The sequence below is a fragment of the Chroicocephalus ridibundus genome, chromosome 10, assembly GCF_963924245.1.
Source record: "Chroicocephalus ridibundus chromosome 10, bChrRid1.1, whole genome shotgun sequence".
Classification (NCBI taxonomy): domain Eukaryota; kingdom Metazoa; phylum Chordata; class Aves; order Charadriiformes; family Laridae; genus Chroicocephalus; species Chroicocephalus ridibundus.
The window spans coordinates 15,758,744-16,002,536 of record NC_086293.1 but is presented as its reverse complement, the minus strand read 5'-3'; the positions used below and the strand labels follow the sequence as shown (position 1 = coordinate 16,002,536).

At 45.0% G+C, this 243,793-nt stretch overlaps 2 protein-coding genes across 3 annotated transcripts; one reads left to right on the top strand and one right to left on the bottom strand.

Moving 5' to 3' along the window:
- The first annotated feature begins 10,020 nt into the window (after window positions 1-10,020).
- On the top strand, window positions 10,021-101,000 carry SLC25A26 (solute carrier family 25 member 26). Of its 2 annotated transcripts, XM_063347557.1 has the most exons (10): window positions 10,021-10,208; window positions 12,162-12,318; window positions 13,989-14,098; window positions 31,277-31,381; window positions 32,823-32,870; window positions 74,235-74,279; window positions 85,804-85,873; window positions 93,980-94,044; window positions 95,471-95,544; window positions 100,364-101,000. In XM_063347557.1, exons 1-10 carry the CDS (start codon window positions 10,176-10,178, stop codon window positions 100,458-100,460), a joined length of 804 nt encoding a protein of 267 aa, XP_063203627.1. In that variant the 5' UTR covers window positions 10,021-10,175; the 3' UTR covers window positions 100,461-101,000. The 2 variants fall into 2 exon arrangements, with proteins under 2 accessions (XP_063203627.1, XP_063203628.1); XM_063347558.1 differs by lacking the exon at window positions 12,162-12,318.
- A 3,175-nt stretch (window positions 101,001-104,175) lies between these two features.
- LRIG1 (leucine rich repeats and immunoglobulin like domains 1) lies at window positions 104,176-199,995 on the bottom strand. The gene is made up of 19 exons (XM_063347556.1): window positions 199,669-199,995; window positions 162,629-162,700; window positions 157,649-157,723; window positions 137,937-138,074; window positions 136,795-136,938; window positions 134,409-134,552; window positions 133,412-133,555; window positions 128,289-128,432; window positions 124,264-124,344; window positions 118,778-118,849; window positions 117,395-117,466; window positions 114,974-115,137; window positions 112,830-113,150; window positions 111,906-112,187; window positions 110,918-111,337; window positions 109,485-109,607; window positions 108,732-108,878; window positions 107,288-107,596; window positions 104,176-107,107 (listed from the first exon to the last, which is right to left on the bottom strand). Exons 1-19 carry the CDS (start codon window positions 199,842-199,844, stop codon window positions 106,875-106,877), a joined length of 3,261 nt encoding a protein of 1,086 aa, XP_063203626.1. The 5' UTR covers window positions 199,845-199,995; the 3' UTR covers window positions 104,176-106,874.
- Between the last annotated feature and the right edge of the window lie 43,798 nt (window positions 199,996-243,793).

Here is a 243,793-nt window from a genome sequence, read left to right as displayed (position 1 = left end):
CCTGCCTGCACCAGCAGGGTGGGTGCTCTGCAGAGGAGTTGGCTTGTCTAAAAAAGGGAGCTGAACTTGCAGCTGCATTAAAAAAGATTTGTAGATCTGACCCAGAGGCTGGTGGTAGACATTTTTGGAGAGCATCACTAGCCCTGGATGGGAAAGGGAGGAGGATGGATAGACATTAACACTCCCTATCTGTTGACTGGGTGCTGTGCACAAAGTACAGCCCTAGGAGTGGCCATGGAGGAGCTGATGTGGCTCTTGGTCTTCTGCATTTGACCTAGCATGGACCAAGCCAGCTCAAAGCGGGGGCAGGCTGAGCTCAAGCCCTTTTACACCTCTCCATCCTCACAGCGTGCCCCAAAGCACTTCTAGGTGAGATGGGGGTGGGGGGATGGAGAATTGGAAGAGCCTCCAAAATACATGTGAAATAAATATATATAGAATAGATTTTTAAGCAGCAGTGTGTAGTTTTTGAATCACTTGGAACTTTTCCAACTAGACAAACACAAGAGATTGTCAGAAGAGCATTAAAACATGCCTTGAGGCATCATCTGAACTGGACAAAAGTCAAGTCCTTCTAAAAACCAAGCATACATATTGGGAGCTGGTGTAATTTTCTGGAAAAGAGTTTCAGTATGAATAGATGTGAAGGAAGGATACTGTCAAATGAAGCAGTGGTCAGGACTACACAAAACCCAGGTCAACAGCCTGTACATTTTCAAGAAATTGTGATGCCGTGTCAGGGAATTGCTCCCAGGCTGCCTGGTCATTACAGTGCTGTCAGTAAAAATGCCTCTTATCTTCTGACTCCTTCCACATATAGATAAAGCAGCTGTGGTCAGTACAGGGCATATTTTAATAAGATTCAGAGTGGTAACATCTGGCAAATTCACATGTCATATGCTTCTCCTTCCCCATATACAAACAGTCTCTGTTCCCATGCTTTTGTGTTTCCCTTAGATAATGGCTTTTCTGCCACAGAATACGGATGATAGGTTATCGGCTGGGAATGGCAATGCGTCTCACAATGGCACAATATGAAGAAACGATCAGAAACCTTCACTGTTGGGAAACTTCACATCAGAAGCCAGCTCCGATAATCCTATTGAGAAGAGCTGTCAAGTCTCTCTCGCTGCAAAACAGAAGGAAAAGGAAGAGGGCACTGGAAAGTCACAGGAGGGTGAACAAGGATTTCTTGTTATCAGCCTCCTTCCGCTGTTCCTGGGAAGGACCTCTCGGCTGCCTCTCACCAAAGACTTGTGCTCCACCATGTCAAAGAAAACACGGAAGATGTCTCGCAGCCAGGACTGAGATGAGACTGAGGTACGTGGAGGGAGAAGTCAGTGGGAGCCTCATGCAGAAGAGCAGCAGCGTGGCTGTCCAGGGGCGTCATGTGCTATTGGGATAAAAGGACACCTTTTTGCGATGGCAAATCGCATCCTGACTGTTGGGCTTGGACTTGGTTGCTGGATTCAGTGGCTGTTACAGCAACAGTCCAGGGCTCTGGGTGCACAGAGATGCACATAGATGCCTCTAGGAATAGTCTAAAATGCCCAAGAAGGTTAAGTCTCTGCAGTCAACAGGATTTATGAACGTGAGAACTTCTAGGGACTACTGAGATTCCCAAGATCCCGTTTTATTGCACTTTTGTATCACTGTAATCCCAGCCTTGTTTGACTATTAATGCCTTAGGCCAATGTTTAGGCCCACAAATCATAGAATCATTTAGGTTGGAAAAGACCCTTGGGATCATCGAGTCCAACCATCATCTCCACTCTACAAAGTTCTCCCTTACACCGTATCCCTTAACACCACATCTAAATGAGTCTTAAACACATCCAGGGATGGTGACTCCACCACCTCCCTGGGCAGCCTATTCCAGTGTCTGACCACTCTTTCTGTGAAGAATTTTTTCCTAATGTCCAGCCTAAACCTACCCTGTTGCAGCTGGAACCCATTCCCTCTTGTTCTATCAACATGCATCAGGTGTGTTGTATTAAAATGCCAGAAAGAAAACCAAACCTTTAGAACAGCAGAGTGACACATACTGCAGCTAACCACAGCCTCACTGCAGTACTGCATCTTGACGATTCACAGCTGAATTCACTTGAATCATCAGATGAACAGCTTTTCATCTGGTTTGCTGTGTCTCCAGGGCCCACTGGGAAGACAGACCGTAGCAATGTACACGTGCCAGCCAGGTACCCCCTTGTATTCATACAAATGTTTTAGCCACCTCTTGTGCTTGATCATAATCCAAAAATCAAGCGTTGCATACAGATGGGGTTTGCACTTGTCCAAGTTAAGGTATAATCTGTGCTGGACTAGGACTTCAGGTGAGCATCCAACAGCAGTACAAGGGCACCATGTCCCTCAACACGTTTATGTGGAGCTTTCCAACCCCTTTCAGTGCAGTTTTTACAGCTTTTGTGTTTTTAAACCAGCTATCCACAACCCTGTTTGTCTTCTGACAGACCACTCTGCTGGTGCTGCTGGCTGAAAACCTCAAGCAACCACAGCCCTGTGAAATACCCAGTCCTTGAGTAACTCAGCTACTTTTGTCTCTTTGTCAGCAACAGCAGCATGTTGACAGCTAAGGTGACAAGCCGCAGCACAGCAGCCAGAAGGAGAGCTGAGTCTGCAGGGCACTGATAGTTCAGCTGGGCAATGCTGGCTGATGGATCCTCAGCTGGTGGAAGAGCTGCATGTGTCCCCTCAGAGACCTTGGCTTGCTGGAGACATGGTGAGTCTTCTAGAAAGAGGTAGTGGAGCTACCAAGCTGTCAAAGCCACTCACCCATAGAAGTGAGCAGACCTCTGTGGTGTACGGACAACCTGCTGAATGCAGCTGGGTGTGGACAAAACCCCATTCCCTGCTCTTCTGGAGCTGCTGTTTCACTTAACCTCCAGGGACATTGCTGGGGGTTTGATTTGCAATTGGTGACTCAGTTACTAGAAAATGGAAATGGAAGACTGAGGTTAGGCAGCCTTCCTCCCTCACTGCTGACCTCCTCCTTAGGGACAGGGCAGCGCACACACCCTGTCTGTTTTGGATTTAGGGATGGCACTCTCCATGGAGCAGTCACCTCCATCCACTCCACTGCTGGCCCTGGCCTTCAGAAGGGGAAAATGAAGCAGGACTTCATGTGGTCTTACAAGGCGTAGGCAGCAGTGAGGAGTGGTGGCAAAAAGGGATGCGCAGGCATTTTGGGGCAAGTAACATGTGCCCCAGACAGTTGGTCCTTATGAGAGTCTGTACTCCCTTCAGCCCTCTCCTCCCCATCAAGTGGCACTGTCATCCATGTACTTTTGTTTCTTTGTCCTCCTCTGAGTAGCCAAAACAGATTGAGAAAGACTTTTCCCTGAATTAAATGATACTAAAAATGACTTGTTTCAAGTACACAGCACCAAGCACGCAGCACATTTTTTTAAGTCAAGCTTTTACAGTTTACGTTTAAAAAATAGCTGTAGTTTACATTCCAAAGTTTAGCTGTTCAAATAAACCCTTAAGCTCCTTTCTTCAGCAGCATCTCCCAATAGGTGGGTCATTTCAGCTGTGGTGGCTGCTCTATATGTCATTGCAAGCACTTCCCATCAGCCATGCTCCCTGCAAGCTAGTGAAGGAATTTAGCTGATAAAAACTCAGAGCCGAGCAAACAGCTGGCAATGAACTGATTTTCTAAAATATTTCTCCTTGTCTGTACAGAAACAATTGCATTTTATTTCTGCCAGGAGGCTGAGTAGTGGAGGTAAGGGTCATCCTTGAGCCAGAGCCACACACCTCTCCCAGGAGCCAGGGTATGAGCCACAGCATAGGGATGGAGGATCTATCCACCCCCATAGAACAGGGAGTGGTCAATGTCCAGCTCTCCAAAACCATGAAATTCAAGGAAATCCAATTTGAATTGAGTCTTTCCTAACAAACGTGTAGCAAAATAGCCTGAGGGGTCATGCTGGGCCTTCACCAGGATGGCCTTGGTCTCCTGCTGGTCCATACTGTTTGGAAGGGGAGGGACAGTGGGTCCAGGACTAATGTTGCGCCCACTCCTTCTCCTAGGATGGGACAACCCACCCCGTGTTTCATTAACATTGGCTGCAGCCTTTGGAAGAGACCAAGGTCTATTAATCCTCTCTTTTTTAAACAGAGGAAGGCACTACATCACCAGGAGAATGACTGAAGCAATTTGGTGGCCAAAGGAACCCCGGTGTCCCAGTTCCAGCTGCTCTGTGGGAATGTTAGGGATGCTCCTCTGGGACCATTTGGTAACACACAACTATCTGGGCAGCTTAGGGCCATCCTGTTGCAAACTTTTTCTTGACTCTGCTTCCTGAGTCAACTAAGTTATTGCATCAGCCTGCAAAATGAGCTGAGAACAGATGTGAGTGATTCCAGTGTCAGGGGTTTGGACTGTAACCACAAATGCAGGCATAATTAAGATTTTCCTCCATTTCTCGTATGTGCTAAATGGAAAAATTGGATTAACTCAGCTGTGCTGTAAGACTAACTGCAGAGAGTCTCTGGAAGACGTGTTCGTATGGAAAAGGTCATTACATTGCCACTGGATCGTTATTTCATTTATTTTACCCAGTAGTTAAAATGCATGTTTTCTGTCTTTCCCAGACCATTCATCTTCAATTGTCCAGGCAGCCAATAAGGCTGAATAAATGAGGATCATCAGAAAGTTGTACAGTTTAAGGCTTTCTATCATTATGCAAAATCTACATCTTCATTAATCATTTTTTTTTCTTAATGAATTTGGGGACTAGTGTTTCTGTTGCTAAGTATTCAAAGGAGTTATTAAATCTCTGGCTGTCTGGTTCCCCCATCTGTTTCCATAAAAATCTACTGCAATTAGTATTTCAGCAAAATTTCTAAAACCTGCCAGATTTCTTAAGAACAGGGACTGCTACTGTAAGCATGAGGGGGAGCTTATGGTGTCTGAGTGGCAAAAAATGATCTAAAATACACATTAAACCAGCCTTCCCTGTAGTTTGCAGGAATATTAAGGCAGCAAAAGTGAGACTGACAAAATGAGGAGAGGCTGGAAAAACTGCTGCCCATCCAGGTCCAGCTGTCCACTGCTGGCTAGGTGTTTGGATAATATTAAATTCATTTTAATTTTTCTGAAGGATGCAGCTCCAGAAGCACACAGGCAACAGCCAGGGAAGTGGGCAGAGGTCTGCAGCACGGGTACTGGGCATGCAGAGGGGCTATGGGGCAACAGGCAATGGGGTAGCTGCTGGGGGTAAGTACCAATTCTTGGGGTAAGTACTGGGCACGTGACTGCTTTCTTGTGCAAGAGCCTCTGGCCACTTGGTGTCAGGCAGCCTCTTGGATTTTACTGTGCTGAAGCTGTGGATAAGAGCACTGCTGCCCTACCCCTGGCAGAAATAAACTGCACAATAAAAACCTGTGCTTCTGCAAGAGTACGGCAGGAGCCCTCACCTTAGTGTGCGCACATCAGGTGTTTAAGGAGGCTGGTGACAACACCGTTTCCTGGAGAAGGACCAGTGTCATACCTTTCCAGTGTGTGGAGGCGCACCACTCTCCTGTGCACTGACATGGTCTCAGGAAAGGCCCTTTGCTCCTCCATTAATTTCACAGTTCTGCAGCCAATTGTAATAAAATGGGGCAAACAAGTTTTTGATGGCCAAAAGGTTATATTGTCCTCCTAATCTCTGAATTAACAGGCCTCCTCCACCACACTGTGCTCCTGTGGTGCATCACAGCCTCTGGGGTGTTGTATGGGGCCATATCATTGAAATTCCCCCTCCAGATGGCCTCCCTGGCCCCATTATGTACCTGCTTAGTATCAAATTAAAGGGATCCCTGAGTCTGTATTTTCACTATGTTTATGCCAGGATAAATTTTTGCAGCTGATAAATTTCCATCTGCTTTTAAGAACAGTGGGATGGGCCCGGTTTCTCAGGAAGGAAGAGTTGCAGGGTGTTGTCCGAGCTGAAGCTCAACCGATGATCCAAGAAGGGCTGACTGACTGGAAGGGGTTGGCTCTGACGTGCCTGAATTACCCAGGAGAAAGATAATAAACAGAATGAGGAGAGCAATTGCTTTAATAAATGAACTAGAACATGTGTGCGACTGATACCGCCAGGGGCTGATATATGCCAAGAAGTCTGTTTTTAACATCTGCTCTTGAGCAGCCTTAATATGTTATGACCAGATCAATATATCTTCTGCTGCTGGTGTCAGACGTCCTATAGGAGCTAGAGACTGTGGAGGAAAATACATGCGAACAAGCATATAGACATGCATACGTATAAGCATACAGGCATTTTTGTACAAGTGGAGTGATTAATAATGTGAAATCTATTCAAAATAGTGCTTAAGTAGTCCTGGAATACTGTGTTCAGTTTTGATCCCCGCTATACCAAAAAAAGCTGTGGACAAGCTGGAGAGGGTCCAGAGAAGGGCCACTAAGATGACCAAAGGACTGGGAAGCCTGACGTATGAGGAAAGGCTGAGAGAATGGGGTTTGTCCAGCCTTGAGAAAAGAGGCTTAGGGGAGACCTTATCACCATGCTCCAGTATTTAAAGGGTGGCTACAAAAAAGATGGAGACTCCCTTTTTACAGGGAGTCACATGGAAAAGACGAGGGGTAATGGGTACAAGTTACTCCTGGGGAGATTCCGATGGGACACAAGAGGAAAATTTTCCACAATGAGAACAATCAGCATTGGAATAATCTCCCCAGGGAAGTGGTGGATTCCCCATTATTCACTCTTTTAAGATTCAGCTGGACAGGGTGCTGGGCCATCTTGTCTAGATTGTGCTTTGTCAGGAAAGGTTGCGCCAGATGATCCTTGAGGTCCCTTCCAACCTGGTATTCTACGATTCTATGACAAAGGTGATGTGGCCGATATTTGTTCCCTATGATCTCTCTTTTTTGCGGAGTATAAGCTAGAGGATTACTATGTTGTTAGCAGCTCATATCCCAATCAGTGCATCCATAGATGCAATGTGTTCTTTACACTGTAATTAAAATGCTTTTTATCTCTTGCCAAGGCTTTTATGTGTTGCAAAGGCTGAGGGAAGCAGGTGAGGTGCTGTAGGCATAATGGTCATTTTTAAAAGCAGTCTTACCAGCCTGCGGCCATGGGCAGAGAAGGGCAGAAAAAGCAAGGAGCAGGGAACAAAAAAGGAGATGAAAGGAGGGGCTGAGTGAAAACCCAGTGGCCACAAAGCTGCTCCGATGCCGACAGAGTTAGTACTAGCAGCAGCACAGACACAACTGTCTATTCTCTCCTCTGCTACAGGGTATTGCACCTGCAATGCCTGGAAAAAGCACCATGTGGCTGCTCCTCAGTCTCCCCAGCTCACCCTCCAGCCCCTGAGCTTCAGCCACAGCTGGAAGCAGGCTTGGGAGAACATACAGGATCATGAATAAGCTGAAACCAGGGTTAAGCAAAGGTATGGGACCGCAAACATCCATCGTTCAGATGCAGTCAGATGCTTCCTTTGCCTGTGCAGGGTTTTTCTGCTCAGCCCATATTCTTCCCTTGCAGTGGAGATGCTGGGAAGCACCCATGGCGTTTCCTCCCAAGGAAGAAAAGACACGAGAAAACGGATCTCTCTCTTCACTCAACTTACTCTGCAAGCTCAGGGGGAGTCCATTGAAGGACTTAGCACAAAGATTAATGTTTGGCCTGTGGCATTAAGCAGAACTTGTTCATTTAAGACAGGACAGTCGCTTGAAAGAATAGGAGGTTATGACCTCTCTAATGCAGCAGCAGTTCTTCTGACAGAAGGTGATAAATAAAAGAGTCACTGCCACAGAGTGTATCTGAAAGCTTTGCACTGAACAATGTGAAAAATGCTTGCTATGATCCCAAGAACTTTTACATGAAGAGACCTCCTGGGCACGTGTGGGGAATAAGGTCTCATTTTAAGTGCTGCCATCAGTGGGTTGTATGGGGATAGTAGTAACTCTAAAAGCATGCTTCATTTACTGCAGATGTCTGATTTTTCCCTCAATATTGCTCCAAAGTACCTAATTTGATGACAGATATGGACTTGGAAACTGAGGAACTTTCAGCTTTTGTGTTTATTTAGCCACTTACCAAAACACTAGCTGGAAATGGTAGATTTCAGGTCATTTTTATTTCTGTCTAAATAGCATGGTTCTTTCAGAAAGCCAGGTACTCTGCTGGGTGTTACTATAATAACTGCTCACAGTTCAGTCTTCACTATAGTACTGCTGAAATATGTAACTGTGGCTCCTGCTTCTTCCAGGAATCAGAACCGAAGTTTTCAGGAATTAATTCCTAGGACAGCAAACTGGCCTGCCTCAGCCTTCACACACGTTGTGGGCTTTGGAGGTAAGGTGGTCAGACAGCCATACTGGGGACAGGTGTGCAAGTAATGTCAAAGAAGTCCACTTGTTTGATCATGTCCTGATATGAAACTAAGAAGCGGTCCTTGATAAACACAACAAAGCCTAAATTAAAATAAAGTACTGATAACCCACCAGATTATCATAAAAGTAAGTTAGGACTAGAAAACCAAGGAGCTGCCTTAAAAATCAAAGGAGGTTGAGAAATATAATACATTCAGTTTCTTTCTATTTTTGCCTGCAGAGCTTTGAGCTTTTCACTCAAATGAAAATGAAGACTAAATTAAATGAAGACTGCTTTAACACCACCTGTCTCTGGGGACTGAGGCAGTTCAGAAAAAAATCACAGCGTTGCTGGAGAGCTGTAATAAATTTTCTGGAGTTGGCAACTCCACGTTGATGTCAATCACTGCGCTGCTGAGGGCAGACATTACTGGACAGGACAGCCTGGTGCTTCCCACCTGCTAACACCCTTAGCAGTTTGATGAAGAGCTGAGCTGCCAGAAGGCAGTTAGTGATGCTAAGAGTGTGAGGCACCGTCACATCCTCTGCTGCTACATCCAAAGTCTTCCCAAGTGATGCATTTGCAGCCAAGGAAATGTTGAATCGAAGCCTGCCAATTTTCCGGCTCTGCTTGCACTAGAGTGCTCTCCAACATTTGCCCCTTCTCCCTCCCTTAGAATCGTATTTCCTGTAATTTCAAGTGTGGTTTCCAGCTGGGTAAGGATTATGTGAGGACTCTGTGCCAAAATCCTCTTTGCAACTTTTGAAACCACTGTGGATTTGAATGTCCTTTGTGGAGAGTGATAGAAGCCTCAGGGACACAAACACAAAGCCTGGAGAAGGCTCCGGGGAGGCCTCGTAGCACCTTCAGGTACTTAAAGGGGCCTACAGGAAAGAGGGGGAGAAACTCTTTATCAGAGACTGAAAGAGGGTAGATTTAGATTAGACATTAGGAAGAAATTATTATTTCCTGTGAGGGCGGTGAGCCCCTGGCCCAGGTTGCCCAGAGAAGCTGTGGCTGCCCCATCCCCGGAGGTGTTCAAGGCCAGGCTGGATGGGGGTTTGACCAACCTGATCCAGTGGGAGGCTCATGAGATAGGAATGAAAACCGGCATTTTCCCTTACAGGGAGAGTGAACAAGCTTCCCGGAAACTGGCAGGAGAGAGGACCCTGGCCAGGAGGATTCATTGGTTCCCCTGCACATTGCTCTGATCAGCTATTTGCAGGGATGGCCCATGGAGTCTGTGCAGGCCGGCGTCAGCAGCACCATCCATCAGGTGTCTCTGCTGCAGTCATGAACTGAGGAAAAAGCCCCAAGTGACCTCAGAAATGCCTTTTTTTTTTCCAGAGGGCTTAGGTTTTTCTTTCTGACTGGATGGCAGCCGCAGCTGGAAGGAACCACAGCAGCCACCAGCACCTTGGGGGCACCTGAGCCCTGCCACAGCTGGGAGCAACGGGAAGTGCCTCTTCCACCCTTTTCTGGAGCGGCACGGCTGCTAGCGTACCACAAATCACTATTAAGTAAGAACTAATTAATATTTAGTGGTAATGTGAGGTGCTAACACCCTAGCGCGGGGCTGAGGGCCCTCTGCGGGCAGCGGGGCTCGGGGCAGCAGCGCCGCCGCCGGCCGTGCGCATGCGCAGCAGCCTTGCACAGGCGCAGTGGCGGCGCGCTCCCGCCTGACCGCGGGTCAGGGGCAGCAACATGGCTGCGCCCATGTGCACGCCGGGGGCACGACTAGAGCGGGGGGTCTAGTCCCGTCCGGTGGTGGGGGGAACCCGGGCTGCGCCGTGTCCTGTAGCCACCCCGTATCGCCACCCCTGCATGGAGGCGCGGGAGTCCTGGGCGGCCTTGGCGGTGAGTGAGCGGGCCCGGGCCTGCCCGTTGCCAAGGCGACGCGGCGGCCTCGGCTACCGGCCCCGCAGGCCCGAGGCCGGCGCCGCGCTGAGGGGTGGCGGAGTGCGTCTCGGTTCCTCTCCCCCTGGCTTCCACAGCCGCTCATGAGGGGCTGTCGGGGCCGTGAGCCTGGCGGCAGCCCGGCGGCGCTGCGGGTCTCCCCGGGCCCGGCCCTTGCTGCTGGGTGTGCGCACTGCGAAACCTGTACTTTGCACAGCGTTTCTCGCCCTATAAGTTACGTTTTAACGTGTACTCCCACGGTGGGTAAAGCCCCCAGTCTCCGTAGCCAGCGACCATCTTGGAAATACCTAGCACTCGCTCTCAGTTCCATGTGGAAAATCATGGACTCGCTGGCCAGGGGTAGGGTGAGGAGAGCTGCGGGCCTGCGCCTGCTGGAGAGTTCAGCTCCCTGCCCAAATACTCCAAGGGCACTCAGCTGCCAGCCGCAAGGTCATGGTTCAATGCGTTTGAATTAAGTCCTGGTTTGGTTTAGCGTTTTGATGGAGTTAAGTTTAACGGGCATGTCTAACTCCTGGTAAAGGTTTTTCAGCTCTTTGACTTAAAATAATGCTACTGTCACCAAAAGGTGGGGGGAAAGGTGCATTTTAGTTGTCTTATTATCAAAAAGTCATTACTGTTTTCTGCAGACGGCATAAGCGCTCAGGTATTGTCACCCTCTGGCAGGTGCTCTATTAGCTGCTTCATGAATTTAAACGACATTTAAGATACAGAACTTTGAAAACTAAAGAAGCAATTAGTAACTTTTGATTCATGTTTTAACAGATGGATAGATTAAATCTGATCAATGTTATTTTCAGTAGATAAGAATTTTGATGAAAAAGAGTGACAAAAAATCAATACATGCAAAATAGCCAAATAGATTAAAAGAGTAATTAACTTATTGATTAAAACTTTAGTAGTAGATAGTGAACACCTCTCTGAATCCTCTCTTAGCCCTGAAAAAAAAGAGTAACACATGTGACTTGTTTTCAAGCGGAGTTAAAAATCTGTTCAGCTGTTTCTTGTGTGGTGCTCTATATGAGATAGACTTCAAATTATGTTTTCTGTTCTGAACAACAGTGCATCTAAATAATGTTTCATAATGGATTAATGCTAACTGTTGATATTTTTTCTTTTTCTTTTGTTTTGAAATGAAATGTTCTATTTATTTCATTCTCTTCCTCCCTGTTTTTGACAAGTAATTAATTTCTACAGATCTGCCATGTCCTGCGGAAACTTTTTTTAAAAAATGAGGTAATCTGGAAACATAGACACTGGAAAAAGATTGCGCTTTAGTTGAAATGGCTTTCAACTAAACCTTCCCCTTTTCCTTATGACTTTGAAAACATCTTTATTTAATATGATTTTTTTTCCTATAGGATATTCTCAGCAAAAGAAAATAAAGCAGTTTTATTTTAGACTTTGTTCAACAAAGGAAATAGGGGGGTAACACTTTAAATGAAGATGTTTGCCAGGAAAATGTGAATGTGCTTTCTAGAGATGCTTACAGGGGAAGCAGAATTGCTTCTGTCTTTCCCTGATCTTATCACACAACTTCCTAGAGGTGTTGGTCATTCTGTGCTATGTCATCTTGACAAGTGACATTCACTGTCTTGCTTTTGTGTGTAGTGGGTAAGTGTTGCATTGCTTGGCTTGTACTCAAAACACTGCGATTGTTTTCAAAATACCTTAAAAATGGTTTAGAAGTTGTAATATCTATTACTTTTGTTGAAGCTTCCTTCTTATAGCAGTAAAAGCTATTGGGGTCTGTGTAAGTACCAGTTTATAATTTGACCTCAGAAAGGATACAGTCAGTAGTGCTTTGGTTTAGGCATGCCTCAGTTGCTCAAGTAAGCACCACGGCTTCACCCCTATGGATATTAATGCACTTTACTCCACGCTTTTGTCTTGAAGGCTGGTGGTGTTGCTGGCGTCTGTGTTGACTTGATCCTTTTTCCCCTGGATACTGTAAAAACAAGACTGCAGAGTCCCCAGGGATTTAGGAAGGCTGGTGGTTTTCGTGGCATCTATGCTGGTGTTCCTTCCACTGCTATAGGATCCTTTCCAAATGGTAAACTTTCTTTGTATTGTGCTTTGTCATCTTTAAGTGAGAACTTACGTAGTATAGGACGTTCGTGTCTGTGGCTTCCTCTCCTGTAGGTGACTGGATTCTGTGAGTCTATGTCCAGCTCTGAAGAGCAGTTTCTAGAATCGTACCATATTAAACAAACTCTTTGAGCAAGCCTGGAATGAAGGCTGCTGCATGTTTACTCTGAAAAGCAACCCTTGCTCATTGGAAGCATTCCTGGATATGTCTTCTAAGCCTGTCCTTTACTTACACGGGCACCCCAAAGCATTTCCAAAGAGAGCTCGAGTCTTGCTTGCCCTGGACACTTTTGTTAATGACCTAGTCTTTCATGGCATTGGAAATTAATCAAAATTCAAAGTGCTTGAGCACTGGAGTTAATTGCCCTGCGATGCCTGTCTTTTTATCCCTGGAAACAACTATAACACTTAAAATCAGAAGACATCAGGAATACTTTTGAAACTGAAACGTTAAAAAAGTAAATGCTTGTAGTCCCTGCAGAGAAAAGGCATCTAAAATTCCTAATGCCTTTGTCCATTTTATCTTTGTAGGGAGGGAAAAAAAGTAGCAAGCTATGTTGTCAGTAGTAAATGTTAGGAGAACTTTGCTGACAAATCCACTGACACCTTCAGATGTTTGATGTCCTTCATAAGATGATATAAAAAAAATTCAGTTCTTTATCTTGTCTGCTCTGTTATCTCCTTTTGAGGTGATAAGCATCTTTTGATTAACAGAAGGCAGTTCACATAGCCCTTCTTTACAATTAAAATCTGTTCCCCCGCAAGACATGTCATTTTTTTCAGGATTTACATCTTCAAAATCTGAAATGTGGTTTTATCTTTCCAACGTATGACTGAGAACTGAAATTATCTTTAGGAGAAGGAGTAACCCTTAAGGTGCAAGTGCCTTTGTAGTTGACTTGCAGTGAATAAACACAGCTCATGTTGCTATGCTCAGCTTAGTTTTGTATGTTTCTTGTTCACTGGGCGGCACTTTTATGAGTCCTTCAGAAGCTTGGAATAACCTTTTTGTGGAGCTAAAGTGCCAAATATACTGATAATGGCTAGGAATAAATTATTAATAACTGCTACTAAAACAGTTTTGCACATTGCAGGGTAGCAGACTTACATTAAGTACCTTGATGATTTTTGGGTGCTGGTTGTCTTTTTTTTTTCTTTACAGTTAATCAGCTGATTTGGTTTGGGTTTTTTTTGGTTGGGTGTTTTGTTTGGTGGTTGGGTGGGGTTTTTGGTGTGTTTTTGTTTGTTTGGGGGAAAAAAAAAAAAAGACCTTCCATACAACTCAGCCAGTCTCCTCTCTACTATTCCTATCTGTGAATATGGGAGATGCCATTTTTTTCAAAACCTACTGGACATCCATGACTAATTAATACATCTTTCCTTGTCTTGGTACTAAAAATGGCCTTAAGTCCTGACACCTTTGATATTAATGGGAGGTTTGCCAGTGATAGCCAAGAGCATGAACTTTTGAAGGAATAATCCCACAGATTGTGTTGATACTGTTTTAGAGCAAAAATACCCTGTTTTCAACTACAGATGTAAAATAATAGATGACAAAATTCACCTCTAAATGTTTTTGTGCTAGTTCTGTAATGGAAGAACAGTTAAATGACTACATTTATTCTTTAATTTCAGCTGCTGCGTTTTTTATCACCTATGAGAATGTGAAATCCATGCTGTACCATGGCTCTACATCTTACTTGACTCCAGCAGCACACATGGTGGCTGCCTCCCTTGGGGAAGTGGTAAGAAAGTTCATATATTGTGTGTCTGTGGGAGGAGAGGAAACCATTCAATTATGAAAACTCAGGTTTGGTGTCATATCTTACTTTTTTGAGTGTTGACTGTCTTTGTACTTGTGACAGTTCTTACAAAAATATTACTTATTTTTTAATGATGTGTTGGCACTTGTAAGGATTGTTTCAAAGCGAATGAACGAGTTAGTGACAATTCTTAGTAGGCCTATTGGCTGAACTTGTTAAGTTAGTAGATAGTGGAGCTGTGCATTGTTCCAAAATGTGAATACACCTTTATATTTTAGTAGTTGTGCGTCAATGTTAACATTCAAGAAAGGCTTTTACAGCCTTTCAGCTTCATGTGGGGTAGTCATGGAAAGATTTTTTTACTTTAAAAATAGCCCTAAGACAATGATGTTATATGTAAAGTAGGTAGGTGCCATCATCTGAAACACATGCACCTTGACATGTAAGAACCAGTATTAACTAATTGATATTTATCTCTCTCTCCTTCCCTCGTTGCATTCACATTCAGTCAACACCATTTACCAAAATATTTTACCGTCTTTATAAACAGACTCTCCCAGTGGATGTACAAAGTGAAGTGACAGGATAGGGCAACTGGTGGCTGTGTAACTTCTCTTACCAAATCATGTGAAATGCTTTCATGGTGAAGCCTGTGTCAGTGGAAAGTGTCATGGGTAATCTAATGAAGCTTTTTCCCTTGGGATGGACATCTGTATATTTTAGTGACAGCTTTTCACATAGTCTTTCTGATAGCTGCAGCCCTTAGTTAGTGTATTGGTCAGCTTATTACAGGATAAAGATACATGTGAATAATAAAAATAATATCTATATACAAGCTTTTTGAAAGCTGTTCCCCCCACTTTTTGGAAAAGTTGCTGTGTTTCTTATCCATTAAATACATTATTTTGTTTATAGCAGGTTCTGGGACTGCAAGTAAAGGCTTGTTTTGCCTAGGTTTGTACAATACCCAGAATAATTGGGACCAAAATGTGTTGAACACTTTAGATGATCATTAAGGAAGGTGACAAGAGAAGCCTCTCTTATTTTGATGCCTAGGTTGCCCTTGCGTTATTAACAGCATGGACTTTGCAGAAATTAATTGTGTGCGTGGATGGGTGTGTTTTTGTTTGTTTGTATTGTATTGTAAGTTATAAATGAATTGTAAGTAACAAAATACCTCTTGCCCTTGTGACTTTCCAATCTGGTAGACAGAGAGAGATCTGCCTAGGCTCTTTCCCAGTCCCAGACCACTCCTTAGAAATCTCTTTTTTTGAGAGAGAGAAGGAGAAGTTTTCACTACTAAGGAAATGTCAAGGCTGTATTTGAAAGTGACTTTATGTTCCATTTTAAGATCATAAAATTAATTTCATTGCCACCATGCAATGCCAGGATGACTGGGCAACCCATAGATCCACAGAGATGGAAGTTTAGTTCTGGCAAGAGATCATACATGACAATCTGTAACAGGAACTTCCTGTGCAAATAGTCTGTAGCAAGTATTGAAAGACAACACTTCTTATGTGATCAAACCATGACATATTTGCCTATAGGTAAGTATTGAATATGCTTTATCTGCACACTTTATATTAGAAGCTCTAATATTTTGGTTTTAAACACTATTTCTGAGGCTATTTATAAAGAAAAAGAGCGAGGTTGCTTTGGCTTAGCTGAATCAAATATATTCCAGGTTCAGCAAAATCCTTCTTTCCCCAGATTCTCCTCTTGTTTTTAACTGCAGAGTTGGCATGGTGTCTTGCCAGTTTTTGGGGCTGAGTGTTTAGCCATAAACAGTCCATTGCTGTTCCTGCCAGCGCTATCCACCTCCTTTCTCCTGCTTTTGTCACACTGTTTCCTGGCACTGCAGTGATGAAATGGGGGTGCAAATTGCCGTGTCCCCACCAGTTTGGGGGAGGGAAATGGGCAGTACAAAACTAGATTTTCTGGCTTTTTTGCAACTTAAACTTAGCCCATGATGTGAGGCAGAAAAGTGTATTGTGTCTGTGGTTCCATATTCTACTTTTATTAACTGAGTTTTTTCTTCTCTTGTGACGCTGGCTTCTTTCTTTCCATTATAGATAGCTGTGTACTTATACTCCGCGTGGTGGCTTAGCTTACCAGTAGGTTGATCCCAAGCTACCAGCAGTGCAGAGGGATCTGTGCTATTCTAGCTTAGCACCAGGTGCCGTGCTATTATAGCATCATACCTAGCTACTTCCCACGGGAAGCAGTTCAGCTCTCTCTGCTCTCTGTGGTTTCAGCTTTGATTCCCAAGTAATTTTTATTCTCTGTGAAGATGATACTGATTAGATTGAATGGGACTTAGCCAGGGAACTTAATTTAACGTACCAAGTGCATGAAGATGGGTGAATTGAGCACTTACTAACCACTGGTAGTGGTTATAGGCAGGAGTAGATAGAAGGTGATAGGTTTAGGGCTGGGTGGGATATGTTTGTTTTGCTGCCCCAGGTGGATTCTTTTTCATCTCGATTAGAGCCTGTGCTGTCAGGTTATGACTTCTAACTTAAGGCCATGCACAGAACTTATTTCCATGGAAATTCTATAAAGCCTGTTAGAAATCAGCAAGAACTTCTTCACTATGGTAATGCATAGCCCTTAAATTCCTTGTTTGCCTGATATCTCGTGGAATATTGACACGCTTGAGGGAAAAGATGCCATCCAGAGGGACCTTGACAGGCTTGAGAGGTGGGCCTGTGCAAACCCCATGAAGTTCAACAAGGCCAAGTCCTGCGTGTGGGTTGGGGCAATCCCAAGCACAAATACAGGCTGAGCAGAGAATGGATTCAGAGCAGCCCTGAGGAGAAGACTTGGGGGTGTTGGTTGAGGAGAAGCTCAACATAAGTCGGCAATGTGTGCTCACAGCTCAGAAAGCCAACTGCGTTCTGGGCCACATCAAAAGAAGCAGGTCGAGGGAGCTGATTCTGCCCCTCTACTCTGCTCTCATGAGACCCCACCTGGAGTCTCATGCATCCAGTCTGTGTCCAGCGTCCAGCATAAAAAGGATGTGAACCTGTTGGAGCGGGTCTAGAGGAGGGCCATGAAGATGATCAGAGGTCTGGAGCATCTCTTCTATGAAGACAAGCTGAGAGAGTTGAGGTTGTTCAGCCCGGAGAAGAGAAGGCTCTGGGGAGACCTCAGTCTTTCAGTACTGAAAGGGGCCTACAGGAGAGATGGGGAGGGACTCTTTATCAGGGAGTGTAGTGAAAGGATGAGGGGTAACGGTTTTAAATTGAAAGAGTGTAGATTTAGGTTAGATATTAGGAAGAAATTCTTTACACTGAAGGTGGTGAAACACTGGAACAGGTTGCCCAGAGAAGCTGTGGCTGCCCCATCCCTGGAGGTGTGCAAGGCCAGGCTGGATGGGGCTTTGAGCAATCTGGTCTAGTGGGAGGTGTCCCTGCATATGGCAGGGGGTTGGAACGAGATGATCTTCAAGGTCCCTTCCAACTCTAACCATTAGATGAATAGCAGATTCAAGAGGTGTTTTAAGCTTCTCAAGTGCTGTTCCAGAATCAAGCAAAATGACGATTGGGCTCCTGAGGAGGTGCCAGTGCTCTGCAATAAAATCCACTGAAGAAAGGGTCTTTTCTTTCTTGAGTGGGTTATTTATATTATAATTTCTCTGCCTGTGAGGATTCTGTGAGAAAACTAACCGGGTAATTTAATTATCAGCAGCCAAAGAACAGTTGGCTACAGATGACTCCTTATGTGATTATAGAACCTGTTGCCTGTATTTTCAAGGTGGTCTGTAATCTTATGACCCTTACAACTCAGGCACTTACTGCTTTCATTTTCAGGCTGACAGGTGGAGATGTAGCATAGTTAAATGAGTTGCTCAGGGCTGTCTTGTGCTTAGCTCTTGCTGCTCTCAGGCCAGAGAAATATACAGTGATAGCCATTGAAATGACAATCTGACTTTATGGTGTGGAAACTGCAATGTAACAGCCATTTTTCAGCTAATAAGATTCTGCTTTTTGCTAGCTTCTAGCTTTTCTTCTCCTCTTGGTGTGATGGGAGAACTAAGCTGTAAAATAATTGAGGTAGGGATTTAGAGATTTGCTACAACAAACCTGTAATAAAAATAGCACAAAGCAAGATCTCACATTTGTTTTATAGAAAGTCTTAGCCGATCAATAGAAATACATAAACTATTCCAAATTGCATCAGGGTGAAAGTCATAATTTTAGTTTTATTGATTAGTCATTAAGTTTTAATCAGGGCATAACCACTGGGACTGTTATTTTGTCAGTAGTATTTTTTAATACATACTTTTCCTCCTTTGTACACTTTAATAATTACTGTGATATAAATTGCTTTTAAATGTGAAATAATAAGCCAAAGACTCCGTCTTGTTAGGATTCCCAAAGCATCTCTGCATTTCCAAACTGTCTTTTTACAAAACAGAGAAATTAAGATTTAGAACAAGAAACTGATGTTGGATTTCTAGTTTTGCTGCTCCTTTACTGGTGAGCATAAATGAGTCAGCTACCTTCTTGAGCACCAATAAAATGTGAGTATGTGCTAAGCTTAAAGGTATGTTAATGCTGACTAATCTGTGTTTTGAATGTGACCCAGTAAAATTAATAAAATAGGTAAAGAGGAAAAAATGCGAAGGTTGCATCAAGAAATGTTAAAATATATGGGAGAAATTGGTCAAATGGGGGCTCTTGCTTTTTATAACAGCCACTCTTCTGTATTGTTTATAGCTTGTGTAAATTCATGGGAAACACAGTTCACTGGAACTGGTTTGGTCCAATTTCCCAGTTCCAGGCTAGGAGGCACAAAACCAAGCAGTAAAAAGGCAGGGGCTGTAGCGTGGTTGTTGTTTTTTTTTTCTCCCCCTGTTAGGCAGGAGGAATATAGAAAGCTAATCTCATCTCCCGGAGCGACATAAAGAAGAGCACATACAAAATCTGACCCTGTTAAACATAATTATTTTTTCCTGTAACTGAATCTTGCTGTATAGGGACTCTGAATATCCCATAATACATGAAAAATTACTTACAAAGACACAGCCAAAACTCTAGAGGGCAGATATATGGTATTTCATCTCATCAAGGAAGATGAAGGTTTAAGAATACATGAGGTACCAAGGGGGAAAAACCCTTATTATACTACTTACGTAACTGAAATTTGGAGATAGGAAATACACTTACTGCTTCCAGGGCTTTGGAATTTTTCATCTTGACTCTACATTGCCCTGTATGTTTAGTCTGCCTGTATCTTTACCGTGAGCTGCCAAATGTGCTTGGAAAACATGATATCATAGGGAGTGGAAAGGAAAACCAGATGTTGTAAAATTTTGCTTTTAATATTCTAAGGTGGTGTAAGTAACTCTGAGAAGGAGCAGTATTTTTAACCTCCTAATGCCCACTTTAAATAGTAACCAGGTGCATCTTGCAGATCCAGAGTTAATTGTATACCTCCAAATTGATTTGTGTAGAATATTTTTATCAGTTTAATATGACAGTGTATACTATTAATTACAAGAAACTTTGATAAAGAGAAGTCCCTCTCTGGGCCTCCCCCACCAGCCTTCTGCAAACGTGGTTTTATGAGGCAAGTTTAAGATTGTCCCAGTTTGACTGATGAGCTTTCCTTTGTGAGTGCCAGAGTGGTTGGATTCAGCACATTTGATTTTACATCCTGCTGGCTTTTCCGTGGAGGTGAGAATAAAGTTGTTTGGATCACATTCTAAAGAAGCTAGCTGACAACAGCCTTTTCCATCTAATATCTAGATATACTTATGGTTACGATCTGAGCTTTGCAAGGTATTTTGTGAAAGTTTTGGGCTGTTGCTTGTAAATATCATGTTCACTCTTATATTTCTGACCTTTTATTGTTGATTGTCTATTTTTCATGAGGTGGTCTCTTCCCCTCCGCTCTCCCGCCATAGTCTGTAGGAAAGCAAGCTACCTGACTTTCAGATCGCTTGTGAGAGAAAAGTGTGGGGCAGGACTGAGGAGCAGGATGGGAGGTAGATGTCCTGTGACCGTGCTCTGGAAATAGATTACTAACTGAAGTTATTGAGCTGCTTTTGTCCTTGTGTAAATTTGCAGAGTGCTTTAGAATTACAGCGCTGGAGCAGTGCTGGCACTGTGCAGTGCATCCCCAAGGCTGCCAGATCCCAGGTTACTTGCAATGAAGTGGTGCATTTACAGAGTATGCTGTAGCACCAGACAGAGAGAGACAAACTCAGATCCTGAAAGTTGCCTAGTCGTATTAGTGGCACTTTGCCTGCATTTATTTGTCCTGTTAAATTTTTAAGCTGATGTAGCCATGATACTTTAGGTTCCTCATCTGGCTTATTTTCATTCTGCTTCCGTGTCTCTGCACTGTGGTCCCTTGAGTTGTATGTATAAATGCTGGACAAGCTCACGGGTCTAGAAAGGTGTTTCTGGTCTGTCTGCAAGTATGCTGAAACTCGTGCTACCTACCGGGCTTTGGTGGAGCGTGAACCTCATAAAGAAAAAATGAAAACCTCGGCTGTGTTTTTCTGAGACAGCTCGGAACAGTTAGGTGGGAACTGCTCCCTTAGAAGATGCTAGGCTTGGTTGTCCTCGGCAAGAAGGATTTTGGTATAGCCTCTCACTTAACTTTTTTTCCAAAATTTGAGAAAGGAGGGATGTTGAATCAAGTTGAATTGTAACGTCCAAAAGTTTTTCACTTCAGTGAGGAGAGGGAATGAGAATGGCTGACTTGGCATACTTCACATAAGCTAAACCAAGTAGCATCAGCTAAAACATGGAAATGCAGTTGGTCTTTCTGCCTCATCTTGGCTTAAATAAGTAGACAGGTGGTGTGACATTGTCACCTCATGTGGCTCCACAGGGCAAGGTGAGGACAAGTATTTTACGGTGAAATTCCAAGCTTACTTGTGTATTCCAGTGTGTTACCACTTAAGATACTTTTGTGATAAGAGCAAAGTGTGTGGTTCATCTGTGATTAGCATCTGACCCTCAGTATTAATAACTTGGGAATTTTTTTTTATCTGCTGTTGGGATGTGTCAAATAGAAAAGCTTCTTAATGTAGGAATTATCTTTCTGGGGAATTCAGATAGCTTTCTCTCCTAGTCCTAACATGTTTCTTAGAAGAAGCAAGCCCAAATGCAAGCAAGTTCACAGTTTACAAATCACGATTCTGTACAATGACATTTTGAGTGTGCTGTTAATTCAAATAAAGGAGGAAAGTGCATGTTTTATGTTATTTTAGGCTTGGGTTGATTTCTGGAGTGAAAAAAAAAAGGGTGTGTTAGACATGTCTCTGTCCATGAATCAGCCCCTTCTTCCCTCTGCCCTGGCAGAGGGAAGTTAACTAGTTTCAGTTTAATAGGAGAACAGCAACCTCCAAAAGTATATTGGTATGAATTCTGTGAGAGTAACTGGCTAGGTCAGAGAAGAAAGTTGCTATTAATGCCCGTTCTGAGGAAAGGGCAGAAGCATGAATCAGACAAATCCACAGGGTAATGTCATGAAAGAATCTCCAGCAGGATAATTGGTCAAGGCTTTTTAGCATTCTAAGCCCTAGAAGATCAGCTTGCAGGAGTCCAATCTAATGGAGATAAAACAGCTGCTCACATCAGACATGGAGTTAAGATTTTAGCTATTTGAAACTCCAAAACTTGTATGTTGGAAGATGTGGCTTTTCAGTTCAACAGGGAAGTTGGATCCTCTAGGGAGAGGTCCTTCTAAATCAGCAATTGTCTGCTGCAACAAAGAGGTGATTTAGCACTTACTGTGTCTAGATTTTGGGCTCATGGATTTGAATTTTTAACTATCCCCTTTCTAAGAACTGAATGAAGAAATAGACAAAACTATTTCATAACAAAAAGCCGCATTTTCTGCTTTGCATCCTGTCTCCTCTCAACCAGTGTAGGATGGGCTGGCAGACCATAGTTTTCAAAGTAGTAGCCAAAGTCAGACAGTAGTGAAAGTTTGATGGGACTTCTTCCACAGTACTTAAGCTTTTTTTGCTATTTTCATTGATCAGTGCCTGTCATTTTGGGTATGGCTGTCTCTTGTGCTGTGCATGTCTGGATGCATGTAAGTATTGAGAAGGGGAACGTGCCGACGCTGCCAAGATAAGCAATGGAGGGGAGTGCAGCAATGTAGGTGGTCTTTTAATTAATCATGGTGGCTTTTGAAATATTCATAAATTAATCTAGGTGAGGTCACGTCTGCAATACAGATGCTGCGGGATTTTTGCCAAATCCTTCTGCAGAAGCGTAGCTGAGCAGTGGTTGGAAGATGGTTGTGAAGGTGAGGCTCTGGCCGTTAAGAGCTAGTGGAGAAGGAGCATAGTGAGAGTGGATGGAAACTAAAAGTAGAGCTACAGCTGGAAATTGCTTGTAAATAAAGATGAATGGAGGCATGAATCCACCAATGCTGCCAACAAATTCATCATACAATTAAAGGCTGAAACAGCAAATTAAGAACCGTCAAACACCTAACCAGCCACCCACGCTGATACTCTCTTGTATGCTCCATGTTAACTGCATGTATTACTACCTCTTCATCAGCTGACCTTCCTAGATTGCTTTGTGTTACCTATTCAATTCAGGGCTTAGAGGACATGCTACTTCACAGTATAGAGTAGAAGCTCGATGGTTGTCATCTCTCCTTTCAGTCCTAGGGCTGCTATTCAGCTGATTTAGAAATATTTGTAGCTCAAAGTGTCTATAGAGGAAAGCTAATTTGGGTTAAAGAGTATAAGTGAGAAATAAATAATTTAAAAGTATTTCCTGATGCGTTTCCTGGCTTTCAACACTAGAGTCAGCACTGGATATTCTACTACAGTCAGCTTTGGAAATGTCTGAGATAGTTTAAGGTAAGTTTATTCCAAAATAAGGTTCTGTACAGGGTTTGTCAGGAATAGCTATTTCTGAATAGCTCCATATGTGGACAAGCCCATAATTCTTTAAGTGAAAATGTTCTAAGAAAGAGTAAGGGATCAATTAAAGGAAAATACTTGATAAAATACAATGTAGTTGAAATTTCCGTGTTCTGGGCCAACGTAACCCCAAGAGACTGAGCAAATTGTAAAACACTAGTCATCTTTCAACAGGAGACTTAATGTGTTTTCAGAAAATATTGCCTGTGTTCTCTTGCCTGAAATCTCATTAACATTTGTCCTCCTGTAACACAGCCTGACCCCACTTGGCTCCTTGGAAACAATTCTATGCTGGAAGGGATGCACCATGCTACTTTTGCTGAAAGAATGGTTTGGCTGGTGGATGTGATTAGTTTCTTAAGCCTTTTAAAAGAAGTTTAACAGACTCTCAGTGGTGGAAGAGTTGCCGGGATAGATTGGATCATACCACAATTCCATAGGTTGAATTAAGGGTCTACTCTTCTTCGGCTTTAAGGCTTTCTGTGTTTAAATGTGGTAGTAATTTATGATTCAAGCATCAACCAGGATTTTTTTTAAAGCTATTCAGCTGTCTGATCTTTGCTATTCAAGTTTAAACCAACTGCTCGTGACTGTACTGAGGAACTTCGAAATCTGTGGGACACTTAGTCTGTGCTGGAGTATGAAAGAGATGTGCATAACAGCAGGCTACTTTTAGTAAGTTTTAGGTTTAGTTTTAAAAAGGAAACAAAACTCTACACTGATTAAACTTTGAAAGACCAATTTAGTTATGCAAAGCACGCAAACTTTCAAAACATCTGCAGTCAGAACTACTTCTGTAAAGAAGTGTTTAGTGTTAGCTTTGTTAGCTTCACAGACTTTCCCTGTTCTTTCACCATTAACTGATACAGTTGGGGTAACTGTTTCTCCTTGGTGTGAAGACAGCTAAGCACAAATTTCCACCATTTGAGGACAAAAGTGTTCTAAGGTGTACCTGACATAGCTGATGGAGAGGTAGGGAGGGAGCCCACAGAAAGAGTTGTAGGGCACGTAGCCGGGCAGTTGAAGAGCCACATGTGGGGAAGGAAATCTGAGAGGAGCAGAAGCCCACGTTGAGAGGGCTACTGAAGGGTTGGACATGGAGCCAGCTGAGGACTTCAGGCAGCTGGGGTGAAAAGGCTCAGCCAAGATGGCCATTGTGAAGGGAGAAGTGTGTGGTGGTTCAGATAATGCTCTGGAGCAGGAAGAAGGGAGCATTGGAAAGCAATAATAAGGACCTGACTAAGGTTTGACAATGACAGGATGAAGTAACATTCTTGCAAAACAGATCTGCAGATTTCCACGTGGAGTCAACTAAGGTGAAAACTTGGAGGAAGTTGAAAACATTTGTGCAGAAGCTCTGGTTTTCCAAATGCGTGCATGTGACATTCGGTCCCTGTGAATGGTCTCATCTCTGAAATAGTGTGTTTTTAAGCTCTGACAAATGCTGAGATCTGAGGGATCTTGCTGGGTGAGATTGCTCTTTGAAGAAATGTTTCCTGCCAGCATACAGGGGAGCTGCAGTTAAATTAATGAAGGCTCTATTGTGTCAGTCAGAGGAAAAGATAGGACAAAGAGCTGGGCATTGTCTAAACTTTCCTATCCAGAGCCCATTAGTCAAAACTTGTTCTCTCCATGGGGTTTAAATTAGGAGTGGAGTCACCTGTTCATGACCCCATCAGCTTTGCACAGGACTGAATTTAACTGTACTGGAAAGGCCTGTCTGTGCTGTGCATGACTGTGGGAGGGGAAAATAAGATTAGCATATTCTGAGGTTTTATTTTGAAGATGAATACTTTTTCTTTGGGGCTGGCACTGAAAGCAGAAACTGATAGTGTACAGTACATATAATGGGCAGATCCTGTCATCTCTGGAGACAATTTCCTTGTTAAAATAGGTGTTAACTCTTCAATTCTCCACTTGAATTGTGCTTTAGCAGGTAGTACAGCCTGCTGGCATGCAGGTCTGGAAGGACTTGTTCACAACTTGAGTTGTGATCCAGAGCAAATTACAGACCATAGAGACTAGCTTTTTTGTTCTGTCTTGATCAAAAGGGCAGAAATTATTTAGATGAAAGTTTATTGGTTTTTGAACGGCTAACGGGTCTCTGATTGCAGCAGCTTGGGCTTCTCTGTTCAAAGAAAATAAGAAACCAAATGACAAATGCATATTTCATGTTTCTCTGCTTTTCTGTTAATTTTCATGGTGGTGGAAAGGGTTAGACAGTTCATCTTCTGTCTACAGGTAATATCATGCTCCCCACCTTCCCCACTATCTAACATTCCCAATCCAAGAGTTGTGACCAGAGTTTAGAAACAATTATTTGGAGAATGAAATACTTTGCTAATCTCATAATATTGCAGAAAAAAAGTTCTTTTTCTTTTCCTCTTCTATCCAAGAGGGGAATCCCAGTGAGTTCTGAAGAACCAAACGTAAACTTACAGAATTTGGAGAGGCATGGGAAACTGCAGTGCTGAATTCAAAGTTTGTTGAGAGTCTCTGACATGAACCAAGAGGCAAATTTCACCTTCTTTTTCAGGATCCGAAGGAAATCAGTGCAATTTAAGACCTCTTAATTTTAGCCTTGCCTGTTATGTTACTCATTCAGTTATCCCAGGAAAGGAAAAAGACATTTTTCATGTTTCAGATTAAAAATAGGAACTTCCTACTTACAAGGGAGAATCTCACGTAGAAATTGAGATGCTCAGATTATGTCATATTTATTAACCTATTTTGGGAAGCAGCATTTTTTTATATTAAAAAAAAAAAGGCAAAAAACCAACAACAAAACAAACCTGAGCTATAAGGTAGCTTTTGTCTGCAGGAGTACAGTCAGGGGTAATGCAGAGTGCAATTTAGAAAAAAACAAAACACCAACCTAAACCCCCCACAACAGCAAAATGTCTTTATTGCTGCTTCTTTTTGAATGGGGTTTTAGAGTTGCTCTGTTTTTCTTGCTCTTCTATGTTATATTGGAGCAGGCAATCCTTCTGACCTTCAAGCATGGGGTGAGAGATTAGGATTTTGTTGCCAGATTGACTGCAGCTAAACATATGTCCTTTGATAAGTCACAGCCTCTTTGTTGTCATTTTTATACAGCATCTTTTTTTTCCTCGAATGTGTTCGTCATTATCTTGCACAGGTATTGTGAGGTTTAGTTTAAATTCTCTGCTCTCTGGATACAAAGTTATATAGTGTCATAAATTAGATTCTTATTTGATTAAGAATAAACTTATGCAAATGACGCTTAAGAGTAATTCTCCCCAGGTATGTTCCTTTAGTTCTGTATTAAGTATTAAATTATATTTGTATAGTGAACATCAATTAAAGTTTCCCAGCCTAGTCAAAGTCATTAAAACTAACCTCCTGCTCAGGAAATTTATAATTAAAATCCTCTAGACAATGTTCTAAAGGGTTTAAAGCTGCAACAGAGTAATGTTTCTTGGAGCTCATTGTGTGTTTCTATACCCAGTTTTCAAAGCAGGCTTAGATGTGCAAGTCAGAGACTTGCTTGGAGTCACTGAGAGCAGGTTCCTAAATCACCAGCCACTAACCTATTCCAGAAGAGTTCTCTGTCAAACTGCTCTTCTCCTGCCCTGTAGCAGAACGGCTGGCTAGTTACTAAGTGGAAAAAATTTGGTCTTGGTCCTCACCCAGTCCCAGGTTAGTGCAGAGGATAGATCAGCTCATTAGCCAGGAGCACATCAGGTGCCAGCATCTTAACAGAATGGGCTTTTAGTCTTTGCCCGTCAGTAGCCCCTCTTAAAAGCAGCGATAATATCTGTCTATCATTAAAGATAAGAAGTGCTCAGACCATGTGGTTGTGGGAGCTTTTTAAGAGTGTGAGTCAAATCATCAGCTGTGCAAGGTGTGTGCCAGGCTGCATAGGGTAATGCCTTCCCAAGCTGCTCTCCTTAGGGGTACAAAGCTGCTAATAGTGTTGTACCAGCTGTGTCCCTGGTTCCGAGAAACACCTGCCATGCGTCAAACCAATTTAAATACCAAGCAAACCTCCTTAATAGCAACTGTAACACCTGCTCTGCCCTCTTTCAGATGTTTCTGGGTGCATCTCATGCCCAGATCATGCCTGCAAGGTTAGTGGTCAAACTGTAGTGTAGGTGCCTAAAACCAAATGCACGTGTTATCTTTGATTCTCTGCTAAATCCTACAAAGCCAGTCATGTAGAAAATAGTTAGCTTAGAGCACAAAGGATGGAAGCAAAAGGCTGTTAATCTAAATGGGATATGTTAATATTTGGATAATAATATAGTTCTGAAGACCAGGAGGAGTTGCCATTTTCTGATGTTTGGCTTTGCCTAAAGAGCAGAACATATTGGATGGAGAAGCAAGGACTTGCTAGTGAACTGCATGGTGGTTTGCAGGTAAGTGTTTACTCCAGAATCTGCAGTGGCAATGCCACCAGCTACTTCAGATTCTTTGTAATGTTAACCACAAAATCATTTTAATAAAAATCTCCTTTTGGTTGGGAGTTTTCTTCAGCCGTTTTCACAGTAGGCTGTATTTGCTTCTGGTTTCCCTGGATGACCTGCTTGCACCAAACCCCCTTGTAAGCAGGGCCATCCCCTCTTTGTTCTCTTTTATTATATGTCTTGTGTATTGTCTAGAGAAAAATGCTTGGTAGCCCTGTGCTGATGAATTAGATGAGTACTGCCTAGTTCTGAACAGCTGCTTCAGCTTTAAGTAGGATTGGCCCTTATGCAGAAATTAGTGGTTTAAGATAAGGTGTTTCCAATAAACTTAGGTGAGCCCATGCAAAAGGCTTTGTGCAGGTCCCTGGTGCTATTTGCAGCAGATATTATTTTCTGTTGTCTACAGTCACGTAGGAACAGGTTTCAGATGAAAAAAATCCGCTTAAATCGGTATAAATAAAGAGGCTTTGTGTTGACTTTAAGGCACTTTTGAGACTTCAATGCACTGGTCATTCTTCAGGATCAGTTGAGACCTCGGTTGGAACAACCAGGAAAGTCTGATTCCAACATGAATCCGACCAGGAGATGGCAGCATTGATACATGCGAGGAGTACCCAGAAGTTAAAACACTTCCCTGAACTGTCAGAAGAAAAAAATTACTTTCATTTAATTGGAAGATATACTGTCTTATCAATACAAAGATAAATGTTAACAAAATAGTCCTATTTTTAGTTTTTGTCCCTAACTGGCTAATGCAAGTCAGTAAATTAAAAATGTGTGTAGATTTGTGTCTAAATATTGGAGTCACCTTTTGACCTGGCAATGATTTAAGACAAGGATTTTGAAATTTAGTGCTCTTCTGTTCAGAAGTGGTTGTATTATTAAAAGACTAGGAAGATAATAGATGCTAATTTTGTCGTTTCTCCGTACCTGTTGTGTAAACTAGTAATAGCTTTGCTTGTAGCTGTAAAATTGGGTTTTGTTAAAGCTTAAATCTAAAAATCCTTGAGCCTTTTGTTTCAGGGTTATTGTCTTCCTTCCTTGATGGTATGTATACATGTGCATTGACGTGGGCGAGAGAGACCGAAAACTGGAGAACTGTATCACCTGACCTAGTAAATAAGGAAGGAGCTTGTAGGTCATCATCCATTTGTCCCTTGAACTTGGTCTGTAGAATCTTGATTCTGTCTTTCTGCTCCAGAAGCTTGCTCGGAAAAATGAGCATGGCCCCTATCAAAAGTGTGCTGTTGTCTGATGCCTTGATTTTGGCCGAGGTAGCTGAAGGCCCACTGGTCTCCTTTCCTTTCTGTGGCTGGCTCTGCAAATGTTTGACAGAGAGCTAATTCCTCACAGGGTCATCGCCAAAACCAGTAGGATGCACCAGGAATGGCCTGAGTTTGGCAGGCTGTATTGTGTTCTTCTGGGCCAAGCAACAGGCTACATCTGTGTGAACAGCCCAGAGATTAAAAAGCAATTTCTTCCCGGGATTTTGGTGATTAGGGAGGTCATGTTATTGTCTGTCTTCCATGTCTACTTATCTAGTAGTTGATGTGGGTAAAAGCATATATGTAGACAATTACTGTGGAGCAGCCACTCAATTATATCTTTCACCCATGCTCATGCGGTTTGCTTATAGTTTTCATATATTTGAAAATTTAAGTACGAATTCTCTTGGTGCAGTGTTACACTGGTGCTACTCGAAAAGATGTAGCTAAGAAAGCAAATGGTGGAGATGTGTGTTGTGTTCTTTTAACTTTGGCAGTGTTACCTGGAAGGCGCTGCAGTGATCGAGATCTGAACATAACAGATATGAGATTTTTTTCAGCATCCGTATGTCCCAGGTTGTTACTTTTTTTTTAACCTTGTGGGCTAATACGACCCGTGTGAACTTAATCTTGCATACTTCCCTTTGGAGACCCATGTTTGACTGACACCAAAAGACTGCTGGGATTGTTATTGATAGTAAGGTACGCATATAGGAACAAATAAGGTAACACGTTGTAAGTTCAGGTGCACAGCGAAAATGTCACCGTTCAGTCTGATGTTGGCAGTTGCAGCTCATGGCTTTTTTAGTACCAGAAGTGCCCTGTGGAGCCAATGTGACAGTGCAGCCCGGGTGAGACGAGCCTGTATTTCCTTTCATAACAGCAGAATGTAATCACTGTTTTTGTTCTTGTGCAGCCACAGATTCCCTTGTAAGCGCAAATTCAAATGGGAGAAACATCAAAGTTAATTTGAAACGAAATGCACCCCAAGTAGTCCTGGGGAAATGGAGACATTACTTTGTAGCCACCCTTCTCCTGCCAAAACTGCAGCACCCCAGATGTCAGGAAGCCATGCTGTGCTCTTTGTCTGGTCTTGATTGACTAGATTGTTTTCATCCGAGCCTTTTTAAAGCTTTCCTCCTGCCTCTGTATTTTTAAGGAATAAAAAGCTAATATAAGGACATGGAGTGTTATGAAGCATGAAGTTCTATAAATATTTATGCTGAACTATCAAAAAACTTGACAGTTCTTATTTTCTTGACAGATTGGGGTCACTTGTTATTTTTGACCCTGAGAATTGAAGAGCACATGGAGTTAGATCTGTTTGTAATGACTTTTGGATATTGTTATCTGGTAAACTTGCAGGAATGTAACAGGATAACAGACTCTTTTTTTTTTTTTTTTTTTTTTTTTTTTGTCTCTTTGTGAAAATGGAACTTAAACCCTGTACCGTGTTACCCATGAATGACCACTCATGTTACTGTCTCTGTGCAATCTGGCAGTGAGTTCCTGAACTTTCTTTAGCACACATGGGTTTCTGAGTTAGCAGCTTGGTTTCCCGCTTCAGATGGACAGCTTCCACCTAGCTTGCTCTTGACTTGAAGTACTCTGTGATCACCTTTATGTCTAGGAACCACAGTGTGTTCCTGGGCCCAGCACAGGATGGGATCAAGGAAGGCTAAAAATCTGGCAAAGGCCCACGGTGTCTCCAGTGTTTTGCTACCAGCCCCAGCACTGCTGTAGGTATCAATGGGGCCAACTGAAGACAAACTCTTCTTAAAAGTTTAAGTGATGATAAACAGGCATTTTCTAGAGAGATGAGAGGCTTGTAACTCTCTGACACTTCAGGATCCTCATTCCTCAAAATTATGTGCACGCGAGCTTGACTCCTACCTGAAGCTGAAGTTACAGGTGAATATTTTAAAGCTAGGTCTGGCTTTTTCAGAAAAGCTTGAGCTTTGTGGCGGCAACCACATTATTACATCCAGCTGCAGGGGCCTTTCTTGCCTAGTAAATTCGTTGTGTAGGAAAGAATCAATCCAACACTTTGCCTTGAATGAAATCCAGTATGTGTTTTAAGGTGAACTTTGAATACATTGTGTTCATCTAAAGCTAACCGGAGTGTCTCTTGCGTTCAGTCACTAGAGGGCCCAAAGGAACTACCTAGGAAAGAAGTTCGTTCTTCAAGTCCTGAATCTCCAGTTTAGATCTGTGAAAGCAGGGGGAAGGATTCCTGTGGCTGCCAAAAGACAGAATGGCTTCAAAGTCTTGGTTTCATTGGCAATTTTCCCCACACGAATCTATTTCTGGTGTGGAAGTTAAAAATTTCAAGGGTACTTGCATTTTCTGTTAGTACAATTTTGTGTTCAGAAAGTACATAAATCTCAGAGCAAATACATAAGCTGCTCATAAACAGCTTTTAAGTTCAACTCATATAATTAAAAAAAATATTTCCTCGTTTCTCAGGTTTCTTTACTTGGAACAGTCTCCAAACGTGTCCACTGTATGATGTGTAAGGCACCAAAAGGAGTTGGTGTCTGACTGTACGGTTCTCTTGCAGGTTGCGTGCCTCATACGGGTTCCATCTGAAGTTGTCAAGCAAAGGGCCCAGGTTTCTCCTTCCTCGAGTACTCTCCGGATTCTCTCCCACACCTTGTATCATGAGGTGAGTTCAGAGCAAAATTTCAAAGAAGTTGCTTCATTTTTCCCACTTGGTGCCATACGTGTCCAGAAGCATTCCAGTTCTGTGCTCTCCTAGCACTTTCCTATCTAGTCTTCTGTTGTTAAAAGTGATTGGCATGTTATGTTTATGGAAACCAAACCCCCACCTCCCCCTGTGCAGTCACTTACATGCACACTCTAAACAACTCTTTTTTTTTTCTCCTCTTTTTATATGGGGTACCTACATTAAAAAAAAAAAAAAAAAAAAAAAAAGGGAAAAAAAGAATTTAGTTACCAAAGCTCTGCTTGTGTTTATGCAAACAGTCCTTGTCTGGCACAAGAGAACATCAAGTCTCTGTTTCTAGAGTTTGATGAATGGCTTCCAGTTTTTTAAGCAGGCTTTGGAGGCATGTGCTGAAGGCACCATTTCAGAGAGGCTCTGTAGGAGCTCTGGAAATGAATGCTCATCCAGTATTGGTAACTTTTGAAAAATAAGGGCTTTTGTCATCTTTTCAGTAGCTATACTGATCCTTCCTGGAAAAACCTGTTCACCACTGTTTTTACTGAGTCTCACAAGGGACGTTTTTCATGTTGTATTCCGTAAGAGAAAGTGGCTCTTGGAAACACCACGGGGGAAAATGTTATATACATTTCCCTGTGTGAAGGGCAGGAAAAGGAAGACATAAATATGACCTTTAAATGATCCACTTGATTTTTGTTTGCTTGTAAATGAAAACTATTGTGATAACCCTGCACAAGAGGGTTGCTGGAACTTCTTTCTGTGCCTTGGTCATTCTGCTCTAAGAGCTGGTGCTCTCAAAACTGTATGTTTTTCCCCTTCTTTGTAACCGACCAGAGAACCATAAGACTTGCCAAGCACTGGAATAAACTGTCCTATAAGATGTTAAGCGTAATGTTATATACACTTATAAAATAAAATTTTAATTGTTTTGAATGTTATCAGCTGCTTAAAAATACAAAACATTTCCTGGTAAAAGCTTTGAATCAAGGCTAAGAAGGTGGACATAGGAAGCTGTTATCCTATGGGTTGATTTTACATGGGCTATTTAAATAGAAGAGTAGTAGTTTCAAAATATTTATGGGATAGTGGATACTTCCAGAGAAAAATATTGTGCAAGTAGAGTTTGAACTAATGTGTTTCTGTGCCTTCTTGCCCTTTTAATTTTAACTGTAAGGTATATTTTCTTCTCTATAACTGATTATTCTGAACAGTGGTTAAATGATCTTTGAAATGAACATAAAACCCTCCGGCACCGTAAATTATGGAATAGGCTATACAATGTTATAATCAATATAGTCAATTTGCAAGAAGTTCAGGTCTGACACTCAGTAAGGCTGTAATGCTTGCCTCGTAATCACCGATAAATTGTGGTCTTTGGCAAACTAATTCCCTGTAGCTGATGCTTTCTTTTGTTGGTTTACAGGGTATTCCAGGACTTTATCGGGGTTATAAAAGCACAGTATTAAGAGAGGTAAAACACTTGTCTTCTCTTTTATTCTTTTTTTAAAATTGATTGGTTTGCCTCACTTTGTTTTCTAACAAGAGATAATAGTACAATTGAGATCAATTGCTCTAACCATAAGCTCTAAATCCTAGCGTATTTCATTCTAGGTAAGTTACTAGTATGTAATTTAAATTATCAAAATATTGATAATGTGCACTAAGAAAATCTGTGATACATACAAAATGTCATCTACCATCCTGTCTCTCAGTTCTGTTGCTGCTAAATCGTAGAAGGATGGAAACATATACATTAGCATGATGAAAACCGTAAAATAAAGTACTGGAAACTTCCTCGAGTCTTGTGATTGCATCATGTGAAGTATGTATGCCAGCAATGGTGAACTAGTGGCAGCAGGCCAAGTTTGGCACAGACAGATTTAGGCTTTCTTTAAATATATTTGTCAGCAGATGCCAGGAGATTATCTGTCATCTGTATATAGGGAGGATTGTGCTCTATCTCTTTTTTTTTTTTTTTTTTTCAAATGTGTGAAAGAAATGCATTTAGTCATCCAGTCTGTAGATGTGATATGACATTACTTAACTCTAAATCAGAAGTGCTTCACCGTTGGAAAAAAAAATGCAGCTAAAAATATTTGGCCTGCTTGGCAGAAAGTTCGTATACTAAAATCTCTTCGTAAACATACTGTGAATGACAGCATTAGTGTCATGGAGGTGTTTGACATGCTGAGTGAACAGAAGGCAGATTATAAAAGAAGTAGAAAAACATACTGGTGAATTCCCAGTCTAAAACGGTTTCAGAATTGGATCCCAGGAGGTCATCTTTAGACAAAGCAGAAGTTGCACCATGAGTACCTCAAATAAAGAGACGAGATGTGGTGTTAAGGGATATGGTGTAAGGGAGAACTTTGTAGAGTGGAGTTGATGGTTGGACTCAATGATCCCAAGGGTCTTTTCCAACCTAAATGATTCTATGATTCTATGACTCAATTCCTATGGAAACATTACAGCTATTGTCCAGGAAGGGTTCTTTACTCACTGTGTTCGATGTGACACGTGTGGGTTTGTCCTCTCCTTGTATAACTCAACTGAGCAAACTAGGTTTGGATCTTTGTTTCTTTTGTTTTTTAAACACAGATCAGACCTGTTGTCTGTGTTGCCATTGATAATAAAGTGAGTTGCAGAGGCTTTTTAAGCCTTTATTCAATAGCTCTGCTTTTAAAAGCAGAGCTTCATGCTGAAAACTGTTTTTAGGACAGTTATTTTAGCCAGCTCTTGTTACAATTATGCAATAAAGATGGATATTACCTAAAATAAGAAATACCAATTTTAGTGTTCCTTAAAGTGCTGACAAATGATAATGCACTGCAGTCTACTTTAGCAGTTTTGAGTGTTAAAAAAATGTTATTTGTGCAAAGATGACACCTGCTTTTCTGAAACGTAACCCCCACCATAGTTTCATCCTGTACTTATTTTCTGGCTCACTAAACACATGTTATTCACTCAGATTTCATTTGGAGACGAGCGAAAAAGACCAACGAATCATTTTGATTTCTCTGAGGGGTTCTGAATAAATGAATAAATTTAGATCCCATTGAATACAGATTTTGCATGCTAACAGGTAGATAAAACACATGGTTACTACTAGCTGCTATTCTCCTTAAAATTTGTTTTGACATATGTCAGGACGGTAATTAATTTGCAGACCATATTCATGGCATAGTGTGTGACCCTGCTGAGATAACTTTGTTTACTCAAAATGGCAGCACTTTGTTGGAAATTTAATGGGGGTCCTCTCCATTATGTATATTCTTAAAAGATCCTTCAGAACTGATTTCAGTTGAAGTATTGCTTTTTGGGAGAATCTGTCCAATAGAATGAGAAATAAATGATCACCAAATGAAATGTGCTTTCTCTTCAAAATGAAACAAATCATAGGTGATGTTTAAAAAAAAAAATGAGAAAATCTTTGAATTTAACACTGTTATGACCGTTGCGTTTTTCTGACACTAAATATTGTAAAGCAATGTCCACTTGAGTAAAAACAGCATATTGAACCTTCGGCTGAAACTGTTGTAACCCTAAGCCTGACATTTAATCTTGGTATTTTCCCTTCTCTTTAAGTACACTTCTTCCTTTAGGGAGTCTTTATTTTCAGATAAAAATCTGTATTAATTCATTATCAGACACATCCAAGTAGCTGCAGAACATATATAAACTGATATTTAATACCAGCTGACTTTTATACTTATAGAGTTTGTTTACATGTTTATGTTTTTTACTTATACAAACCCCTTTGTTTAGTTACATTGGAGTGATTTTTGGATAGAGGGGCTTCAATGGATGATTTTTCATTAAAAAAAATAATAATTGGAAGAGGCTGGGAATATTGATGCTTTTCAGATGATGATATTCTTGCACTAGCAAAATGCTTGAGCCAGAATTTGAGAGGTTAATTTTAGTTGTTGCCTTGAGATAAAATTTTGTGTGTTACATAAAGCAGATTTCAGTGCCTGGGCAGAGATCTGCTTGCCAATTGCTTGGACTTAAGTGAAAATGATTTTTTTTAGAAAGGGAGTGCAATGTTAAATCCTCGTCTTTTTACTATCATATAGTAGATCTTATCAAGACAGCCTTATTCTGCTCCATGTAATTTGCATTAGCTGCTGTGCTGCTTCTGTTCTGATGCAAGTTGTTTCATCCTTCATTTTTGATTCTCATTCTTTCACTTATTATCGGAATATTTTCTGTACAGATGAATATAAGAAAGGAAAGAAGATGGCTAAATACGTAATGTGTTTGGAAATGGCTTTGTTTGAGTGAACCTCGGTGCTTGGAAGTTTTGGCTATGATTTTTTCACCTACCTCCTTTTTGGTGCCTCTTCTCTCGCATCTCCATTGTGTTTTGGTCTTTACGTCTTCCTTTGATGTAGTTACACTGAACTAATCCTAAAATCACAAGGGAAGTGAGGCACAGTGCATCATCCTGTTGGCAATAGTAGCCCAGAGGAGACATCTGTGCTCCAAGAGGAAAGCTGTTCTGATAAAGTACAGAGTGGGAGTATGGTTATTAGGTTCCTGAATGAGACTTTGAGTAAATGGCAGAAATCGGAGGCTGCGAAATGATGCGGAATTCCCTTTGTCTTTTCCTATGGTTGTTGTGTACCAGTGTGTGTCAGTGTGGAAACTGGATCATGCTACTAAGAACAGTCAATGAACAGGTAAATTTATTCATGTTTTCCGCAACAGAGACAAGTTCATTTGTAAAATCTCCAGCCATCTTATAACAAGGCAGGAGCAGACTATAAATCCACTGTAAATCCTCTAGAATTTCTTAATGGGAATATAGTTCTGCTGCTGAGATCTTGTATAAGCAAATCGAGCCAGTTTTTTAATTCCTGCATAATTCATTTTATTAACTATGACCAAGTAGAACATCTGTTAAAATTCCATAATGTTCAGTTCATGGGAAAAAGAGAGAAACCCCTGAGTTCCTGTTGGAGCTTTTCCATTTCCATTAACGTTACAGGACTCTAGCAGATGTCTTAAAGGACATTATTGTGAATGAGAGGACAGCACAAAAGAAAAGGAAGTGCCTTGTCCAGTTTCCCTGTGTACAATAACTTACTGTACAGTGAGTTACTTCACCCTCTGCGTGTCTGTGTGCAAGCTGCAGCTTCGCGCAAGCAGTGCCATGGTTAACTGTAGTGTCCCTTCTGTCCCAAGTTACCGTAGTTTGGAAGAACTGAGTGAGTCCTGAGTGGGTGTTCTGTGTTTTTAACCTAGTTTGTCACTTTTAAAAATACTGCAGATGGACTGGGCCCTAGCCCAGAAGTGGATTTAAAAGGAGCTAAAATTAATATTAAACTCTTTCTTAAAGACAAAGGGGATGGAGGACGACTGACTCTTTGTAATTCACAGATGTCTTGAAAGGAGGCCGAGAATTGCTTTCAAATGTCAGTTTTTGCTGTTCAGGTAGCCCTGAGTAAGCTTGTCCTCTGTGCTGCCTCGTAGACTTTTCTGAGACAATTCAGGCTCTCTGCTGGGGGTGGCCTCCATTCAGGAAGAGGTGGCAGCGATGCTTTACTTGACAGTGTTGGTTGAGAACTCATCTCAGAGCTGTGAATTTGATAGAAAACTAGTGAAGCCCGCTCTTGTACAGCATGCTGTTGAGCTTACTTTCAGTGAGATAGCCCAGTTGTCGCTTGTGGGAGTCCTAGTTTAAGATAGTACAGTTGTGGGCTGGTTTGGTTGGGGTTTTTGTTGTTTTGTTGGTTCCCCACTCCCGCCCCCTTCTGTTGCAAGTTTGAGCCCTAAGGGGATGAAGGGGATCTACTGTTGTGTTGGGAGGGTGAGAGCACTCTGTGCTATATCAGTTTTGGAGAGGAGAAGGACAGGTAGTTTGAAGTATGCTGTTGCATTAATGAGTGGCAGCTGTGTGACAAACAGGTAACAAATTCAGGCTCTTCCCAATCTCGGAAAGCAAAGAATAATGTCTCCTGAGGAGGAGCTTGTACCGTTTGTTGTATGTATGCTGCAGAACTAGTGTCCGGTTATAGTATCAAAAGAGATATGGAGGATACGCAGTGCAGCCTATGCAGATAAAGAAGGAGCTAGCAGAAAAAAGACCAGCAAAACCCCCTCTTCTTAAATGACTTACTACCTGGGAGAGGAAATCTGATGCAGCTAGGAGCAAAATCGGCCTTAAAGGCACACCTGCTGCATTTTCTAAATGTAAAGGGTCAGTGAACATAGGATGCTGAGAAGGGCTTGTATAAAAATGTGAAACCCAGCTGAGATATGTTGACCCTGTTGACTGAGGGAGGGAGGGGATCTCTGAGGGCTGAGCTTGATAGGGAACAGTCTGCAAACAGAGAGCCTAGTTTGTTTATTCACTAGAGGTAGTTTTGCATGCTTTCCTTTTGTTAGGACATCTTTATATAAATATCCTGTTCTCCTAGCTGTTGGAGGTTTTTTTAAGTTTATCTCTGTTGCTGTAGGACAGAAAGAATGTTATTAATACATTCTTTTACTTGCACAATTAAAACTTTGATCTTCTATCATTCTCTGTGTATTACAGAGCAGATGTCGATTTAGAAATAGGCAAACAGGACACTATCTTAATACAATATTTGGAAAAATAAACATCCTCCTTAATGAAATATGTGCAGTATCTGTCTTTTGTTACCTTCTGGAAAACTGAGCTGGCTTCGTTTTATTTTGCGATTCTAGATAGGTTAGGTTTAACCAGGAATTTACCAGGCAGGAACAAATGTAACTGGTTTTTTTGAGTTTTACTGAGCAACCAGCATTTCTTTGGCTTGGGTGTTTCTATATAGAACAACAACAGTCTCATGAAAGGGATGGGAACTGTGAAATGGATTAAGTAGCTCGTCCCTGCCATATGGAAAATTGTGCAGAAGTTATGTGACATGATTAATGGGAGGAAAGTTGAAAAATAAGTCTCTGCTTTCCCCCTTCCCTCTTAACACTACTCTGTCTTAGAAAGCCGATCACTGGAGTTGTAGCAAATCTTCTATCGCTTGTACACTTGTATCCTTATAGAGATCTATATTAAAGGGATTTTCATATTGAAAGGTGTATAAGGGTTAAAGGTAATTCTTGTGGGGTAAGAACAGGAGACAAGTCCATGCTCTGGGATAGGGGCTCAGGCACATCCTAGCCTGTGATGGAACACTGATAAACGGACAAATGGAGTAACTGTCCATCACTGTTGTAGGTTATGCTCATTACCTTCTCCCTGCAAATGCTGGAATAGTACTTGGAAATGAAAATGGAGAATTCAAAAAGTGCCTATAAATTATTTTTACAGACCACAGAATAACCTTGCTTTTTCTAATTTAACGCTTGTGGGAAATAGGTTTTGTGACATGCCTGAATGTTAAATAAACTGGCCAGGGTGGACAGAGACCTAAAGCAAATTCCTTGCTGAGATCTGGGGTGTGTGTGTGTGGGGGCGGGTGCGTGGTAGGGTTTTTTCTTTTTGTTTTTTGGGTGTGGTTTTTTTTTTCCCAAGCATATGCAATGATCTTGGATTTTCTGGATGGACACTCTCTCAGGCTAGGTGCAGCATCCATATGTACTGGTTAGAAGCAGAATGCAGCCATCCTTGTTGCCATTGATTTGCAGTTTACCAGTGGAGCAGACAATTATTGCATCTGTCTGACATCAGTGGATGTCTTCAGATGAAAAAAAATTCCTATGTGCAGAGTGTTTTCTGTATTTTGAAAACTAAAGCCTTGCATCTAGGGTCTTTGAGCAGAAAAAAACACTTTGAAAACTATGTGCACTAAAAACGGCTTATGTGATTTGATAATGCAGATTCTTTCCAAATGAATGTGTGTGCAAGCAGAGTCTTGCAGGAAGCGTATTCTACTGCGTGCTTGAAATAGAGATACTATTTCCATACGTTCTCTTAGCAGCTTACTAAAGCATTTTTGCAAGTGATGTTTTCTGCAGCATTCATGGTGCAGGAATGTGTTTTGTGGTCAATAGCAACACTGGGCAAGAACAAGTTGGGAAGAAGAAAATGCTTAACTTTCTGGTTTTCTTCATGCTGTGACATATTTTCATTTCTTTGTTGATCTGGGTTTTTTTTTTGGTTGGTGTTTTAATTTTAAATAACCTAAGAACCGTATTCTTTACATTGATTGCTTTTGATTTTTATATGTTTCACAATGGTTTGAAGAGTACACTCCACATGCTACCTCCAGTGGAGAACGTGAATTTCCTCTCTCTGTTTCTCCACCTAAACAAAATTGTCTGTGACAAAGGATCAGGAAGTGGTTGCAAATCCCTCATGAAGGAGAACACACAAAAAGCATCCCTTTCCCTATTGAGAAGGTGGGACTGTAACAAGAGGGAGGACAGGCACGAAGAGATGGAGTCCTCATTGCAAAAGGAGTAGAAAAGGCTTAAAATAGTCAAAGTACTCAGTAGCAAAGAAAAGTGATTATAAGTGGTATTTAAAAAAAAAAAAAAGCTATCTGATACTGTCACTGGATGAGTAACAACTTTAAAGCTTTCCAGGGCAAACCAAGGTTATTAGAGTTAATGGAATAACTTTGAATCTTCAGTCATTGTAGCCTGACAGCATGACACTGAAGTCAGGAGAAGCCACTACATGTCTAATGGGATTAGATAGTTGTGTCTACTTCTGTAAAATTTGGCTGGCCTTAACACTTGTTACTGTATAAAAGCAAAAAAAGAAAGAATCAAAAATTTGTGGAATTTTTTTGGCTGAGTGGTGACTTTCAATTTTAATTCCACAGGTACATTCCACTATGGGCAACTGTATTTTGTCTGTCTAAATTCTTTCTGTAGTTCTCAGTTGGAGACAAGATTTCCTACTTCACCAAGTTGTAGAGTAATCCTGCTGACGGCTGCTGGGCTCTGTCTGGTGAAGACCACATTTTGTTCATGGGTGGAGCAATTTCTGTATGTCTGTGCTGAAGTGCGTAATTCTCTAACCCTAAAGAGATATGTATGTGTGGTGTATCTGTTTATATAAAATCTGTTCAAAGAGACATAGGGACGCATGTACATGTAAAATGCGGTATTTTTTTTAGTAATACCTTGTCAAGGGTCTTGCACTCTCTGAAGCAATGAGTCCTATAAATGTGTGTGATCGGTCTGGAACAGCAAGCAATTTAGCAATTTTCTAAAAGTACAGGACTGTCTTTCAAGGATGAAATTCTTGCCTGAAGTAGACCAAAACATGATTTTTACAGTGGAAGACTTCCACCGGCAGAATCACACTGCTGTCAGTATTAATAGCAATTATCTAGTTTTCATACTTGGGCTGCTATAATCTGGTTTCTCTACATCTGCTGAAAACCAGAAGCATAGTTAAAAGAATCAGCAATCCAAGATCAAAAGCTTTTTTCCCAAAGTTCCTTGTATGATGTTATCTCAAGCAGCAGTTCTGCTTTAACACAAAAACCCGACTGTCTGCTCTGGTCAAGAGAAGATGTGCTGGAGGGCCTGAGGGCAGAGTGGGAGTTTTGGGGAGCAGGGCTGGCATGGGACCAGCACCCCAGGCTGTCTGCTCTCTGCTTGCCCTTGAGCTTGGCAGTGACCGAGAGCCTTTAGGACTCGCGAGTCTCCAGCCTCAAATTGCATGGTGGCTGTCATCTTTCTTTCTCTTTTATCAGAAAGGTGATGTTTTCAAAAAGACGATGTTTTCATGTTCTGTAAGCTTGTTGAAATAGGTCAGCAAGAGGGAAGTCTGAGGGCACTGACGCATGAACTCCAGTGATCTGTTTGCGAGAGTCCCTTCCTTTTTGTTGCGGGGTTAGCACATCTCTAGCTTGAAGTAGCAGGAAGCGATGGGCTTTGAGCTGGAGTTCAAAGGAGGGCCTGATGTATACTAGCTTGTTCTGGTGCAGGGTAGGGAACCTCTGGCAGTGGGGTGAGGCAGGCAGCTGGTGGAAATCTCTTAAATCATCGTAGGCGTTGATTGTGAGAATCTATCATCCATACCCTCAATAGGAAAATTCAGGTCTGCATGTATCCATAATAATGTGCCTGTTAGTGGTGCTGATGATGGTGGGAGCCTTAGTCCTTGAATTACCATTTGTGTGGATTTTCGAAGATGATAACGATCGTGATCTTTCATCTGTAGGTACAACAGCAGTTTTGGAGGGATGTAGCTAAAACATGTAGAAGAGAGGAAACTGATTTTAATCTCGACTGCTGCTGCTGAACCCATGCCTTCATTTGACCATAAATAATTCCACCCAACCCTGACATGTCACTAGATTATATATATATATATGCGCGTATAATACTTGCTGTGTTACTTGTTTACATTACATGTAATATGTATATATAGATAAGTATTAGGTATCTACTGAGAAATATGAAACTGAAAAGTTGAATCTGAAACAAAGGTTACGGTGAAGGTGTGAAAAAGAAACCAAATCTGTGTCAGATCTTGTTTAATTTATCACAGTTATAGTAATGTTTGGAAGCATGGCTAGAGAGGCACTTGTGAGAGTCTGCTACAAGAACAGTTATTCCAGATGCTTAATACAGGTCTTCATTTTATTGAAAGACTAGCTTATTACTATCTTGTGGGAAATAAGAATTGATTCCACTGTTTTGAGTGTAGGAGAAGTGACCCCCAAAAAGAAAATACTGAAAGTCATACCTAGCTTCAGAATATTTTCAGGGCCAGATTTGGCTGGTTTTAGCTAGTGGAATAGTTAAACAACTTTCTTAGCAGTTTAAAGGGGAATCTTGGGAGTGCACTAGCAATTAATCCTTATGGTAAACATTTTGACCAATTAAGGGAAAATAAGTTAATTTTGGGCACGGGAACTTTTGCTTATATTAAAAAAAAAAAAAAATTGGAGCACAGTGAGCTTTCTTCTTCCTTGCTGTGGGCATACTGACTTGAGTGCTGTGAGCTGTCATACACTAGAGGGCACACAATGCCTGCGATTGCTGCAGGGCCGGCCCAAGGAAATGCCTATCGCAAGGGATCTAATCGTAGGATGACCTGTGGATCTTGGAATTGACTTTGCTTTAATCCTGCCTCTCAACCCAGTTGCAAAGGAAACATAAAATTTGAAATGTTATTAATTTTATTTGACTCTGGGGACTAGTCCCATTGAATTTCCTGGGACTAACTTGTGTGAGTACAAGAGTGCAATTTAGTTTGGGAATGATTCTTATTTTTTAACTTTGGGTCGGTTTTCACTTGATATGAATTGATTGAATAAGGTCTGTAGTATTCCCCATGCATTCTTGCCCAGTGGAATAATGCCTATGTGATCATAAAGAAGAGAAAGAGGTTATATGACCATGACACATTACAGTGTCCACGCTGAGACTTCATAGGTTATGTAGTAAGCTATTTTATATTTTATTTTAGCATCATTTTTTTCCAAGATTCTGCATTTCTTTAGCTTATCTGTTTTTAAGAAAAATACAATAAGCTTTATAATCTTTGGGATAATCCATATGTGGTGTGCACCTTAATTTGAGAATCCCATGTCACTCTATGTAGTTGGAAATGTATGGGGGGGATGGAACAGGAGAGTCAGGTGGTAACGTGATTTTCATTATTTTTATAGAAATGTTAGGCAAAGCAGGCCTGGTGTGTATACTGCAGATGGAAATAGTGTTATTAAACCAGGCTCTTATCTCACTTCTATTTTTCTGTTAATTTTATAGAAGCCAATAAAGTGTAAGCTCTGCAGATTTTCGTTTTTATGCTGGTTGAATATGTGAAAGTTGTGCTCTTGCTTTTCAAAGCCAGCAAGTCTAGCTATAATAAAGTAGAGGTTGGCCTGAACATCTTGGCATCACACTGCAGATACAGCAAGTCCTCTGCCAGATCCGGCTACCCCAGGCTTGAATCTTTCCCAGTTAATGGCTGCTAGTGGTGCACAATATGGATGAATTTCTGTCATGAGTAAACTGAGGCCTCTCAGTGCTCTTTCAGACAGAACAAACCCACCAAAAAAGAGAGAGAAACATAAGCCAGGGTACTACCTCTGCTTTCCCGTGGGAGAACTGCTAGTACACTGTATTCTGTGTTTGCGTTTGACATTGTACGGTCTCTTAACTTAAAAAGGGAAGAGCAAAGAAAGAAGTATCCATGCATATCAGAATAAATAATATGCTCGTGCCTCGGTGGGAGGTTATCTGCTCCATCCTTGCTTTTGCTGATATGAAATCCTGAAGTGCAAGAAAACATTTTAGGAGTCTCATGAAATATAAGACCATGAGGCACTTAGCTGAATCTTGTCTTGCTGACTTTAAATGCACAGAATGCCAATTAAAGCAAAATTTGGCCCAGTATAATTTTGCCACTGGCTACATACCTCACAAGTTTTGGGTGGATTTTTTCCCCCCTTTTTCTCCAACCCTCCCAGCATTTTGCCTTCTGGCCTGTACAGCTGTGCTGCTAGTATACTTTTTATTTCTGGAAATGACCCATGTGGTTAGGTCAGTTTGTTTTAGCCTTGCTCCTTGTTGCTGAAGTAGAATAGCACATTTCCCCTAACTGCATGAAAGCCAGGATAGGCAATCTTGATAAATATGATTAATGGCCCCTTTGCTTTGCTCTGCAGCTGAAGGCTTCCTGAGGTTCTGTGTCAGCTGGGCTACAGCTCCCCAAACCAACCCTTACATAGAAAGTTTGCCTCAGGTTCAATTACGTTGTTAAGGATATTTTTATTTGCTATAAAAATATCTTTTGCTATTGAAATATGGTAAAAAGAGTCTGAAGAAGTAGTATTGGCAGGAAAAGCAATTCATAAATATGGGTGAGTTTGGATTTGTTCTCTCCGACTTGTTATCTAGAAGGTTGTAGGTTACATTTCCTGTGACTGAAGTGAAGTCTGGGGTTAGTGGGGTGCCCTGATCAGCATGATAGTAACTGTGATAGGAGATAGTAGCGTGTGATGGTAGCCTCGAGTCGATTATAACTTGTCAGTACGTGAAATATGTTTGTAGGTTACTGTTTTAAATATGATATTCATAGAACTCGATAAGACAAAAGATATTTTCTGTCACTTTGGTCAGAAAGAAAACCAAATGAAGTATTACATTATCTTGATGAAAAATGCTATCCAGAGACTCCAGAAGTTATGTGACTGCTCCTTCAGAAATAGTATTAAAGAATCTAGGAGAAAAAATCCCCACATTGATGTGAGTGATAATAAAATAAAATGTGTAATAGGCATCAAGCACATTCAGCTTGCACCTCTCTATTAATTAGCAAACATTCCCATTTTGAGGGCACTTTGCAAATTGTCCTTAAAAATCAGAGGCCAGACTTCTGCCCAGCGTGTGGGAATAGCTGGCTGCAGCACAGGCTGATTCAATCTGGCTTTCCTGGTGACTCTTTCCTGGTGACTGCTATGCAATTCTAATTGCAGGAGCACATCAGCATGCTCAACAATTGAGTACAAGTCTTAATAGCAAATAATCCTCTTGAAGTTGTTTCCCCCTCCACTGCAGTCAAAGGAGAGCTTTGTTAAGGCATTAACTAACAAATTAGCTGCTAAATACTGGTAATAACCTATTTCCCATAGATTGCTTTTTAATTATAGATTAAGCTGTGTGATTCCTGAAATAACTTCTTTGGCAAACTAATGGTTTTGGTCATTTCCAACCACTGTAATTAATTAGCAAAAAGTGTAGTTTTTAAAGTCTTTACAGATATCAGAACACGTTTTGCTTATATATTCCTGCCTGCAGAAATACTTTCTCAGTGTTTATTTTCACTGTTATTAGTATTTTAATTGAAATGTGTTAGGCTGTGGTGTGGAATCATTGTTTTAGTTTTACTAAATGTGCAATATATGTCCTCATTATATTTTTAGATAGGATAGATATTTTTCCACTTAACTGTTACAAGAAACTTTTCCTTTAGGGAAAGAGGAATTAGCCACTTTATATGTGTTGGTTAATGCAAACTATTTATTTTGCTAATCTGTGTCACAGCAATCATTTGGAAAACTAAATGATGTTTGGGTTTTGGAGGGAGGGGGTATTTTTTATGTATTCATTGCTTTTCCTTACCAGATTTCAATAAAGGCTGCACGTCTTCCAATATATCATACTGCTTCCCTTCCAACCTGACTTTTTTATAAGGGAGCACAGCCATCAAAGTTGGCAAGCGTTAAGCTTGGTAATTAGTTCAATATAGTGACCAATTCCATGAATTACGAGTTCAAAGCAACATATGGACATGGATGAAATCAGATTTTGGCATTTCTCACTTAGATTGTTTCAGGACACTGCTGGAGCTTCTTTGATCTGTAAATAACAACTGCAGTTCAGTGCCTTACTTAAAATACATCAAACGCATTCATGACTTCTGCTTTTACATATAGACCTCAGTTCTAGTTACAGTTTTGAATTGGGTTAATAAAGCTATTCATGTTTTGAGATTTCATAGAGAAAGCTACCAAAGATAGCTCTTTTCATACTTCATGTTTTAAGAGAAGCAGCAAACATTTCTCTGTCTTAATGTGCACCCCAGACTACATCAGCAGATGCTTTATGACATCAAAAGCAACCATCTCCTGTACTACAGATCTTCTGCAACCTGATGGCAATGAGTGTCTTCCTTTACACTTTCAGCAGTATAAAACAAGTGAACCAAAGGTTTATTTTCACTGCACCATGCAGTTAACTTACTTCAGGAACTCCTGTCCCTGCTGTAGCTCGCACACAGCAGCCTTTTTCCTAGTTCTGAACTTTGCAGTGGTTTGAACAGTGATGTGCCACCTAGCAGACCGTAGCTGGAGATAACCAGACCAGGTCTATTTCTTGCTCCTTAAAGATATACACAGATGCTCACCTAGTTCAACAAGCAAAATGGCGTTTCAATAGTTCATTAAATGCACTACCTCTGGGCTTATCAGTTCCTTATGAAAGGTCTATATGATTTCTTGGTAGCAAAGGAATGTGGGGAATTATGGCTTCTCAGTGTTTTACCATCAGTTTTCCAGCTGTGTAACTCCGTTGCTTCTAATTTAACTCCCAGTGCTTTGTTTAGGAAAGTTCAGCATTCAGCGGTGGTGCTGGTTTTTTTCGTTTTTTTCTGCTGCATGGTTAGAGTAATTACCTGAGCTCTACACAAATGCCTAAGAGTTGTTTTCGTAGTGCTTTGGCGTCTACAGAGATAAAGTTCTTGTTGTATACAACGCCTTATCTACAACTTTGTACTCAGTGAAAGTTCACTGCAACCTTTGATCCCCCCAAAAAACCCATAAGCTTGAAACTTAGCTGAAAGACAAACTTCTTTTCTAAGCAACCCTGTCCCTTTTCTGTCTATAGGCCCTTGATAAGATGCGAGATACTTCACTCTTGGAGCATTTATTTCTGTGGGTGGCAGATGAGAAAACCTGAGTAGACAAGTTAGATTTTGCCTGATGGGATCAGACCTATGTTCTGCCCAGTCCAGTATCGTGTCTCTCCTTGGGGCCAGATGTGAAACCCTCAGGGAAGGCAGGAGGAAGGGAAGGTGCCCTGTTGTGTTTCAGGCTCACGGCTGGCAGCTGTTAAAACCCAAGCATTCAACCTCCCCTCAGTGAGTCCTTGTTTCTACCAACACCCCCAGCAAAAATTACTGTAGAAGTAGGTACTGCAAATCCTAAACTTCTACATTCACCCTTTTATATGGATGCAGCTGGCTCAGAGGCTTCTTACACCAATGATTGATATTTTGGGGGGGGCAGCTTATGTTTATTATCTGGGAAAACAAATGATCCTTCCTACATATTCCCCAATCTTTCCCTTCAATACTCTCCTCCAAAACGCCCTTATTTATTTCTGTATCCTGCTTTGCTAAACATCATCTCACACAGATAAACTTGTAATCTTTGTGGGCCAAGTCATGCTCCCATCAGTAGCAGAATTGTAGGATAAGCTGGGGCACAACCCAAGCCCATGTGTCTCCCAGACCTGTGTGGCAGACGCTTCTGCAGGATGACTGCATGGTGGTCCCTCATCTTTGTTGCAAAGTCTTTGGAACATCGCAGTTTTTTGTGTCTGAAAAGTAATAACCAAAAGAACAGCTAACAAAGCTATGGACAAAGAAGATGTTTCAGAAAGAGAAGTTCTCACCATGGGAATTCTTGGAAGCTTTGGAATGCTTCATCCCGTGTCTGCAGTGCTTGGCAGAGGATTTCGCTTTTGTGTCAGGGCAGGGGGGGAAAGCTGTACACATCCGAAGAACCCTGAGGTATATAGATATAGAGTGATATGAGAGAAAGAGTTGACATCAAAATTCAGCTGGAGCTGTCACAAAAAAGAAAACAACAGTGGAGGACAAGGAACTGCTGAGGAAGGGCAACAGCAAGAACACTGAGGTGCAGTAGGAGGAATTGGTGCTGTTAGTTGTGCAGGTCTTGTGTTTGATTCCACACTTGGTCTAAAGACTTGACGATGGGAAGAAGATTTTTCAACTGATTTTGTGCTTTCTTATGTCCCTTGATTTCCCTTTGGGAGCAATGCACTTGCTAATGGAAGCTTGAGGGTTCTTGTCATGTGCCCTGGCTAGGTGCAAGGCCTCGTGTTTTACAAAGGGAACACACTGCAGAAAGGAAACGGGTCACGCATGTAATTTTCAATGTGAGAAATGTTTGTGGATGCTTTCAGTGGGGTATTGTCTTCTTTCCAGTTCTAAAGGCCTTTGGTTTCTGAACTGGCTTTTAAAAACAGAGAACGCCACTGCAGCAACCATCTGTCTTTGTGAGAAATGATTCAGTGACAATTTTACTCTTTAGCTTTAGCTTGAGTAGTTTATATCATTGCGCTACGTAAATTTTTTTTTGCTCAGCTGGTTGTTCAAGCTGAAGATTCTGGCTTGACCAGTTGGGAAGACATGGGCTCACTGGGCTTGGAAATGGCTAAGAGGGTATGATGAAGAGCAACAGGCCAATGGGGGCTGCTCTGAGAAAGTAAAAGGGATGCCTCAGGGCTTTGGGACTGAATCTCAGCAGGATTTGTTTTGTAAATTGAAGCTTCTGGGATTTGGTAGAATTAGAGTCTGAAGAACGTTAGTCCGCTTCTGATTGTCTCTAGTATCAAAACTGTATCTTAAGAGATTATATTTTATGCATTTTTTTTAGTTATTTACCCTTTTTGGTGCTCTGAAGTATATGCATGTTTTCTACGAGTGCTAATGCTTCATCTTAAAGTAATGAGTAGGTATTTTGTTTTGGAGTCACAGCTCTGTCGCCAATGCTCTCTAGTGCTTTTTCACTTTGATTGTAAGTCTAGATGCGTGTTTAATCTGTTCATTTTGAATTTCAAATAGTTGAGAGATGCTTATTCTGAATATTTAATGGTACTAAGTGTTATTTTCAGAACATGTAGTTTCTGAAAAAATGCAATTAGAAACTAAGCCCAGGAATGTCTGTGGCAGGTCAGGCACTTCTGGCCTCAGCTGTCATTGACTGGAAGAAGAATAAAGCTCACGATGCCTCTACAAATCACTGAAACGTTCCCTTCCCTGATGTTATGATACATGTCATACGCTCTGTTGAGAGACAATGTGAATGTGCCTGGTGGATAAATGTTCTTTGGATAAACTTGGATGTTACTGTGTCTTCTCACTGTGCTTTTTATGATCTGTGTCTCTCAGACTGATGTGAATATGTAAAATATGAGCTGCTTTTAAAAAAGAGAAGTGTGTATACATCTAAAGACCATGGAAAAAATGTCTGAGAAGTGAACTAGATGCTCTGGTGAAGTTTCAAACACCAGCCAACAAAAGAGCCCTGATGTATTTGTTTTCATTCCTGTACTTTTTAGAGCCTGTTTTGTGCTTGTTGATGCTTGATTCAGAATTTTAGGAGGGTGTTTGAAGAAGGCAGTGTAGTTGTGTGATATAAGAGGCTGGTGAACTGCCATGGCTTCCGTGCATGATGACTCACCTTGCCTAGACGTTCCAGATGCCTGTGTGAGAAAATAGATGAAGGAAAACAATAACAATTTGAATGAGGAAGAAACAGTTAAAAATAAATGTTTGGCGTTGGCAAACCATGGGGAGGTAATTCTGCGTGACATCCTACAGGGCCATGGCCTTTTCAGAGTGGAGAAAGGCAAGATGCAAAAGATCTTTAGTCCTTTGTTTTACTCTAATATCTGAGTCCATATGTTGCACAGATCCATGGGTCAGGTGAACATAAATTGTGCTGTTGGAATTTATCCGTCCAGTAACGTAACCTCTGACTCACCCCGGCAATGGTACAGCGTTACAAATGTAGTCTTCAAGGAAGGATGAACAAATTTCTTAAGCCATTGGGCACAAACAAACCCTTCAAAATCAGTGAAGAATACCGCCTTGTTCCACTGCTCCTTCACCCCTCGTGCCCTGGGATGTATTCATCGCAGCTAGAGCTAGGAAAATTCAATCTGCCCATTTATGTTCTGTGCTCAGAGTGACTAAAAGTACCTTTCCTCGTTTTGTCCAGCTCGTGTTTAGTTCTGTGTCCTTTTAAAAATTTCCAGACCACCACGTGTGATGCCTCTCAGGTAAGCATATGAATATCCGTGGTTTGACAAACTAAATTCTTGTGTTAATTCACTTCAACAGCATGGAACATAAAGAAGGGAATGCAAAAGGATGGTTTTCTTGACAGTCCCAGCAGTTTAGGAATTAACTAATTCAGGCCACAGGAATCCTATGTATTACTGAGGGACATAAAAAGAATCAGACTATCTCAAGTTGGAAGGGATCCATAAGGATTATCGAGTCCAACTCCCTGCTCCTTGCAGGAATAGCTAAAACAGAATCATATGACTAAGAGCATTGTCCAGATGCTCCTTGAACTCTGACAGGCTTGGTGCCGTGACCACTTCCCTGGGGATCCTGTTCCAGTGTCCTCTCACCTGTGATTTCATTTTACCTTCACGTGCTCCCAAAAACCACCAGATACGTGGAGCTCCCACTAATAGTGAGGAAGGAGCTTAGTATTTCCAAAAACAGATAAGGCTGCTTAAGTGCTTAAATCTAGTTTAGCTTTTTATCTATTAAGTATATGAGTTGGAAATGTCTCTTGTGTGTGTAACAGAACTATTCCCATGGCGAAATTTCCTTTCTCTGGAATTTCCCTCCATTTTTAATTAAAAAAGGGAGCAGACCTGGGTAATATGGGTAGGAAGAAGCCAGCTCAAGGATCCAGTATGAATTTTGTGCTAAGTAGGTAGCTGGAAGATCCTGCCTGGGTTATGGGGCAGACACTGAAACATGGGACCACTTGCTGAGGTTAATGTTTGATGGGATGGCCTTGGACAACTTCAAGTATTTATTTTCCCAGGGCCTGTGAATTGCCAGCACAGGGAGTACTTCTACTGTAACAAAATACTGTGTATTTAAAGAGAATTCTTTCTTTCTCAGGACAAATGTGACCTTGATTAAATTATTTCTATTTTTAATCAACTTTAAGGTCCCTGGAACTTCTAAAGTTCTTAGCAGCTGTTCCTCAGATGTCTGCTGGCCTATTGGCCTCACAGATTTCCCCATCTTCTCGGGAGAACTAAACGTGTTCTCTGAACACATCCTGAACAGCCAGAGATAACACTTTGTGGCAAAGAAAGACTTAGTGGTGCCCTGAGCTTGGGAAAGGGCTCTGTAAATTGTCTCCAGAGCTTCCCCACAGAGGCTGTATGTCGGAGAACCCTGTTAAAGAGCATTTCACCTTTAATAGTTGTACACTGATCCCCAAACACTGGATCTTCTTTCTGCTGCCAGTCTTTCTTTTGTGTGTTATGTTTCTCTGGGAGCAGAATACAGGCAGAATCTCATTGTCTCTTGCTTTACTCTTTAATCCAGCACCACAAACCAGAAATCCTTGGGGTTTAAGCAGCTTCACCATTTATTTACACAGGTCTGCAGTGGCTTTTTGTTTTCTTTGTTTTTCATCTGTGGTTGTGTCCCTCCCCCCCCCCCCCCCCCCCCGTTTCGGATGGTTCTGTTTTCTGCAGGAAATCCTGAAAGGCTGTTTAGCTGTGTGCATACCGCCTTCCATGTACAGTCACCTAGTCATCTCTGCACATGGTGCGATTTTATGTCCAGCATACTGTTCTCAAGGCCATAGTACCTTCACTGAAGTAGTTCTATAAACAGCAAACCCACACTTTTCTATGGACCTGTAATCCACAGCATCCCTGCTTTCTCTACTGCACTGATTCCAGCTCTCTTTCGCAGCCCCCAGGCTCCATCGCACAGCCCTGAGCTCTTGGTTGAGCAGGTGATAACAGATGCTGGGGCCCGTCCCCTGGCTAGGAACAACACAGGTAACTACTGAGCTCCTTCTGCAGCCCTTCCTGCAAAGTGGGGTTGCCAAATTGAGTCTCTCGGCTCAATCGAGATGCTTACAGATGTGTTTGAGATGTTTGTTTGATGTTCACAGAAGTTTTAGGAGCTTTATGCCTACCTCTGTCTTATTTGCCTAAAATCAGATGGTGAATTCAAAAGCTAAGGAGAGGGAAAAAGAGGAAAATTCCATGCACTGCTTCAATAGCAGACCAGTCTAAAAACACACCTTTATATAGTCAGAGACAACATGTCAGTAAATATCCTATTGAATAGCTCGTGTTCCATTGCTTACTGGTACAGCAGTAAAAGAATTAATTTTTAGAGCCAGATTATAAGCATATGGTGGAGGTGGAAACCTTAGTACTGCTTAAGTATTATTATCCAAGTGATGAAGTAAAATTTTACTGTCCGGACATTGTGTAGCTGGAGCTGGTGGAAGGCAAAACCCAACAATGCCAGTGACATTTGGATTGTATCAGGACCGTGTTATGGTATTAGTAGTTGGCAAAGGCACTAAGTTTTACTGTACTAACCAAATATTGTCATTTATCGTGTCTCAGGTGTGCATTGAAAATACATGGGCTGCAGTCCAAATACCTGTGGAGATTAGCAAGTTGAAGGTTTAGTTCAGGGCACTCCTGAAACCACTCAAGTATTAAAAATGAGGAAGACTTCTTGGTACAAAATGTCCTCAAGCTTCATCAGCGCAGATGTCCTTTCAGTCGTTGTTATGGGTAGTCTGCAAGTAACCAAACCATGACGCAGGTCTGAGGTACCGCTCTCCATTTCCTGGTAGATATGAGACCATTTAATTGAAGATTTAGTTATGGAATTTTCTCTCTATGAACAGAATTCCATAGTTTATTGTAGTGAAATTCCTGAAATAGCAAAAAAAAAACCCAAAAAACCCCATCCTATAAGGGTGGATCAGGCAGGTTAAAGCCAAGATAATAGAATTGCTTGGTCTTGTATGTGCACTGGGTTGTAATGGCCCTTACCCACCATGAATCTGACTTGCAAATACTATATGTTTGCAGAGGTGGAGTTTTGCCGTTGTTGGTTTATTTTCAATTAATGGTATCCGTACCAGAAAACTGTTACAGGTATTTGAATGGGCTTAGAAATCTTTTTCTTTTGAGGTGTCTAGTACTTTGCTTCTTTTAAGATTCAGCACGGGTAGTCAGGTTTTGTGTAAATCTATCGATGTTATTTCTACCATTGGTGATCTTATTTCTGACTACGAGAACTACTATTTAATTCTGTCAAAGGTGTTTTCGTAATTAAATTTATAGTGCAGCTTAATAACAGTTCAGAGAGCATAAAGCTTCCAATGTGTGTTAGTTCTATTTGAAAATGGATACCCAGGCTACAGTTCGGATCTGAGACAGTAAAACTGGATAGCATTTTGTGACCCTAAAGCTTTTCTGTTCAGTCACATCTTAACATTCCACATTACTGGAATAGAAAAGATCTTTGTACAAGTGTGTGTTGAAGTATTTTAGTACAGTAAAGAAAAGTCACAATAAAATGGAACTGTTGGCATTTCTGTGTATTAAGAGCTGTTCTGCTCTCCAAGCTCCTGTTAACTTAAGTGTGAACTTCTCGAATTAGATGTTTGCAGCATCAGGCTGCTTGCAGGCATCTAGATGGAAGATATCCTGGTTTCTTTACTTGACGAAGCATGTTGAATTAACAGGAAATTACTAGTACCTTGTCTTTCTCCTTCTTGTATTTTTCCATGAGAATAATCAGGAGATAAAAGAAGTTTGTTGCCTAACAGAGAAATGATCAAATTGTCCTTTGACACTAAAGAAATGACAACATTAGAAAATCCTGTTTCCCAAAAGTATGTTAGAGTTTTTGGAAAGTGAAGTATCATGAATATGGGCACAGTGCAGATGCCACAGCTTGAATAAACTTTCTGGTCAAGGATATGGTGTACATTTGGATGCAAGAATGCAGAGTTGAATGTTCTTCCCTTTTTAGCATGAGCTTTACCCCAATATATCCTTTAATGCCTGTGCTTACACTGACAGACAACCTTTTCTTACCAGTGCCTATAAAGAGCAGATGGTATCTTCTGAATGTGTTTTAATATGAGAAGGTATTGAGTATAGATTGAGACCGTGCCTATTTTAAATCAACTGTGTCTGTAAACTCCATTTCACTGTTACCTGTGCTTTGAAGAACTTAGGATATTTAATATGTCTACAGACATCCCATAAATTCTTATTCACCCCACCTGCCTCCTTGTGCTAAGTTCCTGCTGTTACAAGTAGAGCTTTGATGAATATTTAGATTGCACTATAAAGTTCTTTCCTTCAAAGACATGGATTTTCCTCATGGAAAAAGCTTTATTTCTGTTCAGAAACAAACAGGAGAAAAGGATTGTGTTGTGTCCGCAGTTCACCAGTGTTGCAAGTGGGGTGAGAATGAATAGTTCTTCCTAGAGCAGTATAGAGCAGTAAATACAATTTCCTAATACCCCAAAGCTTGTTCAAAAATACAAGTTTAGTATATACTTAGGATTTTTGGTACTAAAGCCATCTCTTTCCCTAGTTCTGAAATGATTGCATTAATCATTTTCTTGATGGATACTGTTCTGTGTTCGTTATTAATCTTGTGACCTTCCCTCTCCCCTCTCTTCCACCTTTCCAACCATTCTTCAGAAGTATCAGAAGTCTCGGTCATAGGAACCTGGCTGGGCTTTCTTTGTTTTCCCTCCTCAGGAATCAGCTATTTAGCATGAGATGGAGTTTTACATATGCAGCTGTCTGAAATTACAGCTCCCTCTTCTGAAATGGGATGTTTACTGCCTCATTAATACCAGTTAGAAATTCCAGTTTATAGAATTACATTAATAGGAGCAAGGTGGAAACATCAGTGGAAGGCTGAGATCTGAGATTTTCATTAGTGCTTTTGAGTGCTGTTACTGTCCTTGTAAAGCTACAGGTAATCATAGAATTATAGAATCATTTAGGTTGGAAAGGACCTTTAAGATTATCGAGTCCAACCGTTAACCTAACACTGCCAAGTCTACCACTAAACCATGCCTCTAAGCGCCACATCTACATGTCTTTTAAATATCTCCAGTGGTGATTCCACCACTTCCCTGGGCAGCCTGTTCCAATGCTTGACAACCCTTTCCAATGTTCTTGTGAGAAATGAGTTTCCCTTATCTGGCCAGATGGTTTATAGAGCTTTAGATTTATCATTTATCATCTTTGTCTTTCTTCACAATGACTGCTTTGTGAAGCTCTCTAGTAGATAGCCATTTGATCAGAGTTGACTTTGAGAGGTCTCCCCTAGAACTTCCTGGAAGATCTCATCGTTTAATGGTTTCGTTTTACCTTGAAGCATTTGGGTTCCATGGACAGTCTCTTGTACGTGTGTACATACACCTCTGTAAGAGAAAATTTGAGATCTTGCAGCTATGAGAAATGTTTGTTTTACAGTGTCAGGATCTGCCCTTTTAGAGTCCTGATAGAGAGCTCCACAAAAAAAAAAAAAAAGGATCATGTATGTGCTGCTTTAGGCTTCAAAGCAAAATTGGAGATCTGCAGGCATAATATGAATGTCCCTTTTGTTGCTGGAGAATGAGATCCATAGGTGAGATGTATTCTTATAGAAAATAGTCATCCAGAGGTTTTTCACTTCAGGGAATTCATGCTTCTGAATGCAACAGTAATCATTACTGTTGTATAATGTTGTGTTCTCAGGTAGACTTCACGTCTGTTATCATTGCACATCTGAGCTGGCACATTTGGGTCCTTCAGCCACTGTTGTAATAAGAATAATCCATACAGACCAGATCAAAAGCAAATCCTTACTGTTTTACTGACTGTCCTCACAGCAAAAGGTCATCTTTGAGCTGGTGACCTTATAGTCCAATGGACAAGAAGAAGGGCTACCATTTTTTCCAGATGTCAGATCCAGAAAGATTGAGTGCTTTGCCTGAGGTTATGCTCCTAACTTCCTATGCAGTTGAGGAATTCTCCTGACTGCCAGGCCAGTTTCAGAAATGAAAGACTATCCTACTGCCCTACTAAGGGTTTTTGTTGTGAACTAACAGTTGAGCAGACACATGGCATTTTGCAAGGCGCTGAGGGTTGAAACTGTCACACTGGCTGACTTTGCTAACAATCTACTCAGAAATTCAGTGTACATATATGGTGACTTCTCTCCTGTTCACTTTTGAGCCCCAGAATAACATAGTCCTGTGGCTCAGGCTTCTGCACCACAGCATGCCTCAGACTACACAGGCTTGCACAGACTCTTAGGGTTATACTTGTTTCCCACAATTTTCTGCGTGTTTGTCTCTAAACGAACCATGAAATGATTCAGTGCCCTCATGTGGTTTTAATAACAAGCGTATGTGGGCAAATGAGAAAATACAGAATGTTCGACTGGAAGTTTCCAGCTTATGATACGGGTTAAAATCGAAGTAGGTTTGCAGTACAGTGTTTGTCAGAGTTGGTTAATTACTTTGGGGATATTTGATATTTTAGATGAGACTTCTTTCTCTAACCTTGTAACTGTTGAGTGGTGGAAGGCTTTATACTTAATCAAGGGCAGATTTGGAGCAATAGGTTCCAGTTTGATCTTCGCTGTGATGTGATTGTTTTTCTGGGAAGTTTGTGTGGTGGTGTTGGTTTTGGGGTTTTTTGTTTTGCTGCTGCTGTTGTTGGTTGTTGGGGTTTTTTGTAGATTTTTTTTTTTTTTTTTGAGAGAGAGGGAGAGAGAGAAAGTGCAGCAAGTAGCTTTCTGATCTTGTTTTAGCTGTGAGTTATGTCAAGGGCTTATACTTGTTTAATAGAAAGTGACACTAGGCCTAGGCATCCACGTCTTGAAAACTACAACTGCTGTGGACACATTCTAGCTTCAGGTGGTCTTTTCAGGGTCCAGAGCAATCCTTCCATTCACCACGTATCCTCAGTTTTGCAAAATGCTGCTGAAAAGACTTTGTGTCTTTCATTATTGTTATGTTAGAGAGTAATAAGATCTCAGATCTTCAAAATCTGGTTTTCTATTCTTTTCTCCTACCTCATACATGTTCAGCTCTGATGTTCCTTCTTCCATGCATACTGAAGGGAAGGGAGATTGTGACATCCCAATGGCCTGAAATCGGAAGAAGAAATCAATTGCTGTCAGATGAGAGAATCTCTCTTAGACTATTCAGGCTGTATATTTTCTTTTTCTCACAAACTTGAAGGGTTAATGGTGGTTTAGACTTAACCAGCTTTTGCAAACAATCTGGCTTAAGCTTGCTTATGAAATACACAGTGAGAATTGCCTTTGGCAGTCTTTGAGACTGAAGTCCTTGTGTGTGAAAGGGAGGAAAAGCATTGGAAAAGCCACAGGGAGGAAAAATGATGAATAAAGACAAGTACTTGAAAATTTTCTATGACGGAGAAAAGAAAAATTGATGCCTGTGCCCATGATGAGAAGGTGAAGAAGTAATGACTTAAATTGCTCTGGGGAACTATCCAAAAAAGCAGCACCTGAGCTGATCATCTGAGCGGTCCATCCATCAGGAGAGGCCGTTAAAATAGGTTAGACAAACATGCTGGGAACAGGCTTTGCCCTTGGTCAACGGCCTTTGGAACTTGTTTTCTCCATAATACTGTAATTCCTGGGAAAGGCAGGCGTAGAGCTATGCTTGTGGCAGCAGTGCTTTGGGTATCATGTAGAATAAGAGACTTCAGTAAAACAGGTGGATAAAGATGATAAAGTTTGTTAAACTCTACATTTCTGCACTTGTGTAACTGGAAGAGCGTTTTTTCTATAGAGACTTTTTCTGTATTTAGATGATGTGTCAAGGTGACCATGTTGTGTAGAGGTATGTATAGTGCATATATAATCTGTGCTGGACTGCATTGGTTTCTTCTCACTGTGATCTTTGGGCACCAAACCTGGTTGCAAAGAGGAGCTACATGGCACTTGTCTAGATCTTTTTGCTGCACTGCGAAGAACATAGGTCTTCTGAAATCTCCAGTCAGTGTAGAGGTATGAAATGACAGCACAGAAACCACGGTAAAATTTGTTATAAATCCTGCCACCTCTGTAACTGACATATATAAATCTTACAATAAGTATTTTTGGCCCAAATTTTTGGAAACTTGAAACCAGTTGTATTTTGTCTGGGCATGTAAGCTGGAGAAGGCCAAGTGGCTGTGTTTTTGGGAGTGTGGAAGACCTCAGGAGTGCACTGAGGTTGAGGGAAGAGCAGTTCCCCATGCTGTTCTCGCGTTCTTCCTCGCTGTTGAGGTGGACCTGACCCCAGGCAGTTTATGGGACTTCTCACAAAGCAAGGGCTATCGCGTCGAGGCAAATAATTGTGTGTTCTAGATGGGAAATGCACTTCTCTGAAGCACAGACATCCCAAGGTGTTGTGGGTGATAACACCTGTATGCAGTTATTTTATCTCTGGGCTCATCGGGCTTTAGGAGTGGAGCCATATCTTAAAGGAGCTGTCACAGCAATCCTCATTTGCCTCCAAGGTGTCTCCTGAAGTGCTCCTGCAGGTAATTAATCACCTAATAAAATACACTCTTTGACAGTAGGTGGAATTTGGAAATTAATTTGCACCCCTTAAATGAGTCTTCTAAAACTATAATTATCATGAAAGGAAGAAACGAGCTGTGTCAGGTGTATAAATGATTTATTTATCAAGAATAAACTGTCACTAAAGTGGCACTTAAGTTTGCAGCTTCTGTACTGTGTTTCTTTTAAGTGAATTAAGCAGTGACATTTGCCTTCCTTCCCATATTTGCAGGTCCTGGGGCAAATCTTCAGTTGTTTGTGAAGTGTTTGGTACAAAAATGACCTGCAACAAAGTTATAGCTGCCTTTTCTACGTTCTCTTTCTCTAATGTGTGATCACTTCTTGCTGCCCCACCGCTCCCTGATCAATGCTTTATCCCCAGAAGAGCCTCTGGCCTCCCCAGAGGACACCACAGACTTTCTGCAGCCCAGTTGGCCATTTGGCCAGTTTTAACTAGTTGGCTGGACTGCATGTGGTAAAAGTTACCTGGCATAATTGGAAAATCAAGATAAGTGATTCTCTTTTTTTTTTTTTTTTTAAATGATACAGGTTTAAAGATGCCTGAGAGTTCTATTTTTGAAGCTTTTCAGAGGGCATTTTTATTTTTATTTTAAATCCAGAGAAACGTGGGAATAACAACATTTTAAAAGTCAATTGTTTACAAAGGTATTTATGTTCAAAATCAAGCAAATACCCTGCTAAAAATGTGTTACCAGTGTCTGACCTGTGCGCCAGGGCATCTGAAGACTTACTGCAGCTGTGTGGGTAAAGGGGACATGGGCTTCACTGCAGCCTTCGCTGTGAAATTGCCACTAACAACTGTTCTAGTTGCTACATCTGAAATGTATTTGCTGCTGACAGTGTAATTTGCTGGCTTCAAAGTGCGTGTGGTGTGCCGATACAGTATATGTAGTTTGTGTGACATGGAAGAAAATTGTCTCATTATTACATATTAATCTTGCGTTATTGGTGCATTAATTTCTGAGAAAGCCCAAGAGGATTTCTATTCATTTGTGTCAGACTGACTGCTGTAATGCACAGCTTCTGGGAAGGGCCGTGCCTGATTATTTCCCCAATACTTCTTTGCCTGAAGTTAAGTCGGCTTGCAAAAGGGATGTGGGTGCTCAGCACCACTGGCACGATTCAAAAGCGTTTTGCACACAGTGAAAAGATTTCTTGAGTTAAAGCGCCTTGAGAAAAACTGGAGTAAGAGTGAAATCATTTACAGTGCCCTTTTTATTTACATTTTGTTAATGTTGTCTTCTGTACCAGAAGTAACTTTTGCTGGAATGCATCACGAACACAAACAAAAGAGGCTGCCATTCAAAAAACCCCATGTGATGCTATTAGATTGGAAATGCCATATTTTAGTTATGGGAACTGACAGATTGCAAACAACTTATGTGAGCAAAAAATACTTGTGATTCCACTTTTCACTTAGACTTGTGATTCCACTTTTCACTTAGACTTGTGATTCCACTTTTCACTTAGGAATGTATGTTGGAATAATGCTGTGCAAAATCCCTTCAATATAAACTAATACCTTTCTGCTCCTTCCTTCTCCAAAGTTTTACCACAAAGTATTTTTACTGGATTGCAGAATTTTTTGGAAGTGTACTGGAAATATTTTTCATGAAAACTGAGTGGCAAAAATTAAATGCGCTGGAATGCAGCTGAAGGGGCAGTCCAACTACCCTGAGCATGTCCTGGTTTGCTTGAAATATGGTTGCCCTTTACAGGCACTCAATTCATCTTGAGGCCAATTTTAACAGTGCACAGTGCAGAAATGACTAACTGTTATGACATGCCCTGAACCAGCTCCAGTTCAGCTTGTGTAAATTCTACATGTGGGGTGCTTTTGGAGCTGACAGGTGGAATTTTATTGTGATTGTATTTAACTATTCCACCACAGTAAAGGCTTTTGTCATTTATCTTACTGAGTTGCTACGTGTTGCAAAGCAAAGGCATGAGTTCTTTACTTTTTTTTTTTTTTCCCCTCAATCAACACATCTTGTAAAGTCTGTTGCTCAGGATCTGGAAAAGTGGATAGGATCTTTCCAGTGTTCAGCTCTGCTTTCCAAATGGGTACTTGCCAGCAGGTCTGCACGGACAGGACATCATGCCAGGGTCTTTTTCCGGGATGGTCGTGGCTGGGCGCACCGTGGCAGTGGTGGAAACAGCTCATCCTTGGTTTAAGCTTGAGAGTGAACTCAGGCTTGGGCCATGCTCAGAGATCCTCTTCTGGCTGCACAGCCAGCTGAAGAGGTTACAGCCCCCTGCTGCCACTTGCCATCTTTAACCTGGCTTATTTGTCAAGAAATGGGGATGGAGCAGTTATGTGAGGATCCAGACCAACGCTTGGGAGGGACAGGGACAAGAATGTGATAAGCACTGGGGAGCAGGATGAAAGTGGTGACAGATCCCTCTATCCCCACGGCTGCAGCTGGAAGGGGAGTGCAAGCAGACAGTAGAGTTAGAGCTCATTCTGTCTCAGATTCTCTTTCTTAGTCTACTAGAAATTTCCCTCCACCATCACACGCCGTTTTCACGATGTCTGTCAGCATTTCAGCATGAATTTGGTATCTCCTTTCCACCCCACATTAGTCCTAAGTCCAAGACATGGACAATATTAACTGCAGGACTTCCAAATCAAGTCAGGTCATTTACTGGCTTCATGTCAGCTCAGCTTTTAAAATTGTATGTGTGAACGCAGAATCAGCACACTATTGTGCAGGTTTCTTAACTCTTTTCTTGATCCCAAAGACCACTGCCAGCACTTGGTGGTACTGTTTAAAGAAAGGTGTTAATGGTATTGTATCTTTTGATTGAAAGCCACAGTTGATTTTTGCTCTTGTACGAGTTACGCAGTTTTGGTTGTTTTGTCTGAAGCGGTCTATTAGTACTTGTGCTGAGATAAAAAATTGTATTTTAAGTGAAGAAAGCATTCTGGCACAAATTAGAAAATCCCAGGGAAGATAAATGAAAAATGTAGTTAAAATGCCTTGAGGTTGAAACATTATGGGAATTGTAATGTATAGCTTGCTAATCTCATTAGAAGAAATCCTGTTTTAAGTCACCTGGATATATTATATGCTGCTAACACCCGTCTGTTCCTTTTCAGCCCAAAAGGCTATGAACATTACAATAGAAAAGGCATTTGCTTTGGGACCAGCTCATTCTTTGTGTTAGGCAAGCAATAGCATTGTTTTCTTTCCTTTTCTATTTGGTCTTTCGCTTGCTTGTAAATTTTTTTTTTTACCACACTGCCTGTTGCCTGTTCCTTTAGTCCAGGTACGTGCAGTGCAACCTCAGGGACACCATGCCTTTGATCAGGATCAGTATCCTCCTTCTTCAGATGCTGCGTCAGTTTTGTTGAAGTAATTTGGACGGATACATCTCAGTCAGTCTCAGGGTGAAAGGAGCATCATGCATGTGTTACGGGGTCTGTGAATGGCACCCAGGATAAAGCATCCAGATGCTGCAGGAAGAGAAGCAGTTCTGGAGACCTACGTAAGGGCAGGTTTCTCAGGAAGATGCTCAAACACCACTAAAATAGTAAAATTTCTGGAGATTCCTCATGGTTAGGGAATGTCTGGCTATTTCCCCAACCAACATTTTTGTGTTTGATTTTTCTTTCCTCTCATGTAATGCCTGTTAGCATGAACATGATTTCATTGCTGATTTTCTGTTTCCCATCTGGAAAACAATTGGGAAGACTATGGTTCAAATCTTATATATGTAAATCCCATCTACTGCCATGTATCACGGACAAAAGCCCATACCAGACAACACAACCTAAGCCATTGCACTGTAAGTTTTATGAATCTACCTACGACAGCAGGGAATTGGCAAATTTGACGCTTGGCTGTGATGGGCATTTGACATGGCTGCAAAACCAATGAGGAAAAGAGATCATCTCAGTGGAACCTTCTGGATGTGAAATGGCCTTTAAATGATTTAAAGCTGTGAGAGCAGCATTTCCCATCCCTTTCCCTCTAGAGGCCACGCTGCAGTGGGCGTGCAATTTGGCTTTCTCCTTTTGGTGTCAATGTTTTCCACAGAAGTACGTTTCTTAAAGGAACCATCAGTGCAACAGATGCTGTGCTCAGACCTGTTGCGTGAGAGAGGAGTGTGCTGGAAATGGTGGGATCCGATCCCATCGCGGAGCCCTGGCAGTTACATTGACTGCTTGGAATTAATTTTCTGCTGCTAGTTGCGATGCTAAGACCTCTTGGTGGAGCTGCAGTTGTGTTGTGACCTTGGTTTATCCTCCATTGGGCATTTGAGGTTACTTTGAGTTCTTTAGTGTGTATCTAAAGTAACCTACAGAAAAGTTTAGACTGTTTTCTTTGGCTTTTCTCTTCATTCACCACGTTGGTTGCAGTACCAAATTAGCAGAAACCTTTGTTTAGGCGTCAGTTCAACAAAACGCTTTGGCCCAGCTCCAACTCTGGAAGAGCTTTTAGATAAATGGGAAGTTGGGAGCGTAAAGAAGAATATGGAGTCTAAAAACTTGTTTGGATCTGGTCTTTAATGTTTTTAAAGTGTAATCTTGCTCCTATTCAGCAACAGTGAAAGTTAAGCATGCGCTTAAGTGCTTTGCCAAGCATGGAGGGGATGGTTTATACTGGTAAAGTGGAAACTTAATAGTAGCTACTTTGCTGACCACAGGATTTCGTAGAATAAGAGTTAGCTGCTGCCGTGCTCTGTAGCTCAGTTCCCATCAGGCTCTGAAGATACCCCAAACCTATAGCTGGGATGTGTGTAGGGCCTTGCAGGGTGAACAAACGAAGAAAATAAGGGTTTGTGTGTGTCTGGTATGTTCCGGTTTTTTAGTTTTCTCCCACCAAAGCACCCTTGATCCTGTTCCCATGCGCTTGTAGTTTGGCACGCTTTTCTCAGGATAACTGTGAGAAATTGTTTTGGTTTAGTTTCATGGCTTAACGTTGTGGTTATGATAGATCCTCAAGGCAGACGGAAATGACGTGGCTGTATAAAGACAGGCAAATGAATTCAAAGGCCTATGGTGAAAGCATTTTCTCCATAAATGAATTAAAACAAATCATTAAGAGTGATGGCTTTTATTTCCCCAGGTCTTACAATGGTGGTGCTGTTGTGCAAGCAGCATTAGACTGCTTTGAGGAAGCCTGCAAGAGGTTCTTTGAAAGCAAGCCCTCCCTGCTCTCCACATGCTGGGTTTGCGTATGCATCTGGCCTTGTCTAAAGTTTTTTCCCAGCTTGCTGACAGGCAGGAAGCTGGGGGATGTAGGCAGTGACACGGCTTTCCCAGGGGCTCCATTGCCATAGACGAGCCTGCAAGTCCACACCTGGGAGGGCAGCAGGTCCCAGGTGGCCCTGCAGTGTCCGACCCGACATTGTACAGCTGCTGCCTTTGGGTGGGGGTGGAAGAAACGCTCTGTCAGGAGCAGAGTAGCTCCAGCTGCATAGGCAGGGAGGTCTGCTGGGTCCAGGGGGCTTCCTGTTTAAACAGTTACAGAGTCTGCAGAATTGGTTAAACTGTCAAAAAAAAGTATAGAGGGTAAAAAACATAACAAAGGAACCATCCTTCCTGTATCTGTACGTGCATTGTCTAACTGTTCATTTAGGGTTGATCAAACGCTTGTTGCAATTTTTCAATTCACTTTAATGGCTTTTAGATTAGGTCTTTTGTAATGTAGAATCAGATTAAAGTTTGTGGAACTGTAGCTGCAGTTCAGGAAAGCTCATGCTTTTATACATAAAAGCTAGGAGAGATCGTTGTCATAAGCTAGTAGGTCCTCCAACGTAACATAGGCAAGTCATTTCACTCAGTGACTTCTGCAAGACCGAGTCTTGCGGTTGCGCAAAGGCAATGCAACTGTTTATTAGAAAATAAAAAAAGGTAGGTGAGGGAGAGAAAGTAGTCCACTCTTATTTCAGGCACACAGTACAGTTAGATTATTGCGTACAGGACTTAAGGACATGTTTAACTGCTCCTCTGTAAAAAGGTGGGAAATTAGACGTGGTTTAGTGCTTTGCAGAACCAACTCCTATGCAGCAACGGAAATCACACGTGGCGAACTCTTCCAAGGAGTCTGGGAAGATCTGTCCTTTATCTCCAGCTGTAGTGACTCACTAGTAAGGCTGCTGTAGAGGGACCGCTCACCCGGCCCTGCCGAAGCTTCCCCGGTGTTTCCCCTGAGCATTGCTTCATTGGCACCCATTGGGGTGCTGCCCATCAGACTGTGAGACCTTGCAGGATAAGGCTCGCTCTTCTTTTACCTGTGGTGTGCGAGGCAGATCTAGCTCTTCCTAAAGAGCTGAAAATTGCAGTCACAGAAGGAAGCTTAGCAGTGTCCCATTTTGTGAGATGCTCGCAAAATTTGGAATGGGTGTACATGTAAGTGTGTATACGTGTGTGTAATACAAGTAAAATATCTTTACATGAGTAACATTTCCTGAATTTGACATTACTCTGCATTTTTTCTCTCTGCCACATGATGGAGATAATGGTGTAAGATATATAAACAGTGCTGCGTGGATCACGCACTTCAAAGAAAGAAGTTTCAACTTGGCGGTTTATAGTAGTTGTTCCATTAGTGTTGGTTTTGCACTAGCCTTGACAGAACAATATTCTCATAGTATTTGGGGATGTTATGTTTAAAGCAACATTTGGTTACTTGTCTCGTTCTGTTGGGTTTTGGTTTGGTTTGTTTTTTTACACAAAAGGCAAGTATGCAGGAATGCCCTTACCGAATCATCCAGGCTATTGATGCAGCAAAACGCCAAAGTTCGTATTCGGTAACGCAGTCAAAACAATTTGCATAGCTTGCATTGACTTTATTGGGACTTTTAAGTTGTACTTACATGTACACAGTTTGGGGTCAAATACAGCTACTAGTGGGGCTCTTGTACCCGCTTCTGCAAAAACAGGGGATTTGCAACAGTTCCTGCTTAAGAAATTAAAAGAGCACATCCTCGACCCTACTGTCAACATGAGTCCGAGTCTCTGCATCCTGGGAAGGACATGGTAGGGTCTGAATCAGTTGATCCTTGGGTTGCATTCTAGAACCTTGCATCTGCTCCTTCCTCTTTTATCCATCTTCAGCACAGGTCCAGATCCAAAAGTCGTCGAAGCCACTTCTGGAAATTCCCAGCCATTTCAGTGAACTTTGGGTCAGGCCCATATGAAAAGGCAGAGATGGATTTTCCCATGGAAATTTGTTTAGTGACATTCAGAAATCCCCTGGTGAGAGATGTAGTTAATTTTTATGGTGAGAGCTGCTGTGTTGTATTTGTAATCATAATGTAGTAACAAGACATTTGTAACAAAACTGCTATAGGTTGATATACATCCAGGAAGGGAGAAACACATGTTTCTTTCCAGTCTGTTAATTTTTTGTGGCTGTTACTCTGAGGAGGCAAGTTCCTATGCTGATGTCAGTGCAATTCCAGCTGCACTGTTGTCACGTTTCTGTGATTGAATATTTGCTGGATGAAGCAATACTCTCACCCCTCTCCATAATCCACCTGCCTTGTGAATCGAACATGCTGTGTGTTTAATTCCTTGTACTTTGCTCCTTGTATCCTGTGCAAAATTGTGATTTGAGGAACTGTTCAACTGTCTGATACTGCAAAACTGTCAGTCCAGTACCTGCCTTTAGTTTTTTTTTTTATTTCATTAGTGTTTAAAAGTTTGTATTTAGAGCCTCTCCCTTGATAGGTGCCTTTCATATGGCATATTTGTAATTATACTTACATTTAAAATGTTGTGTGTAAAATGTACATTAAAATGCCTTCAAAGTTAGCGAACTGACGTGCTGCCTGGACAGCAGCACATAACCACACGTGTGTGTGTGCACCCACTTACCGATGTAATAGCTTCTCCAAATGTTAGAGTTTTTCTTCAGAAGACTTTTTCCAGAAATGCTGCACTCCATGCTCTGGGGTTTTGCTCCTGTGGTTTTTTTCATGAGAACAAAGATTAGTCCTTCATGGTCCTAAACTCAATGCATGTGCATGACTTAAAGGCATTACCTACCAATAAATAGGAGATTAGCTGCGGCTTGTGTATTTCCTGATCAGTTCAGGTTTTTTCAGATGGCTCGTTGTTATCCCGTTTCCTTTAACGATGGGACACTTTAATGAGTTTGCCATCTGACATACATCTGCTTCCTGTTAAACAATACCTTCATTCTTCTAGAGCTGCTAAACTCATCTTTTATCCTACAAGATTTTTATCTGCGCCTTGAAAACAGCATGTACAAATCAGTCAGCATATTCATTTTCTTGTTAAGAATTTTTTTGGTATGTTGTTTTTGAGAAAGAATTAGCAAAACAGGCATCTCCTTTAGCGCTTGTTTGTTAGAGAATGGGAGAACATGGATATTATTTGTCTAATTAAGAGCCAGCCAGTCCAGCTCGTGTTTGAAGTACAATAAGATCCACTTCTGTGGCTAACATTATACAGTTTCTAACAGTTATTCTGTCCTCCCAGCAAAGTAAGGGGCTGGTGCAAAATGGGGGGATTTTGAAGGCTGTTAATATTGTTTCTTTGAGGAAAGAGCCTTCAATAGCTCGATGATGGTCTGTCTCACGCGTGTGCAGAGTTAAGGCTCTGTGATCATCAGGCTCTCTTAAATCAATCCAGCCAGCATTGAGTTTGTGCATCTGCCTCGGTGCTTCTCTTTTTCCCATGTGTTGGGAACACGCAGTCATGCTGGATCTCTGACTCTGTCTTTCCCCTTCACCGGTCAACATTGCTCCTTCAGAAAAACTTTTTTCTTTTTAATCATAAAACCTTTTTCTAGTGGAGGGAAAACTGGATAGAATTTTCCTTGTATTTATCTGTCTCTACATAATGTCCTCTATTTGTTTCCTTTATAACAAGCGTGCATTGCTGTTTAAAAGAAAATCCTGTTGTATGTGAAGTTCTGCCCCACAGGTCTAAAGGACATCTGTGAGAATGGCTTGTAACCAAATTAAGCAACCCTGTGGGGCACATAATGTTTTGTCTCGGAAAGGAATTTACTTCCAAACATTCACATATGCCAGGTGACAAGTGGAAATACTTTGGGTTTAGAGCTGGGGAAACAGGAAGCAAGGTGCAAATATTTATTTGAGGGTTAGTGGGTGCTTGAATCAGACTAATGATTATAGTTCAGGAATTCTGTGGTTTTTCCCATTTACAGTTTGCAGTTTTCTCTCAGTTTGCGCAGGGTTAATGCTATTCCCTTGAAAATGAGGGAATTGCTGATTACCTCAGGTGGCTGCTGGTGCATCAGCTGAAACCTTTGTTTTAATGATATCCTTGGCACTGTTGAGACTGGTGTTTCTACCACTGTTAACACTGTTCCTTCACCCCCAGCAGCGCTGCAAAGCCGCATGTTCAACACAGAAGAGCTGTGAAAAGTTGTCTGTTGCAAATGCAACTTGATGGTTTTACCTGTGATGGCCCAGCTTCCCATGGGGTTCCACCTCTCTTTGGCTTCCTGCAGTCTTGTAGGAAGGTGCTGTGGACTTCATGTTTCAATGTGTCTGTTATGGAGCGGAGTCAAGAGATCATCTCTGGTCATTGCTATACCAGTGTTGTCATGCTTCACTGGAGAGTTTTGTTTCTAATTGCATCAGTATTTATTAACAAAGCCCTCCATCATCTATTTAACATACAAACTTGTCCATTCTTCCACCACGCTCACATCTTTCATCCCTGAGCTGCAGGAATGGGGCTGATGGCTCTGGCAGTCTTTCTTTCACGTTAAGATTACAAATTACCTTCACTGGGTTCCTTGTGGAGTCTGCAGTTTATCAAGGAGGATCTGGGAGGTGGTATTAATTGAAGCTTTGCAAGAAAATAAGTCTACTTTGTCAGCTTTGGGGTACACCATTGATGATGGCTGTGCTGAGCTCCTCTACCCTTCACCTTTAGTCAGTACGGTGGTAAGCTACAGGTCTTCATAAAGGTGTCTATTGCTGTGACCCCTGACATGATCAGGGGAGAGACTTATCTCATTTCGTGCTTTCTTGTCAAATCCCATCATGGGGAAAGTCTCTTTATAGCTGGAACAGCAGTTTATCATAATCCAGATGTATTGAGCAAGCATGTGAAGAATTTTAGGAGGACAAGACACTGAACCAGATTTACTGTGATTATTTATGTAAATGGTTTGGTGGTAACTGCAGTGGGCAGACAGGGTTGTTTTATTCTACTGTAACTTGAACATATTTAAAAAGAACCATCTTTTATAAAGAAGATGATTTAAAAAAAAAAAAAGAATATAAAAGGGACTTAGATAAAGAGAAGATTGTTTTCCCACACATCTTTTCCCAATGTATCCTTGGAAAACAGTGTATTTTTGATACTCAGAAGTGAGTTATTAGACTTTTCTTTGTAATAATAATGGAGAAGGCGCAGTTTGGCACCTGCAGCTCAGACACATGTGTCTCACTTATAAATACAGGCTTCAACGGTGACAGCATCTCTATGAGCCTTGTCAAAGTGTGTGCAAGTGACAGGTTAGGTGACAGGTTAGTTGAGAACTGCTCCGTGATGACTGCACTATGTTCTCCCTGAAGGGAACAGATGTTCTTGCTGTTGGCCTTTGTGATATTTGTACTATCAAAATCCTCTTCGTAACTGCTGGCTTTTCTCCCGTTCCTGTTAAGGTGGAGGTTTGGGTGAGAGCAGTTTCTGGGATGCAGGCCTTCAGCTGAGAAAGCTCTTACAAGGTGAGGAGCCTGTTTCCTCCTCTGGCTGTTCATGCCACTCTCTCCTGCAGTATTTGCTCTAAGGTTTGTAAAAACAGATAGCTCTTCTGAAGAGCAAAGCCCGCTGAACTGGAGACAGTGAAAACCTGAATAAACAAACATGTGCCACAGATTAGTAAGAACATCTGTAGGTTTTATATTGTTTTGAGAACACATACCACATGGTTTTTCATTTCTTATGCTTTTCTAGTTTCTCCCTTTCTTTCTGTCTCTCTGTTTTCTTCTTCTTTTTAGATATATTGCTAATAAAGGTTGGAGGTAGAAAGCACAGCTGGACCCTGCATGACATGCCACTGTTTAATTTCTAGCTCGGAGGATGAGAAGAAGAGTAGTTTTATTGTATCCTAGAAGAGAATAAAGCCACATGCAAATTCCAGCCATGGACATCTGTTTCCTCTTTGTGTGAAAGAATTCTCGTATTTGGAAGGGAATCCCAGTTCTGAAGGGGCTGATGAGAGTTTCTTTTTCTTTTTTCTTCTGGTTTTTCCTCCTCTTCTTTGCCACTCCTTCAGCATGCTCTCCTTGCTCCCTGCCTGCTGTGCTTCGTTCGGGACAATGTCAGCTTGCAATTTAGCATCAGATATTGAACGGGTGAATTTTGAGTTACTTTAAAACGTTGTGTTGCAGTTACTAAGTGCCTCCTTACATTTCTTTTATTTAATTAAAGAGTATCTGGTGGGAGGACTTTTGCTCTGTGATCAGTCTCGAGGGCTTGCAGGTTGGTGTTTTTTTTAGAAGTGGAGATGTGTGTATCTGTTGCTCTGGCTGGGAAGTGCAGCTAAGTTTCTAGAAGTAACTTATTAAAAATAATCTCTTAAAATCTTTTTGTATCAGGGGAGTTAAGTAGATCTGTAGAAAAAAAAGGAATCGGCAATGTTCATTACATTGTTAGGCATCAGGTGCTAAGGGCTAAAGGGACCAGAGTAAATGATAATTTCACTAACCTATAAAACATTTTAGAATAATGATTTACAGCTGTCTGGGGGCTTTAAACTTTGTGTGTGTGTGTGTGTGTAAGAGTTGACTGTGTAGAACAAACAGCACAGTTATATAACATCAGGCCAGACATGAGAACTGGTGCTCTCTGTCTATTTTATATTAATGTTGAATGAGAGCTTGGTGGAGCTCGCCAGGGTTTCATATTTGCTGGCAGAAAGTTACCCACATGTGCGGACCACATTTTTATTGTTGCCTTAGCCTATTTCAGGCATAAATATCGCTGCCTGGCAGGGTGTGATTCTGTTCATTGCTGAAGAGCTTTTCTTTTAAAAAGCAAAATATGAAAAGGAATGAAATGCTGCAAATGTTCAAATTAAGAAGTGTCCCCAGACTGCGAGATTTTGTCACGTCTGTCGTGGTAGAGAAATAAAGGGCAATAAGCCATCTAAAGGCTTTTTCATTGTTGGATGAGTTACCCATGCAGAGCTATTTCTTTTTGCATATATTAATCCTGCTTTTGGGTGTGGGCTGTTTAGTCTGGTCTCTTAGGGAAACACGGCTTATGCAAACAGGGTGGATGCACACACGGACACACAGCAGCCCTTGGACGTGTTGGCCACGGAAATGTAACGGAAGGGCAGGGGCTGTAAAGATAAATAGAAGTTCCTATAAATTTCTTGAAAATACGTGTGAAGGGAGAATAATGGCAATTAAGGGGTTTGAGGGAGGGCTTGCAGTAGGAACTGAACTTTCAAGAGGGGCTGTGGAATAGATGTCAAAAGGAAATGTGATGGAGGTCCCTGTCACGGGAGGATCGCCAAATCTGGCTTGGAAATTATTTGGCTTCAGAGAATCTGATGACAAAAACCAAATCCGCAGGAAGCCAGACTCCCTTTTGTTCCAGTACCCATGAAATTGCTTGTGTGGGTTGTGTTTTTAAATCCAAATGTTGTCAAACAGGCTGCAATGGAGACTTCGACTGTGAGAAATGCAGGACATTTCTTGTTGGGATCTTCTTAGCGCAGGCAAAGGTGCTGCTCTGCTTGGTTTTGTTGGTGGTGCTTCCTAGTTTGATTTTTTTTTGCAAATGTTCAAATTCCATTAGTGTGACAGGCTGAGACAGTTGGGGTTGTTCAGCCTGGAGAAGGGAAGGCTCCAGGGAGGCCTTATAGCAGCTTTCCAGTATCTGAAAGGAAAGCTGGAGAGGGAGTTTTTACATGGACATGTACTGATAGGATGAGGGGTAATGGCTTCAAACTGGAAGAAGGTAGATTTAGATTTACATATACGGAATAAATTCTTTACTGTGAAGGTGGTGGGGCACTGGAACCAGGTTACCAAGGGAAGTTGTGGCTTCCCCATCCCTGGAGGTGTTCAAGGCCAGACTGGATGGGCTTTGAGCAACCTGGTCTAGTGGGAGGTGTCCCTGCCCATGGCAGGGGGGATTGGAATTAGATTTCTTTAAGGTCCCTTCCAACCTAAACCATTCTATGATTTATGAGCGTTTAGGCCCTTATCCTGCAGGCATCTTAGAAAGGGATACGAAGATGATTAGGGGACTAGAACATCTCTCTTATGAAGAAAGGCTGAGGGATTTGGGTCTCTTCAGTCTGGAAAAAAGATGATTGAGGGGGATCTTATCAATGCTTATAATTACTTAAAGGGTGGGTGTCAGGAGGATGGGGCCAGGCTCTTTTCAGTGATGCCCGGTGACAGGACAAGAGGTAACGGGCACAAACTTGAACATAGGAAGTTCCATTTAAACATGAGGAGGAGCTTCTTTACTTTGAGGGTTGCAGAGCACTGGAACAGGCTGCCCAGAGAGGTGGTGGAGTCTCCAACTCTGGAGACATTCAAAATCTGCCTGGACGCATTCCTGTGCCACCTGCTCTGGCAGGGGGTTGGACTAGATGATCTCCAGAGGTCCCTTCCAACCCCTACCATTCTGTGATTCTGTGCAGAGGGAGCCCAGCAGCTGTGCAGGTCCCACTGATATATATCCCAAACCTTCGCAGGCACTTTGGAAGCCTGCGCATCACAGCATCTTATGGGGCGCACGGGGAAAAGTGAAACCGATAATCCCCATCCAGTTCTGGTCCCTGCTGAGAGGGACAACAGAAAGCAAACACCACTAATGCCAAAAATCAAACAGCAGTCGTGAACAAATTTCCTCTTTTGTTGAAATGCTTCTAGCTAGGAGATAAGAAGGGTTTTATGTCAAAAGCTTCCCTTGTTGTCTTATTAACAGCTGCATAATTTTACCACTCATTTGCAAGTATAAAAAAAGCAAAACTTGGAGACTGTATTTGAAAGCTTGTTTTGTTTGGTGTACAGCTGGATACAGAGCATTTCCTTTTCTCTTTTTTTAACAAATTTGAAGCAAATGCATTGGATATTGTTTCTATTTTTTGGCCTAGATAATAGAAGATTTTGTTGCTTTTCATTTTACATTGCAAAGAAATCATGCCATTTAACTCCAATTCAACAATGATGCAGCAGCATGTGGAGATAGATATATCTTCTCATAAATATATTACCACACATTACTGTCAAATAGCTGGACTTTTTCACCCAGTATTAAAAACGAAATTTAATTGCTACACTAGAGTTTCAAGGCCCTGATAAATAAGAGCCATGTCTGACCTTTAGCGTGGGGCTCTGAGATGCCACCAGGGATATTGCTCATTGTTCAAGATGACAAACTTCCTCTGAGATTTCAGTTTGTCAGCTCAATGTACAGCAGTGACATTGATTTCTTCTCACTGCCATTTCCTGCCTGAATAGATAACAAATTTTCTGTGGCAGGTGTCTGTCAAGCTTAGTTTTGCCTGGCAGATTAACTTAATAGACTCATTTATTAATCATTAGTTGCAACACAGTGAAGCAGACAGTACTCTTTAACTCTTGTGATGTTGAATGGATGTACCATTTCACATTCCTTTGTGTAGCTGGCATTTGGCTTCAATAAGCCGTTCATATCTCTGTAGTGAATGTTTTTAACCTGACATTACTCACGTTACAAAGAGCAAAGATTTATGTATGTTGTGTGACCCATTTTGAGCATGCACTAATTTTCATGGCAAAAGGTGCATAAGTGCTTTCTGAGACTAATAAAATGATGGACAAATTACAAAATCAGCCTACATAAGAGGGAAAACTAATCTGACATGCATCAAGCTTGGGGAAAGAAGATAAGAGTAGAAGAAAATAGATACTTGAAAATCATTTGAACTGGGGTTGACCAGCTGTTGAAGTGGAAGAGATAGCTGCAGGCAAATCAGACCTGCAGATACAGCTGGAGGGCAATTCTGGCACAGGCTAGTGTTTTCACAAGGATTTCTTCCTCCAAGATATCTTGAGATAGATACCTGGGCTGGAGATAGCAAAGGCAGGGTTGGTACCAGAAGTGGGTATTGGACAGGGCTTGTCAGAGTGGTGAAGGAGGAGGAAGAGCCAGAAGAACTTAGTGCAGAGATTGGAGGAGGAGAAAACAATAAAGAAAGGCAAAATCTTGGAAAGTGATGTCTCTTCTTGCAAGGAGTCACTCTGTTCATGATGAAAACTGGCTTACTACATGTGTTGCGCCTGCAGTGCCTACGGAGCTGAGGGAGAAGTATGTTTGCTTTTTTCCCCTCTGTTAAGAGAGTTCTGTAGAGGAGCTGGAAATACACAAGCACTGCTGGGGACACATGGCAGCAGGAATTGAGCCTGTTGCTGGATAGGAGAACCTCTCATAGGTGATGAGAAGAGAACCACCAAGCCTTCTCCCCTGGCTTTTGGTTGGGTTGTGGTAGCTCTTCAAAACCTGCTTTTAATTCTCAAGGGAGCTTGTTAATGTGAGATCACTGGGAGGCGTTCAGGAAAGTTTCTGCAGCTGATGCCCAAACTGCAAGGCCCTGGTTGAAGCACAACTGTTTTCAGCTCAGCATTTGTGCGAGTGTGTATTGCTGGAGGCGTTTTTTTGCCAAGTTGTGTTCCTGGCCTTGGGACCGTGTTTCTTGAACCATCCTTATGGCTTTCTTGGCTGAGCGTCAAACCAAGAATGTCCCTGCACTAGATCATACTGCTTATTGCTCCTCTAGGCCACCCTGGTAACAATACATTAACCTCTCAGCAGGGAATGTGATAAACAAAGTAAAACTGCTTTAGTGAAACCAGTCATTTAATGGCAGCGTACGTAAAGTGTCCTTAAAGATTTGTAAATGTAATAAGCTGCAGTTCACTGAGTGAACAATAACTGTTCCTAATTTAGGCAGTCGAGGAACATGCCAACCTAATTTGCTTTTGTAACATTATGCTGTTGTTTTGTTTTTTTTTCTTTTCCCACCTATCCAGATTCCTTTCTCTCTGGTACAGTTTCCCCTCTGGGAGTCCTTAAAGGTAAGTCCTTTTTAATGATAGAAATATAAGTTATAAATTTCACAAAGGCTTTCCGTGGTAACTTAACTAACTTGATTATCACAATTATGGGCACATCCAAGAATCAGTAAGTATGTACCAACCTACCTGTGCATGTGAAGATCGTTTGTCTGAATGTCTGAAAAATAACAGGGAATATCTAAGCACTGATGTTTGGCATGCAATCTAAATTTTACTCCCCGATGTGCCAGAAATCTTATTTTCTGCTCTAGCTTTTTTTACTGATTAAAGAAGAGTGGGAACCATCTTGAGTTATGGGATTTTTTTTATTTTATTTTATTTTTTTTGGCATTTCACTCTTCAAGGTAACAGGAAATTGCAAATAACACAGAGAAAACTGATTGAGCCTGATTTTGTAGACGGCGAGAGACTGTCAGTGCATCACTGACAAGCTGTTTTGATTGGCTGCATGTACTTTATTTAAAGGTCATTTAAAGAAGGTGTCAACTGGATGATGTTTTAATAGTGCAGTCTTTCAGAATGATGAGCTGTTCTCCCACGGGGTGGTTGCTTTGTTTGTCATGGACAGAGTCAGGGTCCAGATTTTTGAGCACAGAGTTGGATTTGAAGTCACGTAATTTCTCTGTCCCTGTGTTCCCTCCCATGCAAACGGTGAAGGAAAGTCAGGGTTTTTCAGGTACTTTGAGATCCTGGCTTGGAAGCACAGAAATTATTTCTGATAGTTAAAAGCATTGGAGCAAAATACAATATTTATAAGAGAGGAACTGGAGGAGAGTAATTTTCTTCTTGTTAAGACTTCTTGTTGGACTTCTGAGAAAGCTTGGCACGGAGACCCAAACTGGGCAGAGGTACTGGGAACCAGTGACAATCTTCCTTGCCCTTTGCTGCTTCTACTGGGGGAGAAAGGCTTATGTTCTTCTTGATACTTGTATGCTTGGTTGGGACAATAGCTTGTCCTCTCGCTGCGTGTCAGTAAGCTTGGTTTTTTTGGGAGCCCACAGTGTGAATATTTGCATCTAGAGGCTTCAGGGAGTCAAATAGAAAGGGGAGTCCACAAGAGGAGGAGCATGGAACACATCAAGAGCTTTCATAGAACTGAGCTGTGTTTCGTAGGGGATTCTGTAGGTACTTCATGAGCTGAGCCTGATCCGGTGTCTGGGTATCGTCCCATCATGCAGGCTAGCTTTGGCTGCCTTATTAGGAATCTGTTTCCCTGACAGTGTCTAGGAATGGCTCTCTGTAAACTCTTCAGCAGCGATACTGGCCTGACCTGCTAATTGTTAGTGCAGCAGCCGTGTTTGGGAGCAAGAGGTAGCACTGCTTAAAGAGAAAAAGTGCAGCGTTCTTGCCAAAACCACATAAAACAGCAACATGGCGTAGCTGTTTTCAGAATGTAAAGTTGTTTTAACTAATGTCCACGTAGCTGTGACAATAAAATGTATTGTTTAGATTGCGGGCTTTAAAGAAGACAGTTTGAATTTAGCTAGCTACAGGAGTGAGTCACTTAGGATGAAACATCGTGTTTAATCTAAAGAGGTCAGTGCAGATCTGAAGAGAAACAAAACCGGGTTAGTTTGTTCCACAGACCAGTGGCGATATATTCTTCTGCCTGTGAAACCGAGAATAGAAAATGGCAAAAATCAGTCTCGCGTGCTCCAGTCACTTTGGCTCAGCACATGGCGAGAGCTCAAGGTTTGTCACATCAAAGCCAGGCAGTGAAAGCAGAATACGTTTTGTTTATCTGAATGAAGCTCTTAAAAAAAAACTTGCCCTGACAGTACAACAAAGGAAAAAAAACATTATGGTCCCATCAGCAGGCTGGATGTGGCCAGTAGCATCAATAGGAGCATGATTCAGAATAGGGCTTCTCATGGGTGCATGAAGGGAGCATGAGGAGACAGTAATTACGAAGAAGTAGGAATGCAAAGGACAAGAGATAAACGGCACGAAGCATGAACATAGATGAGTTTACTGAGGCTGCTGGTTAGATAATGTCTGAGGGACTATTCTGCACTGTATTAATGGGATTAGTTGAGAAAGTAAATGTGGGACAGTTGTGTATGATGTGTGTGGGTCATCTCACAGAAGAGAACAGAAGTAGTGCTCTGGCTGTGTCATTTTAAAAACCATTCGTACAAGGTTACATAAGCTGATGGATGATAGACTCAGTCGTATAATTCCACGAACAAGCTAATCACATAAAAATGAGGAAAAATATCTTTCCACTGCAAAGGACAGCTTGCAAAGCACATGGAAGAAAAGAGAGTTTCCTTTCGCTTCACATATGTGCTGGCTGTAGCCAGCACCAGGGTGTTAAGCTGAAAGAAGCCTAATAAAGGCTTGTCGTAGGCAGAAAATCAGGTGTTTCTATATCCCATTTTCTCTGTCTGCTTTGCTTCAAGCTGCTATGTTTATGCTTCCAACTGGCTTTAGCCACATAGTTTACATGCATAGTTTTCTTCTGTCTGTGAATGTAGACCAGCTGTCCTACCTGAGAGTAAACTTGCATATCATGCACTGAACTAACTTAGAAGAAGAAAGAGCATTGTATAGATTACTAAACTATAAGGTTATGTACACTATGGGTGCTGGCAAAGGGGGTATTGCAGTAATTAGCAAGAAACAGATACTGCTTCAAATACAAGCATTACTGCCAGTTACTCAGGTGAACACACAACTTAGAAATAGTTAATAGACTTGTTTCTTAGTTCACAATGACTCAAGAAAAAAAAACAGTAAAGAAATGGTGGTGGTTTTAATAAAAAAAAAAAAGCAACTGTAGGTAGTATCCACTGTTATAATGCATGCTTAACGTCCTTTCTCTTCCCAGTTCTTCATTTTTCCATATTTTGTTTTAGGCAGAGATTATTGATATAAACCAAAGGGGAGAAGGAAACTGTGCTATACTGTATCAGATTTCAGGACAGACATTGTAATTCACTAGTAGGGCAAGTTAACATAGCGCTTCTCTGCCTTTTTAGCCCAAACCTTACAGCTAAAACGATTTTGAATTCTTTTCAGAGTTCATGAAAAGAAGGGGCATTGCAAATCTCATTCACTCTCTGCTACTCCAACCCTTGGAGGAGCGCCATGGCTGATTACCACTGTGGGAGTTTGATCAGATTTAGGTTCTTTTAGGTGGGGCTAATGCTTCTGATCTCATCCAAAGCCAGCTGGCCATGAAGAAAGGGAGCAGAACATAGATGTGGTGTGCTTCCCAAACGCCAAGCAAGTGCACTGCCTTCTGTATTAGTTCAAGTTTTGGAATAACGTTGTAAGTTACAGTCCTCTTCTGTGCTGTCCTGGAATTTCCAGAGTGCCTCTCTAACTTGCTTTGGAAATACTATATGTGTGTTCTTCATTGTGGGAATTTCAAATTACAGAGCTGCCTATTTGGCATGAAATTGTTGTGGGTTACAGGGAGTCTGGCGCAGCTCTCTTGCTTTCCCCCTGCTGCCAGGGGTGTGAGTCTCCACTCAGATGACTGTAGCTCTGTGGAGTTCATCCCTTCTGTATTATCTTCTATTCTGCTCTCTTCAGGCGTTTTATTCAGCACATCTAATCATCATATCTGAGTACTTATGAACAGCACATAAATGATTTGTCATTTGTTTCATGTAGCATTTTAATCCATAATTTTTCTCTTTTAGACCTAACTGAGAAAAAAGACAACTTTAATTTCTGCTGGGGGGATATTGCAGAAATACAGGGCATCAGGGTTTTTTTTCCAACAAAATAGAGTTTAAAAAAAACCCCACAAAATCAAGAGCCTCTGGTTAGGTTTGAGTCCAGAAACATCTTGTCAAAAATGCCTGCCTCTTATGTCTGAGTGGAAATGGTCAGTTCCCTCGGAGAACAGTGCTGTGTGTAAGATAAACCCGTCTCAGGTGAAACAAGACTCAGTCCTCTTGGGTTTTATATTTCTGCATGTTGGCTGCGCTTTAGAGCCTCTGAGAGTTACTCCAACACAGCTGTACATGGAGAATGCTCTCTTTATAGACCAAATGTATTGTATGTCTGGAGAAAAGGCTCTGGGAGCCAGTGAGGAGGGAAGGAACAGGCAAGACAGGAGGACGTAGGTCTCAAATGAGTAGACTTGGAAAACAGGATTTTTTTGTGTGGTTGGTTGTTTTTTTTTTAAGGAAAATAAACCTACTATCCTGGGAACCTTTTGTCTTTTTCATTAGACACATCTGATTCTGAGATGAGATGTGTCCGATTCTGAGATGAGACACTTGGACGTTGCTAAGAATATATAACATCAGGGTCAGGCTGACTTCACCCTGCAGACTGCGTGTGCCAGCGAGTCCTGCTCTTGCACACGCAGCCTCTCTGGGAGGGCTGGCACAGACTGTGCTGCTCCACTGGCCCAGGATCTGCAAGGAAGGATAAAAATCTTGGACTGACCACGCTCAAGGTGATATTCTGGCTCTTCTGGCACTCAGTGTGGCCGGGATTTACCTCTCTGTCTCAGTGCTGGGCAAAACCTAAAGCTCTTAGACTTTCTGCAGCTATAGTGAGCCTGCATGGGTTTTTTGTCACTGGCTTTAGCAATAAGATAATTTTATCAAATCTGTAAGTCTCGCAAATTAAAAGGTGTTTTACAAAGAGATATTTGGTTGGACCTTCAGAAGCAACAGCTAGAGAGAGGAAGCTGAGATACATGGGCAGTCTCTCTGGTGGGATTTTGTAATGATTAAGGTGGCACGTGGTAGTGGTATAAGATGCTGAACAAGCAGAGTAATGTTTTGGTGGCTTCAGGAGAAGAGAATGGTTTGAAGAGTAGACACAGGCACATTTCCACCCTGTGAAGTAAGCGGGGGCATTGCAGTAAAGAGAATGGGGAGAGTCCAGCCCTGTGAGGCTGAGCAGTAGCAGAAGGCTGGTTGGGTCAGAACGGAAGTTCCCCATGTTGTTCCTAAACTGGTTTCTGCCCACATGATGGACTTGGGTTTGGGCTTATACTTCCTTAGGTTCCTTTTTTGCTGTTCAGGTTCAGCTGTCACCCCAGGCATAAGGCACTTGCGTTGAGAGGAGCAGAGCTTGCAAAGTCTGCTGGTGAACTGAGCTATAGATCTACATGAAGGCATTGGCATGTGTACTCGTTTGCTTGGTTGTCTTGACTCCCCTCTCCCGAGAGCTCAACTTCTGGGGCTGGTATAGGCAGTGCAGTGTGTGAACAAGTCTGGTTCAAGGGGGGGCTCAGCCTTGCTTGTAGTTGTCAGTGCAGATACACCTTTAAGACATACCTTGAAGCATGCAAATACTGCTTCGTGAGCTTCCGTGGAGGGCGAGGACTGTAATCTTGGTTGGAGCTCATTGCACCTGATTTTTGAAGTTAATAAGAATGAAAGGTTTACAGAATGCCTCTGCCCAGGCAGCTGGGGTTCGCAGCAGTAATACGTGTTTATAACTCCACCATTGAAACAATAAACCACATGCTATTTCCCTCCTAAAATTTACAATCAAATCTGTAGCTGTTTAACAGGGTAAGTAGAAAATAGAGAAATGTAGCCAAGCTAGGCCTAAAATGGTTTTCCCTGCTCTATAGGTAGGTGACAGCTTTCCTTTTTTCCTGGAGAAGCAGTCTAGTATTTCTTTTCTGCTGTGCTCAGCTGCATATAAGTCAAGAGTAAATGAAACCCAGGTCCAGCTTTAAACCCATTTCCTTGTAGGCAGTGTAGTAAGTGTTCTACCATACCTTGCTCCCTCTTTGGGTAACGATCGGGCTGATTTAGGGATTAAGTCCTAATCGTTAAATCATGCTAACGTGTCTGCCATTTGCTTAGGTGCTGTATCAGGAAAACAGATTTCCACGGCGGCATTTTGAGGCGTGATATAACTTGTGGCCAATGCGGCGTGTGCATGCCATTAGCATAACGGCTGCATTTTTCTCACAAAAGAACAATGTACCCAACAGCTGTTCAGCAAACAGCCCTCACTTTATTAGTGTCACAATAAGTGTCATTCACACAGTCTTGAAGCACATTCGAAGGAATGCTATACGCCATCTGCACCAAAGAGAAAGAAACAAATGCAATCCTTACTTAACAGCACTGCAGACACGTTTGAGAAAGTCAGATGCTCTTGGATCATCAATGCAGCATTTAAAACAGCAGAAGTAAAACAGACTCACGCAGTCTGGAGATACAGAGCCAGATTGTGATGCTCTTGGTTACGCCTAGACCACAAGCGGTTCTCTAGAAGTCGCTGAGCTTGCCAATGACGTCTGGGGGCGTTTGGTAGAATATAGAAGTAATCGATGTGAAGGGCTCACCATTTGATTCGAGCACTTGCTTCTTGCTGAAGAACCTGAAGAACTCGTGTAGTTCTTCCATGTAATTTATTCACATGAGGCTGCATGAAGCACAGATTTATTAGCAGGTAGTAGCAGTGCAGATGCTCAAGGAAAGCTGTCCTAACTTGGAAGTGATTTTTCAGAAGTGCATTTTCCTCCCCAGACGCATATATGGCCCTGTGTGCCATGGAAACTGAGCGTAGCTGGCATATTATGTTCTGCCTTGCCATGGGAACACTGTTTTGAAGACATTTTCTTTAACCAGGCTTTTAGCACATCCATTTTGATTTACACCCAAATGGGTCACAGACATCAATGCAGTATTATATGGGGAGAAAAAGGGAATGAAATGCTTTTAACATGAAAAATATGCTGTTGCATGTAGGCCAACTTTTGCTCTCTTTCTCTCAATTTATCTAGGATTTGGGTGGGTTTAATTCTAGGGCGAAATTCAGTACTGGCATAAGTGAGCACAACTCCATTAGTGCAAATGGAGTCTCAACGTTTATGTCAGCAGTGAACTTAGATCATTGAATTTTTCCTATGTTTGGGCTTGCATGTTTCCTGCAAGATAATATACACATGTACTTGCACATATGCTGCACATATGCACATAAAAATTCACTGGGGAGGACGTTTGGCTCTGTGCTCTGTGTTTGACTTTACATATAGAAACAGCAACCAGCTTATGAATTTTTTGCTTCTCCTGTAGCTAATGTGCCATGCATCTGTAAGGATCAGCCATGCAGAATGCCACATTGCAAGCAAAATACCTAGTAGCAAAGGCAAACGTGAAAATTGCTTTTCTTTCCTGAGTCTGCAGGACTGCACATGCACACAAATCCATGTGATTAATTTGGAGAGATTTTTCTCCCCTCTGTTATCGTGAAGTTGAACACTGCCTTCAACGGAGGGGTACGTAGAAATACTACAGATGCTTATCATTGAAGTGAATTGTAATATTTACTCAGCTGCAGTCCTTGAGTTTAGTGTATGCCATGAGGACTGCTTGCCTCTTAGCACCTGAGGAATAGCAAGGCCAAGGTAGAGATGTCTCATTGCCTGTGATGCTTCCTGCAGTGTTTGGGTGTCAGTCTGGGCACCAGGTTTGAGAGAAATGCGAGTGTTGTGCTTTCCCAGGATCACCATAGCTCAGGTGTCCTGAATATAGATGAAGACCTGACTGAGTTGGGAGCACAAAGCTGCCAGATGATTTCTGCCCCAGACTTTTACCACAAACGTACGGCAAAGGTGACAAGCATGCACAGGTAAGGAGTTGTGTGAACTAGTGGAAGATTATTGGTCATCTGGAGGCCAGGTGTCCGCAATGTATGAGGAGCCCCCATTTGTGGGCACCATATATTTCCCCCCTTTATTTAAAGGTGGTGGTAATCTTTTCTTTTGTTGTTTGTTTTTTAGATTGAAAGGTCTTTGGTATATCCTAAGAGTGACTTTTCCAATGTGCCTTCTGCACAACAAAATAGGGTGTCCTTGTATTCTTAGTACCAAAAAAGCTAAATAACATTTGTCATGAGAAGCACAGGCCAGTGGGACAGTATGAAATGGGATCACCAGGAAGAAAAGTAAGGCTCTGCCCACATATAAAACTTGACCCTTCTCTGCGAACATTATCCCTGTGAATAATTGGAAATCTGCATTCAGGCTTCCACTGTGTCCCATCCCCTGAGGACACACCCGCTGTATTGCTTTACACGGTGCGGCAATGCACAGCGAGATTTACATATATATCACATAAAAGTGTTTACAAAAAAAATTAGCATGTGATTGAGCTGGGAAGCTGCAGAGGGCCCCAACTGTACGAGTTTCCATGCGCTTCAGCCAGAAGATTTATTTCCAATTTGTTATTCATAAGGGAAGAGCGAGAGATTGGGATGGGGTCCTTTGAAGTGGAAAACAAAGTCTTCTATTCAGCCTTCAGCTTAATAGAATACACATGACACAGGCTTGGCATGGCGGCCCGCTTTCATGTAATGTGCTCCTTGTCATTTTGCTTTCCTAGGCTGTGAATGCTAGTGGGAATGGGTATTGCCCTGGAAAAGTCTCGTTATCTCCTGCTGCCTTCTGCAGGAGGAGCACGGTGTAAGCAGGTAGGAGCCTTTTGGTGGCGGTGGTGGGGAAACCAGACAGATCCCAATTGTTGCAGTTGTGTTGCTCATCATTCCCGGATTATGTTTTATATTGAAAGAGCATGTGTAGGAAAAGCAGCATAATTGCAGGGCTTCTGCAGGCGTAATGCGGGCGCTTGTGCCCTGTTTGGAGGCCCGGAGCAGGCAGCGTGACCCATGGGCTCTGAGCCTGCCTCTGACACCCGTCTTCTGTGTGACCTGAGCTCTCGCTGTTATTCCCCCAATTGGAAGTGCCTGAGGGAAGGCTCTTCTGAATTTGTGAGGCATCTAGGATGGCGGAACGTGATCTAGGCACTGTATCACTGACAATGACCAGCGCTTCTGTACAAAGTTGGTGTTTTGGGGGAGATATGTATATGAATCCTGTATTTCTTTCCGGGTTTACAGTGATCTACAAGCTTCTGATAGCTTCTGTGCTTTGCCCTGTGTATTAAAGCCATGCCCAGTGCAGCACAAAAGCGAGTGCTTAAAAGAATTTACAAGCCCATCTTACTGCAATTAGTGGGTCTGTGGGCTATGAGAGAAAACATGTGTGACCTTCAGCACATCAGCTTGGCCTGCAGCATGAGTGTGGTTAGAAAGAATTTGGACCAGAGTCCTGCCGGTCCTCTTGGACCTGTGGCACTTGTTCCTCCTGGCATCCTCTGGGATGATGTCCTCGTGCCCCGCGTCTCTTCTTGCTCTTCTGCATGTTCAGGTTTGGAGCTCTGGGTGAATCACCGAAATCAGAGATGGAAAGAAATGCATGAAGTCATCTCATCCTGCCCTTGCCAACGCAGGATTATTCCCCACAGTACAGTCTTGAGTGCCTTCTCCAGTCTATTTTTAAACGACTTAAAGGAGAGGGCTTTCCTCTCCTCCCTGGGGAGGCTGGCTCTGCTCTTCAGTAGACCTCACTGTTGGGGAATTTTCTTCCTGTTCTCCCGCCTCAAATCTCCTTTCCCCTAGTTTAATTGAACTGTTCCTGGCTCCACCCTTCTAAACAATTTTTCGTATTGCATGACTGTTGCAAATACCTGTTGTCAATTTGCAGGCATAATGGATGGGAATTCATCACTGTTTGCCTTGCTTGGCAAAGGCTCTTTGTGCAGAACTGTACTGGGAAGCCAGGCTTTATCAGAAACTAGATTTCAGAGCTACATGCCAAGAAATAAGAATGACCTTTTCCTACTTATTTGGACAACACCATTAACATAAAACCCCATCGTGACTGAGAATAGGCTGGGCTTCTGGCAAAGCCATGAATGTCTGTATTAATATGCTGATTTTCCTCTTAGTCCTCCAGCAGATCTTCCATAGCGCTTTTTTGCATGACAGAAGTAACTGTTCTGATTTCTCAGGTTTAGTTGTAGATGTATAAATGTTTGGAAAATGTTTAATGAAAAAATACAGTAACTCTGTTTTTATCAAGTGGCTCTGGCAGTTCAGTTTATAAGCCCTGACTTTCAGTTTGAGGTTTCTTAAGCACCTGAAGTGTTTTGAAAATGGGTTTTGAAGGTGGGATTTATGCTTTGACAATTCCTAGATGCTTTGGAAGGTAGTGCCTTTTGTCTTAGGAGGCATGTGTCCTTCATCCAGCAGGACTGACTTGCAAGAAAACTGTGTGTCCAAAGAGTCTAAGTTATTCCAGAAAAGCATCTTATGGGTCTGAAAAATTATGAATCCCTATTTATTTATGAGATGAAAATCAGTTTCTGTTGTGGATGACAGCAGAATAGAAACCCATACTCAAAACACCAGGAAAAGAATGGCTAGCATTAAAGAGACTGAAATCCCTTTAGTGCTTTCGTACAGCAGAGCTGCAGCTATTTAGCTATGGCAGGATACCAAACAACATTGTGGCTGGCCATTGTTGCTTGAACAGTTTGATTTTTAAAACATTCAACTGAAATATAACCACCAGCCAAGTTGGAAGAAGCAAGTCACAAGGACAGCGTGTTAAATGAAGAGTCAGCAAATGAGGGAAACAAGTTCTTGTGCCCCACTGGAAAGCGGTTGTGTTACAGAGCAGGAGCCCGAGAGCAGTATCTCAGCCTAGCACAGCTATCGGGTTGCTTTTAAGAAAATTTTATAGTATAGAAGTAATATGACTTTTAAAAGAATGAGATAGTGCTATAAAATAAAATGACTGATTTCTCTGCAGTAGGCCTCAGAAGGGCCATGGAGCACAGCCCTTCTTGCTCAGCACTGATCGTCACATCATAAACCAGAAACCTCTCCTCCAGAGAACTTCCAACATCAAGCATTTCGGGAGATTGGGAAAGGGGTGATGGGGTGGGGTGGAGAGGGGGAGAACAAAATGACCATAGCTGGTATACTGAAAACAATCCCAGCACGCGTTGCTGATACCGATCGGACTCATCAGACTGTTTGACGTGATTCTTGATAGGTGTTATTAAGAAGGAACTGTTCTTGTTGGTGTTTTTAAATGTGCATGTTTAAATGATGCTGGGAGTTAATGGATTGGAGCATGGTGTGTGGGAGCGGTGGAGAGGAGAAGGGTGTGTGGTCCCTAATGACGCCAAGTGAAAAACAGAGACACACCTGCTTTGGGATATAATGGGAGCGATAAGAGTAATTTCTCAACGATGGGGTTTTTTGGGGAGAGTGAGGGGAAGGGTTCGTTTAAGAAATGTTGGGGGCAAACAGGACTTCTGTCTTGCTGCGCTGGGGACTGTTCATTTTAAATGGGAGTGTTTGGTACATCTGGGCTGAACTGATATTTGTTCTTGCATGCCGTCCCCCCGCTCAGTGTTCTGCTTTGCACTGTTTTATCTGCCAAAAAGAAAATAAGTTCACCAAATATTTGCAAAGTTGCATGGCCACAGGCTTAAATACGTACATATGAAATCCCTGAAAGCAATTTGCTTCAAGCCCTCCTCAGTTCCAGACATCTTTCTCACTCCATCTGCTCGTTCAAGTACACAAGTTCCTTGGGAAAAATCACTTATGACATCACTGAAAAATGCCACAAAAATAGCTTTTCACTTAAGTTCCCATCCTCGGAGTTAACTCACATGGGGATCAGATAGATTCAAACATTTAATAACTTTTTATTTTCCTTTCTCTTTAAACACAGGATCTCTGGTCATGGAAGCAGGGTCACGTGGTGGATTCTTGGCAGTCAGCAGTCTGTGGAGCTTTTGCAGGTGCAAAGGATTATATGTTATACTGGGAAAGACTAAAGAAGAAAGGGAAAAATGTGCAAATCTATTAAGTATAGCAGAACAACATTCCTTTGTAATTCAGGTTTGTTTAGAAGAAAACGGATCCAGTTGTTGTTTGGAAATAGGAAAGTCCGCAAAGGAAAGAGAAGGGAAAAAAAAAAAGACTCAAACAGGGTGTCTGTTTGAAAGACAACCAATTTGTTTTTGACAAATTTCTGTTATTTAAAAACCAGGGGCCTGTCAGTCAGGCTTTGCGATTATTTCAAAGTTGATTTGTAAAATCCTCATCCAGGAGAAACTTTGTTTGGGTGGGGGTTTGTGCAGCTGTCTGCTCTGAGCACTTCCCCAGGGGTTGAAGTGATTGCAGCGAGAGGCCATGATTCACCATTCATGTGACAGCTCTGACAGCCATGTAGATTAACTAGAGTCAGGAGAGCAGAGGCTAGCACTGCACAGCCTGGAGGCAAAAGCCTTCCGCAGCAAAAAAAAAAAAAAAAACACAGAGGACGAAACATCTGGGCAATCTCCAGACACTAGAACAAGAATAAAGAGTGGCAGAATACAATACTGCACTATTTATTACCAAACAAGCCAGAAGTTAATTGAATTCTTCAGTAGGCTTCTTGCTTGATTTTAGCCTACTGTAGTTGTTTCCAAAAAAAAAGGAAAAAAAAGAAAAAAATCAATTAATGACTCATCAGTATAGCTGACAAGTTTGAGGGAGGAGAGACTCAACTGTCTTAATAGAAAAAACAGATTAGTAGTTAAGAGATGGATAGCCAGAGCTTTTCCCCAAGGACCTAAAATATATTTTGAGATTCCAAACCAGTAACAGAATATGTGGAAAAAATAAATCCTGTTTAAAGAGAAATTATAGCATTTCTTGAAATAGAGATTATCAAAAGCAAAGCTTGTTCTTTGATGACTTACAAATTCAGAGCCATTACATCGTGTGTAATTTTTTTAAAATAAGCTCTGTTAGGGGAATTGAAGTATTAATAGCAGCAGAATTCCGGCAGAGACTGAGGCTTCGTTTTGATGGGCACTGTAACTGCAGGACTGGGGGAGGGGAGAGTGGCTGTAGCTGCACACAGTTTAGCAGGTTGGGCGTGTGAGCTGTGAGGGAATGGTTTAGGTAGAATTGATTCCATTTTGGGGCAGAGGGGATATTTTAGATGATCTCTTGTGGTCTTGTCCAGAGGTACTTTCTATGTTTATGTGATGGGAAGGGAGTTTTATTCTGCTTAAAATGGGGTCTACTATTGGATTTTACACTGACTTCATCAAATCAATGCAAACAAAATCCGAGTGATTGAAGCAAATCGTTCATTTTTGTTTTGCAACAAAACAAGCTATCAGACTAAAAATGCTTTAAAATGCAATCTGTATGTCTGCAGGTGTGATACGGGATCATTAATTTAGCTCTGTTGATTTCTTTACAGTCAGATTGATACAAAAACTGTGTTCAGGCACGTTCAGAGAGCTGGAAAGGTTATCTGATTTACCCAAGGCCTTGCGGAGTAATTTCCTGAAGTCCAATTTGGTGCCTCAATTGGAAATCTAACCCAGTGCCTCCGTTCCTCTGTGTCTTGTTTCTGACCAGTTGTGCTTGGACTTGCTACTGTTTGATGGATGTTCAGTAGTGTCTGCTCGCTTCCTGGTAGAAATATTGCAGAATGAGCTTCCAGAGGCACAGTTGTGCATGAGCACTTCACTGCCCTTTGGCAGCTGCTGGGAAGACCTAACGCTTTGTGCTGGAGGAGACACCGGGTCCTGGAACAGCACAGAGACTTCCAGGTCCATGATGGTGGTAGATGAGACAGTTTAGCCTAGCTGTCTTCATAGGCTCTGTTCCCCAAGCGCAAATCTTTGCAGAGTTGCAGTTCTGCTTTGTAGATCGCGTTGTAATTGGTAATAATAAACATTCTCGGAGCTGTCCTTCCAACTTCACTTCCTCCAGCTTGGTTTTCCTTCTCTGTTCTTTGTTTCCCTGTTCTTTCCTTTTCACCAGCAGTATTTTAAACTTCCTTTCTCATGTGTCCTTCGAGGACCTGCTTCAAAACCCACAAGGTTTGACTCTCTGGATCAGAACCTTCCCCTTCCATCTCCAGCAGATGTGTAACAGGCAGGCCCTGTCTTGATCTAATTTGGTACCGCATCCATTCTATTTCACTGAAAATATTTAGCCTTCTTGCTGAATGGAGGTAGTGGAAAAATCATTTCCTGCCTTCTGAAGGATGGATTCCATGGTTAAAAGTTATTAACTACCTACATATAGCTTCAAATGAGGGAAGAAAAAACAGACCAAATTCTTTATCCTTTTCTTTCCACCCCAAAACAAAAAAAAAATCAAAACCTCACCAGTACCCTGTGAGTAAAATAAGATGGATGTATGCATCTGAGTGATTTAAAATCATCATGTTATAAACCTTAAAAGGAGACGATGATCCAAAAAACAACCTTTAAACACAGAGATGCTGTCAGATGCCACCATGGTAGTAGTGGGATGGTGAAATCACACAGAGATGCTTTTCTGTGTTCTTTGCTTGAATTCAATACTTTCTAAAAATATGTTAAAGGTCCTGAGGGGCAGGGTAATAAGCTGAAACAAACTGAAAGAAAAGTCCTGTTCGGCTTCCCTTTATGGCACACAGGCGTACATGTGTGCGTCTGTGTGTGCGGGTTACTTCCTAGCTAAATCATAATTGATTATTTGTCGAAGACAGAACAAAGAGCAACAATATATGGAATTCTATCCCCAGTGCCCGTGAAATGGCAGCGATTTCAGCCAAAGTGCTGCAAGAGGCCCGACTCTTCCACGTTGAGCAGATGTGTGAGATGTATGTATGCGATCCGTGGGCTTTTTATAGAAACATAATAGGCATAAGCATAAATATCAGAGATTTGGAATCCTCTCTGTCTCATCTGTTAATAATTTAATCCCTGGAGGCCTTGTCCAGCTTTATCGTCATCTCTGGTGCCTTAACTAGAGGAGATGTTTGGAGCAGTCGGGGAGTGAGAGAAGGCAGTATCTGAGCAGCCGGTGGGGAGGAACCCAAGGGTAAATCTACAGGATCATTTAAGCCTGAGGTTGCGTTTGAACCAAACCTTGCCTCATGTCTGAGCTTTCTGGACTCTGTCCCAGATTTGGGCACAGGCTTTGGCAGGCCGGAGGCAGAGGAGGGAAATATGTCTCTGTGCTGCAGGCAGGCCAGGCATGATTGTGGTTGCACTCCATGCTTGAGTCTTCTCTGGGCTCAGGCTGCCTGGCTGGAGCACTGCAGCCCAGCCCTGCACCGCGCTGGGGCAGGCTGTCCCAGAAGAGCCTCTGGGTGGGTTTTGTATGCCCTCCGTGGAATTGGGCCAGTGGCAAGGAAATCCTGCCATTGGGTATTAGCTGTTGGGAAAGCAAAGTGCTGCCCTGGAGCAGCAAGGCAGCTCCAGCTTGTCAAAGAACCTGAGCGTCCATTTAATGCAATTGAAAATCGTCTCTGTTAAAGACGACTTCTTTCTCCCTACTGTCAAAAAAGTGTGGCTTAACATCAATAATTAATGCTCTGTGGTGACAAAGTCACTGAGAGTGGAGGTGCAAGTCTAGTGAATAATAAAGCACTAGCAAGAGCTTTTTGCACATTAACAGGGAAGACTTCCCATCACTTTTGTTTTGATCTAATGGGCTCTGACAAGATTACACACTGTGTCTAAAAGCCTCTTTAACTCTATAGCTCTGAATAAATTTTTGAGTAGTTCTCAAGATTTCCATGCAGTGTTTGCTTGGACTATGCTTCGAACCCTGAAATCTCTGGAGGAGCAGTGCCTCTTGGTATTTCTGCTGAAATCCAGAGAGGTTCTTGGGTCACTTTGCTCTACCATTAGCAGGTGTTGTTTCCGCAATGATAAAGGATCAGAACAAACTTCCCCGTAGAAAAATTAACATACTATCAATAAAATAAAAGTTCAAATAAGAACTAATTGATTGAACGGTGCTGAAAAAGACTGTGAACTTGGAAATCGGTCAGTGTAAGAGGATGCTGTGAGGTTTAGTGTTGGACCCGTGCGACTCAGTTTTTCAACCCAGATGTGGGATTCAATCCTGAATCAGTCTTGGGTAACCTTCAGATGTCAGTACAGAAAATGGTAATAAGGACAGGCAATAATACAGCTCAACCTGGATTTTTTTCTTTTCCTAAGGTGGGATAATTCAAACAAGGACATTAGTCAAGCATGCATTCCTATCTCTTGAAATGAGCTTGACAAACCAAACAGGACTGGTGTTGCAGAAGAGGGTGCCGGGGGTCTGGCCAGATGGCAGAACTCAGAATCAGGAGAAGCCCCTGTGGTGGCCAGAAGGGTTCTCCAGACCCTTTAGAAAGGGTGAGGAGAAGTTAAAATGGTACAGGAAAAAAACAAGATACAGGGACTGAAGAAGAACTTGTGTCCCTCCCTTCATGGGGTCTTACTCGAGGAATGTGTCAGAGAAGCGGTGAAACATTTTCCAATAGCAGCAGCAAATTCTGCAGGCAAGGACCTTACTGCGAGGACTTCGGGTTATGTATTGTTCTCAGGTGAAATATTTCACTCTGTTCTGATGCTTCTCCATTTTTATTTGTATCGGAGAGCTAAAAAGGGTAGGAAATGCCAGCAGGAACCTAGGGGAATATCTTAAGTCTTCAAGACTTTTTATTCTTATTGGCAAATAAAGGTAAATCGCTCTCTGTGGATGTCAGTCTCTAGCACTTCCATCAAGAACTGGTCCTTGGGAAAGTGTGAGTCGCAGAGGGATTTTCTGTTTAACACCCTGCACTTGGTGAAGTTCAGCTGCTCAGCTGATGTGTGAATATACAGTGTCCATTGTAACTTCTTGGGAGACAGGTGATGAGTTTTCTACTACTGCGTGAAGTTGTATTTTCCCAGTAGAGGAGTCTGTCACTCTGCTAGAAGTATTAGCAAGCCAAGAGCCTTCTCTTATGCGCAAATCCATCTTTATGCCTACTTACTGAGACCAAGTCATCACCAGGTCCTTCTGGGGCCAGGGAGAAAGGAGCATTCTCCAGGAGTGAGTTGGTGAGTCTGTCTGGGCACAGAATGCCTGCAAAGGTGCCTTTTTCTCTTTGCCAGCTCTGCAGAGAAGCTGGAATGATTAGGAGTGTAAGGCTTGATGTGTCTTTCTGGCCTGATACTTTAATACCTGCTTGTCCTGGTTGCTGACTAGTTGAACAGGCTCCAGCCCTTTATAGCAGCTCTTGGAGAAGTCAGTGACAGCAGGAATAGGCTAAAGGAGTGGTTTAAACATCTGTTGGGCCTTACTGTGTATTAGACAGTGCAGTGCACAGCCCTTCTATTTTAAATGAGTAGACTTTGGCTATACTAGTTTGTGCCTTTTGTATTAGTCTGATGATTGGAAACAGTCATGTTTTAAGTTCCTTTACCCAGCTAGAGTAGGTGGGAGTGAGCAGTACCTCGCTGGCACTGTAGCCTGTTCTTGGATACCTGTGTACTAACGTTGAAGAGGACACTCTAAAATTACCTTGGACATTTAGGGTTAAGGCTGGAGCAAATTCATTTTGTCAGATGCGCTGCCTTCAATAAAATGCATTTCCCAACAAGCGCGAGCTTTAATCTTGTGTTTTTGTCAAGCATATACAAACTTGCATTTAATTTAGCCGCTATCCTGCTGCTTGTTGTGCTTATGAAGCATTTTATTGTTGCTGTTGTCATTCTAAATTGATTGGTAAATCTGTACCAAATACTTCCCAGTGATGGAAAAAGAAACATTGAAATGTTAATAACAAAAGAGCCTGAAAGATCCAGATGTTAGCTGGGGAAAAAATGAAAACCAATCAGCCTTGATTAAACCTTTCAGATAAGAATTTGGGAACATCGTATCAGGATAAATTGTGTTTGTTCTAATCACTCTGTCAGCCAAGATTGAAGCTTCTGCCAATAAGAAACTGTTAGGGGCAAACGCATAAAAAAATTACTGGGCTGTGTTAAGGGAAATGTTAGTCTGGCTAAAGTGTTAGCGTCAACTCTATAGCTGAGTGATGCATTGAGATTTTGTGCTTGATACAGGCCTGAGAGCCATGTGCTTCACTGTTTAATTTTATCTATCTTGGTCTGTGGGCAGAGGACTTCTACATCCAGACTTGTAAAGCCACTATTTTCCATCCAGATTATTTTTAGTGTTCTAAAAATAGGTCGCTGACATGAGTACCGAAGTTTCTATCCAGACCATTCTCTCAAAGCCTTTGGGTCACTTACTCAAAAACTGGCTCACAATAAAAAGATTTTTGACCTTAAAGAAGGTCCAAGAATGGGCTGGAATTTAGTTTAACTTGCTCATAGTTTCTGCTTTGGCTTCTTGAATACAACCCATTTTTCTGCTTTTTAGTGAGGAATTACTGCTAGGAAGCTTCCGGCAGAGAGAACAGGTTGGGCCGACCTTACATGAGCAGAAGTTGCTCCTAAACCAGGCGTTTTGGGCTGTTCGCTAACTCGGCTTGCCGCTATTCGTGTTTGGGATCCAGGGGACTGCAAATGTGCCTTACTGCATCTCCTGAACTGTCATGGGACTTTTCCTTAATTAACTGTAAGAAGCCAACGTATGGTGCCAGCTGGCCCAGCCTCCTTGCTGACATAGAGCAGGGTTTTAATATATTAAAGTGAAGGTGGCTGAGAGAGAGAGGTGCAGGTTAAAACACGAGCCAGCAGGGAAGATGGATTTTTTCTTTACAGAATTTAGAAGAAGTGCTTTTCCCCTCTTCCACCCCAAGAAAAGAGAGATCAATTTTTCTACATTCCATAGAACTTGGAACAAAAAGTAGATTATTTTTAGCTTATTCCCTGGGTACTGTGTAGACTTCAGTTTTTGGAGTCACTCTGTTCCTTGCTGTAGCAGATACAGGATTTATACAAGCTCCAGAGGAAAAAAACAGCAAGAAGAAGAAAGAGAGATTTCAGAACAAGTCTCACTCTCTCCTTTCTTCCCCTTTCTTTCTTCACTTACTGCTGGGCTGCTCCTGCATTTTAAAAGTTGCCTTCACTTTGGCTTTTCCTCAGCATGAACTACTTGCTTGGAATATTGTGAACAGAGGAGGGAGAGAGATCAGAGTTAATTTTAAGATGGGGAAATAAGGCAAAGGGAATAAGATCCTGGGAGAAAAAGCAGCAAAGCTGGTCCCTAGATAGCACAAGATGCCAGGCTGTAGCCACAGGATTAAAATATGGAGACAGACACACACACGTTTGTGGGTGAGACACGCAGATGGATAAGCTGAAGATTTCTGGCTTTCAGGAGGAAAGCCACAGCTGAGCTGGCAGCTCCAAGTGAAAGTGATGAGCTCCAAGGGTGAGGTTTGGGAGTGATTAGAGAGAATAAAAATGCCCGTGAGAGGCAGATGGCACTTACGGCAGCAGACTTTTGACAATTTCTAAAGACCCTTGGGCAGCTTCACGTTGTTGTTATCCAAAATGGAGCTGATTTCATTCGTTGGAGATGAGCTCCATCCCAAACACTGGCTTGTCTTTTTTTCCCTGAAACAGAGTCCCAGGTCTAACAGTTGAAGTCCAGATCCAGTCTGTCTGTATCTTGCGGATAGCTTTGCCCCTGAAGCATGTGTGTTTCAGATGCCGAGCATCTTTCCTCTCTATCTTTCTAGCCTTTGAATGGTCAGGCTTTAATTCTCAAGGCAGAGCACAGCGTGACGAGTGTATTTTCTAATCTCTGCAAATGAGTAATAAGCAGGTTCTTCCTTTCAAACTTGCCCATAGGTGTTGGAAGTGGAATCCATTATCCTTACGACCTTCACGTGTTCGTATACATACAAAACAAAAGGACAGTAATCTCAATGGGGATGTTTGGATTTACAGTTAACTAGTATAGAGCTATTTTCCCTAAGTCAACACCCAGGAATAAAACACTCTGTGTACAGACCTTCAACGAACGTACCTGGACTCTGACGTGAGGAAACATGCTGTAGGCATTAATAATGGAGCAGTGTTGACCACAGCCATGGGAATTATAGGCAGTGTGGCATTCATATTCAACCAACAATGTCTCACTTGTGTTTGGTATTTTAATTTGCTCAGGTGGATTTGCAGCTGCAGTTACTACACCTCTCGATGTAGCGAAGACGAGAATTATGTTGGCAAAGGTAAGAATGAAGGAGGCCAGCAGACATGCAGGTGAATGGCTTGGGTAGTTCCAGAATTTCTGTATGGTCATTACAGAATGAAATCCAGCACCTATTAATAATGATTTCTGCTCTTGTCCTCGGAGGCGGGATCAGGTACCGCATGCAGAACTAATGAAATTGTTGTGTTCCTTGCCTTTCATTGCTCTCCTGGTCCTTTCTCAAAGGAGCTGAGAAAGGCCTGTGTTTTTGCTAGACTTCCAGAATCTCACGCGGTGTCTTTAGTAGAAAATCCTCACAGAGTCAGATGCCCAAAGTTAAACTTCCCATCAGGGATTTATTCCTCTGGTTTTTTGATAATGGTTGGGCTTGAGTGTGTGTGTGTGTGTGTTTTCTGAGGAGAGCTTGGCAATGGGTTTTCTGTCCTAAAATTTTAAGGCACAGAGATTGTGATGGCTTACATCTGCCAACCAGAGCAGAAGGAAAATTGCTTATAAGATCAGTAAGTTCAGTAAGTAGTTAAATTGCTAATAAGTCTAGTGTTCCCGTCATCATCTTGCTAACCCCAGAGCAGAGCTAAGCAGATACATAGCTAAAAGCCCTTTCCCTGCCCTGAAAAGAGCTGTTGTGTTGGCAAAGGTCAGGCGTCCTGGAGTTTCTTTGGATGGTTTTTATCCTATTGCTCATGTCCCTCAGTACGGGGATGTTTTTTGTTGATGACATGCACCTCCCCAGCTGAGTCACGCACATCTGGGCTCACCATGTTGCTGTGTTGTGTATCTCCCTTTGCTGGGTGTTGTACCTGCTGCAGCCTCTTTGCCTTTGGATAGAGCGGGTGATAAAACTGTAAGACCTGGGTTTCATTTCTGCCTGCTGCTGCGCTGAGCAGCCAGGTCAGTGTTGGTAAGGGAATGATGGTGCTCTGGGATGTACTGAGACCATTCAGACAGCATCTTCGTATTAGTCATCTCTCGCTAACTAGATCACACACGTAATTTAATTGTCTCTAGTCCTGCTGTTTTGCTTTCAAGGCAATTTTCACATGCAATGCACTACTTATGGTTTTTTTTTAAGTAAATCTCAAGTAAATCCTCTTGCAGTGAGCAGTGAAGTTGCTTGTTGGTGCTTTGAGAGTGTGTTTTTGTTAAATTCTTACTCCAGTGTCAGCTGCTGGACATAGAGCTGAGTGTAGCGCAGAAGGGACTGGATACCCAGTTCTGAACTAACCAGCTCTGTGACCTCGGAGTGGTCATTTTCTTCTTCTGTGCCTCAGTTTCCCGTTCTGCCCTTTGCCTTATTCCTGGAAACACCGAGATTTTGCCTGTGCCTGGGGTAAGGAGGTCCTTAGGATGTCTGTAATTGCTGTAAAGTAGCGCTAACAGGATGCTCAGTAAATAACTAAATCTCTCTGCTAACAGTTTCCAATCTCTCTCTTTCTGTGGTCCAGGCTGGTTCCAGCAATGCTAGCGGGAATGTTCTGGCGGCCCTTGGTGGCATCTGGAGGACACAAGGCCTGTCGGGGTAAGGACATGCTGCAGACGCACATCTCATGCGTTGTGTCTCTGTGTGTGGGAGAGGACGGGATGGTCTGCTTATATTTAAAACCTATCATACAGAAAAGGCTTTTAATTGCGGTAGACGTGGCCAGGGAGCAGCTCTCAGGTAGCTAGGAAGCTAGGTCCCTCCAGGGAGGTCTAAGTGTCCTTGCTTTAGCACTGGCTCTGAGCAACGTCCAGGGAAGGGCACAGAAATGGGCAGGGACATTATTGGAGATTTATCCATGGTACAATCTCTAAGCTTAGCTCCAGGCTTCAGAGGTGAGGGTGGCTTTGTGTTTAATGGACTTCTCTCCGTGAATGTGTGCATTTGTGTTTTGTATCCGTTTAAACTTTTGGGCATGCGCATCGTCTTGTGGCAGTGAGTGCCACAGACTGATCTTGAGGTGTGTGAATCACCCCTCCTGAGACATCAGGGTAGGTCACCATAGGAGCCGTATGTCCCTTTTGGACACTCCTTCCTCCTCATCGCAATTTCCTGATGATTTGAGAACACCAGCAAGGTCTTTTCCTTTATATTCACTGTTCTTACTGTGAAGTGTGATGGGAGCTTGTGATGCCAGCATGGTGCTGCCAGCAGGGACAAGCTGAAGCAGAAGGAAAGGAGCCATGTGCTCCCTGACTTGTCCTTTGAGCCTCCCATCAAGTCTGGGCTTGAGCACGCGCCCACTTGGATTTCTCCAGCGAGGCACTTGTTGCAAAAATGTAAGGTTTCTGAGAAAGGCTGGAGTGCAAAGAGTAATTCTGAGCTGCCGCAGAACATCTTTCTGGCTGTTTTCCTCGGGTGACCAGGGTGTAGACACATTCTGGGCTTTCTGCTGACTGGTCAAGGAACTCAGGGGTGATGTCCATCTAGTCTGTTGACTGCCTCGCTTTACCCATTCCTGAGACGGAGAATTGCTTTTCTGATGTTGGAGCAGTGTTGTGAACAAAAAGTCCTCTACTAGCATTTGTAGAACATTTTGAGGTGTTACAGGCGTATAAATTATTACTGATTTTTACAGACACCTGCTTCATTTACGCCACCTTGCCCTCTTAGAGTGTGTGAGTCATACCAGTTATTGGCCACTCGTAGCGAAATATATGTCTTAAACAATTCCTTCAGTCTGTGCTTCCTTCGGTAGGGCTTCCGGCCCACCTGCCCTTGGCCTGAAAGAGGAACGGAGGTTTTTTGGAAGCTTTACTTGGGGCTTTTCACTGTGATTTCTCATAGGTTTTTTTTATCCTCTTGATGTGGCCGACACTTTCAGGGTGCCGTTTTAACATTTGTAAACTGTTGCTCGAAGCAGCGTGCACATCACAGCTTTGCGGGAGATAGTTTTCTCTTAACATCTGATCTCTGCTCGCACGACTAATAAAAGTTCAGTCCTCTTTCTACACATGTGGGAAATAATTCAAAACAAATTGCAGGAAGTTCCTGAACACCGATTCCAGGAAGACGTCCAGCTGTGCCCCCCCGGCAGCGCTCAGAGCTCGGTTGTCTCAGGTTCGCGCTTTGACATGATGAGGTGACCTGGCGGTGGATGAGTTTTGGGTCCTACGTGGTTTGGTGGACTCTAGGGCATGTTTTGAAAGGGACTGGGAGAAGTGAGGCCATGTCTGCTGCTGATGGAAGTTGAGCTCTGAAGGGTATGAAGAGGCATGGATTTGGCTGGGGAAACCTCCCCTTTTCCCCAGCCAAGAGCTGAAAATAAGAATGTATGTTTGTGTTCTTTTCGGGGTGTTTTCAGCAGTGCCCGTTTCTAAACAACCCAAAATTAAACTCTGCCTAAAGATAGTGCCCGTGGACTAGGACCAAAGGGATCACAATTCAATAGAAATCAAAACAATAAGCAATCTGGAGAAAAAGTAACATGTAAAGGAGGCCAAGCTGCGTCAGCTGCAAGGAAAAGGAAGAAAGTCTTGGGAAAAATAAACGCAGAGGCTGCCATGCCTGCTGCCAATTATAAATCTATTAATCAAAAACAATAAAAATGTCGGGCTTTTTTGGCCAGTTGCAACATGAAATGATTTATGGCTCTTCTAATAAATCTCATACTTGAAGAGGAGGAATTCTGAGGGCAGAAAGACGCGTTGCTTATTGCCACCTTATTAAAACCAGAGCGCAGGGCTCAGCTTCCTGGTCTGCACCTAGTAAATCCCCCTGCTTCATGCGAAGAAATTTCACGTCCCTTTCTGTCCAGGGAGAGCCAGGCCTGTGGCGGGAGGTAGGATAGGGATGGGATGAGGTGGATCTGTGTGCCCCTTCGCTCCTGCTAGCGGTGTAGACGAGCCATTCACATGAAAGCAGGTATACGTCTTCTCTGACTGCTTTTCATGCAAGGAAGTGGTGGCGTTTGACCTTCACAACTCATTGGTGAGCAAAACAACGGTTATTTAACTGATAGATCTGGTGAGATGGCTTTTCCCAGCTTGTGCATAGATGGGGACAGAGCTGGCAGTTTTGTACCAGGTGTCCTGTTCCTCAGGTGAGCTTCCAGGTTGGGGTGACCATGACATGGTGGGCACTAACCACTGCTCTCCAGAGCCTGCTCTCGCCGATGCGAGTGGTGAAAGCAGCCCCTGTGCCCAGGGCTTGCTGCTTTGCAGAACACAACCTGCCTGCAGGAGTGAGCTCAGTGCAAAGCTGTAGTCAGATAAAAGTGTTGTTTTGTCTCAGCATGGCCACTTCTTTGGTCCGGAGGGTAATACGGAGGCTTTGTGGCTGAGCACCCAGTGCCATTTCCAGCACTGTCCCCTTTCTGCTGTGTCCAGGCACTGCGGTGCCTTTTGGGGGTCCTGGTTAGTATCTATTGAGAAAGAATTCCCTTTGGGTTGCCGAGTTGTCACCCAAAAATGTCACCTGTGCTGCTGGCACCGTGGGACTAGGTATTGCTGGGCTGGGAACCCTGAAACAAAGAGCTGCACCCCAGAGGGCACGCACAGGGTTGGGGAGGGCACAGCGTGCGGGTTGAACACCTGCAGCCAGGTCTCGCCCTGGGATTTAAACCTGATTCCTGGATTTGTGACTCCTGCCGAGCGGTTCCTCGCACGGCTGAGGAGAGCACGGTGCGTCTGTACCTGAAAGCCTGCGTTTGGTCTTTGCCAGGCGCTGACATGCGGTGCATTTATTGCAGCTGTGGGTGAAGAGAAGGCGGGGGTGAAGCCCTCCAGCCCATGGTGCTGGATCCGATCGGAAACTGGGAGAGTAGCTTAAGCAAAAGGGAAAACTCAGGCAGGAAGAGCGGAGCGGCAGGTGAAATCTGTACAAACAGGTAGCAAATGCAAGTAGACAGCAGATCTGTGCCCACCAGAGGGGTTTCTGATGGGGCCAAGAGAAAAAAACCAATTTATCTCATGTGCTGATGAGGGCAGGTGTGGCCCAGCAGGGACCAGCAGAGCTGAGCTCTCCGGATTTAGGGCGGCACCGGAGCCATTCGGCTCTGCTTTCCCACAGAAGTGAGCCCGCAGGGGAAGCGGGGATTGGAGAGCCCACGGGTGGCAGGTGGGAAAGGGGGGAGCAGGGCCAGGATTCTTGGAAGTGATGGTTAGTAATAGAGGTTGCCAGGGATGCAGCTTCTGGGTAACTCAGTTATCTGCCCCTGTTTGTGTAATAGCTGTGTCTCGAGTGGGCTGTTCTGTAACGGAGCGTCTGCCCCTGCTGCCTAATTCGGCAGGAGAAGGATGGTGTGCGTTTCGAGAGCGATGCTGCACCGTAGGATTTGCCCTATCAGCGCTCTGTCCATACATGCCTTGTACAAATTACTCTGTTTTAAAGCTGTCATTATGGTAATAGACCCAATTGCTGTCTAGTAAAGCCATAAAATGTTTCCATCTGCCTGTGTGCTCCAGGCTCCTTTGCAAAGCTCATTACAACAAAAACCAGAGTTACTGCAGCCAGAGGTTTCCCCGGCGCAGCGTGAGCAGCCGGGCGCAGGCAGGGAGCATAGGGCTCCTGAGCAGCCCTGGAGGTGTGGGCATCTCCCGAAAGCCCGTTCACACCTGGAATTACACCTCGTCCTGCTGTGGGCATGCTCCTAGCGGGGTCTGTGCAGCATTCGGAAAAAGTCGAGGACAGCATCCCCACAGAGCTGAGCCAGAGCATGCTGGGAAGGGCTCCTGCCGTGTGGGCGATAAATCAGTGGGGGAATGCCAGACAGATTCAAGCCTAATGTTTAATCCTTGCTTGCCACGAAGGAAGCCCGTAATCCTCTGGGAGGATACACTGGCCTGTCCTGAAGTTGTTAAACCAACTATAAGCTCAGATGTGTCGAGCAATTGGCTTTGCACAAGTTTCCTGTTAACTTCCAAGAACTATTAGGATCAGGCACCTAAAAATCACGGCATCTGAATGTGCAGCCATTCCTGCTCCGTCCCTGCTAGCCCCCCTTGGATGTTACTGGGAATGAGCTGCTGGGGTGAGCAGGGCTGTCCCTGCCGGGGGGAGCTCCCAGCAGAGAGAGGGGGTCCCTCTGCCGAGGCTTCTTGGGGGCGGCGGAGGATGGGACACGTCCCATCTGTCTGCAGCCCTTGTGGGGATGTGTCTGAGCTCCTCTCTCCACAGCGCAGCCTGTAGCCTCCTGCACCTTTGCTTCTGCGCCTGAGGAGCGTGGAGAGGGCTTAAAAATCATCAGGTTTGGGAATACTCTGCTAGGGAAGCCCAGACAGGTTCCTTCAGCGGGCAACGGGGTGGGATTTAAGAAACCAACAAATGAGAATTTTTCTTGGCTTTGTTTTCTGAAGCCCCTGCAGCCAGCCGTGCAGCATCCACTCATCCTCTGAAACCGCCTTTCCTTCTCCTTCAGCTTGTTCGCAGGTGTTGTCCCACGGATGGCAGCCATCAGCCTAGGAGGCTTCATCTTCCTGGGGACATACGAGAAGACTCGCCAGCTGCTGCTCTGACCCAGCCCGGATGGTCCTGCCGGTGGCTGCCAAAGAGCTGGAGAAGCCGCCGAGCTGGAGGAGGAGTCCGCCCGCGAACGCAGCCTTCCTCCCGCCGCCCCTCGCCGTGCCGAGCAGCTGTTCAGCAGGCTGAGAGCCGCTTTCACTGTTAAAGAAAAGTAAATCCTCCAATAATCCAATTTCCCAAACATGAAATTTTCCTGCATGGAAAGTGAGTGAGGTCACCGTGAGAGTCGTGCCAAAAAAGTAATGTTTGGGGGGTAAACAGCTAATTACGGTGGCTGAGAAAGGCGTTATTAGAACTCCTGCAGGGGAAATGTTTTGCAAACCTCCAGATCGTGGGCTGAGCGGGGAGGCTGAAATAAAGCGAGTTTTCATAATTCAGTGGCACCTGCCTCATAACACAGGGAGGGTTTCTCTGGTCGGGGAAGGGGCCGATAGAGTTACAGCCTGCTGCCCTCCAACAGCACTGAAAGTATTCCAGGTTGGGAGAGCTCTCTGTAAAAGACAATAATACATTTGTTTCTGGTTTGAGCTGTATTTGTGAAAGTTTATATTCCTGTTTATACCTACAGGTGCTCGGCAAGCATTCCTGTGTGGTAGCCAGTGCAGCTTTATTAATTAGACTCACATTTCTTCAGTAAAAGCACGGGCTTGTATTCTTTTACAGCTGTGTTTGTGCAAAGACACACGGCTCTGCCTTCTTTTGGTATTCCTCCCTCAGCGGCTGAAGGAGCGGGAGGCTGGAAATGCTGAAGCCCAGGAGGGAGGCCGGGATGGCAGGGAGAGAGTCCGAGTTCTCCTGCCGATGGACGGCTGGATCCTGAGGGCTCTCCGGGGGCTGCTGGCAGGCACAGCAAACCTCTGCTGTCCCTCTCGCCTTTGGAAACAGAAGCTTTGGTGGCCAAAATGGTGCAGGAATGAGCTTGGTGAAAGGGCTTTATTGAAATTACTCAATTAAAATGGTCACCAGAGTCTGGAAGGGGGGAAATTGGCCGAGTTTACAGCAGAACCTTGCCTAGGCGGTTCTTGGGAGTGTTTGGATGCGGAGGGTGTTTGCGTGGGGACGCGGGGGCAAGGCAAAGCCGAGCTGCTGCAGTGGGCGCCTCCGGCCTGTGCCGAGGGCCCTGGGGCTGCGCCGGGGGCTGAGAGGGGCCGGGTCAGGCGGTGGCGGGTCACACGTTGATGTTGGAGACTGAGGGACCCCTTGCACATGGGGGTGAGGGGGTGGGTGCTGGGACTTGATGGCAGGTGAGTGCCTGCCGTCAGGCTCCGGTGGGGGTCAGAGCCTGTCCCGCGCGGACCCAGCGGCACCGAGGCCGTCGGCTTCAGCCTGGTGCCATCGCACGCGTGCGCCTGCTGGTCTCTGCATGTGCACTTAACTAAAGTCATACCTGCGATGACAGCTCCCCTGGGGTGCGGTAATTTAATGTTGAGGTTGTTCTACTTGTTAGGAAGACATCCAGGTGCAGGGAGTCAGCAGGGCGAGGGAGGTGATTCTGCCCCTGTGCTCTGCTCTGGTGACACCGCACCTGCAGTGCTGCCTCCGGATCTGGGGCTTCCAATGGCACGACATGGACCTGTTAGAGCGGATCCAGAGGAGGCCACGGAGATGCTCCGAGGGCTGGAGCCCCTCTGCTGTTGAGGACAGGCTGAGAGAGTTGGGGGTGTTCAGCCTGGAGAAGAGCAGGCGCTGGTAAGACCTTACTGCGGCCTTTCAGTACTTAAAGGGTCTACAGGAAAGATGGGGACAAACTTTAGCAGGGCCTGTTGCAACAGGACAAGGGGTAATGGCTTTAAACTAAAAGTGGGTAGATTTAGACTAGATATAAGGAAGACATCTTTTACACTGAGAGTGGTAAAACACTGGCCCAGGTTGCCCAGAGAGGTGGGAGATGCCCCATCTCCGGAAACATTCCAGGTCCGTTTGGACGGGGCTCTCTAAGCAACCTGATCGAGTTGAAGATGTCCCTGCTCATTGCAGAGGGCTTGGACGAGATGGCCGTTAAAGGTCTCTGCAACCCAAACTATTCTGCCTGTGTGAGTCTGGAGCGAGGAAGAACAGCTGCCAGCCCAGGTCAGTGGTGACTGCCCGCGGAGGGGGACGTACAAAGCCTGAGCCCCCGCCCAGAGACCAGGCTCCTGCTCGGGCACAGACACGGGCCAGGCTTACTGAGGCTGGATGTTTTATTACACTGTCATCCCATGACACAGTAATAAGACTTTTTTGAGGCCAAAACTTAGAAAATAATTGGCAAGCAAGTGAAACATACAGAACAAAAAGGACATAATTCTTAAAAATAATCTTCAATTAAAATGGGGAGTTTCAGCCAAGTCCCGTATTGGCTGGTTAATTCTACCAGTTCCCATGGCACGGTGTAGCAGTGCTTTCTGCCACTTTTAAGGTTGTCTCTTTTATGAAGTTTATATATAGCAGAACAAATTGGGGGCGGGGGGGGGGACAGGATGTGTGTGGAACAGGACAGGGAGATTTATTACTCTGTCTTAAAGCTAACTCATATTTTCTATTAAAGCTCTTTAAACGTGATGAGAGGGTTAGCCCTGCAGTAGGTGCATTTAATTACACGAGCTAAAAATAATCGTGCCTTGTAAGTCATTGTGTCCAAATGCTGGATTTTTGTTTTTTACTTAATATTTGCATAATTAGTTTTTGTTATCATTGCTTTTTTATTAAAAAAAAAAAACCCAAGCACAAACAACCAGCCAAATTGTTTCAGCCAACCTAATGTCAGGGAGCGAGAGACGGACCCCAAGCACTTCCTTCCCCTCTCCGTGTGCTGATGGATGCGCTCCGCGCCCCGGATCGCCACAGGATCATCGCGGGGAGGACAAGGTCACCCGGGAATGGCACCAGGCAGGTGAGAGCCAGCGGCCAGGGCTGTTCTGCACACACGACAGTCTAATCCTGCTGAAAACGACGCTTTTAGTTATGGGACGCGGGGAGGAAAAGACATAAAAAATGTGTGTGTTTTTCCCCTACTGCCTGTTTGTGTTGAGTTTTAGTGACATTTTTATTTCAAGTTTATCAAAACTTGAAAAATTCATTTTATTCCATTACTTGGATAATGTGGAAGAAGAAAACTTGAATCTCAGACCAGGCACCAGCTTCTTAAAGGCTCGCTCTTTTCCATTTTAAAATATTTTAACTCCTACGTGCGTTAAGGAGTCTCAGAAAATCTGCTTCATGCCCAAAGTTATAATTTGGAGGAGGAAATACTTTATTTTTTTTAAATATACAGAAACTGAATTGAGGTGGGTTTTTTTTTTTTTAGTTAAAGGCAAGAATTCCAGCTTATCTCCAAAGCTGCCTCTGGAATTTCCACGCAGGGTGGGGCTGGGGTTGGAGAAAGCCAGAGGTGCTCACAACGGCAGCTGAGGCTGGTGCTCTCCTCGCCCCGTTTTTCCTACATAGTTACATGCACGCACGCACCCCCCAGCTGCGCCGCTTCCAGTGCCAAGATGAGGGTACTTGCCAGATACTTAAGCAAGTTGATATATTAGCAGTGTATTTCTTACGAGTTCTTTATTCTATCTTTCAATACGGCCCCCAAATTCCACCCCGTCCGCAAGTCAGGCCGCCAGAGTTTCGGTCTGATCTATAAGTATCTAATGTTAAAAGCTGTGGGTCTAATTTCAGGAGCGGGTAGTTTGGCAGCTCGCCTGCGTTTTCATCAGAGAAAGACAGAAAAGAGTATAGCAATGGATTAGAATTTTATTTAATTTTCAACTGAAACTCCCAAAAGCTCACTCTCAACAAAACAGCTGTAATATTATAAATGAACCTTTATTAAAGACACTTCAATGCTGTTTGTTAGACACTTCAATATCTTACACATTTTTCAATGTACAACATTGTACCAAATTTTCTAATAAATAAATAACTTTGTACACAAAAGTAATACTTCCTCTTTCACATTGCCTCTTAGAAGCAGCAAATTCACATATTTAGTGGAAGTCATAACATTAGGCAGTTAACTTTATTCAGAAACATTACTTTCAAATGTTAATGTGGCAAATATGCTTTGTATCTGCAATGGTGATGACATTTCCGCCAGCAAAATGAGTCAATTAAATCGTTCCCATCTTCCCCGTGTCCCCGGTTCCACTGTTTTCACCTTGCGAGTCATTTCTACAGCATACTTTTCCCTTGAGTAAAGGGGAGAATTACGCTCCGTTTATAATTTTTCCAACATCCATTTCCTTTGCTTTGCATAAACTTGGCACTCAACATAATTCGCCACCTGTCTCAAAGTGCAAACGTGTCAATAGTCAGGAACTGATACAGACAGGTATGAATTATGCCTCGCTCCGTCAAGGTCAGGTTCCCCTGCCTGGTCGACGGTGGGACTCGCCATCAGCTACTGGGCAACAGCCCTTCCCTTACGGGCAGCGGTGGCTCCTCGAGGTAAGGCTTGGAATCAGCGTGGCTCCTCGAGGGAAGGCTGGCCAGGAGGCCACAGCGCTCGGGCAGATCCCCAAGCGATGGATGTGAACAGAAAATGAAATGTTTCTGCCTTTGTTTCCAATACTTGTTTTGAGCCATAGTACGAGCAAAGGTGGATTTCCACCAGACTCGGCTTCAGTGGAACTGGCATCTGAGTTGCTCCTAAGGCAAAAAAGTTACAAAACCCCCGAATAAATCTTCCCCGAAAGTAGTCATCACCAGAGTTAGCAACCTTATGTTAGCAGAACTCAAATTACAAATAACTGGAAGGGAGTCCTCCATCCACAGGTACCAACACCAACAGAAAGCAGCCTTTCTATAAATAAAAAGCGTCATAGTGAAGTTAGAAGTGACAAAGATCTGTTTGACCAATGTGGGTATTTCTTTTTCCCCCCATTCATGGATGAACTTAAAAGACCACATAAAAATACTTGGGACGTTTCCATTTAACAGAGTATTTTCAACCCTAAATATACAGTTTCCCTTCTAAAACGAGTATATTTCTGAATAGCCTAGAATTGCTACACAAAGCAGCCTAATTCATTTGAAGCGGATCATTTCAAATTCAGAGTTTGGTTGCAGATGGGGGTAATGGTGTTCAACAAGAAAGCGGAATATTGTGTTGCAGGGAAAAAAGTCCAAAGTATCAGATGAATTAACGGCACAGCTGTCAGCTCAGGAGTGTGATTTTAGTTTTGTTGTCAAAACAGCTCTATGGTTTCAATGCCTCCCCATCCCCCCCCCCCCCCCCCCCCCCGAACAGATGTATTTTTTGGGGGGTGTGAAAATGCATTATACTGGCCCGGGTTATTCCTTCTAAACAGGGCTCGGCTGTATATCATTGTATCATTATACGCACCTTATACAGGTAAAACAGCATCCATTTGGGAGGGGAAACGTCTGCAATTAGGTCTGCAGGTGATCAGGGCTGTAACAGCATATATGGGCGGATAACGCCTTCTGCTGTGTTGTTTTTTTGAATGGTGCATTATATGAGACCACCCCACAGCTTTACCGCATGAATTACTTAGTTTAGTAATGACTGCTCGCTAATGACGACAGCCTTTTTGTCTGGTGGTTTTGGGGCTCTGCACTGTCGCTGAATTATTTAGTGCCTCTTGTGTGGTCCACTCTAACATCACACAGTCACACTTCAAATCCTAATTTTTAGGCAGTTTTGAAAAGCAATGGAATTTAAGTTCTTCCACCACAGGAAAAAATCAGGTTGCTATGTTAATTTCTCACTGCGTGGGGTTTTTTTTCCTATAAACTTCATTTGAACCAGTTAAAGATCTCTATTTAAATGCATTAAGTGCAATAAATTTCAAAGGGGAAGAAGGAAATTTGTGCTAAGTAACCCAATCGATACTTGATTTAAAGGAACTTCCATTGAAAAGAGGACAATCCCTTTGGAACAGTCTGGCTTTTTAAAGTTCTGCTTATGCATTTAAGGCACCAGAGTTATTTCGCTCACAAAGTTTAACAGCAACCTGACACTGAAAACAATATTGCCAAAATTGTAAAATTTCACTCAGTTTTCCATGCACTAAAGATTAAAATAGCCTCTGTAAAAGATATATATATATATATTTGTATATATATATATATTTATATATGAAAACTCTTATGTACAATTGTATCAAATACTTTTCTCTTTACACAATAATCCCTTGCATTTATGTGCTTCATATGCAAGACAACTTTTGAACGCTTCATACTTCTCAGGGAAGTTTTAAACTATGTACAAACAGATGACGCTCGAACAGGATTTTGTTCCCCATACAAGCTTGTTTCTCATACCTCAGTTGTTTTGCCTTTGACAGGTCATCAGTTCAAGATTTGAGGTAGAAATAAGTAGCCTATATACTCTGTGCAAAAAAAAAAAAAAAAAAAATTAAAAAAAAAAAATAATAGCGTGTTTGTTAATTTGCACATGGCAGTCTGTCCTCTCAGTCCAGCGATCCGTTCGGTGGCTTCGACTCATGAACGGAGTCGCGGGGCTTGGGTGCGTAGCCGTTGGACAGGAGAGCTTGCTTCACTTCCGCTTCACTCTGCAAATCCAGTAGTGTTGGGGACATTTCGGGAAGCACGTTCAGTTGCTTTAGCGACCCTCCTGCCGGTGAAGCTCTCACCAAATTCAGGTTGTTAAGCTCCGAAGGCTTTGCTACCGCTTGCGAAGAGCCTGCAAAAAACCCAAAGAACCAGCGTGGTTAGCTGATGCGCAGCCTGCCAGCATCGCTCACGCCCTTGAGCCAGTTAAAAAAGCTGATGGGAGAAAACAGGGCTCTGTTTTCTCGGATATAACCCGGATGGTATTTTATTACAGCTGGGCGTAAAAAGACATCCCCTGGGAAACACGTACCATGTTTATCTGCAAGCAGCGGGCTGGTCGTGCTGACAGGTCGTATTCTGTCGTGGTTGCTGGGGTAAAGGCTCCCATCTGTTTCCACCCTCTTGCCGCTGGCAATCCCGTTGCACGGCTGAGGATGAAGAAGGCTGGTGCCTGCACCCCTCTTCCTACTCCGTTCCTTGCTGCTCAGTGCGTTTGGGTAGGTGTTTTCCACAGTCTTAAGGCTCTCGGAGTAGTACTCCGACTCCTTGGGGTAAATGTGGACGTTCATGCTGTCCGTGCTGCCGCTGCAGTCCGTGCACACAACCGGCAGCCCGTAGCCTTTAAGGGAGGAAGGGAAACAGCAACGAAGGAGGATTAACCAGCTGGAAGTTGTCAGCACTGAAGCACACAACTTGCGGAAGGGAAAGGCAGCTCTGGTTAGTTCATCTCTCCCTCGGCAGTGTAGGAATCGCTCACTAAATAATACGGACATTTCTTGCTTTTATACAGGGCTAGTAAATACCTGCGTTTGTCAGAACTCTGTAGCTATCACTAAAGGTAGTGCCAATTAATAGGTTTAGTTGGTTGGGTCTTTTTACTCCAAAGAAGTTGTGACTTTATGTTTTTTAAAATAAACCATGCATTTATTTCCTTTTCCAGACTTTCTAGTCAGGGTAGAAACAGAAAGTGGAACTTTCCTGCACCTGCTTTAAATTCCAAGTTACCTTTCTTATTTTTGTGCTGCTACTTTACAGGGATCACTGTCAACTCATATGGTTATCTCAAGATATGTTATTACTGCTAGCGGTAGTAACAGATGAGCAGGATTCAAAGAAGCAAGCAGGAAGGAGTTTCCAAATGTCGAAAGTTAATTTCCTTGAGTGCACTCGACAACTTTCCATTATTAAACTTTAGGGTTTCTCCTGGAGAGATAATGTCTTTGGCTGGTTTTCTGTGGGTGTTACAATACGGCATGAGAACAGAAAACACATCCTAAAAATAGAAAAGTGTGAGCGTAACACCCAAGAAATTGGCAAAGAGCAGAGGCAGGTGTAGTGCCCAAAACAACCTTTAAATTTTGAAAATACAAAAAAAAAAAAAAAAAAGCTGAGCTTTGAAGTTGACAGCCCCTTAAAAGCGCATGAAAAAGTTTAACGCCTTCCGTTTGAAAGTTCTCTCACGTTTTAGGAACTGCTCAAATCCAAACACCCATCAGCCAGCTGCAAGGAACGGCCATGGTGAGCTTCAGACTGGCTCTTGCTGACGGTTCCTCCAATTCCAACTACCCAAGCTGGACAGAGGATCAAAGCAAGGAGGAGAAAGTAAATCTACTGTGCTCGCACCTGACAATCGTTCTGGGCTTGCTTTTTTTTTTTTCTGAAGGTAACAATTTCTTGTCTTAATGCTGTCTGACTTGGAGGCTTTCTGATCTGTACAAACACAAAATACCTTTCCAGATTAATGGGTTTTGTACCTGTCTTATCTGGAACAAGCATTCCATCAGCCATGTCTTCAGTCTTCCAAGTGTCTTTATTATAGCCGATACACAGCTTTGGCTGTCTGCAACCTACAGTGGGAGCTTCAACATCTGGACACCTTCCAGCATCAGTCTGACACATACCTGTAACAAACGAAGCGTCTGGCTAAAGATTACAACCATCTGCTCTCGGTTAAATGACTTGTTGGTCTTATTTCTACCGTAAAAGCTGCGAACGGCAGAAAAATAGCCACGGAGATAACAGATAATTTTAAGCTAACGTTTAACAGAATCAACACTGTACAATCTCAGGAGAATCTCAGTGCAGAACGCTTAACTTTTCCTTCCTAACGTGCTGTGTTTAAATACTGTAAAATCCCAACATTTACTTTCTCAGCCTGAAGGCAGGGACAGGCAATGCTAATGTATTTTCTAGTAGAGCTTAACTATGAGTGACGCTGGTGCCAAAATACTAATCCAAAATTAGCAAAAAAACAGTCCTTAGGGCCTGACTGAGCAGTTTCTGAAGCAGTCTGCTTGTATGAACACCGTCATTACTGGGAGAGGACAGCTTTGTGAAGGGAAAGACAGATCCTTGTTCTGCATAAATGCAGTAGCTAGAGAATTACATTATGAAGATCTCTCCGATAACTGCTAACAAGCACAGAAGTACTTTGTACTGCGCTTTCTACCTCCTCCTATCAAGTTCAGATACGGCATTACAGAAAAAACAATTACAGCGGTTCTCACCGTTGCTGTCTATGTGCCCGTTGGGCTGTTGGTTATCGACTCTGACGACCGCTTCCTGCCGGTCAGAAAGAGTGCCTTGTGAAGACAAGTAGCTCGGCACGTCAGGAGGCACAATAGTCTCATCTAGAGCAATGGGAGCAGAGAAATGTCAGTTCCCAGTAAGATATAAAAGCTTCTGTTTTCAAAGGCGTGTAAAATCACATTTTCAAGAGGGATTTGGGACCAAATCTCTAACTGGTATTTTCTGTAGATGCAATGGAAACTGAAGTGCCTGAACACTCCATTCCCCTCGGAAGCCCCACTCCTGATTTCTCAAAGCTGAATGCTGTGGATATAGCGCTGATAAAGCCATTTTGAGTGTTTCCATTTGGCATGGTCAGTACAAGGTAGGCAGAGGTGGAACTGTCTCTTCAGAACAATTAAATTCTTCCTTTTCCCCTGAAATTCGGAGTACCTCGTTTGACTCAAGTCCTCTGTCTCACAAAGTCATGAGTACAAGGCTCTGGAGAACAGGGTCTTTGATTCACTTAAGCAGGCGAGTAAGTCTAAGCCCCTTCGCCATCCTGGGCTCTGTCCATCTTGTATCAGCCAATTTCAGTTTTCCTTGTCACACAAAACCAAGTGAAACTCAATTATGCTAGGCATGAAGCCCTAGATTTTCTAGACCAAAAAAAAAAGGGGGGGGAAAAAAATCCCACTGGCACATCCCACTGGTCATATGGTATCCAAGGACTTTGTACCTAGCCCGTGTCTTTAAAATCCTCTGTCACACTATATCTAAAACTAAGCGTAATATAGGAAGGCTGCAAATCCCAGCAGGGTGGGGAAGCCTTAAGCTGATTCTTCCATACATCTGTTCAGAGGCTGCATAACGTTGAGGGCAGGAGAGTTTCTTCTCACTGCAACACTTATCCCCTCCGAATATCAGGAGGAAGCAATAAACACTACTTCCCCTAAAAAGGGAGGGATACCCCTCAGCAGCAGGGCTACAACAGCTCTTACAGGCGACGTGGTAAAAAGGGATTCCACCTTCAAAGTCTAATTTTTAAAGTTTGGAATACAAAACTTTTGAAAATACAGATTCCCAAGAAGCAAGACAGACTCCCAGCATCATGGACATAATCCAGACTGTCTTAAGAGTTATCATTTATGGTCATGGAAAATCAAAGCAGCAAAGCAATGGCGGAAACTATTGCCAAGTGGAAAAGACCTTTCTGAAGAGCAAGCCAAGGGCAGAAATGCAGCTTTGAACATGCTTCGACAGCAAGTGAAAGCTGGTTCCAGCTTTGTGAGCCAAGAGAACCACTGAGATAAGCCAACTGCTTTTCCAGTGTGACTGACTGCGTTGGCTACCTGACGTGCCGATTCAGCCTCGGTGGGAAGTCTGACAGCAGGAAACTTTAGAGAAAACCTTAGCAGGAGACAAGAGCTACCTGTGTTGGTGACACTGTATTCTTCACTTTTCTTCCTGGTTTGGTAGATGATGCAGACCCAGACCAGAGACGTCAACACGATGCTACACACCACGGCAATGGTGATGATCCCCACAGTGGTACGGTCCTTTCTACAGCCGAGAGACTGTAAGATGCTCACGTGGCTGTGTGCGCGCTCTGTCCCCAGGGTGTTGGACATTTCACAGGTATATTTCCCAGCGTCCTCCAAGACAACGTTCCTAACAATCAGCAGCTGGTTGCCAGAGGTGAAGTGATGCCTTTCTGTCACGATCAGGGGCTGGTCACCTTTCAGCCAGGTAATGCGAGGAGGTGGGCTCCCTGTGGCTTTGCACTGAAGAGCCACAGTCTCACCTACGGACACTACATGGTCTTCCAGCGGATGAATCAAAGATGGTGTCTCTGCAGGGGAATAAACACAGAAATTAATTCTTGGAGACAGTATAACAAGAGATTATTATTTTTTTAACAGTATTGAACATAACTGATGTTCCTGCAGATAAATCTACAGCAACGCACTATACGGCCATGTGCCCAAGAGCATGGTGGCTGCAGACCACAACAGATCTAACGATCACAACCAAGGCCTTCCCATAGCCAGGTGGTGTTGGTCTTCCCACCACAGAAACCCTTGAGGACAAGGGGCAATGGCTGACACACATCAATTACTTCACAGGGCAAAAGAGATGGAATGCAATTCCTTTCGAAGTAATTTTCCCAGCCAGTAAATAAGAGTGGTTGGAGGGGTTTCCTTGGCATAAAAGGAAATGCGACTTACGGCTCCTTCCCTTCATTAGCAGGGTATTTTTCACTAGTTAACTACAGTGTAAAAGAATGAAACAAGACTAACGTAGAGCACGGCCTCTTTGTCCTTTTCCTGTATCTGCAACTGCTGAAGAGCTTGAACAGCAATCCCTTCCAGTTCCCACTTCCAGACCACTCGGTCTCTTGGGGCACTAATGCATCTTACCTAGTACAGTCAAGGTGGCATTTGCAAGCACAGACCCCGCAGAGTTCTGTGCCGTGCAGCTGTAGACACCCATGTCTTCTATCTTCACATCCGTAATGAAGAAGACATCATCGTCAGGCATGACGTGCATGCGGCGTTCTCGAGCCGCAGGGAAGTCTGTGCCCCCATCTTTCTGCCAGGCAATTTGTGGGGTGGGGTGTCCTTCAGCGGCACACTCCAGCCGTGCCGTTGTCCCTGTCCGGCTGGTGATGTCATGGGGAGTTTTGATAAACGAGGGCAACACTGATAAAGAAAAAAAAAGAAAAAGGAATGAGCAATTCCATGGGGAAACACCATCTTCTGGGCAGTTCTACCTGTTTTCCTTCCTAGGCAGGAGATTAGTATGATAATACCCATAGCCAAGAGGACTGCAAGCTGCTTTTGCAGGATATATCTAAACTGCTGGGGACTAACCCTGTATTTCTACAGCACATACCTGTCTTCGGTGTCAAAGACCCTCCCCACTCAGCATCATTAGAGCTGGGATCAAAGCTAATTTTCTTCTGCGATTAAGCTGGAAATGAACCCTGTTATCTCTCCTACAGAAAACTTTCAATCACTACAGTCCCTCTTCTGTGTATCCTTTTGTATTTTTGTTTTCATTTGCCCATTTCATTGGGCGCAGACTCTACCAGAACAGCCAAAGAGAGGCAGCTACAGCCATTAAGAACGTGCTGAAGTGCTTGGCTGGATGGCAGCCATCACAAGCCTGGCATGTGCTCCTCACATGGCATTTCTCAGCATCCACTGAGATGCAAGCAGCTGGTGTGAAGAGTTGACCTCAGAGCTCCTCACCATGAGGGTAACTGACTGCTGAAAGCGCGTCCCAGAGAATTGTACCAGCTCAGGCTGAGGAAAGGAACGAGAAGGCAGCTTCCTACTCACCATTAACAGTGAGTCGGGCCTTGTTGGAGTAGGTAGAGCCAAAGTGGTTGGTGATGATGCACTGGTAACGCCCTTCGTGGGTGAAGGTGACATGCCGAAGGTGCAGAATGGTGGTGTACTCCATCACCTCACCATCCTTTGCCCGCACGTGGGCAAAGTTCTCGATCTCAGCATCATACAGCATCTCGTTGTCTTTCTTCCATGCAAATATCATGGGGGAGCTGCTACTGCTGGCAGCCGAGCAAGTGAAACGGATGTCCTTCCCAAGGACAGCCACTGTTGTCTCAGGCTGGATGGTGATCTGTGGCTTGGGGAAATCATCTAAGAGAAAACAGCAGGCATAGTTAGTTCTGGACTACGGGAGAAGGCTGGAGCAAGCAAAGAGATGCAATGAGAAATGAGCAGTGCGTAAGTGAAAGACATGACTGCACATCTGCTTTTACATCCGCTGTTGTCTACACCAGGAAAGCAGCTTGCTGCTGCAAAACTCCACCTGCAACTGCTGCAAAACTCCACCATCAAGACTGGCTCTATAGTGCAGATGTGTCGTGCACAACTCCACTGAGTGGCTGGTCTAAGCTAGGACTGGCTTCTCTGGTTCCTTCTGTAATCAGTGCACTGAGGTGGTCACTTAGTGACCTCAGACACCTAGAAGACGCCTAGCTCTCTTCACCAATGTAGCTGAACCTCAGAAAGACACTATGGTCTAAAGAAAATATCCTTCCTTGTGCAACCCATGCATGAAGAGCAATGCTGAATTTGAAACTTCAGCTCCAGGCCTGCATGAGTGTGAGCAGGAGGGGAGAGCAGGACACAAAGGGCTGCAATGCCACCTCCAGGGATAAACGCTGACGAGGAAGGCGACTGCAGCACGTGCTGCCAAAGCAGAAGCAGCTGTAGTTGCCTGTCACCCGTCTGGGGTGGAAAGCTTTGCACACTCTTTCTCTGCCCTGAAGATTGTTGGTTTTAGCAAGGTTCCAAGCAGATTCATTTATTAGATTCCTACAAATGGTGTAATTTAATATTTTACTAAGGTTTAATTAAACAGCCAGGCCTCTGGAACCAGGAGTACTAGTGCCTGGAGGACTTGGCAGGCACCAGAGAAGCAAAGCTGTCTTCGCTTTGTGATGTTGCTGTGGGGATGAAGCCTTCATGATCTCTTCTTCCAGATGAACACAGCAAGCCTCCCAGACTCGCTCAGGCAGAGGCCACCTAGGCAGAGCCCCACCACTCTGGGATCAAGAGGGACATGGGACAGCAGCTGGAAAAAAGCTTTTGTTCCGTTCAATGCTAGTCACACATTCAACTTAGTTAAATAGTGTTTTCCAAAGCTCATTTTCCCTTCATCAAACAGCCGTGTGCAGCTCCACCCAGGATCCACACTGGTTGGCTCCACACCACAGGGTCTGGCTCACCAAACAAGGCCTGTATTTTGCCCAAAAGCCGGATGCTATGCATGAGCAGCATCACTTTGGCCTCCTCTGATCATTTACACTTCCTTAGGAGAGAGGCAGCAGATGTTTGCGTGTGCTGGTTGTTAGGTAAAGCTGTTTGCAACCACAGCTCAGGTGCAGCGTTTGAGTGGCACAACAGCAGTAGGTGCCGTTTAGAAGAAAAAACAACCGTAGGGGAAAAAAAGATTATAATGCAACTGTTAGCCAATGCCTTACTGGCCCAAAGAGGAGCTACGATGGAGAGATTCTCCTCTTTTTTTTTAACCCTTTGTTATTTCCAAGAGGGAGAAAAGATGAAAGAAGACTGCAAAGCCACAGAAGCAGCTCAGAAGGCTGCAGAGCAAAAAAAGTGATAGCTGCAGTCTTGGTAGTATCACACCGAGAGGACCGGGCAAGTCTCTGTGCAGTCCCATTTGGAACTGGAACAAGCATTAGTCCCTTTTGATTGAATACTCGGGGAGCCCTGTAAGGAATACACTAGATGCAAGCAGTGCGCTGTGTGGTTTTGGTGGGAAATAAATTGTAGCCAATGACAAATTTTTAAAATGCAGGCTTGGGCTTCCTTTGATCCCATTGAATAACAAAACAAAACAGAAACCCTCTCGTAATAACATGCTAGTAGTCAAAGCAAATGTTTCCCAAGTGAGCCCTACCCTGCATCCAACCTCAAAACACACAGGCAAGACTTACCACACACAAAACTTTCTGGCAGGATGGCAAAAATGCTCTTGCTTTTTAGTGACTCAGGATGGGCGCAGGTGGCCACCACAAAGGATTGCAGCTCTTTCTCAACTAACCACTGGGGCAACCATTTCAGCTGGCAATCGCAGAGGAAGCTGTCGCTGTTTATGTGGCTGCAGGGAAACAAAACCAACACGAGCCTGCTGTGAGTCCCATGCGGAAAGAAGGCTGGAAAGCTCACAGCCCTTTCATGTTAGACACATTCCTCCCTCCCCCCCCAGCACGGGTGGAAGGAAAAAAAGGACTGCAGGGTTGTCCTCGAGGCACTAACGATGTTAAATACTTAACACATTTAAACAGCATTTCATCTCCACGTAGAGCAACCCACTCCTGTGCTCCAGTGAGACTCCCTAACACCTTGTATTTATTAACCAGCTTCCAGAGTGATCCCCAGGAACACACGAGCAACGTCCCTGCCTTAAGTGAAGAGAAACCCAGGCAGATCATCTACAAAGGAGACACAAGTCAACAGTACAGCCCGTTCTGCTCCCGTTTCTCCTATCTAATTACCACGCATATTCCTTCTCTGCCTCTGTGGCTTGAGCATCTTTGGTGGGGACTGAATTCGGGCCTTAATTACCAAACAGTGAGAGGATGCCAAGTTCCCACTGCAAGGCCTTTAGTTCCCTCAGCGGCCAACACCAGAGGATTAAGTGGAGAGGCCCCTGCCTGCGTTCTGTAAGGTGCCTGTTCGCACACCAGCACCACCAGGGCTAAGAGGTGTCGCTGATGTTGTGTTTACTGATTAACAGGAGCAGTGGAAGAGAAATGACCAGACATTCATGTAAATCCAATACAATGACTAGCTTGGAAAGCAAAACACAGAAACATTTCTCAGCATCCTAACAGTAACTTCGCAGCTTCTGTTAAGAAAAAAGGCTGTGAAAAAGGGGCAAATAAAAGGGGAACCGCGGGATTATTTTTTTTTTTTAATATTCTGGGCCAAACTGTGGCTTAGCATAGCTCTGAGGCCAGTAAAGAACTGCAAGTTTACTCCAACAGGGAATTCAGACTTTGGTCTGGTTTGGTCCAAGATCCTAGGAAAACCCAGTCTGATCCCTCAAATCGAATGTGAGGATACCTCAGAGACTGGGAAAATGGCCCCAGACAGAGAATTCCTGTCCTGCAATACTGCAAGTTGTGCAAGAGCAGCATATCAAGAGCACAGCAGAGTCTCAACTCCAACACTATGTTGTAAGAAAATGTGAATATCTCCTCCCATTTTTCTACCTGATAACCTCGGGAAATGTCTGAAACTAGACAGGAAAGGGGAAAAGGAAGAAATGGACTGGAGAGGGAGGGAATGAGGGAGCATACTGATCTGATTTTCCAAATTTGTCCACTTTGCTGTCCTAGAAAGATGTGTAGCCCCTAATATACATGATGGCATAAACACTGCTGACTAACTGCGACAGGTCAGAGAGACCCTTAGTATTTAAGGCTTCAGTACAACACATTCTGCATGTATATGTCTCCATCTGAAAGCCACCTTCTCCATGGTATAAACGTTCCTTCACAATATCTGGGATCCCACAAGCTCTTCTCTAATGAGATCCATCTTTCGCCTCAATTTTGTTTCAAGAGCCAGGGCAAAAGATAAGGTGGTTAAACAAACAACACAAATGCAACATTTATCTTATTCATTCCCCAAGTCACTGGTATTAAATATTATTGCTAACAGTGACCATCCAATTCCCATTTCCAACACCAGGAAGAAGAATCTGAACCTGCCCAAATACCGAATAACTGATTTCTTGTTCCACAGAGATTGCACTACTCCAGAGTGTAGCAATGCACTGACAGTGGATTAAATATTTATGGAGAAGAAGAGAAAAGGAAACCAGGCAAGACTGGAAACAGTGTCTGATAACAGTGCAGAGCCCCGGCCTGGAGCACAAGCAGCAGCTCTGATAACACATCCGTATTTTTACACCAGAAGGCTGGATGACAAGTGGATCCAGTTCAAACGGTGCTTATCACTGAAATGTCAGTACTGTATGCGAACCCTAAACATAGGTACAGCAAAGGAGCAGATGGACCACTGGGAATTAAATCAGTGGCAGTGTGAGAAGGAGAGATGGCTAACAGGACCAGGGCTAGACTTCCTGAGTGAAGATGAATAATTGCACAGCTGTGAACCTGCTGGAAGAACCTGTTCCAATGATCTAATTTCACTCACTATTAAATGCAAGATGTTCCTGTGAAAACTACTCATGTGTAAAAATACCCTGCAGAGGAGGACAGAAGGGGGAAGGAAATAAAAGAGTGGTAATGCGGATAACACCCCACTGGAAACAACGTGCTACTTCTCACGTCCAGGGCAAGAAGGATCCCTGCCTCCTTAATGGCGTGTACAGTCCAATTACTTACAGCTGCCGCAGGCTCTTCATCTTAGCAAAAGCGTCTGCTTGAATGGAGCGGATGGCGTTATCCCCAAGGTTCCTGCAGAACACAACCAAAGGCAATGTGAACAAAAGGGATACTACAGCTGTGACAAAGTCTCTCCATATTTAAGGAATGACTCCCGTAGCAGGTGATCTGGTAGCTCCTTGTTAAGGCCATACACACTTGCAGCTCATAGAAATGGTTTTCCAAAAAACACTTTAATACTGAGTAAGTATTGCCGAAGAACAGCCAACCAACAAAAATTACGAGAATAAATAACTAAGTCATTCCATACCCCATCTTCTCACTACACTTTCTCAGTCTCAGCTACCTCCATCATCCATAGCTCAGAAATTCCTCAGGCCCCTCGACAACCAAAGATAGCCAGGAATGTTGTATCCTAGGCTAGACCTTCAGCAAACATAAAGAAAGCAAATACTTGCCCTAAACGTCATCTGAGAAGTTATTTAAAAGTGACTTTGAGAGGATACTATTGTTTTCAAAAAACATTACGATGTTTCCAAAAGAAGGTATTTTTAAAAGCTTCCATCACAACTAATGCTAATTAAAAAATTCACTTGTCCTCTGAAAACGGATAGTCAGATTTAGGGCTTAAGTTTACTAAGTGAAGGGTAGGACAGACAAGCACTGCTTGCAGAGGGAAATCTCAGTAGAGCATTAATTAATAAGGGAATCTTTATCTGGGAACGTACCCCTAGAGTCAGGCATCCCCAACCCTTCAGTATGCTCTGAACGGTCGTAACATTTCATACAATTAACAGCCAATAAAACATCTCGAGCAAAATCACGTATAGTTTAACTTGTCTTAATTCAGAAAGGAAGTTATTAATGAAACACTGCTGGAGTCATCAGCCTTGGGACACAGAAAAAAATTACATAGCAGCAGCCAAAATTTACTTCTTGCAAATCGCTCAAGGCAGTTGTGCTGAATGGGGATGTTCGGTGCCTGCATCATAAGCAGTCATTTGCAACACGTGTCACTGCCGGAGCCCAGATTTAAGAGGAAGTTGGAGCAAGGGAGGAGGAGAGAGGGCTACATCTGAAATAGCATGTTTTCATCGCTAACAGCCTCAAAAGAAGCAATGCGCAAGTCGGGGCGATATTTATCCAAGAACAAATCAAAAAATGAAGAGCATGCAGATTCGCCATATGTGCTATAACTTTGTTCCTGGCACAAAAAAAGGCCAAAGTTGAGGCGGACTTATAATGAGAAGGAAGCAGGTGGCCCCCACAAATGGACTGGCTTCTCAGTTTACAAAGACGCTATTAAATTGCTAGCAGACCTCTCAAGCAGCTACTTTTGGCAGACCCCCCTTCCCAAACTCTGAGCCATGGTGGGTTACTCACAGGTGCTCCAGGGCCTCCAACCCTGAGAACGCTTTCTTGGCCACCGACTTGATCTTGTTTCCAAACAGAGTTCTGCAGTTTCCAAACATCCAGTGCCAGATAAACAGAAAGAAAATGGGGAGAGGGGGGCAGAAAAAAAAGGAACACAATTAGCGTGGCTTTATCTGATATACGCGCTCAGTGTAAGTCCTGGGAAATCTGAACTGCACGGAGATTAAGAGGGCTGAAGTACACTCGCTTTCCCACTCCTGAAATTAAATCCTTTTATCTGTATTCGAATTTAATAGTGATGACAGCACAAAAGGGAATGTGCCGTATCACATAAAAAGGCAGGTTTGCTCCAGTGCTTGGAAACCAGCTTGCTGAGTAACAGAAGGTCCCCTCTTTTCTTTGCAGGCTAGCTGTGGACAGGATTAAGTGCAATGACAGTTTAACAAGATTTTGGTCTCTCCCTGCAACACATTTCATTTCTGACTTCTTCCCAGATAGTAAAAGAGTGGTAATTTATTCACTGCTGCTCAGCCTGAACAGACGTCCGCACACAAGGGCTGAGGGCTGTCTCTCGGCTGCACGTTTATACAGCAGCTGAGGTGACTGCCGACTTCCTTCCTTGGCTTATTATAAATACAACAGCAAAGTAATATAATGCAATAAATAATAGCTGAGTGCTAATTTCAAGGGGCAAAAGGAAGAAGAGAAAAGGTAATGTCCAGAGCTGGGGAGGGTGCTTGCTCACATCTGTGACCGGAGAGCGTTCCTCCGAATCAGCAGACAGCGCTAGGCAGCGGCCAGAGGAGGATGATCAACAGGCAACAGCCAGCTGGAGCCATCACGGCCCAGCTGCAAAGTGATGGTTCTCTACAAATACCGACCAGTGGTGATCGGTCAAGGGCAGGCTTCGTGCAAAATGGATGGTCTCCTCAACTGCTTTAATAAAACATCAACCAATGACATTAATTAGGAAATGCTTTCCTTCCCGAGGTTCTCTCTATCTAAGGTTTATCTTCCAGGTGCACCTTTTATCACCACCTGCTTCATGTGGTGTCCAATGCAGGTCATCCCTACCACCTCAGGTAAACAACATGTACGGTGCTGCATTTGATTGAGATTTCCTTCAAGATTTTTCCTTCAATATGGGCTGTATATTTACACACTAAAAAGGCCCTGAAACTATGATGGTCCCGCTGCTTGCTACGGGCTGGGGAAAAGAGGCCAGGGTACAAGACGGAGCACGTGTGGCCATTATATGAGCAAATACATTTGCAGCTTGTTAGGGTTTTCCACAAAGCACCCTTCAAACGTCGGGATAATTTGGTGTCAGCACTGGCACCCAGAAAGCCCGGTTTCTGTGTGCATGAAAGCGGTGGATGCCATACCGGGTAAAAAGGAAAAGTGGGGCTCATCCCGCTGACTGTTATGGCAGAGGGCACTGAGACGGTACCACAGTCTGTCCTTGCAGCCTGCTGACTTTGGTGGGAATTTGGGTGCCTGCCACTGGGCAACACTACGACCCCGAGTAGGTCCTCACAAAATCAATCACCCTGATAGTGGCATTGCCATATGCCACCACTCTAGTTCTTGAGTAGCCAGGAAAGGCCGGTTACTCCTAGCTCCATACAAAAGGTCTGTGGCCTCAGAATCGCCAATCTTACCATTCTAGAGCAGAACACAACCAAAAGCTTCGGTTTCAGGCAAAGCCACCTCCCAGCCTCCACAGTGAGACACACGCTCAAAGCCCTTTCTTATGGGCAGAGTTAACTTGGTACAAAACCACAGCTGAATATTCAGAGCTGTGTCCCTTCATTAATTATTTGATTTGAGGCGAAACTAGAGACAGCTATCGTAAGCATGCTGGTGGCTGATTAAAAGCTCCAGATATCTGCAACCTGCTTTATCAACAGTATCAACCTAAATATCTACAGTGAGCTTTACTGAGCTCCTTGCTACACACCGAACCCAGGGTACCAGAGGTCCCATTTATTGCAGGAGAGCGCGCGTGGCTTTTTGCTTTTGGTGAAAATACCCCGAGCACCAAAGGATGTGTGCAATCGTGTGTACCATCATTTGGTAAAAGGGATGATGTATTAATGAAGGCTTTGAAAAATCCGTTAGAATGATTAATACAGTAAATAATTTACTATATGCAAACTCTGGTCAGGTGGCGGCATCCATACACACTAATTTCTGGAGCCATATTCCTAGATGAGGGTGTTACGCTGAGCATGGGTTTGATCACTGGAAATTTCTATTTACTGTTTACAGTAGATCCTGCACTTTGAAAATTGGAGATATTGGTTACATATCTGTTCACTTATCTGTGCAGAGATAAGCAGTACATCTGGGGATGTGAATACACAATGTATACACCACTTGTATAGGTGCATACAATTTTATGTCTATATACATGAGAAATACGTAACACTTGTACTAACGCCATGCCCCAGCAAACTCATTAAAATCATTACGCCTTTCCAGTCTCAACTAACCACTTCTCCAATTCTGAAATGGTTTGAACCCAGTGGCCCCCTTCAAAAGGCTGTGGCAGGCTGGAATGCAAAGGCGGCGGAATGCAGCTCCACAATTAGCCCGCCTGCTGCAGTCCAGAAACGCTCCTCCACTGCCGGCAGAGCCAGGCGCGAGCATGCTTTCCCGGTGATTGCATAAGTGTAATTACACGCTAGGCACGCAATTCATTAGAAAGCAGCATTTTCTCCTCCAGCCAGTTTTGCACCTGCAGGAAGATCTCGGTGACTGAGTGAGCCATCAAAAAACCGGTTACATTTAGCAGCTTGAATAATTAGAAAACTCGTTGTTCCCCAGCGATTCCACTGATGCTTTTTATGCTTCAGTGCTTCTTGACTCCCTCTTTCTTGAAGCAACATTTTAATTTAGGCCTGTGCTCTCCATCCTGGAGAGCTTCATCTATAATTCAGAGAAGGCTAAAGTGACTGCTCTCCCCACGTCTCAGTTTAACACCTTCATTTCAGCGAACAACCCTCTCTGTGCTAAATCCTTTCAGAGGCTAATCTGTGCCAGATCAAAGGGGAACGGCTTTTAAGGCAATCTCCACAGAGCTGAGGTGATTATTAATTCATTGGAAGGTCTCCTCTGAAGTGCCCATTTATTTTTTGTATGCTAATGCATTTAAAGCTGGTTGACGGTTTAAACACAGGCCCTAAATCACACAGTGAAATGTTTACTGTAAAGGCTGATATTTTATTTTATTGACAAAAAAATCCTGCCAGCAAGAATGATACTCACTTCAGCCTTAGACGAAATTACAAGTTTGGGATTTATGTGCTGATGAGCTAAAACAGACCTAAGCAGACCCCTTTAAAACTGACCGCTCCCACGTGTCCCCAAAACACCTCAAGAAATACAATGAAATAATCTCATATTCTGAGTGATTTTCTAGCCTTACACTCTGGCTGACAAAGAACGATCCCCGCAATCTGTCTGTCCAGCAGCAGGTTTGCTCTCTTAGGCAATCTTACCACTCCTGTCCGCCCAACACCAACATGATCCCTTCCAGGCTACGAAATTCGCTGCAATTTCCCCCACAAACCACAGACACGTGTTCTTCCCCGCGTTCAACCAGACTCAGAACTGGCTCAAGTGCATGTGCAACGGAAGACAGAGGTCAACAATGTGAAAAAAGATGTAAACCCGGCTTCTTTACACTTGTGCAACCCCCTATTGCATCCTTTGCTAACAGCAGACAAAACCGGCCACTTTCTGAAGCAGTTCTTTGTGCTGGATGGCAAACATCTGATCAGGACATGGCTATTTCATAGGGGAGGGATAGCTGCTCTGCCCAGAGCTCCTAACACACAACCCCGCAGGCTGCCTCTGCTCCCTTCCTTCCTCCTGCTCCTTGCCGTACCTCCTGGCCTCTGCCTGACCCCCACAACTCATCAGTGCTCATTTCTCCTGGTTGCTGAGTCAATCCTTTTGCTGAACTCTTTCCCTCAATGCTGTTTCCTCTGGCTTTTTCACCTCTCTCCTGTTATCTGCACCCAGCATTTCTAACATATCCCAATCACTTGAGACCGCCACTTTTGCTCCCATGCCAGTGGCCGTGTTGGAGGGATGCTGTGCAGTGGATGTCCCACCAAGATAGCTCGCTCTCTGCTCCCTTCCTCCACCTTCTCTCCCTTGTCAAAGCAGCACTCAGACTCACCATCCTACAGCCAGCAAATCCCTCTGGACGAAGCCTCTGCTCCTACTACCCTTTTAGCTGCTCACATGGTTTCACTGGTTTCTTAAGACAAACACGAAACTTCAGTAACAGCAGCCAAGGATTCTCCCACCCACCACATCTGCTCCTCTGCCTTTTCTCTAGCAACTTGTGGGAAGATTTCCCGACTCCTACTGGCCTCTCTCTCTCCCACACTTCTACTTCCTTGCCTGACCCCCCTGGTCCTTAAGTCCTTCTCTGCCTCCTGCCTTGCTTTACTCACAGCTACAACTTGGTTCCCCTCTTCTTGGATCCAGTGACTCCCCTCAACAACAACCAAATGCCCTCTATATCTTTGACTTCAAAATTTTTCTTCTCCATCTAAGCATCACGTCCCCACGAACCCTGCCACGGCTCTTCCCACTCCCCCAGGAGTCTCTAATGAGATCGTGACAATATACCGCCTGCCAGGATTCATTCTAGCCATCTGCTATCCATCGAGGTACTTTTACTGCACCTCTGGCTGTGCCATCTCAGCATCAGAGACAGCGTGATGGGGGGGTGCTGAGAACTTAAACAAAGGCAAGAGGTAATGATTAGAAAGACTCTTGATTTGTCACAAGCCATCAGAGACTTCTCTGACAGGGCTGATTTATATAGCCGATTTCAAATGGAATATGAACAAGCACAGAGCAATGTGAAAATACTTGCGAAGGCGAAGCAAGCTATAAACATTTGCAAGGCGCATGCTTGCCTTAGGTTTCTTTTTATCTCTTTAAGAGCCTGTGCCCCATGGTGCCTTTTATTGTCGCTGCACATGGAAGCATGCCCAAAAGATCACTCTCAGACAGAGTATCCCACAGAAACGAATCCTGTTTCAATCCTCTGTTGTAACAGGAAATGGGGTGATTTTTCTCTTCTGTTTATTGTTATTTGCTGCATCAATCAGTGCTTCGCTGAAGATTGCAAGGGGTCTTTTTTGTTGCTCTTTGCTTTTGGAAGCAACGAATAGTTGTGCTGAATCTTAGAGATGAAAACAAGTTTCTCTTTCCTGTCTCTGAACTACAGTATGTGGCACTGTCTGTTCATCGCTTTAAAATTACTATAATCGCCTCATATCTGCTTAGAAACACAAGTGCTTGATAACCATTTTGCACTCTTGCAGTGAGCCTGCAAAACTACTGCATCTCAGATTTTCTGTTGATTTTTATCTTGTTCCAAAGGGAGGAAGGCTAAGTCGGAGAGACCCACCCCCCCACAGGCACGCAACACAACTGCTTTGCAGAACTTCAAACCCAGGGATACTCACAGCTTGCTCAGGCTTTCTAGGCCTGTAAAGGCTCCGTTGGTATCTTCTATTGTGCCTGAGATGTCGTTGTGGTCTAGTTCCCTAGAGAGAGGACAAGAGAGAGCTCATAATCAGTGTCTTAGTCCTAGGCTCATCGTTAAAAACAAACAGAAGAAAGTTTGACAAGGTCATGTGAAGAGCTTCCTATTCTCTCCTGACAGTTAGCAGAAAAAGCCGAGTCCTGCACCAAAGCAGCACGAATCACTTTTCCTGCAATGACCCATGCTGAGAGGGTGCATTCCAAAAAAAGAGCCCTAGCTTTTTCCTAGCTGCAACCCTCTGTTTCTGAGACAGCAGCAGGAGCAGGCAGCTACTTTTTAGCAGGTTGGTTTCAGTCCTTTTCTAATTCTGTGCATCCAAACAAAAAGAGGAAAAAGAAAATCAAGTCTCAAAACTAAACTGCAAGAAACAGGTCTCCTTAAATGCGACTAGCATACTATCATGAATTAAGATAACTTTGGCTATTCCAATGTATACCTGTATTTCTCTATAGCTATACCTTTGGAAGATGATTTGGTATATTTCTATGAAGCTGCATTTTTTTCTGGCAATGAACTTGAAAGCTCAACAAAGGAAAGCACTATCATCGCTACAGAAGCCTAACTCTCTGTATAACCACTTTAAAAAAAAATAAGTAAGAATTCCTTTTCAGAGTTAGCTTCTTTCGGCTTTCAAATTGACCATCAATTACAAGAGTCAAAGAGGTCTGAAGAAAAACAAGCACACAGAACAAACACAGAGATCCACAAAAGCTGTTTAAACAGTCTGTTTAAAAATCCTTCCCCTCCTAGCTTGAATTCCAGCTAGCAATGAATACCCAGCAACACAGGCAGAAATTTATCATTTTCAATGTTAAGTAAAAAGAAAGAAAAAAATAAATAGGCTTTGTTGGTTTTGTTACATCACTCTGATTTAAAATCTAGCAAAAACCCAACAACAAAGCAAACTAAACCCTCCAGATAACCCCCTGAACCCTCAGGTACTCCTTTCGCACCTTTTGAAGATTATTATCAGAACATTTCCAGTTTAAATTTATAAAGACCAAAAAAAGAAAAATATTTCCAAAATAAAGCCCCCTGCATTTTCCCAACATTCCAGACACAGGCATCATAGTGTAGCTTCTGGGCTATGCAGCACAAGTACACAATAACCCAAAAGAAGAGAACAGAAATTTAAAAAATCCCACAGTTTCAATACTGGCATGGTTTTCCCCAGCCCAGATGGGGCTGGGACTTTTGCTCTCAGTACCTACACTGCCTGCAGTCTTTGCTTGTTTCTCGGCTTTGGTGTGTGAACTAAAGATGTGAAGGGAGATGGCCAAAAGCCACAATTCCTATTTCTCAGCTGGCTTCAGCGTGAGACCTGAATCTCAGGTCCCTGGGGAACCCTGGCCTTAGCCAGCATCATTGTTGATGTCAGGGTGATCTGTGGGCAGGTCTATGCCAAAGGGATGGATAAAAACTCAACATCCCTGCGGGGTGTGAGCACATGTAATGCTGTGGTGGGATAAGAGACACATCCAGGAGAGACGCTTTGATGTGCTGACATTTTCAACACGATCTGAGCGGGGCAGGAGCAAATATATCCTCCTGGAGCTAAGTTTCTACATTTCCCCTATGGCTGCCAAGCCAGTGCTCATTGTTGTGTTTGTTTTTTAAGGGCAAATCCCTTCTCAGACATTTTTTCCTCTTCAGTTCCACCACGGGACTACCGGTCTTTGGACCAGCAAACCCTTTCCCATGGCAGAGACAGACAAGTGGGAACAGCCTGTAGGAGCTCTCTGACACACGCTTTTATTAATTGACTGCCACACATTGTGTTTTCTTGAAAAAGGAAAAGAAAATGGTATTGCTTGTTCATCCAGAGGCAACTCAAAGGTTTACTGTTAGAAAGGAGGAATAAAAACCTTTTTAACAAATGAGCGAAAATAGAGAGAGGGGAAAAAAAGGAGTGGGGTATTTTGGCCTAGGTCTCTTTGTATTCAAACTCCTCTCCCAGCCCCTGTTGCCAATTTCCTATTCTTTCTGGCTGGCTGAGCTTGAATGCTCGCAGCCTTGTTAATCATTGTGCTCCGAGGTCTCCGGGCCTGACCTCTATTTGAATAGCTCCACATTTCAGCAGTTTCACACCCACCAAAGGCTCCCCAACAATAGGCCATAATTAAAGCATGCTCGGGTCTTTTTCACCAGGTGCAGGACCCAATAGGCCTTTCTCTTTATTAAATTAGAGCTCGCTCACACACTCCCTCTCCTCCTCCCCCCTCGGTCCTAGACATAAAAGAGGCTCCACATTCACTGTAGAGCAAAGAGAACTACCAGCTCCCCTTCCCCTCCATTTTTCTTTGGAAACCTTTAGTTCCGGTCTTGACAGCTGCCTCAGAGAGGTCCCTTTCTGAATGCCCAGTGGCTGAAAGGCTTTGGCTTAAGTTTAAAAAAAAAGGAAAAAAAGCAAACAAAACCCAAACTCACTTTCCAGTCACTTCCTTCACTGTGAACTTCAATAAAAGAAAGAGTAAGATGCAAAAAGTACTGTAAAGAGGGGAGCTCTCTCTGTTCCCATTTCCCTTTAATTACTCAGGCCACAATGGGCTTCTGAAGAGGAATAAAAGTATCAAAGTGAGTTTTTTTCTTTTGAAGGAAGAATTAAATCAGCTTGTTGAACTCAACCAGCCTGGGAGCTTGGATGGTGCCATAACACAGGCTGTGAGAACTTTGTGGTGTGCCAGATGAAGGTGCTGAGCCTGCAGCCTCTGGAGAGAGGAGGAGAGCAACCAGCAGCTCTGCAGGTACAAATAAGGGAGACGGAGGCAACGCAGCTGCAGGAATGGACAATTCAAAGAACTGGATTCTCCATCTTCTGACATTCCTAAGGCAAGCCCAGATGTACCTCAGTCTAACGTAGCTCTTGGGCTTAACAGTGTGTAACAGTGTAATTCTACCACCAGCATCCCAGAGGAGGTCAGAGTGATCTGCCCAATGGTCTCTATTAGCCCTAAACTCTTAGAAGTTGCCAACTTCTAGATAGCAAGCTTGTTTCCAGTGTGACATTTCCAGGTATTACGTTGTGACAATGACTTTAAAATAAAAGTCTCCAGTAAATGGCCATAGCCACTACTGGATGCATCATTTTGCAATGCAGTATTAGGGCACACGTGACTTCTCTCTTGATAGCATGGCAACTTTTTTGTAGTTCAAAGGTTACCATGAAAATCAGAGCAACAGAACATTTCATGACCCAACTAAGCCCAATTCTGCACTTAAGAGAAAAACTTCTGGTTACTCTCATGGTACCTGTAGCAGCTTCCTGCTCCCATGGCTGGACCCACGACTGAGCGAAGCTTCATGTGTTGTCACACTTCTGGAACAATCAGATCCCAAGCCCAACCTCTGAATTTCTTTGTTTTGCCTTTTTTTTTTTCCTCAACACCATCTTAGCACAGGATTTTATATTTATTATTCAATAAAAAATAGGAAATAAGGGCACAAAAAAATGCTCCATAGCACATTTAAGAGGATACTCAATTCTCCAGCATTAGTGGAAGGAATCATTCCCTACTCCTCCTTCGTGTAGAATGACCCAACAGAAATTGTCCTTTTCTAAGAATTTCAATTAAAGTCAATACAATGCCAAGAGAAATTCTGCTATTAGCTGAAGGACCGAAACCTCAGGGATTTTTGCTCAGCTGGGCTAGATTCAGGATCCTGTCCTATGTTCCTATAATTTTACTCTGGAGCCCTCTGCTTTGAAAGCACCCTACACACTGAGCAGTCTAACTGCAATTCTCCTAACTACTCTTCATGAAAAAATAGAAGTTCACTGAAGTTGAATAATGGGGTAAACACAACAGCTGCTGAAGACAATTGAGCAGCATGTAGGGGACCTTGATGCTGAGGACACAGGCACCCAAAGCAACTGCAAAGAAGAACAGTTTGACAAACTCTGGAGGAAAAGCAGGTATTAGTTGATAAAAACTGGGGGCAACTTACAGGACGCGTAGGTTTTTGAGTCCCTTGAAGGCACCTTCTGCAATATGATTGATGGAATTGTGGCTCAGTCGTAGTACATGGAGTCCCCCAAGGTCTGCCAAGCTTCCCTCATCCAGCCTGGTTAGGTTGTTGTAAGAGAGTATTCTGAGGAAAAAACCCAACAGTCCTTGTCAATCCAACCAGTATTTTCCAGACTCCTCTGTGCCAACCAGTGCCTGCCTCCCACAACCACATTACATGAGGTGATACGTACTGGGTGGACACAAACAGCTTGATTAGGAAATAAGAATGCAGTCTGCAAATACTCCTACAAGATACCCACGGGGCAGCCTGGATGACCATAAGGGAGCAGGAGGCATTTGGTACCCAATTATAGCAAAGTCTTCTGTCCAGGCAACAGAGAGAGACTCCTCCAGAAGTGAAGGAGAACAATAACCTACCATGCATGCTGTCAGTAATAGTGGGCAGAAGCTACTCTTTCTCCATGGCCTGGACAGCTAGGTTAGGGTCAGGGAGCACCACCCCTCCTCAGTCCCCGGATGTATAGGTAACACTCAGGAATCAGTCCTGGTTGTGTTCAATCATCACTCCCGTTTGGACTCCCTACGCAGCTTACAGGAAAGAGCGGTCCCCTCCTTCCCCACACCCTGCAAGGTAGAGAGTGACATCAAACAGATGGATTTTGAAGTTCACACGCGCTCTTGGCAGGGTCCAGACTTCTGTATTCAGGAGGTGTCTTATCGTTCTGCACTTGTGCACAGCAAGCCCCAGGCGTCTGGGTGTGGGTGTCTTCACAGCCTGCTCCACCCCAGTCGAGAGCCAAAAGCATTTCACCACAAGGCAATTGAATGCTTCCTTTCATGCACAGGAAGGAGGTATCTGTTGTAAACCAGCCGCCTTCCCTCCCGCTCCCCTTTGTCAAGGAACGTACGGTCTGCTTGAAATCTTCTCCACTTACAAGTCACTAATGCTGGAGGGTTGGTTTTCTCCTAGTTTTCCATCCATCTCTTCCCCTTGCCTGTATTATCCCTGGTTTTGGAGATACTTTTCTTAAGTGCTACTCCTGTTGCGGTTTGGAAGCTGGTAGGAAGAAAGCTGTTTTTCTCTCCCTGCCAGGGTGCCGATGAGGCTTCTGAGATTTGACACCAAGGGCAGGGCATGGGAAGCTACAAGCCACTGCAGACACCTCACACAACATGCAACCACCTTCTGTGCAAGCAGTAAAGCTGCAGCATTGCTGATGTTGAAGGCCAGCTTGGCTCGTCAAATGAGGGACCACCTGATGTAGCAGCCCACACAGTCACTGGTCAGTGATCTTCTGCCTGAAGCATCCTCCCGCAGCTCCCCACTGTGAGTACATCCCTCCTGATCTCTGGATGTCACTGCAGCTGGGTAAGCCCTGCAGGGCCACTGGCAGGTGAGTGTGACCAGCAATAGCCTCAGCTGTAAGTTGCCTGCACACTGACACGTGGGGTATAAAAAGTGGCATTCGGCTACATGCTGCTACTCACATTTTCTCAAGCTTATTTCTTTACAAAAGGTTGTTGCATAGGATTTTCGAAATACCTTAGTGACTTGGGAACACAAGTCACTTCAAAAGATGTGAGGGTTTGGGCTGCCAAACTTTTCAAAAAGTGGAGTTATGCAGCTTTGAACAAGCACTGAAATCCTTCACTGTACAGACAACACACACAAAAAAAACCTCACTGAGTTCCAAACCTCCAAATTCCTCTTCTAGTACTGCCTGTTAATGAGTCTGCTTAAAAATGTGTTTAGGGCTTGCATGAAAGTCACTGCAAAGCCAAAACCTAAGTCAAAACAGACACATACTCCGAAGTACTGAGAGTGTCATTTACTTGGCACACGAGCTGTCTATCTTTTAGCTGTGTGAGTGGGCAGAGGGCAAGCTTTGGAAAAAATTCAGCAAAGATTAATGAGTTTGAAGAAGGTATGGGACAACATACTTTCATTCCTAAAGAAGCTGCAGTGTTAGTTATGAAGAACTGGCATCCGGTCAAAATTATGTCCTCACCTGCGATTAAAGAATTTGGCTTTTAAAAAAAAAAACAAAAGTAATCCTAAACCTGGCTGAGAAAAAAAATACTTCCTTTTGATTCTACACAGAAGAGTTCCTGCCACAACTGGTGAAGGCATGTTCCCCTCCGTCCGTCCTGACATCACCTCAAGATGGACCGACAAGCAGCAGCCTTTGGAGGGCTCTCTCAATAGATGCAACCAGATGGAAGGTTTCAGGAACTAACACACCTGGCAGTGGCTTCCTTCAACATGTAAGGGCTCTGCTTCCTGCCAACGGGACAGGCCAGTTTGCAAAACAGTGTGTTCCCCTCCTCAGCAGTTTGGATTATCTGGATTGAGAGAAGTCAGCAGGTCTCCGCTGCCTCCCCTACCTTCTCATTTCTCTACCAGTGAGAAATCACTGGAATGAACAAGTGGAAATGTTTGTCTGCACAGCCCTTTTGGCCTCGTGAGGAAATGGGAGAGCGGTACACAGAGCAGCATGCCAAAAGTGATACGTATAGGGGTTAACCAGAAACCTGTTCTGCAGCTGGGGCTCCTGCTGCCAGCTAGTTCTGGACCAGGTACATCTAGTGCATTTCATTCCCATTGACCAAACCATAAGTAAAAAGTGAAAGGAAAGACCCAGCAGCCAAGTCATCATTTACCTCTGATGAAATTCTATGCTCCCACTGTGGATTCTTCCATGATGATGATGACCTAGCACCTGACTGGCGAATACAATCAGCCCTTTCTCATGCCCGTAACAAGGCAGGAGCTCTCTTTCGTTGTTAACTTTTACATCAGACCAGAGCCCTGGGGTCACGTTTTCTCCCAACAACTGAAGGAGAAACAACCCATCCTTCAGATGACCACCTCCTTCCTTAGCACTGATAAGCAGGGGTCTGGACACTTCTCTTTCTTGGGTTAAGGATTTTGAAATTTATTCCCTGTACCACCAGAGAAAGTGTTTTCTGATAACTGAAACCCAGTAGGTTTAGCAATAGGGGAGGTGAGCAAGGATCTTTTAATAAGGAACGAAACGTACACATTCAAAGAAGCGCACAGAGGCAGTCTACATGTATCTAGTGCTTTCTTTCCTCACCCTTCAATTTCAGAGCAGACCTCTCCTACAAGTACTCTTTGGCTGTGGGAGTTTCAGTTAGGAGTATCTGATGGCTCCCTGCAGCAGCCTTACCCTAAAGGCAACACCTGCAAGAGCTTGTAATATTTTGCAGAGATGTGTGCTAACACCCACATAATCACCTTTCGAATCTCACTAATGCCTTCTCTGGCCTCACACTCTAGCACAATCCTGTTTGTCAGGCCAAGCATGCCCCAGTGGCTCCTACAACCTCACACTACCAGGCATTTTCCAAATCTACCCCATTCTGCACCAGAGCAAGAGTGTCCTGCGTTTGGTTTCTGCAGTTACTGCAGAGCATGGCCTCTAAGCCAGAACAGCTCACAGCTAGCACTACTTGTTGGCAAGAGATCCCAATCCACACCTGATAAATAAAGGACTCAGCATGATGTGCAACCTCTCATCTAAACCTTGAGGGTTTGCAAAGTGTCAGGTAGAAAAGGCAAGCATAGTTCTCCCCGAAAGAGTTCTGACGTTAGCCCTGCAAGATGCAGATGGGGTTTACCCATCCCATCTGAACCCAGGCCAAAACAAAGCTTCAACACAGGCACCAGATACTGGGTCCTGAGAGCAGAAAGCCCCTAAAATCTAGTGATCTCAATTTGGCTATTCTAGGGGTCCAACTGTGAGTGCCCTAGGACGGCAGACTCCCCTTTCTTGATGCTTCAGATTTAAGCAGACCACGGGCAGAGCACAGTGCTGATTCTGATCTGTTGCCCTCAAGATTTCTCCATTGACACTGCCTTAATCTAGAAAAATATCACTTTCACAGCATGTGAAAGAACTGTAGCTGTCTACAGCAAAAGAGGCACAGGCAGTTTCACAGCAATTTGAAAAATTAGGTAATTAAAAAATCACATATGTATTTAACTAAAACCAAAATTACAATATTTCCTTGTGCCCCCCCAAAATAATCCACATCTGAATGAATAATTTGGGTTCAACAGAAGATCACAGCTGGTTACTGGGCCAACACATTAATTCTACAGCTTCTAAACTTAAAAGACTGACATGTGTCATGTCCACCTACCTCTGAATCCCCATCCCAAACGACTAGAGACTCACAGCTGGGTAGGCAAGTACCAACCTTTAGTATGAGTCCAGACTGAGGCCTCTGAAAGCAGGAGGCTGCTTTACCGTACTGCTTTTTGGTGGATAGGAGAATCCCTAACGATGTTTAACAAGAGATTTCTGAGCACCAAGCAGAATGAATTACAGTTCCGCTAACCACATGTGTCGAGTTCTCCAAAGAAAAAAGTGAATCTTCTTTCCACAGTCCCACCAAGGGGATGACAGCTACTTCTGTAAATACTGCTAGCATCCATGTGTGTCTCTTCAGAAAGGCATTAAGCAGTGCCACAGACCGAAAAGACATCCTTGTGGGGCTGTCCTCAGCAGCAAGGATTTCTTTCATTTATCAAAGAGACTGTATTCACAGCTGGAAATCTCAGGAGAGCAAAGTCAATGTATTTACTTTTAAACAACTGAGCCCTACAGGAAGAGTAAAGTGTAAACAGGAGAAACAAGGAGAGCTGCCTTTAAAGGGCCAAATCTCTGCTGGTTAAAAACATGATTGTTCTTTGTAAATACAGAGGACAAAGCAAATCTTCCTTCAGGCTGTACAGTCATTATATGGCAAGCCGTGAATGTCTTGTAACTAGCTAGCTAAAAAGCACTGGCAAGCCGCAGATCACAAACTCTCCAGGTCTTTTGGCACCATATACTTTTAGTCAGTTCTAGTCTTTGTTTCTGGTGCAAACATATTTTAATCAGGCACTCTGAAGGTCATAACATCATGAATAAAAGGGCATCACTTAGAAGGCCGCAGTTCCTGCATTTCTACAGGTTGATACAGCAGAAGCTGTAAGCCTTTGGGACTGGGAAAAATCCTTACTCCCCGTTCCTGCCAACGTTACATTAGCATCAAACCCTGCGCAACCAACCACAACAGAAACCAACTTACAGCTCATGCAGCTTCTGACAGAAGCTCCAGCCATCGGGGTTGATGCGGGATATGGAGTTGTTACTGAGGTGAAGCTGGTGCAGAGACGAAAGGCCATAGAGAGACCCACTGTTTACTTCTGTCAGGCTGTTATACTCCAGGTGGCTGTGGAGAAAAATCAGAAGGAATTGACAGATAAGCAGCACTGGTTAAACGTTGAAGAATTTCCAACGAGGACTGGGATTTTAGCCATTCCTACACACCTTTCTACATACTCATGTGGATACCTGCATGTGTGGGCATTTCTTGGGCAAGTGAAGGATACAAATTCAAGGACGACACAAAGGAAATGACCAGAATGAGCTGTGACTACAGAGATATGCTCCACTTGCAAGTAAACTGGGCTTAAAGCCTCCCATTCAAGTTTGTATTTGCAGAGTCTCAGTTGTGTGACAGTGGCACCAGAAACATGCTGCCCTGATCACTTGTGACCTTGCAAACACAACTGAAAGCCAATCATGTTGGAAGTTTCAAGCATTTCTCCGCAATGCCTATTCAATTTTTTCTCTTGTATGGAAAGAACACACCGCTGAGACAGGCCAGATTGGTTTCTAGGTATCCCAAGAGGCAGAATAATCAGGTCTGCAACACAGAATTTCCACGTATCAGTCAAAACAAATTTGCAGAAGTGAGGTGAGCTTTTTTTTAAAGACCAACTGAGATCTTACTGAATGTTCAAATCATCAGACTTTCAAAGGAATACTGCCGCAGCTTGAAAAACAGGACTTTTTTTATTGAACATCTGGTAAAGCAATGAGCTTTAGTAAACTGTGGGTCAACTGAACAGAAGCTGCTGTAGTAGCATGGCAGAGCTCTGTGCACGCGGGACACAGAAAGAAGCACAAGGACTGGCACAAGCGCCTGCAGATGGGAGTCCTCGCGAAAATGCAGAGAAGAACACGATAGCAGGTGAAGTCTAGGCTTTTAAGGGAAAAAAGAGCCCATCTCTCCAACTTACAGAACTTGCATCTTGGCTAGACCCCAGAAAGCCCCATCAGTCAATTTGCTTATGTTGTTGCGCTGGAGTTTCAGGACTTCCAAGCTGTCCAGTCCCTGGAATGTCAGGCCTTCAATCAGGCGGATGCGATTCCGGTTCAGCTCCCTAAAATCACCAAGGCCAATACAAGTTTATTAAATCCCAGTCCTTTCTCACGAAATCATCTGTGCAGCATACAATGGGGACAGCAATGCCAACAACTCCTCTGTCAACGGTTCCCAGGAGAGAGCAGAAGCGCACCGGAAATTTTCAATCCCAGAGCTAGCCAGGGAAGTCAGCTGGGTGTGATCACTTAAATAAACTCACCCTGGGACAGATTTTCACTATAGAGAAAGAACAGAGACAGTGCGCCAATTCCTCCTCATCCCTCCTCTCTCTGCATTTCTTTTAAGCCATTTATCCTTTTCATCAATTTTCACGTGTCATCTTTTCACAAGCAGAGACACTATTTGAACCACTACAGTTGAACATCAGCATTATTTCCCTTATAACCCATTGTTTTTACAGGACTTGTAATCGCCCAGTAAAAATGTGCTTTGAAACAAGCGGATGCCATAAGAACTGTAAGCCCAAGAGGAAATGTTATGGCTAAGTTTGAAAGGAAAGATTTCAGTTGCCCTGACATATTTAACATTTTTTCGTATTATAAGAAACTAATAAAGAGTCAAGAAAGTTGTTTCCAATAGCAAGGCAGTCTTAGTATTTTGCGTATACAAAGTTCTCCAACTTAGTTCCCCCCAAGTTTTCTTCCTGCCCCCCGCCGCGAGTGAGGAGGGACTCCTAACTTTTGGGAATACCTTCTTTCTGAATAGCAACATGAATATCATCACAGCATACTTTACCAACCCATGTACAGTCTTATGGATTGCTAGACCCAGACAAACCAGGTGAAAACCCAGTTCCATAAAGTCAGTGGAAAACTTCATTGACGCAATGCACTGAAGTTCAAAATAGAGCTTTTAAAATGGATATCTTTCTGCACATACAAGACCAACCTAAGTAGTTCCCTATTCAGCATTTATGTTGAAGAAAATGGTGGAGCTTAAAACATCAGAACTTGTTTTGGAAAAGATGAGGAAGCCGTAGAAACTTTAAGCTTACATTTTAACTGCCTAAAAAAAAAAGTTGAACTTGCACTCGAGTGTAGTTAACGTCAAGTAAGCAATTAAAAAGTTGCAGGCCTAAAGCCTCTTGCCTTACTGCACTTCCTAGGCTATTAGTGAACTACGCTTTGCCAGAAAAAGGCAATCGTACACAAATTCTACAGCACATCATCTTTATCTACAGGGTTAAACAACCAACTGTGAGACTGTCTTTAAGAGTACCAATTACTCCAACTTCCAGTGAAAACTGTGCTCCTAAACAGACTGAGTTGACCCTTGTTTTTATTAGTTTTGCACATGATGCAGACAGTGAATTACAAGCTCTCAGTCAATGGACAGTAACTTCCAACCGAGAGGCAATGGACTTTTAAGATGCATACACTATTGTGTCACACACTTCAATCCAAAATTGGCTATAAATCCTCCTAGATGTATGCAAGCACAAATGCACACCCATACCTTAGACACATCTTGGCTTATGGATTTATCTCTCAGTCAAGAGGTTGTCATTTAGAGGTGTAAGTTCCAACAGCTTTTGTGGACTTTGTGTCAACAGACAGAGGTTGACCTTTTGCCTATCAAATTTGATGGAAAGACTGCAACAGGCCTCAGGCTGGGCCCATTTCTCCAACAGCAGCAGAAGGGAAAAGCTAAACCATTAGTACTACTATTTTACACATAAAGTATATTTATAGCTGCAGATGTCTATGCATCCCCATGCAGCTCCTGCCATATGGACCACAGGCAGGACAACGACGACGTGTGTGTTAACTCATCTAGAGTGCTATTTTCTCTGCCCAAGTATCACCGCACAGTTTAACAACCTTCCGTCATTACTTTTTTATTGCCGCACAAAGATACCTGTGTGGTCTTGAAAAACTAGCTGAGCTTTGTCACTGCAACAGAAACATCTTCCAAAACTCTCTTGTGCCACAGACAACGGCAGCATTTAAGGGAATGGATTTGTCTTACGCTGTCAAGCGCACAAGATGCTGGCGTCTGCTGCAGCATCCCTCCCTTCCCCCCTTATCAAAAGAAAGGCCTGAAAAGCCAATAGCTACAAGACAAAAAGGACCCTCTCCCAACATGTTCTACTAGGTGCTGGCAGAGGACTACCGCACAGTGTATTCTAAGTTTTATAGACAGCAGGTGAGAAAGGGTGACATTTGGTGTGTTTATCCTCACGGATGTTTTGTCTCCATAAAGTGTGGCTGAGCTTAATTAAAGTGCACATTTGTACTCACAGTTGTGTTAGCCTGGGTAGCCTGAACGCCTTGACAGGAAGCTGAGTGATCCTGTTTTTACTCAGACGAAGTGTTAGCAGGGACCGTGACAGACTATCAAAAGCACCAGGCTCCAGGGTGCTGATTCTGTTGCTCCCCAGGTAGCTGCAATAAATCACAGCAGAAAAATGAACAGTTCTGTCAGAAATCTCCTTTTATCAGCATTTGGTTGGTCTCCAGACAGGCTGGTGAAATTACAGAGGTTGGATTTCTGGCTGCGCAAAGAGCACAGTGCCTTTCCCAGAGCCCTGTGACGAACATGGAGAAGTGCTGCGCACTTCCCAAGAGGGAAGAAGTGCCCTCCTATTTCAGCAAGGCAAGAAGTAGGAGGAGAAGCCACAAACTGGAGAATATTCCAGTGTAGGATGACTCTATTCATTCCCCATTTTTCCCTCAGCATCTGTCCCAAGGTTCTTTCTTACCTGGACCCTAGTCTTAGCCACAGAGGCTGTTTTTACAGGATAACAGGCAAACAGCAGTCACACCGCCACTCTCTCATATCCTCTTACAACCAGGGGCGGAAACGTTGGTGCAAACTTTAATACAAGCAGATTATTTGTCTGCACCTCTTCAAAAGTACCTAAAATGTTGCCCTGAATAGGCAAACATCTCTATTGGGAGGGTGTTACTCTGCTTAATCCCCGGTTTTCTTCAAATAACCAATGAGAGATTTCTGCTCTTAACATTCAGTAGCCATTTTAATGATGAAATGATCTTTCTCCCTCCCCTCTTCCAGATGCATGTGGGCTGATCTGGGAAACAGCACATACACTTCCCACTAGGGAAGAGACACAGACAGTTTTTCTGGCTTCTAGGTTTCCTGCTGTAAAGACACCCATGCCTGAAGGAATCAGAATACCTCTTCTCTGCTGCAACATTACCATGCAATACAGATACATCAGAAAACAAAAAGACAGAGCTCAAAAAATAATCTGACAGTAGGGACAATGTGCTGCATTCTAATTCTCCTTTGCACCTAACACCCTGACGAATAACCCCATACTTTGTATGTTCATTCCCTCCCCTTTTTTTAAAGAAGGTTTGAGGCCCTTTTCTCTGCTGTGGTAACTCAACAAAAGCTGTTCCAAACAAGAAAAACTCACAGCTCCCTTATATGAAGTCCCTGCGGAAAGCAGCCGTTTCGGATTTCCGTGATGTCATTGAAACTCAGGTCCAACGTTTCCAGGGTAACATAGGGCTTCAGTTGACTTGCTTCAATGCTACGGATCCTGTTGTGATGCCTGAAACAGTCAGGAGGAGAAACGGAGACAATTTAGTTCTCTCGAAGAAACCAGAAAGAATATCTGAGGCCACAGCAGGCCCGCAGGCCGGCCCCCGAGTTCACACAGTCAGACTTGCAGAGCTTCTTCAACAGCTGTCTGAGGAGAAACCCGCAACAGAGAGACCTTCCCTAATCCCCACGCTGTTCCTATGGCTAGAGAGACTAGCTCACAGACATTTGCAAGCTTCCAGGCACTTTTTCTGGTATGGCACAAGACTCTTCTTTCTACAGAACTATTGATTCCATTCCTCAGTTTTTCTTCCAGTAATTTGGTCTTGGTCTCGTACAAGCCTGCACTTCCAGAACAGATTTGTTACACAGAAGGACTGCAGGGCTGGATTTTAATCCTGCAAGCAAGGAGTGCTGATCAATGGAGTACTGTGACCACTGCTGGGCTGCCCAGTTCAAGAGGGACAGGGAACTGCTGGAGAGGGTGCAGCAGAGAGCTACCAAGATGATTAGGGGACTGGAACACCTCTCTGATGAAGAAAGGCTGAGGGATTTGGGTCTCTTCAGTCTGGAAAAAAGACAGCTGGGGCGGGGCGATGTGTGTGTGGATCTTATCAACACCTATAAGTATTTAAAGGGTGGGTGTCAGGAGGATGGGGCCAGGCTCTTTTCAATGGTGCCCAGCGACAGGACAAGAGGTAACGGGCACAAATTTGAGCATAGGAAGTTCCACCTAAACATGAGGAGGAACTTCTTTACCCTGAGGGTGGCAGAGCACTGGAACAGGCTGCCCAGAGAGGTGGTGGAGTCTCTGTCTCTGGAGACATTCCAAACCCACCTGGATGCGTTCCTGTGCCACCTGCTCTGGGTGACCCTGCTCTGGCAGGGGGTTGGACTAGATGATCTCCAGAGGTCCCTTCCAACCCTATGATTCTATGATTCTGTGTTTTAAACAACGTACCTATGTTTTACACAGGGGATGGGATTTTCAGAGCAGGAAAGGGACAAGTAAATACAATCTCAGAAAAGTTACAAAACATTGTTTCCTTAATTCCAAAGGATACTTCTGAAAACTCCCAGCTTTGGACTATGTTACAGTGATTTGTAATGCACAGAAATACCGTAAGAAGGGTTGCAAACGTTCTTGCAAATGCTTCCTCATCTTTTGCCTCCTTTGTCCCACTGTGCAAATAGGACAACTCTGCAGTGCCAATGCTCTGCCCAAGCACCGACTGCAGGATCAGAGCCTATAACGATCACTTGTGTTTGCTACCTTACCAGTACCAGCCTGAAGGATTCAATTTAATGTTTTTCTTTAGAGAAGGTACTACAAGCTGTCCTCAGGGTTTCCGCAGCCATCAAATAGTTAAATACCTCTAGACTTCATCTGTACTCAACAAGGTCTAGCTAAAAAATCCTCTGACTCCTTTCTGGCCTGAATCAGTAGAGAGAACAGTAACCAATTAAAAAAATACATTGCGCATTAGTCACAATAAGCAGAGCACATGCTTGATGTGAATTTAGACCCGTCACTGATATTACTGGCAAGGCTGCGAGTGAGGCACTCCAAACAGAGACGCTCACCAGACACTTGAGAACTTGCTGAATAATAAGAGATAGCAGAGAGGGTTCAGACAAGTACTGTGCCTTAATCCTGGCTACCCACTGAGTAACCAGAAGAGGAGACTGCAGCCAGTGAAAGCACTCTTGAATGCAAACCGGGATGTCCCAGCTCTCCTGGCAAAGCGTCAGCTCTTTGAAACAAAAAACTGACGGGTAAGCTGACCACAGCCTTCCAGGCACTGAAGCTGATGGGTGTCCGAGAGCCCATCTTCTCCAGCCTCAGCTCCATTTCAAGCTCTCCCAGGGGTTCAGACAAGCCCCTTTCACAGAAAACCTCTCCCCTCAAAAGCAAATACCAATAGCACATGGCAAGGGATCTGCTCCCTGCACTGTGATCTGGTCCTTTACCCTCCCCGTTATTAAAACCAGATTGTTTCACCACCACATTTGCTGGTGTCTGTAACAGGAAGAGGGTAAAAACTGCATCTCCAAACAATTTGCTTTCTGGACACTCACCCTTTAAACAGCCAGAACATGATTCTCGCTTACACTGGGGAAACATTCACAGAAATGCTGCTTTGACTAAAGAGCTTAAATGCTACTTAATTAATTCAGTGCTGGCTCACGAATCATCAAGGACAAATTTTACACCACTATAGCAATGTGCTGCTAACGTGGTGCAAAAAGACATTAGGAAAATCAAAGGAAAGTCATTAACCTACGCTACCGAACTGGTTATTCCATGGGTTACAGGTACACAGGTCTCTGCAACCACAAACTGCATAAACGGCAATGATATGGCTACTATCCAAGCAACCAATATTCATTTACAGCTAGGAATAAATATTGAATTTTCACATCCATGACACATAGTGAAACAGAGCTCCAGTTAATTTATGCTAATAGTGTGACTAAAATACAGGAAAACTCACAATACCCAGATTTTTTCTGACCTCCATAAATTGAACACATGCGTGAGGGGGATTTCTTTTCCCCAAGGGCTAGTTTCTTTTGCAAGGACTTGATTATTAGAATCAGCATGTTCAAAAATTTCAATCTTTTTACATCCTCAAAATAAGAAAGTCCATTAAATGTGTGTGCAACCCTGATTTAGTAAAGTACCTTAACACAGGCATAAGTGAAAGCAAACCCCAGGCATGTTTTCTGTAGCTCTCCTGAAGCAGGAGCTGTGAGTTCAACTCTGATCTCATCTAGGCTGTGATGGCTGAGATGAATCTGGCCGTAAATTAACAGGAAATGAAGGCTTGTACAAATGAACGTGAAGAATCTATAAATTACCTGACAATTCCTGCGCAGGGCAGCTAAGTCTGCAAGGGAGTGAGAGCACAGTGAATTTGGACATGAAGTGCTCTTCAGAAGCCAATGTTATTTTTTTTGAGTGTTAATATTTCTGTGCTTTAATTGCTCAACATATATCCAATCTGCCTGCCTGCCAGATCTCCCAGCCTGTCCCAGACGACAGACTTTAAGAAGGGAAGAAAAGGACGAGAAAGAACTATTTTGTTTGAGCTGTGTTTGCAGTTTCCAGGTGACTTCTGTCCATTTGCCTCTTGCTTTTCATGTGCTACAGCTGGCAGATTAGATGGATGCACTATTTCACACAGGAAAAAAACAGGCTCCTTTCTCTCCCTCTCTCTGTCTCCTTCAAACATGGGCTGACTCCAAATGTAACTCTCAGCTCCAAACACCATCCCTGGCCAGTCCCAGCTGGGGAATGTCAGACAGTTTGCTGCAAAGCCCTGCACCCTCTCAAAGCACCACACTTCAAACAAAACCAGCCCGGATGACTTTTCCTATACACAGCATGTGATATGAATGCTACATCATCCAAACCTTTTACTAGCTTGATTACATTTTATTTTTCATTCTTTCAGTAAGAGCTGAAATGTGATTTAACCCTTCCTGTTATTAGCTGGATCCTTTCAGCTCATCTGCCTTTATTCCCAATCTCATCACAGGGTGTTTTACAGAAAAAAAAAAAAAAGACCAGTGACGTTATGACTTTGCCTCTCCCACTTAGCAGTGACTGGAAAAGGGCTGGATTTTTCCCAACTTGCTTCTTAGTTTACACTTCCTTAGCTTCAAAGGCGACAGATCAAATTTTAGTACCAATTGCTGAAACCAGGCTTTAAAGCACAAATTGTCAGTGCTTCCACAACCAATTTGCCTCCAGGTGTCTTTTCCTCTCCTCACTCCTTAGGTATCACAGCCTGGAAACAGCCTTCCCTGTCTCACTTCAGCCACTGTTACCTCAAGAGTATATGATGACAGGGCTTCAATGTGAGATTGAGCAATTAGAGCCTGGAGCAAGAGCCAAGTCTCTTCGTTTCTATTCCCAGCTCTGGCACTGACTCATCTGCCTTGGGCAAGTTTCTTAACCCCTCTCTACCTCTGGTTTACCCATCTGCATGGAACGCACTACCAGAGCAGGATGATGCAGGACTGCCTTCACTGAGGACTACGAATTTGGAGTGAAAGCAGCTCAAGTGAAAAAGAAATCATAGGAACTAAGGAGCCCATACAAGTCCTTTTAGGGTTTGTTGATGAATATGGGAGGATCTGGCTAAAACAGTTCAATTTCCCAGCTCATACCCAACCTCATTCCCAGAGACACTCCATTTGTAGCTAACACAGATCTCGAACTGTAACATCTTAATGCCAAACTAAGGTAGCTCAAAGTCAGCAATGGATTACTTTCAGACTGCGAGCTGCTTACGTATGGCACTTGTTCAGGAACTGCTTGGCCCTCAGGTCAGCACCAGCTACAGCTGCAAATGGAGAGGAAGAGCTGAGGGAAGCCACCACCCTCCAGCCATCGCTGTTTAACCCTCCTGCACCCCCGGTCAACACCCTGAGGTAGCACAGCCTCTTTAGCCTTTGCACTTTGCACCGCTCTTGAATAGACCCCTCGGGACTACAGGAGATTTGGATTAACCTCAGGCAGCTCTTTGCTGAACTGAGCCCGTGAGGACCACGTCAGGAAGCAAACGGGCTCTCTGCGCTCCTCCGGGCTGCTGCGAGACAGAAAAACAAGAAAAATGTTCCAGCAAAGCCAAAGCGTGTTTGGGTTTGCTCTAAGTCGGGAGGGAGCCGAAGCGGGGCGGGGGAGGGGGGGGGGCAGGGGCAGGAAAACAACAGGTGGCGCAAAGTCAAAAGCCTGCAGCGTTTCCAGGAATCTCAGCTTGTATTTTAGAGGTAAAGTTACACTTTAATCCCGGTGGGTTTCCTCGTTCGAAGCGTCTTTCTGAATATTTATTTGATAAACAGGCTGTGAAACATTTTCCATTAGACCTAATCGGAGAAGAATTCACCTTCCCCTTTGCAGCAAGCCCGTCCTTTGGAGAAGACTAATCAGTTTAATTTAGACCGTGGCTTCAAACTACTTGTGTGAAATCGATGCAGGGCGCAGCACAAACACGCTCCTTTGTTGTTGGAGCCACATTCACTTCCCCTCAGCAGCTGCCCATTAGAAAGCTGACTGCGGAAAATCAAAGCAAGCGGACCCTCAGATGGGAATGTATGAGGGGCTTTGGTTGGAGCGATTTAAATACAATCAGCACAAAACCACCCGGTTTAGAGAAAGCTTGAATTAAGGCTGCCGTGGCTGCTGGGAGTCTGCAGCGCAAATGTTCGGTGTGAAGTGAGGCTAAAGGCAGGGAGAAGTCACATGCTTGGCCTTCATGTCGTGTCAGCTTACAGAGCTGGCTGGGCTCGGGAAAGAAGAAAAAAAAGCAAGCCATAATACAGCAAACCTATTAAACCAACACCTGTTATAAGCATCAAAAATAAAATCAAGCTTCAAAAGACAGGCTCCGCACCTTGGGTAGGGTTCTATTAATATGCGAGCACGTTTTTAAAATTAGCATATGTGGGAGATCACGAGACTAGAAAGAGAGAGATTAAAAAGTTCAGGGTTTGGTTAATATTTCCATACTGGGAAAGTATTGAAGAAACCAAATGCTACAGCCAGAAAGAGTTATGGGGTTTGCTACTGAAGGACAGGCAAGGTTTGGTGTCAGAGACAGGCCCTGCAAAGAGAGCGAGATCAAAGGCACCGTAACAGGAGACGGATCACATACACTGTGACTAACCCATGCCTGGAATTACCTGCCCTCCTCCTCCTCCACCTTCTCAAGTCAGAGAAGATGGAGATTTAATATTGATCCTCCTAGAAGCACTAGAGAAGATTCAAGACATAGGTTCCTACACTCTCACCCAGGATGATCTGCCATCTGATTTTAGCCCATCACTCACTACACACACAAAAACAAAAATTGAAAAAAGTCATAGTTTAAAAGTGGAATGCAAAGTCTGAGCAATTTTCGTGACAAGGATGAAGGGGAACTGATAACATGGAAGATGTGTTTTGTTTTTACAATAGCAGCAACATAAATGTTTGTTTGTTTTGGTCATGTTATTACAATCAATAACTGAAGATCTGTCCCAAGTGCTTCTTATTAATGTATGGAAAGAAGGAAAGAGGAGAATGTCATTGAGACCTGGATGTCGATTTTGATTCAAAGTTTGCACAGTTTAACAACGCATAACTTGCATGATTTTAACATGTTAATCATAAATATTTTTTTTTCGCTTCCAAAGACTTTTATTCCAGAAAGATTCCTCTGCTGTACTGGAACTTGTGAAAGATCTGCTTTAGAGTAGCGAAGCTCTCTCTGCAGCAGAAGGTGAAGTGAACATACAGGTGACATGCTGGAAATCTGCGGCACACTATCCCTATGCACGAGACCTTCCCTAAAAGACTGAACTGCTCCAAGTGCATGAGCCCTCACACTTCCCGGCTGCTCTGGGAAAGTCCCACTAGCTGTCTGACACTTTGCACTATTGTGTCAGCCTTGCCAGGATAATCCACGAGGCTCAAGATTTTGTACCATTATAAGAATGTACATTTTTAACGAACACAACATGTGCTATATTTGCTTATGGGAACAGCCTCGCTGTCCTTTCAAAGTAAGGCTGCATGGGTTATTGTCCAGGCAGGAAACAAGGATGCATAGAAGCAGCCCCCACTTTTCTCAGATGCTCTGAATCACTCCTTCCCTGAGGAATCCTGGCGGATTCCCAGGCTGCCGCAGATACAGCTCTGTTTGTTCAGGTGCTGGCTGCACGCACAAGAGTAGAGCGGTGGCAGCCCAAGCAGCCACTGCGTTTTAGGGTCAGCCGCAAAAAAACCACCCAAAACACACACACCAAAAAACCCTCAACCAAATAAAAAACAAGCACCAAAAAAAAAACCCTTGTGTAGTTTTTACAGGTATCCTACCTTTTCTCTAAAGGTTTACATGCTCTGCCTGAGTCTGCATGCGAGCAGCTTCCCTCTCTCTAGTACTCCTTCCAAAAAAAAAAAGCCTTTCTAAGATGCAGCAAACAAAATTTGTGACCAAGTATACTGTTTTCATTTAAAACTGTCATACATAAGTGTGAAGCAAGAACAAGTTGATGGAGCTAGTCCAACTATATCAAATTATGGCAGAAAGTCTAAAGACATTGCCCCATCTGCAATACATCAGCTTCAAAACTGTATTTCAGAGGCATTTCATTCATCAGGTTATGTTCTTGCCTTGTGTTGGTGAGTTAGGATGGACAGGCGTGAAGCAAACTACCCATAGCTATATGCAGGCTGGGACACAGGAGATTCAAGAAAAAGTGCTTTTCTCTTTTTTTTCCTTTTTTCTTTTCTTTTCGAAAAAGATATGCCACCTTTCATGGAGAAGTGACTGCATTTCTGTTCCAGGTCATGGACATTTGGAGTCAAAAAGCAGTCTGGGAGATGGGATTTGCTCATCCATCCCTTTGGACCTGGGAGCAGCAGCCACCTGCAAGTCAAGTCGGTGACACTGCAAGGGCTGGGTTACGAGCTCCTTATTCCCACAAGCAAACTATTACTCATGCAAATAGTTCCACTGCAGTCAAGAGGACTATTCATGTGAGACCGGTGTGACTCGAGGGCTATGTTTTCACTATCTATTAAGGACTACTCTGTGGCCACCCACAGGACCAAAACTCATCTTCCTTTCACATTGATGGACTGCAACCGTTGACCCTGGTGCAGGCCAAGCGTGGCCTCAGAGCACCCTTGGGCCCTAGGCACCTGAAGACAGGCAGATGTTATCCTTCCTGCCAGGCATGCTCTTGTAGCTCTTTCATGAGGCAGCCACATGGATAAGAGCTAGGCAGAGATGAAGCACACTGTTCAGGAGCTGTTCTTTGAGGCAGCTGGACATAACCAAGGGCCTGGACTTGATGAACATTCCTTAAGGGCTTTTGTTGGGTTCAGTACAAACAGCATGAAGGAAAGCCTTTCTTCCAAAATGTCCAGAAACACCACATCCAGTGAGATACATATTCTCTTATGATATTTCTGCACTTACAATGTTTATGCAAACTTTCTGACTTGTTAGATGCCCTTATGCTGTGTGTTTGATCCATTGACGTAAGTGATGTAATTTTTAAAAGCTCTCTCCCTCACTTTGATCTGCATTTACTCTCACTAGACTTTTCTGACTTGCCACCATATGATTTTGGGTATTTTTTGCAATATGCAACCTCCTCAGCCTTCGGCATTCAATCCCATTAGCACAGTAAAATGTGTGGGATGGGCAGGATTAGAAGCTAGTCATCTTTAAAACAGAGGCTGTCTTATCTCCTCTGCAGATTGCACAACCTGTTATGCCATCAAAGCAAATTAAGATTCCTGAAGACAAGACAGTCTCTGTTATGGGTACAGTCCCCCCCATCAGCAAGAGGGTGGTTCCAAGAAGACCAGAGTTTCTGCTCTCTTCTGGTTACACTGGATGTTTCAATGAAGACTGTACTCCACAGAGGCTTTTTAAATGATGTATTCACAAAGAGCACAGATCCATTAAAAAGGCTGTATAAAGCATCTTTCATTGTCTGTCACAGCCTCTCCATAAGGAGCTTTCCTGAACTTTTACGAACTCAATACCAGAGCACAACCTTGCCTCCCTGTGCGCAGCTCTACCTCAAAACATCTCAGCAATTATCTTCAGAGTCACTGTGTGCATCCCTCAACGGGACAATGCACCTGTGAGGCTCGGGGCCAGGGATCTTCAACAGAAGCCAGTTCTCTGGCACAAGGGAAGGAGAGAACCTCTAAGTCACTGACCATAATCAATGCTGGTTTTGAAACAGCCCACTTGCGAACGCTCATAGCTGTGCTAGTCTTTCACCCCCTTCTCCTTCAGCTCTCAGTCCAAACCACTGCTCGTCACCCTCCATCATCCCACATTCCCTGACCTCAGTCTGGAGCAAGCACTGAGAAAGGCTCCAAAGGAGAGGCCCTGATGATGCTGAACTCTGCTAAGAAGGAGCAGAATTGTCCTACAGGAATAGAAGGAAGAGAGTTATATAAGGTAAATGGCAGTTTTCATACAAGAATGCAGGAAACCACATGGCTCTGCACCAACTGTCTGAAAGGGGTTGTGGGGCTCAGCAGAGCCTCTTTGAAGGAAGGGCTGCATCAGTATTTGAAATGGGTTATCCAGTTGCTGGCAGATGACAGTCAGGTCAGTGTTTCTAAGTTCTACATCTTATGCCTTTGGTCTGCTACTCTCTTGCTCCGCCATTGGCTTTTCCTCTTCCACTTTTACCTTGAGAGCTTTTTTCTGCTGCTGACACATGCCAGCCAAACTCAATTTTATATCACAAATTAAACACATAAGCCAGTCCTTGAAGCCAAAAAAGAATCCAGCTTCACTCCCCCTGGTTTGCTGCTCTGACGAGTTCCTGCTCTCAACGGCCCCACACTTGCACAGCACCCAGCACAAGGAGCCACTCCGTGTCAGGGCTGCTGCCTAGTCCCCGCATCCTTTTCACTGGCCTCCAAGATGAATCAGGTCTGTGCCAAGGAGGAACAGACACCACGAATCAGATCCAGCCCAGATGTGAATTTAACTAGCCCACAGCAGAGGCTGAGCAGCTATCCTGTCCCACTCCCAAGCAGAGACAGCAGCCTCTTTTCATTTTCATCGCAGGAAAGTTTTGTGCTTCTAATCAACAAGGGCAGCATTTTCATTTGAAAGCCAATAGGGTCCAGGATCACAAGGCATGTAGGCACTTTTATCCTTAAATCCTGATGCTGATTTTAGTTTCTCTTTGTGTAATAAATGATCAAAGTAAAGAAGATCCACCACAGCCTAGTGAGTGCATGTGTTTTGTGGGTGGCTTTGTTTTGCTTTTGTCTCTCCGCAGGAGTGAGGAGGGGAAAATACACAAGCAGAGAAGCAATTTAAGCGCAAACCAAATGTAATGACTCTGCCCATGATGCTGGGACATTAATCCAAACTGTAATTACAAGCAGATTTCTTGATAGCATGCACTGATTGTGCCTGAAAGCCATGATGTGACATGGGGGCTTTTCCCACCTTTGACAGGAGCACAATGAAAACAGGTGGATTTAACTACACAACAGCTCTGTGACCTTAATGCTAAGGCAGGTAAATAAAGGACGACACACTTAAATACGTCTGCTCTCCAGACCAAACTAACTCTCACGGAACTTGCAGCAGAAGTTGCTAAAAAACTTGCCCCTTGAAGAAGGCAGCAGTTGGAGAAACACGTTTTTGACTGGCCAGTCAAAATCCTGTTAACACTTTAGAGATGTAGATAGGCTGGTGGTTGTCTGTTCCAACATGACACACACTTGTGCTCTGTTGAAAGGGCTTATCTGTCTTGTCAGCAAGGTCACCAGAACAGGGATAGCCTCTGGGCAGACTCCACTGTGAGCTCTGCTCGGCTGCGACTGTTCAGCCTGCAAGAAGGAATAGCTCCTATGTGGAAAAGCAATGGTCAAGTTAGCGAAGAAAATAGCTCTTCTTAACAAGTCTAGGCACCCTGTTACTAATAAAGCACGCCAAGTAGGATGGATGGCTTTAGGAAACTGCAGAATAACTGTCAAAAGATCCAGGGAACTGAAAATTCGAGCTCTGAAGTAGAACCGCTATTGTGCTAAGCCAAGCTGGTGTAAAACACCATCTCTTCAAGCTTCCCTAGAACATAACTCCTAAAATCAGTGGTAAGCATTTATCACCACTTAGCCAATAAGTTCTTCAAGCTTCTTTAATAAGATCATTTAATTTTTCAGTTCCTCTTTTTCTGAAAAAGATGACAGCTGTCTCAAGAACATAATCTGGAGGGAAAATAAAAAGTCTTCAATAAGACCACCAAAAGGTGTTCCTTTTCCAGGACACCGCAAAAATTACAGAAAGTCCAACGCCTTTCCTTGGTTGTTTATGCTAATCGCCCCTCCATTCAGCAACTGCTTCCACACAGTGTGTGATCTGCAGGATACGGATTGGACAGGAGAAAATATTTTAAGCCTAAAAACAATGAACCATTTATAGATTCTTTCTTTTGTCATCAACTCTTAATTCTTCCCCTCTCCTCAACGTATTTTTCTCTGCTCAGATCTGACCACTAAAACAGTTGTCTTTTCACCCGTATGCCTTTGCATTTTCCACCTTCATTTTCCAGCTACCTTTGCTATTTTCCCTGATGTGCAATTGAACATTAAATGCCTTGACAGGCAGAACACGTACTCACCCAACCACTTATTCCCAATCAATATTCACGTGGAATTCCTGTTAACAAGCAAGAGTTATGCACACACTTGGAAGGGAGGGTGGCCTCTCAAGTGATCACTTCATCTAAAGGTATGACTGATCACTTTCTCGTCTACCTTAACCAGCAGTCAGACCTTCCATCACGTGCACCCCCAGCAGGGCTGGTTTTGCAGAAGTAAGATCATAGCTTTTGACATGATCTCTATTGTTCACCTGTGCAAGTAATCAGGGAACTTAACATGGGTTAAAAAGAACAGAAAATCCAGCACAGTGTCAGCTTTTAATTCAGTTAAGAATGAGCTTTCTAGAGATTTTTTTTGCTAATATTTTCCAACCTAGACATAGCAAGATCACATTTTAGCAAACCCTATTTACACTAGTGTTTCTTTACCCTGAATTACACACTATTCCTAATGGTGCAGTGGAAGCAATGATGGAAGTGCTAAGCATCGTACGGAGCAGAAGGTAAATGGCAAAACTGATGTTTTACTCACTGGGCTTTGAACCACATGGGCAGGACTCATTTTTTAACACCTCTGCTGAAACAGTTTTAGCCTTGTTATATACAGAGGAACTAAAAGACACTGCCTGTTCTCAAGCCTTCCAGGACGCTTGAAGGTAAACAAAATGGAGAGATTTTGAAAGTACTTTATGGCACCGCAGTTTAAAAAACAGAAAAAAAAAATAATCCAAATTCTCCCTCCACCCCTGTATTTACTCCTTGCTAGGGATCTATCTGTTGCTCTGAGCAAGCACCGCTGGCCTAACAACCAGGATAAACTGACGACTGATATTGAGGACTAACTGGGCAATCTCAGTAGGGAGGAAAGCACAGAAACAGTAACACATACTTACAGTTCCCTGGTTTTGTGCAGTTTTGTTACAAAACTGAATCAGCCAAGCTTTCAGAGAGAAAAATGGGTAGAGAATTCCACACAGAAATAATTTAACTTGCTTTTACTGCAGCTGCAACTCTGCTTTTACTCACCCCTGAGCAAACTAAATTGCTATTACTAGCAGTTTTGGTGCAGGAAACTCCAATATGCTAAAAAAACTTTCAACTCAGCAAGTTATTTATGTTTGAAATCTGCTCAGCCTGTGAAGACTAACAAAGGAATTGCTTTTGTAGACATGTGCTTTATTTGCCATATGCCATTAAATGAGACAGTCAATCTACCACAGATATTAATAGTAGCGAGTTTGGGCTATTCTAGGGCTCAAATAGGAGGCTATTTTTCATATTGACCTTAACAAAAGATCATGGTCGCAAATGACCCTAACAACTAATCTAGGCTTGATCTGCAGAGGGACAGAACTTGGAAACCATCTTGTGCATTGTACATGACACGCACCTGCCCTCAGACAACGCACCAGAAGATGCTTTATATTCATGAGTTACATCTGCCCTGTGGCAATTCCTGCTCTTCAGCTCAGAGGACACAGACCTACCCACACAAGAATTTACTTGGTCTTGGGGTGTAACAAGTATGTGAGACACACACAAAAAAAGACACGGTTCCAGTAGTCCAAGTCCTCATCTTGTGCCCCATCCTACAAGACCACTTGTGTCCTCTCCTTTGTTTTTAGGACAAATACTAACCTCGCACGGCCTGCTAAGCAGCACACATGTCAGAGCAGACCTAGCCTAGCTCAAAACAATTCTTTACTTGCAGAAGAAGCCACCATGGCTGCACAAAACTGTTACCCTCCCTAGCAAACAGATAATAAAGTGGCCTCAAGGGGTAACTAGTATTCCACGAGCTGCCACCAACTTTCACTACCTTTTTCCTCTGGCCAATTTTAACACTGCTCTGTACATGCCCAGATTGCTTTCTGATGCTCTTTTGTTGAGCCTGAGGACTACGTGCTTTACTGCTGTTGCTTGTCTAGAAGAAATGATTACTCATTTCCCTGGAATAGCCTCAGATCCTTTGCCGTTTCCATGTGCTCACATTATATCTGAAAGCTCGAAGAGGACATACAAACGATTAGAACAGTTCCAACAGCCCAAAAGAGAAGTCAAAACAGCGTCTCTTCTGGTGCTTGGGAGCACATGATTAATGAGAATTTCCTCCACTGGGAAAGGCTCTTGCAGTCTTTGGCCTCAAAAACTAGCAGACTTTACGCACCAGAGCCTTACTATGAACTCTGAGCAAAACAAACAGAAGAGGTAGGTTTCAGAATATCTTATGCCTGTACGTTGTTTGCATACTGAACAGCCCGACTGCCCTTTCTCTTCACCTTTCCACATCAATATATTCACATTTAAAAATAGAAGCTGAGTAGTATAGTCTGTAGTGTGGACCAAATCCTCAGAAAGCAGCTCTTTCTCCATCCTCTGAGGGGAACTGCCTGAGTAAACACTGGAGAACTGGTCCCTGTCGATATTACAGTACGTGAGAACTGATTCAAGCAGGGACTGGGGGTGAATCTACTCCCACTGATGGATCTACACCTGCATATACCACTTCTTCTTACTTACCAGAGAAAGTCTTCTTTGTGCAAGTAATTAGGCAGCATGGCAGGCAGCATGGTTTTCTAAGCCGCCCGAGACACGTCCTGCACACAGGCAGACCCTGCTGACTCCAACCGGACCCTGCACACGGCTGCGTCTGAGTCATCTACATTTTGTGCTTATGAGTACAAAACCACTTGCTGTGATCCAGATGGAATTAACAGAGTATTCTCCTTATTTCTAATTGTTAGATCATCCTTTTCTAAACTCCAGCAAAGATGACTTGCAGACTAAGTCTCCTGGGGGTCAAGGCAGTTGTTTTGTTTGTACAGCAATTAGCACAGCAGGATCCCAGGCCACAAATGGCCTCCAAGGCTACATCTATACCATCGTGTTAGCTCAAACCTCAAGTCTTCATTCAAGCCCAAGTTTCCCAACTATCAACACCGCCTACACAGAGGTTTATACTCTGGCCTAGTCAGGAACATGAAGTGAGCTCACACCTCATGTAGAGACCAGCTCAGGCTTGAGCTGTGCTCTGTAACAGCACAGATGCAGCAGGTTTGAGTTCCTTCCTCTGACGGGGGTCACCAGAGAGGCTGCAACAGGCAGAAACTGAAGCTGCAGTTCTCCTGGTAATTAGCTGAGTCTTCACGATCTTAACTTGAAATGCAAAGACGAGCTGGAGTCACATGTCAACATCACCACCTCAGCTCCTGGGAAAGGCTTGCGGAAACTAAGGTGTATTTGCTAGATCATACTTGGATTAGCAGAGTGACTGCTAGCATTGTTTCAGCTAACATAGCACAACACGTTTGTCTCGGGTGAAAGCAAAACAGCAGCTCAAAGAATCTAATGGCCCACACGGGTCTTTAGAAAGAGGCTCTGCAAACCTCACTTGACCACGCTAGTGAAGCAGTGCAAACAGCACTGAAATAACAGTTGCTTTCCCAAGCCTTCACTAAGAAAGCACAAGGCAACAACTCCAGGAGGAAGACCAATAGTATGATCCCAATTCTGTCACGTTAGGGATCTCCAAGACCAATCAACTCTAATCCAGGACAAAGTCTAATGAGATACAATGAAAATTAAAGCTAAAGTGAGACAAGTAACAAGAGTCACGTTACTAACAATGTGAGTAATTTAACCAGAATTATAGTGAAATCCCCAATACTTCAGAGGAAAAGCTCTCCAAGCAACCATGAAACTCAAAGGGAAACATTACTCCTGATGTAGGAATTATTGGCTGCAGTCTTTGACCTGTCTTACCTCTGACATCCAGATGGAATCTATTGAGTACCCTCCTTTTCATGAGGACCCTGCTGCCCCAATTGGCATCTGAGCTCACCAGTCCTTTCAAGCAGACCTAGCATGTTCCCTGCCACTCCCAGTTTCCAATTCTCCATGTATTTAGTTTTCAAATTTTACATGATATAATTTTGCCTGTGGCAGAGTAGATCACATACCCTTCTCCTACTAGCCCTCTCTGTTTAATTACAGTTTAATGTGAATTGATCTTTACATTAATGAGCCTGTAAAGAAGATTGATTTTCTTCAAGAGACTTTTATGCTCAGTTTGGCAGCAGAGTAGTCCTATTGATTTCGCTTTCCTCAGTAAACACGCTGCAGAGTGTCATTGCATCCTCTGTGAATCAGCTAATCCTATTTCACACTCTTTTGGTTCAAAAATCCCTATTCTGACTTCCTTGTTATCTGTGCTTACTCAGAGCAAGATCATGGGGACAAAGCATCTCAAACAGCTCTGACTGTTGCTACCATACAGCTGACTGCTGTGGGTCACTATCCCCTTTGTTGCTAAATGGTTGGGGGCTTAAAAGACTTACAGTGAAAGTTATTTTTAAGTGTTTAAACTGTTAACTTCCTTAATTCCTAGCCAGCTAAGGATGTGGCACAGAGTGTGCTCTGTTTACCACGCCTGCTTCAGAGGTCTGGTTAGCAGGCTGAGCTCCACAGCTGTGTAACAGCCCGTGCTGGCGTGCCTGCATCAGTGGATGCTGACTGAACCAGGCTGGCCACCTTGGAGCCAGAGCAGAGGACAAGGATCCATCTCTGTCATCCCATGCAGAGGACAAGGATCCATCTCCATCATCCCATGCAGACTTCCCAAAAGCCCTCCAGGATGCATTTACGCACATGCAGGTGGGTGAAGTAGTGGCAGAGAAGCCCCAGAGTAAAGGGCTGAGCTTGCACCTGCACAGAGGTTTTTGGGAAACCCATAGTAACAGACCAACACAGAGCTGATTACAGCTCAGGTTCTCCTCTTACCTGGCACGCTAGCAAAGCTAAGAGACTCCTCACACAAGTTAGTCAGGAAGTTGGATATAAACAGACTCAGTTCTGCTGCAAAGAAATGGTTTCTTCCATCTTTCCCTTCCCCACCAGATCAGGTAACAGAGTCTTCTCAAGAGCATACAGAGTTAAGACACTGGAGTTGCAGCAGAACATTGGGAAGGGAAATCCTCAGCCAAGAGCATGTCAGTGAAAACATCCTGCCATCAACTCCCAAACGTCCAAGTCTAGGAACTGTAGCTAAATTACAAATGCTGTGGGAATTTTAGGCAAGATTCTCCTCTCAGCTACTCCGATGTAATTTCGGAATGAATCCAGATTCAGTCTCTCCCCCTCCCAGCTGAATTTCCTGGCTTTTGTTTGCATTAACAGATGTTTGCATTTAATGCCTGTCTTTATTTGGTCACCCGTACATAGATTATTTTTCCTTTCTGTTCTATTAAAAGCCTTATCAAGTCCCTTATGTTTGCTCTCGTTGAGATGAACAACTTTGGCAGTATTTTCAACGTTCAAGGCAAACAAACTGACTCTTCAAGGAATAATTAAACTGAACTAAACTTCATGGCAGTATATTAGGGCATAGCATGTTTGATACATATGTTATGCCTGCATCCATCTGCAGCCTGAAACATCCAAAGATTTGCAGAAAGCCTTGAGAATTCTCTCTCCGACAGATTCCCACATGCTTACATATGGCCCACGGTCCACACGCACGTGGGGTCAAGCAAGTTTTGGGTGATGGAGAGAGAACAGGTATAGGAAACCCCAAGACAAGGAATGCAAAGCGATCGAGCTCATTAAAAAAAAACTTTATGGAAAATCTGCCATACCGCTACACTCAAACTCCCTTCTCCCAGCACCAAAAGCAGAGAAAGTCTGTTTAGGAAGAGCAGGAGATGAAGTAACTCATTCAAAAGGGCTGTTTTGAGTGACAAATATACAGCCCTCGCTTTTATAATGCATTCACAGCCCTTTGGAAATACTTAACCGCATGCAATATACAAAACCTACTTCAGAGGTTTGTGAGGTAAACACACTTCACACATTTCTAAACACTGGGGAAAAAAAGGAAATGTATTTATTTTTCTTTAGCAGTAAGAATACACTGTAACACTATATACTTAAACATAAACCAGTTTCTCAGTACACAGTCTTCATTATGAGTCTTCACCCTGGGTTTGGTTTGGCAGCCTCCCCAATTATTACTTCACAGATTTGAAGGCCAGAAGAAACCAGTATGATCATATAATCTGATTCCTTACATCACAGAAGGCCAAAGAACTTTACCCAACAATTTGTGTATCAAGTCCATTAACCTAGAGTTGAACTAAAGGACCATCTTTTAGGAAGCCATCCAATTGATTTAAAGACTCCCAAGGATGGAGAAAGCTTCGCTTCCTCAGCAAGTCATTCCAATGTGAGTTAGTCAGCAACATCGATTAAAGCAGGTACTTTAAAACATCTTTCAGATTATTTTTACCTCTGATAAAAATTAAAAGGAAATGCAAGGGGGAAAAAAGTGGCATTCTCTGAAACAAGCTAAACAAAGAGATCCTTCTTGCAGAGGTATGACAGCAGCATTACAAATCCCACTATCAGAGTTATTTATGTGTAGCAGCTGAGGAAAGCAATACAGGTTTCTGGAAAGTGATACTAAGCAGGTCTGTTTAGAATACCGTCCTTTTATCATTTGGCTTTGTACCTTCCCCTTCCTTCTGCACCACTCTGAAATTTCAGAGGAGCTGTAAATCTACTGCCTTCCACCAGTCATTATTCCTCCTTTGCAAACTGCTTATTTCATTTCAGGAATAAAAACCCCAAAGCTCTAGCAATTTGGTCCTTTGCCAACGGCTAAATTAATAGCAAAAATAACAACAGGGGCTTGTGAAACTCAGATCGTTTATAGACTTCGTGAGAAAAAAAAGCCTATTTGGGGGGCTTATAACTATATCCTGGATAGCAAATTGTATGCAAGCTTTCCATCCATAAGTCAGATTTCTGGAGTTTTTTGAATCCCAATGTGTAACACACTGGGCTACGTGGCAGGCTGGTAAGCTCAGTTCAAGTGGCGGGCAGATGGCCTCTCAAGTCAGGGGATCGTGCCTTGAACAAGGGACCTTGCTTGGAGGGAATTACTGCCCCGCAGCCCCCAGATCACGCATCCAGGCTTCACATGTGGTCATGCAAGCAGGGGGAGGCTGCAGGAGGCAGAAATCAAATAAGGCGGTTTCACACCAACTGCATGTGACACATTTGACAGGTCTGATAACTGCTGAGACACAAGCCACCCCTCCACCCAGAAGGTGAAGTGGTTACTTATGGATTTAAGAGACACTTGTTAGATCTAGCACCAATGATAGCAGAGGAGCACTTTGGCTCTTCATAAGCCCTGCAGGAACACGGTATACCCAAGAACCAGATCAAAGGCAACCGTATCTCAGACAAAAGCTAAACTTGCTTCGCAACAGGAGTGAGATACGGACACCAATTTGAAGCTAAGATCCCTAAACTGAATTAAGACAGTGAGGGAGTTCTGCTTTGCATATTTTAACGCTGCCTAATGGAAAAGCAGGAACAGTGCCAGTTCATTTCACCCAATTCCGTCCTTGATTTAAGTAATAGGAATGTATTTTTAGTCAACAGATCAAGGTTGTTTGAATAAGTCAGAGCCTTTTGGGCATGAGAGGTCAATCACATGGTGGTATGGACACAGGCATTTTCCACTACAAGGAGAAGACAATCCATGGCAAACATGGACACCTGCCTGTGACCACGCACTGCAAGGCCATGCACACTGGAAGCGATCGCTTAAACTGTTCAAGCACTTTGCTGGAGTCCGTATTAGCTATAACCACTTCCCCTTCCCAGGAACTTGGGAGGTATCATGCATACCTCAGCAAAATTCCTTCTCGGTTTGCATTACAAGCAGACACATGCAAAAATAATTTTAGAAATCCACACTCTTAAGGTACTAAGTTTGATATTATAATGTCTTTATTCCCTTCAGCAGCGTCCTCAACCCGAGATACTCGGTGGCAGACACACAAGGGCTGTCAGGTGTCTAACACTTCTGCAGGCATCTAAACTACCAAAGTTAAGAACTTGAAAGCTTCTGCACATCTAGACTTACAGTCACCAATCACCCTCTCAAAAGAAAAAAATAGAAAAGGTTGAAAGAGACCATAAAAATGTGTCTGGAATGAGTTCCCTGAAAGATTAAGATGTGAATAGTCTCTGGCTTTAACAGAAAGAAGAAATGTTCAGAACAGGGCCAGGAAAAAAAAGAACAATAAAGAAAAGGTAAAGTTATATACTGCTTTAAAAGCACAAGTATGACATAATGGTTGAAACCCAAAGGCAGATGAGAAAAAATAATTTTACTCAATATGCAACTAACCTGTTTAGTTTACTGACATGTTACCACTGACCATAAGCACAACATTAATTGAGACCAACCCCGCACAAGTCACTCCAGAAGAGTTTCTTAATTAAGGTGCTAACAAGCCCAACAATGAGACGTGAAGAGTCAGCAGAAGTGGGTGGGACACACACAAAACTCTCAGTCAGCAGCAGCTACACCTACCCCACAAACAGCAGCCCAAAAAGTGAAAAGCCAAAGAGGCAGCAGCAACTTACAGGTAGAGGGAGCGGACGCTGGAAGCAGCGGGTCCCAGGGAGGGAATGGCGGTCAGCTCGTTGTTGTTCAGTCGCCTAAAACAAACAGAAATTACTTGTTGAAGAAAGCAGCCTACGACCAAGAGTGCGGGAGCAGGGGATGGCCACGGCACTTCCTTACCTACCCCCCCGACTCTTTGGGAAGACTGATATGGTGGCAGAGGCCTCCATCTCAAGGGGTTTGTCTGCGCCTGAGTCTCACCTTATCCTCCCAGCCCAACCTTTTAATAAATGAGAGCCCCCATAACTGGTCCCCACAGTATCTCCTTTCTAAAAGTAAGGCTTTTTTTCCCTTCCCATCCACTCCCTTAAAGCGAAGCCAAGTGCCACCGAGGAAGGTGGCAGCCCTCCATCAGCCCGAGTTTCCACAGTCATCAGGGAGCCGAGCCCAAGATAGGAGGCTGTTGGCACCTGTGGCACAAGGCAGCCGGGTCCCGCTGCCTCAGGACAACGAATTCATCTCCCCCCCCAAGGCGGCAGCCCCAGCTCAGCCCGCCAGGCCAGGCCAGGGCGTGGGGCCCAGCAGGGCGCTGTGGCGGTGGGGAATGGCGGCCTCAGGCCTCCTCTCCACACCAGGCCAAGCTCTGGAAATCCCGCAAGGGCAGCCCCATGAAGCCAGCAACACGCACGAAAAAATAGCGCTGGGCACAGTAATGCCACCAAAACCAGGTAACCTGCTCCAGCAGGCTGGCTGGGGAGCACCATGCAGCCCCCCGGGGCTAACGGCAACTGCAGACAGGGCCCTGCTCCTGGAAACGCCAGTACAAAAATGTCCCCGTCAATGGCCTAATGTTTGAAGTGTTTTTCTGACTGAAAACAGATCCTTGCCATGTGACCGGCTCTTCCTTGGTTTAAAGAGCCCTTGTTTGTATGGTGAATTAGTCAATTAATTACTGTAACAGTCGCTTGTCTGGCTGCTTGAAAATTACCTAATTTCTTAGCCATCTTGCCCGCTCCCCCGCCGCCGCATGCTGAAGCCATTAAAGCCGAGCGGGGCAGCACAGGGCAGCTGCCCAGGTCCCCCAGCCGCCCGCGGTGGGCTGTCGCTGGAGGCAGAGCCTTGACGGGTCTCTCCCCACCGCCTGCTTCCAACTGTTTTCCCCTCCTGCATCTCCAAAGGATCACGATTCGGGCGCGAGAAGCAGAGCATCCCGCAGCAGGTAGGGGAGCACGGCACAGCTGAGGCATGCTAAGCCGTGGGCACAAGTTGGAGCAATCCTAAATTACAGTGGTTTGGGGTTGTTTTTTTTCCCCTTTAAGACTATTTTTGGCAGGTGGGAGAGAACAGCGATACATCCATCCCAGAACTTCCTTCTGATTCCTCCGAGAGCAGGCAAGATATTTGATTTCATGAGGAGTTCCAGGCACTGCTGGGATAAAAGCTTTCCTCAGCCTCGGCTCTGCCTCTGACATTATACCCGTACCTTAAAATGTAAGGGAAAAAAGCCAGATGCATTGCAATTCAGCAAGGAGCTCCACTTTGCAACTAAAAGCTCATTGTTGCTCATATTATAGCAAGGTCTAGAGCTTTCAGAGGTACAAAGCAAGCTGGAAAGAGCATTAAAATGCTTATATTCGTGCCATGTTTTCATTAACTGAGCATCTTTTGGAAAGGCACAGGAGAAGGAGGATAATTAGGCCCACCCTCTGCTAGCCTGGGTCAGCTCTGGTTAAGCAGCTCCAACACCGACCGGCGTCTAACAAGTGATCAAACCCTCCTCTGACATAAGTGTGATTTTCATATATCAGCCTCCTGTCAGGTCAGAAGTCAGTCAGAAGTGGTTCTCCCACCTCATTTTCTCTCTTGGCTCACAGGCACCAGTTGCTGATGCAGAGCAGACAGCCAAGCTCAGTATTTGCCTGGGATTTCCCTCTCATCTTCCCCTTTCTCCATGTAAAGGAATAAAAAAAAAAAACCCAACCCCAAAACAGAACAGCCAGGCTCAACAAATTTAAACTTTCAGTCTCCTTTCTCCTCCCCAGCCCTCCCCTTTGATGACACAAACCCGCTGCCTCTGGATGCTAAGGCAGAGGAGGAGGGGGGCCACCCGTATAAAATATTTACGGTCCAGTTGCCAGGCTGGTGTCAAGCTGAAATGGAGCCTACTCAAAAATAGCACAGCTCTCCAGAGCTTTCAGTGAAAGGCACTTTAGAAAATAAAAGGTGAGTTGTTTGGAGAGGAATTTTAGCACAGTTACTACTTCTTTGTTACAAATGAGCTTGGAAAACCTGAGAGTCATGCAACCATCACTTTCATGGATCCCATGATCCATATGACCTGAGGAAATCCCAGAAAGGACCACAGGGCCCACCGCACAGCAGCAGTCTCCATCCCACCCTTTCAACCAAGGTACGAGGATGGACGGACCCCAGAGGGAGCCACCAAAGGGGACGAGAGAAGATATAGGTGTCCTGAAGGAATAGACAATGTCACACCCGAGCCCCTTCCACCTGAGCCTCCATCAGCACAAAGCTACTTATCTCAGAGCGTGTGGGATCATGGGGTTTCATATCACTTTGAGCTACTAAATTTCATCCCACACAGACTTAAACTTTTAAGGTAAAAAAAGCTTCTTAAAAAAACACCACAAACAACTGCCTAAACCCTGGGAAAGGGAAAAAATGTAGGGTAAATACAGCTACTACTTTATTACCATCTTAGTAAAGCAAAACAGAGCATCCAAGATAAGCTACTAAGTCTAAATCTTTTGGTTTACAGAGATTTCCTTAAAATTAAGGGAAAACAAAGGTTTTCACAATATATTGCATTAATTATTCACATACAGAGACGCACACAGAGCTTTGAGCCTCATCTGTAATGCTCAGGAACCACAGGCACCGTGTCTGAAGCATCATGGGAGGTTTCAGGTCTTATCAATGCATCTATTATTTGGGGCAATCTCTTTCCCTGAGGGTGCCTTGGTTTGCCCAGCACAGCGCGTACAGCAAAACACTGACTTGCTCTCAAGACATGCCACAGCATGATGCTTATTTCATGAATGTTTGTAAAGTGCTTAAAAAAAAAACCAAAACCCTCAGAAAGGAGATGCTCTGGCAGTACAGATGTGGTTCTCTTTGTGAAATGCAGTTTATTTCAGTGGTCTGTGGTTTAGCTGTTATTCAAAAGCAACCAAGATTGGTAGATAGGGCTTTTAATAGAGCTTCTCCCCTCACACTTTCCAGAGCCTGCCTTCCAGGCTCCGCTCCAGACCTTTGCCTCCCTTCCAGTCTCCCATTTCTGACTGCTCCCTTTCCCTCCTACTCACTCCTCTGCTCTCTCCCTTTTCTCCAACCCTGCCTTTCTGACACAGCAAGCAGCTCTTATCGGCACCATGACTTTGTGGGCTGCATTACTTACCTCCCCCGAACCCTGACATCTTTTTTTAGTAGCTGATTGTTCAGGGCTTATCCTGCTCTCGACGCGTGCAGCACTTTGCACAGGGAGCTCCCTAGCTAAGGAATCAGAAGCCACACGCATTTCCCAGCCCCACACCCCCTGAAGTCACATGCCTTCAGGCACTTCCACAAATAAAAGCTATTGCTAAGCCACAGTCATGTTAGGATAATTCTAAAGTCTCATGGGATCAGGGCAGTGATTCTCTTCTTTATGCACAGAGTAATTTAAGGCTCTCCGCAGTTTAAAGAAAAGTTGAGAAAACACATCCCGTAGGCAGCATTTTGCTCACCTGCATCACTTTCTCTCCCCTCTCTGACTGCTCTGTAGGATGATTACGGGTGAATTGATTGCAGAGCGCTGCAGCGCATATTCCTCACTTAGTCATGGTCTCTAGCAATAGTCATGATCCCTAGCAAGTCCCTGCTGTTAGTCTAAGCAGGGGAGCCAGGGGCAGTTGGGCAGGGGAAAGATGCTACATTAATCCCCGTGGTCCAATCCCGCAGACATTAGTCAGGCAGAACTCCCACTTGCAGCAGACTGGTTTGCCTATTTAAGAATCACAGGATCTGGCCCCTCTACGAGTCCCAGAGCCAACACTTAATGAAAACAGACAGAGGACAAGAGAAAACGTACGATATACACAGAGCGCAGTATTGTTTCTGAAAGGAAATGTTTTCTCAGTTTCCCATGAGGCATCAGTAGCTCTTCAAACAGAGCCCAAACCTCAAGTATGCCAGCGATTCAACATTCAAATGCAAGCTCATTACCTCAACCCACCGCTTGCAATTTCAGTCACTTTCGTTTTTCAAAACCCAAAAAATCAGAGCTCCAGGAATCACTGTGAATAGCTGACAAGCACAGCTCCTCTGCGAGTGTAACTGCGGAGCATTTACACAGATCAGGAGCTAGGAAATCCTGCTATTCCCTAAACAAGGTTTCCTTTACCAGCAAGGGGGGTCTGGCACAGCCACTCAGACCTCCACCACCTCCTTCTCTTCCCCCACCAAAGCAGAAGACGACTCTGCTGTTTTAGGTTCTCCTAGCAGACTTCAAATAGAATTTGTTCTGATTCCAAGAAGAGCACAAATGTCTGAGAGGAGGAGACACAGTTAAGTGCTTTGTTATCCACTACACTACACCTTTGTTTCCTGGGAGATTTGGGTTAGGTTGGCATCAGGTATCACCATCCAGGCTGTTCTGCCTTGCTTCAGGGTTATCCTTTCAGCAACAAGCTTTGTGTGTATGTTCAGGTGTGTTAGCTGAACTGTTCCCGCAGAGCATTGCACAAGACTGAGGGAGGCAAACTCCAATGATTTCCAATAACAGCTATGCTGTTTTAATTGGGATGTTGTGTTCTGCTAATTGATTAGTTTAAAAAAAACAGCACAGGTACAATATGGAGGAAAAAAACTCCACACGAAGTCAAATCTGATCATTCAAGTTAGCTAAAGGAAGGTACTGTCCTGAAAACTGTATACAATTTCCTCCTGGCCCACAAGCCGCCCTGGCAAAACACAATTAAAACCTTTGAAAGAATACTTACACTTCCTGCAGGTCCGACAGCCCTGCAAAGGCAGAAGGATCAATCTCCGTCAACTTGTTGTAGCTCAGGTTTCTGTTAAAATAAAAGACAGTGGGATCAGCATACTGCAGTTACCGTGCTCAGCAAAACAGTCATCTTAATTATTCTGGATTGCACTGGGAGGCTGGGTTTGTTTTTAGCAAGAGCACTTAAACATGGCAGAGCAGCACTTTTCTGCTGAATACACGAGTGAGTTTAGTTCTGTGATCAAAATGTTATCTAGCTCTCCCTATGCTTTTTCCCTCTTTGGCATTAGTGTGGTTTTAATTTGTCTTTATATTACACAATTACATTTATTATTCTTCCATTGGTTATTCACAACCACAAAACTAATCACAGATGAATAGGATATTTCCTGACAAATTAAAGTCTGAACTGAAACAATCAACAAACCTTCTGCTGAATATTTTATAGCTATATTCACATAGGGTATTTTTATATACCACTGTGTGTTATGTACAAAATATACAGACATAGGTATGTACACTTACTATGTGTAAACATAAAATATATTCTATATTTTCTAACAAGATATTATTAACATATCACTAAATGGCTTTTTAATCGGCAGTTACAGCTTTCAGCCAGTCACGTAGTCATACATGCCCTGGTCCTCAACAACCCCAACCAAAGCTTTCCAGCTACCTGACAGTCCAAATCTAGATCATATCATAGGCACTCCACTGATGGATAGCAAATAGGCTGTGCTGTATTCTCTGAAAACAGCTGCTGGGAGAGCAGATCTGCCTCGCAGGACATCCCTGTTTGGAAATACAGTCAGAGCTCAACGTGCTCCTGGAAGGAACACACCACGAGGACTGCTAGGGACAGCAAACAGACAAAATAATGCAAGTAAAGTACCAACTCTGAAAACCGCAAGCAAGCACTTTGCCACGCTCTGCTGTAGCATCATACGGTGCGACAGCTAAGTTTCCCCTCCAAGATGTGCACTATCAGCACACCACGCGCGACAGGTCAAACCTGTAGCTAGGGACTTACCTACCGGGAGAGCACAGATCAATTAAGACCAAGTGACTAATGATGTGGAAATTAACAAGTGGCCTAATTAACATGATGTATGCAGTGCTGGCATGTTCCTGTGACTGTGTAGTCTACAGCGGGAGGAGGCAAATTGATGGGCGGTAGCAAGAAATGCAACCGCAAGAAGCTGTAAGGAAATTGCGAGGGGGACCTACTTTAATTTTCCCCTGCTCCACACCCTGCTCTAGGATATTATCCTGGGTAAAATTCAACCCTCTCGTCTCCTCCGCAGGGAGGTTACACCCTCTTACTGCACCTCTGAACATGACCCAAAAGATTCATGGCCTGATTTTAGATAAGCCCTCAAACATTCAGCTGCTTATTCAAACCACCAAGCCAGTCTGACTAGAAAACTGGCCAATCTTCCCTGGTTTGTATATTTTCTTTGCTTCAAAGCTGTGCCCGCAGAACCCAAGCAGGTCTGGAGCCCAAACAGGTAAACAGGACCTAAGTCACCGAGGCTCCTACTGAACTTTTACCCAGGCTACATGACCCAAGAGCTGAGTGACACAAAAAAAGGGCAGTTGCCAGAAGAGCATAGACAGAGACCTCCTGTTTTAATTGCTCCTGTTAGCCCACTGCTCTTTTTGGCAATGCAAAGAGGAATCTAGGCCCACAGCAATGCCTACGAACACAAAGACTTGAAAGACTACAAAGCTCACCAACTTCACATGATTAGAAGGAAGCGATAAATACTTCTTTTGAGCTAAAAAGCAATTATTGATGACTTGCCCTTCTACAACGCATTTATGGGAAGTCCTCAAAGCATTCCCCTGCACACAGGAACCATTCGATAGTTCTCACACAGACGCTGCTCTCCATCATCTCAGAGCAGCCAGCTCTGAAGACGGTTCCTTGCATCTTGCCTGAAATGTTCAATTTTTGCCAATACCTGCTGTGAAACAAGGCTCTACAAATCAACAGCACAAGCTGGCTCTTAACGGAACCTAGACCTGAAGCTACATAGGAGTGTAAAACCTAACCAAGCATCTAGTTTTAAAATATGCTGTCCTGTAAGCCCCTACTGTCTTTTAAAACACTCAGGAGACCTTTAAATCAATACCAGCCTACAGCAGATATCCATTTCACTATGAACTCAAAGGCATTTATCTAAATAAAAGTCAAACTGCAGTTTAAACTCAGAGTGCGTTTGAAAGCCAAGTCCATATTCATAGCACAATTACGAATTAAAGTGCAATTTGCCCACAGATTACATTACTACTTTTTTTTTTTTTTAAACCACACAGCAAAATCAAGTTGGAGCTTGTCCCTGCCTGATGTACAGGCAAAAAGAGAAAATACAACAGGTAATGTCCTATAGGCTCAACACAATAAAGATAAAGCTGACACAGAAATGCTAGTGACAAACTGAGGGGGAAATACAACCACGGTCATGACCGTGCATGATTCCATCTGTTTTAATGTATTTCTATGCTTTCTATTGCTGCAAATCTTTGCATTTCTTAAGGTAACATGCTTATCCTCAAAACATTCCTCTGCAATAGGCTAAGAGGCTATTTTATGAACCTCTGAGAATCGCAGGCACCAAACTGATCATCCCTACACCTGTCAAAGGGAACAGATCCCTGGCTTAGCCAGTGCTCAAGCACGGAGTAATGCTGATGTGAACTTCAGAAGTTCAAAAGTGAAAAAACAAAGGTCTTCATAAATTAATGGATTTCATGGCCATGGTTTAACGTCACCCAAAGCGACTTTCTGATTGCTGTTGCTGCCGTTAGAGAAATCAAAGGCATTGCACGAGTAGCTGGCTTTTCAGGCAGCACAACCATATTTTGCCTACTCCAGCAACAGAAAGACCTTCCAACGGTTGCTGCAGAAATACAGGTGAACCCCACCTTCTTTGTATGCCAAAGTCTTCAGTCCTCCCCATGCTACCCACTACAACTGCCAGCTATCCTCAACAAAACACACAATATGCTGTTCAAAAGTCAGTGGGGAAATAAAAGCTAGAAATACAGGGTCAGTGCAAAATAAACAGGAGGCCTGAAATTAAAGAGATACACCAAAATAAACAGTTTACTCAATTTCTGAGACTAGCTGTATTTTAACTTGCATTAAAATGCCCAGGAATTTCTAGCCTGAAGCATCAGCAATCAAAGGATGTGTTTCCCAGAACGCAGATCCCCTCAGTAGACAGTACTTGGCATGCTAGTCACAGCATGCAAATGGGAGAAAGAATTAACGTGCTCCAATAGATAGATCATTGGGACCGGGAGTCAGGAAACCTCCATCTATTCCTGGCTCTCTTAATCTCCTGCTGGGTGACCGGGTCACGTCACATCACCTCTCCAGAGCTTTTGTTTCCACAGCCACCCTTTGTCTGTCTTGTCTATTTAGACTGTAAATAAAATTGAGGTAGGTATTGTCTTGGTTTGCCCAATGCTGATGAAATGAGGCCTCAATCTTGGTTGGGCTCCAGTAATGCAAATAAAGAAGGGAACTCAAAACTTGAGGTCATGGGTGCATATAACATTCCCCCAGCACAAAGCTTGGGTCCCAAACGTACGGCAGTACACGAAGCACTGCAGGGGCTGTAACCTCCCCATCGGCTCGGCCTCTGGCCAAGCAGACCAGCAATGCAGGCTGGTTGGAGATGCCAAGCTTGGGGGCACAACTGTCCCATCGCTGAAAACTGCCATGTTTCTACTCTCCCATAGCACAGAACCCGTTCCTTCTTGAGGAGCCCCTCAGTCTGATGCCATGAGGTAGTGCAATGGCTCACTGAGCAAATGCTTCTGCCATCAGTAGTCTAAAATGGCTTCTTCAATGAAAAAGAGCCCTCAAAACCCAAAGCCAAACCTCTATCCTTTACCAAATCAGCACTCCCCATAACCATCTGAGTTATCTCAGGTGCTGGGCATCTCTTCAAAGTGGCAACTTATACAGCATGATCTACAGTGTTTGATGGGAGCCCAAAGAGACCATGTCCTTGGTGTGTGGTCGGCCCATTTCCTGGCACCTGCATCTGCATACGGGGTTAGCCGAGCCCAAGTGTGGGCATACCCATGCTGAAAGCATGCTTCCCAGTGTCCTGCCTGCTTCTCTCCATGGGTACATGTTTCTGTTGAATTACTCATGGGAGGATATTTTGATCCCTCCAAGGCAACTGTGGAAAGAAAACAGAATTCAACAGACAATCAACATAAATCCTGGACAAGAGCCTGGGCTGTAAGTTCAGGGAAGCAACCTACAAAGGTCAGAAGCTTCTACAGATGGCAGAGAAGACAGAGCGCAGCCAACAACTGGAGCGGCTTCTAACATTCAGACTGTTTTTTGCCTGTTGAATAGAAGCTGCTCTAAGGTTTATAGGGTGTTTTTTTTTAAAAACAACTATATTTTGACTTAATGGCATGAGAAGTGCTCTGCACATCATTTATCCATTGCATACTTCTTCAAGTCTTCCTTGTATTGGCTAATCCAACAATGTTGGGTCTTCCCCCTGCTACCACTAAGATGCCCATGATTGGGAACCAAGAGCCTGTTAAATCAATATGGGAAGGGCCCTGTTCTGTCTATTCATCCATTCCAGTCTCTAACTGAGAAAGCAGTGTTTGCCTTTAGTTAGCATTGTGACAATGGCACTGTGGATCACTGAACACTGCAGAGACTGAAAGAAAAGCCTTGTTAAATAAGCAGGTATGTAGCCTGCCTTAAAACCACCTCCCGAAAGTAATAATGCTGTCACATAGAGAGTCCTGCTTGCCAGGGAGGAGAGATCAGTCAGCTCTCTGAACCATGAGATGCCAATCGTGCCTCCTTGGCCAAGGTGTGGGGTAGACTGGGAGTTCACAAAGAAGTTTTGGCTCTGCTTTGGAAACTTGGCCAGTGCAGAGAAAAAGCCATGAAAAAGCCACCTCTCTTTTGAAAAGAGAGGTGCCTGGCTGGCTCGCCAGACAAAGGAATAGAGACATATGTGGCTCCTGGACTCTGCTAACCACGATGGTGGCTGAATTCTGTTCAGCAAGGTGAAGGCTTCCGACCCTTACATCAAAACCATTTATCTGTCAGCGTGGAAGATTATGTCAAAAGCATTTCTGCACCTTTTGATGACAGGCATTGGAGAAAAGGAGGATGGCTCGAAGTTCTGCCACTGCCAACCGTGGCTTTCATTAAACACTTTGTCAACCATTGTCATAACACAACTTTTCATTGCTCTTGCACAAAAGGGAGCCGTGGGCCCAGAACAATCGAGCCCTGCAATAGAAATTCCTCTGGCTAATCTGTCGAAAGATAGCTGCCTAGTCCGCAGCTTACTGAATAGGCATCATCCTCTTCCCACATGTTTGTAGATGGCTTTACAGCGCTGGAATGGAGGCCCCATGCACACTTGATTGGGTATGAAAAGCATGGCTGCAGCTGAATTAGCCTGGGGATGGGGGCTGGGGGAACGGGAGACAGAACACATTGCCCATGCTAAAAGTACGTAACTGTGCAGGGAAGAAAGCACACTCAAATTTATCTTTTAAACACGCTTGTGAGCTCCCAGAGAGATGGCAGAGTCCTCATAAGCAGTGACATTCAAGGCTTAACACTGAAGCACAAAGCAACCAAAGAGACTGCGAGGATTTAGGTGATTGTATGGACTGTAAGGACAGAAAGAAGCAGCTTTAGTCCATTTATTTCTTTTTTGTGCACAGGACAAGTCCAAAATCTACTCCCATGAGACAAGAGCAGCCAAACAGCTACTGCAGCTAGTGCCAGCTACCCCCAGCTGCACTGCGCTGCAACACCTTCCCTTAAATGGGATTTTTTCAGTTCCCCCTAAAACAAACAGCCACTAAATGGAGTTGCATAAGCCACCACAGTGATGCGAGTCAGACAGAGCTTTCACATACTAGATATGCAGTCCTTAATTACCTTCTGGAGGATTTCTTGAAGATTCCTTTGAAGTGGCTGATGCACTGCCAGAAGCCAAAGCCTGGACTTGGGGAAATCGCTCACCCAACCCACCACAGCCATTCCTGGGTTTCCTTTGAATCTGCCTGCTAAACTGATAGAAAACCACAGATTCTTATTCCCCTCAGCTCCCTCCTCACCCTCACTTCTATTCCGCTGCTTCGGAACTCAGCCTAACAGGTCTATGGTCAGGAAGGACAAAGAACAGAAGCACATCTTTGCTGAAAGATGCACCCATGTTGTCTTGTGGTTCACCCAGCCTCAAGCGGGAGCTCCCACGCTGCTGCGCAATAGCGGGACTGACCGACCGGGCTGTACAGCCTCTGGGACGCTCTCATTTCTGAGGTGCCTGTGGCTGCATTAAGCAGCCCCCATGATTTATTTTGTAGTGTATCCTGGGGAGCTCCACCTGCCTGTGCAAGGCACCCAGCATACAAGAGAAGGGACAGTGCTGGGGCACCGGAGTGTCCCACGCCAAGCATCAGCAAGAGTTACCTCCTAAAAGAGGCAAGGGCAACAAAACACAGGACACCAGAGAGGCGAATGTCCCAGCTTGCTGCTTTGGGGAGAAGAAGGGGACTCTGCAGGACACAGGGAAGGACAAACAGCACCCCCGTGGCTGAAGCTGTGCCCCATCACTGAGAGCTCCTGTTAGCGGCTAAGCCAATGTGCTCACTCAGGCTTTACTTATGCCCTAGCTCAAATTAGCAGCGGCAGCATCGTATTAGCTTGGGTTAATAGCCTGCTCATATAAGGGGCTTTATGTGCAGAAGGGAGTCAACTTAAGGGCAACCCTCAAGCCATAATATGAGCTAATTTGACAGTGAAGACAAACTTTGAGAGGTCATCCAGACACCAAGAAAACTGCACCATGAATCACTCTCAGTCATGACCAACAACACTGTCTAAAGGAAATTCCTGTAGCATGATCACCAAAGAATCAATACCACGCCGAATCCAGCAGATGCATGCAGTCATTAATACAAAGAATACTAATTAAAACCACATCACTGAGAAGCATTGTGCTGGACTACAATTTAATTTAGCATGTGGTTGATATGATTCAGGGAATAAGGGAATTATCATCTTATCTTCAAGTAACGTTCATGGACACATTTGCAGCCCTGGCCCTTCCTCCCGCTCTGCCCCTCTGTGCTCACGACTGTTTCTGCTCACGAGGGCACAGAGACCACACATCTGGCACACACAGACACCTGCGTGTATGAGCCTGGTAAGCCACCGCCAGAGCTGGTCTGCTCACACGGGGCTGCAAACGTAAATATCTCCATCATCGGTGGCTGAGGAAGGGCAGAGAAGTCCTTTGCAGGAGCGTTGGGTAACGCCGCGCTGCTGCTGGGGCTTCTACATCTCCTACCACAAGGAACATTCACCAGTTTATTTGTCTCTTTAAAAAGGGCAGTGTCAGGTTATTTTAGGCTCTGTTTGGCTTACACAAATGTGTTTTGACAAAACCTAGGATCCTGTTTCCTCTTATTTTAATAACCTTAGCAAAACAAATGTGAAGTTCTTTTCTGGTTTTTTTTTGTTTGTTTGTTTTTTGTATTTTGCCTGGAAGACCATCTCCTCCAAACACCCCAAATCATTGGGGGGTTTTTGTTTGGTTGTTTTTTTGTTTTTTAAAGAAAGATTACCTTCCAGCTAATCTACATAATCACACGCATATACAAGTACACCACAATATATGTGGAAAGCACTTGTGTAACCCAGGGGCTTATGGAGCCCTTGCTACGCCTCTGCAGCATCGGGAGGATACACCAGGGCTTGATCCTGGTCCACTCCACAGGAGTTTTTTCAATATTGCAACTGCTCCATGCTCCAAAAAAAAGCAAAGTGAGATTTCAAGAAGTGAAGTCATTTGAAAGTCATCCAGTGGCCTCAGTGGCAGAGGGAGGACTGGGAGCCCTTGTCTCTAGTGTGACACACCGGCCCCGGCTGCGTTATGTGACTGGGGACATGCGGATCCTTCCCCAGCAGCCAGCAGGGACCCGAACCCACGGAAGACGGCAGGACAAAGCAAGCATGAATGACAAGGTATTCAACAACACTTTCTCTGCTGCTGAAAAAAAGCATGAGCAGCAGCCACATAGCCCGCAGTTACTGCGCTACAAACCCTCCCATTAGCACTGCATGTTCCTCTGCTTCTAATAAGACAGCCCAGTCAAAGGCAGTATTGTACACGGGGAACAGGGGATGCTGCAAGGGTTAGAGCAGGCAGTATTTAATTGCAGCAATTTTTCACTTTATTTGCTGCTTCTATTAAGTTGCACTGCCTGAAGGAGACTGCTCCTCTCCCAAACACACTGAGCCATGAGCCGCAAGGATTGCCTCAAAGCAAAAACACATTTCAAAGGGGGCATGGACATCTAAATAAAAACCCCTGTATTTAATTTAACAGAAAGCAATCCTGGTTTGCCACCTGTGACAGGTAAGGAGTTGGAAGGAAAAGCAGGATGTGGAAGTTTTTTTTTAAGCCACAAATAAAACTCCACCCTTCATGTGCCCAGACGCCCATAGGGTTTGTTCTGGCTTTATTGTTTTTAATTAAAAGTGCTACCTACTGTCATGAGAAAGACATACCCTAAAACCAAAACCCTGCAAGTTGCTTGCTCTGCTGCATAAAAGCAAACTCACCCTTTTCTAATTTGATGGCAAATTTCTTTCTCAGCGATTTTTGCCTCCACAAGGCAAAGCACAGTGTCTGAAACCACTGAAGTGAGGGCTGGAGGCCCAGCTCATAAACAGAATACTCATGAAACAAATTGCTCCTGCTTCCATCACCACTGTGTTTCTTCGGTAAATCAATAAAGGCCATGACTTCTTTACTAACATTTTTCAATTAAGGTTCCCCACTGTGTATTCAACATACTAAACCAATTTATTGAGGATTAACAACTATATAATTTACTATACGTGTCTACCTTAGAACAACTGCTAAGCCTCCATTAACCGATAACAAGAGCCGCATTGATAAATCAGCATTAAGTGCTATTTACAGTTTCAAAAACTGCTACTTCTGCAAAGCAAATATTTTCATCTGAAAGTTGGGCAATTTTTCACAAGTACTCCCAGCAGATAAACCATGTTAAACCTCTGGCTTTTTCAGATACTTGGAAAGACCCACAGCAATATGTTCAACTGCTGGCCACCTAACCCTCCCACCGCATGACTCTGCAAAACCCAGATACGGGTTACAGGTCGAGTACGGATGGAAAATAAGAGATAATTCAGAAACTGCTTGAACACTGTTCAGAAGTTTCCACTGTTTAAGAAAACATCCGAGGTCAACGATCATTCAATAATATCCAATAACCTATATTTTAAGATATGTTTTCTCCTAAAACACAGAATTGTAACGTGCTCTGCTCTCTTTGGGGACGCAAGTGGTTTCAATCGTGATTTCTGGTAAGCTCACTGTGCTTAACTAGCCGAGAAGATATTTTTTCACCGCTCCAACACCGCAGTTTATTCATCAGAAACATAAATTCGGTAAATACATCACCGGGCACAGCTCTCAGGGTGGCACTGATCAGCTGCGCTGTGTTCGCACACGCCGGGAAGGGAGAGCACCAAACCCTGATGCTGAAGTTTCATCATGCATCTGGCGTCATCCCCCTGCGGAGCACACGGTGAGCAGGGCTTGGCCGTGCCTGGTCCAGGGGACAGCACGTGGCACGGCATTGCCCAGCTGCCCCAGAGCGAAGCCCGGTCAATCATTAATGGTGGGGAGAGGGCAGGCAACCCGCTCCCTGTGGTGTTTGCTCAGCGCTTCATTCTCTCCTGGTTTCTTCTTATTAATAGTTAATCAGGAAGAACCGATCTCCCCCCCCAAAAAAAAAAAATACATGCTCGCTTGGAAGCGGCACAAAGGAATATTTGTGCGCTGGTTAAAGCTAGTCAGGCAAAGAGTTGGGGGAAAGAAAAAAAAAAGTCTTAGAAAAACAGGGCGCAGATTTTTCCTGCAGCTCGGGCATGGGGGCTCACACCAGCTTGCTCTTGCGTCTCCTACACTTGACACCACTTTTTAACACTGCAGAGAGGGGCTGCATCTCCGTACAACAGAACACTGCAAAAACAGAGGCATTTCCCAGAAAGAATCACTGTTCTCCCACTCTCCATCGGCCCAGGCTGGCCACCCCACACCACTGTTTCACCAGTGGCTGCCCCTCATCAGCCACCCAGTACATCTGCCATGCCGTCATCTGAGAAAAATCTCAGGAGATATATTGACTTGAAGGTCTGTCATTAGATGTGCTGCTGAGCGTAACAAGCTCACTGCCCGGAGTCAAAGGAGCCAACTCAGCTGTACCGGCCAGGACAGAGGTGGTGTCCATCCCTCCCAGCTCTGCGCCCCTCTTCCCACCTGGTGTCAATAATCCCGGTCTCACAAAACACCTGGACAACTCTGCAGCTTTCTACAATGGAAATAAACCCCCTTCTGATCCTAGTAGCAGTGCGAGTGGAATTACAACACTGGACTCCTTGCTATGCCCACCATAAATTTACTCACTTTAAATTCCACCCAAGCAAGGACATTCCTTGTGCTTTTCAGCGCCGTGGACTGAAATGAAGAGGGGGACTGAATCCAAAGATCTTGTGCCTGGCAAGGAATGAGGTATATAACCTCAAAGCATCAGCTAAAGGACCAGTTACCAATGGGGCAGTCAGCAGCTGGCAGCACCGCGCATTGCAGGGCCAGCTCTAATCTCCCGGAGGTGTGAAAAAACACATGGCTCTCCATTTTCAGTTTAAAAATAGTTTTTCCCTTGTAATAAAAAACAGCATTTTAAGGGCAAAACACGCACATTTTAAGCTAGAAAAACCTAAGCTGGCCATCCTGGCTGGAGGTGTGTGGTTTACGCAGGCATCCACCCTCTCTCCTTTCGAGTAATCAATGTCCAATCATAACGCACTTTCATGCCAAGCACTTTTGTATTGCCAATAAAGCACCGAGCAATTTAATGGATTTCTAACCCCAAATTGGAAGCTGTACTGCATCCAACTGACTCAATTTGTTCAGTCTTAGAGGAAGCCCTGGAACAAAATGCTAGAAATAAAACCACATGCACTGATAACATTACAGAAATAGATACACCGAGAAGGAAATGTTCTGTCCCTTTATTCTATCTGACCTCCAACCCATTTTAATTTGACCTTCAAGATGGAAAGGCTGCATTTTAAAGAAACCATTTCCACCTAGATCAAGAGAAATAAAAGCCAAGCTATATATAATGCATTCGCTGCAAAACAAGGCAAATAAATCTACCATAAAACTACCTTTCACCTGACAATGAAAAGCCAGAAGAGCCTTTCAAGTTAATTTACTCCATATTTTAGGTCCTAAGGAGAGCTATTCTCCTTGACAAACTTCTTTCTCTGCACGCAGCCTGAAAACAGCAGAGATGGCTTCCTCCACCCTCACCTTATCACAGCCTAGAGCACTTGATGGCAGACAGCTGTATTATCAGCTTTGGCTAGCAAGAGGCTGGGACAGCACGGAGGCAATGATGCAGTGCAGAAATTTCCAAATTGTGGTCCACAGCGTCAGGTGAAACACCATTTGACACGGCAGACTGACATTCCTCCTGAAGACATTCTTTATTTTACAATGCCATAGAAAACTATACTTGTTCCCAGCGTTAAAAGCAGGGCCGTCTCTCAGAACAAGCGTTCATACTTTTTTTGGCCTAACTCCTGTACCGGTGTTTACTGGTGGGACAGCAACAGGACACCTGCAAGGATTTCAAAGCAGATGAAGCTGGTGCTCAAGTCTCTGCCCAAAGAGCACCACAAAGAAGCCAAGGGGGGGGGGGGCTGTATCTATTGCTGCTTTCCAGTCATTACCTTTGTCACCACATGCCAGTCTTTGCATTCCTTAGATGCATCAGAAGAGCACAAATAGGAACATATTCTCACTTAAATAACTTGCACACGTACAGGAGTGTTTCACTACGTGAATTTACAGATGCATACACAGCCATGCACACCCAAACACGTACACATCTACATATGCATGAGGCACTACAGCTATGGTGATGCACACAGGCAGAAAGGCTTTATCAGGAGAGTCTGGGACAGCTGTAGAGCTTATGACTGGGCTGTGAAGAGCACTAGCAAAAATCTTTATTACACACTGCCCCAGCATACAATGCCACATCTTTTACAGAAGCACTTACTTAAAAAAAAAAAGTTTTGAGAGCTTTACAGTTTTTATTGGTGCTATTTTTCAACTCCTTCCACTTATAAAGGCAGACTTTTTTATTAGCGCAACTCAAATCGCAAAAAGACTAAGAAAGATGAAAAGTTACAGTCAATACAACTTTAGAAAGTTCTTCAAATGAGCTTGCTTTTCCTGAAGTCTGGTATCTCAGGACTTCCCAAGATGAACAGACAGACCCTGTTTCCAGTGGTTGCAGCTTTTTTGCTCTCCAGGTCTCTTAACCTTTCAGGAGTCCTGGGCAAACGGGGCTGTGGGCAAAGCAAAGATGAAGCAGCCAGTTCACGAGCCCACACTTGCTCCCCACACTCCCGGCCGGGGCACTTGAGCCAAGCTCAAACCCTGCAGTAGCATCAGTCAGGCGCCAAAGTCGAGCACACGCGTCGCCTTCCAATCAGGAAGGTGTTTTTTCCATCTACTTCAAAGGGCTATGATGTACTTTGCTGGATAGATGCCTTGATTTATTATTCAATGAACTTCCTTGGATTTGTGCAATTTCTCAGCTAAAAGCATCACAGCTAATTCAAAGGGAGGGCAGATGTTAAGGTTGAATCAAGGAACAAACTTCCCCTTCTATAGATTTTTATCTTTTCCATGTTGTAGGGGGGCAGAGGGATGAGAAGGGGAACATTTCCCTATTCTTTTGCTACAGGAAGCAATTAAGGACCCGACCTCGTGCAAAACTGCTGGATTCAGAAAGTATTTGGATAAGCTTATTTCATCTTCTTTTAACTATTATTACTGGATTCATACTGCTCCACTTGGCATTCGAGATCAGATTTTTTTTGTTATAACTATCTTAGTTTTTGCCCACCAGAAGGTGTGCACATGCCAGCAAAGGCTCCAGTACCAGCTTCAAGCGCAAGGGAACCCCTTCAGCTGAACGAGGGCTGCATCCAACAACAAATTCTGCAGGAAGACACTAAGAGGCGGCCAGATCCTTCCCTCTTGCTTCAAACCCATCCCACTCAGGTGTAACCCAAAGCAGATGTCATCTTAAAATTGCCTGATGGCCTCTGAAAAATAAATAAAAAGTCCCATAACAGAACTCCATGTGGGTGGCCGCCCAGCTGCACTGAAAATAGAAAAAAATTAACACTACAATTAAGCCAAGAACAGAAATACCGTTTCGCTTTTCCGAGTGGTCCTTGCAAGCCCGGGCGCTGTGCCAAGGAGCTCACCATTCATTACTTGCACTGCACCTCTCATGGGGCAAAACACACGTTGGCTTCACACCAACGCCTCGTGCTCCAAAAAGCGGTTATTTGAAAACTGTGAATGCAGAAGGTGCTCCCAAGGTTTGTTATTGCGTGGGGAGGGCTACAGGTGTGCTCACCTCCTGGGGAATTCAAACTATGTCCTTTTGAGAGCACATAAATTAATCTCTATGAAGAGAATAAGTAGAAGAAATGTCACTGTTTCATCATAATCAGAAAAAGAATTCTTAGGGCTCATGAAAAGCATTGTTTTAAGCACAGAGGGCTATGGAGAAGAAATGCTTTTGGACTTCAGGCACAAGAGAGAAAGAAATCTTGAGATGAACCATGATGGAAAACCCAAGGCACCCCACAAGCGGGGTCATGGCAGAGACGATGAAAGAAGCCACATCCGAGGAGACCAGAGGGTAGTAGCACATCACGTGGCTGAAAAACCACAGAAAAGAAACGAGTGTGGTAGTGAGTTGCACGGGTGTGAAGGCATCAAGAGGAGATACTGCTTCTCCTTGGGGCAGGTCACAACCTGGCTGTTAAGTGCACAGTTTTCTCAGTCCTTCCTGAAACCAGGCGTTGTCAGAAGCCGGACCCTGGGCTAAACAGGCCACCAACCTGCAGCAGCGTGGGAGCATGCGCTAACGCAGACTCTGTATTCCAAGCCTGGCTCAACTAAAGCAACGCCACATTAAAAAAAAAAAAACAACACATTTTCCTCAATTTGTCACAGCAAGTGAGGTATGAAACAAAAAACTTTCCGAATCTTCCAAACACACAGGCTCTCCCCCTAAAGTCTTTTGCAAACCAAAGCAAACTGTGTAAAAATAAGTTTTAGTGCATTTTATAGGGGAAAATAACTCTACTTCAACTGGAAACACATAATCTAGCTTTTCTCTAACAAAACCTACAGGAAATGGCTCTGCAAAAGTTAACTAAGTGATACTGAACTTTCTCCAGAGTGTTGTATAGGAAATAACACTGCAGAAATGACTGTCTGATTTAACCTTTTGTCCAGACTACGCTACAAACCCATACTAGAGAGGTATCTGGCCGATGTTAACAATCCTCTGGTGTATTCTCTAGAACTGCAGCATAGAAAGCAGGTTATCTCACACATGCTCAGCAAAACACCCTCGCCACGGTGCAAAGCCCAGGCAGCCAACTGCTGATGGAAAACAGAATTTTACAGTTTTCCCCGTTCTGTGGTTGGTGGTTGGGTTTTATTTTGGTTTTTTTTAGAGATGTGAAGTAGTAACGTCTGTCCTGTGTTGCAAAGAGCAGAGCAGATTCATGCATCCCCAGCATTCCGACCCATGCCAGACTGGCAGTGAAGACATACCAAGGTGTCCCATCTCTCCCTGCCATCTGGCAGACCATCCATCCGTTTGTTAGAGACCTCATAACATGATACCATAGCATTTCTGGGTGAAAACCCTTTTGCATCACGTTTCTCAACTCCACCACTCTTGCTGAGCTTCTCCCCCTTTACTCACCACCTCCACCATCCCAGGAGGGGCTGCTTCATGCAACAGCGAGCATCAGTGAAGGATCTTTTACTCCCAGGGCATCTCAGGAATGGCATGTCTGCCAAGAAATCTGGTGTCAATATTTGCCTGGAGCTCTGCAATCACAATTACACAAACTGAGACAGGCTGCCTTCCATCCCTTCTCCCCCACCATCCACATGCTCCAACATGGAGAAAGTGTTGCTGCAAAGACCTGAAACAAGTCTGTTTTCAGCCTTTATTTCTTTTAGTCAAAAAGAGGAGCTGCAGCTTGCATACATACTGAATCCCCAGCACCTCACTCAGTCTATGCTTCCCATGAAACATGCTGTATGGAGAAGAAAAAGGTAAGGAAGAGAAGGCGTTTCCCACATTCCCACAAAGCTTGGGTTCCTATTTAATTATTTTAGCCAGGACAGAGCTCAAGAGCTATGGGACACATTTACTGCTTGATCAGGTTAGCCAGCAGGAAACCATTTTATGGGGTTTTTTTTTTTCCAGCAAATTTGACACAACCACCAAAGTTGCTCCAAGACAACAAAAAAAACCAAACACACACAGGGGCAAGAGCCAAAAAATGATCCATCTAGAGCAAGGACGCAACCCTCGGTTCAGGAGGCTCACAATAAAATGCCCCACACAGAACAGCACTGATTTCAATATACCAAATTGGCCACTGGGAGGGAAGCCAATACAAAGCAACACTGCAATTGGCCTCGGGAATTAGCTCTCGTAGCTGTTTTTTTTCCCTGCAGCCCCACGCTTACGTCAAGTCACGTGAAAACAATTACATAAACCGTACCTTTTCCATGAACACCTTCTCCGGGATAAAGGTTCTCATTTTACTCCACACAAAAAACACCCTCCACAGGTTTATGAGCTTTAATTGCTATGTGAACACATAAAAAGTGTCCAAATAAGTCTATTTAATGGTTACACATTAACTATCACACACCTCCAGGCTTGTGTTACCCACCTATTGGCTTGATCAATAAAATGCCTGTTAGTAAACTTTTTTAAAAAGTTGCTCCTGCTGAAAATATACTGTTCCTGTTTACTAATAACTTTATGAAATTAACTGGAAATTCCTACCTATATCTGAAGTCTTCTGCTTCAGTCCGCTGGGGAAAAAGCAAGCGGGTTCTCAGCACAAAGAATCAAAAACATCTACCTCTCCTGTGCTTAAAACTGGATGCTGGCCCACAAAGTAATGCAAGAGCACTTCAGCTCCAGGCTGGGAAGGATTTGGATGTAGAAAACGTGCATGTGTGTGCCTGCAGAGACAGAGCTCCTCTAAACCCAGGAGAAGAGACCACTAGAAGACACCATAAGACTGGACAGCCAGGAGCAGGGAAGCCTCTTGCATGAGGAGGACAAACAGGATGCATTAGCAGGAGATTTTAGGAAAGCATACGCTCAGAATATTCCTATCAGCAATCAGAATTAAGGACATCGTCCTCAGTGAATTACTCCTCTGCCATTCATCTGCCACTGTCCTATGCTCACCCCACGGGGCTCTGATAGGCAAATTTGGCCGAGCAGCAGGTAAGAAGGTGGCTGCCTGCAGCCCATGTGTGGAACAGCAGCAGATGGGACAGCATTACCACAAGGCACCCCTTGCCTGAATGAGCCACTCAGAAGCTCTGCCAGGCTGCCTGCAACTGCAAGCCCTCTGCAATTCTCCACACGCCTCCCTGGAGGGCAGAAAGCATTTAATTTACTGCCCCATACCCAAAGGGCACCAGCAACCTTGGGCACTTGCAGATGCGCGTGCCATCAGCCCACCTGAGACCCGTACGGTTGGCAGCAGGGGCGCGAGGCCGACTCCTGCACCCCTGTCCTCCTCCAGGACAGAGGAGAGGGCGAGAGACCACGCCAAGAAGTCTGAGAGTGATTAAGTGTTGATTAAATCCTACTATTTCATAAAAGTTTCTGGTATGCCCAACCAGCTTCAATAGTCTTGTGCTTTGCCATGTAATCCCTGAGATATTTATGAGAAGTCCGCGAATGGCTCCTTTGTCACCTTTCCCCCCACCCCTTCCTCTCCTAAATAAGGGAAATGCAGAGTCTAGAACTCCAGAGATGCACTTTGACATCCCAACGTGCTTTCCAAAGCACCCACCGAGTGCTCTCAGTGGGGTGGGTGAGCAGAGCCCCACACCTCACGGCTTGCACCCTTCCAGGGATAGAGAACACCTCTGCTTTCTCCCTGGCAAGGAAACATCCCTTCTCCCACGCTCCTTTGCAGACCCATTATCCACAGGGAGGGGGGAGATGGACAGACAGCGGGCACTTCGCACCTCCCCACCATAAACCTGCCCAGAGCAATTACCCGGCCCCGCTCCAGCTGGGAACACATTGCAGCCTAATTTATAGCAGCAGAGCCCCAAGGGCAGCGGGTGGCTGGCCCCGGGGCCGGGGTACAGGCAGGGAGAAGCCAAAACCCCACGACAGCGGAGGAAACGCAGACACAGGGGATCACGCTGCCTGCTCCCCCTGCCTGCCCACCCCCTGCCTGCGCCCATTAAAAAAATTAATCCCCATCGTAAAAAGCTGGAGCACAGCCTGTATTTCAGGCCAAATAATAAGGGGAGGCCGTTATAAATAAGGAATCACTTACTATTCAGAGGGAGGGGGATTATATAGGTTATTTAAATTAAAAACAAACTGCACAAACAAATAAAGCCCTCCCCCCCCCCGGCCGCTCCAGCCCCACATCAGCTGCCTGCTCTGCACATGTTATCTGCAAACCATGGGCAAAGCAATTCCCTGCTCCACACCGTTTTCACAATCTGCTTGCTCTGAACCTTACACTACGTCAGGAATTAAACAAACATTTCCTCCTTCTCTGGGGTTTCCCCTCCCCTCATCCAGAGCTAGGCTCCAAAGTCCAGCCAGGCAGCAGGCCTGGGGTCGAGGTTTAACTGCCAGCTCCTAAGAGGAGATAAATACACCAAAGCCACCAAATCTCACTGTTTGTCATGCAAAAAATGAGGAATGGTGTGGGAAAAACTTGTTTGTAGCCTTGCTCCCAAAGAAGCAAGGCTTTCTTGTGAGACCCCACCTGGAGTACTATGTCCAGCTCTGGAGTCCTCAACACAAGGACATGGACCTGTTGAAGCAAAGCCAGAGGAGGACCATGAAGATGATCAGAGTGCTGGAGCACCTCTCCTGTGAAGACAGGCTGAGAGTTGGGGTTGTTCAGCCTGGAGATGAGAAGGCACTGGGGAGATCTTATAGCAGCCTTCCAGTATCTGAAGGGGGGCCTACAGGAAAGCTTGAGAGAGACTTTTTACGAGGGCATGTACCAATAGGATGAGGGGTAATGGCCTCAAACTAGAAGAGGGTAGATTTAGAATAGATATCAGGAAGAAATTTTTCACTACAAGGGTGGTGAGGCACTGGAACAGGTTGCCCAGAGAAGCTGTGGCTGCCCCATTCCTGGAGGTGTTCAAGGCCAGGCTGGATGGGCTTTTAGCAACCTGGTCTGGTGGGAGGCGTCCCTGCCCAGGGCAGGGGGGTTGGAACTGGATGATCTTTAAGGTCCCTTCCAACATAAACCACTCTATGAAGACAGGGCAGCAGACATTTGTCCTCATTCCAAATAGTCTAAAACTGGTACAAGACCAGAGTGGTGGGAAGGGCAAGTGAGCTCCTGCTGGGCTGCAGACCTGGCCGCAGACAGGAGAGCCTGGGGATGACCTGGGTCCATTGCTCCAGCAAACATGCAGCCCCCCACACTCCCAAAATACACCACGGACAGCCAGGGGATGGAGGGCAATATTCAAACACAATGCAGAGATAACAGGAAAACTCTGCAGAAGTCAAATAAAGCTTTATTCAACCCTGGAGCCAGAAATCATCAGGAAACCAGACTTCGCTTGCCTATTTCCACACAGATTACTGGTGATTATGAGTAACTGCAACAGAAGAGTTTGATGAAAAGTCTTCTCTTAATCTGTCTGTATTTCCAAACAGGCTTATGTTACAGCTGTGGTGTTTATCTGGAAAACACTAAAAGGGTCATAGCAGGGAACCAGCAAAGTGAGAGCAGGAGATAAACCAAGGGACCAAACATTGAGAGAACCAAGTCAGGTTGGGTGAATTTTTGTGTGGTTGCTGCTATTTAACAGCAATACCTCATTAAAATTTCGGATAAAGGAAGCTTTTGTTAACAACCTGCTCCTTCCCTCCCTCCTGTACCTTCCCTCAGGGTTTTGAGATCACATAAAAAACACATCCCCAAGCTCCTCAAGGGAATTTTTTTTCTTTCCCCAGCAAAGCCAAGGCTGACAAGACTTGACATTCCTGAAATGTTTAAATGGGGGGAGAGGGAGAAACAACAACATTTTTTTCAAACCCACTTTATGCATCAGAGACAAGCAAAAATTGGCCCAGGGCCAATTAAAAAAAAAATATTTAAAAATATTTGCGAGATCATCTTAAATACTCTCAATGTTCCCAATGGAAAAGTCCCTGGCTGCACAGCGGACACAAGCCCCCACGCCAAATACTGCACATTCCTGGAGGGAGCTGCGGAAAGGAAAGACATAATCAAGGCAATTGACAAACCACCGCACACGACTGCCAGTCCGTCCCCAGCCACCCTGTGGGGACATACCACCACTGGCACTCGCCCACAGTGGGTCTTGGGCTCCGTGGTGAAGCCCCTGCAGACGGCTGGTGGGGACCATCTCCCCTTCCAAGCAGGCAAAGAGCCCTTAAAAAAAAAAAAAAAACAAAAACACACAAAACATCCAAGGGACTTGGTAACGAGCTCAGTATCAAGAAACCTGGTTAACAAAGAGGCAAGTGATAGGGATATGCTTCTCCTGGCAAATATATCTAATCTCTGCCAAATGCCAGGAGAAGCATATCCCTATCAGTAGCCATTATATTAATTAATTCATACACCAACCCATTCTGCAGCTTTTTCCAGGCTGGGATTTTGCTTGCCTGATGCTGTGGGACAGAACTGGGCAAGGAGAAGGGTGCAGACAGAGCACTACATCTTGCAGCAAGACCCACTGAAGGTGATACAAACCAGATGTGGACAGTAACTCTATGTGCTCCAAGACATATTACAGCTTCATATGCCAGCCACAGCACACCAAACACTCAGGAAAGAGCACCCATATGGTCAAACCCACTTGGGGAGCATTTCAAGGGGCGCAGAACAGGTTAACGGGAACCCCCCGAGCTCCACCAGCCAATTATTTTTCCTCGGTTTACTAGCACAGAAACTTGGGCATCAAAGAGGACCGCAGTGTTCCACTTGTGCAATAAACTCCTTTCACCAACATCACTTCACACTTTCCGGAGTGCAAAGTTCACGCTGATATTGTTGGCTTTCTCACTCACTGCTTTCTGGCACCGTCCCACCTGCCTGGCTGTTCATTAATATGCAATCAGTACATTAAAGGCTGCGTTCCCCAGTCCCAGCTAGGCTGTAACCGCCTTTTCCGGCAAGTGCTATCTTGCAGGGGACAGAAGTGCAAATGTGTTTAGGTGCTCCTAAATACTCAAAATTAAAAAAAATCCCAAACCCTGTATTCTTACCAATTGGGTTTTACAGAACAAGGGATTATCACCATCAATGCAAAGAGTGTCCAGAGAAAACTTGGAAACTACACTGTATTTACTCTCGTTATGCTTTACTTCTTTATGTACCAGTTACACTACTAATTTTTTTTTTGCACAATTTACAGACTGACAAATCATAGCTACACAGCAAAGGCTGCCTAAATGCACTGGTGATTAGAAAGTTTCTACCATTTTTGTTTGAATGATTGCTAGCTGGGATGCTGTAAACAGTCCCCCCCCCAAAAAAAAAATCCCACCATTTTTTTCAGCTATCCTCAAACCTTCCAAATTTGAGCAGGAAGGACAGCCCTGCCTCATTTACTGACACTGCAGTTGTACAGAAAACCACGTCACCATAGATAAAAGTAATTTCTGTTTTTTTCAGGAGCACTTTCAGAACAGCTCTGCTCCCCACACCCCTCGCTCCTGCCAGCTCCGCGGATGCTCCATCACTCCTTGGCCAGTCTGCACCACTCATCCCAACCAGGGACTCAGCTCAAGTCCCCTGTTGTTGTCTCTACAAGAAAACAAGCCATCAGCTGTTGGCTAACGAGCTCCACAATTAAATACCCTGTATTTACTTCACTGCCTCCTCTTCTCCTCCCCCTGGGCTTGACCATTTCAGCCTCTGGTCCAGCCTGTCTCCTCCTGGCCCACCCAGCATCACCTCCTGCCCTGCTTCCCAAACACGCACAGAAAACTTACTCCAGCTTCCCTTAACATGCTATTAAATCCCACCTTATTTTTCTTCCCTGGGAGACTAAAGATAGGTTGTTAGTTCACTATAAAACCAAGTACATGCTTGAAAGACAAAGAACAAACAGATTTTAATTGTAAGGAGTATTAAAAAAGCATTCTATTTGTTTCAGGTCATTGTAAGCAACATTAATAAGTTTCTGTCTCAGTTTTTCAACAGTTGCTTGTGATGGAGATGAGCCCAACTGGAAAACCAAACCCAAGAATCCCTGAACTCTGAAGGAAGGTTTATCTGAGTTTGGACCATATCTGCGCTGAATGCAACACAGCCAAATAACATTTTTCCATTACTTTTTATCACTATTGCTTCGTGTTCTCCCCCCTTGAGCACAAGGTCACATCAAAATTTCTCCAGGCGGCCCCCAGTCCCATAAATTGTTAGAGATCTGGATTTACATCAGTGGGATTACATGAGATCAGCCAAATGTGCACATGCTGGAGGGAGAAGGGAACAACATAGCACTTTAAAACTGGAGAGTATTTTTCATTTATAAATAGTTTACATTTTTTGGATCCAGTGGCGGACAACCCGCTCAGTCTGTACTGAAACCAAAGAAATATCATGTGTGAGCACTAACCACAGTGTAACAGAGATAATAAACAACAGACAGGGAGCCATATGCAGTGAGGCTAGTGCTTTGGGCAGGGGAGGCAAATTAAAAGGAAAAGAAATACCAAATTCAGCAACCATCATGCAGCTAAAGGACCTATTAATTTTCAGATGGACCCGTTCCCCCAAGTTCTGCTACAGGAGTAACCTCCACAAGGAAACCAGCTCGCTGTACCCTCGCTGTGCTTCCCTGCTCCCAGATGTACTAATGGCTTTAGCATCTCTCAGACTTCAGTGGACCATTGCCCTAGCACTGGGGATGGTCAAAACCAGGTACCTGCAGCAAGGAGGGACAAAGCAATGTCCACACGGTCAGATAAAGCACAACACGGAGGATGGGGTGGCATAAGAGTCCCAGGAGCAGCGCGAGTTCTGATCCAAGACAGACATGGTGCACTCCAAATTACATATAGGAAATAACTACAAGAAACAGCAAGATACACTGTGCATCTTTGCGACCACATCCCATGTCTCCACACCCCAGGAGACTATGTTTGCAAACAGCTTGTACTCAGCATCAGGCAAGCGAGGGCTACTACATGCAGAGCACCTGAAGTCTGCTGGGCTCCTTCAGAAGCCTCCAGCCTCATGGACTTCACCAAGGGAACCACCCGAGCCAGATTACACCAAGCCTCCTACACCAACCTCTGCCTTCACACCAAATAAAACTAAAATGGATGCTGGCATCTGCCTTACCCGTGCTTTTACAAATGTTTTTTATTTATGTCAAACAATATCCTATATCCCCCAGGAAAGATAAGTGTTACAAAGAAGCGGGACATCTCTGTGCTTGCCAAGCAGAGCAACCTGGATTTGGAGCATCTCTATTGAAATTAGCCTGCCAAGACCAATTGGATGCATTTTATTACTGCAAGGAATTCCACAAATAGGCAGGTAACTTAAGTGACAGCGTGAGTTCCCAGGCAGGAAAAAAATACTTTAAAACACACACTTTCCTGTTTTTGCAAACATTTACCAGATGTAAGAGAATTCAAGGACAATTCATCTGCCATGACAAGTTGTAGACACCAAATCTAGCAGAAGAGGCTGAGCACCCATCTCTGCCGTGAGTGAAAGCCTAGAGCCAGACACGCTTGGCTGAACAAAGGTTTGTTTTCAATTATATTTCAGATTCTTTAACAATAACTGTGTGGCATCTGGCACCAACACATCTGAGCCTTTGAAGTGGTTCTTGACTCCAACGGGAAGAGGGGGGAGTGCAGAAGAGGGAATCAATCAGCAATTTTGGTCCGAGTCAAATATCTTCTCTAAAAAGAAAATGTTAATACCACAATCCCCCAGCAGACCAGAAGTGTGCTAGCAAAAACCAAAAAAAACCAAAACCCATATTTGGGTCAAAATAACAACGGTTCTGCACTGAGGTCACTCCTTTCACCTTCAGAAACAAGGTTATGAGATACATGGGTCAGTGGTCCCAGACACAGGAGCCTCCCAACAGGGAGGTGTGACACTCCATGGCTCCTTCCTGGTCACTCATGCTCACACCTGTGATAAAACATTCATGGGAAGAGACATCCAATGCCTAAACCTCAACACCAGCAACCACCAAAAGCACAGTTAAATAAGAACAGGAAGGCAGCACGCAACACTTGCTGTCATGGTCCCCATTCAAAGTGCAATTGCTGCCCACCCAGCCCGAGGGAAAGGGCAGCACTTCCATATTCCCGGGCAAAAGCAGCAGCTCCTACTGAGCCCTTCCACAAAAACTCATCACCAATATACATTTGGAGCAGCCACAACAGACCAGGAAAGCAGCACGTGGGTGCTGCAGAGGGTGGCCTATGGAATGCTGGTGACCACAAGACTGAGTCACCTCTGGATGTGCTCAGAACATCCCCAAGAGGCTTAAGCAGGGTTTGAGCCCTGGTTTGCAGTGCCTGCAGGTACAGGACCTGCTGTACCCCCGTGCTTCCCTTCCACCTACATCCGTATTTAGGTAGCTACACTTCTGTTGAGATCTAGCCTTAAATGACATCGCTAGGTTCAGTGGGCAATCAGTGAACGAGCAGGGCAAACAAACCTCACTTTTAAAATACATATCTTCTTTATCTGGTTTGTTCAAATAAAACCACAGCTGTGGTTTAACAGCAACGAGGTGGCAGAGCGCAACAGCTCCCATGACCGGGGATGGTGGTTTTGATCAGAATGATGTTCGTTTAAAGAGGGATAAAAATGCCTTATTCATTTTCCCCAAGCTGTGCCCAAGTCCCACCAACTCTTTTTGTTAGGTCGGGCAGTTTCTGGAAACATCTTCTGGCTCAAAACATTTGCAGAATTTCAAGAATCTGCTCCACAAATCTTGAGGCTGCTTTGTTCAGGAATGCTGACATGTGGGCAAAGGGAAAGCAAACCGTTCCCTTGAATGCTGCACAAAACTTTAAAGTCTGCCCAAGATGAAAAATGCAAGAGTCAAAACTCTGAAGGAAGTGTGGGTTTTCTGCTGCATTTCAAATATCACCCCAAACACGCTCTTCCAGCACAGGAACGTGGCCGTGCCAGGACAGCCTGCATGCCTGGCAAGGCTGGCGGCCTCCATGTGCTCCCCTCAAAGCAGGGCTGGAGTTTGGAATGAATAAATAAAACAGACTTTCAGATCAAGTTTTCTTGGCCTTTACAGAGACAATCGTGCTGTGAAAGAGCTCTGGGCAGAGTCTTCTCCCCAGACAAGACCCACTCCTTCCCATCCCTCCCCATGCACAAGCACCAAAGGGCAAGCGTGCACTTCATCTTCTGCTCGCACGGCTCCCAGGACAATAACTGAGCTGTCCTCTGGAAATACCCATTGCATTCCATGAAATCAAGAAGACTAGACCTCTGGCTTATCCATAAAGCCTAATATTTATAGGCCTACATTCGGTCAGATGGATCTCCACTGCCTTCAGACCAAGGAGTCTTGCCCAAGCCAGCGGTCCACTGGTGGCAGCAAAAACAAGGTCCAGCTCCTGCATCAACACTGCATCAGTGTGACGTTTTTTTCTGTGCTGCTCCCTGACGAGCCCCAACAGACACTGCCGGACAAGTCCTGGAAGGACACTTTCAACTCCCGACTGCCAGGCTGTGGGACACCAGCGTCACAGTGCTGGGCCAAACGCAGACCAAGGGTGGAAAGCAACCACTGTGGCAGGCCAAGCATGGCTCAAACAGCCACAGACTGCCCCAAAAGCACCATCATATATTACACACACAACCAGAGGGGATGTGGTTGGTTCAACCTGGCTTGAAAGCCCCCCGTGGAGGTGGCTGCAGAAAACAGGGAAAGTGCCAGCAACTGAAGGCTCAGCAGAGGGAGAGGTGCTGGAGTGCTCATTCGGGCTCGTCCTCTGCCTTTGCTCTCCAGATTTAAACAGGAATCCTGCAACCCTTTCCCCCACGCCATGGGAGCACCAGGAGAAGGACCAGCTCTGCTCCTCCAGGGGAGGCACAGCCGGGCAGCTCTGAAGCCATCAGGGATTCCACATTGTGAACAAAAAAAAAAGCAGGAAAACCATCAAAAGACATTTCATCTGCAACAGAGCATAAACTCCCCAAAATGTTTCAAGGCACATTTTCAATCCACTCCCAATCCCACCCCAGTCCCACGAGGGCCATTGCTGTTATTGTCTGTCACAGCAGCATCAGGAAACCGACTTCCAGGGGGTCAGAAATTTTCCTGCTGCTGGCTGGGAACAGCCCAGGGAGCCCAAAGGGAGGGGACGAAGCAGCCCGGGGAGATGGTGGGAGAAGGGAAGAGTCAAGGGATGATGCATCCTGCAACAGCGAGGCAGGCGGTTTTATAACCGGCGGTCAGAATTACTCAGGAAACCATAGAGGAAGCAATTGGAAATTGTTGGACGGGGAAGCTTCCCCATTTTGTCTCCAAATGTGCAGGCCCTTAAGTCTGTGCTGAATTCTTCCTCTTTTAGCCATGCCTCTCGCAAACAAAGCGACATTAATTAGCACACAGCCCCAGAAGTAGTGTTCAGCTGCCACCTCCTCCTCCCCCAAAAAAGGTGGATTTACATTGTTTTGATTTTAAAAAAAATTTATGACAAGCCTAAATAGCTTAATCACACACAGCCTGCTCCCCAGCAAGCCCCACACTGGCATTATGACTTGCACACGGGGTGCTTGAAAACCTCGCCTTCGAGCTGGGTCCAGTATTCCCAGCTGGAGGGTGAAGCAGTGACCAGCAGCTTGCACACCCCACCGCAGCACTGGGCTGCCAAAAGGGACTGTCTGCTGAGGAGAGGGTGGGCACACAAGGAAGGTATTGGAAAAAGCTCAGACGGTCTGAATAAAAGGGAAGCCTGGGTGCTGCAGCATGCCTGGGAGATGCGCAGAGGGACACGGCGCAGCCCCAGCATCCCTGCCAGCTGAAAGGACAGCTTGTCAGCCTCTTGTTAGGCAGACCACAAAGTGGTGGCACTTGAGACACAAGTGCTAGAAGCCATGAGGGAGAAACACTGTAGTAAACAGCCTGGGCTGCTATTTGGCATCTCCCAAGGATGCTGCCCAGCTGTGCGGCTCTGCCCTCTCCCCACACCTGCTATCAAGCCCAGACCCTGTGAGCAGCCGGAGCCCCAGGCAGTTGTCCCTGCAGACACCCAGAACCACTGCTTCCCACCCACGGCTCAACACCCATCAGACCACGAAGGCATCTTCTTCCTGGACACTCTGTTCCAAGAAGGGAGAAGCAAGTCGCCAAAAAACTATTCCCATCTGTGGCCGTGGCAGTCACAAGGGCTCGCTGCTTTGGCTGAGACACTCTCCTACCCCATGGGTGGCACTGCTTTGTACACAGAGAAAAGATCATGCTGGCCCCCAAAGAGACCAGGATTCGTGTGCTGCCTCCACAGCATCCCCTGCTCACAGGAACAATGCATGGGGTAACGCAGCACCAAACCCTCCACTACCTACTGGTACTAGCTAATGCCAGCACCATCCCAGCAAGGCTCTGAAGCCCTCCCTCACCCACCTCCTAACAGAGGTAACCACAGCGCCCAGAGCCGCATCTCACCGCTGGGTCTCCATTATCCTGCAGGGATGGTTTAACAGCACTGCTGTCCCTCACAGAGATTCTTTGAGGTCTCATTCGGAATAATCTCACACTGCTTTCCCTCCCTCAGTGGGGATACAGCCACTCTCCCCAGCCTGCTGCCTACAGGAGAGGTAGGCACTTCAAACTTAAGTTCACTCCTCCAATTGAAGTTGGCCAACAGCATCAAAAGCTCTGAGGGAGAACAGATACATACACCATTGCATTGCCCTTCTCACAAAACCTAGGTAGAAAGCAGTACCTGCCTCAGAAAGATTATTAAACCAGCAAGAAGCAGAGACAACTGCTGCTCTAAGTAGACAGTGTAAGCCAAAGACATTCTGTGAGATCCATACAACTTTCTGGCAAAGGAAATTAACTCAAAGACCACTATACATCTCTGCTGGTAAGGTCGGTAAGAATGAAACCAGAGCTCCTGGAAGGGGTTCAGCTCACCAAGAAGTCAAAAGCCAAGCAACTTTTCCTGCTATAACAGTAAAAATTCATTTATCCGCTCTTATGAACAGACCTATCCAAACCCCTTACGTTTCTTGATCTCAACAGCTTTTAGGTGGTGATCATCTCAATAACAAAGCTTGGAAAGTGGGAAGGAAGATATACAAGAAGTTTATAACCATGTGAAATAATAAAGATAGCACAACTCTCACAAACGCCTCCAAATCAGAGAGGTCTAAAAATACACACTTATTTTATTATCATCTTATTTACTGATTTAATGCAGCATGTGTGCCCTACTTCAGAACTAATCCAAAGGTGTTTGAAAGCCAAGAATTCTGACTTGGAAGACTTGTTTAAGGAGGAAAAAGGAGGAACAGAATTGTTTATAGACCAACATAGATAGGAACAGCACAAAAATATGCTTAGCAAAGGAAAAGTGGAAAGTATTATGACACCTTTCAAAATAAAACATCGTATGGTTTGTTTAAATCTCCTAAAACAGGAGAAGTCTCCCCATTTTGCCAAAATAAACGAAATGCAAGTGGGAATCTGACTCTGCCCCTTGGTTCAGGAGATGAAGGTTTACAGCAAGTTACATAGACAAACAGGATGGGATGCTCTCCTGGCTCACCATCGAGGACAGGCCACAGGCAGCATGGCACCGGCCAACCACCCTGAATCAGCAGGACTTGGCATTTCTGCACTGGCCATGCCTATGCCATCACCAGGCAGGAGTGGGAATGATGAAGTAACTGGGCATGAGAAGGGGAAGAGGATGAAGAGCTTCCAGGTGCCACCCAGACCATCAAGAGATACCTCCTCACCCTTCACGAACGACAGAGGTCACTGCTGACCAGTCGCACACAGATCGCTGCCACACACCCTTGTCCCCATGGGGCTGCAAAGCCTGGTGAGAAAGGAGGAAATCCTGTGGCTCCGTGCACCTTCCAGCTCCAACTCAAAGCAAACAGCCTTGTGCTGGAGAAGAGCCAAATGGGGGTTGCCTGCTCATGGACCAGGCTGCTGCAGGAACAGCCCATCTGTCCAAACTGCAATTTTAGGGTATTTTTTAGGTCTGTGCTAAAGGAAGGTTTCTGGTGCTTTTTCACAGGTCTGGAACCTGAGTGGAACACAGCTGACCCAGACACAGCAAAAAGCAAGCAAAGGCTGCTCAGGGCTGCTCCCCAGGCAGCAGCGGTGGAGAGCCAGCTCCAGCCTCCCCCCGCACACACCGCAGAGGAAGGAGAGGCACCAGTGTTTGGACAACTGGAACACATTTAGGGGGCAATTTTTCACAGGGACTCCAGCCAGGCAGTTTCCTACAATAGCAGTTTTATCACCCATGATACAACCCACAGACCAGCAGCTCCCCATCCACAAGGCCTCCCACCACCCCACCCCTATGGGGACATCACCCACAGTAAGCCCCACCAATGGAGCTCCAATGCACCCAGGACACCTCCAGCATCGCATCCTTAAACACGACCAGAAGACAACATCCAGTAAGCCTGCCATCTCCATCTGAATATCTTCCACCAAGCCCTGGGCACATCCAGGTCAACACCTTCAGCCCCGTACCCATCTGTGCTGGTGATCAAACAGCACTGGCCCAGCACCACCACACACGCTGCAAGCACCAGCCCACTGGCCAGCCGTCACTTTTTCAAAGTATTTCCTAGATGATAGATAACATAGAAATCCTGTGTTTGTATTGGCGCACAGCAGGCTAAAACAGACTTTAAAAGCAGTTGTAGTCCACACCAGCTAGGCAAAATGCATTTCAAACTTGCAGGGCAGTATTTGGAGAGAGGCTCATTACTAGCTGGTGTCGATGGTAAACTCTCCAGGGCAGAGGAGCATTCACAGCACTGAAAGACAACGTGCCCATCCCGAAAGTGCAGGCTTTGAGGAACGAGGGAGACACATCGGTGGTGAGGATGGATCCTTGTGTGGGGGGAAACCACACAGCCCCAACTTTGCATTTCACATCTCTCGTTTCTTCCTTGCACCTGAGGGCTTGTCCAGCCTTTCCCCAGTGAGCAAAAACCTGCCAGCTGGAGGAGGTGGTATAGGAAAAGAGTATCTTATTTCAGGATTTCACAGACAGATTTCTACTGAACTTACTGGATGTGTTTTCTAATCTGAAAGGATTCATCTAAAAAATAGGCGCCTTCAACAAGAGCGAAGCATTTGTGATACACAGCTTGTATAAGGGAGTAGCGTTTACAAGAATGTATTTAAGACTGCAGCTCTGCCGATTTCCAAAACTAATACAATTGCATCAGGGAATTGGATCCAAAAAAGACAAAGGGAAATTCACAAAGTTAACACTTCATTATGAGTAGCTATATCAAGACTAACTACCCTCTCCGCCCCCCTGACAAAAAAAAGTGACAAGTTCTCTTGCATACAAAACTTTAGCTCCAGAACAAAGCTTTAGTCAGCTAATGCATTTTTAAATGCAACTTGTGCATGACACTGGAGTGTATGTTTATAAATCTGTTTTATTGTGAGGGTCTCTGATACTTTTCCTGATGAAATCCATGCAAAGCCAGCGCAGCAAACTAAGAAACTGCTGGGACAAGTGCAAATAACCAACCATCCTGCCTACACATTCAGCATGGCTAACATTTATAAAATCTAGGCAGATGGCTACAGTTCAGGACCCATCCTTCAATTCTTACTCAAACTGAAAATGCAACCACGCAGAAGTGAACCATGCTCCTGGAACTGGATGCAACACGTCATCGGGTCTTGAGAGGTGCCCCCAAGATAGCAGGGTCTGCTTCTAGGCTTCACCAAAATTATATGGTTGCGGCTTGAGAGACAGCGTGCTGAAAATATAATGAGGGAGCATAACATATTACATATGTTGTAGTCCTGCTCTGAAGCTGGAAGAGGCTGGGGTTGAAGGACTCCGGCTGCAGCGCAGGACTTGGTTAACTATTAATGGATGACTCAGCTACAATAATAATACGTCTTTCGTGTTCTGTGCTAGCACAATGGCATCCTGGGTCCTTGACTCTGGCCCCTATGCAGGGCAGGGAAAAAAAATACTTCTTAGCACATCATTTAATAGCTGGACATACCAGGAAAACAGAAGGATAGTTTATTCACCCTTTATTTCTTCCTGCAGCCTCACACTCTGCTCCTTCCTTCACATGCCACTAAAAACCAGCAAGGGACCTCAGCGGAAAGACACCCAGCCTCCCATGAAACCACAACCCAGACCTGAGGGGCTATGTTTATTCACAATTATTCACCAAAGCCATGCTCTATGCTAAATCACCCCTGCTCACCCTGAACGAGGTGCTAATTCCTGCCCAGCCCTGGTCCCCCAGAGCTTGATTGAACCTGGATTCTCTGCAGATGGCTCTTCCCAGCAGCATTAGCCTAAATTATCTCTGTTCCATTCATCCACATGATCCCATCCAGCTCCACGCCGCAGAACAAGGGAGTCGCACTTGGCAATTAGGTTAGCAGCACAAAATGATTACTTTAAAAGCTGATGAGCTAACTCAATCTGAGGTGTCTCGCGGGGCAGCCAACAAGATCAATTAAAAGCCCTGCAGCCCTAATTGAGGGTTTCTGGGTGCGGTTGACATACAAGTCAGGGACAATACACAAGTTCTCATCAGAGCTGGCTACCAAGAAATGAGAGCCATCAGCCAGTTTAGAAGCCACTCAGACTTCAAGACAAAACTTTAACCCCTCTTCAAGAGATCAAAGCAACCAGAAACAGGCATGGATAGGGCCTCCTGGCACCCAGTCATTCTTAGATGCCCCACAGAGCTGGTGGGAGCTGCACATGTACTGATGAGGCCAGGTACCTGCACACCCACCTCCAGCACCCCGGGGAATGCCTCAGCATGAAACCACCTTGAAGCCCCCCAGCAGGCTCTGCTGAAGCTGCACACCAGGGAGCATCCTCCCAGTGCTCCAGGACTTCCCTGCACCAGGTAGGGCTTCAGTCCATGTGAGCCCCATCTCTGCAGAGTGCTTCTTTGTCTGCCTAAGTCTCTGCCAGAGACAAGACTCCAACACCAGCTTAGCTTTAAGCAGTGAAGTGAAATCTCACCCATGCTCAAGGAAGCATTTAAGTACCTGAAGTGCCTTGTTGAAGTGTGTGGGCTCCCAAACATATCAGTTTACCACCTCCAGCCTCTTGATGCCAGCGAGCAAAGGGGGAAGGCAATCAATCTCACATTTGCTCCTTCATCCCTTAAACTCCAAGCAGGAACTCCTGCAAGGCTCAGCCACCCCCAAATCTTACATCCACAGAACTGCAGAGCAGTTCACACGAGCAAAGAAAAAAACACACATATTAAGCTGTATCTAGCACATAATAATGGTTGATTTTCCTAGAGAACAATTGATGGTGTGTTCATTTTTTCAGCTGCCTACTGAGATGCTGGTTCCCCCGCCTTGGGAATTTTCCCTCCACAGCTCCTCCTCCCCCAGCTCCCAGACCATCCATTCTCCCCTTTTCAAACTGCGCCCATTGTAAATGGCACTGAATATTAACACAGCCCATTGAGCACTTGCTCCTTTTGTATGGGACCCCTGCGTTTCAAATTGCAGTCACTGCAGAGAGGAAAAGCCTCCAAGTGATTAAATGGCATGAAGTTTCTCAAAAGGAGCGAGAGGAATATGCAGAGGAAGCTGAGGGGGTCCTAGAGCCTTTCACTTGAAGCCAGGGGCTTCTCCAAGAGCCAGAAAGGCTTCTTGATGGGGATATTTCATCCCATTCAGGCTTCATTACGAAGCTCACAAGCACTTTAATCCTAGTCTGATTGACAAAATTTCTGCCCCAGCTGTGGCACAGTCAGGGATTAAGATGAGACAGCAGTTGCAAAGGCCTTGTTGTTAACTGCTGTTCTCCAGTAAGCACCAATAAATATCGCGGCATGCTGAGGGTGGTCAGAGAATCCACCGACACATGTTCACACAGGAAGGGTGGATTTATTTGCAAGCGCATGTATTTATTTGTGCATAAGCAGCAGGCCCACAGAGACACTGCTCTGCAAGGAGAGGCTTTGCTGTTACCCCACCAGGACCAACCCCCAGCGCAGCAACTGCAAGGTGCAGAGCCACCCCACAGCCCCGGGGCAGGAGACCTTCCCCGAGGCCAGGCCACTGCTGAGGACAATGCTCCAGAAAGCACCAAACCCAACTGTGCCATTGCCAGCTGAGTACAATTTCTTCTACAGCCACCACCAGCTCCCAGCTCTGTCCCACTTGAGCAGGAAGCCTTCCTTAGACCACCATGCAGGAGGGAGCTGCTGGCTTTGCAGAATTTCTTTGGATTTCCATTCCCTTTCGCCAGAAGGAGGGAGCGGAACCAGCCACCTGCACTGATCCACATCCCCCTCTCCCAAGCCGTCCTTCCAAGCCCCATAGCCCCTGGGCAGCCAGCACACGGTATGGGCTCCACAGCTGGATGGGGCCAGGCGCTGTGAGCCCGGGGTGACGATTACTTAATCTTTGTTCCATTATTTCAGCAGGGCTGGAAGCAGGAGATGCAGGGGAGGAAATGCCAGCAGCACTCCCCCCCGCCAGCACTGTCAGCAGGAGGGGTGTCCCGTCCCGTCCCGTCCCCCCCCACCGCCTTGTCTTCCAGCGTCTGCAGAGCCTGAGAGCAGCTCATGCCCATCTCCAGAGAGCACCATGCCCACAGCAAGCTGTCAGCTGAGCCCCGCTCTGCTCTACCAAGTAAGCAAAGAAGCTACCCTAACATACAAGAGCAGAGTTAAAACCCCAGTTTAGCAAGAAATTTAAGTTAATGGGTAGTTTTGAGCACATTCAGTTTCCTTGCCTTCGAAGTCTTTGTGCGCATACACTTGGGCACAGCAAGTCTGCTCCCGACCCCTAGTTCAAATGCACTTCCATGCCCTAAAACCATCAACAGGCACCTGCAGGATTTTTTGAAAGCATCCAGGGGCTTTGCCCATCTCTCTCCAGGAGAGCAGCAGCACCATGCAGACAGCCAGCAGCCACCCAGCTGGTGCCTCAGGGCAACTTATCCGAACCCCAGAACCAGCCCAGGAAACCGAGGGCAGCTCAGACCAGCTCCCCTGGGCACTCGAGGGCTCTGCCTTCTTTCCAGACATTCCAGGCGCACACAGCCCAGAGGCAGAAGGGTCCACGTAGCCGAAAAAAACTCCCCCATGTCATTTAGGTCAAAAACGCACAACACGTTTAAAATAAAAGCTTTATTCCTCCAAACCATACTAGCAATGAATTAGCTATCCAACCACACTTCCGCAGCCCCAAAGCCTTCTCACCATTAAAATTTGCACCCAAAATATTATCGGTCTATCAGTAAAAGAGAAGATAAAACCTCTCTCACACACGATGCCAGAAGAAACCTCTCTTCTACCACCCCTCAAAAAATTAAGAGGCACAGAGAGACAGAAACAGGGGATGTGCCATGTCACCAACACTGCTGGAGACCTGTACCTGGCTTTTCTGGGCTTCAAGCACTTTGTACTTAAGCTCAGCCCTAAAGTCTATGCCATGTATTACACTCTAATGTAAAGATAAGCTTCAGACTTAAACACCAGAAGACATAAGCATCTCCAGCAGCTTTTAAGTGAGACACTGCAAAGGAGTCCTGCACAGCAACCGCTCAGCAGTTTGATTTTCTGCACATCCCCCACAGACCCAGGGGGTTTCACAGCCCCAGAGCTGGCAAGGGCCAGGTGCTGCAGCTCCTGCAAGGACAGTATGGGTCATGCCAGAGCCTTGCAACGTGCCCTACGCAGGGCTGCTCAGCCAGCAAACCCTGCACGCTTAATTAACTGGCATGCAGTACTGAGCTGCCTGTTGCTTTTAAGAAAAAAAAAAAAAAAGCTCAACACCCAACTATCTGTGCCACACCGCATTAACTGTGAGCAACTGCAGTGCACCAGCCCTTCTGCCTATCAGTTATGCCTTCTGAAAGCCAGGGAGAAAAATTACAACTCCAAGCTCTACTGCCAACAGAGAAATAACAATAGTTTCAAAAGATCCCAATGCTTTTCCTCAGCACTGATAGTCCTGTTGACAAAATACACGGCATGATTAAGTCTGTTCCAGAACCCTCCCCAGTGCACTGAGCCACATTTCCAAGCCTACAAACAAAAGCTTTATCTCCAACACAGTGAAAACCGACTCCAAGCACTGCTTCAGCTTTGCGGCACTCATTAGGAATAAAAGATAAACTGCTAAGGAGGGATTTTTCAATAGCACTTTAACGAAGTTAAAGCACAGCCAGCAGGAATCACTGAAAACAGGATTTATCTCGTCTCCTATTAGCGATCTAACGTGCCCAAGCTCATCACCCCGGGGAAGCAGACACCTTCGGTGGGAGACGCAGCCGGCCCAGAAGTGATGGGAGATGAGGGATGCAGGGCTCCCACATCGCCCGTCTCACCCCGGTTTACACCCGGGGGACCCGCACCCTCAGACGGAGCTCCCGCATCAGCCCAGGGATGCCAAAAGCCTTCCCGCTCGCCTTCTGCTGCTTTAAAAGGGCATGTTAAAAAAAAAACCACCACCAAAACCAAAAGCAACAGAGATAATCGCAGAGAGATAACTTTTCTCCGGCACACGGTGCTTTTATAGAGAACATTAAACAAATAAAAAGTTAGTTAACGAGTCTCTGTACCAGAAATTAGCATTTATGATCCTACCAAGCATGAAAAGCATGCTTCAGCTTTGTGTCCCTAAACTGAAATAAGCAATTTATGTGATCTTTAGCAATTAGAAACAACATTACTTTAAAACGAGAAGTTTTTGGAGTAGCTTAAATGTCTGCTTTTTATACAAGTTATAGAGAAGGAAAAAAACCCCTTAATTTTGCATTGTCAGATATGAAAGCCATCACAGATTTTCACTTTAGTTAATTCTTTGGTTAGTTTAGGATTTGCAAAGTGACAAACCATATTCTGCCTAAGTGGTTAAAATATCAAGAGCCCACAGGTCCATCACAGTAGATTTATACATGCTATTACTTGACCAATAAAATTTAAACTGAACTCAAGACACTCAAAAATCTGTTCCATATGAAAAAGACACTCCTGGGTATTAGCAATCCTGAAAAAAAACACAAAACAATAAATTTGTTCAGACTGGGCTATTAATGCATTTCTCCGCATGAACAAAGATACGCTGTCCTATTTTTAAGAGGCACATGGGGATGCTGGAATTATGCTGAAAAGACTAAAAACTTGCTGCGAAAGGTGCCCAAGGCTGAAGGAAGGCTCCTTCAGAGCACACAGCAACAGGTGAACGGGATGAATCGGGGTTTTAATGCAGAGGCCACACATTCCTCTCGGTACGACACCCGATAATTTCACATAAAACAAGGTATTTCTGCAGCCAAAAGTGAATAATACCAGGAGAACCTGACAAACCTCTAATAATTCTTCTTAATAAGGAGCTGGATGGTTTCCAGCAAAACTTCAGTGACCGTTCTCTCTCCTGACACAGCTGAGGAGTATCTCTTACAGCCAGGGGTTTTATAGATTCAATAATCTATAAGTCTGCTCAAACAGCAGAAAGGCCCAGCAACAGGAGCACCGAGGCACTTCTGGATCCTTATTTTCCAAGGTTGGCTAGTAGTTGAGGACAGCTATTTTTACAAGTTTATGAGCGCACACACACGGCGTCAGTCCTCCTGCACCGTCAAAGGAATTGAGCTGTCAAAGCCCAGCACACTTTTGCCCCCCTGGATCTCCCGTGTCTGATGATGTATTTCAGCTCTTATCAGGTCAGAGCAGCGCTGGGTGGTTACACAACCAGAGCAGACCCACTGCACTTTACGAGAAACAGCCATCACCCTGTCCTACACCTGGCCGTGGACCTGAACACTTTAAAAAACACCCTTCTAGGGGAGGAAAGAGAAAGAGCCACAGTGCTGAGCTAACCACCAGATGCTGGGCTATAAGCTCGGCTACCATCCAGGCCATACAATACACCGCAGGTTAGTAACTCCAATAAACGGACCAGAACCGAGGGAACGGCAGCCAGCCACGCAGATTTTATTGGGAACCACCACCTGGTTTTAACTCGAAGCGCCCCAACAGCACCGCAAGGGCCCGTGGCTCCGTTTCGTCCCGCGCTTGCTGGATCTCACACCTTAACAGTTGGCAACATCGACACGGAGAGCGCGGTCCCAGCGCTGGGGTCCCACTGGGGCCCCGGGGTGCGATGCTGGGCACGGCGCGGGGTCCGGAGCGCCAGGCCGGGCGTGGGATGGGTGTCCATGGATGTCCTAATAAGGATTCGGGAGCCCGAGCGGGCCGTTATCTCCATCCGATCCCATCACCGGGGACCAAATCCACCCCAGGCTCTTCCTCCTCCGGGACACCCGCGGGGAAGGGAAGGAAAGCCAGCCCGGCGAGGGAGCGAGTGGCCAGGGAGCTCCGGGCTCCGCTCGCCCGGGACCAGCATCGCACCCGCCGCCTCGGGCGGGACCCAGGGGAGACACCGGGCCGCGGGGGAAGTTTCTTCTCCGCGCCTACGAGGCGGCAGAGCCCGCTTCGCTTTAAAAAAAAAATAGAAGTAAAAACTTAAGTTTCGGGGTTTTTTTTCGGTTTGGGGTCTTTTTCCAAGCGGCGCTGCCCAAGCCCCCCGCCTCGCCCTCAGCCCCTTCCCCGGTACTCACAGATGCCGCGGCCAGCGGGGCAGGTCCCGGGGCACGGCGGGCAGCGCCAGCCCGCCGCAGTTCAGCAGCTCCCCGCCGCAGGCGCAGCCGTCGGGGCAGCCGGCGGCGGCCGAGCTCAGCAGCCCCAGCAGCAGCAGCGCCGCCGCCCCGCCGCCCGCCCGTGACGGCACCGCCATTTTGTATCCGGCACCGGAGAAGGTCCGAGGCGGGAGGAGGCGGCAGGAGCGGCCCCGGCGCGGAGCGCAGCGGTAACGCCGCGGGGCCCCCGCGAAGGCTCAGCGCCGCTCCGCCGCCCGCAGCATCGCCTCGGCCGCCGGCGGCGCGGGGCGGTCACGGCACCGGCATCCACCCGCCGCCGCCGGGCGGGTCGGTTCCGCGTCCCTGCCGCGGGAAGCGCCTCCTCCTTCACGCCGCACGGCTCCGGCCCGGCGGCCGCTGGAGCTCCCCCTCCTCGGTGCGCTCCCTCGGGGCTGAGCCGCTGCCACCGCCCGGCCCCGCCGCTGCCGCCCGGCCCGAGCGCCGCTCGCCGCGGACCCACGTTGGCGACACCGCAACATGTAGCCGCGCCGCCCCCCGCCCGCTCCCCCATTGGCTGGCGGGCGTCCTCCGGCGGGCCCGCGCACGCCGCTATTGGCCGGCAGCTCCCCCCCTCCCACCCCCCCGGCGCGGCGCCGCGGCGCCCCATTGATGCCGGCGGCCCGTCAATCAGGGGCGGCGGGGCCCCGCCTCCCTTTCCCACTCCAGGTGTGAACGCGGGCGGCCACCGCCCCCCCTCCCCGGCCCGCGCGCTGCCCCTCTTAAAGGGGCCGCGCCCGCCGCTCCGCCGTGGGGAGAGAGATTTGAAAATCTACCCCCCGTAGATGCGGACAGTCTGCTGGAGCCTGGGGGATCCCTCACGCCCCCGAGGTGCCCTTCCCCCGACGCAACGAAGCGGACGAGGGGCCACGCTCCCCAGGGACGCGTGTGTCCTGCCACGAGCCAGTCGCAGGAGTGCTTTAATTACTCCCGTGTGTTTCAGAGCGAACCTAAGCCGCTGTTCCGCTTCCCAAATTTACCCCTGCTTCTGAAAGCCCAGCACGCACCAGACGCAAGGGAGCACCCAGTCCAAAACAGGCCGAAGCGTGACTCATTAGATAGCTGCAGCAAGATCATTACGGGAAAAATTAAACTTAGAGCATTGCTACGCTCCAAAGACTGAATTTAGAGCCTGCTCCTGAACTGAGTGGAGTGGAGAGCATCCAACTGGCCTTGGTCAGGTTTGAATGTGGCCCATACAGCCTTTAGGGAAGGAAGCTCAGTGCCCCCAGGGCAGGTGGGAATGCGGTTTAACCCCTCGCATCGGCCCGGCCTCGCACCAGGGGAGACGTGGGGAGAAGGGGCTGCAGTATTTTAAGGGATAAAAACACATATCGCAGCCAGCCTTTCAGAGTGACGAAGAGTTGGTGTTTTTTTAAGGCTGGGCCGCACTATTCCTGCCTGTGGTCCCAAAACTGGGCAAAGACCTTGTGAGTCCTTTCTCCTCTACCCGAGCATTGGTGATGATGATGAAATGCTGCTTTGATGATGTGAGGGAAGGTGTGAGATGAGACGCATTTTTGGAAGCTATCACGCTGGATGAGGATTTTCACTTCTCCCGCCTATTCTCCTTCTTTTCTTCTAGATTTCTTAGGGATTCAGCAACAGAGCAATTAATTTCATCAGACATAATGCACAGGGTTATTCTGGGTTACGTAGCCAGCTGCCTGCCACAGACAGCAATCAAGTCATTCCCTGGACCCAAGAGAAACGTGGGGAGGACTGTACCGCGGCCCCCGTGCCTTCTGGGATCAGTATGTGCAACGTACACTGGTGAAAAGAGTCTGGAAATCCTGAGAGAGGAAGATTTGGCCTTGGAAGATGACCTGGTATGAAATGTAGAAACTAGGTTTATTGATGGGGGCAAGATCTTGCTCCAGCATGAAGAGTTTACGATTTCAGCATCCCCAAAGCTCAACCATACACCGCCAGAAGAAGCGTTAGCCGTTACTGGCGTAGCGTTTCCCTTTTCTTCCCTATTTACCCTTGACGGTCCACCTGCACAGCAACTGTTTGGCCTTTGGGACAGCTCTAACCATATCAGATTGCAGGGATTAACAATAAGCGGAAAGCTCAATTTCTGCGAGAGCGTCTCCCCGCTCAGCACTGGGGTGACCAGGACTTTCAGGCATCCCGTCCCACAGGTCCCACACCTTCCCAGGGACCATACACCTGGTGTGCCAAGCTGGTGTGATGCTTACTGGTGTCGGCTGGGACGGTTGCTCTCCCCCAGCCTCAGCCAGCCTTGCGCTCGGTCCCCCGTGACAATCACAGACACTGCAGATACTGTCTGGGCCAGCCCTAAATCTTTCTGGGAATTTCTGGCGTTATTTATGGACAGGGGCTTTCACCAGGTAAAACTTGGGGTTTAGGCTTCTGTTACGCCGGGGGAGGGGTGTGAAAAAATTCATGTTATCATGGCTTGGGGTCCTATTTCAGCCTTCAAGAACTGGAGAAAACAGGAGAATGGCTTATGTTTAGTCCTCTAATTTGCTTGAAAGCTGCTTGCAAAGTAAAAGCAAGAGCTCCTGTCCCTGCAGAGGGAACCTAAGGCAGGAAGGGTAGGTGTATTACAGAAGATAGTGCAGTGTTATACAAATATATAGTGAATTAAAAAAATATGTATTTTAGTTCTTCAATGTGAGAAACCCAAAGTTTAAGGCACTTTTATGGAGCAGATTTCTCTTGCCTGGTGGGGAAGGCATCATGAAAATAAAAAATGTTTTGCTCTTTTCCCGTGCTTTCAAATTTGACACCCAAGCTTTTTAATTCATTTTAATTCCATTTTAATTCCATGCAGGACTCTCACCTCGCACCGTGCAACTGCCGTCGCAGTGCCTGTCCCCAAAGCCCCACTGCTGTTCCCCTGCCCTGGGACAAGGACCAGAGGCCGGCCATGGGGTTTCCCGTGGCGAGAGAGATCTGAAGGCCTTAGATAAACTCTTTAAAAAAGATGTCTAAAAGCAGCTCCCCTGGAAACCAGGCCAAATCGCCTCACATTTGCACAAGATCACCGTGCACTGAAAATAATGCAGCGAGGGCAGTGGGTAGGAACTGAGACTGTTCTCGCAGTCGCGCTCTCCCTCGCTGCCTTTGCTAGAGAGGCGTCTGTGTACAGCATGGAGGATGTTTCTTCCTCAAGCCTCATTAAATGTAATTAAATAGCTTACCAAAGTATTTATGAAAACAAATTTTAAAGCGGCAAAGGCATGCCAACAAGGAAGATATTTCTAATTCTGCCGGTGTCTTTTTGTGGATTTGGAGTCGGTTCAGAAGTGCACACTTGGAAGGTAATTGCTGACAGCATGCAGAATCCATCAAGCTATAATTAACACGCTACTATTATTCTAATTGCCTCACTCAAGCTTCTGTGTTTTTTAATTGTAGAGCAATTTGCCAATAGAGAATTTAATTGCAATACATATTTTATACATTTTGGGACAAAGTACCATTATTTCTACTTCAGCAAAAATGTTCCTCAGTTTTTAATAGCTTGCTTTATTCTTTTCTATGGGTTTTTTTTGCCCGATAAAGGAATTTGATTGCAACCTCTTGTGAAATTAGTAATGATATAATATACAGGAGTGCCTGGAGGCTTCAGTTTGGATCATGACTCTATTAAGCTAGGAACTGTACATACATGTAGCAAGACACAGCCCTGAGGAGCTTGAAATCTAAACAGAGAAGACAAACTGAGGTGAGAACAGAAGTATTATCCCTATTTTCCAGCTGGGGAACCGGAGCCCCAGATGACTCACCTTAGGCGACCCTGCGCACCTGGGGCGTAGCCAGGAACTCACGCGAGCCCTGAACACAGGGCAACCTTCATCTTGAACATGGACTTAGTTTCTGTCTCCTGCAAAAGTACATCTCTGTAATTTGATTTGCAAGCTAGACCTTCTAAATAACTTTTAACCGTGAGGGATCTACAGTCCCTTTTCATGAATGCCTTGGCTTTCAGAGCAAGACCCAGCGTTGAACAGGAGCCCTGGTGAGGCTGCAGAGTATGCCAGCAGATGTGGCACGCTGGATGGACAACGATAGCAATCCTGCCAGACCTCGTGAGGGATGTGTTTGACTTCTCCTGGGGCAGACTGAAGACCAGAGGCAGTAAAATAGAAAAGCTCACATTGACTATCATTGTCTTTGACAATTTTCCTTCACTCCAGCTTGGTGCTTCTATCTGCAGGGCCACAAATCTCTCTGTAACAAAGTCTATCTTCTTCAAATAATGCTCATGGTGGTGGGCACTGATGGTGCTGAGGTTTGTGAAATGTCCAGTACCCATGGATACAATCCCTTATATTGTCACTCTAGTGCATTGATGTGTCGATCAATATTATTATGGTGACAAATGATCAGAAAGGTTACAGGAGGTGTGTTGTGGGGAGTGTACAAGTTCACAGTGATTATTCGTCACAGCAACAGTCCCATTTACACATAGCTAACAGTGGTCTTTGGTATCAGCTGCTCGTGGCAAGCTGCAATGGTTTGACTCCTGGCATCCAAGTTGCAAGAGTTGGTTTCTCTGGTATGATCAGATCAACCAAAGCATCAGCACTCCAGAGGTTTATTAGTTCATCTGGTTACACCAGATCTGCAAGGACAATCTTATGGCATCTTGCCACCCAAAGCTGGTCTCTGTCTCTTGGATCCCAACCCTGCTCTCCTCAGAGCTCGTTTTGTTGGAACAACCTGTGAAATGTATGACGTGATCCAAAAGTGCCTAGCAGCAATGACTAATGATAACATCACTTCTCACTGCTGTAATGGGTGAAGCCGATTCAGCTTAGCAGGAGGCAGCATATGACAGTGAGAATTAAAGGAAGAGATGATCAAGACAAGCGTCAGTATAGGGTCACTAGCAGTGCTGACATGAAAGTTTAGTTTGGGCTCAAACTCCGAAGGGTTTTCTTTGCAATGACATGTAAGCCTTTTCTTCCCTTAAAATTAGAGACCAGTGCTTGAACTCTGTTCCTCCAGGAACGTGAAGTCTTTGATCAACACCAGATCATGCTTCGTTAATGTGAAAGTTCACTCAAGTAGCTGCTGTCATTTCATTTTTCACAGGCAATGAGTTAAATTGCTTTCCCAGCCCGGGACTGGCACAGGCAGTTAGGAAAAGATGGTGCAAATAGCTAGATCCAATTAACTAAATCCGTGTTCTGTCACAACGTTGCCACCTCTGATCATTTTGTTTTTCCCTCTTGAAAGAGTTGTTTTAAAACTTTTGTATAAATATATGTTTATTTATGTCCTCTTTTTAAAAGTAGCCTGTCAGGAAAGCGTGAGAGCAATTTACTGTTGAAACAGAAGGGGGAGAGAAATCCGACTCTTAGCACTAGAATATTGCCTGCCATTTGGATTGGCAAAATGCATGATAAGAGAGAGGGTTTGGGTGTAAACCTGTGGTACTCAAACTTGAAGTTTACACTCAACTGCCTAAAAGCATGTTTTTGTAGACAAGGCCAGGGACTCGCTCCAAGAGCAGGAAGAAAGCTGCTAGACCTGAAGTCTGAACGCTGTCTCTCTGCTTGGATCACACATTTCGGCACAACATTACTCTCCCCTAATCATGCTCAAGATCCAAAATCCAGAAGTTTCCCCAAGCCCAGGGAGAGATTTGGCCCTGCGCACGAGCTGGCAGGTATCGGGGTTTGCTCTTCAAACCTGAGCTTGGACTCAGATCTGTGCCGAGCCTCCGACAGCAAGAGCAGAGCTGGAGACACAGCTATTCCCGACAGTGACTAGCACTAATAGTGTTTATGCTATGAAGAGCTCTATTAACTGGCATAATAACTATAATTATATGGTGTAACTTCTTTTCGTTGCTTTCACCTCTAGGCTGAGATGGAAGCATGAAGTTCTTGCAGCCCCAGAGGAACGTGTTAGATGAAATCATGCAAGTGGAGCAAAGCTGGGATCCATCTACAGATAAAATAGGAGCCACCTGCTTGGAGAATAATAGAAAAAGGTTTAGAAATATCAGAGGAGGAGGAGTTTAACTTCTCTTTTGGATAGGGATGCTTTAAATTGAGACTATTTCTTCACTCTGGACAAGCCTCCTCTAGAAAGGGCAATAGACTTCAGGTGCATCTGAAAAATGGTAAATGCTTTCTTTTACCTCAAACCCTTGCCTCAGTGTAAGTGGGAAAATGAGCCACCAGCTTGCTTAATAAAAGTAACGGGCTCCAAAATGTTTCCAGAGTAAAGCTTCTGTTTCCTTGCTGATGGCTGTTGATTTCCAGTGACTTTCACAGCAAACAAAGGTAACTCACACCCCACCCCCCTAAAACAACCCACACCTCTCTGTGGGCTCAGGACATTGATAAGGAGAACCCCAAACGTAGTGAGTGCAGGGTGCCCTCTCAAAAAGCTGTTCAAGCTGAGTATTTATTTAATAGCTCACTGTCAAGTCTTTATACTACAGATGAAGGGCGCCATCAGCAAGGGTGGTCTCTGCCTGGCAGTATTTTCAAGGCAAATTTAGCTTAAAGTTGCACAAATTATGGCTGTTCTCAAAGGTCCAGATCCCATATAACAATTAAAGGAAGATGATTGCAGAATGACCACAGCAGCCAAACTTTGGAAGGATCTGGCAAGCAAGCACTGCCTTGCAGGTCAGAGCTAGTTTTTTCCAACCATTGTCCTTGATTTTTATCCGTACTGGAAATGGGGCAAGATACCTTGTGACAACTTTTATTGGTACTAAGTTACTGCCTCTGTGATTACCATGGGCTATTACTACCAAACTGCCTCTTGTTGCTTCATCTGGCTGGAAGATATTAGGATTTGTCCGCTGCTTCATTATACTTTGATCCCTTGTTTAGAAAAGAAATCTGTTTCCTTGCTATTGAGTGCCTTGTTCTTGGCTAGGGACTGAACTGCAGGCTGATATTTCTGCTTGGCCCTTGAAGCCAACTATTAACCACACTTCTTGTCCTGCTGGTACCACCCAGGAGTGCATCAATAGTGCAATACAAATGGCACAGCATCATTATATGAAGAACAAAATATGTGGCAGGGCCCTGCTGTGGCTTAGAGGCTCTGAGAAGAATCTCTCAAAATATCTTAGACATCTGCCATGTGTAAAATCGCATGATTGTTCTTCAAATTCTTCTGTGGATACATCAGGCTGTCCTCTGCTTCTCTCCCTGTCTCCCTCTGCTAACGCATGTACTTCTTGCCACCAGTGTGTGACACAAGCGTAGTTTTCCTCCACAGTTATTCTATTTATTCGATACCTGAAGTCATTATCCTTCATTTCGAGACATCCTAAATCACTTCCATAGTGCACAGTTGGGATGACATGAAGGATTATGACTTCATGTGGGAATAAGGAGGAGCAGATGAGGACTTAATAGACACAGATCCTGCTTTATGCCAATGCCATAACTAATTAGAAACAGGGGGAAAACAAGTAGATGGGAACTGTCTCAAACTTCTCTCAGAGTTTGCCATGGCATATGAATGAGTCTGTAGCATCATCATGCCAGCATTGCAGTAGTTGGACAACTTTGTCCACAGACACAGTGGTGGACGTTTGAGATTTGTATAAGCTCTGTGTGTCTCCAGTGACACGCGTCCCTCACACATTTACTTCATCTCCCCACAAGACGTGAGTGACCATGGGAAGTCACAGGGATGCATTATGAGTGTTTCTGTTATATCCCAGGGGGATTTTATTCAGTTTGCCTTTGAGATGAAGTTTCCATCAACTTGGCAGTAAGGCACACTAATGTAAGAGTTCACGCAGAAGTAATGAGGTTGAATCTGTTACCAACTTGTGCTGGAAGCAGCACTGTGTGACAAGGCAAAAGATGCCCTCATAGAATCATAGAACCATTCAGGTTGGAAAAGACCCTTGGGATCCAACTTTAAAAAAAACAACCCCAAGCCCCCCCCAAGTATGACATAATTTGTCTCGGATTAAAGGAAACTACATGGAACTTTTAGCCTCACAACCATGCTGCTCCAGAGAGGAGCTAAATTCAGCCAGGATTTCTATTTGCTCTTTAGCTTCCATATTTTTCTCCAAGAGGGCTAAATTACTCCCCTTCCATCCCAAGTATCCAGAGCTTCTTTGTTCCGGTTACCTTAGGCTAGAGCATCATCTGTTGTGCTTTAGAAGATCCATAGCCAGGCACCTTGAAAATAAGGCCGTATCTACCAGCTCCGTCTGCCTCCTCACCTAGCTAGGGCAACATGCAACGTCACCTGCTCCCAGGGCACCGAGAGGGTTTTTTTGTTGAGGACAGCTTACATCCAACAGAAACCCCAGATGAGAATGTGTGAGGAAGAGAGAAAAAATACAATTCTTGCCTCCTGCTTGAGGTTTTTGCAGTCAATGAAACCAGCTGGCAGCAACGCAGTAAATAGCCACATCCCCTGGGCACAGGCTCACCGCTCGCTGACATGGGCGAGCACAGGCTTGCTGAGAGGAGGAAGGGGAGCTGAGCTCCTTCCCTTCCACTCCATCAACACCATCTCATGATACACAAGACCTTGGCTGTGAAACCCCTCCCTTTGAACCAGGGCTGTCTGCAGTAGAGGTACTGCCTGCTCTCCCCAGCATTTATGGGGTTTACAGGGTGTCTGTGTGCTGTGGCTCCCTGGCTTTTCCAGATGGGCTACACCTGTGGGGAGAAAATCAGCTGCAAATTATCAACTGCCAATCTCACGTCCCAGGCACCACGTACACTGCCCCAAGCTTTCATCCTTCAAGGGATCCTTGAGGGTGAAATGGCAGGCAATGGATGCTATTTTTCACATGATGACTTGCTGGCTGTTTTGACAGAAATACCAGGGCTATGCCTCAGATGACTCCTTGGTCCTGGTCCTAGGACTTGTCCTTGTTTCAGGCAGAAGGAAATGCCTCTGGGGTATGCTGGATGCTTTTGAGTGCATGGTGGAACCTCGTGACACTTGGAATATCTGTGGTGGTCCCAAGCTACAACATGAGGGGTAAGTGAATGAGAATTGCTTCTCTTGTGAGATTATATTTTATCAAGTGCTGTTTTGTTTTGTTCACCTCCAGTTGTGACTGTAATGGCTGGGTGACTCTGAGCTACTGCATTGTTTGAACTGGTGTCTCTGTGCAAGGTGTTTCCTTGGGACTTCAGATGCCTTCTCTGCTGCCTGGTTTTGGACACGTTCAGCAGGGGTTGCTGGTTCCAATGTCCAGGGTGTTTTCAGATGCTTTCCATAAGGACTGATGGCCCTTGGCTCTTTGGCTGATGGCTTTGATACAGGAGCAGTCCTTCTCCAAAATGTGTTCCTTTAGTGGCTGGGCAGAAGGCAAACAGGCAGAAGGCAATACAGGCAGGAGGTCTATAAGTACCTCCATGCATATAGGTAGCGCAAAGTTTAGGCTGGCTTGCCTCTCAGATACCCAGCTTGCATAGGTTTTGACGGCTTCCTTACATATGGCAGCCTGCAGGTGATTAGAATCCTCTAATAGATCATCCATAATTTAATAAAAGTTAGCTTGCTGTATATAATGTAAGGCAACACGTTGGAAAAAGTCATTAATCATAGCAAGTCTTGATGGCTGCTGAGTCCACACCTGCGAAGCTGGAGCCTTGGGAAATAGTATTTTGAGCAATCTGCATGGCTTTGACAGAATGCCTGTAAGTTTTTCCCATTACATCATTACTGGGGCCAACACAAAGGCTATCTGGGTTGCTCAAGGAAGTGTATTGTGGAAAACAATCCTACTTTGATGACTGATCCAGGCATTTATTTAGGCAAAGCAGAAGCAGTTGCATTGGCTCATTTGATCTGCGCTGTTAATAGGAGACAGCTCAGTGCATGCTTTTGTTATACTTGCTCTTGCTTGCATAACTTCTTGAGATATTTTTTTTTAATGAACAAAACTGTCTGTGCCCTCACGTGGCAATCACGTCAGTGTCACAATCTTAATTATCACTCAAATTTTCCAGATTTCCCCCCCCCCCCCCCAAAAATCTGGATCAGAAGAGTTTGCCCAGGTTTAAGAAAGTCACTCAATAGAATGCCGAGCGGTTTAAAAAGTGTGTGTACACAACAAGGAAAAAAAAAAAAAGGATGGGATGCAATGTGTGTAAGTATGGGGTAGAATAAAACAGCTACTTGATTTCTGGTTGTGTGCGTTGCCTTAGTACTGGGAAAATGTCAGTAGCCCTCTGTCTCCCTTTGCAGCAAGGATGCAAAAGTTACTGGTTCCCTGGAAGGGAAGGAAATCTGTTACAGGAATCAGACTGATCTCTGGGGCTGTAGCTGGAGCACCTTGCAAACCATTTAATTTTTTAACATTCATTCTCTGTTAACATTTCTCATATGTTAGTGCCTGTTATTAAAGGCTTGATAAATGGCTTGAATGAGAGAGTTGCAGAAATGGCCAATTCACCTCTTCGGCATCAGACTTTCAAACTTTGTGTGCTCTTTATCTACATATTAATTAAATAAAGATAAACCGACCTTCTGAAAAAATAAGTAGGGCTTTCAACAATGTGATACCTGAAAATAAAAGGTGAAACTTGGTGGGGAAAGCTGACAAACAGGGGTTATGTTCTTCTCAGGTCTACATAATGTGCTAAAACACGGTGTTACTGCAGAATTTTTCTGCATCGTAGCAGTTTTCTCCTGGTGTAGATCTTTTCTAAGGGTTGGTATTTGTGGCCCCAAAGCTGTGGGAGAGGAATGGGTTTTCAGCTGTACCTTGCTGGTGAGAAAGACCACGGTAACTAGCAGAGCATCACTGATTGGAATACAAGAACGTACTGATGAGGGGAAATCTGCCCCCCACTCTGCTGAGGTAAAGCTACTGGCATCTTTCCTCCGAAGCCAGTCTTTCAAAGGCTCAGCAAGACTTGACCATAAACATTTTTTTTTTGCATAAAAAGTAGCAAACTGGGCGTCCAACTCTACACTCACAGCTCTGATGGGAGCTGGCTCCGTTACTTCTCTTCCTGCAACAGGTCAAACAAGCAGCAGGCACTGAAGCCTTTCAGATAAAGTTTCCAAAACCCAGGAGGGCAGACCCTCAGAGCACCTTCCCGGGGCATAGCTCCTGCCGTGACAGCCGACCGGCTCTTTCGCACGCCTCTTCTCCTAAAGCACTGCAAACTGTAGCGGAGAGGACTGTAAAGCTGGTGTCCAGACAGCTGGAACTCGCGTCTTGTGGGATAATGGAGCGTGCAGACTTGCACTGCTGTGGACTTGATCCAAACTGACTGTCTAGCTTGTGAGGATGCTGAAGGAGCCCGTGGGGGTGTCTCCCCCCACGGCATCCTTCAGCAGAACAGTCTTTCCCATCCACTGCCCTTAGCTGCTACATGATTTGATTGCTTCATGGTCTCTGGTTTTGGCTAGGAATGGCACATCACCATCTCTTCCTAGTTCTTGGAATTAATTTTCTGCAAACCGTATAGGGTGTGTCTATTTTTTTTTTTTTTTTGGCAAAAGGTGTTTTTAACTACTTTTAAAGTGACCTCAAAAGCGTGTTTTGGTATGAAGCTGGAGGAAGGCAGAGCTGCCTGTGTATCTCCTGCACGCGCCGGACCCTGCAGCTACCGATTCCTTCTTTTTGAGGCAGCTGAGAGCGTGACAATAGCATTTGGATGTCATCCCATTTCCTCCCCCCCTTAAACCTGAGCTTTGTCTTCCAGGTGTTACAGACGTTTTTGAAGTCAAAACACTTGCCAACTCCAATTAAACTTGTGGTTTGCAGACAAATTGGGAGCCGGCCGGAGAGGAAGCTGGCGAGAGAACAGCTTTGTACGTGTACTGGGCCCCAGGACAGCAAGGTTTCCATAGGTTTTGTGCAAACAGGGAGTGGGGCAGAGAAGAGACCGCAGGTGCTTTACGTCTAGTAAGGAAGGCATAAATGCTCAGCTGCATTGTGTCTGCAGTGAAGGACTCCACGAGAGCAGGGACGCTCTTTGGTTAGGTAGGGTGAGCTCCTGTTAGAGACTGCAAAATTGGAGAACTCAGATTTCGTTTGCCCAGCTCGTGGTCCAAAAGCACAGTCTGAATGCCGCTTCTCTGGGTGTCCTGCCTGCAGGGGCACCAGCGGCGGGCTGCAGAGGGCTGGAATTAGGCTTTGCATGAGCACGGTCTACTCATCTTCTGGGGTACCTCTGTGTTCTTCTTCCTTCTGTATTTTGTCTGCTTCAGTCACCGACCCGTCCTCCTCCCTGATCCAGTCCTGTTCTCCTGCCTTATCCTCTGCAGGACCTGGTCAGAAGAGGGCTCATTTGTTCTCACCTCTTTGCTAATAATTTCTGGATATTTGAGGTCTCCGTTCACGCACAGCATTTCATCAAGCTAAGAAGTAGCTTGAGGCCATTTGCAATGCATTTCTTTTAAACGGAGTGGGAAATATTTTTCCCAAACTGGCAATACTTCAGGGAGATTTGAACAACGTAATTCTTAGATTGCGTAGTGACGAAGTTCAAGCGCTTGTGTCTTGTTTGGGTGTAAGGGGGGAGCTTATTTTGATCCTACTTGCAACTTTGGGAACAGATGCATTTTGAACAGCAACATAAAAAAGGACCATCAATTTTGGCGCTTGCCTGAAATAGGACACTTCACCTGGATTTAAAAAACAAATCAAAATGGCCTTGAAACTAAACATTTCCTGCAAAAAACAGTGTGTTTTGACCATTTTTTCTTTTTTCTGTGGGAAAATATTGTATGATGAGGAAATTGCTCTTCAGTTCTAGCATTTGATACTATTGGAGCCGTCTTTTATAGCTTAAAAAAAATATTGCTTTTTTTCTTTTTGGTATCCACTCTACCAGCCAAAGTGGAATCTGAGAGCAAAGTCCAACACAAATCCAGGAGGAAACAGAGCTTATTAGATTGGGGGTGACTTTTGCAGTGCATCTCACTGTCCTGTTTTAGTGATCTTTCCAACCTGGCTGTCTGCATCACAGACGCATCCACAGATAACGTGTCCCTGGTGTTGCAATGATGTTTCTCCCCAGCATCCTGGCGGTTCAGCTCCGGGGGATTTCCAGCCCTCTTGCTGAAGTTACTTGTTGTTCTCTGCCTGAAGGCACTACAACCATCTCCCAAAATGTCTGCATGCCCTTGCCATGGCCTTGTGCCATACCCTTTTAGATTTTGCTTGCTGCACCCTGTCTGCCAGGCATCACTTTAATTTACTGCCCCTACTACACCCATAAAAGCTCCACATTGGTGTCTCTGAAAGCCCTAGAATAAGCTGCGCTATGGCAGAAGAGAAGCACTTGATTGCTGTTGTGAATGTGAGGATAAAGAGGATTGGGGAATAGAGCCAAATGACCTTTTTAAAATCCTGTACTTGCAGTCTACAAGCTATCCCTTGGAGGAAGCGTCTTTGGTCCTGGCACCACTGGGGTGTTTTGGTGGGCAGAGCTGGGGAGCTGGAGACCCCCAGGGATATCTGTCACTCTTTGGTGGCTGGAAATGAGCCCACATCCACCATCTTTCCCACCAGTGAGACCTGGGATGTGCCATCCCCAGTGTTGGTGGCCACATGGTATCCTGGGTGGCCAGGTAGCATCTGAGTTTCCAAAATCATCTGCTTCGAGTCGCCCCCAACCCCTCATCCTGTGAGCAAGAGCCGTGTCCGAGACATTTGCCCACTGCCCCAAGAAGGAGGTGCAGGTTTCTGGGGTGAGACTTATGCCTCGTGGAAGCGTCTCTCTTCTCCTGCAGCCTTCTTCCTGACCGCATTTCTGTTTTTCCTCTTGACTGTTTCTCCATCCTCCACCTCCCCCTCACCTCCATCTGGTTTCTATCTGGACTAAACAGATGTTTTTCCACTTCTTAAATGTCCTGTGCGCTCACCTCGCCGATGTCTAACAGTGATTGCTCATTCCTCTTTCCCCAGGTGTAAAACTTGAAAAACTGGAGAGGCTGGGGGAGGACCAGCTTCTCATAATACCTTTGTGTGCGTTTAGTGCTAGATGGAGGGATGAGGGAAACCTCTCCAATTATTCACCTTGCAGCCTAGAACCCTGTTACTCCTTCCAGGTCCCCTTTCCATTGCCAGTGTATACAGAGGATCAGACCTGTGATTTATGCCAGGGCAGTGTGTATAATATTCTCACTTTCATGTTATAAATGTTTAACAAATCCGTAAGGTATCAAAAGAACTTGCGAAGGAGATTTGCTAAGAAGGGCTTGTGGATAAACCTTTCGGACTTGGCTGGAAAGCAGACATATACAGTTTATTGCTTCCCCCTGCTGCGGAGTGACAATAGGTTAATTGTAGATTTTTCCTTAAAATAAAAGTTCCTTGCTTGGCAATTCAATCAAGTGGTATCTGTCATGCAGAGGTCTTGTGAAGGATTTATTCCCATTTTAAGTAATGTTTCGGAGGTGCACGCTCCATATGGAATACATTAGATAGACAGCGGCAAGGTTTGCTGGCATGTTCACGGGGCTGGGGAAGGTATGTGTCCTGTGGGCACTGGGGCTCGGTGGTGGGGATCTTCTTCGGCAGTTCAGCGGGGATCTGGTTTCCCCTCGCCCTCTTTTTCCCCTTACATGGCTCTGAAGGTCTTTGAGGAAGGGTTTTCCCAGCCTCCCCCATGGAAGGACCAGGAGCATCGCAGCAGAGGGGTCTCTGCCCATTGCCAGGTGTCTGGCAGGAGAAGGACCCCGTCTCCCTGTCCACTGGAGCAGAAAGCCACGGGCTCTCCCAAGCAAGGGGCAGAGATCCTGATGCAGATTCCAGCTCGGGTCCTTGGGGTGGTGTCGGCACAGCAGTTCCCAGTCCTTGTGGGGCTTGCTGGGGCTACAGAGATGCTCTGAACCACTTTGGGTCCCAGAGCTGGTGGTAGCCACTGCTGGTGGCTCTTTCTGGCCATGGTGGTGTCCAGCTCCTGGACAGAGGGGACTGAGGATGGAGCTGAGGTGAATAACTGCTTCCTCCCTGGAAAAAAACTCCCTTCTGTGATGGGACCTGAATGACCGGGTAAAATAATGTCATTTGGAAGCTGTTCTCTGCTTGGCTTTTGTATTTATTTATTTTTTAGTTGGCTGGGCTCTTTCTCCTGCAAAAACAGCAACCAAGGATGCGATAAGCGAGCAAAATCGTTGCAGGGTGAGTGCGTGCCGTGTTTGGACCCGTGTGTTGCAGCCTCTGCTGCTGGGAGCTGCCGGCTGGTTGGGAGGTGGGTGCTGGCCCCCGGCCTCTGGGGCAGCCCCTCCCGCTTTGCTTTAGGTTTTGGAAACTGTCCTCCTTGGAGACCATATCTGTGAGTGCTGGCATTTTCCACGCCGCCTGCCAAGGGGGGCTGTGCTGTGCGGATTAGCAAGTGTGTGTGTGTTTTCTTTCTGGAGCCCAGCCCGCTCTCCTGGGGGATTCAGCTTCTGTCACGCACCAGCCACCGGGACAAGAGCACCCACGTCAGTGCTCTGCAGGTGTCCCAGAATGAGCTGGGAGAAGTCCCTGTGGTGCGCTCGGGCACTGGCGAGGAGCAGGAATTGCTTTTGCTGTGAATTTGCTCTCAGCGATGCCCTCTGTAACATCTGTGGTCAGGTGAAGGCACCTCCAAGCAGTTGTGAGCACAGTGCCGCATCGTTAGAGGGGCTTGGAGACCTGAAATGATGACCCGCATGGAGTAAAAAAAACAACCAAGTAAAAAGCAACAATCTGGATGACTTGAGGCCATTTTGATCTAGACCTACCTGTTACTACAGCTGTAGCTCTGCAGCATCAGGCACCTTGGCACAGCCTCACCATGCCGTGTCTGGCCACGAAGCCTGCAGCTTCCCTGCTCCCCGGGACTGTGGGCATCAGGGCACGTTCCCTGCAGCTGCTGCCAGTCCCAGAAAGAGCAAAAATGTCCCCGTGTGCCACAGAGGAAACTCTGTAATGTGGGGGGAGAGGGAGGAGAGCCACAAATAGGGTTTCGGTTGCTTTTATGAAAGTATATTGTAATGAGAGAGAAAACCCAGCCCCTTGGGCCGGGGAGAGCTGCATCTCTGTTAGGGCACCACAACAGTGTAAGGTTTTTTTGGAGACGGGACCCTTCTCTGGGTGAAGTTGGTGGCCCTCAGCAGCAATACTGCTGCCGTGTGACACCGGCACCGTCAACGGCAGAAAAGAAGTTTGGTTTTTCACATAACATATTTCCCTAAACTTTCTGACCTTGAAGTTTTTGGCCAGAGCTTTGGTATTTCACATTCCCCAACCCAGTGAAAGATGAAACTCGGAGCGGAGCAGACAGGGTGCAGCAGGCGCGTTACTAATGGGATGTGGAAGTGCCATATGGTCCTGAAAAATCACTGTCATCGAGACAACATTGAGGAGCCCCCCCTCGGAGGGGAAGGGGGGGGAAAGGCAATTAATCAACCTTACCTCCTAATAAGTATGTGAGCTCTCATACCAACCAGCGCTCTTGTTGGAAGAGGAAAACTTCAAAGCATAGGGTGCCCTGTAGCCCAGCTGATGCACGGGGCGTTGCTGCACCCCGCTGGGTGTGTGCATCGGAAAACACCGAGAACTGGTGACAAACGTGACAGGTCGTGTCTCTAAATGCCCCCTTGGGACGGGGATATTGTGTTTTACAGGGCTGCACCCAGGGCGTGCGGCTCGCAACATCCCTGTCCCATCCCGACACTGGTCTCTGTATCTGTGGGGCTACCGAGGGAAGTGTGCTCCCGGGGGGTTCCAGCTGGAGAACTTTCATTTCTCTTCAAATACCTGCGGGGTCCGCAAAGCAAGGAAGACTTAACCCCCGTGAGCACTTGACTGCGTTGGCCTTGCAGGGCCCGAGTCCCCATCGGATCAGTCATGCGAGTGCAATGCTTAATAAACACATCCCTGAAGCCACCAGCTGCCTTTCCGCTGCTGGAAAATCAGCAGCTCCTTTTTCTTTTATCTTTAAGCTCTGGCTGGATGAAGTTGAAAGTGGTATTGGTGAAAAAACTGTTTATTCAGGCTTTTCTTAGTTTAACAGGCTTCCCTTTGTCCTAAGCACCTCTATTTCACACATTTCCCTTTGCGACAGGGTTTGCAGTACCGTCCTCTGGCCACAGACAGGCTCATACAACCCTTTCTACTGTTTTAATTGTAAACTTGGTGTTACGCTTTAAAAGTCTTGAGCAAATCGTGTTTCAGCTTGTCCCTACTTCCATTGACCGTGGATAAAATAATACTTCCAAACCTCATAGCACTTCATAAATACCGCTGCCTGTGTAGAGAGCAGCAGGCGTTTTCCAGAGCCCTGTTTGCCAGGCCAGGGAGATTTTAGATATTTATTGGGAAGCTGCAGCTGGATTGGTCCCTGCCCGCGGCGCCGGCAGTTGCTGTTTGCTGGGGAGCAGGGGTCAGGGCAGCGGCTGCCTGAGGAGTTTGTGCATCCAAGTCCGTTATCTCTGGAGCAGAAGAATTTGTCCCTGGCGAGGAGGCAGCCAGCGAGGTGCACGGTGATGCTGGTGCTGTAGGTGGATGGGCAGCTCCTATGCAAATGTGACTGGGTGGCAAGTGGCAACACTGGGGCAAGTATGCTGGAGAATAAGCCCTTCATATTTTCTCTGGGACCCTTTTCTCTGCTTTCTGCTGAAACTGTGTCTCCGACAAGTGCCATGGGAGTAGCTTCCAGTTTGTCGTTCTCCCGTCTGGGCCGACTCTTGCCAGTGCGCCCACCCCAGCGCCCACAGCCCAGCACCAGCACTGGTGCCAACACCCCTGCCACAGCCTCTCCGTGCTGCTGTGGGAGCTGTGGCACTTCACCTGGGCTATCCAGAATAAAGGAAGTCAAACCAAGCTGTCCTTGGCTCATGTTTAGCTCTGGTTAAGCGAAGAGGCTTTGCAAATTCTGTGCTCAGAACAAGCTTCCACTTGTATTTCCACATGCAGCACCGTCCCGAGCTGTGATATAAAGCAGATCCCGCAGAGGCTTGCGTGGGGGAAAACCTCTGCCCAGGCAGAGATCAGCCACGAGCGTCCTCCTCATGGTAGGGTTATCTGGGCACTTTGCAGAATAGCGTGGTGGAGACCTGGAAGTGAATGTGCGTGGCTTGTTGCTTAACCATAAAAAACGATACCCAGCCTGGGGTATGGGTTTTTGCTGGGTTTTTTTCAGATGTCTGAGCCTGAAGGTGTGTGTGCTGGGTTTTTTTCAGATGTCTGAGCCTGAAGGTGTGTGTGCGTGTGTCTGTGCGCATGTTCTTCTCCCTCTTGTCCATTGTCAGCCCAAAAAGGCAATTTCCTTTTTCCACAAGCTTTGTCACTCTCCGGTGCCCAGGAAGGCAGCGCTGATCTTCCAGCAACACTGCAAAATCGATGGCTTTGATTTCCTATATCCACCCTGGTGTATCCGTGGGGAGAAAGACATCTGTGTGATGAGCACAATCATGTCATCAGGCACAGGGAGGGCCCAAGAGCAGCCAAGCTGGAAATGACTGATGCTCTAAATGGGTATTGGAGACCTCCCGCTCGCTGCGGATAGGGACACGCGGGACTTGGCTGAGCGCGCGGGGTTTCATTTCAGAACGAGCAGCGGCAGTTATATATCCCATAATCTCTGGAAATTCACTGTATCCTAAAAATGTTGTTTCACTAAAGCTGCTTTCTGAAGCAGCTCCTGTGTCCCAGCGAGGGGAGGTAGGCCAGCGAACCAGCTGGGGGGTTTTTTTTGTTAGTTTGCTATACTGGAGTTTTAAACGCTGCCGCTCAGTTTGCCAACTGCTGTTCTTTCTGATGCTACCCAGTTGTTTTGCATGGCCTTGAAGTGGTTTCCCAGCTATTTGAACTCCCTAAATGACAATGCTTCATTATTGTCTGACGGAGAAGTGGAATCTTCTGTTTATATGTAAAGGTTCCCCTCCTTTCCCCCCCTACCTCCCTCAACATATGCAAAGGCACTGCAGAAACTGGAACCAGATAAAAAGAAGAAAACAGGCTTTTAAAGCAAGTTCTGAAGTGTAAAGATGTGAAGGCCGCTTAGAAATCATTGCCTTGCGCTTTCTCCCACACTGTGATTCATTTGGTCCAATCCATCATTGATTCAACATGCTCATCCGCCAGAGCCTTCAAAGACAACTGTGCATCTGCTTTAGCCATTCATCAATGAGGAGCACAAAAGAGAAGGGCAAAGGAAAATGTATTGCCAGCTCCCTTTGGTGCTGTTTAATGGGTGTGAAAAAAGGACAGTGGAGAAGCTTGGTTAATGAAAGCCAGGATGGCCAAGGAAGTGCCCCTGGGACATATATTTTTCAGCCCAGGTACAGACCTCGCTGAATTTGATTCTGCAGAGGTACATCAAACGTGGAGCAGGAGAGCCATAATGAGGTCAACATGCAAAAGAATAATCCAGTGCAGGTGGATGATGCTCTTGCCCCCTAGCCTCGCGCAGACACCAAGGGGAGAGGAGCTGTGGACCACGCAGCCCCATTGTGTCTCTCATTTCCCTAATAAGCAAGGAAGTATTTTCAGGGAGATGATGCTCTGCTGCTCCAGAGAGCTCCCATAGCCCGATCCCTAAAGAGATGGCCTCATGTGCATTTTCTTCAATTAAAAAAAAAAAACAATAAAGCAGCAAAACGCAAAGATATGCCTTGCCTTTTGAGGCTGCTCATTCAGCTGCAGTCCTGCCTGCAAGTCGCTTATCTTGTATATCTGCCAAAAGGTGACTCCCTGCAGCAGGGTCCTCTGCTGCCCAGGAGTCCCCGGAGCAAGCCCAGCTGTGTTGACTCAGATGTCGAGCTGCAGGTAGCCCTGGTGCACAGACCAGCTGTGAGTGCCTGGGCTACCTGAGCTCGCTGACTCTGTGTGCAGGCATCTGCTTTGTGCTCCCTCTCGTTACGTCCCCGTCGGACTACATTGGGCCCGGGAGAGGTTTGCAGTGATTCCAAGTGTGACATTAAGACACAAATGTGGTCAGATGCCCCTTACTGCAGGTTTATTGTTATTCCCCAGCAATAGTCGCTGAGACGAGCGATAGAGTAGGGGCGGAAATAGAGGAAAGGCAGAAAAGAGAAGCGGTATTACGGAGCGTTAGCAAGAGTATAGTCACCACCAGAAGCCCAACGATGTCTCGGTGGTCCTCTGGAAGTTCACTGGTATCCTGTTGATCCGTGGTTTATGGTGGTGGGGGTCTCGGTCCTGATTCCCAGATTGTGGTGGGTCGCCACGCCAGTTGTAGTCCGGGTCGGTCCGTAGCTTGACCAATCAGTGTAACGGTGGCCTTTGCCCAGCTAATTGTCATTTTACACAGTTGCCGTATAAGCTTTTCCTGTCCCCTGCTGCTTGGGCAGCGCTTGGCTCAGCGCAGTTGTTGTGCTTCAGCAATTTTGGAGTTAATGGCACAGGCCCAGGTGGGCTGTGGGGTAGGCAGGGTCTGGCCACTCCGATAGCCAAAGGCCTACACCCTTTCCAGCTGAATGGCAACATGGCTTTTCCAGCTGGGGGGGCAACACACCCTCTTCGTCTGATGGCAATCTTGGGTGGTGACTGGCAAGCAAGAGGATAGTCTGCTGAAGGTGCTAAATAGATACATGCAAGCTTCTTATCGGCCCGCAAGCCTGCCACCAATTTGCAGAACTTAAGCAAGCTTTGAGAAAATTATTTTAAAGTTCCAGTCTCTCACATCTCTGCTGGGGACAAGTTGGGAGGGGACATGCTGAGCAGCCCCCCAGGCGGCGGCGGCAGCAGCAGCACCAGCACCACCACCTCTGACCAACGCAATGTGCAGGCAAACCCAAGTTTGTGATGGGCTCCAGGGGAAGTCTCTTGTCTTAACACAACCTGGACGGTATTTTGTTGAGATTGCTGGGCTTGTTCCTCATGTCATCTGTGACCCTGCTGAGCTGTCTAGTGATGAAGCGAGTGTTGTTTTACCTCATGTGTTTCTATTTATTTTCTTGCCTTCTCACATTGTCTTTCTCTTGGCCCTTCTTCGCCCCCTGTGGTCCTCCCTTGTTCTGTCTGTCCCTTCTTCTCATGCACTCCTCCCTGTGTGGAATGGAAGAGAAAAAAAGAGATGGCTGTTTTTTAGGAACAGGTTTGACACTTGTTTGCTCACCTTAAAAAAACTGAGAATGTTTGAAGGAAAATATTCTTATTTGCAATTCTCTAAGTCTGCAGGAAAAACCAAAAGGAAAACCAAGACAATAACCTGTGAGAGTATCATGCTGTCTGACTGCACAGCCCCATAGCTCTCCAAACACACATGATCAAACAATGCCAGTGGACAACAACGAGTGGGACAATAGGAGAAGAGACATGGTCTCTGCCTCTCCTCTTGCCCAAGGAGAGTCACACCTGTGCGGGTGGGAAGTGGCGGGTGCTCAGGAGAGCCTATGTGTTTCTGATGCTGAGGCCAGAGTCCCACCAGCTGCACAAGGAAGGTGAATTCACAGATGACCTGAGTTGTCCTTGTGTAACACCTCCTTTCCCAAAGGGAGATAGGTACTTGAGATGTGACTGTGCATTCCTTGGCAAGGACAGGAGATAATATTGACAGGATATTTTATTTTTTTTCTGGGCATCCTTGAAGCTCACCCCAATTTCCTGGGCCAGCCAACCCTCTGTTAGCAGACAGAGGTTATTTGTCCTTTAGTGTGAGTTTATCTTGGTGGAGGAAGGTTGTTATGAGTTGCACAGAGGAAGAAGGACACTCTGTATGATACCACGGTGAAGCCTCTTGGGCAACTTTATTGGCTGGTATGGAGCAGCAAGTGATAGAACATGTCTTGCAGTTAATTATCTCACTTTTTGGGGGAGGATGAGGCCTCCTCCTGTGATCTCACGTGATATTATTTATCACTGATATTATGTTTTTTTCAATCAAAGATGCTTAGCCTGAAGTTTTGTGAAGACTGCTTCCAAGTAGTTGAGCAACAATTTGTTCTCGGAATAAACCAATTTGCAGCTGGGGCCTGAAATGCTTTGAAGAAGATGAGTTTATACTTGCAGGCATTCTGCTTTGTGCTTATCTTGATTTGGCCTTGCAGATCTTAGTCCAGATTTATAGCTGAGCGCAGTCTTTTCTTCAGCTTCAGGATGGGGAGGGAAAGGGCTGTGCTTCCCAACAGCATGGGAATGGGTGAGCTCTTGTCCAAAATCCTTCCCCTGTGAATTAAATAGAGCTTCTGGACTTGTGTAATGCACTGGTCGGTGCGTGCTTATTTGTGTCTTTCCCATACTGCAGGATATAGATGGAAGCTGGTATGAATTATTAATCTTTGTGCTTCAGCTCTGTAAAATGAGAGATTGGAGGTTACAACGTCCCATAGAAAAGGTTGGAAACTCTGGACAAGAATCTTGTAGAAGTACTGTGAGTTGTTGCATTTTAGTGCATTTATCACAGAAGCCCTGCTATATCTATATTTACGTGGTTTGCCTTTCAGACCAACTGTATAGACCTTCTTTTCTTGGTCTGTGTGCTGCAGGTTGGGATTTGCTTTCCCTGGCTGTCTCTCCTTCAGCCTCCCTTATTAATGCCCTTGCTTTCACTTTTTGCTCTTGAATTCCCTTGATTTCAGTCAATTCTGGAGCTTTAAAACTAAGGTCTGGGAGAACCCTGCTCGTTTGCTTACAGCCCAAATCAAATGCAGCAACCCCTCTCCACAAGTTCATCATTGTTTCAGAAATACTGTAAATCATTCTTGTGAGGTTTGAGTTTGCTAATGAAGAAAGCAGGACAATGTATGCTGCTAAATGAGCGTACCCATGCTAAAAGGCTCTTGATGGGAATCTGGGGCAGTGAAGTCACATAGCCCTAGTCTGGGTGCGGTCAAAATTGTGAACAGACATCGGTTTTAGATAAAACAGTGTTCTAGCATTAGTGTGCTTTTATAGAAAGTTAGTAGCATGGATGTTGACCTTATGTTTGGCAAAAGTAGGCTACCCAAAACATGTATGCAAAGCAGATGGGGAATGTGATTTAATTAAAAAAGAAAATATTATGATATTCTGAGAACAAAGTGGTAAAATCTTCTGGCTGTGCAGGAATTTCTTTTGAGAAATGGAAGGCACTGAAAGGCTGGACCAGGAGGGGACGGGGTCTGAAACGTCCTTCCGCAGAGGGAAGGAAGAAGGATGATCCTGGGGTATCTGGCTGGCAGCGGGGTTATCAGTTACTCTCTGCAGCGGCGATGGCTGGAGAGCTTCCAAGAACATTTTTCCATAGGAAGGTGCCAGCTTACTGGAGCCGAGGCGCGTTGCAGAAGAGGGTTTGATTCCAACGCGATAGGGGTGGTGGCTCCCTGCCTGCCGGAGCCGGCTGCTGCTGGCACCCCCGGCCCCACCTGCACTGCCCACCTGCGCCTGCATCTGCCCCGGGGCTCCCCCCGAGCCCCCCGGATGCCGTGCCAGAAGCCTCGCACTGACTAAACTCCAAGGCACCAGGCGATGTGATGGGGAGGTGGGAGCCGAGCTCGGTTAACAGGAAAGTCCTTCGCCCATCAGCGTTCCCCGTGTATCTGGGTTCCCCTCTGGTCCCTCGGGGGACGTTTAACAATGACCTGGAGCTGGGATCGCTGGCTCCCAGCTCCTCTGCTCTTCGCCAGGCGGGCGGCGAGGAGCGAAACCCTTTGAAGCGCTGCTGCAGTGAGGCAGGTTTTCGGGACCAGGGAAGCCCCGTGGGAGAACAGCTGTGGAACCCGATGGGAACAATGTGACCCTGAATTCCTGTGGGGAGGGAAAGGGCAACAGAAACCTCGGCTTGTTCCCCTGATGTCTTGGAACTGCTCGCTGCCGTACGTCCGCTCCTGCCCACCTTCACCTTGTCCAGAGGTGAGCCTGCAGCTGCTCCCTGGCCCCACGTCAGCCAGGGGGTTCAGCAAACGGGTCTGTGTGGGGCAGCTGCAGGCCACGCTGGGCAAAAAAAAACCAAACAGGGGCTTTCCTGAAGGGAGGGATTGCAGCCGCAGGGTCTCGCTCCACCACGGATCCTCGCTGCCCACGATTGATGCCTCTCCAGGGACTGGAGCAGATTGCTGAGTGGGCAGGGGTTCTGGAAATGGAGCGATTTAAGGGGCTTTTGTGTGGATTTAACAGCCTCCAGATAAACACCTGCTTCTGAAAATATATGCCAAGGGCACCAATGCGGAAAGGATGTGGGAAAGTGTCTGCGAGGTTGAGTAGGTCTGGGGCTGCTGGGGCAGAGCGGGGTCCCCAGGACAGAGGGAGCTGGAGATGGAACAGTCCTAGGTGCAGGTACAAGGGTGACCTTCTTGCCCAGGAGAGAGGGTATCTGGTGGGTGATGGAGAGATGCCTCAGCTCAGGGAGGATCTCCCTCTCCATGGGGTGCTTGTGTAAAGACATCAACCCCACTCACAGCACCAGCCTCCGGGCAGCAGGATGACTTCTGCCACAGGCTCAGTCCTTCAGGGAAAGATCCTCTAACTTTGGAGACCTGGTGATCACCGCCCATCTCTTGAATGACCCCAGAAAGCTATGGAGAGGGCAGTACAGCCCTGATCCTCCAATCCATCCCTGTGCCGGTGCAAAACCTGTGAGCCTTCTGCCCTGGCTGTGGGGGTCTGCAGGGACTGGGGTGAGCAGGTCTGGCTGCAGCCTTGAGATCTTCATTTGTAAATAAGCACCTAGCTGCTATGGTAATGCTTATTTAATTTAGGCTAAGTATTTCTACAGCTGGTCTGAGGGAATCATGCTGCTTTATGCTAAATGTTAATTCTTGGCTGCTCAGAGCTGCAGAAGTGTATAGGTCAGGCACAGTCCTAAGGACAGGTTCTGCTGGGTGGTAAGGGACACCAATGCGGGCTGTCCCTGCTTTGGCATTCACGAAAAGTGCCAGTTGCTCTCCAATACCACTTGCATGCAGCTTTCACAAGACTGTGACCAGTAGCTATCTGTGCTAGCAAAGCAGGTCATACATAAATTGTAGATTAGCTAAGACATTTTTAAAGAAAAATGATGCCAATCCACTTCTCAGATATAGATGTCTTTTAATCTACCTGTCCTCTGCCCAGCCATACCACGTCATAATGCTCGCTGGGTTTTCCTGCCTTGATTATATAGGGCTACATCTCTCCTTGCTTCTTATCCAGGCTTTGAATGACCAGCTGGGTCAAGGCATACAAACCAGGGGGACAGGCACGTGGCAGGTGCCCACAAGCCCAGGGGCTGTGTGCTGTTGGTGGCAGTGGGTGACAGTGAACTGCTGGGGATTGTCCTTGCCTTGGAGCAATCATCAGGGCAGGGTTACTTCAAAGCAGACCACAGGAGCCCTGTGTGTTCCACCTCGTGGTCCATTATGGCCCAATTCCTCTTCCTTAGAGGTGTGGGGACACACTGACCATCCATAAAGACCCTGCAGATCCCCATGCTGCAGCACACCTGAGTTATATTAGTCCCTCCATGGCCGAAACCTCCCTCAGCCATGGGATCGAGAGACTCCAAGGCTGAAACGCTGCCAAACCATCCTGCTGTAGCAGGTGGGCCCTGCTGGTGGGGAGGAGCTGCATCAAATGCTCACAGCCCTCAGCTCTTGCTCCTCCGGTGCTGTGAGCAGCTGGGAACCTGCTGCGGTTGGCCAAGTGTGATAAAAGTCCCCCTCCACCCTCTTGTGGGCTCGGCTAAGCCTGGCTTAGCTTGCGCTGGGGCTGAAGATGCTCTCTGCAAAAAGCAGATTTTTTTAGGGCATGCTGGTCTGCAGCCCACTTTTGAGGATGGTGTTTTGGAGCAGGTCTTGGGGAGCAGCAGGGTGCTCTGCAGCTGGCAGCCTAGCCATGGTCCCAAGCGTGCTGTAGACCTGAGATGATGCTGGGTCCAACCACGCTGTGGGCCCAGCAGTTCCGCAAGTTTTGCACCACCTGAGATACTGCTGTGCCCAAGCGTGGCAGGGATCTGAGATGCTAGTCCAGGTCCCAAGCTGGGTCTTAGTCCCAAGTGTGCTGTGGGCCTGAGATAATGGTGGTCCGGGTCCCAAGCTGGGCCATGGTCTCAAGTGTGCTGCGGGCTCAGCAGCGTCTCAGGTGATGCAAAGCTTGCAGAACTGCTGGGTTCGTGGCATGGCTGGACCCAGCAGCATCTCAGGTCCATAGCGTGTTTGGACCCAGCGTCGTCTCGGGGGGGCAAAGCTTGCTCTGCAAGCTTTGCCCCCCCGAGACGACGCTGGGTCCGTGGCACGTTAAAATAAGGCTCCCACTTTGACAGGAGCCTTTGCATGAGCTATCACGCAATCTGTTTATAGCTCAGGATTGTCTTTGACTTTTAAACACTGCAGTGAGGAGTAAATGCAGCGAGCCCAACGCGGGCTTTGTTATGACATTTTGTTGCAGGCAGGAGGCAAGCTCCGGCTCCAATAACAAACACCCAGTGTTATGACACTTTTACCTTTCCAACTATTTATGTAAGCACAAATATTTTATTTTAAGGTTTGAGACACGCCGTTAACATAAAGCAGTCTCATTCCTTTCAATACGGCCTGGTTTTCACTTGGGGAGCGGTTGTTTAATGAAAAGGTTAATTGTGTTTTATAGGGCTGTATGGACTGCCTACCAGTTTCTGGCTTGGAAGGAGGTGAGGTGCGGCTCCTGGTGCTCCTGCCAAGTTATGGGCCGTGAATACAGGCAGTTCCCAGGAAGAAAACAAAATGCATGACAAAAAGTAGCTCAGAAATCAAGGGGTTTGGTGGTGCCAATCCATTTAGGGGCTGCAAAATTAATTTCCAACGTGAAATGCTTTCCAACAAGGCTACCCCATGACAACACCCTGTGCAGTGGAAGATGAGAAGGGAGTTTCAAAGAACATGAGCTGTTTTCCGCTCAGCAGTAAACACGCTCAGCCTTTCCCTTCCATAGCTGCACCATGTTCAAGAAATCCTGCGTGCATTTTCCTCTCCTGAGATTGAATTAATTAACTTGAAATTTCTTCTTAACAGCACATAATGACTGGGGAGAGCAGAAGGAACTGAAAGTTTAATCTTGACTTGTCAGCAAATTCCTCCTCCGGCAGCCGAAGGAGAAGCAGCCATGCACTTGCATAATGCCCTGGTGCGGCCGCCGGACTGTTTTGATTAAATGGATTCTGGGGGTTTAGGAAAACTACAAATTTTATAGCTATGGTGTTCTTTGCAAAAGTGATGTAAAACATCATAAAACTGCCAAACCACCACTGCGGTGCAGGGATTCATGATGGCCTCCTCTGCAACAGTGACTCTCAGCCCCAGAAAATGCTGTTAAGAAAATATCTGAGATGGAGTTGGCGGGAGGGGGTGGGGGAGGTTTGCACATCACAGACTTTTGTTCCCCCTTTCTGAACATTTAATGTCTTTTGATCAGTGCCTCTTAAAAGCCACATCTGAATTTGTCCCCGTGTGCGAAGGTAGATGCTTGCGAGCCAAGTGTTTCTCTGCAGTGGCGTTGATCATGGTGGTGGTTGTGGCATCATACCTGATTGTTCCTTCTTCCATTTCAAAAGAGATTTAACACCAGCCCTGTGTCAGTCCTGACTATTTCTGCCTTCAGACTGCATTGAAAATGGGTCCAGGGGAAAGTTCCTATCTAAGCAGCGTGATTTCAGAGCAGCCCTTCGAAAGAAGGTGTTTGTGGCCCAAAACCTCATGTATGGAGTTGTATCTACCCCATGTTGCCTCTTGGCTGTCTGGAGCAGTTGTACCCAGCCCCAGCTGCCCCTGAAGGGTGAATTTGTGCCTGGATGTCTCCATCAGGGTGCTGGGTCCCCAGGTCAGTCCATTCCCCCTCACACCCAACTAGCGGGAGCAGACCATGCTTTGTTTGTTGTCTCACTTGTGGGGCGATAACCTGGTGCCCTGCCATAGTAACAAGCTGGAAGACATAGTCATGGTGGTGTCTGGCTGTAGGCTTTTATCAGCTGCCCCATTGCAAAACCTCACAGGCTTTGCCCTGGATGGAGATGGCAGGAGCGGTGCACCCTCCACCGGGAGGGAGGGTCCATCTCTGAGCATTTAAGGAATGCTCCCTCTTTTGGCAAATTTTGATATCTATTCCTATGGATTATAGAGACGACATGCAGCTCAGGGTTTCTTAGGGATATTAAAAAACTGAATTCCTGAAATCAAACTGATTGCATTAAAATTACAAACACCCTCTCTTGTGACTGGTGCCAGATGGGTGTGCTACGTACGACCGATGATTTTAATGGTTGGGACCTGAGCATTTCAAGATCCCAGGCCCTGAAGAAGAGTCAAAATCAGAGCAGAGGGGGAGAAAATTGAGCCCTGTTCACTGCCAAAAGGCAGCAGGGAGAATAGGCGTATGCAGAAATGGTGCTTTTGTCAGCATTGCCACCAAAACATTCGTTTGACTCTTTCCTCTTCTTTTTTTTCTTCTCTTCCCCTCTTTTTTTTCTTCTCTTCCCCTCTTTTTTTCTTCCCCTCTTTTTTTCTTCCCCTCTTTTTTTCTTCCCCTCTTTTTTTCTTCCCCTCTTTTTTTTCTTCCCCTCTTTTTTTTCTTCCCCTCTTTTTTTCTTCCCCTCTTTTTTTCTTCCCCTCTTTTTTTTCTTCCCCTCTTTTTTTTTCTTCCCCTCTTTTTTTTTCTTCCCCTCTTTTTTTTCTTCCCCTCTTTTTTTTCTTCCCCTCTTTTTTTTCTTCCCCTCTTTTTTTTCTTCCCCTCTTTTTTTCTTCCCCTCTTTTTTTTTCTTCCCCTCTTTTTTTTTCTTCCCCTCTTTTTTTTTCTTCCCCTCTTTTTTTTTCTTCCCCTCTTTTTTTTTCTTCCCCTCTTTTTTTTCTTCCCCTCTTTTTTTTCTTCCCCTCTTTTTTTCTTCCCCTCTTTTTTTCCCCCTTCTGATTGTTTTTTTTTTTAATTATTTTTATTTTCAAACCGTGCTGCCAACAGCATTGGGACAGAGCCTTTAGTGGAGTTAGAGAAGGCTCCCACTGCCATGACTGAGCTGAAGGAGTTTTCTATGGTGTGAGGTACGCAGATCCATGGTAGGGCACGTGGCGTGGACCTGGAGTTATGTGCTCTGCAGCTGTCAGCTCAGCCATGGTCCCAAGTGTGCTGTTGGACCCAGCATCATCTCAGGTCCATGGCACGCTTGGACCCAGCGTCATCTCAAGGGGTGGGAAAGTTGTGCTCTGAATAGGGCCTCTGCTTGAAGGCAGTGGAAGAATTTAGAATCAAAATACTGTTAAATGCCTCTAATGTATAAATGTAAGTTCTCTAAACCTGAAGGTTTAATTGATATTTTTTCTTCAAATAACGGACTAAAGTTGAGTAATTTAAGCCATTTTACAGCAAAGGCAATTGAATAATTGCTAATGGCTTTCAGCTGAATGCATTTAAAGTCAGGTCACAAATCTGAGGTGATTTAAAGACCAAGGGGCATTCCTTTCTCTTGAAAAAAAAATTAGATAACAATGGTAATTATGAAATGGGATTCAAAGGAAAATTGAGATTCGAGTATAAGCCTTGGCAGAGCAAAAGCAAAAGAACTGACCTGGTGAAGAGAAATGGTGACCAACTATCCTGTGGAGTGCTCGAGGGGGGCAAAAAAGGAAGCAGAGACGTTCACATTAGAAATTTGAATTATGTTAATGTGCATTAAAGGGTGAAAATGGAAGGGTTTTTCTAGCCTGGTGTCATGATATGGAGGTCAGGATGGTGCAAGATTCCCTGGGCTGTGGCTGCACCGTGCATCCATTCATAGGCTGGAAAATGATCTGGATGTGGGATGATGGGTACCTTGGCTGGAAGATCCCATGGGGACATCGTGGCATGCAGAGCGGTGCAGAATGGCAGGAGGGCACCGCCATGGGCTGCAAGCCTAGGGGTGGTGACAGCGCAAAATTTTAAAATACCTCCAGAGCCAAGGCGAAGTACGTGCCCCTGAATATTTGTGTGGGTGTTCTCAGAGCAGATGAACCTCATGCTCTTCCGAAGAACAATTTATTGATACTTCAGACAAGCTGGGACTCCTGCCCCAAGTTGCTGTTGGGGCAAGTCATTGTTGTATTTATTTGTTTTTCTGCCGCTGGCTCAGGAATTTGTTGGCTTTGGGAGCTGGCAGGTGTCTGTCCTCACGTTGCCACACGTGTGTCACCGTGGCAGCGTTAAACCGTGGTGCCGAGTGCTGCCACATCTACTGCCTGTTGTGCCGGCGACACCGCCTGTCCTTGTCTCTGCCGTGGGGGACTCATCCTGCTGCTGGGGAAGGCAATAAAACTTTGCAGCAGGCAGATTGCTGCACAGCATCTCTGAAACCGCCCTGTATAATAATTGCAAGATGTAGCATGTGTGCCCAGCCCAGGGCCTGGGTGATAATTCAGGATATTCATACGCATCTCCTTTGCAATTGTCCCCTGAAGGTAGTGGGGGCTTCAGTTTCAGTGACATCTTACGGTAGTGGCCTCCACGTCCCAGTGATGAGGTTCCATGAAACTGCCTTTTGCTGTCCTCTAGACTGGTCTTGCTCTGGTAGTTCTGGAGTCTCAGGAGAAGGAAAAGAGAAATTTCTCATTAGCTTTCTTCAAATAATAGAAAGTAGATTCCTTTGTCTCCTCCTTTTTTGTTTTCTTTTAAGGTAACTTGTACTGGCTCTTCAGAGAACTTTTTTCTTGCCTCAGTGTTTGCTCACCTTCTCTGAACTCCTCCGTGCCCTGTGTCCTCCAGGGATGGAGTGTCCTGTAGCAGAGTGGCACATCCCTGCTTATCTCCATATCGCTCTCCGTGATGGAGTTTCACTGAAGCGTGTTGTTCACCATGCCTACATGTGACAGACAGCTGAGGTCTTCCCTGTCCCTTCTGCTTTAATGCTATCCGTCCCTTTCTGCCCCGTGCAGTGATGAGAGCACCTTCCAGCGTGTACAGCTTTGCCTCTATCAGCTCTGAACTTTGATCGCTATTGCTTTGTTTGCATAAGGCGATAGTCCTGCCTCTGGAGCGCGTCTGTTTGGGAGCTTTTACACATCATGGCCTGCCTTCTGCTGTAATTTATCTCTTTCCTTCTGCCAATCACCACGTGGCATGTGGAGGTATGATCTAGTAACACAAAACTGCATTGAACTTTAAGTCAGAATTACCCAGGATGTGCTGTGGGTAGTTTTGCTATGACTTGCAGGCCTATGACTTCTTTTTGGCAGTTTAGTAGCACTAATGAAGCGTTCTTGCAGCCCTTCATCACAATTCTCATGGGCTTTCTTCAGGCTTTATAGCTCCTGGCAGAAGATCCTTCTCACTGGATCCCATCTGTTCAGTGTCCTTGACTGAGACGTCCTTCGTTAAGGCCTTGTTCCTTGCAGATTCCCTTCTGGATGCTCCTGTTCTCCATCATATTTTGGCAGTCTTTATCCTGATGTCATCGGAGCACCTCCTCATCTGAAGTCATGGCTACTCTTCATTTTCCTTCCCTTGCCCCGTTACTTGCTCCCCAGGACTCTCAAGGCATGAATTAAGGAGAAACCAAAGGGCAAACAAAGCTGACAGTGGACTTTTAACATTCCGTTGCCTTGGGAAAGGCGCTGGGTCTTGCGCTTTACTGTTTTCTTTGCTATCACCCAACTTTCCACCACAGTCTAACATGGGAACAGTTAAGCAGCGTAAATAGCAAACAGGTTCACATGCCTAAGCACTTCCAGATGCCTGAGCAGGTAATGCTTTGAAATGTCTTCTAAATGAGTGCTGAGTTTTGACCTGCAGGATAAATGCTGACTGGCATGACACAAATAATACCGATTTTGAAAATTATCCCAAATTATCCCCACCAGTCGTAATGGTGGTAACAGCTCAGAGACCTGCACCTTAATGAAGCGATTTCCTGCCAGGATACTGTAGAGCCCTGCAGTTACTGTCACTGCCTTGTACCTTGAATTACCATGTCTTTGCTAATTGTCCGTGCTTCCTCATCTAGGTCTAAACACAAAACCTTTGCTTTTAATTTATTATCTGTTCATACATCCATGCTCCGTCCGAGTCTGGTCTCTGTGTCTTCCCGTGCTGGACCGAAGGAGCCCAGTGCTGTATGCTCAGCATCGCTCATGCAGAGCTTTTTCCTTTGGTACGCCTTCCTCATGCAGGGGTTTTGCAGCTGGTCTCTGCAGGATAGAAGTGTCCATTTTCCTCCCTCTCCCTCTGATTACAAATCCCTTTTTGAAGAGGACTGTGCTTGTCTTGCTGCAAGAGCAGCGCTACCAAAGGAGTCACATATTTAGCTCAGTGGTGCGTAGATATCTCCGTTACGACTATAGGCTCCTGCTGTCCGAACAGCTTAGATGGCCCCAGTACATTTAGGAAAATAATTAGGACAGGGTGTAGTTTGCATCCTTTCCAAAAGAAAACTCTTTGGAACCACTGACAACTAACACTTGAATATAGCCTGTAAATCAGAGCAGATCAGACTCCAGATCAAACTGGTACCAGTGCCAGGATATTTGTTTTGTCTGTGAAATGGGGGAGAGGAGGTAGAGGTGAAAACCTGGATCCCGTTCCTAGAACCTTCGGGAGGACTTCTTGTCCTTTAGAAATCTTGGCATCAAACCCTGCCTCCTTCCAAATGCAGTGAGCTCATGAGAGACAATTTCTATAGAAATTTTCATTATCCACATGCTCCAGAAATGCCTCTGTGTGTTTCTTTTGGTGTTTTTGCTGCTGAGAGTGAATACTACACCTTCCACAGGAGAAAAATTAATCGGCAAAAAACCTGAGGTCTGTGTGTGGGACAATCCAGTGAGCTGGACTGTACACTGTAGTATTGCACAGCAGGATCAAACTGTATTTCTAGCAAGTGTTTACAAATGTTTGCTTCTTGGAAAATGTCTTCTATACTTGGGCAAGGAATTAAACTACTAGTTTAAAATTATTATGAGAGAGATCTCTTTACTTTGTGCTGAGTGATAACAAACATCCAACATAATTTTAGAGCCCTTCCTTCCTCTGGCTGTTAATATTTAAAGTTTAATACTAAAATAAAACGTTAAAAAAATTATTCTCCCTTTACTGCATTCTGTCTGCTCCCACTTTCTCCTCTGATAGCTGTAGGAGACCTTCCCTAATCTTTCCAATTAACTCGGTATTTCCTGTAAGGCTAACACTGAAGAGGGTAAGAAAGGAGTGTAAAGCGAGGAAAGACATCTGTCAACTATTGGAAATACTTTCCGTGTTAGAAATTGAAGGGAGCCCACACTGAAGCCAGATGATCCGACGAGAAGAACAATTGCAGCGTTGGCTTGAAAAGAATGTGGGTGATTTGTTATAGCTGTCCTCACAGTAGGCACCCGGTTGTCATGTTCATATGAGAATACCTTGGAGATATGCTAAACACATATCCTGTTCCCATCAGGAGCGCTGAAGGGCCAGAACAGGCAAGGTTTGACTTGCATTTTCTGGAAGACATAAATTATCATTGGTTCCTAAATCTCCGTCTTTTCAAATCCTTCTCATTCCTCTCTGCTGTCCCACGACTAATTTAAAGCAAGCTGTGAAGAGTTTGTGTGTTGTGTAGGCAATTGAAAGTGTGCATTTTACCAACTATTGAAATTCCTCGTTGACCCTTTTCGGGGGTGAGGCTGTGTGCAGAAAGTTTGTAATGGTCTGGTTTTGACTCTGAGCTTTATATAATAGGACAGGGGAGACCCATTTTGGTAACACTGCGGTAAAAATATGAAACACTTTTTGGGGAGGAGAGACCCAGCATTTCAGCTGATCCGATGCATAAGCTCTTGGATTGTTGTTTGCTTGTTTTACTTTTTGGTTTATTCTGACATTTGAAAATGGCTGTAGCGCAGCCTGAAAATGAGCTGGAGAAACAGCTCAGCTTTGCGAATCAGGACACGTTTTAACAGGAGAATTGGTCTGCAGATTTCCAGGGCTGTCCCACTCCTCCTCGCCTGACGCGGAGTAAATTAATTATAGATGCAGAGAGAAGAACCAGCATCATCCTCCAAAAAGGCAGAAAACATGATTTCATTGTGATAGTTTCTGCACCACTTGGTGTTCTCCTCCCTTCCCTCATCTGATCAAAGACCAGCTTTTCAGCAGTCCCTCACCATCCCCATCTGCAAAAAGAGACCTGTGAATTAGTAGAGTCAAGACCCAGACCCACCAGTTTGACATTATACTCTTGTATTTTCCTGCACTTCATCTCCCTCATTGTGCCAGGCTCCAGGAAACGAGAAGAAACTTCTGTGAACAGCTGGATTAGTTTTAAGGGCAGAGAGTATCACAAGATCAACAACTGGAAGTTTACATTTCATGAATCATGGGATTTACCCAGTCACCCTGGCAATGAGCCCAATAACTCTTATTCCAAAATGGCCTGACAGTGAAGATGTCAAGGGATGAAGGCTATGTTAGTAGCTCCTTTGTTATCTTTGTGCTTAGTCACGATGTTTGAATTTGTCTATCTTTATTTCGAACACTAGCTCGTGCCAGTCCTTCCTCCCTGAATTTTGGTGGTGGGATGAGGAGAGGAGAACTGTGGCAGTCATTGCTGCAGGTTTAGGTCCCACAGAGCAGCTTGTGCTTTGGATCTCATAGAAAAAGAGCAGCTCTGCCCAAGGGAGCCCAGCAGTGCCTAATGGCATCCAGCTTGAGAGTTTGAACTGATCCAGGATTACCTCTGAAAGCACCACATCTTTGTAGCTGTGTCCTCCCCTGCTGGCTTTAACAGAGGGACTTATTTTAAACAGAAACCTTTTATGAAAACTGTTCAACATATTCTCTTTCAAAGGGTCAAACCTGTCTCATCTTCTGGGCTGTTTCCCTCTCAAGCTGTGTCTCTCATTCTGGCATTTAGTAGGAATGGACCCAGCAAGGAAAGGAATCAGTGCAAGGCTTATGCCAATGCACTGTGGGTATTCCTGCTGCGGTCCACGCCTGGAGAAGGCACAGTGTCCGTCATGAGCAATAGACCTGTCCAACTGCATCATTTGTCCTATAAAAGTTTCATGTCTTCCGATGAACGTTCCTTTATTTCAGCCTGTTGACCACTGTTGGTTACGCTGACCCCTGCTCTTTGGTGGGACATGACCATTTCCAGCCCCTGCCTCCATCCTCGGGATTTAAACTCCTCCCTGCCTTGCACGTCTCCCGAGCCCAGCCTCATGACATATGTGCTATTTGCAGAAAATGTTTGTCAAGACCAGGTGGTTGAAAGTAAAAATGCCAACAGATCTGCCTTTTGTAACCGTGCAAGCAGCTTGTTAAAATTAGTCACAGGCTAAGCTGCAGTACATCTGTGCTGTCAGCCGGCCAGAGAGCCATCGATACCGCCCGCTCCCACCGCGCCAGCCCCAGATGGGAGCTCTGCTGCTCACACCGATCTTCGGGTCTGCGCTAGCACAGGCTGAAGTCATTCCCGGTGCCTTTCCCCCCACCCTCCTCCAGTGCACAAACCTTTGCCCAAATTTAGCCTCGAGCCTCCTTCTAAACGCATGAACATTTGTGTGTCCTGAGCTTCAGATGCCCGCAGACAGAGCATCCCTAAACAAAACCTGGGAAATCTCGACGTTGGCACTTGCTTTAGAAGAATTTGTACTTGGCTGCTCTAAAGGCTGTTTTTTTTTTTTTACTAATTGAGCAAGGGCTCTGATTTCCAAGGCCTTCTGGGGAGTGAGTTACCTAGCTGCCATTGGAGGTTTTATTAAATTTGGTCCCGTTTTCTGCTTGAAAAACTGCAAAGCAAAATTCCGATCTGTCTCTCTGCTCTTGTACAGCTGCCTGTCAGAAAGCACCAAATCAGCTGGTAATTAATAGCTGTCCCTGGTGTTGAGCAGGTGCGATCTGTTCCTGCTTTCTCTGCGTCACCCAGCACCAAGAGCCTTTGGGGACAGTGCCCCAGTGAGCGTGGCACATGGGGCCGAGATGGCCGAGGCGTGCTGGCAGGGCAGCACCGTGCCCTGAGCCCTCAGCTTCCCCATCAGGAGCTACCTTTGATGCACGTCCAAAAATACGGCTTGAATTGGCTTCTTCGGATCCATCGCGCTTAACTGCTCAATCAACATGCCCCGCTGTACAAATACGTAAACATTTTGCATGTCTGTCCTCGAGCCAAGGGTCTCGTATTTCTTTGCATCCTACCTCCGATGACTTCTCCCGACGTGCCGTAACCAATGCCTGCGCTCACCCTGCCCCACATCCCCGTTCCCATCTGCGGGCACAGGGCTCCAGCCTGCTCTGCTCAGGAATTGCTGCTCCTTCTCCTGAAGCACAGAAACATGAGGGTTTTATTCTCCCACCCTTAAAACAAAGATTCTCGTGAGGTTCACCAGGTCGTCTTGCACCACCACCAGCAAGGAACCTACCAGTCCATGCTTGGGTGGGGAAGGGGAGAACATCGCTCCAGCTTTGCCCGTTTCAGAGCACGTTTGGTGCTGACTTCCAGGCATTTTGCACGTAATTCCCTGCCTGTGTGAAAGCCTGACATTGTGGCGGGCGGACACGAACACAGAACCTTTGTGCTCAGGGTATTATGCCTTCCCCGCGCACATGCTCCCTGCTCACACATGCCGTCTGGCCAGCCCTTGTAGCTGGGTCTCTTGCATACCACGCTTTCCTATGGAATTTGGATTCAAATGTGAAAATTCTCCGCCACACAATAAAAGTGGCATTTCCATGCCCTTTAGCACATCAGTCTTTTCTTGTGAATAGAGCCCTGAGTTCTTTGGCTTTTGCCGTATGGAACAATTGATCCCTTCAGTTCACTTGCCAACAGTAATCGGTTTCTTCTAGCCATAAATTTTAGCCATTCTTTTTTTTTTCCCTCTTTTTTGGGGGGGGGAATAAAGTAATAAAAAGAGACAGCCATAAAGTAGGCAGCTGTTACTAGTCAGATCTTGCTCTGGGAAAAAAGCAAAGCAAATATCAGCCTGACTTTTACCTGTTGCCTTATGCTGAAGTTTAGCTATTGGGGCAGGTTGCTCTTACAATGGGTCCCGCTGCCAATGTTCTCTCTTTTTCTCCAATGACTTGCTGTGTGGAGTCTTGCTGTATTTGAACTACAGGAATAACCAATTTTAAGCACCCTGTGGGCTTTAACAGTTATTGGACAAGGTCAGGTAATATTCTCCAAGTGGGCAAAGCAGTAGTGAGACAATACTTTTGTTACGATGGGCTTTTTGGATACATCACTTTTCTATTTGGTGACCCTATTTGTTTGCCTGTTCTTTGCAAGCATCGACAGAGTGCATGCTCATTTTACCAAGGCTTTCCTCCTCTGTGTGTTGCAGTGCCTATATTTAAAGGAGGACCTTGGGGCTCCTTGCTCTGGTTGATCGCAGTGAGCTGCTGGTTTCGTGCTGGGTGGCACTGGAAAGTCTCTCCAGAGCACCGTGGCATCCCAACACCAACCCCAGCCTGCAAACCCTCCCTCTCCTCTCCCCACCACCGTCCCGGAGACCACACGTGTGTTTCGCTTTCCCCTTGTCTGCAGCTGAGGCAAAAAGGATTGGGAAATGCCAAGGAAAACAATTTCCCCTCCCTCCAAAGAGTGCCACAGAGCTTACTTTATAGGACCTGTTTTCTCCTAAACCTAGAGTATGTCTTGAGGATGGGTTTATTTGAAATATGTTTGTCCTGGAGGGAGATTTTCTATCCATGTGGCCCAGTACAGTAAGAGCTGTTTGACACTTCTCTTGTGGTTTACAGTAAACCACGAGCACCTGCCTCTTCTGGGCGTGGGAAGGGTAGAGCAGCTTTGAAATTGCTGATAAAATTGTTCTGCGAGGGAACTTGATCTTGCTCAGTTTCCTTCCTCCACCTGCTCACTGCTCCATGCTGCTGGTATCAGGGGAGGAGGGTGGGGGCCTCTGGCATGAGCGGCTTATTAAAGGAAACACGTCAGATTTAGGGTCCGATCCCTTGGAATTACAAAAGAAAGCCTCCCATGGCTCTGGGAGGGAGGAACATCCTACTTGGCATCAACCTGCAGCTCTGCAGCTGCTGCTGCCACTCTGGTGACAACCAGGAGGCATTAAATGTGTGTCTGATGGGGCCTGGGCACGCCGGGTGACTTGCACAGCAACCAGAAAACTCCGGAATGAGTTTCTTCTTCCCCTGCAGTTGCTGATCTGTAGACATTTGCTTTTTCCCCAGCAGGATTTTGAGTCCTACGAAGTTCTTCCAAAGCTGATGTCATCTGGGCAGAGACTTGCCAGATTTTCTGACCTTTTTGACATACTCCCAATATCTACATCCCCTGGGGACTCTGGGAGATGACGTGTGCCGTGGCCAAAGGCCGTGGGGCTGCTGGCCCTGGAGCAGGGCTCTCAGCCACAGGCTGCCCCAAAATCTGCACCCCAGCTCCCTCCCACCCTGGCTAAATCCCTCCCACTGAAACCTCTCCGTTTTCCTAACAACACTCTACAACTACATTTTGATGTTGGAGAGGGCTTATGTTCCTTTCCACCATCCCTACTGAGGACTGGAAAGAAATATATACATTTTAAACCCCCTCAATTTGCCAGATACTCCCCTCCCATCAGTAACCCCGGGGTTGTGCAGGTGTGACAAATGCGGAGTCAGCCCTTTCCAGCGCTGTCTCTGCCCGTTTGATTTGTAAATCACGTGCCAACATCCAACTGCAGTGCGGCTACAGTATCACCCTGTTTCCATCTGTTCAGTGTGAGGCATTAAAACCTTTTTTTAATCTTGGATAAACCAGGGCCACCAAAGAGGGCTGCAGTCATGAGATGCGTTGTCAGATGCTTTCTCTTGAGGAAGTATCCATTTCAGTGCCTTGTGTAACCATGAGTCTTACTTCCACTTTAAATACTGCGCTGGTGTTTGCAGTAACGTAGCGTGTTGCCCAAAGGCCCCCTTGGAGGACAACGTGCATCACCAGCCACGCTTAGGAGAGGTGGAGGGTTCTCAAACACAAGTGTGAAGCAGCTGGTCCAGCCATTGCACGAGGTGAGTCTGAAAAGCACCACCAAAGGCCGGACACATTGTGGTTGTCGAAAGGTTGGGTTTTTGTATGGACATTTCATGCAGAAAAGCAGAATTTGAGACCTAGTTTCAGAATCCCGTTCCAAATCTTGACAGGTCAGAGTTGCCTTGGTTGGACGATGGCTTTCCACTTTCAGATGCATGAAGCTTGGAGCATGTTTTTGAAGTGAGATGGGTTTTTTTTGTCCATACCAGGCATCTGCCTGTGCATGAGGCTGCCAGGGCAGGGACAGCTTTCTGAGGGTGTTTGTGCTGGGTCTGGTTTGAGAAAGGATTTCCAAAATGCTGCTGACACCCGGAAAAGATTAACAAACTCCAGGGAAGGCCAGAAATAATATATACAGCCCCTACTCACATTCTTGTCATGATCAGTTAAAAAAAATAAATACACATAACTGTCAGTCTGCTGCAACTGAACACAGTTGTATTATCTGCTCCACTTTCTGATTTATTTGTTAAAGTACAGCAGAGCACTTATGCCCTATACAGCTAATAGTTGCTCTTTCACAAGCAGCAGAAATGCTTACGCATTCCAGTAGTTAAATGATGCAATATCCAGGTGGATATTTAATGGCCCGTGACAAATCTGGAATGACACAGCAGACACCATAAATATCTTCACTCGAACAGATAGAACAAAACCTTTTTTATGAAAGCTGTTCCCAATTTTTTTTCCACGTGCTGGCCATATTTTTAAAATACCCTCTAAAAACAGCCCGGGGAATCGTCCCTGTCCTCCCTCCAGTCCGATCCTTTCCGAGCTCTGCAGGATGTGGAGCCCGTGGTATGGAGCTCCTTCCTATCAAACAGATTCTTCTTGGCATTTCTTTTACACTCAGGGAAAAACTTGCAGAAGTTCAGTCATGTGAATATGCCCAATTTGTTCAGTGAAACTCCTCGGGCCAATGTGCGTTTATGATTTTTGCGTAATCCTGGAGGTAGGTTTAAGCACGTGCTTCTGCTTATAGGTAAGTGCTGTCTTGGTGAGGGCAAGTTGCTGCAGGATGTCAAGGCTGGCAATCACTTAGGGAACCACTGTACGTGCTCCCGTGCCACCGGTGTCCTTCAGCAAGAAGAATTTGTCCTGCAGACACAAGACAGACCCAAACAGTGCCCACACTGATGGCTGAGCATCTTCTCTGAATCTTGTTATCATCATGTTACATGTAACATGCTGCAAAGGGGCAGGTGAATCATTGAAGGGAAGGACACATTTATTTTTACAATAAGGTTTTGGAAGGTCTGGAGCTCTCGTGAACTGAGACTGAGCTTGTTGGATCTTTAATTTTTCTACTCAATCTTTTTAAAAATCCTCATGCTTCATTTTGTCATCCTCCAGATTTGAGTGTATTTTAGGCCGGCATTAAAAGGCAATTACAAAAACAGAAAAGTCTTTAAAAAAAAGTCTGAGTAACCCAAAAGTGAAGCAGGCTATTTTATTTTGAATCATGAAAAATCGTGTTACGTGCTGAAGACTTTATTTGAAGTTTTTCAAAGGGTAGGGAGGAGAGGTGAGTGTTTTCCTGAAACATTCCTTTTGGTTTAAGATTAATAGGTATTTTTAAGTTATTTTATTTAGTTACTCATTGACTTAAAAACTCTTGATTTTCTTGGCTCCATTACTAAAACAGTGGCGTGGCATCCTCAGTTTGATACTTAGCTTACGGAGTTGTTATTTCCAAGAGCGCGGTACCGCCCCCAGCCAACACTGGTACAACCAGGCAACAGTGGGGTCATTTTCAAGTACATCCGAAAATTCTGATCTTAAAAAGGCAAAAAAGTGGTTGGAGGGCAGCAGAGCAGGGTGGGGCGTTGGAGTCAGCAGATGCTGCTTGCCACAGCTGCCAGGGCAGCGCTGTTATGGCCCCAGGGACCCTGCTAAAGGGACAGAGGTTTGTCAGTCCCTTGAACACACCTTGAACGCCGCATCCCAGGGAACAAATTAAGGGTTTGGTGTTGCTTTGCCTTATAGCTCCTTGCAGTACCTAAAGGGGGCTTACAGGAAGGGTGGGGAGGGACTCTTGATCAGGGAGTGTAACGATAGGACAAGGGGTAACAGTTTCAAACTGAAGGACGGTAGATTTAGATTGGATATTAGGAAGAAATTCTTTACTGTGAGGGTGGTGAGGCACTGGAACAGGTTGCCCGGTGAGGTTGTGGCTGCCCCATGCCTGGAGGTGTTCAAGGCCAGGCTGGATGGGGCTTTGAGCAGCCTGGTCTAGTGGGAGGTGTCCCTGCCCAGGGCAGGGGGGTGGAACTGGATGATCTTTAAGGGCCCTTCCAACCCGGACCATTCTGCGATTCTATGATCTGACCCCTTGTGGAGTGCATGGCAGATCCCATATGTAACTATTCCCAAACAGGCTATAAGGATTCAGAAGAATGTATCTAATTCTACTGTCCTTGTTTATGGGCCTTTTTCTGTGTACTTTTTTCCAAAACATTTAGAAAGCAGTAGGATTTCATTACTGATACATGTGTGCCTCGGAGGCAGCTACTGAGTCTAGTGGAAACATTATCATCTCTTCAAGAGTGCTTTGGACAATAAGGTGTTAACTAATCCATTAGGTTTAACAACACATGCTGGTACGAGGTACCTCGGAGCCATTTTTCAAGATAGGCAAGTCTAAAATACAGCACGCTCAGCTTAATGGACTATACACAACTATATTCCTGCCCACATCTCCCCTCTCTAAAAATGCTCTTTATTCTTTTAAATACATCCTTTATTCATAAACAATGAAGAACTTGTCAATTCGTCATGGTCTCTATATTCCCTTCTCCTCCCTCCAGTTATATCTGTATTATAGGCTAACATAAGTGATTTTTATCTCTTCTTAACCACTTACCCTTTCTGGTATTTTGCAGTCACTTTTACTGATACTCATGTGTTTATTTCTGTTTAATCTCTAGTGTCAAAGCACTAGAAATCTCTCTTGGTCTTGAGTTATAGGATACTTGTCCCTACCACAAGTTAATGAATGATGTAATCGCAGCTGCATCTTGAACTAGCTTGCCTGAAAATACCTCCGCAGTGCTCTCCAGACATGACCGCGTTGCATTTGCCCCGCGAAAAAGCCCGTGCTCAGGCCAAGCATCAACGGGAAAAGCCTTGCAGATGCATAAACGGACACGTGGAATTGCTCCATCCAGCAAGGGTCTGGTGATTGCTCCAAGGAGGACGTGCTCCGGGTCCCCGAGGGGGTGCTGGGTTTGTTCTGGGAGTGGGTTTGTCTGATGGCAGATCTCTGTTCGGAGCGGTGGGGAAAATGTCCTGGCCGCCGCTCCGCCTCCCCAGCAGCGATGCTTTCCTTTGCACTTGCAAACTCCTCTCTCCTCTGGCAATCTTTAATGTTTCACTCTATTGTATGGAAATGTTCATGTTTCTCTGTGAAACAGTGAGGATTCATTTTTTTTTCCCTAAACGTAGACAAAACAACCCTGTTTTCCATGAGCTCATTCTACATATTTCAAGAGATGTTTTCCCCCCAAAATCTAGAGCGAAGCAGATGCTCACGTGGAAAATTTAAGCCCCAGTAGTTGAACTTTGGCAACAGCAACTGAAAAACCAGTGTCTTGTCATGGAAAGCGTCTGACAACTGTAACCATTGAAAAGCGCTATGTAAAATAAACCCGGGGAAATCATTTAGCGTGCAGGGGAGGCTGTGCAAATGAATGAACGGGGAAGGACATCTTCAGGCGTGTGGTTTTCACCCTACTTTTGGACTGTATACAGTCTCCCACCGACCAACGGGGCTGGAGGCCACTGGGGCAGCCCGGCTGCAACCGATCCATGCTCTTGTTATCCAGGGAAGTGTTAGCGGAGATGACAATGACGCACAGCCCCGGCCTTGGCTTGGCCAGCATCCCGTTTGCTCCATCTCCGCTGCGGTTAGCAGCCGTTCGCTTCTCATCGCCCCTAAAAACGTAATTTCCCAGAAAACCGTCCAAGAGCACAGATGTGAAGTCATCCGTGTGCGGGGTCTGCTGCAAGGGCAGGCTGGGCACCGGCAGGGTCTGTCCCCGGCTGGGACACCCGCTCTGGAGTGCGGTTTGGTACCAACCTGCCCTACTTAAGCACATTGATGAGAGATGCTCAGGCTTCCCAGGCCCCTCCTCTGGCCCCTTGGGAGTGGCCAGGCCTAATTTAAAAGATTTTTTTTTTTTTTTTTTTTTGTTCCTCCAACTTTACTGATGACTTCCTTTGCTTGTCTTTCTGGTCTCCTTCTCTCCTCTTTCGCCATTAGTAACAGCGTGGCCCCTTCCCAGGGCATGTCTGCCTGGCTGGGAAGACTTGAATTTCCATTACTAATGTCCGTCACGTGTTTGTCAGGTCCTGTACACAATTTTCCCTTTGTATTCCCAAAGTGTTAAATTGCATTTATTATACAGGACAGCAAGAGAAAATTGGCTAAGCAGTTGATGGATAATTGTATTTCTTGTATTTTCCCCTTTTTCCTCCTGTAGAAGAGATTTGTTTGGTGAAAAGACCTCTACGTTTTTATCCAGTTTTCCTCCCGCTGTGACAGAGCTGTGCTCTCATTACTCATTCAATTTTTATCTTTTATGGCAATGAATTTAGGGGGTTTTTGGCCATGAACTCATTTGTTCTGCCTTTGCCCTGATTAGCTCACATTTGCTTTTCCTTCACTTCCTGCAAGAACAACTTTTCCTACAACAACTTCATGCGTTTATCTTTAAGGCATTTATTTGTAAACCACCACTAGGCCTTTGTACTTAATCCAAAGGCAAAAGCCCCGGTATCTCCAGGAGATGTTTGCAATCCAACTGCAAAATGGAGTCCTGTATGTGGCGGGGGTTTCCACGTAGGTTAGGACCATCTCTGTGGGTCAAACCAGTTTGTCCCTGCCTCGTGTTTGGGACCATGGAGCAGATGCCGAGAGAAAAAGTCTAAGGACAAGGCAAGAGTGCTCCGATACCACCCTCTGCATCATTCTGATTCAAGGCAACCGATGGCTTAGGGACTTCCCACACTAGAAGGTTGTGTTGCCTCTTGGTATTTAATGTCCGTGTCTCTAAACCCCATTTAAACACTGTGCTTAGTAACATTTGTCTATGTGGTGGCTCACAAAGCCTTCTGCAAGTGGCTTTTTTATTTTTGTTAGCAAAATATTTTTGGGTTCCATAAAATGTTTTCCTTAAAAAAACAAACGGAATAAATCTTGGTAATCTATCAAATTTAGTGCTGTAAAAATCACAGCAATTCCCAAGCCAAGC

What these genes read in the sequence shown, in the direction of transcription:
- SLC25A26 (XM_063347557.1), top strand. Translation starts at nt 10,176, where the DNA reads ATGGAGGCGCGGGAGTCCTGGGCGGCCTTGGCG. An exon ending in AGTCCTGGGCGGCCTTGGCG is followed by an intron (nt 10,209 to 12,161) that starts GTGAGTGAGCGG and finishes TTTGTCTTGAAG; the next exon opens with GCTGGTGGTGTTGCTGGCGT. An exon ending in CGAGAATTATGTTGGCAAAG is followed by an intron (nt 94,045 to 95,470) that starts GTAAGAATGAAG and finishes TCTGTGGTCCAG; the next exon opens with GCTGGTTCCAGCAATGCTAG.
- LRIG1 (XM_063347556.1), bottom strand. Translation starts at nt 199,844, where the DNA reads ATGGCGGTGCCGTCACGGGCGGGCGGCGGGGCGGCGGCGCTGCTGCTG. An exon ending in GGCCCGACTCACTGTTAATG is followed by an intron (nt 112,188 to 112,829) that starts GTGAGTAGGAAG and finishes TTTCTTTATCAG; the next exon opens with TGTTGCCCTCGTTTATCAAA. An exon ending in GCTTGTTCCAGATAAGACAG is followed by an intron (nt 107,597 to 108,731) that starts GTACAAAACCCA and finishes CCTCCCTTAAAG; the next exon opens with GCTACGGGCTGCCGGTTGTG.